Source organism: Ahaetulla prasina, chromosome 5 (genome assembly GCF_028640845.1).
Source record: "Ahaetulla prasina isolate Xishuangbanna chromosome 5, ASM2864084v1, whole genome shotgun sequence".
NCBI lineage: Eukaryota > Metazoa > Chordata > Lepidosauria > Squamata > Colubridae > Ahaetulla > Ahaetulla prasina.
The window spans coordinates 83,700,909-83,944,701 of NC_080543.1; the positions used below are offsets into that span (position 1 = coordinate 83,700,909).

Consider the following 243,793-nt stretch of genomic DNA (forward strand, 5'->3'; position numbering starts at 1 on the left):
CCTGTCCCTGGCGGAATTTGCTTTTAACAACTCTCAGCACACCTCTACTCAGATGACCCCATTCTTTGCCAATGTGGGGTACCATTCGCGGCTCTTCCCTCTGGCACCACTGGACTCTCCTGTTTGTTTTTTGTTTGTTTTTGTTTGTTTTTATTTACATTTATACCCCGCCCTTCTCCGAAGACTCAGGGCGGCTTACACTATGTTAAGCAATAGTCTTCATCCTATTTGTATATTATATACAAAGTCAACTTATTGCCCCCAACAATCTGGGTCCTCATTTTACCTATCTTATAAAGGATGGAAGGCCGAGTCAACCTTGGGCCTGGTGGGACTTGAACCTGCAATAATTGCAGGCAGCTGTTATTAATAACAGGCTGTTTAGCAGCCTGCACCACTCAAGGACCTGAAATGCAGACCTTCCTGACGGAATTGCATGCGGTCCAACAGTTGGTACGTCAGCAGCTGGATCGGGCAAAGGAGGACTACAAACGGTCTGCCAACCGCTCCCGACGGGCAACGCCCCCGCTGGCGGTTGGAGACCGGGTGTGGCTCTCCACCAAACACCTCCCATCCGACCACCCGGTAAAGAAGTTGGACCACCGATTCATCGGCCTGTTCCCTGTCGAGGCAGTCATCAACCCGGTAGCCTACCGAATGACCCTGCCCCGATCCATGCGGATCCACCCTGTCTTTCACCGGTCCCTTCTGGTTCCTGAGGCCACACTGAGTCCCCTTCGGTGCCCAACACCACCCGTCACTGTCGCCGAGGACGGGTCGGAGGAATACGAAGTCCACAGCGTACGAGACTTCCGCTGGCTGAAGGGTCGTTTCCAATATTTGATCGCGTGGAAGGGATACAGGACTGATTTCTCCTGGGTAGATGCCTCCGACGTTCATGCCCCTGACCTGGTGCAGGCCTTCCATGATCGTCAGCGCCGGGGGAAGGGCCCTGCGGTGAGGGATAGTGTTGTGACCCAGGTTCCTGGACCCGGACTCCTGGACTCGGATGATTTAGAAAGTGAGGGAGAAGACCTGGCCAGGCCTGCTTCTCTTGGGCCCTCTCCCTCCCTGGCACCCACCCAAAGGGAGGAGGAGGAGCCGGCAAGGACTGATTCTCCCGAGCCTTCTGATTTGGCAACGCCCCAAGAACAGTTTTGGAGTGATGCAAGACTGCGCAGACGTGACCGGCGCGTGCAGCAGAGGAAGCGTTGGGACAAAGCCAAAGAATGATGGTCATGCAGTGACATCTGCAGAGACTATAAATAGGAGGCGGGACTTCCTGGTTTTTTGTCTTGGACAAAGCAAACAAAACTGTATCAATGGAGGGAAGAATATATTCGTGAGTAATTCTGGCCTTATCTATAATTTCCTCGTTATCTCCAGAGACTTGGCAGGCCCGTGGGTAGACGTGGCCAGGACATTTATCTATGTAAAAAAATTAGAAAAGAAGGCCTTTGACTGACTCTTTGTTGGGAGTATTGGGGGAGGGAAACAGAACACCTGGTGGGCACATCTCGGTAAGGGGGACCCCCCCTTCTGTGCCCAACCAGGTCTCCGAAATGCCCATCAGGTCTGCACCCCCCTCTTGAATAAGATCGGCTATGAGGGGAGCTTTATTTATAACAGACCTGGCATTGCACAGCATCAGCTGAAGGTCCAGGTTCCGGACATTCCAGCCACTCAGGGAACGAGTAAAGCCTGGGGGCCCGGAGTGCGCGATCACTCGCAAACAGCGAGCACGGACTCCCCGAACATGATATGAGCCCCCGCTTCTGCCGTATCTGCCCCTCCCTTGTACCGTGCCGATGGAAACGCCCATACATGGTTGAGTCTTAGCCTCATCCTTTACCTCTGTTTCAATGACCTCCAAACCGTGAACCTTAGAAGGGACCAGCCTAGCCCGTGATGGGTTTCTTCAGGAGTTGGAACTTAGATGGCTGAAATTTGAAGACCAGATGGAAATAAAGGTCTAGGGTAGCCGCTATTTCTGCGGCTCCCATCCAATCCACTCACCCAGTCTCCCAAGAGCCCCCAGAGAGGGAGAAGCTTCCGCCGCCAAAAGATGTTAAGCAGCGGCCTCGGCTGCCCCACATCTTGGGGGGGTACCATGGGGAGGCCCGCGAGGTCATTTATGGGGTAGGCCAGCGTTGCGCCGCTGCCGCCATCACCAACACTGCCGCCAGCGTCAACGCCGCCGCCACCGACGTCGCCATCTCCTTTGACCCAAAAAACATGGACCCTACCCGTCCCGACTTCCTTTCACCACCAGCCGCAGTCTTCTTTTCGGGCTGGCCAGATGGTTCATGGGCCTACTGGGGCTCCGTGGGAGTCCCCTGGGTCCTACGGTGTGACGCTGCTGCAGTTGCTGCTTCCACCATTGCCGGCACATCACCGTCGACCGCCGCCACTGCCGCCGCCATTGCCACCCTCGCCACTGGACTCCAGTCGGGGGCCCTCACTCACCCCAGGCCTCGTAAAAACGACCAGCCCCTCTCCTCAGGCTGGCGAGCTGGAACGTCCGAAGGCCAGGGCCAGAAAAGGCCGAAGGGCGGGTCCTCCAAATTGAACCAGCCTGGAAAGGGCCTGGAAAGGGCTGCTGCTGCCACCACTGCTGCTGGAATTCTGCCGCCGCCGCCGCCGCCATCTCCCATCTGACCCTCCGTGGGGGCCACAGCTCCCCACAAGGTCGGGAAAAGCCCTCCAGGCTGGGCCGCCAAGATAATGCCAACGCCGGGCGGGAATTTCAGCCAACTCCCGCCGGACCTTAAATAGTGGGCACCGCTCTCCACAGGCTCCACAGGCCTCTCCCGGACCCAGCCTTACCACACCAGGTCGGTGGGGAGATCCTCCAGCTGGGCCAGGGTTCAGAGGGGCCAAAAACGCCTCCCCCCCAGACTGGGTTCAGCTGGGCCAAGGCCATCGCTGGATGCTGCTCCCTCATCACTGCGCCATCAGTTGTTGATTACCTTCAGCCTGGGAAGGAGGTTTGCATAGCCGGTGATATTTTTAAGAGTTTTCCACATGTTTGTTGGTTCATTGGCTGAAAACTGATTCTTTAACTTTTCAGAGTAGCTTCTTTTTGCTGCTCTGATCTCCCTTGTTAGTGCATTTCTGGCCTGATTGTACAGCATTTTATCACCTTTTCTGTAGGCTTCCTCTTTGGAATGTCGTAGCTGCTTAAGTTTAGGTGTAAACCAAGGTTTGTTGTTACTGTGTATTCGCAAGTTCCTTGTAGGTACACATAGGTCTTCACAGAAGCTGACATATGATGTTACAGTATCTGTGAGTTCATCCAGGTCTGCAGAGGTATCTTCAAAAATATTCCAGTCAGTGCAGTCAAAGCATGCCTGTAGCTTTAATTTTGCCTTCTCCATCCACGTCTTCACTGATTTAATTGTTGGTTTCGTGGTTTTAAGTCTTTGCCTGTAAGCAGGTACAAGGTGAATCATGCAATGATCAGAGTGTCCTACAGCTGCACGTGGTAAAGACCGATAAGCATCTTTTAGTGTTCTGTAGCAATGGTCTAGAGTATTCTTGCCTCTGGTGGGACAATTGACATGCTGAAAGTATTTTGGTAGCTCTTTCCTTAAGTTTGCCTTGTTAAATCTCCCAAAATAATGGCCAGTGAATCAGGGTGTTTGGCTTCAGCCTCCATGATTTGGTCAGCTAGAGTTTGTAATGCCTTGTTTACACAGGCGTGGGAGTTTATGGATAGTTAGCGTATTTTAGCTTATGATTGTTAGATGTTATACCCTGTATTTTGCTCTGGGAAGTCTGGGTGTGTGTGGGGGGGGATTGAAAGAGGGTGGGGGGAGGGGGGAGAGGTTGGGGGTGTGGAGGGAGAAGAAGGGGAAATATTTGTAAAAACTTTATAAAACTTTTTAATAAAAAAAAATTGGATTTCACCATTGAGAAAATCCCATACAACAGTAAGAAATATATTGACATCAGTTTCAGAATTGGCATGTTCTGCTATGAACATATCCTCAAGCTAGCACTATTTCTTCATTTAGTGCAAAATTTTTGTTAGATGGGTAAATCCTTATGGTCATAGCATATTTGGTCCACCTATTCCAGCCCTGGCAGTCAATTCTATGCCAAAATAACAACAACAACAACAACAACAACAACAACAACAGAGTTGGAAGAAACCTTGGAGGTCTTCTAGTCCAACCCCCTGCCCAGGCAGGAAACCCTACACCATTTCAGACAAATGGTTATCCAACATTTTCTTAAAAAATTCCAGTGTTGGAGCATTTGCAACTTCTGCAGGCAAGTCGTTCCACTTATTAATTGTTCTGTCAAGAAATTTATCCTTAGTTCTAAATTGCATCTCTCCTTGATTAGTTTCCACCCATTGCTTCTTGTTCTACCCTCAGGTGCTTTGGAGAACAGCCCGACTCCCTCTTCTTTGTGGCAACCCCTGAGATATTGGAACACTGCTATCATGTCTCCCCTAGTCCTTCTTTTCATTAAGCTAGACATACCCAGTTCCTGCAACCGTTCTTCATATATTTTAGCCTCCAGTCCCCTAATCATCTTTGTTGCTCTTCTCTACACTCTTTCTAGAGTCTCAACATCTTTTTTACATCGTGGTGACCAAAACTGAATGCAATATTCCAAGTGTGGCCTCACCAAGGCATTATAAAGTGGTATTAACACTTCACGTGATCTTGATTCTATCCCTCTGTTTATGTAGCCCAGAACTCTGCTGGCTTTTTTAGCAGTTGCTGCACACTGCTGGCTCATATCTAAATGGTATCCACTAGGACTCCAAGATCCCTCTCACAGTTACTACTATTGAGCAAGATACCACATATCCGGTACCTGTGCATTTTGTTTTTTTGCCTAAATGTAGAACCTTACTTTTTTCACTGTTGAATTTCATTTTGTTAGTTAGCGCCCAATGTTCCAGTCTGTCAAGATCATTCTGTATCTTAAGCCTATCTTCTGGAGTGTTGGCTATTCCTGCCAGCTTGGTGTCATCTGCAAATTTGATGAGTTCCCCATCTATCCCCTTGTCCAAGTCATTGATGAAGATGTTGAAGAGTACTGGGCCTAAAACAGAGCCTTGGGGTACTCCACTGCAAAGTTCCCTCCATGTGGATGTAGTTCCGTTGAGGACTACACGTTGAGTGCGGTTGGTCAGCCAGTTATGAATCCATCTGATGGTGGTGTTGTCTAATCCACATTTTTCTACTTTATCTAGTAGTAGGTTATGATCTACTTTATCAAATGCTTTACTGAAGTCCAAGTAAATTATATCGACAGCATTCCTCTAGTCCACTAATTTTATCACTTTGTCAAATAATGCAATAAGATTAGTCTGGCATGATCTGTTTTTGACAAACCCATGTTGGCTTTTGGTTATTACTTTGTTTGCTTCTAGGTGTTCGGTGATTCATTGCTTGATTATCTTTTCCAGAATCTTCCCTGGTATTGAGGTCAGGCTGATAGGTCTGTAGTTAGTTAATGTTTTAGTTGGGGCTATGCAGAAGGCAAGCATAGCAGTAATATATTAGATATCAAATTTCATCCCTGGAGCATCTTAAAGACGTGCTCTTCTAGCTTCTATTTCCAATACAAAGATTTCAGTGGGAAAAAAGGAGCAGTGGAGATTCATCACTTGGATCTTGCTTTGACCATGAACCCTCCAAGTAGCTTGAATCAAGCCGCATCCTATCAAATTTTACATCAGTGGTGTCCAAACTTGACAACTTTAACATTTATGGCCTTCAATCCCAGAATTCCCCAGCCAGCATGATCAAAGAAGGGGGCATGGCATCTTTCCTGAGCCTTTAAATGGTCTCCCAGTCTGGTTCAGTAGGAATCACAATCATGGGAAAGACTGCTGACCTGACAGTTGTGCAGAAAACCATCATTGACACCCTCCACAAGGAGGGAAAGCCTCAAAAGGTAATTGCAAAAGAAGTTGGATGTTCCCAAAGTGCTGTATCAAAGCACATTAATAGAAAGTCATATAGAAGGGAAAAGTGTGGAAGAAAAAGGGGCACAAGCAGCAGGGATGACTGTAGCCTGGAGGATTGTCAGGAAAAGGCCATTCAAAAGTGTTGGGGACTTTCACAAGGAGTGGACTGAGGCTGGAGTCAGTGCATCAACAGCCACCATACACAGACGGATCCTGGACATGGGCTTCAATGTTGTATCCCTCTTGTCAAGCCGCTCCTGAATAACAAACAACGTCAGAAGCGTCTTACCTGGGCTAAAGAAAAAAAGAACTGGTCTGTTGCTCAATGGTCCAAAGTCCTCTTTTCTGATGAGAACAACTTTTGCATCTCATTTGGAAACCAAGGACCCAGAGTCTGGAGGAAGAATGGAGAGGCACACACTGCAAGATGCTTGAAGTCCAGTGTGAAGTTTCCACAGTCTGTGTTGATTTGGGGAGCCATGTCATCTGCTGGTGTTGGTCCACTGTGCTTCATTAAGTCCAGGGTCAATGCAGCCGTCTACCAGGAGATTTTGGAGCACTTCACGCTTCCTTCCGCAGACAAGTTTTATGGGGATGCTGACTTCATTTTCCAGCAGGACTTGGCACCTGCCCGTACTGCCAAAAGTACCAACAGTTGCTTCAATGCCCATGGGATTACTGTGCTTGATTGGCCAGCAAACTTGCCTGACCTGAACCCCATAGAGAATCTAAGGGGCATTGCCAAGAGAAAGATGAGAGACATGAGACCAAACAATGCAGGACAGCTGAAGGTCGCTATTGAAGCATCCTGGTCTTATTTATTTATTTATTTATTTATTTTGTCACAACATCATACAAAAAGATTATATAGTATATACACATATAAACATATATAGGAAGAAGAAAAGGAAAACAATAGGACAGGAATGGTAGGCACATTTGTGCGCTTATGCACGCCCCTTATGGTCCTCTTAGGAATGGGGTGAGGTCAATAGTAGAAAGTTTTTGGTTAAAGCTTTTAGGATTATGGGAAGAGACCACAGAGTCAGGTAAAGTATTCCAAGCACTGATGATTCTGTTGCAGAAGTCATATTTTCTGCAATCTAGATTAAAGCGGTTTACATTAAGTTTAAATCTATTGGTTGCCCTTGTATTATTGCAATTAAAGCTGAAGTAGTCTTTGACAGGAAGGACATTACAATAGATGATTCTGTGAGTTAAACTTAGGTCTTGTCGAAGGCGACGGAGTTCCAAGTTTTCTAAGCCTAGGATTTCAAGTCTGGTGGGATAAGGTATTTTGTTGTTTTCAGAGGACTGGAGAACTCTTCTTGTAAAATATTTCTGGACACGTTCAATTGTATTGATGTCAGAGATGTGGTGAGGGTTCCAAACAGGTGAGCTGTATTCTAGAATTGGTCTAGCAAATGTTTTATATGCTCTGGTTAGTAGTGTGGTGTTTTGGAAGAGAAGCTACAAGATTAGGTTTACAACTCTTAGAGCTTTTTGCTATATAGTTGCAGTGGGCTTTGGCACTTAGATCATTTGACATGAAAACTCCAAGGTCTTTAACGGGATGGGGTCGTCTGTAAGGTAATGTCCATCTAGTATGTACTTAGTTTTAGGTTCTTTTTCCTATATGTAAGACTGAGCATTTGCTGGTTGAAATTTGAGCTGCCAATTTTAGACCAAGCGGTTAGATGGTCAAGGTCGTTTTGAATGATAGAAGTGTTGTCTGTGGTGTTAAATAGTTTGACATCGTCAGCAAAGAGAACACAATTACTTGAGATATGGTCACAAAGATCATTAATGTATAGAATAAAGAGTGTTGGTCCAAGGACGCTGCCTTGAGGAACGCCACTCTTGACAGGAACAGGATTTGATAAAGCATTGCCAATTTTGACCACTTGTTGTCTGTTAGACAGAAAAGCAGATATCCATTTGTGGAGGGGTCCTGAGATGCCATAGGATGTTAGTTTAAGGAGAAGTTTATCGTGTACTACTGAGTCAAAAGCTTTGCAGAAGTCTATGTAGATTGCATCTATTGATTTGCCTTGATCTAGATTTGAAGTCCATATGTTTTTGCAGTGGAGAAGTTATAAGTTACATGATAACTTTTTCCTGAAACCAAATTGTTTGTTGGAGAGTAGGTTGTTAGTTTCTAAGTGTGAGGTAATGGATTGGTTGATGATAGATTCCATGACTTTGCAGGTGACGCAGCAAAGGGAGATCGGTCTGTAGTTTTCGACTAAGCTGGGGTCTCCTTTTTTGAAGATGGGGATGACTGTGGCTAGTGACCAAAGTTTGGGAAGAGAACTGGTAGTGAAAGCTTTATCAAAGATAATACTTAGGGGTTCAGCTATATTAATGGAAAGTTTTTTTAAGAAATATGCACATAGTCCATCTGGTCCAATAGAAAGTGATGGTTTTAAGTTGTGAAGAGCTTTACCAACGTTGTCTTCTGTGAAATCTATATGAGTTAAATCATCATAGTCATTGCTGGTTCGTTTGTGGAATGTTGGATATGTGTTATCGGAGTTAACAAAAACTGAGCCAAAGAAAATGTTGAAGAGGTTTGCTTTGACTGTTTCGTCATTGCATTCTTTGTTGTTAGAATCTTTTAGTGGTGGGATGGATCTTGAGTCTTTAAGTTTATTGTTGACAAAATTATAAAAGGCACGATTGGAATTTGTGCGTAGAAGGTTCTCTTCTTGCTTGGTGTGGTAATTTGTACATTCAGTTTTTATTTGGTTGCATATGTTTCTGTAGCAGTTTCTGAAATTTGTAACATAGTCTTTTTTGTTTCTTTTCCAGAGGGATTTTTTTTTTGATTGAAGCTTTTTTATTGATATGGGTAGTTTGTTTTTCTTGGACATGGTAGTCATTCGTGGTACATATAATTTAATGACTCTATTGATTTCAAGTAGGAAGACTCTATAGAGGTCATCAGCGGTTATGCAGGTTGCAAACAGATTTTGCCAGTTCAGAAATGAAAGATCGTTGTTTATAAGGTCGTAATTGGCTTTTTTGAAGTTGTAGTTGGGAGTTCTGTTGTTATGACGATTTAAGTCTTCCATAACATTTCAGCAGTGCCACAGGCTGATAGCATCCATGCCACACCGCATTGAGGCAGTAATTGATGCAAAAGTAGCCCAAACCAAGTACTAAGTACATATGCATGCTTATACTTTTCAGAGGTCCGATATTGTTCTTTGTACAATCCTTGTTTTATTGATTTCATGTAATATTCTAATTTTCTGAGATTGTGAATTTGGGGTTTTCATGAACTGTCAGCAATAATTATCAAAATTATGACAAATCAAGGTGTGACCTATCTCGCTTTGCATGTAATGAGTCTATCTCATATATTAGTTTTACCTTTTAAGTTGCATTACTGAAATAAACAAACTTTTGCACGATATTCTAATTTTTTGAGTTTCACCTGTAAAGGTAGAATACTTCTATTTGGGCCCCTATTTTATCCTCTCAGTTACACCACTCAAACTAGAGTGGTGAAATTAATAGCAAACTAGTTCTGCTATTAAATGTTGACAGGACAATTTGGGAATACTCCAGGAATTACCAAAGAAATGCTCAGGGCTGTGTGGATCTCATGGTTGAGTACTTCTTTTGTAAAGCAAACTACTAATAAATTTTTGAGATTCTTTGAAAACACTGAAAATGCTATACAATTATTATTCATTTTTATTTATGTAAAAACAGTTAATTTAACACTTCTGCTTTTCTTTGACATTGAACTGTAGCTGACATGTAAAAGAATATATTCCTATTCAGAGAAATTCCTCTACTTTCGATTTTTATTTTACAGCTGGCAGCAGCAAAGGAAGAAAGATGACTTCAGTCAGTTATGGGCCTCATCTCTGCATGAGCCCAAAGTTGAAAAGATGCCATGGGAAATGTTTTGAACTCCAATTTCATATGAAATATCCATTATTTGGAAATTGTACAGGTTGAATATATATTGAATATATATGCATGAGTTGTTTTCCATAGTTAAACATAGACCAAAGCCAAGCTCTCAACCACATCTTGAAAGCTTGCTTGAACTAAGGCTCAGAATGGCTGTTTTTCTAATATAGTTTTTATATATTCCAATAAACTTTAACAGGTGTGGAGTAGGTATTGTAAATTCTCTAATCAAAAGAATGTAAAAGTTTAAAGTAATGGGGAAATGTGATAAATGAATGGACTAAATTTTAACTGGAGGGCAAATATCTGCCTGACAAACTTTTCAAAGCATGTCAAGAAAATTTATTCTAATAACCTGGAGTTAATTATGAACTAGGCAGAAAGTTATTTTCGAAACCAGCAAATGAAATGGAAAAGTACATCCACCTGATTTCAGAGAAGTTTAATATATATCAACAACCCTTCATGTAAACTGGTTGAGATTTACATATGGAGTTGTTTTGCAATATGAAGGCATGACATCAACTAAGGTGTCCCTCTGCTTGTAAGAGTTAAGTATGCCCTTTAAAACTGGCCACAAATTCATGTTGTTCTACATGCTGTTAGGCTGTGAAAATCAGGAATATGTGTGTTGGAAATGAGAATTATGGTAATCAGTAAAAAACATTTGGAAGTGCTGTGCCGAAGATAGAATCTTGGGCATAGGGACACTTTCATTAGAAATTGGTGACATTTTGAACTATGTTGACCCTATTACTGATCAAAGATTTAGAGACCGAGGGCTTATAATAAAACAGCAAATCTTCTCTCAGCAAGTGATGGGAAACATTTATTTTGAATTTGTGCTTATCATCTGATTGCTAGAGATTTCATGCTGTCTGAAAAAGGATGCTGATAATTCCAAAGAGAAACTATTGAGACAGTTTGGAAGGCATACAATCCACCAGCAAATAATCTATGTATCATGTAATTCACAGCTGGTAATGCAATATAAATCATTGTGTGAAGTGATATTGCTTTGCATGGTTTTCTTTGAATCCAAAGCAAGATCACTATATATTTATGATATGATATTTATGATCATGGCTTGTCCTCAAAATAGAATTATTTGTAAGTTCTCTGAAATCCTCAATAAGTTGTGTTCTACTCTTCTACTCATGCTGTTTAGATTTTACAGTTCTATGTTTCCTGCTGTGGTCCATTCAGTTTTATAATACACTTTGTGTTTGGATAATTCTTGAGGAGCATTAGCCTCCTGAAAGATTTTCAGATTTATAAGAAATTCTGAGAAGCATTAGTAGGACTAACCTAAGAAAAAAAGAGAGAATTTTGACTGCTAAGGCAGCTACAAATATATAATGCTGTTATAAAATGGATATTATGGCATAAGCTTAAACTGGGGGGAAAGTCTTCCAAGAGAACAACATACTATTTCCCTCCAAAACAACAGCAAAATATTGTTTTCTTATTTAAAGAGAGCTGAGGACATATATTAAAGGCTCCTTGGGGAAGCAAAGCAAATCGGGATACAGCCAGGGTTTGGATAGGAGGCCATTGAAACACTTCGCTATTTTTTGTTTTGAGTTCCTTGCTGTAAGAAAGCAGATATAAGTGCCATTAATTAAATCCAGGCACTTGTTTAAAAGAAATACCAAAGAAACTAATAAGGGATAGCTACAAACATGCTTGCTTCTACAAAATAATCAGCAACTGGAGAGATATTTGATTCATCTGAGCTATGAGGATTTTTACTCATCTTTTCTCCAGTGACAGCTGGTGAACATTTGTCCTATCACCTATTACTATGCTCTTTACTATTTAAAGAAGTGAATAGAGCTGCAGATTACATATTCAATAAACAAATAGTAATGTAGATAATGGTTTGGTGGGTGCAGGCTGACAGTAATGAGTAGCTTAAACACACACAAAAAAAATTCATTAATATGGTATTTGAGGATCTTGCAATCATAATTATCTAGGATTTTCTTTATTAAAAATATATTTTGCTTTTTATCCAGGACTTAGGATGGCAGATATACGTATTATTTCCTTCTATTTTACTCGATGACTTTTCAGATTGTGCTGACATAAACTGATCCAAAGTCACTGAGAGAGCTCCTATGGCTGATGACTGACTTGAAATGGGATCTTTGGTGCCAATCCAATGCCTTAACCACTGCATTACACTTCCTCTCATTGAAATGATTAAGCACTCAAGTGGCTGTTTGCTGCTGAACCCTTGCTTAAACATCCTGACATGGATGCCCCATTTGTGATACAAGCTGATGCTAGTGATGTGACTGTAGGAGCCACGCTATTGCAGGTGAATGCTAAGGAGTTTTTATGACCCTGCGCTTACACCTCCAAAAAATTGAGACTGAAAGGATGTGGGTAGTCTGGGAGAAGGAAGCGTTTTGGTACGATGGGCATTGCTAACTTGGAGGCATTTCCTAGAAGAAGCAAATCAATTTTTTGAGGTGTGGACTGATCATAAAAACCTGGAAGTCTTGAAAACCCCAAGAAAATTGTCACCTAAGCAAGTCCATTGGGCACAGTACTTTAATCATTTTAATTTCAAGCTGCGTTATATGGGGGGGGGGAGAACTTCATTGCTGATTCTTTATCCAGATTACCTCAATATAATAGTGCTAGACCTGAAGCTAGGGGTGCAATTCACTTCCCAGTTTTGGTGAGAATTTCTGTTAGGCTCATCTGCAAACCAATGGGATGTGTGAATGTACTAACTCAGTTCTGGAACAGTACCTTAGGTGGCACGTAAATTATCAGCAAGATAATTGGGCTGACCTACCTTTTGCAGTGATCGCTTATCATAACTCAGTGCATAGTAGTATTATTTCACCCCATTCAAGGTAGCTTCTGGCCAGGATTTTGTTCCCATACCAGAACTGCCCCAAGAGTTCTATCAAGGCATTTTAAAGTAGTATTAACACTTCACGTGATCTTGATTCTATCCCTCTGTTTATGCAGCCTAAAACTGTGTTGGCTTTTATGGCAGCTGCTGCACCCTGCTGGTTCATATCTAAATGGTTGTCCACTAGGACTCCAAGATCCCTCTCACAGTTACTACTATTGAGCAAGGTACCACATATAGGGTACCTATTTTGGTTTTTTTGCCTAAATGTAGAACCTTACTTTTTTCACTGTTGAATTTCATTGTTAGATAGCACCCAATGTTCAAGTCTGTCAAGATCCTTCTGTATCTTGAGCCTATCTTCTGGAGTATTGGCTATTCCTGACAGATCTTGCCTTGCTTTTGCTGTTATCAGTTCATTCTTAGTAAAAGTACCCCCTCTTCTAAATCAATGGAGTCGGGGGTTTTCTTTCTTAGGATTTGAACAGAGGTAGACCTGACAGGTGCTTTTTCAAGAGGCAACTGAACTTTATTTTTCTTTGAAGATGTTTTGCTTTTCTTTGAAACATTTCTTGAGAAGCGAAATTGTAATGTATTACTGTAAGTTTTGGCGGGAGTTTTAGGCGGGAAATATCTCGTCTCTGATTGGATGCAGCCTCAGGCTGAAGTGTATATAAGGAGAGGTTTTTCTCCAGAGTTTTGCTGGGTCACACTATATTAAAGAGCTGTTGTCACTAACCTGGTCTCCTGCCTCGTCAATACCCCAAATATAACATTGGCGACGAAGGTGGGATATTGAGGCAGAGCACCAGAACAGAGCTGAACTCACTACGAGACTCAAACCCAGCAAGGTGACGGCGAATGCAGCGATGACCGGCTACACGCCACCCACTCCGTTTGACCCTGCCCAGGAGACATGGGGAATATATATGACCCGTTTCGAGAGTTTCCTGGAGGCAAACGAGCTACAGGGAGTCTCCGACAACCGTAAACGGGCTTACTTCATAAGCCACTGTGGGTCCGCAGTCATCGCCGTCGCAGAAGCCCTAGCGGAGCCAACACCGCTACACTCCGTATCGTGGCAGACCCTTCAGACCCTCCTGAAGAATCACTACGCACCAGCCCCGTCCAAATACGTTCGACGGTACGAGTTTGGGGAGCGCAGGCAACAAGAAGGCGAGTCTATCAGCGACTACATGGCAGCCCTGAGACAAGCCTCCAAGCATTGGAGTACCGCGATCTGGACGAAGAGCTGCTGGAACAACTTATACGGGGGTCAGAGACATCCGTTTGAGGAGACGGTTGCTAGCCAAGAGCAACCTGACATTGGCAAACGCCTGGCCGAAGCCAGAGCCCATGAGATGTGCAACCATGCAGCAGACACCTTACAAAAGCGACTCACGCCGATGGCGGGCGCAAAGCCGAGCACAGTCCACCACGAAGAAACCTATCGTGAGTCAACCAGCGAAGAGGAGGAAGAAGTCCACTACACGGAAAATCGACAAGGAAGACCCGGAGGAATGCGGAAGTTGCGGGGGGGCGACATCAGCGCCAAAGATGTAAGTTCAGGGACGCCATTTGCCGGCGGTGTGAAAGGAAGGGGCACCTGGCTCAAGTCTGCCGAGCACCCCAACCTTCCCGCCGAAAATTCAAATCGTCCAATCAGAGCGGCTCTGAGTCAGAGATGCAAACCCCACATTCCCGCCGAAATTTCAAACCAGCCAATCAGAGCGCGAGATCGGCGAGGCGACCCGCGATTGGCCAGGAAAGAAAGAGCGCGAAGTCAAACCGAATGACTGTTACCATAGACCACGCAGCTACCCGCATCGAAGAAAAGATCTTCACAAACCCGACGATTGAAGGCGTACCGTGCCGACTGGAAGTAGACACAGGATCAGCTATCTCAATCATGTCCTGGGACACTTTTGTGAAAGCCTTGCCGCACATCGCAAAGCGCAAGCTACAGAAACAACGGCTCCGGGTGCAGGATTACCAGGGCAACCGCATCCCTGTTCGAGGACAACGACCGTCGAGGTCAAGTACGGGACATCGAAAAGACCCTGCCCCTAACGTTAGTCGAAGGAACTGTGCCAAGCTTGTTGGGGCTAGACTGGTTGCGGGCGTTGGGAATGGGGGTGACTGGCGTCCACCGGACCGGATGCAACCTGCAAAACACCCTAATGGAGGAATTCGCAGACGTATTCGAGGACCGTTTAGGCAAGTACAAGGGGACCCCTATCTCCTTCAATTTAGACCCCCAAATAGCTCCCATTAGGTTAAAGGCAAGGAGGGTTCCTTTTGCACTCAAACCTAAGATTGACAAAGAGTTAGATAAATTAGTCAGCCAGGGGATACTAGTGCCAGTTGATCATGCCAAATGGGAGGCAATCGTCACCCTGTAAAACCAGACGGGTCCATAAGAATTTGCGCTGATTACAAGGCTACCTTGAACAAAGCATTGCAAAGAGCGCCTACCCAGTTCCAGTAGTGCAACACTTATTGCACTCACTAGGGCACGGACAAGTTTTCGCCAAATTAGACTTGGCACAAGCGTACCAGCAGCTACCCGTAGATGCTAGCACAGCTGAAGCCCAGACCATTGTAACGCACCGAGGTGCCTTTAAATGCACTCGGTTACAGTTTGGGGTAAGCGTAGCCCCTGGGCTATTCCAAAATCTGATGGAGAGACTCCTACAGGGGCTACCAGGAGTCGTGCCCTATTTCGATGGCGTGTTGGTATCGGGAAAGAATTTGGAAGAACTGGGGAGCGGCTGAGGAAAGTTTTGGCCATTTTCGGTCAGCCGGCCTGACAGTTAAAGCAAAAAATGCCAGGTGGGGGTCGAGTCAGTGGAATTTTGGGATATAGGATAGATAAGAATGGAATTCACCCACCGAGAGTAAGGTCAAAGCGATAAAGAGAGCCCCAGCACCCAAAAACAAGACAGAACTCCAGGCTTTCCTGGGTCTGGTAAACTTTATGCTGTATTTTTAAGAAACAAAGCAACCGTTGCTGAACCGTTGCACAAGTTGTTGGAAAAACGCTGTTTGGTCTTGGGGAAAGACAGAAAACAGAGCATTTGAGGCAGTCAAAACTTGCTATCAAGCGAAAGCCTGTTAGTCCAGTACAGTAGCAGGCTGCCGTTAGTACTGGTCTGCGATGCATCCCCTATGGAGTAGGAGCTGTACTTAGCCACAGACTCCCAAACGGCACTGAAGCCCCTATAGCGTTCTATTCACGAACGATGTCCCGGCTGAAAGAAATTACAGCCAGCTAGATAGGAGGCTCTCGCAATAGTGTCAGGCGTGAAGAAATTTCACGAATCGTTTTTGGGCGAGACTTTGAAATTGTGACGGATCACAGACCGCTATTGGGGTTACTGGCTGGCGACCGCCCAACGCCAGTAGCACTCTCACCTAGACTGACCAGATGGACTATTTTCTGGCGCCTACTCCTACAAACTACAACATCGGCCTGGAAAGGAGTTGGGGCATGCAGACGCACTGAGCAGATGCCCATTGCCAGGAAAATCGAGGACCCCACCCGGCGCACCGTTCTACTAATTGACTCTTTGGACTCTGGCCCAGCCACATCTCAGGAAGTGGCTCGGGCCTCATACCGACGTTGTATTAAGAACTGTGATTGGATGGGTTCAAAGGGATGGCCCGCTGCGAGCGGCGTTTAAAGAGTTTGTAAAGAAAAAGAATTGTCTGTACAAGGGGTGCCTGCTCTGGGGGATAGGGTAGTGGTCCCCGAAAACTAAGGAAAAAGTCCTGGAACTCCTGCATGAGGGTCACCCAGGAATTGTGAGGATGAAGGGGTTAGCGAGGAGCTATGTCTGGTGGCCCCAAATGGACAGGGAAATCAGTGACAAGGTAGGCGATGCCAAGTCTGTCAGGAATCCAGACCACTACCTCCCACGGCCCCAGTGTTCGAGTGGAGAAACCCCAGGCCCTTGGTCCCGCATACATATTGACTTTGCCGGCCCATTCCACGGCCAAACATTTCTAATTGTGGTGGATGCATTCTCCAAATGGCTGGAGATCATCTAATGAAATCCACAACCGCGGGAGCTGTCACTGCAGCCCTAAAACACCTTTTCGCCACACATGGGCTACCGGACACCATCGTGTCTGATAACGGTCCACAGTTCACCGCAGCGCTATTTGAAGGGTACCTGGCCGAAGAGGGCATCCGACATGCCCTCTCAGCGCCCGTTCCACCCTGCGTCGAACGGCCTTGCTGAACGATTTGTTCGGAGTGCGAAAGAGGCGCTGTCACGAAGTAGCCCCGGGGATTGGCAGTCACAAATCGACGCATTCCTAACTGTCCAACATAGGACCCCCTGTGTAGCCACTGGCCGCAGCCCAGCCGAGCTGCTAATGGGGGGAAAGCTAAGATGCCCACTAGACCGGCTGCACCCAAGCTACATACAAGACGGGTTCAGAACTAAACCGGAGAAACTCAGAGAAATAGCCATAGGAGACACAGTATGGGCTCGGAATTACAGCGCCGGCCCTAGCTGGAGGAGGGGGAGAATCATAGACCAAACGGGCCCCAAATCCTATCTAGTGGAGCTAGACGATGGCCGAATCTGGCGGCGCCACATAGATCAATTAAGAAACAGATTGAGCGATAAGACGGAATTAGGCGAGACCAGCCCTGACTTTGATTTAATTAACCCCACAGCTGACTGGAGCCGAGAACAAACAGAAATCGTAAGCAAAGAACCAAACAGAGACTTATCTGAGTCAGGCGAGGTCCAGCGACACCCTCCGGTCCCTCTAGAGGACAGCAGGCCCGAGCCGGCGAATAATCCAGGGCCGGATGGCCGGGAGGAGGAGCTCAGAGGAACGAAAAGTCCCTCCGGCACGCTCGACTCAACTCCAGAAAGTGAACTGCGCAGGTCCGGGAGAGTCAGGAGACGCCCCACGTACCTGCAGGACTACGTAGAGAAGTAGTATGCAAATATGGGCAAAGTGCCTTCTGGGAGGGAAGGAGTGTAATGTATTACTGTAAGTTTTGGCGGGAGTTTTAGGCGGGAAATATCTCGTCTCTGATTGGATGCAGCCTCAGGCTGAAGTGTATATAAGGAGAGGTTTTTCTCCAGAGTTTTGCTGGGTCACACTATATTAAAGAGCTGTTGTCACTAACCTGGTCTCCTGCCTCGTCAATACCCCAAATATAACAGAAATGTTTCAAAGAAAAACAAGGAAGTCCAGTGACTCTTGAAAAAGCATCTTTGGGACAACCAGAACATGGATGACTGAGAATCTCCATAGATACGTATCAATTAAGTTCCATACGACCTGCCCAACCAGAGTCTAGCTCTGAACAATTCCAAATAACTTTAACAGATGTTAAGAATAATCCTCGTAGAAACCCTGAAAGTTTCCCAAGTTCTTACCTGGGCCTGGTTGAATTTACTATTTGTATTCTGAAAATCACAGGGTGTGGGACAGAGTCTCTACAGGTGTGATCATGTCCAAGTTCATTGTCACTCATTTCAAGCTGCAACTAAAACCTCAGTTGTGCTGCATGGCAGAGTTTCAGAGACAATTCTATGTTCCTTTCGAGTCCATCAGCCAGCTGTAAACTGATTTAATATCCTCTTCCTCCCTATAGATGGGTGACATGGCACTCCCAAGGCTAAGAGGCAGTGATGTTACTGACAAAGAACTAATGTCACATCGCCCAACACCAAATTATATTTCTATTGCTCAAGGCAAAAATCAGGTCTAATGCTCTCTCTTGTGAGTAGGATATTCAATAATCTGGATCAGATTGCCATGGTGGCTGTAACCTCCAAGCGACCTCTGATTCTGTGACCAGAGAAAGCTTGTTGAGTTCTGTTAGAAAAAGTAGTTTGGGAAATTCCATGAACTGGTTACAGGATCAACTGGTACAAGGGAAACTACTATGTTGCATGGAGGCTATACAATCCTTGCAATCCCAACTGATTTATTTGGTTGAATTTCACAAACAGGGATTCACATCTGGTTATGGCTGATGCAGTTTCCCTGAAAGCTACCACAGATACTAAGATGACAACACACACACCCTCAGTTAGGACTGTAGTTAATGTCACACTTTAAACTTGGGAAAGGCACATTTTTAAGAGGAGAAACCCAACGTGATCCCATTCCAGCCAGGTTTTAGTAATGCATGTCACCCATAATTGGTCATAAGATATTAATAATACCCATAAGGTATTATTACAGTCTTGTATTACGTAGCAGATGGAAAACAAGGTTTGAGAGACTGAGCCTTCAGTTTCAACAGAGGAACATGATATCAGTGCCAAGCAGTGAAGCCATCATCTGAGAAAAGCCTATCACCTACAATACCTTACCAAGGTCAATAGCAATAGAATAGAATAGAATAGAATAGAATTTTTATTGGCCAAGTGTGATTGGACACACAAGGAATTTGTCTTGGTGCATATGCTCTCAGTGTACATAAAAGAAAAGATACGTTCATCAAGGTACAACATTTACAACACAATTGATGATCAATATAGCAATATAAATCATAAGGATTGCCAGCAACAAGTTATAGTCATACAGTCATAAGTGGAAAGAGATTGGTGATGGGAACTATGAAACGATTAATAGTAGTGCAGATTCAGTAAATAGTCTGACAGTGTTGAGGGAATTATTTGTTTAGCAGAGTGATGGCCTTCGGGAAAAAACTGTTCTTGTGTCTAGTTGTTCTGGTGTGCAGTGCTCTATAGCGTCGTTTTGAGGGTAGGAGTTGAAACAGTTTATGTCCAGGATGCGAGGGATCTGCAAATATTTTCACGGCCCTCTTCTTGATTCGTGCAGTATACAGGTCCTCAATGGAAGGCAAGTTGGTAGCAATTATTTTTCTGCAGTTCTAATTATCCTCTGAAGTCTGTGTTTTTCTTGTTGGGTTGCAGAACCGAACCAGACAGTTATAGAGGTGCAAATGACAGACTCAATAATTCCTCTGTAGAATTGGATCAGCAGCTCCTTGGGCAGTTTGAGCTTACTGAGTTGGCGCAGAAAGAACATTCTTTGTTGTCCTTTTTTAATGATGTTTTTGATGTTAGCTGTCCATTTGAGATCTTGCGATATGATAGAACCCAGAAATTTGAAGGTTTCTACTGTTGATACTGTGTTGTCAAGTATTGTGAGAGGTGGAAGTATGGAAGGGTTTTTCCTAAAGTCTACCACCATTTCTACGGTTTTGTGTGTGTTCAGTTCCAGATTGTTTTGGTTGCACCACAAGGCTAGTCGTTCGACCTCTCGTCTATATGCGGATTCGTCATTGTCTCGAATGAGACCAATCACTGTTGTGTCATCTGCGAACTTCAGTAGCTTAACAAATGGATCATTGAAGATGCAGTCATTGGTATACAGAGAGAAGTGGGGAGAGCACACAGCCTTGGGGGGCCCCTGTGCTAATTGTACAGGTATTTGATGTGATCTTGCTTAGCTTCACCTGCTGCTTCCTGTTTGTTAGGAAGCTTGTGATCCACTTACAAGTCTTTTCCGGTACCTGTAGCTGGTTTAGCTTAGTTAGAAGAATGTCTGGAATGATGGTATTGAATGCTGAACTAAAGTCTACAAAAAGGACCCTTGCATAGGTCTTTGGAGACTCAAGATGTTGTAGGATGTAGTGCAGAGCCATATTAACAGCATCATCTGTTGATCTATTTGCTCGGTATGCAAATTGCAAGGGGTCTAACAGCGGATCCGTGATGGATTTCAGGTAGGAAAGCACTAGCCTTTCAAAGGTTTTCATGACTACAGATGTTAGAGCAACTGGTCTGTAGTCATTCAGTTCCTTGATGGTGGGCTTCTTCGGCACTGGGATGATGGTAGAGCGTTTGAAGCAAGAAGGAACATAGCACATCTCTAGTGATTTATTGAAAATATGGGTGAAGATGGGGGCCAATTGGTCAGCACAGACTTTTAAGCAAGAAGGAGTTATCTTGTCTGGGCCTGGAGCTTTTCCTGGCTTTTGTCTGTGAAATAGGTCCTGCACTTCCTTTTCTGTGATCACTAGGGGTTGTGAACCCAATGAAATGGGGTCAGTTGTAGGAGGCTTGGCTGTTGTTGGTGTGTCTGAGATGGGGGTTGTGGAGATAGGTGGCTGTAGTTTCCTTTCAAACCTGCAGTAAAACTCATTCAGGTCATCTGCCAGTTGTTGATTACCTTCAGCCTGGGAAGGAGGTTTGCCATAGCCGGTGATATTTTTAAGAGTTTTCCACATGTTTGCTGGTTCATTTGCTGAAAATTGATTCTTTAGCTTTTCAGAGTAGCTTCTTTTTGCTGCTCTGATCTCCCTTGTTAGTGCATTTCTGGCCTGATTGTACAGCATTTTATCACCTTTTCTGTAGGCTTCCTCTTTGGAATGTCGTAGCTGCTTAAGTTTAGGTGTAAACCAAGGTTTGTTGTTACTGTGTATTTGCAAGTTCCTTGTAGGTACACATAGGTCTTCACAGAAGCTGACATATGATGTTACAGTATCTGTGAGTTCATCCAGGTCTGCAGAGGTATCTTTAAAAATATTCCAATCAGTGCAGTCAAAACATGCCTTTAGCTTTAATTCTGATTCCTCCGTCCAGGTTTTCACTGATTTAATTATTGGTTTTATGGCTTTAAGTCTTTGCCTGTAAGCAGGTACAAGGTGAATCATGCAATGATCAGAGTGTCCTACAGCTGCACGTGGTAAAGACCGATAGGCATCTTTAGTGTTGTGTAGCAGTGGTCTAGAGTATTCTTGCCTCTGGTGGGACAATTGACATGCTGAAAGTATTTTGGTAGTTCTTTCCTTAAGTTTGCCTTGTTTAGATCTCCCAAAACAATGGCCAGTGAATCAGGGTGTTTGGCTTCAGCCTCCATGATTTGGTCAGCTAGAGTTCGTAATGCCTCGTTTACACAGGCTTGTGGTGGGACATAAACAGCAATTAGGAGAAATGAGGAAAATTCACGAGGCGAATAGTAAGGTTTGCAGTTGATAATTAGAGTCTCTAAATTGTTGTCACAGAATTTGTAAATTATGTTAAAATCTTGACACCAGGTTGAATTAATATATAGGCATAAGCCTCCTCCTTTCTTTTTACCGGATGTTTCTGGAATCCTGTCTGATCGTTCAATTTGAAATCCTGGAATGTTCAGGCTGCTATTTTCAATTGATTCATTTAACCAGGTTTCAGAGAAGCATAGGACTGCTGAATTGCGAAAATCAGAATAGTATTTGTTTAAGAGGAGTATTTCATCCATCTTATTTGCAAGTGAGCGTATATTTGTTAGGAAAATTGAAGGCAGAGGAGTTTTAATACGACTTCTTAATCTGTTTAAGATCCCAGATCGTTTACCTCTTTTCCTTCGTTTCCGTCGTTTGGTTTTTTTAGTAATCCATGGCTCCGTGGGAATTGCCTCCTCCTGTGTTAGAATCTCCTCCGTGTTTGTAAAGACAGGCGGGGGTGAGATTAAAGAAAGCTGCTCCTTAAAGAAATGTTCCTTAATTTTTAGCAGATGGTCTCGTGAGTAGGAAATCCGTAGTGAGTCACAGAGAACAATTATAAATAAAGAAACAATTAGAGAGCATTTCACCGAGGCAGCCTTCGTCGGCGCCATCTTAGGTATCTGGGAGTTGAAGTCCCAGTAGCAATAGCAATAAGCAATAAGCAATAAGCAATAGCAATAGCACTAAGATATATACTGCTTCACAGTGTTTTACAGCCCTCTCTGAGCAGTTTACAGAGTCAGCATATTGCCCCCAACAGTCTGGGTCCTCATTTTACCTTGGAAGGATGGAAGGCTGAGTCAACCTTGAGCCTGGTAAGATTTGATCTGCCAAACTGCTGGTAACCGGTGATCAGCAGAAGTAGCCTGCACTCTAACCACTGTGCCACCCGAACTTCCTCAATAGGAAGAACAGTGATGAGTAGAAAGAAATATAACTATTTAAAACACTGCTAACAATTTCTATAAGGAGCTGCATTGTATACGCCTTGTGTTTGGAAAACAGAGGAGACTGCACTGGAACATGGAGCAGTTAGAAGCTGTCTGTAGCATTGGCATGCCACAAAAGCATGCACATGCAATCCAGGGGTGGGTTCCAAATCCCATCGCTACCGGTTCACTTATGCCTACGCACTTGTGGGGCACTTCTGTGCATGCGCAGAAGCTCTGTATGGGTGGGTGGAGCCTCCCGCCGCTGCTAATGGTTTGCCCAATCTGGTGTGAACTGGTAGCAACCCACCACTGATGCAATCCAAGAGTACCAGATACTCCTAGCCTTACAGAGCATAGAAATGATTGGTTGGTTTCTGATAGTAACACAGTGATGGGCATTTCCATAGTAGGACCATTGTGATTCATTCTGAAAAGAATCATTAGGAGAGGGGTGTCAAACTTGCATCATCACGTGACGTATTGCGACTTCCCCCCTTTGCTAAACTGGGTGTGGGCGTGGCCAGAATGTGACACATCCAGCCCGCAGGCCACAAGTTTGACAGCCCTGCATTTGGGCATTTGAGAATCCAAAGAAATAAAGCCAGAATCCACTATTTAAAACAAGTAATTAGGCAAACCAGAGATTAGTTACCATATTTTTCGGAGTATAAGACACACCGGAGTATAAGACGCAGCTTAGTTTTTGGGGAAGAAAATAGGAAAAAATATCTGCCTACCAGGTATTCATCTAGCTAGTGTCCTTAATCTGGTCAGCTTCAGAACATTAGTTTGCTGTTTTTTATCCCCTGATTGGGGATAAAAAACAGCTTCTAAAGCAAAACTGATTTTTGGAGAGAGAAGCAATGAGAAAAGCAGGCAAACCACGGAGATTACTTCACTGGCTAGCATCTTATTAAGGCTGAAAAAAAACTTCACAGCTGAGAGTCAGAGGGAGCAAGCAAAGTGCTTCACTTTGCTAGCACATAGTTAAGGCTGAAAAAAAGCTTCACAGCTGGGAGTCAGAGGGAGCAGGCGAAGATCGCTTCACTGAAAAAAAGCTTAGCACGGAGATCGCTTCACTTGCTAGACCCTCATTAGGGCTGAAAAAAACTTCACAGCTGAGAGTTGGAGGGAGCAGGCAAAGCGCTTCACTCCCAAGAGCCTTGCTAGGGCTGGAAAAAAAAGCTTTGAAAAAGCTGCATTCGGAGTATAAGACGCACCCAAATTTTCAGTCTCTTTTAGGAGGTAAAAAAGTGTGTCTTATACTCTGAAAAATATGGTATATGGTGAATATTTGTGTACCTAGTTGTAATGTATTTGAATTTTAGGAGGGAAATTTGGGCGGGAAAATGCACGTTGCTGATTGGCTGATGCCTCAGCCAGATTATTATTTAAAGAGGGGTTTTTGCCTGTTGGTTTTTGCTGGGATCACAATAAACTAAAGAGCTGTTGTCACTTGTATCGTCTCCTGCCTCTTCATTGCCCGAACTTAACATTGGCGACGAGGGTGGGATATTGAAGGCAGTGAGACCAGGAAAAGAGCTGAAGGAGCAACTTAGTTTCAACCCCAGCCAGTATCAAGAGCGGATACATAGCGATGTCTAGCTATACGCCGCCAGTGCCATTCGACCCAGCCAAGGAGAAATGGGGGTCGTACATGGCTCGTTTCGAGTGTTTCCTCGAATCTAACGAACTGCAAGGAGTATCGGATAATTGGAAGCGCGCTTACTTCCTGAGCCACTGTGGGCCAGAAGTCTTTGATACCGCTGAATCGCTGTCGGAACTAACGCCTGTACAGTCGGTGTCATGGCAAACGCTACAGACGACGCTACGAGCACACTATGTGCCGATGCTGTCGAAGTTTGTACAACGGTTCGAGTTGAGGCAAAGAGTTCAGCGAGAGGGCGAATCGATAAGCGTGTACATGGCCGCATTAAGGAAAGCTGCAACCCACTGTGAGTATAGAGACTTGGAGGACACTTTATTAGAACAACTCATTTGTGGGGTCAGGGACATCCGACTACAGAGGCGGCTGCTGTCGAAAAGCAACCTAACCCTGGCGATAGCCCTGGATGAGGCCAGGGCACACGAGATGTCCACCAAAGCGGTGGAAACCTTACAAAAGCCGAACATGCCAAATGCTGCGGCGAAAGCAACGCCAGTCCACAGCGAAGAAATCTAGGCCGAATCGGACGGTGAAGAAGAGGAAGAGGTTTTCCACACCGGGAGGCCGGAGAGAGGCGACCGGGATGAGTGCGTGAGTTGCGGAGGCCAACACCAACGACAGAATTGCAGGTTCAAAGACGCAATTTGTCGGCGGTGTGAAAAGAAAGGACACATAGCTCAGACCTGTCGAGTCTCCCAACCTTCCCGCCAAAAATTCAAACCGGCCAATCAACAAGGCCAATCAACAAGGATCCACGAAGCGGCCAGGGATTGGTCAGTTCAAAAAAGGTGCGAAGTTCAATCAGACCACTGTGCGAGTGTGCCACGCATCGACACGGCTAGAAAAGAAAATATTCACCAAGACATACATCGAAGGAGTGCAGTGTAAAATGGAGGTGGATACCGGCTCATCAATCACGATTATGTCTTGGGACACAATCGCAAGGGACCTGCCAGAAGTCGCGAAACGCCAGCTGCAACCCCAAAAGCTGAGAGTGCAAGACTACCAAGGGAACCGAATCCCTGTTCGAGGAGTCACGTCCGTCAGAGTGAAATATGGACAATTCAAGAAAACCCTGCCGATCACCATCGTAGATGGAAACCTGCCCAGCTTGCTAGGTCTGGACTGGTTCCGAGCCTTGGGCATGGGAATAACCGGGGTTCACAGAAGCGGCGTCAATCTGAAGGACGAATTGTTGAGAGAATTTGAGGACATGTTCCAAGACAGCCTGGGCAAGTACGTGGGGACCCCCATTTCATTCAATTTGGACCCCCAGGTGGCTCCCATTGATTAAAAGCTAGGAGGGTCCCGTTCGCCCTCAAACCCAAGATTGACAGGGAACTAGACAAACTAGTAAGCCAGGGAATATTAGTCCCCGTCGACCATGCAAAATGGGAGACACCAATAGTGACCCCAGTCAAACCGGACGGATCAGTCCGTATTTGCGCTGACTATAAGGCAACGCTTAATAAAGCATTGCAAAAGAGTGCTTACCCCGTTCCCGTAGTGCAACATTTGTTGCACTCGTTAGGGCAGGGACAGGTTTTTGCAAAACTCGACCTGGCTCAAGCCTACCAACAATTACCAGTTGACAACGAAACGGCAGAAGTGCAGACGATTGTCACGCACCGGGGCGCTTTTAAATGCACTCAACTTCAGTTTGGAGTTAGTGTAGCCCCCGGATTATTCCAAAACCTAACGGAACGGCTCCTACAAGGTCTACCGGGAGTAATTCCATATTTCGACAATGTACTGATATCAGCAGAAAACATGGAAGAATTAGGGGTCAAATTGCGGAAGGTTTTGGGCATTTTCCGGTCTGCAGGGCTTAAGGTTAAACTCAACAAATGCCAGATAGGAGTTGAATCTGTAGAATTCTTGGGTTACCGGATAGATAAGGAAGGCATCCACCCAACTGAGAGCAAAGTGTGAGCCATTAGAAAGGCCCCACCCCCAAAAAACAAAACAGAATTACAAGCATTTTGGGGGCTTGTAAACTTCTATGCGGTATTTTTTAAAAATAAGGCAACGGTACCGAACCATTACATAAATTGCTAGCGAAAAAATCGGTATGGACTTGGGGCAGGGTTGAGGCTAAGGCATTTGAAGGCGTTAAGAAACTTTTGTCCAGCGATAGCCTTTTAATCCAGTACAATGGGACATTGCCACTAGTACTAGTTTGTGATGCATCACCCTACGGGGTAGGGGCTGTCCTCAGCCACAAGCTACCGAATGGTTCAGAAGCCCCTATCACATATTTCTCCCGCACGATGTCCGCAACAGAAAGGAACTATAGCCAACTAGACCGGGAAGCGCTTGCTATAGTCTTGGGGGTTAAAAAATTCCACGAGTATCTGTTTGGGCGGCAATTTGAAATAGTCATAGACCAAAGACCTTTATTGGGACTATTGGCAGGGGACCGTCCAACACCGGTTGCATTATCGCCCAGGCTGACCCGTTGGACTATTTTCCTGGCAGCATATTCATACCAACTGTCTCACCGACCGGGCAAAGATTTGGGACATGCGGACGCTTTAAGTAGATGCCCATTGCCAGAGGCTATTGAAGACCCGACCCCAGGGACTCCTGTGTTGTTAATTGACTCTTTGGACTCTGGCCCAGTCACATCCACGGAAGTGACTAGGGCATCTTACAAAGATATTATTGTACGGACTGTGATCGGTTGGGTGCAGAGGGGATGGCCCGCTGCACCGGGGGATCGCTTCAAAGAGTTTACAAAGAAGCGCTCGGAACTGTCGGTACAAGAGGTTTGTCTGTTATTGGGGGATAGAGTGGTTATTCCGGAGAAATTACGAGGGCATGTGTTGGAGCTATTGCATGTGGACCACTCAGGGATTGTGAGGATGAAAAGCCTAGCGAGAAGTTATGTGTGGTGGCCACAAATGGATAAAGACATTAGCGACCGGGTAGGGAAATGCCAAGCTTGTCAGGAATCAAGGCCACTACCCCCAACAGCTCCCATCAGGGAATGAGAGAAACCCCAGGGTCCTTGGTCCAGGATCCACATAGATTTTGCCAGGCCGTTCCATGGGCAGACCTTCTTAATTGTGGTAGATGCCTACTCGAAGTGGTTAGAAATTTTACTCATGTAAACCACAACAGCGGAAGCGGTAATCACAGTCTTGAGGCATCTATTTGTGACACACGGGTTGCCCGACACTCTAGTGTCCGATAACGGCCCACAATTCATGGCCACCCAGTTTGAGGGGTACTTGGCAGGAGAGGGCATCCGACATGTCCTCTCGGCACCTTTCCACCCGGCGATGAACGGACTTGCAGAACGTTTCGTACGCAGTGCCAAGGAAGCGCTATCTAGAATTAGCCCAGGAGATTGGCAATCCAAAATTGATACCTTCCTGGCAGTCCAACATAGAACTCCCTGTGTGACCACCGGCCGCAGCCCATCGGAGTTATTAATGGGTAGACGACTCCGGTGCCCCCTAGATCGGTTAAACCCGACATACTCCTCTGATGGGTACCAAAGCACGAAGGAAAAAACCAGAACAATGGCAACAGGTGACCCGGTATGGGCACATAACTATAGTGAGGGCCCAGCATGGCTAAGGGGAACGATTGTAGGAGTGACAGGCCCAAAGTCATACTTAGTGGACATGGGGGATGGCCAAGTGTGGAGACGCCACATAGATCAATTACGAAAAAGAATACAAAACGATCCAGAAACCAAACAGCCAGACCCTGACTACCAAACATTTGAACCAACAGCTAACTCAACCCCGAGGCGATCGGAGGACTTAGCTGTGTCTGAAGAAGTCCAGCGACGCCAACCGGCTCTTCCAGAGGACAGCAGGGACGACTCTGCCAATAATCCAGGGCCGGAGGGCCCAGAGGAGGAGCTGGGAGGAAAAAACAGTCCCTCCGACCAGCTCGACTCACTCCCAGGGAATGAATTGCGCAGGTCAGAAAGAGTTAGGAGACGCCCTGTCTACCTGCGTGACTACGTGGAAAAATAACATGCAAATGTTATGCAAAAATTATGTAAATATGGTAAAATGTGTTCTGGGAGGGGAGGAATGTAATGTATTTGAATTTTAGGAAGGAAATTTGGGCGGGAAAATGCACGTTGCTGATTGGCTGATGCCTCAGCCAAATTACTATTTAAAGAGGGGGTTTTGCCTGTTGGTTTTTGCTGGGATCACAATAAACTAAAGAGCTGTTGTCACTTGTATCGTCTCCTGCCTCTTCATTGCCCGACCTTAACACTAGTTACCATAAAAAAAAGGGAGAATATACACAAAATAATCAAAGTTGTTACTAGGCAATTGTTAAGGAGCTATATTTTAAACACATGGCAAATAAAATGCTCCAAAGCTTTAAAAAATCTGGCACAAATAACTGAAATACCAGGTTATCACCATTCTAAATTTCAGAGTTGGAAGAATTTTGAGAATTCTATTTTACACAAGAGACCATGGAATCCTTGCTTGCTGGAAACATGAACATCCTTTCTATTTTCGTGCCTTTTGTAAATGTGATGACATTTGTGTCTGGTGTAATGATAATGCAGCAGCAGCAGCATTTATAAAAATTCAATATAGGAAACTTTTGGACAAAATTTCAGTTTATGTTGCCTAGTATGTATTTGGAAGCATGTGGAAGCTGGTAAATCTGACAAAACCTGATTTAAATCTGGCCTCCTAACATGTTTGTGGAAGGAGCCAATGCCAATGAAACAAATGTTTTTTATTTTGATTGTAAACCATATAATTGCAAAATATAAGACATTCAGATTTAATGTACCTTTCTTTGGGCTTGGTTATCTTGCAATTATCTTGCTATTCTGGTTGACAGAGCCTAACCCTTCTTAAGAGATAGCTTCAAGGCCCTTTAGTCCTTGGCCTTGATTATTAGCTAATTCACTGCCAGATTTTCTTGAAGAAGTGATTAATCACACAGCATTATTTTTCAAGAATTATAATTATAAAACTCTCAGGACAGGCTTCCCAGATCTAGTATTTTAATTAATTAGAAAGAGTGGCAGTATTATACCTTTGACAGGGTTAACCTTTTGAAGATGCTATGATTAGCTTTTTTTCTCCTTGCCCACCACAAAATTTACATTGCAAACTAAAACATTAAAATGTAGTCCATTTCTTTACTTGCTTGGATCTACTAATGATAGCTGTTCTGTTATTACAGGTAGTCCTCAACTTACAACCGCAATTGAGCCCAAAATTTATGTTGCAAAGTGAGACATTTGTTAAGTGGATTTTATGACCTTTCTTCCCAGTTAAGTGAATCACTGCAATTGTTAAGATAGCAATATGATTAAGTGAATCTGGTTTTGTTTGTCAGTAGGTTGCAAAAAGTGATCACATGACCTGACACTGCAACTGTCATAAATGAGTCAGCTGCCAAGCATCTGAATTTTGATCATGGCTTTGGGGTGAGATACCAACTGTACGCTGATGACACCCAGCTGTACTTTTCCACCCCGGGCCACCCCAGTGAAGCTGTCGAAGTGTTGTCCCGGTGTCTGGAAGCCGTACGGGTCTGGATGGGGAGGAACAGGCTCAAACTTAATCCCTCCAAGACGGAGTGGCTGTGGATGCCGGCACCTCGGTACAGTCAGCTGCAGATGCGGCTGTCTGTCGGGGGTGAATCATTGGCCCCGATGGAGAAGGTACGCAACTTGGGCGTGCTCCTGGATGGCCGGTTGTCCTTTGAAGACCATTTGGCGACCGTCTCCAGGAGAGCATTTTATCAGGTTCGCCTGATCCGCCAGTTGCGGCCCTTCCTGGACCGGGATGCCTTATGCACAGTCACTCATGCCCTTGTTACCTCTCGCCTGGACTACTGCAATGCTCTCTACATGGGGCTCCCCTTGAAGAGCACCCGGAGACTTCAGCTAGTTCAGAATGCGGCTGCGCGGGTTATTGAGGGAGCGTCTCGGAGCTCCCACATAACACCTATCCTGCGCAGACTGCACTGGCTACCTGTGGTTTTCCGGGTGCGCTTCAAGGTATTGGTTACCACCTTTAAAGCGCTCCATGGCTTAGGACCGGGCTATCTACGGGACCGTCTACTGCCGGCTTCTATCTCCCATCGTCCGGTACGCTCCCACAGAGAGGGACTCCTCAGGGTGCCGTCAGCCAAACAGTGTCGACTGGCGGCCCCCAGGGGGAGGGCCTTCTCTGTGGGAGCTCCGACCCTGTGGAACGAACTTCCCCTCGGACTCCGACAATTACCTGACCTTAGGACCTTTCGCCGCGAACTTAAAACTTATTTATTTCATATGGCTGGACTAGCCTGATTTTTATTTTTATTAGATGGGTTTTTAAAATTGTGTTATTTTACAGGGGAGTATGTTTTTAACGTTTTGGGCATTTAAATCAGTTTTTTAAGGGTTGTTTTAAATTATTGTGTGTATTTATATTTTATCTGCCTGTTCACCGCCCTGAGTCCTTCGGGAGAAGGGCGGTATACAAATTAAAATATTATTATTATTATTATTATTATTATGTGATCATGGGGATGCTGCAATAGTTGTAAGTGTGAAAAACGATCGTAAGGTTTTTTTTCAGTTCTGTGTAACTTCAAATGATCATTAAATGAACTGTTGTAAGTTGAGGGCTACCTGTACCTTTGTGCCATTAATTACTAATATGTGAAAGTCCATAGTGGCAGAAAGAAATTACTTCTGAAACTTGGAAAAAAGTGGGAAAAAGTTGGCTGCTTTCACAACCATGGTAAGTCATTATTTATTAATATTAACATTAAGTTTAATTTGAAGCTGCAGGCTAGGTTTACTCAACATGTTCAGTCATCAACCAGGTTTACAGGCTGCAGTAACCAGGTTTACAAAACAGGCTATGTCAAAACCAAAATACATTACAATTCAATACAGTGTGTTACTCTATCATTGTTGCACATTGTCTGCTGTTTCTTGTGCCTGGTCTAGCTGTAGAAAATAAAAATGTAGAATCATTTTATAAATTCATTTAAAGCCTAAATGTATGACTGTTAATAGATGTGAAAGTATTGCAAAAATAATTTATATTAAAAATACAATAGTGGTAAAACCTGTGACTCAATATGGGTCAGCTTAGCCTAATATCCAGCTGCTAACTATTGAATAGGTAATTTCAAGGGTTCAGATGTTCCTTCTTTGAAAAAAGAAGAATGACGCTGCTTCAGACATTCAGAGCATATTTGGATAAAGCATTGTCTCCTTTAATTTCCAATGCACTAATGTTTCTGTTCATATATTCTGGGTGCCAAAACACTTCATATACACAGGGATGTATACACAGGGATGTATACACAGGGATGTTATTGCATTGTATTTCTGAAATAACAAAAATTTGTCTTAGCATAATATAGCAGTTTGAAAAAATATAATGATCTCAAGGAAGTTATTATATACTAAAAAGTTGGTAGATGAGCAAATCACAATGCAGTTTTAATAGCACAGTATAGCAAATTAAACACATTTTTATAATGTTAATCACTTGCAATAATCATGCTCTAGTAAAATAGATTCTCTTATTTCATAGAGTATGCAAATTATTTACCAGTCTTTCCTAAATAGAGCTATCAACCAAAATATTTATTTCAAACTTGGTGTGTGCCTGGGTTAAACACTCAAGATTTGGCAGTGTTACTCCGATCCTAAGGCTCCTAAAATGCTATTCAAATTCTTCTCAAAATTAAATGCAATAGTCTACAAGAAATCCAATTAGACTGAAGACAATTCTAACATAAATAGTATTTACATTGTGAAGAGAAAATACGTAACTTTAAAAAACCCCTATTGGTTCAATTGTAATTCATTGCTTTTCCTTCCATTGTTGTGAGCGGTTGTGGATTCAGAATATGTTCATTTGCTTAGTCAAGACAGACTATCACCTCCAAATAAAACCCTAGCCATTCTAGTTATTGTTTAATGTTTTATTTTCTACTAAAGTTGCAATGCAAAACTGACACCCATGTACCCACTCAGGTTCTAATTGAAGGCTCTCTCAAATTAGCTTTTTTTCTTTTATGCAAGTCAGGGTTCTAAGAGCTAAAAATGGTGCCTTAAAGGTTTGCGAACATCCATTTCACGCCTAGAATCTTTTGAAATTGCTCAACTGGGCCTTCTTCCTACCCACTTTTGGAATATGGCTTTTGACATAACAAATAAGAGCTGACGCAAGTTGTTTATCCCTAAAGTAGGAACTCTAAACATTATTTTAAAAAACACTCACACACATATTAAAACATTGCAGTTAATGTTCCAAAACCACAGGATTAATTATGCTCATGTTTTAAAGTTACTGGAGCCTATGATTTCTTTTCTTTTTTTATCATTTAAAATGAGACCACCAGTGAAAATTTTGAAAATGAAAATCAAATATATGAGAAGTTTAACTTTTTATATAGCTTATTCTATAAGAAATTTAACTATGCCAGCTTCAGAACTGGCATTATTCCTGACCCATGTTTTAGGCACCTTACAGGAAGGAGGTGACATGGTTTTTGACTCTTGTATGTACATGGTGTTTTTAATATGGTATGTTCCCCTCTGCATTTCTGTTGGTGCAATTACTATGATTTCCTAGTGCAATACTGGCAAGGAGTTGTTAAGACTTAAGGGAGAAGTGAAGTGCTCTAAACCACACTCCAGAGAATATGTCTTGAGTAAATAATGGAAATACACTAACAGATTGCCTTATACATTGTAAGCCGCCCTGAGTCTTTGGAGAAGGGCGGGGTATAAATGTAAACAAACAAAACAAAACAAAACAAAACAAAAAGATGACTACTGATATTTAAAGGGATAAAACTACCAATTGTTATAGGGAATTTCTAAATTATGTTGTTGTGGGTAGTAATTATTATTGTCTCAAAAAACAAAAAAAAAACAGAACATAAGACTTCCGCTTGGTGAGGCTCAGACAAAGAGAGGCTTTGAGGAGCTAGCTCTGCTCTTCATCCCTCTTTTTTTGGTGCTGGAGCAAAACCCGAAAAGGGTACACGAAGCCTGTAGGGAAGCGTGTTGAAGTGGGGAGATTTGAGGAGCAGTTTGGTGACAAGCAATCATCAACGCGACAAAGAAAAACCCCGTGGAGCCCACCAAACAAAAAGCTGGCATTTTTTTAATGCCAGCTCCGTAGTCTGACAGCCAACAAAATGGGAAGCAAGATTATTGACAGCTTGTGGTGAGGAGCAAGGAGAGGTCAGTGCTAAAGAATTTGTGTAACAGAAGATTAACAAAACAAAACAAAATGTTCGCACTTCATTGTGAAGATTGATTGATCGTAACTGGAGAAGGCAGCTAAGAAGCTGGTGAGAAAGAGCGGAAAGTGACTGGGAGCAATTGATAGCCTGAAAAAGGCAGGACAGTTTAACAAACAAAATAGGAGAAGATAGTAATCCGGATACCTTTTGAACATTTGAACATTGAATTTTAGACTTTAAACTTTGAACTTTGAAAAACTGAGAACTGAACACTAGTTAAGAGGCTGTGAGCTTTGTTTTTTTTTTCCATTAGAAGCAGCTGAACTAACGGAAGTGGAGAGCGACCATAGCAAAGAGCATTACTCAGCAACTTATCAGCATAATAAGGAAGACTGAGTTGATGGGAACTTTTGAGAGACTAATACATTCATGAGAAACAAGAAATTGATGAATTGGTGACTCTTTTAATTTTTGTCTACTTTTGTTTATTGAATCTGCCAACTGATTTTTTTTTTCTTTTCTCTTTTTCTACTGGATATAACGATTTGAATGCTTTTTGGAAATCACTATCACTATTTAATCCACTTAAATCATTAATTTACTTCTTAGAAGGCTAATAAACCCAGCCAAGGAATTGATTATAGCTAAATATTCTAATTTATACATTATATATTAAATGACTGAAAGTGTTACATAAGTTATCTTATATATTGATACTCCTTTCATGTTTGTTTCTGCTCTTTCTTTTTTGCATTTTTTCAACCTATATATATAAACATATATACACCGATTTATAACTCAGATTTATAGATTACTAGATACTTTGATTAATATATTAATATTTATATATAATACTTGTTAAGATTTATATTTATAACTCAAACTATGAGCTAGTTATAACTAGTTATAGTCAAATTTGGAAAAAAAGAGTTTCATATAGATATTTATAGTTAGGCACCTCGACCCTCTAATTAATTATGCATTCTACAATTTCTGAATACTGATGTGAACATCGAGATCTATACAAATAATATAATAACACAAAAGTTTATAGTAATCACTAAATTATACTAATAATGAACTTTCAAAGTAAAGAATTTGTAGGTGTTTAATGCCAATTTGGGACAATGTGTACAATATCCTTAAAAAGCAGAAAGAGATACCTTCCACAAACATCACATTAACTAAGGTAGGAAAGAAAACCACACTACCTCTAATACTCTCAGCAACAACACCTTCAGCAATAACACAGAAAACAACAGAGGGAATGCTGAAAGCCGAGGAACAAAATACTGCTTCCAATATTAATATTCAAATCTCACTATCTACACTACAAGAATCAATGGCAAAACTCCAGGAAATAATGGTAAAGAACCATTTAGAGACAAGAGCAGATATTAACGAACTGAAAGAGGAAATGGAGAAATTAAAACTGGAAATGAGATCAGACATATCGAAACTCGATAAAAAAATAGGATCAATCCAACAAGCATTAGAGAAGAATGAACATACAATAAAGGAAGTAGAGAAAAGAACGGAACAAACAGAGAAGGAACTAGAAAAGATGGACCAACAAATAAAAACAGTGAGCAAAGAAATGGGACACTCTCTGACCTTCATAGAGATAGATAAGGCTGCGTCATATTTAAGATTTCAAAATGTAGTGCAAGAAAAAGATGAAGATTGGGAACTAGTGATGGCAGAAATCTTAGCTGAAGCGCTAGATAGAGACAAGGAAATGTTAAAGGAGATGGACGACGTTTACAGGGTCAGCACGAGTTATGCGAGAAGAAACAAACTCCCAAAAGAGGTCCACATTCGATTTACAAGAAGGAAAGTGCGAGATATCATATACAAAACATCCAGAGAAGAAATAATAACACATAAAGGTAAAGAAATTCAGATTCTCAAGTAAACCCCGAGAAGAGTGAGAGAGCAGAGAAAGGATTATAAATTTCTGGCTAAGCAGTTGAATAAGCAAAACATTCTATTTTGATGGCTGATTCCAGAAGGGATGTTGGTTACTTGGGAGGAAAGGATAATTAAAATAGATACTCTTGAAAAAGCTCAGGATTTTTTTGAACAACTGGTGGGGTCAGAAGACCAAAGTAGCAAAGAAGATTTAGATCTAAACCCCCAAAGAAGACAAGACCAATTAAAAAATAAACACAAAGAACAAGAAGTAATAGATACTAATCAACAACAAACAGAAAGGGATATAAGAGCAGTCAGAAGACAAAAAGCGAAAGATAACTAGGGCTATGGAAAAGGAGGTGGAAGTCTTATCCATCAATATAAATGAACTAAATTCAACGACAAAAAGGAAAAGGATTTTTGCAATTTTAATAAAACAAAATATAGATATTATATGCTTACAGGAAATACATATTCTAAAAACTGATGAAAAATATTTAAATTGCCTCAAATTAGGGGCGCTGTTTACGGCTTCTGCAGATCAGGAGAAAAAGAAAGGAATAGCGGTGTACATTTAATATTTGAAGACCCTAAAGGAATAATTTTGGCAATAGATATCCTGATAAATTTTAGAAAAATCCTATTAGCGGTAATTTATGCCCCCAATGACAATCAAAGTGAATTTTACAAAGCCCTATATGACAAAATTATTGAATTAGAAAAGGAAAACATTTGCATTATAGGCGATTTCAATGCAATATCAGATTATCAAAAAGACTACAATGTGGGGAATAAGAAAGCGGGGGGAAAAAAGAGAAGTACCATAAATATTTGTAGAAATGACTAAAGAATTAAATTTAATAAATATATGGAGAACACTAAATCCAGAAAAAAGACAATTCACCTTTTATTCGAACCCCCATAAATCTTCGTCACGCATTGATATGGCATGGATGAGTGGAGACCTAGTAGAAGAAGTGGCAGAAGTAGAAATCTTACTGAATTCATGGGCAGACCACAACCCGCTTAAAATTAGCTGGAAGGGGGGAAAAAAACCAAGGAGAAGATTGACACTAAATACTCAATTATTGAAAGATGAGGAATTTACTAAGAAAATTAAGGAAGAACTAAAATTTTATTTTAAAGAAAATAATAATCAATATACATCGACCCAAAACCTATGGGATACTATGAAAGCTGTGATTCAGGGAGTTATAATATCCTTTACTGCAAAAAAGAACAAAGAAAAATATGCCCAACAAAATAATCTACTTCAAACAATCAAAAAATTAGAGACTAATCTACAGAATAACCCATTAAACTCCCAACTACAAGAACAACTGATTCTCTATAAACACAAACTCAATTTAGTTGAGCAGGAAGAACTGGTCAGAAATCTGAAAGCAACCAAACAAATACATTTTGAACAAGCAAATAAACCAGGAAGATGGCTCTCTTATAAACTCAAAAAAGAGAGAGAGAAAAGAACCATCTACCAATTACAAGATGAAAATGGAGAAAGCCAATATACAATAGAAAAGAAAAAAGAGATTGCACATAAATATTTTGAAGATCTCTATAAGAAAGAAAAAATAGATGAGGATCAGATTAGGAACTATCTAAGGGAAAAAAGAACTCGAGAAATAAAAGATGAATTGAAAGAAATGCTGACTAAGGATATAACTACGATGGAATTAAATTAAGCAATTAGATCCCAGAAAAGTAATAAAACACCAGGCCCTGATGGTTTTTCAGCAGAATTCTATAAGACAATAGAAGAACAAATAGGACCAATAATGGTTGATTTATTTAATGAGGTATTAATGTCAGCTAAAATGCCATATACGTGGAGGGAAACACTAATTTCGCTAATCCCGAAGGAGGATACGGATCCTAGGCTGATACAAAATTATAGACCAATCTTTCTGTTAAATGTAGATTATAAAATATTTGCAACTATTATCGTCAACAGACTAAAGAAAATTTTGAATGATTATATACACTCAGACCAAAATGGATTCCTCCCAGACCGACAAATTAGAAACAATTTAAGAATAATAATGGATAGTTTAGAATACTATGAAGCTCACCCGGAGAAACAAGTAGCCTTGTTTTCTTGGACGCCCAAAAAGCATTTGACAATCTCAATTGGCAATTTATGATTCAACAAGTGTATGATATGAACTTTGGCACCAAATTTGAGAATATCATAACAGCAATATATTCGATACAAAAAGCAAAAATTATAATGGAGAAAATACCCAAACTTTAAATATAGAGAAAGGAGTTTGACAAGGCTGCCCCCTATCCCCTCTGCTCTTTATACTTTCATTAGAAGTATTATTAGAATGAATTAGACAAAATCCAGAAATAAAAGGATTGAAAATCAGAAGTGAAGAATATAAACTGCAAGCATTTGCAGATGATTTGGCTTTTATTATTGAAGAACCACTAGAGAGAGGACAAGCACTAATTAAGGAATTAGAAAGATATGGAACTGTAGCAGGACTGAAAATTAATAGACAGAAAACGAAACTTCTACCGAAAAATTTAACAGAACCACAAATAATAGAACTGGAAAGATCACTTGGATTTCAAACAACAAGAAAAATCAAAGGGATATGGTTGATAGCGCATTGCAAAGTGATAAAAGGAGAATAATTACAACAAATTATTACAAGAAACAAAAAAAGATTTAGAATTGTGGCTGAAGATGCAGCTGTCACTATTAGGAAGAATAGCAGCCGTAAAGATGTCTATACTACCAAAATTCCTATATTTGTTTCAGACTGTTCCAGTCAAATTAGAAAAGACGTTTTTTAACGACCTTAATAAAACAATTGGAAAATTTATTTGGCAAGGGAAAAAACCTAGAATAAAAATGAAATATCTACAAGATATGAAGAGCAGAGGAGGATTTGGATTACCAAATTGTGAACTATATTATAGTGCAGCAACACTAGTTTGGTTAAAAGATTGGATCAATTTAAAGAATAAAAGAACACTAGTTATAGAAGGCCACGACCTATGGAGAGGATGGCATGCCTTCCTGTGGGAAACAGACCATACGAAACAACAGTATTTTCACAGACATTTGATTAGAGATTCCCTAATAAACAATTGGATTAAAGTTAAAAAGAAACACTGTATAAAAATCCCAATTTGGCTATCCACAATGGAAGCGATGATTTACCCAAATAATTTATATTTGAATAAAATGCTAAAATACAAAGATCTATTAGATATTCATGGAAAATTAAAAACACTACAGGACCTCCAAGAACAAGGACTACGGGTTGACTGATGGGCCTATCTTCAGTTACAAAATCGATACAAACAAGATATAAAAGAATATGGAATATATCTTAAACTACAACAATTAGATAAAATTTTACTAGGGCCAGACAAAAAAAATATTACCCAAATTTATAAATATTTGCTAGAAGTAGAATTGGAAGAAGAAGTAGTGAAAGGATGTATGATTGCATGGGGTCAAAATATTGGACATAATATAAATTTATCAGATTGGGAGAAAATATGGAACGGAAATTATAAACTAACAAAATCAGCAGCATACAAAGAAAATGCATATAAAATGTTCTACAGGTGGCACCTACCCCCTTAGAGACTAGCGAAAATGTATCCCAAAATGTCTCCAATATGCTGGAAATGTAAAAATAAAGAGGGAACATATTACCATATGTGGTGGTCCTGCCCCGAATCCCGTAAATATTGGTTAAAAATTAAAAAGTGGCTACAAGAAATCACGAATGAACAATTGGATCTAGAACCGGAACTCTTTTTATTGGGGATTTTTTTAAAAAAATACGTGAAGAGTATAAAATATTTAATACTACATATATTAACTGCTGCTAGGATGGCCTTCACTCAATGTTGGAAACAGCCACGTGTGCCCCCAGAGAGACTTATTATACAAAAGATCATGAATTGCGCAGAAATGGACAAACTAACTCTGAGTTTGAAAGATAAAGAGATATCAGTATTTTATGGTATATGGGAACGGTGGTATGGATGGATGGAAAGGAGATAGACAGGAATATTTAGTTACTTAGTATAATCAATAGATAAAATAAGAACACAAATATATACAATTTAATGTTTGTAATTATTGCACGGATTATTGTTAGAAGAAAAACACCACAAATAGCTGTTAAGTGATATAATCTTTTCTTTTTCCTTTTTTTCTATGCTTTTAATGTAAAAAAGTTCAATAAAGTATATATCTATATAAAAAAACAGAACATATATATTTAGTCTAATTATTTTTGCACACAAGGTTTTGATAAAATTGAAATTGTTCCTTGAAATGAGTATTTTAAACAGCTCTGTATTATATATAATATATCCAGATTACTATTTCAAACAACATTGTATAAATACCAATCAAGACATTCTGTTTTGTGTGCACTTGAAGTATATTTAAACTGATGACATTTGTATCGTACTCTTATGTAAAAGTTTGCATAAAATTGCTCATTGTTTAAGATTTATATAGTGCACTCCTAATAAAGTTCCTTATATGCTTCTTGAATATATTAATCATCAAAATAAAGTGATGAACCAGTTTTACAATCTGAGTATAATCTAAAGCTCAGCCAGAGGATCTGTTAACCTAGACTGAGTTTTTGTGTGTACACTTAATTTTAAACCAAGTGTATTTTGTGTTCAAAGAAATGGTTTCATATTTGTGTTTATGCAGGGCAGTCTGTCACCACCACTTGAGAGAATGGCATTTTCTACAGGATTAAATAAAAGCATATGTTACAAATGTGATTGGGGCCAAGAACACAATTAAAATTTTCACTGTATGAAAACAAGACAAAGCAAATCCTAATTGGTTTAATGGAAATGGGTAGGATTTTGTGATGTTGGATTCTATGCTGGGTTTACAAGTTAATAAGACTTGGACTCTAAAACTGAATAATATGGGCTATAAAATGAACCAGTCTGTTTCCGATCCACAGACCATGTAATCCCACATGCATTTTAATAGTAACCAGATAGCTGCTTTTTGTAAGCAAAGACAACCTTATCCTGTTGTCCTTCTCAACCCAAAGAACTGATGCACTGTGGCCTGCTGCTTGAATACTAAAGTTTTAATAAGATAGTATGGTCACTATTAGTTACATATCTATTTGCCAGATCCGTGCATCTGCCATTCTTTGTGAAAGAAGTGGGGGGATTTGGAGTGTCACATTTAGTTCTTTTTCTAAGTATCCAATTTCTTGCCTGATCCTCTTTGTATAAACTTTATCCTGATTTATAACTGTTGCCTGGCGCCAGGAATCCCTGAAGAAATCTCACACCTTGGAAAAGTGGGGGGGGGGATTGTAAAATGCCCGAGAAACTCTTAGTATCTGTTTCTCAGAGAGGCTGATGCAATTTGTATTCACACCTGTGGAGTGGCTGGAATCTACATCGGAAGGTGGGCAGGGGTACCTAATTTCCTTTATCCTAAACTGTATGCCCTGAGGGACTCCAGAGCCTGCTTTGAGTTTTGACTTGCTTTCATCCCTTTCAATAAAAGATTCCTTTTGAAATACAAATTTCTCAAAGTTCATACTTTCTTGGAAGGGGGGTGAGAAGCTGGTTCTTACACTGTTCCTGTGAATTGGTTAATCTCCTTTACAAGGGTTCTAAGTCATGAGGATGTTTTCAGTAATGGACAATGATTTGCAAGAAAAATGTAAATGCAGAATATTAAAAAAAGCTGTTCTAGCTGCCCCATTCCCTAAAGGATCACTTTCTCTATGGACATGATAATCTCAGCATGCAAATAAAGGAGTACTATATATTTTAATGCAAGCCAAACAATGTGTCACAAGTACAACATGTACCATGTTTCATATTTGGCACAAGGGAATTTTGGGGGGATCAGAACACTAAGTGGAATTAATATGTAACAACAGAAGCAACATATTAATAAAATATTAATCCCAAAGGAGGGGAAATGACTTGTGAACTGTTAATAACTTCAATAATTAAACACAAACAACTCTAGACACAAAGCTGCTCTGCTTTAAATGTTAAAACATGTTAACCTTTACACGTTAACCTTTAAATAATGAATATTATAATCTGTGAGTAATAAGTTAATATTTTTTGTAAGCAAAAGCACTACACTAAATCTTTCAATGTTGCTATTTTTGTAAATAATTTCATGAAATTTAAGTAGCAAAGTGCACAATTTATAATTGGAACTGATGTAATGAACTAGTACCAATTCTACTGGGCTGACTTAACTAACTAATCAACATGAATGTCTAGTGTGGTGGACGTGCGTTGAAGCGAAAAGATACTGGACTAAAATACACATGTGGTTGGAAAAATTGATTAAAAAACATATTGACTTTAAGCCAGAAGTCTTTCTGTTGGGAATTATTCCTGAGATATACACTAGACACATTAAATATTTGATTGTGAATATTATTACAGCAGCCAGGATTGTGTTTGCTAATAATTGGAAAAATGAGAAGTTACTTTTGCAAGACGAAATAATTAGAAAAATGATGGAATGTGCAGAGATGAGTAAATTAACATCTGAAATTAGAGAGCAAGAAGACAAGCAATGCTATAAAATATGGGATTTATTTTACCATTGGTTAAATGGAAAGATATGTTAGAAAAGATAATATAAGACATATATATGAAAGAGATGTTTATTATGTGAATGCACAAGAAGATATGTTAACACCCATGCAGCACGTTGTAAATTGTTTTGATCAATCTGATATTGTTATTTTTTCTGTTAAAATAAATAAAAACTTTAAAAACAAACAAAAAAAACAAACATGAATGTTTAGTATTTTCCTAGCACACAGTTATGAATAAATAACTTCATAGTATGGGATAATATGCCATCCATTAAAGAACTAGAACTATATACTGGGTGCACAATTATTAGGCAAGTGAGTATTTTGACCACATCACCATTTTCATGCATATTTTCCACCTCAAGCTGTATAAACTTGAATGCTTAGTGGATATAATCATATCAGATTATGTGTATTTGTGTAATGAGGGAGGTTGTGGCCTAAGGAGATCAACACCCTATATGTGTGCATAATTATAAGGCAGCTTATTTTCTTCAGGCAAAATGGGCCAAAAAAGAGATTTAACTGATTCTGAAAAGTCAAAAATTGTAAGTCTTTCAGATGGATGCAGCACTCTTGAAATTGCTAAGATATTGGGGTGTGATCACAGAACAATCAAACGTATTGCAAATAACCAATAGGGTTGCAAGAAACGTGTTGACAAAAAGAGACACACATTAACTGCCAAAGATTTGAGAAGAATCAAATGTGAAGCTACCAGGAATCCATTATCCTCCAGTGCTGTCATATTCCAGAACTGCAACCTACCTGGAGTGGCCAAAAGTGCAAGGTGTTCCATGCTCAGAGTCATGGCAAGGTAAGGAAGGCTGAAACCCAACTACCACTGAACAAGACACATAAGTTGAAATGGCAAGACTGGACCAAGAAATTTTTGAAGACATATTTTTCAAAGGTTTTATGGACTGATGAGATGAGAGTGACTCTTGACAGACAAGATGGATGGGTCAGTGGCTGGATCAGTAACACAGAACTCCACTTCAACTCAGAGGCTAGCAAGATGGAGTTGGGGTACTGGTATGGGCTGGTATTATTAAAAATGAGGTAGTTGGATCTTTTCGGGTTGAAGATAGACTCAAAATCAACTTCCTACTGCCAGTTTTTAGAAGATACTTTCTTCAAGCAGTGATCTAGGAAAAAGTCTGCATTTTTCAAGAAGACCATGATTTTTATGCAGGACAATGCTCCATCGCATGCATCGAAGTACTCCACTGTGTGGCTAGTCAGTAAAGGCCTTAAAGATAAAGAATAATGACATGGCTTCCTTCTTCACCTGACCTAAGCCCTATTGAGAACCTGTGGGCCCTTCTTAAATGGGAGATTTATGGTGAAGGAAAACAATACACCACTCTGAACAGTGTCTGAAAGGCTGTGGTTGTTGTTGCACAAAAAGTTGATCGTCAACAGATCAAGAAACTGACAGACTCCATGAATGGAAGGCTTATGACTGTTATTGAAAAGAAAGGTGGCTATATTGGTCACTGATTATTTTTTTTGAAATGTCATAAATATTTATTTGTACATTTTGAGTTGTTTATTAGTCTTAACAGATGCAAACAAACATGTGAGATGGGCAAATTTTCATTTTTCATTTAGTTGCATAATAATTCTGCACACTAATAGTTGCCCAATAATTGTTCGCACATAGATAGTCTTCTAAGAAAGCCAAAACCTCACTTTTACTTTCTTAAATATTCAGGTTTGAGATTTCTTAACATTTTGGATTGATTGAGAGCACTGTAGTTGTTCAATAAGGAAATGAATTCCCCAAAATACAACTTGCCTAATAATTGTGCACACAGTGTATTAAACTATGGTTGCAGGCCACTGTACATTGCTTCCTTCAAACTGCAGCAGAAATATGGGAACAGTGACAGTATGCCAGCTTTCAGAAATAGGCAAGGAATTGATATGTAGTGGTAAGTTGTAGAAAGAAGTGTGTGGATATATTTTATCAATACAATAAGATTTGTGCTTTCTACAAAAGGTAGTGATTGTAAAACAAGGGGGAGGGGGAAACTAGGAAGATATTATACATGATAAATACAATGTGCTATAACTGCTCATAGAAGGCATATGAAAATAATAGTTAAAAGTATGAGACGGTATTAAGCAAAATATAAATTAATTTTTGGGATACACACATACACAATATAAATGTCCTTCTTCCTGTCCTTTGGAAATAAAGGGTTGGCTAGATTAGTGGGAAAATAGTCTAAGTACTATGGCTGTTATTTGGATGGTGTGCATCTTCTTGCCAACAAGGTAACTAGTACAAGAAATGTAAAGATATCTGGCAACTATTTCTTCCAGACGAAGCTGCCTCATTAGAAAAAAAACGCCAACGTATTATACAAAGTGCCATGTTTCATAGAACAAACTGTGTGTAAAAATAATGTCATAACACAGTTACAGGTCGGTGTTGCTCCAATTGCGTTTCCAGTGCAATTCGTTCCTTGTGAACTTCCTAGATAGCACAAATGATATGAAATAATTAGAGACCAACTTGCTGGAAATATGCATATATAAAAAATAATTTTGTTTTAAAATGCAGACTTATGAACTTTACTTTTGCAGTTTCTGAATTTCACTATGTGTCCTTTCAATAAACTATAGCAATAACAAAATAAACTGACACTCAAATGTTGGATAGCTTGGTAATTTGAATGCTCTACCATCATTGCCCTGATTTTTTTAGTTTAGTTTACATTGTGATTCCTTAAGAAGTTTCAATACTGTATATTAAGATACAAATATTTTTTTCCAAAATATGCTTTAAGTTTCTGAAAGCTAAACCATGGACTTTTCATCTATCTATTAATACTATTTTGAACTCTACTGTAATACTGATCAGGGGAATGCATTCATTGATAAAGAGTTTTAAGGACCATCATTGAATTGACTGAACTTGGTCAAAAAATATGAAAGAAATGAAATCAATAACTCATGTCAATCCCTTGATAAGAAGTACCACTGGAAAGAAGATTAACGTTAATAATGTCACATATTTTTCCTTAGATATAGACAGTAAATAAATTATATTTCAGAAAACAGTTGTTTCAATTTTATTTATAATTTAGGAGTTCTTCTGCTGTCTTATTTGTTAGAAATTGACTTATTTGCAGTTAAGAAAAAATTCTGATGGTTATTTATATTCAAGATACATTAAATATCAAAACCGAAATTATTACTGTAGCAAAGTATCTTTTGCATCAAAAAGATTAGTTAACTAAAAAGAAGAAGTGTTTTATTTTCCACTTCAAATACATTTTGAATAAAGGGATTGCAACTGCAAAAAGGACATTTCCTCATCGCATGTCTACAAAGTTTTATTTTTTTAAGTGCTAATATGATTACATATAAACATTTATTCATAAAGGGACATGAATGTATGAAGGGGCTGGGAAGTGGCTCACCAGGCTAATGCAGCCTGTTATTAACACACAGCTGCCTGCAATTACAACTACTGCAGGCTCGAGTCCCACCAGGCCCAAGGTTGACTCAGCCTTCCATCCTTTATAAGGTAGGTAAAATGAGGGCCCAGATTGTTGGGGAGGCAATAAGTTGACTTTGTATATAAATATACAGATAGGATGAGACTATTGCCTTACACAATGTAAGCCGCCCTGAGTCTTCGGAGAAGGGCGGGATATAAATTCAAATTAAAAAAAAAAATGAAGGGAGAGGGTAGTTTCTGTCAATGTAGAAAATGGTATGAGGATGTAGGGAATTCACATTTATAACTTCCATAAATATATTTAAATTTATTTAATTCATGGAAGGTTCCTTTTCACTCCAGTTCTCAGCCACCCATTTTTCTATTTCAAGAACAACATTTATATTTTATACTAATGCTTACATTTTCTTTATGTACAAGTGCAAAAAGAGATGCATGAGTATTTCTTACTTTCAGTTGTTGCTGGAGTTCGCTATTCAACCGAACTAGCACTGCATTAGCTTCTTTGTTTTTACGAATAGCAGTCTGAACAGCTTTCTTCTGTTTTGAAGACTGTCTGCCAGAGATAAAGACAACCCCTATTTTTAATTAGTAGGACAATCTGGATGATAGACAAAGAGGACATGGTGGATTTAAATTAAAATCAAGGGAAAACATTGGGGTGTGTATCTTTAAAATATGTAATTACCATAGAAAGTCAATACAGTATAAGTAAACTATGGCTATGGTCTCCAAACTGATATCTAATTTCCCTACAGAATTCTCCTCTGTGTTTCCTTCTTTACTACTGAATAAACTTTAGAATCAACTTTATAAGAACAATTTAGGCCCCCAAATATCCCAAACTCTGATTCAGATCTTTCTGAACTGATATTAACAGCCTTATCATAAATTGTATGTTCTGCAACATTCTAACATAAAACATTTTTCCAATTCCAGATGTTAAAAAAGACTATTTTCATAAATATACACTCATCTAGCTTTGGATAAATCCATAAGGAGGGATCTCTAATCCAAAATGGTGATGTATTGAACTAATTGCCCTTGCAATATATGGTCACCTATTTCATGAGGAAATTACTCTGTGTGGCATGTGGCATACAAGCAACCCATAAAAACAATTTTGAAAAACATTTAGGAATAACAAAAATTAACATTATTATGAAAAGGCTAAGAGAAGACATCAGATTACAAATAATGGAGCCATCTCATCAGATCTCCATTTCCTTGAGATCTTAAGGCCTATTGATACAACCAGGTTTTAAGGAACTTCTGGAAGGTTGACAGAGATGGGACCAATTTTGCCTAAGGGGGGATGATATGCCACAGGGAAATTATTTGATTTAAATCCCAGTTTTATCTTGTATCATTCATGGTATAATGCTGTCACCTTCTATTTCCTCCAACAACATCCTGTAACAGAAATGGACTAAGAATGAGTCCCAAGTCAAAACTTGGCCCCAAGTCACTCAGCGAGTTTTCATGCCAAAGGAGGTATAGAATTCATAATTTCTCCATTTCTAACCCAGCACTTTAAGAACTACATCAGATTGGTTGTCTCATGGTCAAGTGCATTATATTTTTCTAAATCAGAGTCAATGACTGAGATGTGTGGTTATAGAAACTGAATGAGTGTATGAATACATGAATGAGCAATAACTAGATCTCCATTTATTAAGGGGCACTCACTTATGATAGGACTCCTGACAACAGCTGTTTAAAATGCAAATATCCTTCCCAATACATAGAACTTATATTATAAAACAGACTTATAATTTCTGTTCTATTTCTTTTCCTTCAAAACTTTATTAGGAATATTTGCATCCAAATACATTTGTTGTTTTCCTTTATTAAATAATACTTTGTTAGTTTTCTTCCTGACAAATGTGATCCACTGGAGAAGAAAATGGCAACCCACTCCAATATCTTTGCCATGAAAACCCCATGGAGAGTACCAAAAGGAAAAAAGATATGACGCTGGAAGATGAGCCCCTCAGGTCAGAAGGTGTTGAGGGCTAGTATTAGTAGTGCCAGAAAGAGCGAAGCGACTGGGCCAAATCTGAAAGGACGCTCAGCTGTGGATGTATCTGGTGGTGAAAGGAAAGTCTGATGCTGTAAAGATCTACTCTCCATAGGAACCTGGAATGTAAGATCCATGAATCAAGGCAAGCTGGATGTGGTGAAACATGCAAGCTGGATGTGGTGAAAGATGATAAGACTGAATATCGACATCTTAGGAATCAGCGAATTAAAATGGACAGGAATGGGTGAATTTAATTCAGATGACCATCAGGTATACTACTGCGGCCAAGAATCCCTCAGAAGAAATGGAGTAGCCTTCATAGTCAATAAAAGAGTAGGAAAAGCAATAGTGGGATACAATCCGCAAAACGACAGAATGATCTTAGTTCCAATCCAAGGCAAACTATTCAATATCAAAGAAGTCCAAGTCTATACCCCAACCACTGGTGCTAAAGAGGATGAATTTGACTGTTTCTATGAAGCCCTATAGCACCTTATAGAATTAACACCAAAAAATGATGTCCTTATCATGGGGGATTGGAATGCTAAAGTAGGAAGCCAAAAGATAACCGGAATAACAGGCAAGTTTGGCCTTGGAGCACAAAATGAAGCAAGGCACAGGCTGAAAGAATTTTGTCAAGAGAATATGATGGTCATAGCAAACATTCTTTTCCAACAACCCAAGAGATGACTCTACACATGGAGATCACCAGATGGTCAACATAGGAATCAGATTGACAATGTACTCTGAAGCCAAAGATGGAGAAGCTCTATACAGTCCATAAAAACAAGACCAGGAGCTGACTGTGGATCAGATCATGCGTTTCTCGTTGCAAAATTTAGGCTTAAATTGAAGAAAGTAGGGAAAAGCACTAGGCCACTCAGGTATGAACTAAATCATATCCCTGATGAATGTACAGTAGAGGTAACAAATAGATTTAAGGAGTTAGATCTGATAGACAGAGTACCTGAAGAACTATGGACGGATGTTCGCAATTTTGTACAAGAGGTAGCAACTAAAACTATCCCAAAGAAAAAGAAAAGCAAGAAAGCAAATGGCTGTCTGAGAGAACTTTACAAATAGCTGAGGAAAAAAGGGAAGCGAAAGGCAAGGGAGAAAGAGAAAGATACACCCAATTGAATGCAGAATTCCAGAGAATAGCTAGAAGAGATAAGAATGCCTTCTTAAATGAACAGTGCAAAGAAATAGAAGAAAACAATAGAATAGGGAGGACCAGAGATCTCTTCAAGAAAATTGGAGATATGAAGGGAACATTTCATGCAAAGGGCATGATAAAGGACCAAAATAGCAGGGACCTAACAGAGGCAGAAGAGATTAAGAAGAGGTGGCAAAATTACACAGAAGAACTATACAAGAACAACCTTAACATCCATGGCTTAGGGCCCGGGTACTTACGGGACCGCCTGCTGTTACCCTATGCCTCCCACCGACCCGTACGCTCACACAGAGAGGGTCTTCTCAGGGTGCTGTCCGCCAAGCAATGCCGGCTGGAGCACCTACCCTCTGGAACGCACTTCCCCCTGGTTTGCGTCAACTACCTGACCTTCGGACCTTTCGCGGTGAATTGAAAATGTACTTGTTTATTCAAGCGGGACTGGCTTAATTCCTAATCTTTTAAATTTTGAATTTTTTGAATTGTAATAATTTTAAATCGGGGTATTCTGTTTTATTGGGTCAAATTTGATGGTTTTAAATTTCTTGGCCATTATAGAATATGTTATTTTAATTTGTTGTTTTAAAATTGTATATTGTATTGTTTTAATCTGGCTGTACACCGCCCTGAGTCCTTCGGGAGAAGGGCGGTATAAAAATCTAAATAATAAATAAATAAATAAATAAATCCCTGATAACCATGATAGCGTGATCACTGATCTCGAGCCAGACATCCTAGAATGTGAAGTCAAATGGGCCTTAGGAAATCTGAGCAACAACAAAGCTAGTGGAGGTGACAGTATTCCAGCTGAGCTATTCAAAATCTTAAAAGATAATGCCATAAAAGTGTTACACTCAATCTGCCAGCAAATTTGGAAAACTCAACAGTGGCCACAGGATTGGAAAAGTCAGTTTACATTCCAATTCCAAGGAAAGACAATGCCAAAGAATGTTCAAACTATTGCACCATTGCACTCATTTCACCTGCTAATAAGGTTATGCTTAAAATCCTACAAGCTAGGCTCCAGCAGTATGTGGATCGAAAACTACCAGAAGTATAGGCAGGATTTTGAAGAGGTAGAGGAACTAGAGACCAAATTGCCAACATACACTGGATCATGGAGAAAGCTAGGGAGTTCCAGGAAAAACATCTACTTCTGCTTCATTGACTATGCTAAAGCCTTTGATTGTGTGGATCACAACAAATTGTGGCAAGTTTTTAAAGAGATAGGAGTACCAGACCATCTTATTTGTCTCTTGAGAAACCTATATGCGGGTCATGAAGCAACAGTGAGAACTGGACAGGGAACCACTGATTGGTTCAAAATTGGGAAATGAGTCTGGCAAGGCTGTATACAGTCACCCTGCCTATTTAACTTATATGTAGAGCACATCATGACAAAGGCAGGGCTAGATGAATCATAATTTGGAATTAAGATTGCCAGGAAAAATATCAACAACCTCAGATATGCAAATGATACTACTTTAATGGCAGAAAGTGAAGAGAAACTAAACAGCCTCTTGATGCAGGTGAAGGAAGAAAGTGCAAAAGTTGGCTTGAAACTCAACATTAAGAAAACTAAGATCATGGCATCCAGCTCTCTCAATTCCTGGCAAATAGATGGGGAAGAAATGAAGGTAGTGACAGATTTTATTTTCCTGGGCTCCAAGATCAACACAGATGGGGACTGCAGCCAAGAAATTAAAAGATGCTTGCTCCTGGGGAGGAAAGCTATGGCAAATCTAGACAGCGTACTAAAAAGCAGAGACATCACCCTGCCAACAAAAGTGTGTATAATCAAGGCTATGGTTTTCCCTGTTGCAATGTATGGCTGTGAAAGTTGGACCGTAAGAAAGGCTGAGCGCCAAAGAATTGAGGCCTCTGAACTATGGTGCTGGAGAAGACTCCTGCAAGTCCCTTGGGCTGCAAGGCGATCAAACCGGTCAGCCTTAGAGGAGATCAACCCTGACTGCCGTTTAGAAGGCCAGGTCCTGAAGATGAAACTTAAATACTTTGGCCACCTAATGAGAAGGAAATACTCACTGGAGAAGTGCCTAATGCTGGGAAAGATTGAGGGCAAAAGAAGAATGGGACGACAGAGAACAAGATGGCTGGATGGAGTCACTAAAGCAATAGGCGTGAGCTTAAATGGATTTCAGAGGATGGTAGAGGACAGGAAGGCCTGGAGGAACGTTATCCATGTGGTCACGATGGGTCGGACATGACTTCGCAACTAACAACAAGTTTTCTTCCAATTCAAGTAGTTTATATATTACAAATATCTTTTGTTACATGCACGTCTACATTCGCTACATCTTAATAACATAGAAATCAGTCCTAAATTATGATGCCACAAACTAAAACAGATTTTTTTTTTGGCAGATGATCCTCTGGATTTGTTATACCTTTCTACTCAATTTTTAAAAAGAAAAATATTTACAATTGTATTTATGAAGAAAATTAATCAATGTTGAAAACAAAGCCAAAATTATTTCTAAGATATTTTACAATTCTCAATATGGTGTTGACCACATGAGCTAAGACAGATACTTTATTTTGCAAACACACAAAGCTTATGTAAGAATAAGTCCTTGATGTGCTCTGACTTTCTAAAGCAGAGTTGATAGTTTGAGCTCTTGAATCTCCCAGTGCCTTTTCCTGAAAAATTTATAGTCTCTTCAACTGACTTCTTCCCCATCTCTCAGCATTCTAACTGTGGAAAACAAATATGTTTATTTTAATTCAAGCATTTCCCTCTAATATATTATGCCCCTAGGAAACACCTCCTTATAAGTGAGGCTCAAACAAGAATACTTCTTGCAGATTACAACAATTCTAAGGAGACTTCAAACTTCCACATTATTCACCCCTCACCACCCATTACATATGCCTTAAAAGGGTATGATTTACAGTAGTTCCTTGCATCTTAGAACATTTGGGGAAAAGCAAGGACTGATGCTGAACAGATTCATATACTAGTAAATGCTTCTGTGCACATCAATGCTACAGCACATTTAGTTGTTAACCTCATTTGTTAACCAAATTAGAGTCCTGGAAGGGATATACAATTTTCTATCCAGGCTCTTGCAAAACGTCAGTGCTCTACACCCATGGATTAACTGTTCTCTAGAGAGTTCTCTACATAGTCCAAAGGGTAATATTTTAGCAGCACAGACATTTTTGACAGTGGATTTGCATTCCCCAAACTAATAAGAAGAAATGAATTGCACAAACTATATCTCTATCTGTACTTTTGTACTGTGTATTGTCCCTAAGAAGAGATATTTTCAAAGTAGTTGACTTGTATTTTATCCTATATTACATTTGAAGGAAATCTAAGCCCCTCTATGTTATCACAAAACCCACACTTCTCCCAGTTTCTCATGTAGCATAAATCAGCCCTTTTACTTTGGAAATGCATGATGAGGTTTGATGGTAGGTAAGGAAGAGGAGGTTGCACTTTTCGTTGGAGAAACTTCCTGGTTCTCCAGCATGTGGCTTTCAGGTTGGAATATCTTGTGAATTGGCTTTGATGGTAGCTGAGTAAGTACAAGGTCCTATGAAATTTAAAAAAATCGTATTTTAAAAAACCTATCTTTTATTAGACATTTCAAAGAAAATATGGAAACTTGGGAAAACAAGGAACAAAAAAGAGATAAAACAATAAAATAAACAAGGAATGTACAAACATCATAAAAGCTAAAAAATTTCCAGTACTGTATACTATATTGTTAATTGATTGTGAATAATGGAATATACCGTATCTTTTTATAAGCTTGAAAATGACTATTAAACTCCCCAAACTTTCTTGGTTAGTGGCTCACTAATTTTTTTCATAGTGCTTTGCAGTTTCCAAATTGTGCACCTTATTACCAGTCAATACAACATATGCTTTATTTATGTGTTCTCAGGTCCAAATCTTTGTTAACTTCAGCAATAAACTTTGAGAATGGCACAATACAGAGAAATTTCTGCAACTCTTTGCTTTGGGCTGAAGCAATATTTCAACTATTAAATGAAAAATTGGACTAAAAGTGAACACTTAAAAGAATGTGTTTTTTTTTATTTGCATTTATATCCCACCCTTCTCCGAAGACTCAGGGCGGCTTACACTATGTTAGCAATGTTACTTGAAATATGAAATATGAAGCGGAAGATACTATGGAACATAGGTTAGGTAATATACAGTATTTCAATACAAATATAATACAACACAATACAATACAATACCATCACTCTAGAAAAAAACAGCTTTGTAGAATGAATTATTTTAGCCTGAAAGTTAATTATTGCTGAAAACATCTGTAAAGTGTCCAGTCTATACATTGCTAATGTTAACAAAACTACTGCTAAAAAAGTATTGTGCCATCTTGTAGAATTTATGTGTTCAGGGCATGTATGCTTATTATTTTTTATTTTATTTTAATTTGTTGAGTACATATTAGATAATATATATATCAGTATAAGCATGAATTGAATACGTAAAAGGAATACAATTAAAGGGAACATTAGGACAGGGATGGTAGGCATGCTGGTGCTCTTATGCATGCCCCTTACAGACCTCTTAGGAATGGGATGAAGTCAACAGTAGAGAGTCTCAGGTTAAAATTTTGGGGATTTTGGAATGAAACCACAGTCAGGTAGCGCATTCCAGGCATTGACCACTCTGTTGCTGAACAGAGTCATATTTTCTGCAATCGAGTTTGTGCGGTATACCTTAAGTTTGTATCTATTGTGTGCTCATGTATTGTTGTGGTTGAAGCTGAAGTAGTCATTGACAGGTAGAACAGATGATTTTATGAGCTATGCTTAAGTCATACCGAAGGTGGCACAGTTCTAAATTTTCTAAGCCCAAAATTTCAAGTCTGATGGCATAAGGTATTTTGTTGTGAGCGGAGGAGCGGAGGACTCTTCCTGTGAAAAATTTCTGGACACGTTCAATTGTATTAATGTCTGATATGCAGTGTGGGTTCCAAACAGACAAGCTGTATTCGAGAATTGGTCTAGCAAATGCTTTATATCCTCTGGTTAGTAGTGTAATATTACCAGAGAAGAAGGTATGAAAGATTAGGTTTACAACTCTTAATGCCTTTTTGGCGATGTTGTTACAGTGGGCTTTGGCACTTAGATCATTTGATTTGAGTATTCCAAGGTCCTTGACAGAGTGAGGGTCATCAACAAGATCATGTCCACTCAGTTTGTATTTTGTGTTCTGATTCCTTTTGCCAATGTGTAAGACAGAGCATTTGCTGGTTGAGATTTGGAGTTGCCAATTTTTTGACCATTCCGACACAAAGTCAAGGTCGTTTTGAAGGTAGCAGCATTGTTGGTGGTTTTAAATAATTTTACATCATCGGCGAAGAGAACACAGTTACTTATAATATGATCACAAAGGTCATTTATGTATAGTATGAAGAGTATTGGTCCTAGAACGCTTCTTTGGGGAACACTGCAATTAATAGGTGCAGGATTAGATGGGGCGCTCCCTATTTTGACCACTTGTTGTCTGTTTGACAGGAACGCAGCTAACCAATTATGGAGAGGTCCAGATATCCCATAGGATTTTAGTTTTAGAAGTAGTTTGTCATGTACCACTGAATCAAAGGCTTTACAGAAGTCTATGTAAATTGCATCTATTGCTTTGCCCTGATCAAGATTTGTAGTCCATATGTTTTTGCAGTATAGAAGTTGTAGATTACAGGATATTTTTTTTCTGAAATCAAAATGTTTATTAGAGAGTAGATTGTTTCTAGGTGGAGGGTAATGGATTGGTTGATGATTGATTCCATTACTTTGCAGATGACGCAGCATAGAGATTGGTCTGTAATTTTCGACTAGGCTGGGGTTTCCCTTTTTGAAGATAGGAATGACCGTGGCTAATGACCATAGGTTGGATAGGGAGTTGGTCCTGAAAGATTTTTCAAAGATTATGCTTAGGGGTTCTGCTATAGCAGTGGAAAGCTCTTTTAAGAAGTATACAGATAGTCCATCAGGTCCAATCGATACAGATGGTTTGGCAATCTGCAATTGCAATTAATTTGGCAATCTGCAGTTGCTGCCAATCTATTGATTTCAATCCAGGTACTTTACCGTGTTCCCCCAAAACTAAGACCTCTTTGGATAATAAGCCCAATCGGGCTTTTGAGCACATGCACTGAAATAAACTCTCCCCCTAAAATAAGGCCTTTGAATTGTCTGCGCAGCCAGTCACCACCATTTCCTGGGGGGAAAGGAGGGAGGAACATGGCCCATGCACCCCACACACATCTGCCATCCACGCGGAACGATCTCAGGCTGCTCCTGCAAGGCCTAGTTAATGTGCCCCTTCTCTTAGTGGCGGCTACAAAGAGCGGCAGGCCCAGCGATGCACGTTGCATGCCACACTCTTGCCAGCCCTAGCCCTGTTGACCTGGGACTGGGGGAGAGGGATCAGCGCCGGAGCTCCGATCAGTGGCCAGTGGGGCTTTGTTTGTGCAGCTATGAAGCAGGATCAGTTAGGGTTAGTTCTTGCCTGGTTCTTGCCCATAGCACTGCCGGCCAGGATCAGGTCAGAGCTGCTGCTGCTACTGGCTGAAATCAGCAGGCCAGATTCAGTGAACTGGATGCACCGGATTCCACTCAGGAGGAAAAGAGAGAGAGAAGGCACTGCGAGAGAGCCCATTTATCACATTCTCACAGCATGCAGCTGCATGTTCAGCTCATCGAATCTAGCCTGCTGATCACAGCCGGCGAGGGGGAGTGGTAGATGGGAAAGGTTTGAGTTTGAAAAATTGGAATTAATTGATTGAACTCGTGAGAAGTTTTTTACAGTAGTCCCACAAACTAGTTTCCCTGCACACAATGGTGAGAAATGCAACATAGCTGGAAGTCAGGTAAGACATGTGTCTTGCTTCTCTCCCTGACCCACCCCTCCCCACCTGCCACCCCCACCTGCCACTCCCTCTTTCCGGCTGAGATCAGCAGGCCAGGTTTGGTGAGTTGAATGCACCGCCATCACCCAGGAGGAGAAGAGCATGAGAAATGGGCTCTCTCATAGCACCTCCTCTCTCTCTTGGCCGACAGTTGCAGCGGCTCTGACACGATCCTGGCTAGCAATGCTGCGGGCAAGAACCGGCCACGCCAATCCTGCTTCATGGCTGCACAAAGCCCGCAATGGCCACTGCTCAGAGCTCTGGCCCAAGTCCCCCTCCCCCCAGTCCCAAGTTGACAGGGCTAGGGCTGGCAAGAGTGTGACGTGTGAGGCGCATCGCTGGGCCTGCCGCTCTTTTTTGTGACTACCACTAAGAGATGGGGCACAGTAGCTAGGGTTTGTGGGAGGAGCCTCCATGAGGCCATTCCACATGGACAGCAGGGGCATGTGGGGCATGTTTCCTTCCCTTTCCCCCTGCCTCACCTCCTCACCTCATGCTGCTTGCATGGGAAGCAATGAGGAGGCCAAGAGACACATGGGGCGCATTGTTGGATCTCCTGTCGCTTTTGCAGCTGCAAAAGTGGCCATAGTTGCTGGAAGTGGCAGGCTGAGCAGCACCAGCGAAGCAGCTGCTTCATGAATGGTGGGATGGCTTGCTGCAACCATTGCACCATTACCAGTACATAAGGAGGGGGGCGTGAGGCATGTTGCTGGGCCTGCCGCTCTTTTTGCAGCCAAAAAGGGGTGCAGTAGCTAGGGTTTGAGGGAGCAGTCTCTGCGTGGCTGTTCTGCGTAGATGGCAGGTACATGTGAGGCGCATGGGTCATGTCCCCTCCTTCCCCCATGCCTTGCCTCCTCATCCCATGCTGTTTGCATGGGAAGTAACGAGGAGGCCCAGCGATGCTAGGGCTGGCAAGAATGTGCCAGAAACAGAAATTTCTGGGAAGAGTGTGCCAGAAACAGAGACAGAACTTCTGGCCCTCTCTGGATCAGCTGATCCGCGGGTGAAGGTTAAGGGGCCTGTACCTCAAAAAATAAGACCTCCCCAAATATAAGGCCAAGCATTTATTTCGGGGGTCAAAAGAAAATAAGACCCTCTCTTGAACATTCTGCCAGGGATGCTACAGTTTTCTAGCACTAGATTCATTCATATATACATCTTTGTAAATGCAACATGAATTGTGCTAGAAATATTGTCACAGCATTAATCAACTGAACTAAAAAATACATCTCAGCTCAAAATTCCTGACTTATAACTTCATAAATTTATTATTATGAAATTCTTGGAAAAATTTCTCACTTTGAAAATCAATTAATGATGAGAAAGTCTTTTTCCACCAGAAATAATTTAATGACAATAGGATATTGTTATAGAATCTTTATTTAAAAATAGGTATATTTTTTTTCTTTAGGCCTAATACTGAGATAATCTTTTTTGGGATTAAAAACTCTGAAAGATTTTCGGATGCTCAGATGTATGTTCACTGTCTTGAGCTATTTATAAGAATAATAAAGACAGGATCCCCCCCATGGGCCGGGATAGCTCAGGCAATAGAGAAGCCTGTTATTAGAACACAAAGCCTGCAATTACTGCAGGTTCGAGCCCGGCCCAAGGTTGACTCAGCCTTCCACCCTTTATAAGGCAGGTAAAATGAGGACCCAGATTGTTGGGGGGGCAATAAGTTGACTTTGTAAAAAATATACAAATAGAATGAGACTATTGCCTTATACATTGTAAGCCGCCCTGAGTCTTCGGAGAAGGGCGGGGTATAAATGTAAACAAAAAATAAATAAATATATATCATACATCTGTTGATTAGCTTTTTGATTAAAATTGCCATTTTAAAAGACAGATTTATATTTTCTCAATTTTTTTCAGTGGCCAAGATTAAAATATTAAATGAGCCTTTTTTTAGGTTTAATATTTTCTTTGTTCCATAGAAATACAATGACAATAACAAATTTTATTAGAAACTAAAAATGGCAAAATGGCCTAAACAATGGGAAATAAAAACAAGATTTGAGCAAAAAACAATGCTGAAGTTATCTACACCATACTGAACAATGTAATTATTAAAAATAAGTATATATGGAAGTATATAATTAATTTTATAGATCTGAAACAAGGACTTACAACTGAAGATTACATGATATGTTCTTACCTTTTTTGCTGGACTGCTTTCTTGTGATGGGAACATGTTCACTGGCAAATGTGAGTTTATTTCAGAGTCTTGTTCTATCTGTAACAATGTGAAAACTTCTGTAATATCAAAAATATTTACTGCACTGTTGTTATGCCTGGAAGTGTATATTGAAATGATGGATACAATCTAAAAGCAGTCACTTGTCAGTTGTAGTTTTAGGCATTCTACTAGAAATCTCCACTGAATAAAGACTTGCAAAGTTTGTTGTACATGAACCTGCTAAACAATAGTGATTTGTGCAATCTCAGAACTCAATAAAAGAAAGGACTTGCAACAGAAATTTTATTTATGTGATAAGAATGCTATCAAGTTCACATCTCATTTAGAGTTAACAGAAGATGGGACTGAGGTGTGAATCTTTGGGAGAAAAAAGCCAGAATGATTCAGAAACAAAATTCCTAGGGCTTTTGTTTTCTTTTGGAAAATGTTGTAAAAAGTAAAAACAAAACAAAAATCTCTCCAAAGAAGCGTTTACTGTTAAAATAATGCTTAGAATAAGACAAGAGATTATTCATTGTTACCTTTTACTTTTTCAAAGTGTATTGGGAGACTTTTATCTGAATCATCAGAACACTACAGTTCTACAGAGAAGTAGAACTCTGTGGAAGCACCTACCCTCTGGAACGAACTTCCCCCCGGTTTGCGCCAATTGCCTGACCTTCGGACCTTTCGCCGGGAACTGAAAACTTATTTATTTATCCAAGCGGGACTGGCCTGATTTTTAAACTCTAAATTTTAAATTTTAAATTGTAATTTTATTGGGTATTTTATAGGGTCAATTGGACGGTTTTAATTTCGGCCTTTTATTGAATAAGTTTTTTAATTGATATTTTAGTGTGTATATTAATTGTTTTAAATGAAGGCTGTACACCGCCCTGAGTCCTTCGGAAGAAGGGCGGTATAAAAGTTTAATTAATTAATTAAATAAATAAATAAATAAATAAATAAATAAATAAAGTGTGTTAATGTCTTGGAACATCTTAGTTATTGGGAATGTGCAAAGTTTGTGAAAATGATGCTTCACAAAGCACATTACAATAAGTGATGCATCCTTCCTCAAAGTGTTACAACAATTTTAGAGCTTCTTCGACATCACAATATAGTTTGGTGGACCATAGCATCAGTGTATGCTAAGAAATCAATTTGGTTCAAAAGAAAAGAAATGTAAAATGAAGAAATTGGATAAATGGTTGTAAAACTGAACATTTCCAGAGTTTTTGCTTGTTTTTGCCTTCAAAAGAAGGCTGAGAATACCAAGTTAACACTTTGCAGCCCTTTTCTTTTTCTGTGTATGCAACTTCTTTGGCCTTGTAAGTTATCTTCTAAAAATTTATTAATATTTCCATAATGGTTTTAATTCCAATTACATATTGGGGTGTTCAATGTCAATGGGTTGGAGTAGTCTAGAAGCTACAGAAAATGAATGAATAAATGTTTTCTGAAATCCCCATGTAATGAAGTATTTAGTGTATAAAACTTTCAATACACATGCCTTACATGTAGTGAACAAGGTGTTGAAGGATAACTTCATTTTCTTTTTTTCTTTTTTTATTCAAAAAGTTTTACAAAAAAATTCCCCCCCCCCTTTCCCCCCAACCCCTCTCCCTTCACAAACCCCCTCCCCCCTCCCCCCCCGGCTTCCCGGAACAAACACAAGGTATAGTTAAAAATAAAACAAACATATGCTAAAAAATTTTTTTTCCCCAAAACTATTATACCAATTCTCCCTCTCTAGCTCTGACTTCCTCCTTACATAACCAAAATCCTTCAAAAAATTAACAATAAACAGTAATAAAATATATAGATCAGTAGAACAAATTAATCCTAAAATATTTAAAACCAGCTAAAGCATAAAAATCCAATCCAGTTCAGAGAATATCTCCCTTATAGCTTCTATAACCATATAATTTCCCCCCCAAGTCTTTCTTACATAAGATCTTTCGAGAATATTCTATTTAAAATTCAATACAACAGATTATAAAATTTCAATACAGGGAAATTACAATATCTATTCAACTTTAGTCCTTCCTCGTCAAAATCCAGTATAAATCCAAATATCTAGTCTTTTATGATGGTTATAAAACATATAATCAACCCATTTCTTCCAAATCTTCCTTACGTATTGTCTTTCAGAAACGCTAAAATCTTTTTCTGTTAATATTTCAAAAAAAAAAAATTCTTTCAAAAATGATACTTTTGTCTCTTGCCATTTTTGATGCATTAGTCTCTGTCTTTCCTTCATTACTCCTTTTGAAAAGTCAGTCACAATATTTCCTAATAGTTCCTTATGTCCAAGAATCCATGAGTTACTGCCGTATATTCCCTCAATCCGAAAAGAGAACTCTTGGAAAGCATTAACCCTGTGAATTTTTCCATTTCGGGAGACAGCCTCCTGTAGCACAAATTCAGGCTTTTCATCCAAACTTTTTAAAAAAGGCTTCTTTACATCCATTCCATATTCCAAGTCCTGATTACTTTGGTTAATTTCCTCCAAACTCTCATCCAAAACGCCTCCATTTTTTTCCAATTCGTATTGTTGAGTAATTAAATACATTCTTTCTGTATAATCCTGTATAAAGTCACGAATCCATTCTTCTGAAAAAACCTTCATGGCAAAGTTCTTGCTGAAAATCCCCTTATAAAATACTTAAACAAACTAAAATAATCCAACAATCCACAGTCCAGTACAATAAGATAAAATCTCCATTCAGTTTCACTTTCTCAACAAGTAAACGCCATTTTATTTCATTGTGTTGATTGTAGATGAGAGAAAAAAATTTTTTTTTAAAGAAAAAATAGAAGTCAGATTTAATACTTGCAATTTAAATGACTGATCTCCTGTGTTTTATTCCGTCTGCTTATAAATATCCATAACAATCAATTGAAGCAGAAGTGGTCGCTCTCTTCTCTGTCTGCTTAAAGCAGAAACACGCTGGGGCTGGAGCTTTGCCAAAGGAATTCCAGGGAACTTTCCCTTTCGAGTTCCCCAAACGGGGCCTCTAGAGAGAGCTCTACCTTTCCTTTTTCTGCTCTTTCCCTTCCCCTTACCGGGAAAGGTACTTTCAGCCGTTGATTTCGCCGGCTTTTACAGAATCCCAGCGCGGGCGCCCTTAGGGCGTCCTTCGGAGAGAGCGGAGCCACCAGAAGCCTAAGGATAACTTCATTTTCAATTAAAAAAGAATTTGAACACTTGAATAATATAATCATCAGATGTTACATCCATATATTCCATGCATAAGACAGCAGCAATGCTACACATCTGATTTTCTATACTTTCCAAACTGAGTATTTTATTTTTATTTTTTATATTTTAATCTAGAAAAACCAGACCACGTAGATAAATGTGTGCATCTTAATAGAATGCATCTTAATACAATTGGGAAAATGCTGGAAGAATAGTAGTGGGCAATTTATGCTGTATTGTGAGACTTCTCTTGTATGGAAGTGAAAATTGGATATGTTAGGAGAAATATAAAAATTGAATACAGTGGAAGTGGGTCCTTAGAAGAACATGTGATAAGTCAAGAAGACATAGAGCAAACAAATATAGTTTTAAGATTTATAAAAGTGATACATTGCTAAGAATCCTTTGTGATATAATCAATGAATCAAAGGAGAATACAAAATTACTGTTCTACAAAAGGCCACTGAGGATATACAGTACCTGTCTTGGAAATTAAGCTGTTCAAAAAAGAGGAAAACAGCTACTGAGAATAGCTGCCCTTTTGCCGTCACATGTCCTGATAGAACTCTGCTCATCTGAATCATACAGACAGAATTTACTTAGGATATACAGAGTCCTTGACTTACAGTTAATTAAGCATGCTGTGGCTGATAGTACTGAAGGCCAAGAGGCCTAGCAGAATGGAAGATAACCCTTCAATCCATGCCTCACTGTAAGAGAGTAATCTGAGCAACCAATTTGATTTCCATTCTGTACTCTAACCTGAACCCCAACTACCATCGATCCAGATAATCTGATTCTTTCTACAGCCCATCTAGAGTAAATGACAACCCCTCCCTTTCTTCATAATTTTCCCTAAGGAGGGGAGGTTGGATATTGCCTACCTATCAATCACTGGTTGTATGGTCATGCAGGCAAAATGAATGAGGATTTAATAGCAAAACCAAATATATGAAGTGTGCATAAACTGAGAGAAAAGAAAGTTGTGGTTGGATGAAATTGTTGAGATCTTCATAAAGAGAAGAATTTTGACAACAAAATGCAATACATGGAAAGCTATCCAGGATAGCTTTCAAGGAATAATATGGAGAGAATATATGGTAAGTGAATGTTAGTGGAATAAACTAGATTTATAGGTAGTTGTGGAGTTTTTTGGTCTTTAATTATTTTGGCTTACCATGTTTTACCTAGTGTTGCTAATATAAATGGGAATAATGATAAGCATGATATATATGTTATTTGTATACTAAGACAGCATTCTCCAACCTTTACGTTTGGTGACCTGACTGGGGGAATTGGAGTTGCACGAGGTAAGGCTGGTGCGCACGAAAGTTGAGCTGTGTATATACACACTCTGACCAGCCACTCATGCGGCCCAATTCCAAATAGGCCACGGCCTGATAGTGGACCATGAGCTGGAGACCCCTTTACTGAGATATGAATTTTCATTTCTGATTCTGATTACAAACTTGAAGTACAGAGATGTATTCATTTTAAGAAAACAGCATGTAAAAATAAATTATGAAAACAATGATGGCCAAGCTGCAACCACTGTTTTCAGTGTAATACATTCCACTAGAGAATGTTCAAGTCAAAACCTGGAAAAATGGAGCTGCATAAATATTATGCATCCCCATTTTAAATAAAATTAACAGAGATAAAATAAATAATAAATAATAATAATAGTGGAATCTATCAAAATATTTTTAATTAGAGTGAAGCACTCCTATAGTCAGTACCTCAATATAACAGTATTTAGATTTTTTTTCAACACACAGTATTTACAATTGCCTAAAGCTGGCAATTCAAAATATTATATGTTGAGAAAGAATTAAAGTAGCCAGCTATAGAGCAGACATGAGAAAAATTTTCACCTGAATATTTTTGTTACTGTGACTCTGGAAATATACCATGAAATCTTATACAGCATTCCCTTTATTTGGAAACCAAAAATAAGTTATCTATTTATTTGTGCTTTGTTTTATTACATTGGGACATAAAGGGTTAAACAACTGGATTTTAATAAATTATTTTATCATAAAGAGGGATTAATTTGTTTAATAGGACTGACTCCTGGATAAATATGTATGCTGGGCTAAATTGTACTATCAGCTGCCTAGAATCAGAGATGACATAAAAGTTGCACTAAATAAATAAGCAAACACATTTATAATTTCAGCCTTTTTAATTATGCTGTCATTAAGGGCTGCTTCATAGATTCATAAGAATCATGCATGAAGTCCAGTCATGAGTGGTCATGGTGCTACAAACTTTGGAAACATTTGAAATTAATTGTCCCCATGAAGGCACCCCATGAATGCCCTGAATTTATACAACTTGTCCACAACATATAAGTTGCAAACTTAGCATGAACATTTTTCCTCTTGCTTTGCCTGGTGGGAAGATGATTCACAGTAATTTACTTATATCATATACCAAATTTACTTATTAAATTTAGATACAGCCCATCTCACTCTGACACTATTTACTACATTTTTATACTGTCACACAGGAATATTTTGTACCAACTACAGCTTCTGCCTAGATAACCCTGTTACTTCATTCAAATATGAGATGTAACCAGGATATGGGAAGCAATGACTTTCACCTACCTATCTAGGAGTAATTCAGTATCTATATAAATTATAACCTGATCCTTTGGGGGTAATGTTATCACATAATTTCTGAGTACACTGTAGCTCACTCTCTCTAGGATTTAGCTTCAACTTGCTTCTTCCTATCCAGTTTCCTAAAGCATCTAAACGCTGGGGCAGGACTTTCACTATAAGACTTGAGCCAAGGATAATTGTTTATTGATATTGTGACACCCACCCAACCATGTTTTGGTTATACATATGAAATCCACTTATTGACAAGTAAATCATGAATGGATATGATCTTACTCCACATGGAACCTTGTTTACCAGCAATAACCTAAAGCCAAAACTCTAGCAATCTCATGATCAATAAGAACAAGAAAACTCCCACATATCAATCAGCATTAAATTGCAGGCCACCCTTCCCTGGAGTGGTCGACCAACTATTTTCTCACAGTATCATTCCCTACCCATCTTCATGGAAATATGATGTACATGACATTTATCTGCTGAAACTTTCCAATTTCCCCTGCCTCCTTTCCCCCCCAAGTTTTTAATTTCATTTTACATATACATATCAATGCGTGAACAGTGTGACACCTGGGTGTCATACAGTCTAATACCAATAAAACTAGTCAGATTAATCATAGTTATTATATTCAACTAACTTATATATTTCTAATAATAATATACATTTATATTAAGGTGTAGTTTATCATTATTTAATTATTCCATGTTTTAATATATTGCTCTGATGCCACTCATCATATTATTTGATCATACATAATAATACTGCCATTCAATTTCTAAGTTTCACTCTTGTTATTGCTTTTATTTTATTATGTAAAAATGTGTACACTAATATTCTCCCTTTCTCTTATTACTATCTCTATTCTAACTTTTAACCATGTCACCCTTTCATTAAAAGATGTTTTCTTTCTATCCAACATCTCTTGCCCACTTTGGTGCTTCGAATACTGTTCATTTTTAATTTACCTCCCATATATCACTCTTTATATCTATTTGTATTAAGATATAACCATTCATTGAGACTTCCGCTGGCAACGCAGGCTTCGCGGACGTTCCCTTGGGATCGTCTGCCCTGGGTTTCGTCAAACCGTCCCTGACAGCGTACATGGGCTGTCAAACGGTTTGTGATTCCCTCCCCCGGATGAAGGGGGAGGGAAGAGTGGTCAGGATTTGGGTAGAGCTCCCCGGGATCCCCTGGAATTTAACCAGGGGATCGAAGGGTGAGAGCTCCCCTATAGCCTAATGACTCCGTGCCCAGGGTGCTTCTGTTTACACAGAACGAGAAGCCGCGACCATCTCTGTGTCAAGATTTATTCCTAAAAGAGAATTCAACACAGACAGAACAGAGCAGGAGGACTAGCAAGAATTTGCAAGTAATAAATCTTAACTTCAGCTCATAAATAGCTTTCCTTTGAACTAACTTTCAACTTGAGTGGATTTAAAATGGCGTTTGCAATAAACAAAGGAAAACGAAACTATAAAGAAGAAGAATATAACAAGCTACTTTTACAAGAACTGTTAATAATTTTTTTCTCCTTTTACCTTTTTCTTTATCACAATGTTTAAGAAGAAAAGTTTATTGAAATTTTTCTTTTTCTCTTTTGGTAGATTTTACAGTTTATGAATGGCTCTTAAGCAAACAGAACTAACTATTAAAATCTTGCAAACTTTTTCATTTTAAATACGGAAACTTTTATTTTTTTTTATTTTATTTTTTTAATAGAGAATTTGCAAGTAATAAATTTTAACTTCAGCTCTTAAATAGCTTTCCTTTGAACTAACTTTCAACTTGAGTGGATTTAAAATGGCGTTTGCAATATACAAAGGAAAGCGAAGCTATAAAGAAGAAGAGCATAACAAGCTACTTTTTAAAATGAAATGAACAAGAACTGTTAATGATTTTTTTCTCTTTTTTCCTTTTTCTTTATCACAATGTTTAAGAAGAAAAGTTTATTGAAATTTTTCTTTTTCTTTTTTGGTAGATTTTACAGTTTATGAATGGCTCTTAAGCAAACAGAACTAACTATTAAAATCTTGCAAACTTCTTTATTTTAAATATGGATCTTTTTTTTTTATTCTCTTCTTCTTCTTTTTTTAATAGGAACTTTTGGAGACTTATCTTTTCTTAATAAGTTTTTAAACAAGAGATTTTTACACCAATATATTAAGGATTGGAAAGTCTTTATTGTTAGATGTTAAGCTGATTGGGTGAGCAGATGGAGGAGAATGTGTAAGGAAATGTGTAAGGAAATGTGTAAGATAGAAGACAAGGGGAAGGAGAATGCTTAAGGTGATTTTGATGGTATTTTCTTTTTTTAATATATATACATAGGGTTTAATTTTTACAACTGACTTATTTTGGGTATATCACTATTTGATATATGTGAGGTATAAAGGAATGGGAAGATGGAATATTGTTTAACTTTTGGAGGACAGATAGAAAAATTTATGGATGTAATGTTGGTATTTGGTTAAATAGAATTTAATTGTTATAATTGATATATTTTGGATATAAGTTATAATTTTAATAATGTTATTTGTTAGATGTAAGGTAAATTGAAGAAATATTAATATTTGTAATGTTATTTGATTTAGGTAAGTGATATTTTTGGAGATTGAAAATGTGTAAGGAAATGTAAGATAGAAGACAAGGGAAGGAGAATGTTTAAGATGTGATTTTGATGGTATCTTTTATATATATATATATATAGGGTTTAATTGTAAGGTAAATTGAAGAAATATTAATATTAGCAATGTTATTTGATTTAGGTAAGTGATATTAAAGATATGAGAAGATAGAATATTGTTTACTTTTGGAGATTGGATAAAAATTTAAGAATTTAAGCTGGAAATATGAATTATGTTTGGGACACTGTTAAGGAAGAAAGGTATATTATAGAAGAATTTTTGATGAATACTGGAAGATGGAATATCGTTTTGGTCTTGATCGATGAAGATTGGATATATATTTGGTCTTAATTGATGAAGATATTTTATTGATGAACTGAAAATACTAACTTAATTGGAAGATTCTGAAGATTTTAGGAGTGGAATGGACTGATATATAATGGACTGGAAGAAGAATGTTTTTGTTTTTTTTTGGAAGGGGAGTTAAGGTCTTGACTTATGTTGTATTTTAATTTATGATTGTTAATTTTATACCCTGTACTTTGTTCTGGGAAGTCTCGGGGGTGGGAGGGGAGGGGAGGGGAGATGAAGGATCAATGTAAAGGAATGATTGAAGATATGTAATTAAGAAATAGAAATAATTTGAAATGAAAGCGGGCTGCTCAGCTGCCATTTCAGAAGGAATGGAGAGGAGAGGAGGAGTGAAGGAAGAAAGCAGGTAGGAAAGAGAGAGGTAGAAAAAGGGGAAAGGAGAGGAAGAAGAAAGGGGAAAGAGAGAGGGTTAGAAAGGGTGGAAGAGAAGAGTAGGGAAAGAGGAGAGGACGTAGAAAAGCGAAGGAGAGGAAGGATGAAGAAAGTAGAAGAAAGTAGAGAAGGGAGGAGGAAGGTTTGTTAAGGAAGGAAGTGGTAGCTGGGCAGGTCCGAATAAGTAACAAATGAAAGTTAATGATTAATGTTGAATAAGAGACTGTATATTGAATAGGTTGTTGGAAAATGAAAATAAAACTTTTTACATAAAAAAGATATAACCATTCATTATTTCATTATTCAATATTTCAATACACAATTCTAATACCAATCCCAATATTATTTAGACATACAAAATAATTCAAATCATATTCTTTACAAACATCAAATATATATGATTCTGATAATAATATACGTGTTTATATTAAAGTATGTTCTTTTATTATTTAATTGCTCTATGTTTCAATATATTATTCCAATGCCAATCACAATATTATTAAAATGCATTTCTATCTAACTTCTAATCATGCCACTGTTCTAAGAAAGAAGGGAAACAAAGAGAAAAAAAGCAAATCAAGACATAAAAAAAAAGAAAAAGAAAAAAGGATAAACTCTTTCCTTTCTATCCGTCTTTTGCCCGCTTCAGTACTTTAGTTGCTATGCTTTTTTTTTTTTTTACTTATTCCTCTCTTGGATTTTTCTCTCTGTCTGCATCTACTTCTTGGCTATTCAATCTAAGTATTTCTCCCATCTCTACCCTCTTGCACTGCCTAGCTTCCAAAGTATCTGCCCAAACCCCTATCTCCCATTCAAAAGTATCTTCCTGTATCTCCAGTTCTCTTTTCAATTTTCTTAAAATATTTTTTTTCTGGTTTAATTCACCAATCACTATTATTTTTATTATTATCTCCTCCTTGGCTTCTTCTTTTGTTAGCTGGTTCTTTGGTTCTATCTTTTCCTCCATTCCTTCTGTTAGCTCCTCCCTTTTCTGAGTGTCTAGATCTTCACTCATCATCCCACATATAGCATTTTCCATTTTTTCCATAGTTTCCTTAAATCCTTTCTCCATGATGTCCTTTGTGAAGGCTTCAACCTTCTTAATCCATATATCTTTAATTGAACTACTTTTCATTCCCTCCATAAAAAAGCTACACTCATATAAAAGTGTAGGATATCCCTCATATCACCATTTTATTTTCATGAGGGTTAATAACAGCAGGAGCCACTATTCCATTATTTCAGAGGGCCTCCGGTCCAATCTACCTGTTGTACTTTCTTTCTGAATAGGCTGTATACAATTAATGACAATCTTATCAACGATCCAAGGCTTTATACTAACTCAGAACAATCGTGACTTCCACTAGTGCTTTCAGGGCCACAAATCACTCTCACCTTAATTGGAAACCCAGCAGCTCTGATCCCAGTTCTCAGGATATAGATTTTGTGGAATTAATCTTTAAAAAGTTCTAGTATGAAAAAACACTATTAAAACATTTATATAGCCACTTTTTTGTACCAAACATAGGGCAGCACATAACTTAGAGCTAATACCCTTATATGTACAATAACATTAAAACCAAATTAATTAAACTCCCACAAATACTAAAACCAAAAGCCTGGTATAACAATTAAATTTAGCTTCCCCTATTCCAGCATTTGGGAGTGGGGGACAGATCTTTATTGATTTTCAGAAGATTGAAAGGGTAAGATTTTCAGAGAAGAGGATTTCTAAATTTCAGAGAAGAGGATTGATATGAATACTCTGTGTGTCGAGCGTTGTGCAATGCTCAACACCATGATGACCTGAGGAGAGGTCCATAGTGTCGCACACCAGACAAATACTACAGGGCAGGAAATGATGGGCACGGGTGAAGGTGATGGGGATAGGCCTTTCACTCATGGTACCAGTGGTGGGGATAGAAGGGATCGTGTTGTGGGATAGCTGGGTAAAGGACAACTCCTGTGCCCAGGCAAATCGGCGGCATAGTGGATGCTTCCACTTGATGTGAGTTGGACCAATGACGTCGACACCCCGTGACCACATAGACACCATTGGTGGTAAAATCAAAATAAACACCCCGGAGCTGGAGATGATGAGAAGATGCCCCACCGGCGATTAAGGCAGGGCAGAACTATAAAGTGATGCTGCGTGCTGAACGCCTTCAGGGCTGACTTTGCTCATTTTATCGATCTGGTGTCAACTAGAAGCTGTTGTGTAGCACGAAAATAAATTGGGTTTGCTTCACTGCTTGTTGGCTGTTTGTCTTTTTCCAGAAATCTGCACCGGCAGCATAGCGGGGCTGAGAGAAAGTTGGTGCTTCTTTCTATTCCTGGTTATAGCGGATGGTTAGTGGCAAGCCAGTGGACCCTGGCAGAGGGCACACTGGATGGGGTGCAGTTGCCAGAGCCACCGGTGACAGAAGGGGAGGAGGAGGTGGCAGAGACACTAGAGGAAAGTGAACAGCCTGTGGTTCGGCCAAAGTGAAGTTAAAGGCGTACAGAGGAGGGATTGGAAGCCCAAGATGCCCATGGAACCGGGGTTGCGCAATCCACATCTGGACATTGGTGGCACAGCTCAGCTTTGATGGGAAAAACAGGACCCTGTTTACCTACACACACACACCCTCGGGGGCCCAGTTCCAGGGATGGAGGGAAAGGCCGAGGACGAGGAGGGGGAGTGGAGTGACCACAATGGACATATTGAGAGGTTTGGGGAAGCAAGCTTTAGAGATGCACCCTCTTGGCAGCCATGGAAGCCTGGACTGGAACCTTCAGTCACTTGGCAAGGTGGGGTGGCTCTGGGGGTATGTGTGAGGAGAGACTCTGGTTAGCCAGCCCCAAGTTCAGGCCAGAACAGGCACACTGGTGGTCCAGAGGAGAAGAACATCACATACCTGAAGCCTCAGCCATATCCCTAGGAGAGGCGATGCGTGGCCCAGATCAACCACAAATGAGGCTGACAAGAGACAGGGAGATGGGTCCAGTGATTAGGCGACACGAGGGGTTGAATAGGAGGGACCATAATGATGCGGCTATTGGTAGGGCTATGGATCTGTTACCCATATGGGCTCCAGGAGTGGGACCCCACAATCCCCATGGGCCCCCCATACAGGCTACGTTTGATGGGGCTCTGGAACAAGTGACTCTGTTCCTGAGCCAAGCAATTAGCCACATGGACATCTATGGCCGATTATATCCGTCTCAGTGGGCGATGGTCATTGCTATTATGGCAGTACTTACTGGGGAGGTGGCTGATTGGGTGGCCGACCTCCACAGTGACCACGCCCGGGAGTTAATGAATCTTGGTCTTTTCCTGGAAGCCCTCCATAGTTGTTTGAAGATGAGGCCCGAATGCAAGTGGCTGAGGGGGAACTGGTGGCTTTGACACAACGGGGGGAGACTGGCCAAAGAGTATGTAAAGGAGTTCCAAAAATTAGCTGGGAGGCTGAGAATGTGGCCAGAAAGACTCCTTTTACATCAATTTCACACGGGCCTGGATAGGGAGCTTAGAGATGCGTGTGTCTACAGGGGTTTAGCCCCTCATTTAGCTGACTGGTATAAAGCAGTGGTGGAATTAGATGTTGGCTTGCGGGAGTTTTGGACATGTACCACACCATGGCGAGGTGTGGATAGGCAATCTGCTAATCGGGAGGCAGTGAAACCCTTCTTACTAACTGGAACTAGGACTAGATCAAACGAACATTCTGCTGCTATCGTTGCAACTAAGAGGGTCACCGGGCTGCTGATTGTCCCTTGCCGCCTCCGCACGTCAACCCTGTGTGCATCAGGCTCCGAGAATAAACCCACGGACCGATCCCCAGAGGACACCAGAACGGTTTAGGATAGAGGCCCAATTGCTTAGTAGCAATACGACTCTGCACACAGATGTTGGAATTCCACCCAGGATGGCTCGTGTTCCCGAGGAGTCCGGGATCAGTGACGAAGAGGAAGATATACAGAATCCTATGGTAAGCAACCCAATATACCGATTCATAATCCTGGTAATCATCAGACACCTCTGCACAGGGAAAGAGGTTAAACAGGGGGCATTAGCTGATTCTGGATGCACACGGTGTCTAATACGTCGCTCAATAATGGAGGACTTGGGCATCCGCATAATAAGACTACGGAAACCCATCACATTCGAACAAATGGATGGATCAATCTTGGGGGGACACTCAGCAACACATGTAACTGAACTGGTTCGTCTGGGAGTAGAAAAACATTGGGAACATATTCGATTTGTGGTTATAGACCAAATGATTGAACCAGTTATTTTGGGACTTGCTTGGCTCGACAAGTGGAGCCAACTATCTGGTGGGAGGGGGGATTTTGTAGGTTGAGGCTGGCATTGAGATCAGAACCCCAAACTAGTGACCAAGGTAAAGGGATGAGGGGGGAAATATTGCTACTGTTAGCTAAACAGGGGTTCCCAGATACATATGAGAATTTGGCGAGGGTATTTAGCGAAGATGAAGGCAAAACCCTACCTCCCCATTGTGATACCGATTGCGCCATCAATCTAATACCTGGATCCAAATTACCTAAGCCCCGTATGTATTCAATGACCCCTAGAGAACTCACAGAGTTAAGGCAATACATTAACAAAAATCTAGCTAGAGGTTTCATTCGATGTAGCAGATCACATATGGCGGCTCCACTGTTCTTCAGAGAGAAGGATGGTGGCTTATGTCTTTGTGTCGATTACAGGAGTCTTAACGCTGTGTCTGTAGAACCTTTATATCCATTGCCACTCATGACAGATTTGTTAACTACCCTGGTGACTGATAAAATCTTCACAAAGCTTGATTTACGTAAAGTGCATTATCGAGTATGCATCCACCAAGGGGATGAATGGAAAACAACTTTCAATTGTCCCTTGGGGAGCTACCAGTTTCAGGTGATGCCATTTGGGCTACAGGGCGCTCTGGTCGTTTTCATGCAACTGATAAACAAGGTTCTGCATGAACACTTGTATCGGGGTGTCCTGAGTGACATATTAATTTATACAAATACTATGGAGGAACACACATGATTGTCAGAAAGGTATTAACAAGACTGTTAGAAGCTTGACTCTTCATAAAACTGTCGAAGTGAGAGATAAGAAGAAGGAGAGAGATGGAAAGGGAGAAGGAGGGAGAGAGAAAGAAGAAAGGGAAGAGGAGAGGAGGAAAGGTAGGGGAAATAAGAGTAGGAGAGAAGGTTAGATAGGGAGGAAGTAGGGAGAAGGGGGAGAAAGGAAGGGGAAGTAGAGAAAGAGTAAGAGAGGAGAGAAGAAAGGAGGTAGGATGAAAGGAGGGAGGGAAAGGAGTGAGAAGGAGAAGAAAGGATTGCTGTGAAAAGAAAAAGATGAAATGGAATAAAGGCAACCCCGAACATATTTGAAGATATTAGGATAAAAATTGAAATAGTTAAAAAAAAAAGCATGAAAGAGAATGAACACTAATAAAAATGGGGAAATTAGAACTTGAGGATGAAAGAAGATGTGATTTAATGAAATGAGCAAGGAAATATTAGGAAATGAATAAAAATTATGAAAAAAGAACAAATTGGCAAAAATTGTAACTAAGTAAAATATATTTGAATATATTGAATTGTATAAGATATGATACGGCCAATACTCTGTTCATAAATCATGTTTATGTGTGGAGGGAAACTAAAAAAATCAATAAAAACTTGTTCAAAAAAAATTTAAAAAAATAAACGTCCCGCAGCTGGAGATGATGAGAAGACGCCCCACTGGCGATTAAGGCAGGGCAGAACTATAAAGTGGCGCTGAGTGGCGAATGCCCTCAGTGCCGATTTTGTTTGTTTCATCGATCTGGCGTTGACTAGAAGCTGTCGTGTAGCATGAAAATAAACTGGATTTGTTTCACTGCTTGTTAGCTGTTTGTCTTATCCGGAAATATGCACCGGCAGCATAGTGGGGCCGAGACTGTGTTTATTACTTCTGAATTAATGCTGAAATTCTTTTGATATCCCTACAGCTTTAACAGTCTTTCAAAAGTATTTTTAATTTCAGATACATGCATATATCTGTAAAAGATGAATGAATGCTCTGAATTCATGCAGCCCATTTTTAATATAAGAGAGCATGAAACCACTTAACAACTGTGGCAAGAGAGGTTGTAAAATGAAGCAAAACTCACTTAACATCTATCTCCCTTAGCAACAGAAATTTTTGACTCAATTGTAGTTATAAGTCAAGGACTACATGTACAGCGTATTATGTATAGCAGGTCTTATAAGATTCTGTATGAGTGCTGCTCAAATATATGGGGTTAGAGTGGAGGCCTGGAAGTATTTGTACCTTTGCCTACTACTGCTAGGTTAATTCTCCTCACTGGAAAATCACAAAAACAAGAGACTATCTCACTGAAAAATCACAAAAACAAGAGACCACAAAGAAAGAAGGTCTATCTTAATTTGCTACTGAAAACCTTGATACTAAATAACATTATGAATAAAAATAAATATTCTATCTTTCCATCTGGCTTTCTAAATATAGTTATTCCTGTGAGTATTTTAAAAATTATTGAAATTAATCAAGCTTTAGAACCAAGTTACATTATCTCCCACCCATCTCCTGAAATATATAATATACATTTTAGTAAGCCAGTCAGACAAAAGATGTGAAGAAATGCAAAACTGTTCAGTCCTTTTCTAGAATGCTCCATATAATATCATAATGCTTCTCAATAACCTATGCATAATAACAATATTAAAATAATGCTGCTCAGTTATCTGACCATGGCAATATAATATAATTAATAATTATCATTATAATTCTATGAAACCAGTTACAGGAAACCCATCAGTCTAGAAACCAGATACAATTAATCAAAGAAGCTAAACAATGCGCAATGCCAAAATCCTTCCTTCTCTTTAAATCATTTCCATCATCCCCTATTCTGGAAACTGGTTTTTTTTTCATTTGTATTTGGTATGTTCTTTTCAGCCAAGAATCTCATTAAGTAATGTAACCCATATGTGTATAACAATTCCAGTTCTCTACAAAGCTGATTTATAAACTCCAACTAGCATGTATAATATTTTGATAGCTTTAATACTTAGAGACATACAGGATGAGTGGATGGCTTTTAGCTTTGGCCAAAATACCAATTATTGGTTAGTTTTTTAAAAGTAAGTTATGCTTCATTTGATATTATTATTTTCTCCAGCTGCAGCAATAATGATAATGACAGCATGATGTTGAGAAAATTAAATTTGTCCTTTAACAGACAAAATAAAAAAGCTTTACCTCAATGTAGCTCAGTGTTTATTCATATCCTTGTGAAATCTTTTAGGGACTTTACAAAGTTAAGTTCTCATGGATATACAGTAATCTCTCTCTATGGTTTGAGGAATGAACTATATCACACAAAGCTTGATAGATTCAGAAACAATTTTAACAATTTCTATTTAAGCTTTCTCTAGCTAGTCAAGAGTGCAAAAGAATAGGATAAGCATATTCTGTCTGGTTATTTAATTGGGTTTATATATCAATTCCAAGGAGATTTTTGAACTTCAAGAATGCTAAGCTGAAAAAAATTGTCCTTGACCATTAATATAGGTAGACCTCGACTTACAACATTTTGTTTAGTGACCGTTCAATGGCACTTAAAAAAGTGACATCACCATTTTTCACACTTATGACTGTTCCAATATCCTCATGGTCATGATTTACATTCAGATGCTTGACAACTGACTCATACTTATGATGGTTGCAGTGTCCTGGAATCATGTGATCCCCTTTTGTGACCTTCTGAGAAGCAAAGTCAATGGGAAAGCCAAATTCACTTAACAACCGTGTTACTAATTTAACAACTGCAGTGATTCACTTAACAACTGTGGCAAGAAAAGTCATAAAATGGGACAAAACTCACTTAGCACATTTCTCACTTAGCAACATAAATTCTGGGCTCAATTGTGGTTGTAAATTGAGGACTACCTGTATCGTGTTTTCAGATATCTCTGTGTATAAGGCTGCTGAAAAACAACAAAGAAAAACAACAAGTCTTTTTTTGCATATCCTCATGAATGTACTATGTTCTGTACACAATTTTTTTTTTACAAATTAGGCGTAATGGAGACTTCTTATAGACGTCATATAATCCATATAATGGAGACGTCATATAATCCATGCTTAGAAACATAATTTACAAGGAAGGAAGAATTCCTAAAACTATATTTCTACAGTTTTATTATAAATGATCTTATATTGCATTGTCCATATCTGAACAGATTAAAACTTCACTCTATTCTAAGAAACAAATATACATAAATAACTCCATCCCAATCTGTATTCATACATTTATGTATGCATAAAGAAATAAATACATAACTAAATAAAATTAATTTGTTATCCTCAATTAAAAATACCTTTTTCACCTATTAAAGTAACAATTCTTGCTCTGTGAGCCAGTGTGTGTGTGTGTATGTGTCTGTGTGTGTAGCCAGTTTGGTACCAGTTAAGGTACCAGACCAGACTCCAGGAAATTGTGAATTCTGGTCCCACTTTAGGCATGATTTATAGAATAGATTTTTTTTATTGACCAAGTGTGATTGGACACACAAAGAACTTGTCTTGGTTCATATGTTCTCACTGTACATAAAAGAAAAGATACGTTCATCAAGAATTCTAAGGTACAACACTTAATGATAGTCATAGGGTACAAATAAGCAATCAGGAAACAAACAATATCAATATCAATTGTAAGGATACAAGCAACAAAGTTACAGTCATACAGTCATAAGCGGAAGGAGATGGGTGATGGGAACGATGAGACGATTAATAGTAGTGTAGATTTAGTAAATAGTTTGACAGTGTTGAGGGAATTATTTGTTTAGCAGAGTGATGGCGTTTGGGAAGAAACTGTTCTTGTGTCTAGTTGTTCTGGTTGCAGTGCTTTCTATTGTGAAATGCTCTCATGATTTATAAAAGATGGGAAATAAACTATGAAGAATAAAAAAGCTTGTTGAGTCTATATTTATAGTTTAAAAGTCTACCTGTTCCTGAAGACTGAAGTTCATATAGCTTGATTTGGGTAGAGTGCTTGGTGCAGTATTTATGACAGGAAGAGAAACCTGCAGAACACAATCAGAGTCAATCTTTTTATGTAGCATGATCAGAAGAAACAATAGTTAAATAAATAAATAAATGTTAGGTAAAGTTTTAATTTTAATTTTAAACTTGCAGAATATTTTTAGAATAGATTTCTTCTTTGGGGAACAGTCAGACTTTCAAGTGAAGTAGGAATTCAGAAGAAAAATGAATAAATGTAATAAACTTTAAACAGGAAATCAAACTTTGGTTTAAAAAGAAGCAGATTTTGTTATGTGGGACAGTATATGAATACAATTGACCCTGGAAAATGACAGCAAGAAGTCAAAGAATGGGAGAAAGAAAGATATAAAAGGAAAATTGTCAAATGGCAACTTGTGTAGAAACACTTCCTGAATATACGACATAAAATTAACAAGATCAGTACTGCTCTTAATATTTCCATACTGAACCTCTTTTTATTATTTGTTAGCCTTTTTATTATTTGTCTAAACAAAATTATAGCTGCAAATTTAATAGTAAGATTTTTAATTTTCCCAATTTTACAAGCTAAAGTATTATGTTTGCCTACTGGATTCTACATCACTACAGGTAGTCCTTGACTTATGACCACAATTGAGCCTAAAATTTCTATTAAGTGAGACATTTGTTAAGTGACTTTTGCCCCATTTTACGACCTTTCTTACCTTAATTGTTAAGTGAATCATTGTAGTTGATAAGTTAGTAACCCAGTTGTTAAATTAATCTGGCTTCCCTATTCTTTGCTTTTCAGGTCGCAAAAGGAGATCATATGATCTTGGACAGAGCAATGGTCATAAATGTGAACCAGTTACCAAGCAGCTGAATTTTGATCACATGACCATGGAATGCTGCAAAGATCATAACTGTGAAAAACGGTTATAAGTCACTTTTTTCAGTGCCATTGCAACATTGAACGGTCACTAAACAAAAGTTGTAAATTGAGGACTACCTGTATTCAGGAATGCCCAATATTTTTGGCTGATAGAAATAATGGATGTTTGAAAAGCTTGATGTGGGCTGAAGGGCTGCCAAGGAGGTCTTTTGCTTCCCCAGTTATAAAAAATCTACAGTAGTGGTGTAATCATTCTTAAAACAAAAGAAATCAGTGTGATTCATATATTATGAGAAGCCCTTGATCATATTATTTCAAAAATAAAGCACATTCTAGCCTTCTGCATAAATTAGACCTATACCTTTAAAATATTATTTCCAATAACAAAACATTCCTGAGAGGGGCTTTCAATGGTTAATATGTAAGCCCTTCAATTCTTCAGAATTAATTAAGCCAAATATTGATCTGAGGTTTTTGGCTCTTTGTTATTTTCCATTTACAATCTACCTTTTCCTCTCAGGTTTACATTTAGGCTACAAAAGCTTTGCAAATAGTGACTGAATTTGTTGATAGGCTAAAATAATAGTAGTCTGAAAATATGTTGCGTGTCATAAAAGGCATCATAATCAGTTGAAATTCATGCATCCTCATAGATTTTACTATTTTTGTTGGGTTTTTTGTTTGATAACTTTGAATTAGTTTTTGCTCCTGACAAGTACCTGCACAAGTCCTTGCAGTTTTCCTGGCAGGAAATAATTTGCAATGAAAGTGATAGCCCAGGGTGAGTTAGCTGGCTTTGTGATTAAGACAGGACTAGAACTTAACTGTCTCTTGGTTTCTCACCTGGTACCTTTCTATGGTATTTTTATTTATTATATGTAAATTAAAGGGATTATAGTAGCCTGATTTTTTTTACAAGCCATATAAAACGTAAAGCAGTATTAACAGCAAATGATTATACTGGTATATAGAGGTTTGAGCATAAGCGTAAACAAAAGTCCTACACTTATTTGCAAAAGAATATGTACCACAGAACATGGAGGAAATTATTTCTGAATAAATCTTTATAAAACAACATTATTTAATGAAAATAGAAAAGAAAAAAATTACCCATTATTATTCCAATAAAATTAGAAAAGAAACATTTGGGACAGTAACCCTTCACACTGTATGTTTAATTGATTAAACAAATATTTGTGAAGTATGATTTATTATAAAATGCTGTATGCTGTATAATATTTACTTCTCACTACCTAATCCGCAATGTCTACAAAATATCTAAAATTTATGGACACACTTACTTATAGAAGACATATAGAAATTTCATTTTATAAACATTAGAAATATCAGTTAGATCTGATTTATCCATGATACCCGAAAGTGTGATAGAAATAAAAAATAATATATCTTCTATTTCTAGAAATCATCGGCATAATAGTTAATATAATAATATTGTCAGAATTCATCAGTCAGAATTCATCAGTAATCTTAAAGGTAGTGCCTCGAAGACAAGCAATTAAACTTTATTAGAAACTATCATTTACACTTCCAAAATAAGTTACAATGAGTAGGAATCTTTTTTCAAATTGCATTTTGCATAACAAGAGCAGGATTAACCAACTATTATTATATGAAGAAAAGATTCAGAAGGTATAGGACAGGCTTTACTGGCTGACTGATATTTTCAATTCCTTAAGTGCCATTAAAATGTATAAAAAGTACTTGTAAGTTATAACATTAAAGACTTTCTACATACAAATAGTCTTTAACTTTGTTTAGTAATTGTTTGAATTGCAGAAAATTATTTAGATTATTATTGATTACTGATTATTTGGAAAAATAATTACACAATTTATAATAGATTATTTGGAGACATTTTCTCAATCCACTTTTCCTTTGAATACTATTATTTTTAAACTATAGGATGTCTTGTTGAAGTTAACTGCTGAATAGTTCCTAAAATTATAATGAATGGTGCTGTCTTTGTCTTGTGTGCTTTGTGGGATGGTTGGGCAAGAAGAAACTCTTATCTCTCTCTTTTAAGATAGATATTAAGCATAACATCATGCTGAAATTATTAACACACCTGTGACACAAAGGGCCTGGGAGGTAGAGCAGGTGGTGGTGGTGTCCAGCCTGATCTAACTGTTAAAACCAAAGGACAAAAATAACACATATGAATGTAATGGATAGTCATATGTGCCTAGCTGGACAATTTAACTTCCTCACACAAATAAATTTAATAATACAAACTTGAACAATTTGTTACCATACTTCTGTCTTCACACACACACACAGTCAAAAACCACCCAGAGTTGGATTGAAATGGGTGGCTTCAGAAATTGAAATAAATACACACACAATCAACACAATCAACATTGATTCAGTTAAATATTGGCAAAAGATACATATGCATTGTCAGCTACACTTTTATAAAGGAAATATAAATAAAATAGAAATACAAATATAAGCAAAATTCTAGTATCAGCATTAATATTATATATTAGAAACCATTCAAGGAAAATAGGATTATATAAAAAAGTAAAATTGTATAGATAAGATTATTGAATATAATTAAAGATATGATGAAACTTGTTCTATTACCATGTTTTATTTAAAAATTGTATGAATATATTTGTTAAATAGTTAGGAAAGATTAATGAGTAAAATAATATTTATTAAAGTATGTGTAGTTTATCAAGAAAAAATCCTAAACTTATAAAATGTTCAGTACTATTTCTATTGTATCAGAATGGTATGATGCAGATCAGATATCAAACACATATATTTTAATATTCACATTGTTTCTAACTGCATAACTGATATCACATTTAGTATGACAACCAAGTTACTGAAAGCAAACATATACTTAGATATAATACAAAGTCTTGATTAATTGTATGGTACCACTGATATACCTATAAGTTTATCCACACACACACACACACATATATTTGTGTTAAAGGAGTCTTGAGTGCTGGAAACAATATTTTAACAATATTTAAGTATTTGTGTGCTGGAAACAGTATTTTAACAGTGTCATATTTTTTTATTTCAAGTAAATTCAATTTTTAATTCAAATAACAGCTATGCAGATGAGCAGATTTATTTTTCATTTTCTTAAATTATGGTTGTTGTTTTTTCTCTTCCTACTTAATATGCATTTTCAGTTCCAAGTCACTTGTTTCCTGTAACAACTCTACAAAATTCTGGAATGGCATTTTTAGCACGGTATGTTTTTTGAACTGTAATTTCCATTTGGAAATTCCATTTATTAGTCAATTCTTACCTTTTTTCTCTGATCATAGGAAATTAAAGCATTAGTATTTTCTTCTATATATTTCCCTTGGTTGGGAAAACCTTGCTGACTCTTCTCTAAAATCTGATCTGATTGCATTTTGAGAAATTGTTATCAATTTTACAGAAGACAGAGAAGTACATTTTCTTCTTGCCTTGGTGCAAGTAAGGGGGAGCAGCTCAGCTTCAGTCAATATTAAAAACAGTACAGGTAGTTCTTGATTTACAACAGTTCATTTAGTGACTGTCCAAAGTTACAATGGCACTGAAAGAAGTGACTTATAACCAATCTCAAAGGAATTGAAATTGATGGGAATTAAAGCAAGTCTCCATCAGATATATAAACTAGACCAGGGCTCTCCAACCTTGGCAACTTTAAGAGTTGTGGACTTCAGCTCGCAGAATTCCTCAGAATTCTGGGAGCTGAAGTCCACAACTCTTAAAGTTGCCAAGGTTGGAGAGCCCTGAACTAGACCTGTTTGTAGGGAGACTAAAAACAATAGCTATTCACAGGTTGAAATGTAATATCTCTGTAGCACTGACATAATTACAGAATGCTCCATTGAAAAATAGGACACTAATAATGGCTTTGTTCACAATAAGTTGACATTAAATCAATTTCTAAAAAATATGCCATTTATAAATATTCAGCATTTTAGCAACCAAAGCAACCAACAGATAAATCTGACTATACCAAATTTGAATGTAAGCTATTTATGACATATTTATACAATTATGTACTGGAATGTCTTTGACCTTTTTCAAAGTAGCAATGCTTCTGTATTATACTTAGTCACAGAGTTCTAAGCATGTAAACAAAAATCTGAATTCTTTGGAAGTCTTCTAGTCCAGCCCCCTGCTCAAGCAGGAGACCCTATACCAGTGTGAAATGTAAAATTTGTTACTACTGGTTCTGTGGGCGTGGCTTGGTGGGTGGGTAATGTGATTGGGTGGATGTGGCCAACTTTTTTTTTTAACTTTTAAAAGCATTTTTTCTACAACCTCTTTGGCTGAAGAGATTGCAGAAAAAAATTCTTTTAAAAGCCTCTGACGATCCCAGCTGAGTCGCGCGATCATCAGAGGCTTTTTTTGTACTTTTAAAAGCATTTTTGGCGGAAGAAAAAAATGCTTTTAAAAGTAAAAAAAAAACTTCTGATGATCATGCGGCTCAGCTGGGCATGGGTGGGGGGAGGGATTTTTGCTACCGGTTCTCCGAACTACCAGCCGCCATTGCTACTGGATCAGTTCAGTCCAAACTGGGAGCATTTCATGCCTGCCCTATACCATTTCAGACAAGTGACTGTCCAGTCTCTTCTTAAAAACCTCCAGTGATGAAACACCTACAAGTTTTGAAGGCAAGCTATTCTAATGGTTAATATTTCTCACTATTAGGAAATTTCTCCTTAATTCCAGGTTGATTCTCTCCTTGAATAGTTTCCATCCATTGTTTCTTATCCTGCTCTCTGGTGTTTTGGAAAATAAGTTGACCCCTCTTCTTTGTGGCAGCCCTCAAATACCGGAATACTGCTATCTTGTCACTCCTAGTCCTTCTTTTCTCTAGACTGGCCATACCCAATTCCTGCAACCATTCTTCATGTTTTTGTCTCCAGGCCTATAATCATCTTAGTTGTTTTTCTTTGCACTGTTTCCAAAGTCTCAATATCTTTTTTGAAATGTGGGGACCAAAACTGGATGCAGTATTCCAGATGTAGACTTACTAAGGCTTTATAAAGTGGTACTAATACTTCACATGATTTTGATTCTATACCTGTTTATATAACCAAGGATTGTATTAGCCTTTTTGGCTGCTGCAGCACACTGTTGGCTCATATTTAAGTAATCATCCACTAGGACTCTAAGGTCCTTCTTACATTTACTGTTTTTGAGCTAGGTATCACCTACTTTGTACTTGTGCTTTTTGTTTTTCCTGCTTAGGTGTAAAACCTTGCTTTTCTCCAGATTAAATTTCATGTTGTTGGAAAGGGCTCATTGTTCAAGTCTTGTCAAGATCATTTTGGATCCTGAGCTTGTTTTCTGGGGTGTTGTTATTCCTGCCAGTTTAGTGTCATCCGCAAATTTGATGAGTTCCCCTTCCATTCCCTTATGACTTGCTAAAGTCTAAGTATACTATGTCCACAGCATTTCTCTGGTCTTCTAATTTAGTCACTTTGCCAAAGAATGAAATAAGATTGGTTTGGCATGGTCTGTTTTTAACAAACCTGTGCTGGCTACTAGTTATAACTTTATTTGTTTCTAGATGTTCACAGATCTGGGTTTTTTAAATTATTTTTTTCCAATATCTTCCCAGGTATTGATGTTAGACTGATTGGTCTGTAGTTTACAGGGTTTGTTATTTTTCTTTTTTTGAAGCTAGGAACAATATCAGCTCTTTTCCAATCCTCTGGCAGTTCCTTGGTGCTTCATGATTTTTTGAAGATATGGTACAATGATTCTGAGGTAACATCTGCCAGCTTCTTTAGAACTCTGGAATGTAATCCATCAGGTTCTGATGATTTTTATTCATCAAGATCAGATAGGCATTCTCTTACCATTTTCTTGCTTATTTTAATTTTTATTTCTAGTCTGTCTTTTACAATTATGTTTTTGGTAAGTTAGGCTAGTTTCTTTTTGTGTGGAAACTGATGGAAAGAATGAGTTAAGCAGCTCTGCTTTCTTTCTACTGCCTGTTACTGCCATCTTCTTTCTTTAGTGGACCGACTATTTCCTTGACCTTTTTCTTGTTATTTATATATTGAAAGAAACTTTTTTTTATTATCTTTGACTGTTGTTGCAAATCTTCATTCTGAGCCTTTGCTTTCCTGACTTCATTTTTGGGTTAGTCTCTGATATTCTGCCATAGTTGTGTCCCTTTTCCTTTTTTTTGTTTTGGTATTTTATCCCTTTTATCTTTCAGTTTATCAGAGAGATCATTGTGCGACCATGCTGGTTTCTTCTTGGATTTCCTGTTCAAATTCAAAGATTTGTCTAAAATAATAGGCAGGCAGTTCAGTGCTGTTAACACTGGATCTTTTTTCCCCTAGATTGTACATTTTATTTTTTTCAAATTAATAATATATAATATAAAAATCCAAAAGAAAATAGTAGGAAAATAGGGGAAGAAAAAGGGAAGGGAAAAGTGTGGGGCAAGGGGAAGAAAGACAAAAAGGCAATGACTTTCAATTCCCTTTGGTGCAGCAGAATAAGATAGTAACATCAAACCTCAAGTTTTTACTTTTACATAATAATATTATAAACTAGCCATTTCTACAACAAAAAAGCTATTAATCAATAAAAGCCAAAATCAAAGTTTCATTTTTTTTCCACCTCAAGCACAAAATCCAGAAGCGGATTCCAAATAAAAATAAAAGTAATTGTATTTTTTTCTTTAATCAAAGCAATCAATTTGGCCATCTCTACTAACTCCTTCAACTTTAGCAACCATTCATCCATTGTAGTGTAAGAAGTTAGCACCCACCCCTCTCCTAGAAGAATGTAGTATTTTAGAAAATATTAAAAAGGGCAGAATATTATATTTCCCTGGATGAGAAATGGAAAAACATGTTTTAAGGACAAAGCAGCTTCCTGCAGCTTCCTGCCTCCCCCCACCTTTGTCAGTGGGCCATCATCTGCAACATAATAGGACCCATCTAGCAACAGAAACTCATCACATGGCACCTGGAAAGATTACATCAGCCAGCAAGGCTAGCTAAGACCCCCACCTCCTGGGAGTCTGACAACCAATCAGGGTACTCTTCCTGTGCCCCAGGAAGTTCAAAGCTCAGAGAGGGCATAAAACCAAGGCGCGCTCAACATCTCGCCCTTTTCTGTTCAGGAACTCAAACCATGTGATCCTGTCCACCAGTAAACCACTTTTCTAAGCAGTCTCCATGTTTCCAGTGTCTTTTTCCCCACTTGGAACTGAACCCAGATGGACATTTCTTCCAACAGTAGGAATCAAAGTATCCTTTCATTTTTGTGTGTAATGTAATCTTGCAGCCGCCCACATATACAACATCAAAGTTCCTAATTTTTTTCCAAGTCTTTTTCCATTAAACCCAGCAGAAAAGTTTCTGGTTTTATTTTTATATTAACTTTGACAATCCTCTGTATTAAGATGTGAATCCTACTCCAATATTTGTTTGCTTTATCACATCTCCACCATAAATGATAAAAGGTCCCTTCTTTATATTTACATTTCTAACATTCAACTGAAATACCTTTATACATTCTTGACAACTTATCTGGTGTTAAATACCAATGATATATCATATTAAAAATATTTTTAAAAAATTGTAATTTAGCGTCATTCACATATTCTCCCCATTGTTCCAGAATTACGTTATATCCAAAGTTTCTTATTCACTGAATCACATAATACTTTACATATTCATTCTCCAAATTCTAATTCAATAACAATTGATAAACAATAATATGTTCATCGCTATCACGCGGTAGGATTTCCAATTCATTTTTCAGAAAGTCAAACCCATAACTCTTTTTATCTACCGTATATACTCGAATATAAGCCGATCCGAGTATAAGCCGAGGTCCCCAATTTTACCCCAAAAACTGGGGTAAACTGGGGACTCGAGTATAAGCCGAGGGTGGGAAATGAGGCACCTACCGGTTGGGGAAACCCTCCCTCCCTCAGCTGAGAAGGCTGGCGGCTCCCCCGCCCCGCCCTCTCACTGCACCGGCAGGGCTTCAGTCCGGTAAAATGTGAAAAAAAGAAAGAAAAAAAACTCGAGTATAAGCCATATATACTCGAGTATAAGCCGAGGGGCTTAAAAAAAAAAAAAACTTGAGTATAAGCCGTATAGACCCGAGTATAAGCCGAGGGGACGTTTTTCAGCACAAAAAATGTGCTGAAAAACTCGGCTTATACTCGAGTATATACGGTAATTTGAATCCTTCTTTCAATAGTAAATATATAAACCAATGGCAGATAAGAGGATAGAATCACCAAAATAAAAAATATTATTTGACCATAAGTCCACCAGTCTGGCTTCACTGCCATTTCCTTTTTAAAAAAAGCTTCCTGGGAGGACATCCAGAGAGGCATCTTCATAAAAAAACCTTTATTTTATATTTATTCTAAACTTTTAGGATGGCACGTCTAATAAACTAGTCTTTAAAATCAACATTTACTTTAACCTTGTCATACCATAAATAGCCATGCCATCCAAATCTTAATTCATGGATGACCCTCGAAATTGAGTAACCTCTTTTTTCTGAAGATTAACCCACTCTTTTAGCCAGACCAAACAGGAAGCATCAAATACAATTCCAAGTCTGGTAAACCCAAATCTCCTCTTTCCTTAGCATCCTGCAGTAATTTGTATCTAATTCTTGTTTTTTTCCCCTTGCCATATAAACTTGGAGATATCCATCTGCCATTGTTTAAATTAAGTATCATTTGCAAGTATTGGTAATGTTTGAAACAGAAAGAGCATTTTTGGTAAAACATTCATCTTAATTACACAAATTCTACCTAGAAATGATAATTGCAATTTATCCCAATAAGTCTTTTTTGATATCATTCCAAAGAGATTTATTTATTTATTTATTTATTTATTTATTTATTTTTCAAATTTTTATACCGCCCTTCTCCAAAGACTCAGGGCGGTGTACAGCAAATAAAACACTAATAATCCAAAAAATTTTAAAATACAATATCCAGTTTAAAAATCTAATTCGATCGCTGTATGTTAAAAATATTAAGTAAGAAAATTACAAAATAGAATAAAACCCCTGTTAAAAGCCCACTAAAAACCCACAGTATTAAAATCAATCAGGCCAGCCCCGCTTGGTGAAAAAAGAAGGTCTTGAGCTCGCGCTTAAAGGTCCGAAGATCAGGGAGAAGACGGAGTCCCACTGGCAGATCGTTCCACAAGGCCGGAGCCCCCACAGAGAACGCTCTTCCCCTGGGGGCCGCCAGCCGACATTGGTTGGCCGACAGCACCCTAAGGAGGCCCTCCCTGTGAGAGCGGACTGGACGCACCGGACGATGGGAGGTAACTGGCGGCAGCAGGCAGCCCCGTAAGTATCCCGGTCACATGCCATGGAGCGCTTTAAAGGTGATAACCAGCACCTTGAAGCGCACCCGGAAGACCACCGGCAACCAGTGTAGCCTGCGCAGGAGAGTTGTTACATGGGAGCTACGGGGTGCTCCCTCAATCCCCTGCGCGGCCGCATTCTGTACCAGTTGGAGCCTCCGGGGGCTCTTCAAGGGGAGCCCCATGTAGAGAGCATTGCAGTAATCCAGTCGGGAAGTAATGAGAGCGTGAGTGACTGTGCATAACGAGTCCCGATCCAGGAAAGGGCGCAATTGGCGAATCAGGCGAACCTGATGAAAAGCTCCCCTGGCGACGGCCATCAGATGGTCTTCTAAAGACAGCTGTGCGTCCAGGAGAACGCCTAAATTGTGCACCGATTCCCTGGGGGCTAACGATTCGCCCCCCACAGTCAAATTATTTTGAAACAGTTTTGTGTTCGTATTTGCCCATATAACCCCCAGGTAATTCACCTTTTTCTCAACCTTAAAGCCAGACTTTTTAGACAATATGTCACCTTCCTGAGAGGTCATATTCTTAATAAGCATTGCTATTTTCTGTTTATTTATTTTAAAACCTGTTAAAACCCCAAACTCATTTAATTTCCTCATCAAATATTCTATATTATGTTTTGGGTCTTGCAAAAATATAACCATGTCATCAGTAAATGCCCTCAATTTATAAATGTCCTTTTTAACATTTATATCAGTTATTATTTTTTCATCTTGCCTAATATCTTTATTCAAAACTTCCAACACCAATATAAACAATAAGGGACATAGGGGGCATCCTTGTCTCGTACCCTTTTGAATTTCACAGGATTTGGTTAAGTCCTTATTAATAATAATCTTTGCTTGCTGTAATGTATAAACTGCTTTAATCCCTTGGATAACATTCTCTCCAAAGTCTATGTCTTCCAAAACTTTAAACATAAAAGCTGAATTTAAATTGTCAAATGTTTTCTCTGCATCCAAGAATATTAAAGCTGCCAGTTTCTAATTGTGATGTTGTAAATATTCAATAATATTTAAAACAGTACCCACATTATCACTTAACTATCTTTTTGGCAGAAAATCAGATTGATCTTCATGAATATATGCCTGTAGTACCTTCTTTAGTCTTTCTGCCAGAATTGCAGCAATTCTGCAATTCCCCCCCCCCTACATTTTCCCTAGATCACAAAATTAAATTTACACTCTGATTGGTCTTTTGAATACAAACTGCTTTGTATTGAAGATTTAATCACATATGCAAATATAGTGTATCCAAACTCAGGAAACAGTCTAAAGACATAGCAAGAATTGTTTAACAATATAGGAATTTATCATGGCTAATTTATTTACAAATTGCTGGAAGTGAATATAGAATTCAATTACTTTTAATTTTTGAAGGAATACAAAAATACTGCTTTCCATTAAATATTAAGTATTCCAAGTTCCCTCTATTAAACAGTACCATTTTATGGGAACAGGGAAATGTACCTTCCGGGTCTCAGCATCTGCTGAGCCTCACTTGAGAGTCTGATCACTCCAACTCTCTTGTTTCCAAAAGACTATTATTATTTTTATTTATTTATTTATTTTGTCACAACAATAGATATAAGTGTCATACAAAAAAATTATATAGTATGTAAACATATATATGAGTAAATATTAGGAGGTATAAGCATATAAACAACAGCCAAGCCTCCTACAACTGACCCCATTTCATTGGGTTCACAACCCCTAGTGATCACAGAAAAGGAAGTGCAGGACCTATTTCACAGACAAAAGCCAGGAAAAGCGCCAGGCCCAGACAAGATAACTCCTTCTTGCTTAAAAGTCTGTGCTGACCAATTGGCCCCCATCTTCACCCATATTTTCAATAAATCACTAGAGATGTGCTATGTTCCTTCTTGCTTCAAACGCTCTACCATCATCCCAGTGCCAAAGAAGCCCACCATCAAGGAACTGAATGACTACAGACCAGTTGCTCTAACATCTGTAGTCATGAAAACCTTTGAAAGGCTAGTGCTTTCCTACCTGAAAACCATCACGAATCCGCTTTTAGACCCCTTGCAATTTGCATACCGAGCAAATAGATCAACAGATGATGCTGTTAATATGGCTCTGCACTACATCCTACAACATCTTGAGTCTCCAAAGACCTATGCAAGGGTCCTCTTTGTAGACTTTAGTTCAGCATTCAATACCATCATTCCAGACATTCTTCTAACTAAGCTAAACCAGCTACAGGTACCGGAACAGACTTGTAAGTGGATCACAAGCTTCCTAACAAACAGGAAGCAGCAGGTGAAGCTAAGCAAGATCACATCAAATACCTGTACAATTAGCACAGGGGTCCCCCAAGGCTGTGTGCTCTCCCCACTTCTCTTCTCTCTGTATACCAATGACTGCATCTCCAATGATCCATTTGTTAAGCTACTGAAGTTCGCAGATGACACAACAGTGATTGGTCTCATTCGAGACAATGACGAATCCGCATATAGACGAGAGGTCGAACGACTAGCCTTGTGGTGCAACCAAAACAATCTGGAACTGAACACACTCAAAACCGTAGAAATGGTGGTAGACTTTAGGAAAAACCCTTCCATACTTCCACCTCTCACAATACTTGACAACACAGTATCAACAGTAGAAACCTTCAAATTTCTGGGTTCTATCATATCGCAAGATCTCAAATGGACAGCTAACATCAAAAACATCATTAAAAAAGGACAACAAAGAATGTTCTTTCTGCGCCAGCTCAAACTGCCCAAGGAGCTGCTGATCCAGTTCTACAGAGGAATTATTGAGTCTGTCATTTGCACCTCTATAACTGTCTGGTTCGGTTCTGCAACCCAACAAGAAAAACACAGACTTCAGAGGATAATTAGAACTGCAGAAAAAATAATTGCTACCAACTTGCCTTCCATTGAGGACCTGTATACTGCACGAATCAAGAAGAGGGCCGTGAAAATATTTGCAGATCCCTCGCATCCTGGACATAAACTGTTTCAACTCCTACCCTCAAAACGACGCTATAGAGCACTGCACACCAGAACAACTAGACACAAGAACAGTTTTTTCCCGAAGGCCATCACTCTGCTAAACAAATAATTCCCTCAACACTGTCAGACTATTTACTGAATCTGCAGTAATTAATTTAATTTAATTAATTTAATTAATCGTTTCATAGTTCCCATCACCAATCTCTTTCCACTTATGACTGTATGACTATAACTTGTTGCTGGCAATCCTTATGATTTATATTGATATATTATCATCAATTGTGTTGTAAATGTTGTACCTTGATGAACGTATCTTTTCTTTTATGTACACTGAGAGCATATGCACCAAGACAAATTCCTTGTGTGTCCAATCACACTTGGCCAATAAAATTCTATTCTATTCTATTCTATTCTATTCTATTTATATATAGGAAGAAGAAAAGAAAAACAATAGGACAGGAACGGTAGGCACGTTTGTGCACTTATGCACGCCCCTTATGGTCCTCCTAGGAATGGGGTGAGGTCAATAGTAGAAAGTTTTTGGTTAAAGTTTTTAGGATTATGGGAATTAATATTAATTAATATTATATTAATTAATATTATAATATAATATAATAATTAATATTATGGGAATTAATATTAATACCTGGTTCAATTGAAATTAGCAGTCTTGTTTTTTTAAAAAAAATTAAATCCGAAGGAAAAAAATATCTAGACAGCTGCTGAGAGTTATTACTATCATTGTCACCACCACCAAACCTCCTAAAAGCTATGCTAACCTATAGTCATGTTCTCTTAAGCCACATTTGGCAATGTATTTAAACTATAAAGAATCTAATGAATTTGTGATACATTATGAGGTGCAAAAAAGTACATAAGAGGCCACAATAGCTGATTATCATATGGTATGGTCAAGGAATTAAAATGGGCTAAAGTTGTTTTGATAATTAACAAGAGTTTATTATCTTCAACAATACACTATTGTATCATATAAAAACAAGTACATGCATGATATAATTTCATTTATCATTTGCATATTACAGGTAGTCTTTGATTTACGACCACAACTGAGCTCAAAATTTGTTGTTAAGCGAGAAATTTGCTAAGTGAGTTTTGCCCCATTTTATAACCTTTCTTCAACAGTTGTTAAGTGAATCACTGCAGTTGTTAAGTTAGTAATAAGTTTGTTAAGTGAATCGGTCTTCCCCACTGACTTTGACAGAAAGTTGCAAAAAGGGATTACGTGACTCCGGGACACTGCAGCCATTATAAATATGAGTCAGTTGTTAAGCATCAGAATTATGATCATAGCATAGCATATGAGCATAGGAATGCTGCAATGGTTGTAGGTGTGAAAACAATCATGAGTCATTTTTTCAGTGCCATTGTAACTTTTAAATGGTCACTAAAAGAACTGTTATAAGTTATAAGCTAAAAAGAGTCAGTGTCTCTAGTAACTCCACCGAAAAGTTCGCAGTTGATGTTACATAATTTCTTTGTGGCATTGGCTCTATTATGTTTCATTTATATATTTAAAATATCAGCTAGATTGCAGCTACCAAGGATCACCTATTTAAATACTCTATGTACTAGAGCATATTTTTAAATTATTTTCTTTCAGGTTCCTTTCCCACTTTTAAAAATTATCGAAGACCATAAAATAATTTTTCTTGTATAGGTTACATACATTAATATTTACCATACTAAATATATAACTGATGCATTTGCTGCTATGACTTCTCATGATTGTTTGATGTCATTTTAATATGGTACCATTTTTTCCAACAAAATCTAGCTTTATTTTTGCAAACCCTTGAATGGGTCTTGGGGTTCTAGAAGCACACTTTTAAAAACACTGTACTATGGGAAAAATAGGGAAGTTGTTTGGAAGCTAAGCATTTAAACTGTTTGAATTTTTTATAGTATTATTTAAGCTTCTGGGGAAGTTTAAAACATTCTATAGCTTACCTTGAGTGTTTTGCTGGAAAATTTTATTTAAGTCTAAAGAGGAAGCTCTGGAATGTGATTTTTGAGGTCGTGGTGGGGGAGCTGGTGGTTCTCCCCCTTTGTTCACTGTATCTTCAACAGATGTGCTAGAGTAAGACCTCAGAGGAAAAATATGAAATTGAAAAAAGGAAAATTATTGATGGTTTTTGCTTATACTGCAAATAGTTCTAAGCACCTTTTTTTCATTATACGATCATTCATGACTCATCAAGGATATATCTTATCTTTCATACAAGAGCTGAAAGATGACAATTACATGACAATCCCCTCAATTTATCTGCAGAAAAAATCTTGTGATGTAGTTTTGCCCAAAATGTGACAGGACAATTCAACAGTTCTATTTAATTATTTAGAATTATTAAAAATTATTTTTGTCATTCACATTTCATTTTGTCCCTCCTTTGGCATCCTTTCTTTAATTATTCTATTCCATCATTTCTTGATATTAGTGTAACTCTTGTCCTGCAGTGAAGGGTTTGTCAAGGGCTAACATTTTGTTGTTCATCATGTATGCATTTTGGAATGTGGGTACCGCTCTTATCTTGGATGGAAAACCTCATTTAAGCAGCGTTCCCAACATATGCAAGAATACAGGATGAAACAAAATGTTAGCCCTTCACAAACTCTTCACTGCAGCAAGTTGGCCATGGTGAGTTGGCTGCAGCAAGATAGTCATGGCAAGTTGGCAAGTGAGATGTCCTAGATGCAGTTTTGCTTAGAATGTACTACCCACCCAAAGTCACCCAATGACTGAGTCTTCTCAGTCCCACTTGTATATCATAAATACCTTAACCAGTATATCAAACTGTCTAACAATTATATTGGAAGCTATTCATTAAATTATATATCCCTACTTTTCTGTTTGGTCAGGACCCTGATACCTTGCCTGAAATTGAACTGCTTTGTATGATTCATCAATACAAAGTTAATGAAGAATTGAAGGAATGGGTGTTTATAAAAATAATGTCTTCTTCTTAAGGATGACTAGTATAATATTAAACAGGATGAGACTGTTTACTACTATGAGACTAGAGTACCTGGAGTGCCGTTTCTCCAAAGTAGGACTTTGTTTTTAGGAGAATTCAGATACATATTTTATACGTACAAAATGAATATATATAGTCATTTACATTATATAGTCATTTACAGACACTTGCACAACTGCCTCTGACTTCTTACCCTCATTTTTTAAAAGATATCTCAATTTAGTATCTGGTTAAGGGAAATAATTTGTTTAAACTGGAAGTAGTAAGTTTCCAGGGAATACATACAAAAAATAAGGAACACATGAAATGTATTCAGAGAGGGCTGTGCCACTTTTTGTATTTGATACCAAAAAATACTTTGGAGTGTGGAGAACTATAAATGTAGCATTCATCAAGCAGTGATGTCTTTTTCAAGGATTATGTGACTATACTTTGTAGCTGCTGCAAAATCATAGGAAAAGTCTGCTCTCAGGAGTTGCAGATATTTATTTCACACATTTATAAGGCCTCTGACTTCTCAACTAATGTGATTCCAGGAGGTATTTAAGCAAAATAAACATTAATCAAAGATGACCACACAAAGTCCCAAAATGCTTTTTTCAGGAAGCAACTGGACTTCCTTGTTTTTTCTTTTGAAGATGTTTCGCTTCTCATCCAAGAAGTTGAACGTCTTCAAAAGAAAAAACAAGGAAGTTCAGTTGCCTCCTGAAAAAGCACCTTTGGAACAACCATGACCTGGATGACTGAGAATCTCAACAAACTTTTGTAACCATGCATCATTAAAAAAAACCAAAAAAATAAATAAAATAAAAAAACAAAAAAACAAAATCCCCTTTCCAAAAGTGAATTAAAAAGAGGCAGAAAGGGTGTTGCCTTACCTGAATGCCCATTCTGCTGAGCAGGGGGGCCAGCATTCAGGAATGAGTTAACTCTGTCATCTGATCCAGGATTGAGTCTACAAGTTGTTAAGCTCCTCCTCTTCCTCTTGCTTCCCAGCTTTCTGACGAGGGAGATATGGCAGACTGGCGTGCTAAGCTGAAATGACATCGTTAGTGCCCAACCCCCTACAAGGACCGGTCAAAGACAGGGTGGGGCTGACTACTGGCCCCCCTGTTCAGCAGAATGGGCGTTCAGGTAAGGCAACACTCTTTCTCTTTGAGGTCAGCAGTCAGGAATGGGACATGCCAAAGCCTACATCCTAATGAGAGGGAACTGACCAGTCCATAGTCCCCCCCTCGGAATGAACCTGCTGTAAAACCTGAGGGCCAAAGGCCGCATCCGTTGAGGCATAGGTGTCCAATTTATAATGGCGGACAAATGGGGAAAGGGATGACCAGGTGGCGGCCCTGCACACCTCCTCTAATGAGCCCTGAGTGGCCCAAACTGCTGAAGACATGGCACTGTGGGTGTCGTGTCCCACTCCTCCGCTGACAGCTGGGTCAGGGAAATCCGAATCAGGCTTGCCTCTGCAGCTCTGCCCAAAGTCCTAGCAAAGTCCTCAGAGCAGGCAGGAGACCAGTAAGTGACTTCAGCAAGATAAGTTCGACTTTTGCCTGACTCAGAGACTGCCAGAAAGTAGATCCTTTATATAGGCCATGGGGTGTGGCTCCATGACTCAGCACTCATTAAGGCCTGCCCCTCCCTTCCCTCTGTTGCCTCCGCCTATCCAATCTTCTGATGCGAGGGTCACACCAATCAGCTGTTGGTAATAAACCCTCCTCAGGCTCACATGCTGTGGAGGAGGGGGAGGGGTCTAGCTGCTCCGTTTGCCTGGGCATGGAGTCAGGGCTGGGGCAGGGAGATTCTCCTTCTTCTGCAGTTTGTGTGGGCATGGAGCCAGGACTGGGACCGGGAGGCATACATTCCTCAGTGTTCGGGAGCAGGTAAGAAGGCCCCGGCTGCTCTGAGGGCGGGCAAGACACAACAGTGGGTCGAATGAGCAGTGATCCTGCGAGGAATTGGCAAAGCCTGAGAGTCATAGGCTTTGACAATAGTTGCCCGAAGCCAGCATCCAATGGTGGATGACAAAACCTTGTGGCCCAGGGTTGCCGGTTGGAAGGACATGAAGAGACTCTTCGATCTCCAAAGAGAGGAAGTACGTTTAATATAGATGTGAAGAGCTCTCCAAACATCTAAGTGTGCCAGATGGTTTCCAACCAGTGGGAAGGATTGGGACAAAAATTAGGGAGTACCAATTCCTGGGCCCAATGGAAAGGTATATTAATTTTTGGAATAAACAAGGGGTCCAAACAAAGGACGACCAGTTAGCGTGAAAGATACATAGGTCAGCCCTGGTGGAAAGGGCCACCAGTTCGGAAATTCGGCTGGCAGAAGTAATAGCAACCAGAAAGGCCACTTTGTAGGACAGGAAATGTAGGCTTACCTTACTCAAAGGTTCAAAGGGGCCCGGGTGAGTGCATTAAGCACCTTAGAAAGGTCCCAGGTAGGGTACTGGTGAAGAGCGGGGGGACGGAGATTCATAGCCCCTCTAGAAACTTCCGGATTAAGGGAAGCCTAGAGAGAGAACCAGTGGAGCCACATCCCAAGACATAGGAAAGGGCTGATACCTGTCTCCAAAGGGTGTTAGGCACCAAGCTTGCTTCGAATCCGTCCTGCAGGAACTCTAGGACGTTTGCAGTGGAAGCCTCTGTGGGGGTCAGGTTCTGCACCTCGCACCAAGCCGTGAAGGAGAACCACATAGAGCAGCGGTCACCAACTGGTGGTCCGTGGACCACTGGTGGTCTGCGAGAAAATTGTGGTGGTCCGTAGAAAAATTATTTGCATTTTTTATATTGCACTAAATCGGGGCTCTTCAAATTACGGTCCCTGGAATGGATACGTGCAATGAACGTTTGTATTGCTGCAGAGAATCTCCCCCTTCAGGGTCTTTTTCTGTGGGTCGGAGGGGGGCAGAAATTCTGACTTGGGGTCTGCTTTGGCCTCTTGGTGTGGGGTTTTGGGTGAAGGCTGGAGGGAAGAGCCGAAGGGCCTTGTTTCAGTGGGACTGCATCATGGCCTGGAACTGGCTGACCATCTCAGCCCGCTGAGCCTCCAGGCACCTGTACCTGGCCTTGCACTTCCACAGGTCTTCCCTCTGTTTGGAAAGCCTATGCTTGTAGTCCTCAGTGAGGTGCTTCTATTGAGCCTCCTTCTCGGTCAGATCCAATCTGAACTGAGCCAGCTGTTTTGCCAACTTTTTCTCATGGTGGCTGCTTTGCTCCAACAATTGCTTCCTCTTGGGGCCACAAGGAGCTGGGGCAGGGAGGCGAGAAGTGGCTGGGAGGGGAGGGGCGAGTAGAGGCCAGCGAGGCACCTCTCAATGTGAGTGAAATCGAGTTGGCCACACCCACTCAGTCACATGCCCATCTAGCCACACCCACCTAGCTGGTAATTAGGCGGATCATATTAGTGGTCCGCAGGATTTAAAATTATGAATTTAGTGGTCCCTGAGGTCTGAAAGGTTGGTGACCCCTGACATAGAGGAATAGATGCGGTTAGTGGAGGGACGGCGTGATGCATGTATGGTGGGGATGACCCTTGAATAGAGGCTGTGACGCCTCAGGAGGCGCCACTCAATCGCCAGGCCGCCAGCTGGAGCCATCTGGGATCGGGGTGGACCAACGCCCCCGGCTGAGGATTACCTTGTCCCGACGAAGCCTCCAAGGAGGAGCCACCGACAGAGCCACCAGGTCTGCAAACCACGTACGGCCCAGCCAGTGAGAAGTGATCAAGATGAGTTCTACCGCCTCCTCCAGCATCTTTTGAAGCAGTCTGGGAATCACCAGAATTGGGGGGAAAGCGTAAAGCAAGCCCTGAGGTCAAGGACTGTGCAGAATTCTACGCCTTCAGTTCCTGGGGCTGGAAACCTGGAGAAAAATCTCTCCACTTGTTGGCTGGTCTGGGATGCAAAGAGGTTGACTTCTGGGCAGCCAAAGCGCATCACTATTTGTCAGAAGAGAGCCGGAGGCAGGCGCTACTCCCCCGGGTCCACCAGGGATCTGCTGAGGTGTTCTGCCTGCGTGTTTGCCTTCCCTGATATGTGCGAAGCTCTTATGGATCGCAGGTGTGTCTCTGCCTAGAGGCCCAACCTCCCTACTTCTGGCATGAGGTGCTGGGAGTGGGTCCCTCCAAGGCGATTGATGTGGGCCTTGGCGGCCACATTGTCCATCCAAATCAAGATGTGCTGGCCTTCTACCCTGTCCTGAAAAACTCGAAGGGTGAGATGAACAGCCCAGAGCAGTTTATGTTGTGGCCGAGGTTGGCCTGAGTCCACCGACCTTGGGCCATGGCCGAGTCCAGGTGAGCCCCCCAGCCGTAAAGACTGGCATCCATGGTAAAGACCAGGCAGTGAGGTTCCCTGAACTAATGACCCTTGGTTACTGCAGGGGATAACCACCACCGGAGAGAGAGTATCATTTTGGGGGATAGCCAAATCATGCGAGCAGAGGAGTTCGTGTGAGCCCATTGATATGGAAGAAGGAGCCTGTTGTGCCTCGCCCGCCCTCCTCTCCTCAGCCGGGCCCCTCCCATCTCCTGCTATCTGAGCCAGAGACTGATAGTGAAGAAGAATGGCCTGGCATGCCTCCAGCCCCCAGCCCTGGCACCATGCCCGGACAGACTGAGCAAACAAACCTCCCTACAGCGTGTGAGCACGAAGCCAGCCACGAGCTAGAATTGTCAGCAGCTGAGCAGGAGGACGAAAAGTGGACAGATCCCCACTTCCGGAGAATGGAGAGGCGATGTCAGTAAAAGGAAGGGAGGGGCAGGCCTGGATAAGTGCTGAGTCATGGAGCAACACCCCATGGCCTATATAAAGGATCTGCTTTTTGGCATTCCTTGAGTCAGGCAAAGTCTCATCTGGTTGCTGAAGTCACACCTTGGATTCCTGCCTGCCCTGAGAACTCTGACAGGAATTTGGCAAAGCTGCAGAGGCTTCGTGGCCACGCTTGATACAGACTTCCCAGACCTGGCCGTCAGAGGAGGAGTGGGACACGACAGAGCCACCGCAGGTCCCTGCAGTGGAGTCATGCCCATGGAACAATGCCAATGAATGACACCATCTTTCTGAGGAGTTGGGAGAGCGATCTCAAGGAGATGGTCCTCCTTGAGATGACTGACCTGACCAGAGACCGCTAGCTGGACAAGCATTCCTGGGATAGACTTTGCTCTGGACCGTATCAATCACCACTTCCAGGTGCTGGATGTGGGTTGTTGGTACCAGGTGGCTCTTGGCCGTGTTGATAGAAAAACTGTGGCTTTGCAAGACCCGAAAGGTTGTCTCCAGCTCTTGCTGTGCAAGGCTCTCCGAATTGGACTGGATAAGGAGATCTTCCAAGTAGAACTGAATCCTTATCGGCAGTGTCTGGAGGTGGCCTGCCAGTGCTGCCATCAATTTGATGAAAACTCGGGGAGCCAAGGAGAGACCAAAAGGCAGAGCACAGTACTGGTAGTGACAAGTCGCATGGCAGAAACAAAGAAATTTTCAGTAGGCTGGATAAATGGAGACATGGAGGTAAGCCTCGGTCAGGTCGACTGATGTGAGGACATCTCCTACTCTGATCCTCTCCATGATGGTCTGGAGAGAGTACATTTTGAACCGTCGGTAGACAATCGGACGGTTCAAGGACTTGAGGTCAAGAATTGCCCTCCATTCCCTCGAAGATTTTTCGATCATGAACAGACAAGAGTAAAACCCCTGTCCGTGTTGCTCCTGTGGAACTGGTTCTATGGCCTGGATGTATAAAAGGTGCTTGATTGCGGATTCCAGCAGGAGCCTGCATGTCCGATCCCTTGAGAGGAAAAACTTGAGAAAGCAACTCGGGGGTGGAGGGGGTGGAGAGGAATTCCAGGGAGAGGCCTGACCGAACCATCTCCCTGACCCAGGCATCCGAGGTGGACATCTCCCATTGGCTGACAAAGAGGGCCAGGAGGCCCCCAATGGGAGGTGTGATTGAGCCATCAATGAGAACGGCGGAAGGGGTGACCCCATCCACCCCGGGAGGAACGTCTGGGCTGTCTCCTCTGGTTGAATCCTCCCTGTCTATTCTGGAACCTACCCTGACGGGAAGGGAAAAATCTTTGAGATCGCGGTCTGGAATAGCTGCCTTCCAAACCCTGAAAGGGACAAAAGGCAGTGAATGGTCTGGACTTGGTGCTACGTGAGATGTTGGGAAGAAACTTACATTTGTCCTTTGATTCCATTAGGAGGGGCTCTAGTGGAGCTCCAAATAGTATGTCGCCCGAGTACGGGGAAGGTGCCAGCCTCCATTTATTTTTAGCATCTGCCTGCCACTGGTATAGCCAGAGAAGGCGGCAAGAAGCAACGGTGGCTCCAATTGATTTGGCAGCAAAACATGAGGCATTTAGGATGGCGTCGGCCGAGTACTCTAGGGCGACCACGATCTTGTTCACATCTTGGTGAACCCTAGTATCGGAAATGGGTAAATGGTCTTGGAGATGCTTAGCCCATATATAGAATAGGCTGCACAGGCCTCTAAGGCCACACGAGGGGGCTCCCAAGATGGCAGCCGGCCGAATCGAAGGAGGAGCGAGAATTTAGCCCCAACGAAGAAATTCAGGCCCAGCAAGGCAGAAATGTGCTGCTGCACTGTCTGGTAAGCATCCCCCAAACCGGAACAGCCTTATCGGGTTCTCGGAGCCGTCGATGTTGTTGCGCTACCTCTGTGCTGCTCAGCTGCTCCCTTTTGGCTCACACTGCAGTTAAATGAAAGGCAGGGGGTTTGGAAACCTCTGAACCCCAGCTGCACCAGCCAGGTGTATGGGCGAACCCAGGAATGCCGCTGTGGTTCTCAATCTGCCAGCCGGCAGAATCGCGGATAAAAATGGCCCTTAGCAGTTTCCAGCCAAAGCCATTCGTGCTAGGCAAGCAGGACCTCAACCAGCTGGGAGGTACCTGCAAGAACCGCCCAAGCGGTCTTCAGCGGGCTCGGGCGCGAGCCGGGGTGAAATGTTACCGGATCGGACCGGATTGAGCTAGTAGGTAGTGGAGATTGGGGCTGGTTCGGAGAACCGGTAGCAATCTCTGGCTGGCCACACCCCTGAACCAATCTGCGGCCCGCAGCCATGTGTGAAGGCAGGCAAGCAGAAGGCCACGTGGAAGGCAGAAACTGAGGAAAGCATGGCAGGGCTTCAGGGAAAGGATCTAAAAGGTAAGCCAATGCTGGCAGTGGGGGGGTAGGGAGACCCACTGTGCTTGGCCTTGGGGGGGATCTGGCAAGGCTCGCTTGACTTTTGGGTGTGGTGCACTCGGCTTTTGCGCTTGGCTTCCGCGGGGCCTTTGGCTGACTTGCCTCCCCCCACATCCAGCCCATGATGGAAAACGCACCGATTCTGGGCCCGGCCACCCACCTTCGGGTCCCTGAAGGGCAGGATGTGCTCTGCTGCTGCCGCTGCCATTGGCACTGTGGCCACATAGGAAAACTCCCCGGAGCAGTGTAGTTCCAGGATGGCAGGGGAGCCCAGGCAAGCTCTGCCGCCGCCGCCGCCGCCGCTGCTGGAAGCATCCACATGGGAAAACTCCCAGGCACAGCACAGTTCTGGGATGGCGGGGGAGCCCAGGCAAGCTCTGCTGCTGCCGCCGTTGCCACTGTTGCTGCTGCCAGGAGCCTCCCAGCAGGAAAACTCCCCAGGAAGGGCTCTGTTTATGTGCCCAGACCAGGTTTTGTGTGTGTGTGTTTGCGTGTGTGTGAGAGAGTGAGAGACAGAGAGAAAGAGAGAAAGAGAAAGAAAGAGAAAGGGAGAGAGAGACAAGAGAAAGAAAGAAAGAAAGAAAGAAAGAAAGAAAGAAAGCTTATGACCACAATTGTGCGCCAAATTTAGGTTGCTAAGCAACTTTCACCACATTTTACAAGTTGGCCACACCCACCCTGTCACATGATCATCAAGCCACGGCCACCAAGCCACACCCACCGAACCGGTAGCAAAAAAAAATTAGATTTCACCCCTGGTGTTCTGAGCTCACCAGAGAACCTGGGAGCTCCGCAGAAGAGATTGATGCCAAGCAGCCCTCAGCGAAGGCAGGGATAATCCCCTGCACACGGGAATAGCTCAACCAAAGAAATGGGAGCAATGGATCTAAGTGAAGCAGTCAGAGATGGGCAGCTCAGCAAAAGGCATCCATCCAGATCGACTGAGTCTGAAAGCTGGGAAGCAAGAGGAAGAGGAGGAGCTTAACAACTTGCAGACTCAGTCCTAAATCAGATGACAGAGTTAACCCATTCCTGACTGCTGGCCCCACGCTTAGAGAGAATTTAGCAACTGCAACTCAAATGACTCAATTTTGAAAAGTTGGGGCTAGAGTTAATTTTGTTTTGTTTTATTGCTTTCAAATCAGTCTTTACCCTTAGAAACATGCATATTTCAAATACCTTGGATCACACATTTTGAATGGGAACTATATAGTGGACATATTCTTACACAGGGATTTAATTTTCTAAAATATGCGAGAAGGAACAAAAATTAATCCCCTAATATATCTATATTCTGACACTTATTAAAACCATCTGGTTAAAAAGTACATAGGTTATCATTTAGAAACAATAAAAAATATCACCCTAAAAAAGAATACCTTATTTTGTTGATACTTATTTTTTTTCTCTATTTAATCTTAATACTATAGGAAGAATAATAGAACATATTTTCTGAATGACAGTTACCCACTTCATTTATACAGGTTAACTTTCCTAGGCTTATAGCACTTGTAGCTTCATTATAAGGTCAAGATAAAAAAAAGTTAGGTGTGGCATTTGTTGAAGATAAGGATTAGATGTGGCCTTCTTTAAATGTGAAAAGTATATAAATAATTATCACAAGGAACTTTCAACTGTATATGTTTAGACATGTATTTACCACTGTATTCTGTTTTTCTTATATTATTTATAAATCTACTGTGACATGTTTCCATTTTTGTAAGTAGAATAAATACAATCCATGCATTTCACAAAAACAAAATACTGTGGGAAAGTACAATTATCTAGTAACTATATCATAAAAACATTTAGGCAATTAAAACTGCAGAAATAAAAGTGCTATTTTTATTGCTTATTTTTGAGGAGTGAATTCTATCTAAAACAGTTTATGAGATGTGTCCTGACTTAGGCTTCCTGAGTCAGTAAAACACACGAGTAGTCCCAAAAACCTCTTTTAGTGCAACAGCTGTAATACACAGCACAGATTAGTCCCAAATAGTTGTAAAGAGTCCTTCAGGATAACACTAATAATCACCCACCTTTATCTCCCTTGACAAACTGCCAAAGACCTAATTGGCAAAGTCACACAGAGTCCAGAATCAAACAGAGCTTCAGACTTTAAACTGAACAGAATTAACAATGTTGCTTCCTGCAAAGGCCCATGTGCCTTTGCTCCTCTTTTAAGTCTTATGGGAGGGGCCAATCATCTCCAAGCCCTACTCCCGAGTTGTCCCTTTTGTTTTAACTGTTCTTGCCTTCTGGCAGCTCTGCGCATGTGCGCACTGGAAACAGGGTCCTCCTGTTCCTCTGTCTCGCTGAGGTCCGACTTGGAGACTGTGGAGCACGTACCTCCCAGATGGCCCTTTCTATGCCTCCGACCAGTGGTTCGGCCGAATCGTTTGTTAAATTGCCGGTTCACCCCGCCCCTTGCCCCTCCCCTCCCCACCATTATTTACCAGTGTCGGGTGGGCAGGGAGGTGCATGGATCCGGTGGGCAGCCCGATCCATGCACCTCGTTGCCCACCCAATCCAAGCACCACGCGGCTGTCGACAGAAGCCTGCCTGCATCCAAGCATCTCTCTAGCCAGCGATTAAAGCACCTCGCTGAGCACGTGGCCCTTCCTTTGCTCCTCCTCCTCCTCTTCTGCACTGATTGCGAGCAGAATTCCCAGGCTCACGTGATCTTTACTCGACTGAGGGGGGTGGGGTAGGTGAAGGGGGCGTCTCTCCACGCGCCGTGGTAGTCCCAGCCTCCCTCCCTCCCTCCCTGTCACGTGGTTTTTTGCAGCGTCACCCGTTTCCGGAAACACGTCATGGGGCATGGGCCTGGCTCCTCCTGTGTCTTGCCCGTTCGGAACTTCGTTTCGAAACCAAAGCCAATCAAGCCAACCGCGCGGGGGGGGGCGGGGAGTCACCGGGGGCCTGCAGGGGGAGGGGGCCGGTGAATGATTTCCCCCCCACCGGGACTGTTGGGGAGGGGAGGGGGAGATTTGGGAATGAGAGGCGGAGGGCGGGGCCTGGGAGTCCGCAGAGAGGGGCCTTTAAACCGGGAAGTGTTTCTATGGGGACGAAAGGCGCTGGCTGTGGGGCTTCTGTGAGGGGGGAAGAAGCCCTTCCCCGCGTTTGCTTTGCCGGTTGTCACTTCAAAGGCGCTCAACCTCCCTCGTGCGGCTGGTGGCCTGCTAATCCTCCTTCGGTCCGCCTGCATCCAAGCGTCTCTCTATCCAGCGATTAAAGCCCAGCCAGCGAGGAGCTTGGATCAGGTGGGCAGCGAAGCGTGTGTCAATCGCCTTGGCCTGCTGCCCACCCAGCAGGACTGTCCTGCAGCCGCCTCCCACCCACGCAGCACCAGCCTACCCTACCCCATCTGGAGAAAGAGGGGGGCAGAAAATGATGAAGGAGAGAAAGAGAGATGAAGGATAGAAGGGGGAGAAAGATGAAGAAGAGAAAGGGGGGAGAAAGATGGAGAGAAAGAGAAGGAGAGATTAAGGAGAGAAAGATGGAGAGAAAGGGGGGAGAAAGATGAAGGAGAGAAAAAGGGGGAGAAAGATGGAGAGAAAGAGGGGGGAGAAAGATGAAGGAGAGAAAGGGGGGAGAAAGATGGAGAGAAAGAGGGAGGAAGAATGGATTTGTTCTGGTAATTGGTTTAACAAGCATGGCACTGAAAAAGTGACTTATGACCATTTTTCACACTTACGAACATTGCAGCAAACTGTCATTAGGGCAAAGAAGCTATGCTACATGACCACCTGGCCACGCCCACCTGGTCACATGAAGCACCGCAGTTGTGACATGAGTGACATGGTTATTAAAAATGCTGCAACAGGCATAAATGATGACCGGTCATAAGTGTGGGGACTGGTCAAAAGTGTGAGAACCTGTCAGAAATCACTTTTTTCAGTCCTCTAGGTAGTCCCTATAGGGACTACCGAGAGGGCTGAAAAAAGTGATTTCTGATAGGTTCTGACAACTTTGAACAGACCTCACATTTATGACCATCTTCACATTTATGCCTGTTGCAGCATTCTTAACCGTGTCACTCATTTCACAACTGCTTCTCTTCACTACAGTTACAAGATAGGGTGCAAAATGTAAAATGTGAGGACAGTCGTAAGTGCAAGGACTGGTCAAAAGTGCAAGGACAGGTCAAAAATAACTTTTTCAGCCCTCTGAGTAGTCCCTTGCACATAGGGACTACCCAGAGGGCTGAAAAAAGTGATTCCTGACAGGTTCTAGCACTTTTGACCAGTCCTCACACTTATGACCGGTCATCATTTATGCCTGTTGCAGCATTTTGTGCATAGGGACTATTCAGAGGGCTGAAAAAGTTATTTTTGACCTGTCCTCACACTTTTGACCGGTCCTCACACCTACAACTGTCCTCACATTTTACATTTTGCGCCCTATCTTGTAACCGTGGTGAAGAGAAGCAGTTGTGAAATGAGTGACACGGTTGCTAAAAAATGCTGCAATGGGCATTAATGTGAGGATGGTCATAAGTGCAAGGACCGGTCAAAAGTGCGAGGACTGGTCAGAAATGACTTTTTTAGCTCTCTGAGTAGTTTCTATGCCCATAGCCCTGGTCACATGACCAGCTAGCCACGCCCACCTGGTCACATGACCAGCCAGCCACACCCACCCAGTCACATGACCAGCTAGCCACACCCCAAAATAAGCCATGCCCACAGAACCGGTTGTTAAAAAATTTGAATCCCACCACTGCCTCCGACGCAGAGCCCTCGTCCGAGCCTTCCTCAGACTCCAGGACTGGCCCATGTTCCTCCCCAACCTTCTCAACCCAACCGACTCTGCTGCCAGCTGTATTTTTATATCAAAGCTATCGGGCACAGAAGTTGTCATTCAAAAATAAAATAAGTCCACTTCAAAAGTGTTATCTGAATTATTGTAATAGCTTAATCTCTTGGTCTATTTTAGAATTGCAATTTGTTGCAAAAACAGCAAAATAAATACTGATAGATTGACTTTTTATTTTTGCTTACTTACCTGGATCTTGGTCTCATTTTAAGTGTGTTTGATTCTTGAGCAACTAAAATGTAAGATAATTTGTTAATAACACTGTGAAGAAATAAAACTATTTATAGTATCAAATGATGCAACAGTATAACTCACTCTAAACATGAAACTGCTAGTGGATCTCAACTACATTTAGATAAAAAAAATCATTTTCATGATAAAACTATTAGAAAATAAGATTCCCATAGTACAGTTTATATCAGACACTTTTTTGTCTTTCTTTTCTGTGAAAGAAACATGGACATTGAGTAAGGTCAAATTTGAATTAAATATTAATTGTCTACAATTAACATGTAATGATACTGAGTTTTGGAATAGCAGTTTTATAAGTGTCTAGACTTAAGCAAAATGAATTAAATCCTGTGATAATATTCTTTCTTTTTTTCCTTCCTCGAAAAAACAAGATTCTTTAACACCTTCACTTCTGGCAGGTGGTTAATTTACATACATTACCATTACCTCCAAGGCTTCACTTAAACACCATAATTTTGAAACCCTCATTTGGAAAAAAAAGTTAGCCACATGACACTCATTCAAGAAAATCTGGCAGAAAGAGAACAAGAGGTTGAGGGAAATGATTTATTAAACCATGATTAATTGGACTGAATTATGGGTGTACTGGATCACTGCAAGTATACTCACCTAGTATAATTTTTATATAAGACTGCTTAGAGCTAATCCTCATACTTCTTTAATTATGACACAAAGGTGTTCTATTAACCATTTAAAAGTGATAGTGTCACCATGTTACCTTCATCTTATCATCAGCCCACCACTAAAGGAATTAAATTTGTCTTTAGTTGCTCCATTTTAAAAATAGTATTTTTCTTTTCTCCTAGCACAAGTTTTGCCATGGATAGATAATCTACAACACATAATTAATCGTGCCAATGAAGGCACAATCAAGAGACACAAAACCTGCCCAGTTTCTGTTAGGTACTTTGCTAGCATGTTTCTCTTTCCTGGTCTGTGGCTCTCTCCTCCATTACTTTTTGTTTCAAGAAATCTGAGAAATTTACCAGCCAGCTCTATAAGAATGTTTGTGTGAGAGAAATAAGTATCTTTACAAATAAATTTCTTTATTTTTTGAAAGAAAATTGCTTTAAATGGGTCAAAATCATCTTGGCTTTCCAGGGCTTTGAACTGTAGATGGTCTGAGAGCCTAGTGAAGTAGGAAATCTTGCTTTCTCATACAGTCCTTTTTTACCCAGTGGATCAGCTATTTCAGTGCCAGGTTCTAATAAGGCTAAATCAGGGGTGAAATGCTCCTGGTTCGGACCAGTTTGCCCAATCTGGTAGCGATGTCGGCGGGTGTAGCAAAAATCCCTGCCTCCCTCTGCCCCAGCTGAGCTGCGCGATCATCAGAGGTGGTTTTTTTTTTACTTTTAAAAGCATTTTTTCTTCAGCCAAAAAAATTGTTTTAAAAGTAAAAAAAAAAGCCTCTGAGGATCGCACGGCTCAGCTGGGATCGTCAGAACCCTTTAAAAGCATGTTTTCTACAACCTCTTCTGCCGAAGAGGTTGTAAAAAAAAGCTTTTAAAAGGCTCCTCTGGCAATCCCAGCTGAGTTGCCTGATCGCCAGAACCTTTTAAAAGTATTTTTTTACAACCTCTTTGACCGAAGAGGTTATAGAAAAATGTTTTTAAAAGGTTCTGGCAATCAGGCAATTCAGCTGGGATCGTCAGAACCCTTTAAAAGCTTTTTTTCCTCTGGCGATCCCAGCTGAGTTGCCTGACCATCACAGGCTTTTAAAATCATTTTTTAAAAACCTCTTTGACCGAAGAGATTGTAGAAAAAATGCTTTTAAAAGTAAAAAAAAAAAAGTTAGCCCATCCAGTCATATTACCCCCACCACCACCAAGTCACTCCCACAGAACCGGTAGTAATAAATTTTACATTTCACCCCTGGGCTAAATCCATTAGTCAAGCCATTTGAAGAAATTCATGTTTAAGGAGAGTGATTAGTGATTGGGATTCCTGCTGGCAAGTGACATTATCTGGAAGAGGGGAAAAAATCTGGAGAATCCACCTATCACTTTCCTTACATTGTTCTCCATTAAAACTCTATGGTAGCCAGGTCCATTGGGTCTGTCAATGAAAATGTAAGGTCCTGCCTCGCCAACCTTCTCAAGAAAGCAGAACTCTTGAAACAAACTGCATTTCAAAAGGAACTTTTATTGGAAGACAGGGATAGCAGAGAGAGTGTAAGCAGAATCTGAATTTCATGTGCTGGAGAGTTAGGCTAAACCAGTCCTTTCAAGGCCCCTCCCAATGTCCAGTTCACCTTTGAGCCAATCCCATTCTTTCCCCACTCCCAACATCCCAAAGGTACATCAAAGCAGAGAAAAAGCACAAAGAAAACCCCGCGCAAGCATAATGCAAATCCTTCCCCCTCCCACCAGAATGGCAAGGTCCCTATAGAGATCAATGGGACCTGACAGAAACAGAATAGAGCTTGGCTCACATAAGCACGAAGCCGAAAGCACCAGCCTGAAGATGATGAATGAGACCTTGTCTAAACATCTCCAAGATACTCTCAACCTTACACTCTTTTTGGCTTTACTTTTTTTCTTCTTTCTTTTGCTACCTGGGAGAAGTTTTTTCCCCCCAACATACTAGTGGATTAAGGTATAAAAAAACCTGAAGACTACGTCAAAATGAGCAAAAAAGCAACAACATTTGGCTCGGCCACATCAACCCCCTCTTCGTCACCATCTGGAGGACAAAGACCAATACAGATGATGCTACAATAGGAGAAGGACTGGGAAAGAGAGAAGGAAAAGGAAGTCACACTACAAAAGATTTGGCAAGGAATTCAAAAATTACAAATAGAAGTTGAAAATATTGAACAGAGATCAGAAAAATTGAGCAAAGAACAGAAAAAATTTAGCAAAGAACAGAAAAAACAGATGCAAAGGTGGAGAATATACACCAAATGATGAAAAAATATGAGGACAGATTTCAAAAAATTGAGGAAAAAGAAGAACAAAGAGATAAAAAAATTGCAGATATTGATAGAAAACTAGACGAGGTTGAACGAGACAACAGTGGAATGTTGATGATCCCATGGCTTGACTGGGATTGTCAGAACCCTTTAAAATCCTTTTTTAAACATCTTCGGCCGAAGATGTTGTAAAAAAAGGTTTTAAAAGGCTCCTCTGGAGATCCCAGCTGAGTTCCTCATCACCAGAACCTTAAAAAACATGTTTTCTACAAGCTCTTCAGCCAAAAAGCTTATTAAAACTATTATTTTAAGAGGTTCTGGGCTGCTGTGATGCAACTTCAGCTGGGATTGTCAGAGGAGCTTTTAAAATCTTTTTTTCCTCTGGCGATCCCAGATGAGTTGCCTCATCATCACAGGCTTTTAAAATCATTTTTAACAACCACTTACAACAGTCCCCACCCATGCCCACCCAATGCCCCATCCCCACTTGCCTTATTGCTGCTCCTTTCAGGCTCGCAAAGCCATGCTTTATATCAGTTACATCAGCTAGTAACTGAATTTGCCTGCCTGCAATCCATTTCCTCAGTGAGCAACTGAATCTGCCTACTTTGCTGGCTGAGGAACTCTGGGGATTGAAGTCCACAAACCTTAAAGTTACTAAGGTTTGAGACCCCTGATCTAAAAAATATAAATAAAATAAAATAATAAAATAAAATATTTGTGCAGCTGAGATTTGTTGTGTTTCTCTAGTGTTTCACTCTAACTACAGAAACACACAAAATCTCACAAAGCTGTATGTGGCATTTTGTGTGTGTGTGTGTGTGTGTGTGTGTCAGTTGTGTTGTGTTGTATTGTGTTGTGTGTGTGTACAGTAAAGTGTGTGAAAGTTGATTTTTGAGCTTTTTGTGGCTGTGTGAGGTTCCTGCTTCTTGCAGGGGCCATTTTGGGTGAAGTGCATTGTGTGTGAGTCAGTTGTGTTGTGTTGTGTGTGTGTAAAGTGTGAAAGTTGGTTTTTGATACCTCTTATTGTTTTGTATACTTTGTTTGTTATTTTTATTATTTATTGTTATTGGCCACACCCACCCAGTCATCTGACCACCAAGCCACACCCCACCAATTAAGCCACGTCCACAGAACTGGTAGGGAAATTTTTTAGATTTCACCCTGGTATAGTGGATGAGAAATTAAACTATAGAACACAAAAGGCAACGAAACAAACCAGAAAGACTCTTCCGAAATCCTTTTTTAAAATGATAGAGGAAATAAACCTAAAAGATGTATGGAGAGAAAGAAACAGAGAAAATAGATAATACACTTTTTACTCAAATAGACATTTATCATGGTCTAGAATAGATATGATATGGATGACAATGGAATTGACTTCTAATATAGAAGAAATTGAATAGAAACCAATACCTGGGCAGATCATAACCCTATGACGATTAAATGGAAAGGACAAAGGAGAAGAACTAGGTCAGTGGTTCTCAACCTTTATAGTGCTGCGACCCCTTTAATACAATTCCCCACGATGTGGCGACCCCAACCGTAAAATTATTTTTTTTAGGCAGCGATCTCAGCGCACCTCAGCAGCCGCAGAAGGGGGAAAAAAGTGGCAAACTGTTTTTTTAAATTTATCGCGCCTGAAGCCGTATTGGCTAGCGATCTGAACTGCTTGCGATTGCCTTGAGGACGGAGGCATTAAAGAGGAGACTCCTCCCCTATTAAGTTTATCGTGCCTGAAGCCAGATTAGGCTAGCGATTGGGAGTGATTGCAGCTGGCTTGAGAGGGAGACATCAGAGCAAATATTTCTCTCTTTTTTAATTCATCACGCCTGAAGCCGAATTTGCGATTCTTCGACCGCAAGTATACTTCCCATATTTCCGATGGTCTTAGGCGACCCCTGGCAAATCGTCATTCGACCCCAACGGGGTCGCGACCCACAGGTTGAGAACCGCTGAACTAGATGGACCTTAATACCACAGTATTAAAAAATAAGGAATTTGTACAGAAAATGGAGAAGGAATTGGCTTTTTTCTTTAAAGAAAATAGAAAAGAGGATATATCACTACAAAATCTTTGGGATACAATGAAGGCTTACGCAGGAGGTCTGATAATAGACTATACAAGGAAAAGAAATGCTAAGAAAAGAGAAGCCTATAAAACACTGCAAATTAGTCATAAGAAACTTGAGGAAGAACTACAGAAATATCCATATAAAAAGGATATCAAAGCAAAAATGGACATAATTAAACATAAAATGGGTCTAATAGAGAAAGAGGACTTAGCACAAAAAATTAAAGGTGTGAAATAGAATTACTTTGAAAATGCCAATAAACCAGGTAGATGGTTAGCATATAAATTAAAAAAAGAGAAAGAATCATGAAAAATAACACGGCTTGTGGATGACCAAGGACAGACCAGATATAGGAATGAAGAGAAGAAAAAAATTATACAAGATTACTATAGAAAATTATATGAGCAAGAGAATATAGAGGAGGAAAGTGTTAAGCGGTATTTACAAAAAGCAAATTTACCTAAGATTCCCAAAGACACTGAAATGATGCTAGAAAGAAATATAACAATGATCAAATTAACTGAAGCACTTAAAAAATAAAAAAATGGGAAGGCACCAGGCCCTGATGGATTACCAATATTATAAGACACTCCAGGAGTCGTTGAATCTCCCACTACTAGAAGTTATGAATGAAGTTATGTTAAAGAAGAAACTACCTAAGTCACGGTCAGAGGCTTATATTTATTTATTTATTTATTTGATTTTTATACCGCCCTTCTCCCGAAGGACTCAGGGCGGTGTACAGGCAGAATAAAACGAACAATACAAAATACAATTAAAACGGAATTTAAAAAACTTATTTAAATAGCCTGAAAATTAAAAAATTTACCATACACTAAAAAAACCCTTTTAAAATTAATAAAATTTAACATTTAAAATTCAATTTAAGCCAGCCCCGCGCGGATAAAAAGGTGTGTCTTCAGTTCGCGGCGGAAAGTCCGAAGTTCAGGTATTTGGCGTAAACCTGGGGGAAGCTCGTTCCAGAGTGTGGGAGCCCCCACAGAGAAGGCCCTTCCCCTGGGGGCCGCCAGCCGACATTGTTTGGCAGACGGCACCCTGAGAAGTCCCTCTCTATGAGAGCGTACGGGTCGGTGGGAGGCATGTGGTAACAGCAGGCGGTCCCGTAAGTACCCAGGCCCTAAGCCATGGAGCGCTTTAAAGGTCGTAACCAACACCTTAAAGTGCACTCGAAAGGCCACAGGTAGCCAGTGCAGTCTGCGCAGGATCGGTGTTACATGGGAGCTACGTAGCTCCTCTATCACCAGCAGCTGCATTCTGGACTAACTGAAGCCTCTGAGTGCACTTCAGGGGGAGCCCCATGTAGAGAGCATTACAATAATCCAAGCGAGAGGTAACGAGCGCATGAGTGACTGTGCACAAGGCATCCTGATCAAGGAAGGGGCGCAACTGCCGAACCAGGCGGACCTGGTGGAAGGCCCTCCTGGAGACGGCCGTCAAATGATCTTCAAACGACAGCCGATCATCCAGGAGGACACCCAAGTTGCGCACCCTATCCTTTGGGGCCAAACACTCGCCTCCAACAGTCAACCGCGGCTGCAGTTGACTGAATCGGGATGCCGGCATCCACAGCCACTCCGTCTTGGAGGGATTAAGCTTGAGCCTGTTTCTCCCCATCCAGACCCGTACGGCTTCCAAACACCGGGACAGCACTTCAACAACTTCATTGGGGTGGCCCGGGGTGGAAAAGTACAGCTGGGTGTCATCAGCGTACTGTTGGTATCTCACCCCGAAGCCACTGATGATCTCACCCAACGGCTTCATGTAGATGTTGAACAGCAGGGGCGAGAGAATTGACCCTTGCGGGACCCCACAAGTGAGGCACCTCGCGGCCGACCTCTGCCCCCCTGTCAACACCGTCTGCGACCGGTCGGAGAGATAGGAGGAGAACCACCGATAAACGGTGCCTCCCACTCCCAATCCCCCCAACCGGCGCAGCAAAATACCATGGTCGATGGTATCAAAAGCCGCTGAGAGGTCTAATAGGACCAGGGCAGAGGAGTACCCCCTGTCCCTGGCCTGCCAGAGATCATCCACCAATGCGACCAAAGCTGTCTCCGTGCTGTATCCGGGTCGAAAGCCGGACTGGAACGGGTCTAGATAGACGGCTTCATCCAGGTATTGGGGTAGCTGTCGCGCCACAGCACTCTCTACAACCTTCGCAACGAAGCGAAGGTTGGAGACTGGACAATAATTACCTAAAATAGCTGGGTCCAGGGAGGGCTTCTTGAGGAGGGGTCTCACCACCGCCTCTTTCAAGGCGGCAGGGAAAACCCCTTCCAGCAAGGAAGCGTTGATAATCCTCTGGAGCCAGCCTCGTGTCACCTCCTGAGTGGCCAGTACCAGCCAGGAAGGACACGGGTCCAGTAAACATGTCGTGGCGTGAAGCCTCCCCAACAACCTGTCCACGTCCTCGGGAGCCACAGGGTCAAACTCATCCCAAACCGGCTCAACAAGAAGTGTCTCCTCTCCCTCGCTTGGATCATCCCAATTTCGGTCCAGACCGTCCCGGAGCTGAGTGATTTTATCGTATAGATAACCACTAAACTCCTCGGCTCGTCCCTGCAAAGGGTCGTCCCGCACCTCCTGATGAAGGAGGGAGCGGGCCACCCGAAACAGGGCGGCCGGGCGGTTATCTGCCGACGCAATGAGGGTGGAGGCGTAAGAACGCCTCGCCTCCCCCATTGCCACTAGGTAGGTCCTAGAGTAGGACCTAACTAGTGTCCGATCAGCTTCAGAGCGATTGGACCTCCAAGTGCTCTCTAGGCGTCTTCTCCGGCGTTTCATCTCCCTCAGCCCCTCGGAGAACCAAGGTGCTGGACGAGATCTACGCCGGGTCAGAGGCCGCAAAGGCACGACACGGTCCAAGGCCCCAGCTGGGGCATGTTCCCAGGCCACAACTAGTTCTTCAGCCGAGCCGCGGGCCAGATCCTCAGGGAATGGCCCAAGCTCCGTCAGGAACCTCTCCGGGTCCATCAGGCGCCTGGGACGGAACCAGCGTATAGGTTCCGTCTCCCTGCGATGGTGAGTGGCGGTTCGGAAGTCTAGGCGAAGGAGAAAATGATCGGACCATGACATTGGTTCTGTTACTAAATCATCTAATTCCAGATCATTTAACCACTGTCCAGAGATATAAATTAGATCCAGCGTGCCTCCCCCCAAGTGCATAGGGCCATCGTTTACTCGAATCAAGTCCAAGGCCGTCATGGAAGCCTGGAACTCCCGAGCTGCCGTCGATAACAAGCCAGCTGATGGAAGGTTGAAATCCCCCATGACTACAAGTCTGGGGGTCTCAACCGCCACAGCAGCAAGTACCTCCAACAGCTCAGGCAGGGCTGTGGTCACGCAGCAAGGAGCCAGGTACGCGATCAACAAGCCCAACTGATTCCTATGGCCCCACCGCACATAGCGGGATTCACAGCCGGCAATCTGAGGAACAGTGGCCTCCCTCGGCTCTAGATCTTCCTTAATAACAACCGCCACCCCCCCACCCCTACCTTGGGCCCTCGGCTGATGAAATGCTCGGAAACCTGGAGAGCACAGCTCAACAAGGGGAACCCCCCCCTCTGGACCCAACCAGGTCTCCGTAATGCCCATAAGGTCCGCGGACTCCCCCTGAATAAGGTCACAAATCAGGGGAGCTTTATTAGCCACGGACCGGGCATTACACAACATCAGCCGAAGATCCAAGCTTTGAGGATCATGACCGCCCGAGGAACGGGTAGGGACTTATATTACACTTATTCCAAAGGAGGATACCGACTCGCAGCAAATTAAGAACTATAGACCCATATCTTTGTTAAACACAGACTATAAAATCTGCTTCAGTATTGGCAGAAAGACTCAAAAGATATTTAAATAATTTTATACATTTTGATCAAAATGGATTTCTGCCAAAAAGACAGATTAGAGATAATATGGGGATAATTCTGGACACCTTGGAATACTATGAGGCACATTCCAAAAAGCAAATGGCTTTGATATTTCCTGATGCACAGAAAGCTTTTGATAATGTGAATTGGAGATTTATGCTACTACAATTGGAACAGATGGGCTTTGGCAGAAAGTTTATTCAGGCTATAGAAGCTATATATCATAAAAAAACAGCAAAAGTAATGATAAATGGAGAATTGACAGAATCGATCCAAATAAAAAAAGGAACAAGACAAGGCTGCCCGCTGTCACCTCTGTTGTTTGTATTAACACTAGAAGTGTTAAACAGAAATATTAGAGAAAAAGAAGAAATAAAAGGCATGAAAATCCAAAAGGAAGACTACAAATTACAAGCATTTGCGGATGACCTGGTTTTTATTCTTGAAGATCCATTAGAATCAATAACTACACTGATAGACAAGATAGGAGAATACGGAAAAGTTGCAGGACTGAAAATAAATAAAGATAAAACAAAGATTTTGACAAAAAACACATTAATAAAACAAAAAGTAGAATTGGCGGAACGATCAGAGATACAGGTCACAAACAAGGTTAAATATTTGGGAATATATCTGACAGCAAGATGTAGTACACTTAAAGAGAACAATTACAGTAAACACAAACAACAGATCATGACAGATTTGGCAAAATGGGAGAATTTACAACTATCACTGACAGGGAGAATATCAATGATCAAGATGAATATATTGCCTATAATCTTACATTTGTTCCAGACAATTCTTTTTTTTTTTTATTGAAAAAGTTTAAAAAAAAAAACAAAGACATTTTCCCCCCTTTTTCCCCCCCTCCCTCCCAAAAAAACCTCTTTCCCCCTTCTCTTCCCCCCCCCCCCCCGGCTTCCCGGGTCAATCACAAGGTATTGTTATACATAAACCAAACATAGAATAAAATTTTCCCTTCCAATCCAATTAACCTCATCCAAAGCTTTTCATCTCCCAATCCCCTCCCTATTAAATAAAATAATTTTCTAATTATTCAAAGGCAATCTGATATTTCTTAATCTGATATCTGTTTTGTATATAATCAATCCATTTTTTCCATTCAATTAAATATCTTTCCTGCGTATTGTCTTTTAAAAAAGCTGAGATTTTAGCCATCTCAGCCAAATTCCATACTGGGGTCCTGACTTTTACTTTGAGACTGTTGCTCTTCTTTACGCTTAAGAGCTCCTCTTGTCACCCTTTGCTCTTGTGGTTCCTCTAATGCTGGCAGCAATAAAGGCTCTTGGATCACCACGCCTTCTTGAATCTCTTGAAGTTTTTCTATCACTTCTGTTTCAACTTTCAAAACTGTAGAAAGAAAATCCTTTGCCTTTAAAACAGTGTCAATTCTGTATCTCCTTCCTTGATAAAATACTGTCAGTCCAACTGGCACCTCCCATCTGAATTGAATCTGATGTTTTTTAAGTTCTTGTGTAAAAAAAACAAATTCCTTCCTATCTCTTAACATCTTGGAAGGAATCTCTTTCAACACCTTCAACTCCTGTTCTCCAATTTTTAAAGTTGTCTGATATGAAACTTGCAAAATCTGATTTCTCATAGTCCTTTTCACAAAATAAACCACAATGTCCCGAGGAAGCTTTCTCTGTCTTGCGATCCAGGAATTAACTCTATATATTTTATCAATTTGGTAAGCTACCTTTTGGGGTTCCACTTCAATAAATTCAGCCAATGCTTCTGATATAATTTTTCTTAAGTCTTCTCCTCGCTGTTCTTGCATACCACGAATTCTAAGAGCTCCTTCCATAAGTTTATATTGTAATATCACAACCTGATCTTCATTTTGATCCACTTTTTTCTGAACACCTTGCATTTTATCTTCTAAATGCTTATTTGACAGAGATCTGTTGCATTTCCTTTTCCAATCCCTCAATTTTTTTACTCAGTCCTTGAACTGCCATGAGAATATCTTCTCTTATTTTTGCATTAAAATTCTCCATCATCTCTTTTTGCCTATCTTCAGAAAGTTTTAATTGTTCTTTCAATATATCCTCAAGACTTGGTTCAGATCCCCTTCTTCCAGAAGGCTTTAAAGGTTTAGCTGCCATTCTGTCTTCAAAAAGATCAGGAATTTAAACTTAACAACTTCCCTTTACTCCATTCAGTATAAGAGAACTCCGTTTGTAACAATCCACAAATAACGCTACTTTGTTGTACTAAAAAATTTTACTTTCACTTTCAGACGCCATTTTAAAAGTCAATTAATCAGAGACAAAGAAAGGTTTCAGATTTCAAAAAGGGAGTCGGTACTTGCTGTGTTGATTCTACATCAAAGATCGAACGCTTGTGAAATTCCCGTCTGCTTAGAAAATCAATCAATTTAATAAGTCCTTTTGAGCAGAAGTGACTCTCCTACTCCTTTTTCCTGAAAAAAACAGGAGCGCGTTTGAAGTTGGAGGGAGTGGAATTCGGTGGGATCATAAATCCAGGAAAATTCGCTCTTAAGAGCAAACCCCCTGTCTATATCTACCACTTTTCCACAGCTCTGCATAACCCTCTTTTGCCCAAAGGGTATGCTAAGGTCAGTGAACAGTGATTTATACTGTTTCACTAACTTTTACAATCTTCTAACGCGGAGTGCCCTGTTAGAGCACCCAGCAGGAGCGGTGACGTCACTGGAGCCTCTGTTCCAGACAATTCCAATTAGACTGGTGAAAGGCTACTTTGAAGAATTGAACAAAATAGTGTTGAAATATATTTGGCAGGGTAAAAAAGCGAGGATAAAATTAAAACTGTTGTAAGATGCTAGAATACGAGGAGAGTTTGGATTGCCTAATTGGGAATTATAATATCAAGCAACAAATTTGATGTGGATCAAGGAATGGATAACATTAAGAAATATTAGAATATTGACTTTAGAAGGACATGATTTGTTATTCGGATGGCATGCCTTTTTACGGTATAAGGAAGCAAAAACGAAGGGGTATTTTAGAAGACATTTTATAAGAGAATCCTTGTTATTAAATTGGGAAAAGATTAAGAGAAATCACTACTTAAAAATTCCAGTCTGGTTATCAACCATCGAGGCATTCTCATACTCAATAACATTTAGAAAGGAACAAATTGTTATATATAGTGAATTGCTGAATGAAAAAGGTGAACTTAAAAATATGCAAGAATTAGAAGCACAAGGTATAAAAATGAATTGGTTTCTTATTTGCAAAAACACTCCAGATATGATAAAGATTCCAAGACAGAAGGTTTTTATAACAATCTGACTAATTTAGATAAAATTTTAACAGGTACTGATGAAAATTTAATTAGAAAATTATACGGATATCTATTAGAAGTTAAATTGGAAGAAGAAAAAGTTAAAGAAACAATGATTGCTTGGAGGAAAAACTTTGGACACGGGATTGATTTAGAGGTATGGCTAAAACTGTGGTCGCAAAATTATAAAATGACAATGTTGACTGCGTATAAAGAGAATTTGTATAAGATGTTTTACAGGTGGCACGTACTCCCGACAAAAATAGCCAGAATGTTCAAGACTAAATCCGAAAAATGTTGGAAATGTCATCAGATACCCTGTTCATATTACTATATGTGGTGGACGTGCGTAGAAGCTAAAAGATGCTGGACTAGAATCCACACATGGTTGGAAAAAATGATTAAAAAACCCATAGACTTTAAACCAGAGGTTTTTTTCCTTGGGGATCATACCTGAAACCTACAATAGAGAATTGAGATATTTGATTGTGAATGTTGTAACAGCGGCCAGGATTGTATTTGCTAAAAACTGGAAAAATGAATACCAACACAAGATGAAATTATTAAGAAAATAATGGAATGTGCAGAAATGAGCAAATTGACATTTGAAATTAGAGAGCAGGAAGATAAACAATATTATAAGATATGGGTTCATTTTATCAATGGTTAGAGAAAAAAATATGTTAATGAAGTTTGAGAGAGGTTTTTATAATGGAAGAATTGTTGAAATACATACTGATTTAAGATGATGAAATGAATGCTGTAATATGATTGATGTAAAATTTAGAATACTTTACATGAAATGAGGGAAGAAATACTTATAGTTAATTAAATGATTAATTGACCAAAATATTTGGATATATATCAGATTGATAAAATGTTAAACTAGATAAATCATATGTTATTTATATGCTGAAATTGCACAAAAGATTTGTAATCAACCAACCGACACACTGTATTTGTATTGAAGATGTTTTTATGTTTGTTTGTTTAAAAAATAAAAAAACCTTAAAAAAACAACAACAATTAAGGATGCAAACGGAAGAAAGCAAATCTTTGCGGGTTATTCTGATTTTTCCTTTTCCTTGTTGCTGCCTGCGAGGACAATTAACCAGAAGATTCTAGACAGTCACTTATCTGAAATGGTATAGGTTCTCCTGCTTGAGCAGGAGGCTGGACTAGAAGACCTGCAAGGTCTCTTCCAGCTCATTCTCCCTGTTGGTGGGAATGCCAGTCAGGATTGGGTAAAGTCTCACATCTGGTTGCTAGGACCGAGTCTGCTGAATTTGCTTGGCCCTGCCTCTTCCTCTGTTCTCCAGCTTTTCAACTCAGTCTAGCAAGGGACCAGACGTGTCTATCTCCTGCTCTGCCCAAGTTTCCAAGCATTGGCAAATTTCTTTAATTATACTCAGCTCCAATTTAACACCCAAGGAGTCTGATATCCCGGGGAGAAGGGCGCATGCCTGATACTGCCGAAGGCCGCACGCAGCGGCTCAGGACTGCCGGCCAGTAGCTCCTGCAGGGGAACAGAGAGCGATCCCCTTGAAGTCTGTTTTTCCCTCTTCAGGGAGGGCAATTCACTGCAATTGGAGCCTTGGCTTTGCAGCTTTTGGCGCGACGCTCATTCCGTGCCTTATCTGATCACGATAGGAACCGGAGGGTGAGCAATCGGCAAGAGGAGCATAGAGGAACATTGTAAGCTCCACGTTATAGCCCAGCGTCAGTGGATTGTGAGTAGAGGCAGCTAAATTTGGCAGGCTTTTTGGCCATCTTATTTCTCCGGCACTCAAAATGGCGGACACATCTCAATCGGCCTATGCAGCTGCCAGGAGCCGCAGTAGACACTCTTCTGACCCAGGGGAGGGTTCTTCTACCTCCAGGGACAACAGATCCCATTCTAGGGCCCCGAAGGGGAAGTCTTCATGGACAGCCAGGGCAGAGAAGTGCAGACACAAAGCGCTCGAAAGGGTCATTAACAAAGCACAGCTTCAAGAAACTAGCAATGACCCTATTCCTCCGCCCCAGCAGGACCCCCAGATTCATCCCCCAGAGGACATAGCCCAGTCAGGGCTACCTCTATTCAAGGGGGTTCTGCAGCCTGGTCCCCCAATCGCTTGGCTCTTTCAGATCAGCAATCCTCGGCTAGCTTGGGACCACTGTTCCAGCCTCTCCCAATCTCCACACTGCCCCTCTGTCCCAGTCAGCATCTGGACCCGCACCACCTCCTCCAACAGGCTTTCAATTGCCTGAAGCCTTGGGTCAAATGATTTCAGAGGCCATCAAACAGGGCTTTGCCCAATGCCTGCACCAGGGCTCTTCTCCAGTAGTTTTGGATCATTACTCTAGAATGGATCAGAACCAGGCTCCTACAGAACTGGGGGAGGCCAGACAATATCATGACCAAGACCTGGAAGGTCAGGCATCTTTGTCTGATGAGGAATTTCTTAGAGAGCAATCCTTGTCAGAGGATGAGGTATTAGAACCTGATCAACTCTCTTTCATAGGCTTATTCAAGTCTCAGGTGTTTCGCTCGCTCCTCTTCAAAACACAGAACACCACCAGATTGGGGGTTACTCGTCCTTCCCCCGGATCACATCCTGACTCTGATCCAACTAATGCTTTGTTTGTGGAGCCTTCTGTGGAAGCAGAAACAGTTCCAGCCCCAAGTTATTTGAAGATGTAGTCCAACGCCAATGGGCCTTCCCCGGCTCGGGTCCTAACCCAAATGGAATAGATAAACGACTATACAATGTAGCCCATAATTTGGACACTCTCCTACAGATTCCTACAGTAGATTCACCTATTGTGGCATTGGCTTCTTCTTCACCCCTCACGGGGCCCTCAGACTAATCCCTCAAGCCGGAGGACAAACGGGCCTAGAAGCTGCTAATTAAGGGTCACCAGGCTGCAGCTTGTGCTGTCAAGACTTCCACCTCAGCCTCCTTCTTTGATCACTCCTCCTTGTTGTGGCTAAAACAACTGCAGGACAGGATCCCAGCCTCTGATGTTAGATCTAACCAGGATCTTAATAAAATCAGGGCATCATTAGAATTTTCAGCAGATGCCACCCTTAACACCGCCCGCTTCGCAGCCAAGGCCATCGGAACATCTGTGACTTCCAGGCGTCTTTTATGGCTCTGCAACTGGCAAGCAGATGCCTGCAATAAGTGGCGTCTAATGGCTGCACCTCACTCAGGGGACAAGCATTTTGGAGCACAACTAGAGCCCCTCCTAGTGGAGACTAGGGATAAATGGAAAATCTTACCATCAGTTTCCAGAAGGAGAGAGTCTCGTTCTCAACCTTACGGCCATCACCAGTCCTTTCGTGCCACCGATGCATTCTATGGGCAACACTTTCAACGATTCTTCACAGTGAGAGATCCTCAAACAAACAACTATCAGGTCAGACAGGGTTCCAGATTCCCCTCCCGAAAGCCCTACAGGGGAGGGAAAGGTCGCCCAATCAGATGAACCAAATCGGTTCCCCTCTCTCCCAGTTGGTGTGGGATCATATAACTTCAGACTCATGGGTCAGAACCACTGTCTGAGAGGGTCTCTCTCTTGAATTCTCCTCTGCACCCCCAAGGGTTTTTCTGAGATGCCCTGTCTCACAGAACCGCTCCAACTGGGCTCTTATTGAATCTGCCATTGATCATCTTCTCTCCATCTGTGCTATTGAACCCATTCCTGCAGATTAGAGGGGTCTGGGGTTCTATTCCTGCCTCTTCGTCGTACGAAAATCCTCGAAGGGTTGGCAGGCTATTCTTGATTTGAAGTCCCTGAAGTGGTACGTCATCTATCGCCGGTTTAAAATGCATTCCCCCTCTTCCATTCTGGAAGGCATCCGCTCAGGGGACTTCCTTTCGTCTATCGACTTAACGGAAGCCTACCTCCACATACCTATCCACCCCGGTCATTGCAAATTCCTCCAGTTTGCTTACGCAGGCCACCACTTTCAATATAGGGCCCTGCCGTTTGGCCTCTCTTCGGCCCTGAGGGTCTTCACCAAAATTATGGCGGCTCTTATGGCCCACATACACTCCTCTCCCATAAGGATTCAAGCGTATCTAGATGATATCCTCATACAATCCCATTCTCTCCAGTCAATAAGCAGGACCTTGAGGTCACCATTCGCATTCTTCAGACCCATGGGTTTTCTATTAATTGGGCCAAAATTTATTTATTTTATTTTATTTATTTTATTAGATTTTTATACCGCCCTTCTCCCGAAGGACTCAGGGCGGTGTACAGCCGAAATAAAATACAGAGTATACAATTAAAAGAAATTAAAAGAAACTATTAATAAATGGCCGATAATTTAAAAAATTTACAAATGTTTAAAATCTCTAAAACCCCAATTTAAAATCAACTATTTATGCCAGTCCTGCTTGAGTAAATAAATATGTTTTTAGCTCACGACGGAAGGTCCGAAGATCAGGAACTTGACGTAAGCCAGGGGGGAGTTCGTTCCAGAGCGTCGGTGCTCCCACAGAGAAGGCCCTACCCCTGGGAGCCGCCAGCCGACATTGTTTGGCGGACGGCACCCTGAGAAGGCCCTCTCTGTGAGGCGTCTGGTCGATGGGAGGCATACGGTAACAGCAGGCGGTCTCGTAAGTACCGGGTCCTAAGCCATGGAGCGCTTTAAAGGTGGTAACCAGGATCTTGAAGCGCACCGAAGACCACAGGAAGCCAGTGCAACCACGGAGCAGTGTTGTTACGTGGGAGCCTCGGCGGCTCCCATTACCACTCGCGCAGCTGCATTCTGGACTAACTGCAGCCTCCGGTGCACCTCAAGGGCAGCCCCATGTAGAGAGCATTGCAATAATCCAGCCGAGACGTAACCAGAGCGTGAGTGACCGTGCATAAGGCATCCCGGTCAAGGAAGGGACGCAACTGGCGAACCAAGCGAACTTGGTAAAAAGCCCTCCTGGTGACGGCCGCCAGATGTTCCTCAAAGGACAGCCGGCCATCCAGGAGGACGCCAAGTTGCGAACCACCTCCTTTGGGGCCACTAACTCGCCCCCAACAGTCAGCTGCGGATGCAGCTGACTGTACCGGGGTGCCGGAATCCACAGCCACTCCGTCTTGGAGGGATTGAGCTTGAGTCTGTTTCTCCCCATCCAGACCCGTACGGCTTCCAGGCACCGGGACAGCACTTCGACCGCTTCGTTGGGGTGGTCCGGGGTGGAAAAGTACAGCTGAGTGTCATCAGCGTACAGATGATAACTCACCCCGAACCCACTGATGACCTCGCCCAGCGGCTTCATGTAGATGTTGAACAGGGTAGGCGAGAGAATCGACCCTTGGGGTACCCCACAAGTGAGGCCCCTCGAGGCCGACCTCTGCCCCCCTGTCAACACCGACTGCGACCGGTCAGAGAGATAGGAGGAGAACCACCGATAAACGGTGCCTCCCACTCCCAATCCCTCCAACCGGCGCAGCAGGATACCATGGTCGATGGTATCAAAAGCCGCTGAAAGATCTAATAGGACCAAGGCAGAGGAACAGCCCCTGTCCCTGGCCCTCCAGAGGTCATCCACCAACGCGACCAAAGCCGTCTCCGTGCTATAACCGGGCCGGAAGCCGGACTGAACGGGTCTAGATAGACAGCTTCCTCCAGGTGCTGGGAAGCTGCCATGCAACCACACTCTCTACACCCTTCGCTAAGAAGCGAAGGTTGGAGACTGGACGATAATTTCCCAAAATAGCTGGGTCCAGGGAAGGCTTCTTCAGGAGAGGTCTCACCACCGCCTCCTTCAAGGCGGCGGGGAAAACCCCTTCAGCTAAAGAAGCATTTATAATCCCTGAACCAGCCTCGTGTCACTTCCTGAGCAGCCAGTACTAACCAGGAAGGACACGGGTCCAGTAAACACGTGGTCGCATGCAACCTCCCAGCAACCTGTCCACGCCCTCGGAGCCACAGAATCAAACTCATCCCAAATAACCTCAACAAGACGAGTCTCTGTCACCTCGGCTGAATCATCGCAATCATGGTCCAAGCCATCACGAAGCTGAACGATTTTATCGTATAGATAACCGTTAAACTCCTCGGCTCGGCCCTGCAGGGGATCATCCCGCCTCTTGTTGAAGGAGGAACGGGTCACCAAACAGGGCGGCCGGGCGGTTATCTGCCGACGCAATGAGGGTGGAAACGAGGCGTTCGCCTCCCTCATTGCCACTAGGTAAGTCCTGGTAAAGGACCTCACTAGTGTCCGATCAGCCTCGGACCTGCTGGACCTCCAAACACTCTCTAGGCGTCTTCTCCGGCGTTTCATCTCTCTCAGCTCCCCGGAGAACCAGGGAGCCAATTGAGATCTACGCCGGGTCAGAGGCCGCAAAGGCACGACACGGTCCAGAGCCCCAGCCGCGGCCCGATCCCAAGCCGCAACTAGTTCTTCAGTCGTGCCGTGGGTAAGATCCTCAGGAAACGGCCCAAGCTCCGTCAGAAACCTCTCCGGGTCCATCAGGCGCCTGGGACGGAACCAACGCATCGGCTCCGTCTCCCTGCGGTGGTGAGCAGCAGTTCGAAAGTCTAGGCGAAGGAGAAAATGATCCGACCATGACAATGGTTCTTTCACTATATCTCCTAATTCCAGATCATTAACCCACTGACCAGAGATAAAAAACAAGTCTAGCGTGCCTCCCCCAAAAGCCACCTTTCTCCATCCACACACATTCTCCATCTAGGGAGGGAAATAGATACCACTCTGTCCATGGTCTTCCTCTCGGAGGACCGTAAGGGCAGTCTTTCCAGCTTAGCCAACCGCTGTCAAATTCATGCTCAGTCCTCCATGCTCCAATTATCCCAACTGCTGAGTAAAATGGTTTCCTCATTTGGGATTGTCCCATGGTCTCACCTCCACAGCCAGCTCATGCAGTGGTTCCTCCTGCCTCATCAAAAACATCATCGTAGTACCTCCCTTTCCAAGGTCATGCTTCCTCTAGACGTTTGAGACTTTCTGGCCTGGTGGTCATCCAACACCATATCCAAAGGCAGCAGCTTCCGAAACCCACCCAGGGTTATCATCACCACGGATGCAGCTTATTTGGGTGGGGTTCTCACTCAGGGCTGCATCTAGCCCAGGGCCGCTGGTCCCATTAGGAGAGCAACCTTCCCATCAACCTCCTGGATCTCAGAGCTATTTACCTCACTCTCTGCAGCTTCAACCACCTGATATCAGGTCAAGATGTTCTTGTCCTAATGGACAATACCACGGCAAGGGCGCACGTCAACAGGATGGGAGGCACTCATTTGGAAGCCCATATGAAAGAATTGTTACGCCTCAGCCCTTGGGCTGAGTCTCACCTGAACTCAATCACAGCAGCCTACATCTCAGAGCTCTTGAACGTCCAGGCGGACTCTCTCAGCCACACTTCCATTGACTCAGCAGAATGGTCCCTTCACCCCAGCTTGTTCCGGGACCTAACAACCAGGTTCGGCATACCAGCAGTGGACCTGTTCACCTCCAGGGACAATCACCAGGTCCCCAGGTTTTTTTTCCAGATACCCGTCTCTGGGGGCGGAGGCGGTAAATGCCCTTCAGTGCCCATGGCCTCCCAACCTTCTCTACACCTTCCCTCCATTGCCCCTGATCCTGAGGTTATCACCAAGATACTCCTACGCAAGGCAGAACTAATTATGGTGGCCCCTGCATGGCCCAGGAGACCATGGTATGCAGACCTCCTAGCTCTCTCTGTAGCTTCCCCCTGGAGGATTACAGACAACAGGGTGCGTCTAACATAAGGGCCCCTCAACCATCCCAATCCACAATGGTTCCATCTAACCTTTTGGAGGTTGAGCGGGGTTTCCTGAGGAATTCCAATCTGTCAGATAGGGTGATAGTCACTCTTCAAGCCTCGCGTCGAGAATCTACAACTCGTATCTATGAGGTCACATGGTGATCCTTTTGCACATGGTGCAAATCCCTTCCCATCAACCCAAAAGAGGCATCGGTCTTTCAGATTTTAGAATTTCTCCAGACTGGGCTTGAGAAGGGACTCTACCCTAATACACTGAGGTGGCAAGTGGCTGCGCTCTCCTCCATAATGGCCGGTGGGTCCTTAACCTCGGCCACTAAGGATCCCCTCATTCATCATTTCCTATGGGGAGCCTCTAATCTGCACCCACCAACAATCCATCGATTTCCAACATGGCGCCTGAACGTCGTCCTCATGGCCTTAACCAAATCTCCCTTCGAACCTCTCCAAGAGGTCTCATTAAGGTTTCTGTCCCTCAAAGTTTCTTTTCTCATTGCAATAACGTCAGCAAGACGCATTTCTGAGCTCGCAGCGCTCTCTATCAGAAAAGACCTTTGTATATTCCACCCCAACCGGGTGGTTTTCTGGTTGGATCCTACCTTTATTTCCAAAGAGAATTAAGAGATTGTACTTCCGGACTTCTGCTCCTCTCCAGGACATCAGCTAGAACAGTAGTAGTTAATCTGGTCCCTACCGCCCACTAGTGGGCGTTCCAGTTTCATGGTGGGTGGTAGGGGTTTTGTCCGATACTGAAGCACTCTCCTTTTTTTTAATTTGACTTTTTAAAAAAAATATCATAGCATTATTTAAAAACATTTTCATTAGGTTTTCATAAAATTCCCCGTGACAATTTAAATTTCTAAAAATATACTATTTGTATTGCCCGCACATAAGTTTAGTTCATGTTACGTTAGTGAAACTAAATGATGCTATAGTGTGACCGTAAACAAAAGAGCCTCGTCCCAGAATAGCTCGCACATCTCCCCCTACACCACCCAGCTGTAACAGACAAGCAGAGCTAGTAGCCGGTGCCCCCCCCAACCCAATCCTCAATGCATGAGAGGCATGCGCAGATGACGATACACGGCGCATTACTGTGGAACCGGTGGGCGGTTAGAAAATTTTACTACTAACAGAGATATAAAAGTGGGCAGTAGGTATAAAAAGGTTGACTACCCCTGAGCTAGAACGTCTTTGGCACATGTTGGATGTGCGCTGAGCCCTGAAGATTTATTTGCACCGCACAGCTTCTTTCAGAAAGTCGAACGCCATGTTCGACTTCCGGACCTCTGAACCTTTCGTCGCTTAAAACGCATTTATTCATCTGCGCAGGACTGGGTTAGTTTTTTAAATTTATGGGTTTTAATTGGGGGTTTTAAATGGGGTTTTAAATTGTATCTAAATTTTTAGGCCGTTATTGAATCAGTTTTTTATATAGTTTTTAATTTGTATTCTATGTATTGTGTTTTTTATTAGCTGTGAACCGCCCTGAGTCCTTCGGGAGAAGGGCGGTATACAAATATAATAAATAAATAAAATAAATAAATGTTCGTTCCTTCCAACCTACGGCATTAGAAGCCAGGGTTACCCCTTGGTCCTTGGTTCGATGAATTCAGGCAACCATCGCCATAGCATATCAACAACAAGCCCTTCCCTTTCCAAGGCTCTTATTGGCTCATTCCACAAGGAGGGCGGCAACCTCTGCAGCCTAGAGTACCCAGGCCTCCCTTCAAGAAACTTTGGGTAAAGTCTCATGTACCCAATCCTGATTGGCGTTCCCACCTCTCCAAGAAGAGGCGTATCAGATAAGCCAACACCCATTCTATTCTAAAGATTAGAAATAACAAATGAAGAAATATCTTATGCAGAGCAAAAGATACAGTGTTGGTCTACATGCCACTGCTGCCATTACCAAGCCACCTTCATAGATGCTGGCTTGATCAGCCAAGAAGACTTGTAATATAAAAATTTAATAAATAAATAAATAAATAATCAAAAGAGCCCCCGAAAAAATTATGAAATCCCTAGATCAAGAATTTGATGAGCTCTATAAGGGCGAAATAGAATGCATCTTCTTTGATGGCCGTATAGATATGAGAGTAAACAATTCAGACCAGCAATTCCCCATTGCCAGCAAAGAAGAACATTATTCTGTGTACAGTGAGCCAGGTGGAAGATATCTTTAACATTTCACTCCAGAGAAAGGCTCAAAAACAGGAAAACCTGCTCAAGTGATTGCAGATAATCTGGTGTATTTCATGACAAGGAAAAGCATTGATAAAAGCTTGAATGCCATTGGAGGAGATTCTACAAATGTTAATACTGGCTGTGAAGATGGTGCTATGCACTGGATAGAGGTCAAGCTTGACTGGAAGTTGATCTGGTTGGTGTGTGCAATCCACACGAATGAGTTACCCCTATGACAAGGTGAAATGCTCCCGGTTCGGACCAGATCGGCTGATCCGGTAGCAATGGTGGCAGGTGGTTCGGAGAACTGGTAGCAAAAATCCCTGCTCCCCCCCCCGCCCATGCCCACCCAATCACCTGATCACCCGCTTGCCACAGCTGTGGTGCGGGATCGTCAGAATTTTTTTTACTTTTTAAAAGCATTTTTTACTACCTATTCGCCTGAATGCTTTTAAAAAATAAAAAGAGGCTCTGACAATCCCGTGCCACAGCTGATCAACCCCCCCCTGCGTGTGCTGTTCTGCTTACCTTCCTTCCCATGCCTCCTTTTGGCGTGTACTGTGCGTGCGTTTGGTGCATGGTGTGTACTGCGCAAGCGCAGCGTGCGTTTGGCACGCAGAGCACATGTGCAGCCACCAAACCGGTAATAAACCGGTTCAGATTTCACCACTGCCTATGACACTTAATCACAAAATTAGATGGGAAGAACTTGCCTAACAACAAATGGGCAGGTAAAATTGGCAACATGCTAGACACTGCAACAGAACTTAACATCGATCCTTCATTTACCAGGAGTTCAACTGGTGAGCCTCTCGTTTCGTTAAGCGACAGTGTTGTAAAGGATCTCTCTGCCGACCAAGTGTATGGATATAGGATCACACAGGCAATAAGAACAGGAGAACTTCCCACAAATCTGACTCTTCTGGAAATTGCCCCCATAAGCCATTCACACTGGTTGACAACTGAAAATAGGCGTTGTCGAACATGGCTTTAAAGGCAAAACTCTCCAAAATTTAAGAATGATAGTGGAATACATCATTGGTGTGTACTACCCTTACTGGTTCAACATCAAAGTAAAACATTTCTGGATTGAAGGCCCATGTCATGTGTTGTTCCAGCTGCAGCAAGTCAGACTGCAAAAGATGCTGTTTTACCAACCATTCAGCACTCAACACGGTTCACTTTCAGTGAAATGATAACCCAGACACTCTTGTATTCAGATGACATTCAAGAGAGGAGAATTGGTGATAAAAGATCATCAATGAGGGGTGCAGACGATGACATGCTGGGAGATTTTTTTGTATGTGCAAGAAAACACCTTTAATCAACGCCAGAGCATCCACTCTGCTGGAGTTGATTGACTGGTCTGAAAATGTGTATGAGCCACTTTTGATGTGGAACTACAGTGGAAATAAAGAAGTTCATTAATGAACCAATGCAAGTACCACAGTGACACTGTCATGCCCAATCAATAGAGAGAAGTGTGAAACAGGTCACAGAGGCAGCAAGCAGAGTGTATATACATTAGAAACTTTATATCAGAGGCCAAGAAGCAAGTTGGTGGTTTATGTCAAAGAATGAATCAAAACAAAACTTCATGAAAATTGCTTAAATATTTTTGTAACTCAGATAATTGCTTTCTGATATTAGTTTATGGTTACATGGATAATTTTTTGCTTAGCTAGATAAGATTCATGCAGAAAAACTTTTAATTTTTGTAGCACAAGATATAATTTTGAGAAGATAAAGTTAATAGTATTTGTGTTACAAGAAACTTTTGTTTGGTATATAATCCAACATGGATTTACCATACCAAACTAAATGTTGTGCAATTGCAAAAATAACAGCAGATTTGAATTCTTGGTGTAAAAAAAAGAACCCCTCACTGAAGAAAAATGCAAAAATTAATTTTCACCCCATTAAATGACACACAGATAGAGACATGAAAGACTTAGAATCTTTAGAGTAAAAAAATAGATTGATCTTCTTCATTCTAGTACAGACAGTGATGATACACTTCAGCATTCAGGAGAAATAGCATCAAATCTGTCCCTTGAAAGAATCTGCATCTGAGGTTCACCTGTGACAAATCTGAATCCGAAGAGTGATGCTAGAACATTTTACAATCCTGGAATGGAATTATTAACAGGAACTGCTAGCCTATTGCCATCCAGTGAACAAGATTCCATATAAAAGCCCAATAATGAAACTCCTTGTAAAATGACAGCTCTTTGGAACTAATGGACTTTCAAAAGACAGTAGAGGGCTTATTGAGAACAGAACTATTTACTCAGAGGAAGAGCTTGATGGGATTTGGAAAGTAGACCAAAGCTGTTAGTTGAGGATCTACATCTGCTGGAAAAATGCATGCTTTTCAAATCCCAATGTTTGGCAGTCTAGCTAACATAATTCAATTTTACTTGTTAAATATTATAAACCTTTGGTTTGGATCCTGCTGGGTTTTTGGACTCTGCATTGTTGTTTAACCTTGACTTTACTAAAAAAAAATCTATATGACATCTTTTGAGGAATTTGATACAGGGAAAACTTTTTCTTCTCATATTAGACGTTTAGAAATTTTCCATTGGCTATATTTGTTTTTATACAAGAATCTTTCCTTACCTGTTTTGAAAGGCAAATGTTGAGATACTTTAAGTTCCTTTGGCACTGCTTGGGTAGACTCATTCATTTTCAGATCTAATTGAAAAAAATAATGAATTATTATTTGGTATTGATTATTTGAGACTAAATTATTACTATTAATTTCCATTAGAAGTGCCCTTGGGAATATTTTGCATCATTGTAAGAAACAATGTTTAATAAACAGAGCAAATTTACAAACAAATTATTCTGCAATGTTCATGCATAAAGCTTAGAAGTCAGACTCGAAGTATCATATATATAAAGTGTTCAACAAACAGAGAGCTCTGCTAGGGATTGAGTGTTCTCACCAATCAATTCCCTAACAATCTGTTGTTGAGGCTGAGAAAGTTTCCAGAACAGAATGGACTGCAGTAAAATGATGAATTGGCAAAACAACAACATCTGTCTGCTTTGTGGATAAAGCTTGTTTGATTCCAATTCATTCTGAAGCAAAAAGTCTCTTTCATGGTGCAAACTATATCTATACATCAATGACATAATGTAAAATAAAGTATTCAAAGAACATTAAAATAATTTACAATATACAGATGCATAATTTATTCTAACAGCAGTGGAAAACTGACTGCAATAAAGAGAAATAATACAACAGCTATATTAGTAGTAAATTTGGAATTGATGACTATAATCCAAATAATTTCTTGGGGCAAGCAAAGGCAGAACTAATAATGAAACTTTTTGCACCCTGTAATAACTTATTTACCATAATTATAACTCATATCTCTCCCAAATTAGCCCTCTATATGTCTTTGAGTAAACTATAAACAAAACAAGCAAACAATAATAAGTAGGCATTATAGATTTTCTTAAAAATTTGACCCTTTTTGAAAATAAGAGAATACAGATTGGATACAACACATAATGTTGAGTGAAACCTAAGTGAGTTGTATGATGATTTTTAGCTTCTGGGTTCATAGTTAGTATCCCAATATCAGTTCTATAGTTCAACAGTGGGATAATCTTTCAATAAGTAGTGACTTACAATGAGTAGATAATGACACACACAGATATACAGAGAGATTACTTTGTGCTACATGAATTTATACATATGCATTCTCAACAAGAATTGAGTATTATCTGGAGCTTGAAATTCAATTTTCAGGTTGCAAAGTATACATACTTCCAAATATATCCAAATTCATGAATTTTGTTGCTGTTTTACAATAATTTAAAAGCATAAGCCTCCCAACATAAATTACCCTCATAAAGTGTGTTTTGCTTGATAACATAGAAGAAATTCTGGAGGTGTCTGGGACGGTTATTTAATTAGGTGGTTATCTAATTTAGGTATCCACACAGAACAATTCATACTGTATATTGTTACATCTTACAAGATTATAGCAATTTTATTCTGAGTTATTGACTCAGCTGCAATTTCCCCACTGTGTGCTATCTCACAGATTTCTAATAACGATGCTGTTCCTAGAGGAATTAATAATGGGTACAACATGAGGACTTATCTTCACATTTTGGTAACCTCCTTTTTTGTGCTATGTCCTCATGATGTTGTCTTTATCTTATTCCCTGCCAGCTGACACCCGAATTAGCCTAAAATTATCTTTAAATATTCCAGTTTAACTGTAGTATTTCCCAGCAGTTTTTGCCATGACATAACCTGTCAAGCTTTATCAATGGCTGTTGACATCATCAGACCACTTCCCTCCCATCACTGTGACTGCCCTCTAGTTTGCCTTCCTCTGGAACAAGAGAGGACAATTGGTTTCCATGGCGGTACAAGTCAGTACAGTAACTCAGGGACACTGTCTAAAGTACATATCAAATCTTATACAGGTTCCATATCAACTGAGGTTTCATGCCGTTTTGCAAATGCACTAGCCTTGTGTTGCACTGGAAATCCACTTAAACTGAAAGAAAAAGGCTGATTCTATCAGTTGTGTTTGTAAAGGAATTTAGAACTGACATTATAGGCAAATACCTATGGAGATTCTCAATCCTCCAGGTCATGGTCGTACCAAAGGTGCTTTTTCCAAAAGGCAACTGGATTTTTTGGGTTTTTTTCTTTGAAAATATTTTGCTTCTCATCCAAGAAACTTATTCAGAACTGAAGGAAGCTTCTTGGATGAGAAGAGAAACATTTTCAAAGAAAAAACCCAAGAAAATCCAGTTGCCTTTTGGAAAAAGCACCTTTTAGGTGCTTAGGGAGAATTTGAAGAAAAGGATATGTGATACTGAGCTATATAGAAATGAAAGAATGAAATTCAAAATAACCCTGCCTTAATGTTGTTTCATAGAAGATGGGACAGAAACTTGGATATGTTTTTAAAGTTCAGTTATTCTACATTATTACAATAAAGAGTATTCCTGCAGTCCCTGCTGTGCCTGTTTCATGACTTGGGCTACCTCAAATGATGGGTACACTTACTATTAAGTGTATTATAGTTTTTTGGTCTCCTTCTGCCATACAAAGGTTTGTATGGCATCAGGGTAGCTTTTTCCAATAAATTAAGTATTTTAATTTTCCTCTTCAATATTGAGAAATTTAAATTTATTATATCATCTCAAATTCTTCCTGCATTCTCAGCTTAAACAGGAGGAAAAAGGGAGTGCACAGGATGGAGAGGACATAGAGGGCACAGAGCAATGAAAAATTTGATGGATCTTCACTGGAACTAAAATCAAAGTGTTCCTTGAGAAGGAGCTAGGTTATTTGTCACTCCTCCTAGTAAAAATAAATTCACAGAACAGAGGATGAGGGTATCTTTGAAAGCCAACAGTGACAATTGTAGCTGCCTAAATGTACCACTTGTCACAGAGATGATAACTACTGGCAAGTTATTTTCTAAACATTAGCTAGCATGTTTCCCCAAAAATAAGACCCGGTCTTATTTTCTTTTGGGCCCCAAAATAAACACTCAGGCTTATTTTCGGGGAAATCTTATTTTTTTGATGAGCAGGAGGTGGCAAGCATGGGGCTGATGGGAGTGGGAGCACTTCTACCACCAGCCCCACCCTTTGTCCCACTGTCTACTTGCCTGCAGCCACAACTTACCAAACTCTTGGCGCACCCTGGCCTCTGCCCTCCCTGCCTGCCAGCCCTGCTGCTGCTGAGACACTGGAACTCAGGTCTTGTTGGGCTGGTAGAGCAGAACGCTGTGAGGCTCGCTGCGCTGGTGGAGCCACTCTAGGAAGACACTGTGTGGCTCGTTGCACCAATACAGCTGCTTGCAGTGTTGTGCTGTTGCGCGTGAGCGGCTCCACTGATCTGGCAAGACTTATGGTGTCCTTCCAAGAACCATTGCGACAAGCTTTGAGGCATCTGGCCGCAAGCAGCCACAAGTGGCTGCAGAAGTTGGGCAGTGGCGCAACAGGTGGTGAGGCATGGGAGGCCTGGCTGCGGTGGGCCAAAGGTAAGCAAGTGCAGGATGCATGGGGCACCTCCAACCCCCCACTCCTGTTCTACCTTGATTTTTACACCTGCGCCTCACCCCACCTCGTACAACCAGATGGTGGGTGGGGCTTAACTAGGGCTTATTTTGTGGTAGGGCTTATATTAGGCACAGGCATGAAGATCGGGCTACGACTTGTTTTCGGGGTAGGTTGCATTTTCAGAAAAACACGGTAATACTGCTTTTGATATGAAAGATATGAGCACAAATATTTTTATTTTATTTTATTTTATTTATTTATTTTATTTTGTCAAGCATGTATTTTATGACAGATACAAGTGTAAACATAATTATAAATACATGTAAAGGATATGATTAAAGAAAACATTAGGACAGGGATGGTAGGCACACTGGTGCGCTTATGATTTTCTCCCTCTCCCCATTCATTTGCAGGTGATTGGAAGAAGATATAGGAAATGAAACCAACTAATAGTCAGACAACGTGCTGAAAATTCTTTAATTACCCAACACATGGACAGACTTTACTATAGTTTGAATTGGGAAACTGTGAGTGTTGTAGACCAAGCTACGTCCAAAAATGCTAGACAATTCCTGGAAGACTGACACTCAGACAAATCAGCCATCAACAGGCACATAGGGATAAACATCTACATTCCATTCAAAAGAGAAAATTAAAAAGTGAAAAGACTACATCTCTTTGCCAGCAATCAATATCCTGATAAGCAGATAATAACATCAATATTAATATTAAAATCAAGCAATAAACAATAGTTCATATCAAGGAACTACCAACTCAGACAGTCAAACAGTATAAACAGCAGCCTAATTAAGGAACCACCAACACTGACACTTGATAAGCCACTTGTCCTAAAAGCTCTACTCCTTTCAAGCATTATCCTAGTTGAGTAATGAAATATCTACAAGAAAACAATCAAACTCCAACAGTACCAAGGATCCCATGAATTATTTGATTAATTAGAATAAAGCTTCTAGAACCATAATATGAATTGAAGCCTTCCTTTAAAAAACATTTACCACTCCAAGATAATGATGAAAACTTGCACTTCAGGGAGATCAGTACTAAAACTTAAACACAATATCTCTGATCTCTGAGGGAAATGAATGGTTAAGAAGTGTGAAATATAAATAAAATAAAATGTTCTGCAGGCAGGTAGCCATGATAGAGAAGTCTCTTATTTTTGACCTTTCCCGATGAACCTCCTTAGGAAAGGATATCTATAACATTCCCTGACTCCCCATTCTGGTAGGTCAGGTAGATGTAACAAGGAAAAGACTCAAATAATCTGGTCCTAAGGCTTTAAAGGTGACAACCAGCACATTGAATTTGATCCGGAAGCAGACAGCCAGCCAATGCAGCTCCTGCAGGAGAGATGACACATATGCACATCTAGGCCTGCACAAAACAATTATCACTGCTGCATTTGAATAAATCGAACCTTCTGAATACGTTTCAAGGGCAGCCCCCTGGAAGGGTCCAGGTGATGCAAAAGAAGCTAAAAAGAGAAAAGTAAATAAAAAATAAAAGTAAAGAAAAAAGTAAATAAAATAAAATAAAAATAAAATAAAATAAAATAAATAAAATAATAAAAGTAGTCCACTTATATGAGCCTCTGTTAAACTTCTGGGGCATTTAAGCAAAATAAAGGATAAAATTGGGACTCAATCAGCCCCTAATGAACAGTGCCACCTGTTGATATAAAGCTCCTTCCATTTCTGTTCAGACTCCTCACAATTTCTCACATGTCTTCTGAACACTGTCCTCTTCCCTTGTCCCTGTGACCTGTCAGCCAGGCTGGTTTGGATACAGGTTTAGCTCTCTTTCAGAACAGCATTAGATCCTTAACCATGAAGAAACACTAGTATGGGTGTTTTCTATCCAATTGAATTTGTATAAAACATATTTACCACTTTAAAACTGATTGAGACTACAATTTAGAATTGTACCTTGTTTATCATCAGTAACTGTATCCTGAATCAGGACAGCTTTAACAGGTTTCTCATCAATTGAAAGCTGTTTATGGCGAAAGGGTATCTATTTGTGAAGATTTTTAAAAAAAGTAAAAGAAGGAAGACACAAATTTAAGTAGACAGTCAGGTCATTCAAAAATGTACAGGCTGAAAGAAGCCAATAATCTGGGGAGAGATGTGGAAGAAAATACCTTTAGGGATAAATTAAAATTCCTTAATTATTTTTATAATTTTGTTTTGAAAGTAAACCAGGTTATTCTAGGATAAGCTGGTACTTTTGTATCGAAAAAGAGCCATACAATTGTGTTACATGCTGTATAATCTTTTTTTTTTATTCAAAACGTTTTACAAAGAAAAATCCCCCCCTTTCCCCCCAACCCCCCTCCCTTCACTAATCCCTCCCCCCTCCCCCCTGACTTCCCGGATGAAGCACAAGGTATAGTTAAAAATAAAACAAACATATGCTAAGAAAATTTCCCCCCAAAACTATTATACCAATTTTCCCTCTCTAACTCTGACTTCCTCCTAACATAACCAAAATCCTTCAGGAGAAAAAATAAATAAAAAAATTAACAATTAACAGTAACAATATATATAAATCAATAGAACAAATTAATCCTAAAGTATTTAAAACCAACTAAAGCATAAAAATCCAATCCAATTCAAAGAATATTATTATTATTATTATTATTATTATTTATTAAATTTTTATACCGCCCTTCTCCCGAAGGACTCAGGGCAGTGTACAGCCAGAAATAAAATACAGAATATGTACAATTAAAAACGAATTAAAATATAGCAAAATTACGAAAACGGCTGATAATTAAAATTTAAATTTAAAATATTTAAAATATTAATAAAACCCCAATTTAAAATCAATCTATTATGCCAGTTCCGCTTGAATAAATAAGTATGTTTTTAGCTCACGACGGAAGGTCCGAAGATCAGGCACTTGACGTAGGCCAGGGGGGAGTTCATTCCAGAACGTCGATGCTCCCACAGAGAAGGGCCTACTCCTGGGGCCCTACTCCTGGGGGCCGCCAGCCAACATTGTTTGGCGGACGGCACCCTGAGGAGACCCTCTCTGTGAGAGCGTACGGGTCGGTGGGAGGCATAGGGTAACAGCAGGCGGTCTCGTAAGTGTGTCAAAGAGGATTTCAGATTTATTGTTATTAAACTAAATCCTAAGGATTCTGGACACTTTAGACAACAAAAATAATCAAATATAAAGAAGAAACTCAATACAACCACACACTCTTTAATCTAATACAAATACATGCTGAACTTTTTGACTAAAACCACTTTCTCACAACCAGGAAGTCTGATCGTTGTTGAAAATAAGTCACAAAACGATATGGAGGGGTTTTTTTTTTTTGTTCAATTATACCCTATATTTAAAAGTAAAAACCGAACTTCTTGCATTTTTTTCCAAATCAGGGCAGTTAAAGACTGTGGATGTCAATATCCTGTAGGGAAAAAAATGCCTCTTACACTTTTCTGGAATTTTGCGTTTCTTTGCCACTGAACATTGCCAGTTTCTGAACATATCTGGTTGACTGCTCTGATATACCCAAAATTAAAAAAAAACAAAAACCTGTTAACAGAACCATAAGCTTCTTCCTGTCTTAAGACAAAAAGTGGGTCGATCAAACCTGATACAACAGGAAGGCCTTCTTCCACTTTCCCTACATAAGCAGCTGACATTTTTAAAAATATGCTGCCTATAATTCAGGACATATCTCCCTTATAACTTCTATAACCATATAATTTTCCCCCCAGGTCTTTCTTACATAAACTCTTTCAAAAATATTCTATTCAAAATACAATACAATACATTATAAAATTTCAATACCGAGAATTACAGTAGCTATTCAAATTTAGTCCTTCCTCATCAAAATCCAGTATAAATCCAAATACCTGTCTTTCAGGGACAGTAATATTTTTGTCTGTTAATAATTCAGAACAACCTCGTTTCAAGGATAATACTTCTGTCTCTTGCCATTTTTTTTGATGCATTAGTCTCTGTCTTTCCTTCATTACTCCTTTTGAAAAGTCAGTCACAATATTGCCTAATAGTTCCTTATGTCCAAAAATCCACAAATTACTACCATATATTCCATCAGTCCAAAGAGAGAATTCTTGAAAATCATTAAGCCTGTAAATTTTTTGGGTTCGGGAGACAGCCTCCTGTAACACAAATTCTAACATTTCATCCAAACTATTTAAAGAAAACTTCTTTACATCAACTTGTTTATTCACGATCATATCTTCATATTTATCCACTTTTGTTTGTATCTCCTCCATTGCATTTAAGTCCTTATCACACTGGTTAATTTCATCCAAGCCTTGATCCAAAAAGTCCCCATTTTTTATCAGTTCGTATTTTTGAATAATTAAATACATTCTTTCTGTGTAATCCTATAAAGTCACAAATCCATTCTTCTGAAAGGACCTTCATGGCAAAGTTCTTGCTGAAAATCCCCTTATGAAATACTTAAACAACGTAATATAATCCAACAATCCACAATCCAACACAATAAGATAGAGTCTCCATTCAGTTTCGATTTCAGAGCAAGGCTATTGGTCTATTTGCAGTTAGTCAAACGCCATTTTAAAAGAAGGGGAAAATTTTTTTTTCTCTCTTTAAAAAAAGGAGGCAGTCAGAAAATCAACAATACTTGCAAACCAATAATTGTTCACTCATGCTTCTTCCGTCTGCTTATAGAAATCCACAAAAAGAAATCAATTGTTAGAAGAACTTGGACACCTTCCTCTTTTCCTGCTTTTGCAGGAGACGCGCTGGATACTGGAGATAGGAGGAATTCAATGGGATTCGGCCTTTCGGGACTTTGCATAAGAAAAACAAAGCCCCTAGGGGAATCTACCACTCTCCCCCCTGCTCTTTCCCCTGCTCTCTCAGAGAGGGAAAATTAAGTCGGGAACAGCTGTTCATAGCTATTTACACCGGCTTTTACAATATCCAGTGCGGAGTGCCATAAATTAGCACCCAGCAAGAAAGGTGGCGCCAAGCAGAAGTCCCCATGCTGTATAATCTTATGGAAACACAGTACATGCTGTATAATCTTTTTTTTTATTGAAAAAGTTTTACAAAACTTTCCCCCCTGTTTCCCCCTCCCCTCCCTTCACAAACCCCCTCCCCGACTTCCCAGAACAAACACAAGGTAGTTAAAAATAAAACAAACATATGCTAAAAAATTTTCCCTCCTAACTCAATTATACTCCTACAATTCTCATCAATTCCTAACCTCCCCCAAAACAATCAAAAATAATACATCCTAATCATTCAAAGGCAGTCTGATAACTCTTAGTCTGATATCTGTTTTGAATATAGTCAATCCATTTTTTCCATTCATTTAAATATCTTTCTTGCGTATTGTCTTTCAAAAAGGCTGAGATTTTTGCCATCTCAGCCAAATTGGCAACTTTCAATATCTATTCTCCTATTGTAGGTACTTCTTTTTTCTTCCAATACTGTCCTATCAGTAATCTTGCTGCTGTTATTAGATTTAAAATCAGTTTAGTCTCAATTACTGTACAGTCCATAATAATTCCCAGCAGAAAAAAATGCAGCAGGAACTTTATCTTCTTTTTCAGAATATTTTGTAGAATCCACCAAATTTTTATCCAAAAAGCCTTAATATTCTTACAAGTCCACCAAATATGAAAATATGTAGCGTCATCACAATTACATCTCCAACATTTTGCTTGCATATCTGGATACATACACAATAATTTCTTAGGATCTAATTGCCATCTATAAAACATTTTATAAAAATTTTCCCTCAAATTCTGTGCCTGCGTGAATTTAACATTTCTAACCCAAATTTTTTCCCAAGTTTCCAATAATATTGGCTCCTGAAAATTTTGTGCCCACTTTATCATCCAGTCCTTTACCAAGTCCCTTTCAGAATCTATTTCAAGTAACACATTATACAATCTCTCTATATGCTCCTGAGATTGATTTCTAATTTGCTTTACCAATTTTTCCTCATTCTGGACTATACCAATTTTCTGATCTTCCTTCCATCTAGCACGTAATTGCCCGTATTGGAACCAAATATAATTTTTCCCTTCTTTTTTTAATACGTGCAAGGATTTTAGCTGCAAACTACCACTTTCAATATACAAAAGATCTTTATATGTAATCATTTCCTGATTCTGTTCTAAATTTATATTCTCTAGTGTATGTCTAGGACTTGCCCACATGGGAACCTTATAATTTAATTTATAAAAATATTTCTTCCAGACACGCAAGAAAGCAATTCTTAACACATGTTTTTTAAAAGCCTAACCACTTTTTTATCATAGATTAAATATGCATGCCATCCATATAATAAATCATAACCTTCTATATTCAAAATTCTCTCCTCCGTTAGATTAAACCAATCACTTATTGCAGAGAGAGCAGCTGCTTCATAGTATAATTTAAAATTAGGCATTTTTGAGCCTCCCCTTTCCCGTGAATCTTGAATTATTTTCATTTTAACCCTGGCTTTTTTACCTTCCCATATAAATTTATTAATTCCAAACTGCCATTCCTCCAAATTTTTATCTTTCTTAATTATTGGTATCATCTGAAAGAGGAATAAAAATCTAGGTAAAACATTCATTTTTAATATCAGCTATTCTCCCCAACAGCGATAACTGCAATTTTTTCCAAACCGTCAAATCCTTCTGAACTTTTTGCCATAAAACCTCATAATTATTCTTATACAATTTCACATTTGATGGTGTAATATAAACCCATAAATATTTAACCTTTTTTACAATTTCAAATCCTGTTATTTCCTCTAACTTTTCTTTTTGTTGTTTGGTCATATTTTTTATTATCACTTTTGTTTTATTCTGGTTTACCTTAAACCCTGAGACCTTTCCATATCGATCAATTATTTCCAACAGAGATACACTTGAATTTATAGGATTTGTTAAAGTAATCACCAAGTCATCTGCAAAAGCTCTCAGTTTATATTCATGTTGTCTAACTTTAATACCCTCTATCTCCTTAGATTCTCGTATTTTATCCAATAATGGCTCCAAAGTTAAGATAAACAATAATGGTGATAAAGGACATCCCTGTCTTGTTCCTTTCTCAATCTTAAAAGCTTCTGTTAGGTTACCATTAATTATTATCTGGGCTGTTTGCTCTCCATAAATTGCTCTAATTATTCGTACAAAACCATCTCCAAATGGCATTTTTTCTATTAATTTAAATAAAAAATCCCAATGCAATAGATCAAAAGCTTTCTCTGCATCCAAAAAAATAAATGCTGCTGATATAAAATTTTTCTTTTCTAAATATTCCAATAGGTTAATAATCTGCCTACCATTATTCCTCATTTGTCCCCCTTTTATAAATCCAGATTGATCAGTATGAATTCTACGTTGTAAAAGTAACATTAATCTGTTTGCTATTATTTTAACAAAAATCTTATAATCATTATTTAAAAGTGAAATTAGCCTATAATTCCCAGGTTTAGAACAGTCCTGTTCCTCTTTTGGTATCAATGAAATAAAAGAAGTTCTCCATGAAAGGGGAATTCCCCCTCCTAATTGTATTTGATTATATAATTCCTTAAGTGGACCTAACATCTCATCCTGTAGTTCCTATAATAACTTACTGTAAGCCCATCTGTACCAGTTTTCCCCATTTTTAATTGTTTAATTACCAAAATAATTTCTTCAGAAGTTATAGGCAGATTTAATTCTTCCCTTTCTTCTAGAGTTAAACTTTTAACCTTATAATCTTTCAAATAATTATCAATATCCATATTCAATATTTTATCTTTAGCATATAAATTTGTGTAATATTCTAAGAAAGCTTTCTTAATTATATCCTGTTGATATCTCTCTTTACCTTTATATTCTATTTTTTCTATAATACGTTGTTTCTGTTTTTTCCTTAAAGTGTATGCTAACCACCTACCAGGTCTATTTGCATTACAAAAAGTATTATGTTTGGCATATTGTATATTTGTTGCCACTTGGTCAGCCATTATCATATTAAATTGACTCTGTAATATCTTTATTGCATCCTTAATCTTTTGGTCCTGTGGGTTATGCATTAATAATTGTTGTTTCTTATAAATCTCCTCTTCTAAGTACCTACGCTGTCTTTGTTGCTTAATTCTGTGTCTATTGTTAATATATATTAACACACCTCTCATAAAGGCTTTACTGGCATCCCAAACCATTTCTATCGATGTTTCCTTATTCAAATTATAATCAAAAAATTCTTTCATCTGCTTTTTACATTGATTTACATTATCCTGATATCTAAACAAATTTTCATTTAATCTCCATGTTCTTCTTCTTTTCCATATTGCAATTCCATCCAAACAGGACTATGATCAGACAAACATCTTGGAAATATCTTAATTTTCTTCACCCTAGAAAGCAAATCATTAGAAGTTAAAATAAAGTCAATACGTGAAAAGGATTGATGCCTATCAGAGAAAAAAGTATAATCTCTTTCCTCCAAGTTCCGCAGTCTTCATACATCTCTCAACTCAAAATCTTCTATCATTGCAAAAAAAGATTTAGGCAGCTTTGCATGTGCAGGTATCTTCTTAGAAGAAATTCTCTTGTCCTTTCGTGTATCTATTACTCCATTCCAATCTCCTAAAATAATACGTGATTTATAATCCCATAAAATCAGCTTGTCATACAACATTCTGTAAAATTTTTCTTGTTGCTGATTGGGTGCATATATACCAAGCAAAAGAGTCTTTTTTGTTTCTAATATAAGTTCGATGGCAATATATCTTCCGTGAGTATCTGCCTCTATTAACTTGGCTGGTATATCTTTTCTCAAATATACCACTATACCATGTTTTTTGTCCAAAGCTGAGGCAACAAAATGTTTACCTAACTTTGAGTTTATTAAGTATTTTTGATCTGATAATTTAATATGTGTTTCTTGTAAGCAAATCACATCATTTCTAAATTGTTTCAAATAATGAAATATTTTTCTCTTCTGAGCTGAATTCAAACCATTGACATTCCAAGTAAAAATTTTATTTGCCATTACTGGCCTGCTGAAGCCTTTGAGCAATCAGCTGAAGATCATCCTCCCGTATCTTCAGCCTTGCTCCTCCCACCGCTTCTGTAGCAGAATCCTGAGCTTTACTTTGAATTTGTTGCTTCTTTTCTTTACGCTTGAGAGCTCCCCTTGTCACTCTTTGTTCTTGTGGTTGTTCCTCGGATGGTAACATCACTGGGATCACCTCAGCTTCCACACCAATTTGAGACTCTTGAATTCTTTTTTCTATTACTTCTATTTCAACTTTCAGCACAGTAGAAAGAAAATCTTTGGCCTTAAGCACAGTATCAATACGATATCTTCTTCCTTGATAATACACTGTCAGACCAACTGGAACTTCCCATCTAAATTGAATCTGGTACTTCTTAAGTTCTTGTGTAAAAATTATAAAGTCTTTCCTATCCCTTAACATCTTGGGAGGAATCTCTTTCAAGCCTACCCAGGTTGCTGGGTAGGCTGAATGCCACCACATGTTTACTGGACCCGTGTCCCTCCTGGTTGGTGCTGGCCGCACAGGATGTGACACGAGGCTGGCTCCAGGGGCTTACAAATGCTTCTTTGTTGGAGGGGGTCTTTCCGGCCGCCTTGAAAGAGGCGGTGGTGAGGCCTCTCCTCAAGAAGCTTTCCCTGGACCCAGCTGTGTTAGGTAATTATCGTCTGGTCTCCAACCTTCGCTTCGCGGCGAAGGTTGTAGAGAGTGTGGTGGCATGTCAGCTGCCCCGGTACCTGGAGGAAACCGTCTATCTAGACCCGTTCCAGTCCGGCTTCCGGCCCGGTTACAGCACTGAGACGGCTTTGGTCGCGTTGGTGGATGATCTCTGGAGGGCCAGGGATAGGGGTTATTCCTCTGCCTTGGTCCTATTAGACCTCTCAGCGGCTTTTGATACCATCGACCATGGTATCCTGCTGCACCGGTTGGAGGGATTGGGAGTGGGAGGCACCGTTTATCGGTGGTTCTCCTCCTATCTCTCCGATCGGTCGCAGACGGTGTTGACGGGGGGGCAGAGGTCGGCCCCGAGACGCCTCACTTGTGGGGTGCCTCAGGGGTCGATTCTCTCGCCCCTCTTGTTCAACATCTATATGAAGCCGCTGGGTGAGATCATCAGTGGTTTTGGTGTGAGGTACCAGCTGTACGCTGACGACACTCAGCTGTACTTTTCCACACCGGACCACCCCAACGAAGCTATCGAGGTGTTGTCCCGGTGTCTGGAGGCCGTACGGGTCTGGATGGGGAGAAACAGGCTCAGGCTCAATCCCTCCAAGACGGAGTGGCTGTGGATGCCGGCATCCCGGTACAGTCAGCTGCAGCCGCGGCTGACTGTTGGGGGCGAGTCATTGGCCCCAATGGAGAGGGTGCGCAATTTGGGCGTTCTCCTGGATGGACAGCTGTCTTTTGAAGACCATTTGACGGCCGTCTCCAGGAGAGCCTTTTACCAGGTTCGCCTGGTTCGCCAGTTGCGCCCCTTTCTAGACCGGGATGCCTTGTGCACGGTCACTCATGCTCTCGTGACATCTCGGCTGGACTACTGCAATGCTCTCTACATGGGGCTCCCCTTGAGGAGCACCTGGAGACTCCAGGTAGTTCAGAATGCAGCTGCGCAGGTGATAGAGGGAGCCCCTCGTGGCTCCCATGTAACACCTCTCCTGCGCAGACTGCACTGGCTGCCTGTGGTTTTCCGGGTGCGCTTCAAGGTTTTGGTAATGATCTTCAAAGCGCTCCATGGCGTAGGGCCGGGTTACTTACGGGACCGACTGCTGCCACCGAATGCCTCCCACCGACCCGTGCGCTCTCACAGAGAGGGACTCCTCAGGGTGCCGTCGGCCAGGCAGTGCCGACTGGCGACGCCCAGGGGAAGGGCCTTTTCTGTGGGGGCTCCCACCCTCTGGAACGAGCTTCCCCCAGGACTTCGTCAACTTCCTGATCTTTGGACCTTCCGCCGCGAGCTTAAGACACATCTATTCATTTGCGCAGGACTGGACTAGGGTTTTAAATTTTTAAATGACTAAATTTTAGCTTTGGTTTTAAATTGGGTTTTATTATTTATATCTTATTTTAAATATTTGGCCTTTATACTAAGTTTTTTAGATGAATGTTTTATTTTGTATATTTGTGTGTTTTTATATGGCTGTACACCGCCCTGAGTCCTTAGGGAGATAGGGCGGTATAGAAATACGAATAAATAAATAAATAAATAAAATAAATAAATAAAACCTTCAGCTCCTGTTCTCCTATTTTCAGATTTTTCTGATATGCAACTTGCAAAATCTGATTTCTCACTGTCCTTTTCAAAAAATAAACCACAATGTCTCTAGGAAGTTTCCTCTGCCTGGCAATCCAAGAATTAACTCTGTAAATTTTATCAATTTGATAAGCAACCTCTTGTGGATCAAGTTCGATAAATTCAGCCAGGGCTTCTGATAATTTTTTTTTAAAATCTTCACCTTTTTCTTTGTGTAGACACCTAATTCTCAGAGCTCCTTCCATCATTCTATACTGCATCACCACCACTTGATCTTCATTTTTGTCCAATTTTATTTGCAATCCTCCCATTCTATTATCTAATTGCTGGTTTGACTGAACAATTTGTTGCACCCCCTCCTCCACCCCCTCCAGTCTTTTTGCCAAACCTTGAAAAGTGATCAAAGTATCTTCTCTTATCTTTTTATTATCTTCTTTTATTTCTTCTCTTATTTTCTCATTATTATCCATCATCTCCTTAAACCTCTCTTCAACACTTTTCCTTGTTCTTTAATCAAATCCTCCAAAGCTACTTCAGATCCCCTTCTGCCACCAGTCTTAGGTGGTTTAGTAGCCATTTCAGCTTTTAAAAGTCACAAAATTTAAGTTTAAAGACTTCTCTTTTCCCCTTTAAGTATAGGAGAGCGCAATTCAATACAATCCACAAGTAATGTTTCCTAGCTTCTTAGTTACACAGCCTGTTTACACTTTCACTTCTTCACTTTCACTTCCTCTCAGACGCTATTTTAAGCAGTCAGTTAAAGCAAGGAAAAAAAGTTTCTCTTTTTAAAAGGTAGAAGTCAGGAAATCAAAAATACTTGCAATCCAATAGTTGTTCACTCGTGCTTGTTCCGTCTGCATGTAGAAATCCACAAAAAGAAATCGATTGAGCAGAGATGGACACCTTCTTCTTTTCTTGCTTTTGCAGGAGCGCGCTGAAGATCGGAGCTTAGCAGGATTCAGTGGGATTCAACCCTTCGGGGCTCTGCATAACAAAAACAAAGCCCCTGGGGAAATCTACCACTCCCCCGCTGCTCTATTCTCTCCCTTTCTCCCAGGGAGGGAAATTGAAGCGGGGAACAACTGTTCTTCGCTGTTTTCACCGGCTTTTACGATATCCAGTGTGGAGTGCCTTAATTAGGCACCCAGCGAAGAAGGTGGCGCCAACGGAAGTCCATGCTGTATAATCTTATGCAAGGTTTTCCAGAATTATCCTACAGATGTCTAATATGTTTGCTCAGAATTGCAGTCTAGCATCATTCTGTTAACATTATTTTTATCACAGACTGCAATTTGTGAATGGTGCTGCATTATAACGGCAAATTAACACTTGACAAACACATGAGTACAACCTGAATATTTTATGAGCACTGTTCACAATACCTGCAAAACGCCAAACCATAACATTTTAGATAGTTAAATTTCATCAAGTCTCTTACTGGGAATACTATCATAAAGCTAATTCTTTTTGTTTGACTATAATAGAGAAATATAATTTTATTGTGGCAATAAGAGGTACCCCCATACATATGTGAATTGCAGTTACTTTCAACTATATACAGTAAGATGCCTGCCTATCCACATGAACTGCTTAAAGTGTCCTTGCAAGAAAACATTCAGAGGAAGCTTTCAATCTTTTAGTCCTCTGTAAGGCTTTGAAGACCTGGCTTTTCCTCCAAGCACTGGGAAAAGTCTAGAGAATCACACTTTAGAACTTTGATTTGGCACCAAGTTTTTTGTTTTTAAAGTTTTTATAGTTTTAAAGTAATTTTATGTGTCTTTTGCTCTTTCATTGAGAGTCACCCAGAGTTGGTTGAAAGATGGGCAGCTACATAAATGTTTTAAATAAATACAATAAGCTCCATTTATCCTGAATGGCAAGAGGGTGTGGGAAGGGCAGGGGGTGGGGGAGAAGAACTGATCAGGAATCAATGACCCTGTTAAACCAAATTGTTTATTTTCACCACTAACTATATCTGATAGTTTAGCTAACCTGCTGAACTAATAGGATGGGATAAATAATGAGAAGGCAATCCAGATGGGTTATTTAAAATATTTCAACATCATGTAATAATTGATACTGTGCCTGCCTTTTTCTTTGTCTTGCCTGTGCAAGGGACAAAGAAAAGGGTACATGCATTGTAGTTCTGCTTTTGCTCAGGTCTCCTCAGCAAGCTGCCAATGCTTTGCTGGGAACCCAGTGTACACAGTAGTAGTTTGCATGCTTAATAAATTTATGTTGTATTTTCAAAGTAATTTAAGTGAGAAAGCTATATTTAGCTATAATATTATTAATGACACAAAAGGCATGCAAGTGAATTGTTACATACTGACTAGATCAATAATTTACAAAAATAAATGGTCACTAACTGGTTGAACAGAAGTTGCCTCAAACAGAATCAGTGGCACTGAGTTATTTGGATCTTCACATACAGTTTTGAGCTAATTATATTAAAAAATATATAAGAGAAAATTATGGATATTCATCTCTGGTGAGAAAAGTACAGGAAGGTTTGTATCTACTAAAAATTCAGGAATTAATTAAATAATATTTTGACTATTTGTAACAATGAATTAATAACTCAAACAAAGTGTGCAAAGTCTTTAAAAGTTACACTTACTGTTTTTAGCTAAAGAAGGAAAAAATCAGGTAGGAGCTGTCTAAAAATGATCCCTGGGAATGCACAGCTGACTCCCTATCTTGATACAAGGTTTCATTTTCGTGCCAAGGATTCAGTATTTCTTAAAACAAAATTCTCCCATAATTTTGCCAACTTCGGCAACCTCCATAAGGCTTTCTTTTGGCTGACTATGCTGGACTCAAACACAGCAAATTACACTTTGATTATAGCTGTGGCATCTAGCTGCTGCACTTCGATTACAGCGTTCACCTTTTCTTTTTAAGAAAATGTTGAATTTGTCTAAATGGTGTAGGGTTTCCTGCCTGGGCAGGGGGTTGGACTAGAAGACCTCCAAGGTCCCTTCCAACTCTGTTGTTGTTGTTGTTGTTGTAACTGGTAATTGAATCCAATCTTCTTTCTCTACTTTGTGCTCTTCTTTTTAAGAAGTGCATTGATTTTAGTGCTTACACAACTTACACTGATTTTTGGAAGGGTTTGAACTGCTGCCCTCCAGCCAATCCTTCACCAGCTCTGCAACAATTACCTTAGTGGTGAATGAAAAAAGTTGAGAAACTAGTGCTTTATAATTTGGTCACCAACCCACTTAGATAAATGCACTAAAAAAGCACACAGAGAGGAAAAGAAACTGCTAAAGGAAGTTATGACATGAAGATGGTTTATACACCATTGTTATAATTTAAAGTATTTTAAAATAAGATGAGTTGTTCATACCTCAGTCCTACTAAAGTCTTGTGTTGATTGATTTACTGACAATGACTCTGAATAAGAATTCAGTACATATTCACCTCTAGGTTTAAGGGAAGCTATAAAAAAAAGGTTAAGCGGCTGGTAATTATATTTTCTAGGCTTATTTTCTCATTGATTTCTACTTTAGCATATTCTGTAACCTAATGATAATAATTGGCCACTCTTCTACTTCATAATACAAGACTGGAGTTTGTGATTATCATTTGAATAAGGTTCCCACATATTAAAAATATTTTTTTAAAAAATTGAATGAACAAGTTATGGTAAGCTGCAGCATTTAGTTGATCTTGACATACCAAAAAAACTAAGCTGAGTTAAACTTACGGTAGTTAATGCTTGGAGGGGAAACTACAAAGAAATCCTAGGGCTGTAGGAGACTGATAAACTAAAATGAAAGAACTAGGGAGAAAGTAATAAAAAGATATGAATAAATAAGTTAATGCTGTTCAGTCACTGTTCATTCATTCTTTGGGATGAAAATATGGGAAGTTTCTGATTATTCCCAGAATGTTGTAATTAAAAAGTACCTCTCAAAATTAGGCAATATATTTTAAGACTATTTCGTTTCCAGGCACACAAAACTGGTATAAATGGTATTAAATCTTTCTAAACAAACTTAGAAAGTCCTGACTGGGTCCTGACTGGGTATTCATCATAAAGCTCCCAATTTTCTTTGTGTGATAGTGGTCTCTTTAAATATAAGAACAATACCCAAATAAGAAAAGAACCCATATAAAATATTTTCCATACCAGTATTTTAGTATCTAAAGGTCACTATACTTATTTTTCATTGGGAAAGTAAGATTTATAGAAGAGCAGTAACCTCATTAAACCCATAAAAGCTACATTAGTTGCTATCATGCCAAGACACACTTTGGATTTTTTGGGGGGGGCAATAATTGTGACCTTAAAGAGAAATCCAGTAATGGTTTCAAATTGTTATTCTATTGAGATGTAATATACTATAAAGTGCATTGTAGTGTTATGGATATAAGATTAAAAATAATGTCAGCACAATATACAATAATCATATTGGAAGGATCCAGATGAACACCGTAGGGCAAAAAGGCCCAGATTCCAGCTTCTAGGTCATGAGTAAATAATTTTAAGAATTTCAGGACACAGACTTCATGAACAGATATTAGCCAAGCTTTTTGGCTACATATAGGTTCGCTGTTAAGTGAGTCTTTCACTGCTGTTATCAACAGACCATACATTGATTACCCACAGTTTCAGAGCATTTTTCCTATAATTATTGCATAAAAACAGACTGTGGTTAAAACACGGTTTTAATTAACTGAAAACCTATAAACAAACACTAAAACTTTACCTGCATGAAGATAGTCAGGCAAGAGCGTCTCTGGCAAGCTGTCTGGCAAAAGATATCCATTCTTCCGAGCAACAACAAGGTGAAAGGCAGCACAGAACTCTGCTAATGTCAATGCTCCATCACAGTCAACATCACTAAGTTCCCTACAAATCAGATAATTATTTTACAACCCTATTTTCGAAAATGAAAACCTGTTTGTTACACCACATTTTACTCATGCAAGTATTAACTAATGTGATTTCTAATTGTAATGCAAATAATTTTATTACAAATATAAATTACAATTATACTTTATAATAAAATATATTGCAATTGCAATAAAATTACAATTAAACTACTATGATTTTTAAAAATTACTTTACTTTATGTTTATTTGTATAAGTAGGCAAATTTAGAAATGTAATATCCAAAAAAAGTTGTAATGAGTATTGTAATGAATATACATGAACTATTACTGTTTAAAAGAATCAGGATATGAATTCATAAGCACAACTAGAAGTGAAGCTTATGATGTTAATTTTTCTGAATTACATTTATCTGAACTTAATTCAAACTTTTATACTTTTAGAGTCCTTAATATGCTCTTTAGAACATTTTTAGATTACAGTACTATTAACATTTTGTTAGGCCACTGAAAAGATAAAAGCATAAAATAAATATTAATTTATTCTCTACTTTGCTTGGATCACAGTGTGAGCCATTGCTGAAGACATTTTCTGTTGCATTGGTTTATGTACAGACACAGGAAAAAAATCCCAGAGATAAAATAATATTATAAATTAGAAAATAGTACTTACCATATGTGTGAAAGCTCACAGATTGGCAGTTTAGATTTTGTAAAGAAATTCTTAGCCACAGAACCTGTTAAAAATGATGGCCAGAAAGCACTAAAATAAATAATTCAGCAACAAATTTTCTACTGCTATCTTTATATTTCTTTTTTAAAAATGAATCCGTTTATTTGATGAATCTATTATCTTCTAGAACACTGTTTTTCTTATGTAACTTTAATAATAATTACAATATTTCTTGCAATGTTCATCAGTATTTTATTTTTCAGAGAAAGATTTTGAGGCTTCTGAAAGACAGTATTTATCTGTTGTTTGTTATTTTTATCCAGTATATTCAGAAATTCAGTATATTCTGAATTTCTGAACTATAGTTTAATGCTACCTGAAAATTGGTAGTGAACGAGGTATGATTATCTAGGCTGGGTTGTAGTTTTTGTTTCTTTATTGTTTCTATGAAGTGAAATAACTTTTGTACGTGTGAGGTGATGGATTCTGTGTAGGGCTGAAGTTTTTTGGCAAGGAATTTGGCGAGATTTTGTAGAAGTGAACCTATGGAGCTGACTATGAGTCTGAGTGGTGTTCCTTCTTTGTGTATCTTGGGGAGGCCATAAAGCTTGGGGCATCTGGATGACAGCTTTGACAGCTTTAGCCTTGACAGCTATCCAAAACAAATACAACCACCCCAAACACATCCTAGATCTAACCAACCACTGCCTAACCAACACATACTTCATCCATAACGGACAAAGATATAAACAGATAGAAGGAGCACCCATGGGATCACCCCTTTCACCCTTCATCACAAACTTATACATGGAACACTTTGAAACCAACACTTTAGATAAATCTGAACTCAAAACCAAACTCTGGCTTAGATACGTAGATGACACTTCCGTAATTTGGCCACATGGAAACGAGAAACTGGACAACTTCCTCACACATCTCAACAGCCTACACTCCAAAATACAATTCACTATGGAAATAGAAGCTAACAATCAACTCCCCTTTCTGGACGTCCTAATCTACAAAAACCCCAATGGCTCCCTAGGACACACCATCTACCAGAAAAACACACACACCAACTGCTACTTAAACACACAATCACATCACCACCCTGCACAGATCAGCTCCATAGCCAAGACTCTCATCTCCAGAACCAAACACCTAGCCGACAAAGACCACCTGAAAACTGAATTACACACTCTCACAAACGTATTAATCTCCAACGGATACCAAAGAAACACAATTACCAGCCTAATCCAAAGGGAGACACCACCCAAAAACCAAGACACAGAACAAGACAACGGCATCACCCTCCTCCCGTACATCAAAGGCACCACAGATAAAATCCGCAAAATTCTCCACAAACACAACATCAAGACAGCCTTCTGCACAGACCAAAAAATAGCCAACATCTTAAGAAACCCCAAAGACAAGTTCCAGCTTGAAAATCAAGGAGTCTATGAAATACCATGCAAAATCTGCCTAGCCACATACACTGGACAACTAATAGGAGAATAAATGCACGCATCGCAGAACACAAGAACGCAGTCAGAAAAGAAGAAAAAAACTCCTCCCTTTTCCAGCATCTTAAAACCACAGGACACTAAATTAATTTTGAAGGAACCAAATTAATCTCCAAAACTGAACACTATAACGAGAGAATAATTATGGAAGCCATCGAAATAGAGAAACACCCCCACAACATGAACAAACGGGACGACACCTCCCATCTACCAGACATCTGGAAACTAGCCTTAGTCAACAAACAAGACACCAGACCCAGGATAACACACACCACCACTACCAATCATCCTCATCAAATTCAAACCCAAACCTATCCCACAGACGAAACACAAGCAATCTCCTGGGGTCATGGTTCACCTTTTGTAACCTTCTGACAAGTAAGGTCAATGGGGAAGCCAGATTCACTTAACAACTGTGTTATTAACTTAAGAACTGAACAGAATTTAAAAATTCATTTAATAATTGTGGCAAGAAAGGTTGTGAAATGGAGAAAACCTCACTTAACAAGTATCTTACTTAGTAATGGAAATTTTGGGCTCAATGTGGTCATACAAGTCGAGGACTACTTATATAGCTATTATTTGCTGCTTTATTATTTCTAGTGCTTCTTCCTTGTTTCTAGGTGATATTTCTTGATCAGAAATTATTTGATCTTGTAACTTGGCTTCTTTTTTTTAACTGTTCTTGTGTTCCACCTGAACCATGTTAGTGATGCACTGTTTAGCTTCCCCCCCCCTTGTTTGTTGTTTTGTATCTCAGTTATTCAGTTATAACTGTAGGCAAGCTGTCCATTGGTTGGTTTGTTTCTTGCAATGAGGTGGTGCTAATATTTGATATTACAGCATTGGCATCTTATAATAGCTTGCTAGTTTTTTCTTTATAAAAAGTTACAGTGCATAGGACCTGAAATATTTAATTTTGTTTATATCAACCCCTACTTACGTTTTATTGAATATTATACATTAAAATATAGGAATTAATTCAAAATCTCCTCTTTCACTACTTATCATTCAAAGTAAGATTAAAATCAGCAAAAAAGCACTGCTATAAAGCTAACAAATAAAATAATGGCTTTGAATAATTGTTCTGTACATGTTCTACATATAATTTATTTGGTTTTATTGGCAACTACAAATCAATGTTTTTGTAATAAACTATGGTTTTATAATTGAAATCCTTATTTATCAGAATAATATAGTTTTTATTACCTCTATAAAGCATAAATAAGAAAAACTCTAGTTTCTTGAGCTAAAATATTACATTGCTATTAAAAATATCTTAGATAGGACAATATAGAACTCCAATTAGTATAGTAAATAATATTTAATTTCATGTAAATAATCCCATACTTTTACTTTACATATTTGTTTAATAGATATCAGGAAACCAGATCCTATCCATCGTGTATAACCCATCCCCACCCCTATCAACACACACACACAGTTATACATTTTGCATTTGTCTATATGAATTTCATTTACTTGCCCAGGATTCTCAGTCTAGTATTACTTTCTATGTTTACATAGAACATTACCTGAAATGAAGGATATTACCTGAAATGAAAGAGTTGAGATCCGGTTGCAAAGACTTGAACTGACTGATATAATATTCTCGTTGTTCCTCAGTTACCCTCCAAAGGTCATCTGGGTAATTACTACTACTGTCCTGTGGTTCTCTTTCTATTGAAAGAGACTTCAAAAAAGGAAAAAAAAATTTTTTTGCAAGGATAACAAAAAAACTGAGCATCCCAATGTTTCAAAGCATTAACTATGCTCTGTTCCTACTATGCCATTCTTTTAAAAATAAATAGTGTTGATACTTCCATTGAATTTGCAAAACATTATTTTCCAGAAGCCATACATATCAAAAATTGTCAAAAATGAATGCCATGGATATTTAATGTATAATCTTTTCCAGTGGAAGGGTTTACAAACTAAGGAGATAAAATCTACCTATGAAGTAAAAAAGAAAACTTCTTAAATAAATTGCTAACAATCCTCACATTTCCAAACAAGGAAAATAAGACAAATTTCAAATGAATTACAGATAAATAGTTGATTGATTGGACTCATTGTCAATATTAGAATGGGGAAAGATCAAATCTCAAAAAACAACTCTAGCCTTTAACATTTCCTAAGCAAGCACACCAGAAATAAATAATTCACAAGGAAAGGTTGCTTTTAGTCTTTAAATAAACTTTAATTCTATCAGTTGTGACCATTTTGAAGAGAAGACATGAGAAAGGACAGCAGTGAGAACTGATTCAAAAAGACTTTTAAATTGATTGATTTATTTGAATTTATCAACCACCCAACTCAAATGGACTCTAGATGTACCTCCAACTAAATGCAGTTCCAATTAAAATAAACTATAATAGTGAACATCAGTCACTCAGCTATCTTGCAGGATTTTAAAGGTTTTTTCCTTGCTATAAGCATCCACATCATAGTAACCCATGGTGCACAGTGACACACACTCTTGGTTATAAATTTGAATTTGATCATGGTGAATTAAATGAACTTTTTAGTTTTGGCATCTTGCATACATTAATTACCCAGTGCAATTTCTTCAAAAAATTTCTTGATGAAATTTTCTTGATGAAGTCACATATTTCTTTCTGACACACACTATGTTCTTTGAAATCTCTTTTCTGATATATGGAACCCTCTTTTAGTTATACACAGATGCACGATTTTTTTGTGTACATGCAAATAATGGCAGAATGAATTCTCAAGGTAGCAAACATTTTGTTTTACTCAAGCTGCTGCCAATAAGAACTGGAAGGTTGTCTCAGTCTCAAGCCCCTTGTCTTACCCATTTCCTTCTTACCCAAAGCACTATGAAAAAGTGGACAAATGGTTACTTCAGATAGACGGAGACAAACTAAAATATCTGGCATTGATTCAATACTGTTATGTCTGCCCTCCAACCTGTGAATCTTAAATTAATACCAGTAGCCCTCAATTTACAGCTGTTCATTTAATGAGCATTCAAAGTTACAGTGACACTGAAAAAATGATCATTTTTCACATTTACAACAGTTGCAGTATCCCATGGTCACATGATCAAAATTCAGATATTTGGCAACTGACTCATACTTATGAAGATTGTAGTGTCCCAGGGTCATGTGATCCTTTTTGTGATCTTCTGACAAGCAAAGTCAATGGGGAAGTCAGATTCACTTAACAATCATGTTACCAACTTAGCAACTTCAGTGATTCATTTAACAGATGTGGCAAGAAAAGTCGTAAAATGGGGTAACATTCACTCAACAAATGTTTTACTTAGTAACAGAAATTTTGGGCTCATTTGTGGTCTCATAAGACAAGGACTACCTGTACTTAAATTAGGTGGAACACAATCTCACTTTATCCTGTAGCTGATCCTGTATAGTTGTAAAATGCTTCCATTTCACACATATTCTAAAGGCCATAGTTCATATTAACTTTACTAGTTTTGGTATGCTTTACTAGTTTGCAGCAATTGTCCTTTGCTGCAAAATACTATTAGCAACTACCTATTGGTCTCATTCAAGACTAGTTCATGTAATATTGATTATAAAAATCAAAAATTATTTTTCAATACTTATGCAGCCCATGCAGAAAATTTATTTTCAATTATTTTTGCATCTCATGCAAATTACCTGAATAACACATGAGCAAGTTGGCATTGATCTGGGTCCATAATTCCCTGAAGTCAATCCATCTTGAATAGAATGCCTAGCTTCATAGGGACCTATGCAAGATTAAGATGAACGGAAATCATATGCTAAACCAAAATAAAAAATTACAAAGTTTGGATCATGTCTCATACCAAATAATTTTAAACATACATACAGAAGTGTAAAATTCACTTTATTACATAAGCACTATTAAGGAAAAAGGTTAATGAAGAAGGTTCAAATGCAAATGGTTTTTTAACACAGGAGCTTGATTCTAAATAGGTTAATTCATTATTTACGAAAAATATGTAATATCTCTCAGAACAGCAATTGCTTTTTGTTTTAACTTGAGCTCTAATTAAACTAAATTTGCAACTTTCTGCAGTAGGTTAAACCAACATTTATCATGATCAGCCAATGTTACAACAAAGCTGTTTCTGTAGTGGTTGTTATTTAAAATGCTTATTTAAATAACCTTGTTTTCTCTCTGAAAACTGTGGCACTTTACAGTTGAGAGGGGAAAAGTAAGCAGTTTTAATTATAATAAATAAAAAATAAATAAATAAATCCTAACTTAATACAGCTAAGACAAGTTAAGACAAGTAATACAAGGTGTTTTTTTGTAGCATCAGATAATCATGCTTTGCATAGTTAATATCCTGCAAATTTGTAATATCATTTTCCTTTTTGTTTTGTGAACTTGTTGCAATAACAGTATTATCACTTTTATACAGATAAATGATTTATTTTTTTAAAAATACAAAGCTGTTTTTTTTAACATCAGGGCACCTGTCTACTTAGTTAATATTGTTTATTCTGATCATCACATTTCTAAGGATTCAAATAGAAGGTCCAGCATGGCAGACATGTCTGAGATTCTTTATAATTTACTTGAGGCATAAGAAAATAAAGTATATGTTTTGTTATTCTTCTATGACCCCATTTCCCCATACTTATATATTATAATACCAAATACAAGCTGCATAATTAGTTAACTTCTCAGCTTAAACATTTTTTGCAGTTAAAAATACAGTTCACATAATCAAAAAAAGGAAACAATACTGTTAAAAATAAATTTAATTATAGTGTGATTCTCCATATTCCACATACTCCATATATGACACTTTCTTTCATATCATATTTTAATGATATAGAAAAGAGGAAGTTCTGCAATTGAATTTTTTTTTATACTATTCAGAGAATAGAGATACCTGATAATGCCTCATTTTCAAAAATCTCCCTTTCCCTGCAATAATTCTTTTTTCTACTATAGGTCATCTCAATTTTAAACATTATTTTTGGAAGTTAGGTGGGACTGCTATGAAAGGGTGGAAAAGGAAAAAATTCAACTAATGCCAGTGTATGTATCAATGTACATGGAGAGAGAAAGAAAGAGAAATGGATATATAGATGTGGCTATAGATGTAGACCATGTATTAAGAAATAATTCTTCATATAACATTTTTGAGTAAATATCTTCAATGAACTATTTTATTGCAAGGAAAGAAAGATTTGAAGGCATTGATATCTAAGAAGCAGGCTATTTAAATTTCAACTTGCCAGCTAACTGTGAAAGTGAATAAATATTAAAATACATTTACTGGATATAAACTTGTTTTAAAAAGAATAAAACATGTATTTGGTTATATTCTATGTTATATTATTTAAATATATAATTATGAAGTGCTGACCACATTCTGCAGATATCTGACTACAATTTAGCAGTACGTTGAGTGAATTGTAAAGAGCATTTTATAAACAATTGGAGATTATATTTGTTTTATTAACAGCTTATATTTGAAGACCAAAACATTCCCAAGATCTCTGATATTCTACTGCCACGATTTTTAAAAGGTTTATTGGAATATGATTGTAAATCAGTGGTAGTCAACCTGGTCCCTACCACCCACTAGTGGGCATGGTGGGCGATAGGGGTTTTGTCTGATACTGAAGCACTTTCCTTTTTTTTAATTTAATTGACTTTTAAATTATTTTTCATAGCATTATTTAAAAACATTTTCACTAGGTTTTCATAAAATTCCCCGTGACAATTTAAATTTCTGAAAATATACTACTTGTATCGCCCAGGCATAAATTTAGTTCACATTAAATTTAGTTTTACATTAGTAAAACTAAATCGCGCTATAGTGCGACCGCAAACAAAAGAGCCTCATCCCAGAATAGCTCACGCATCTTCCCCCACACCACCCAGCTGTAACAGACAAGCAGAGCTGGTAGCCGGCGCCCCCCCCCAACCCGATCCACGATACGCGAGAGGCATGCGCAGACGATGATACACTTTATAAATCACCATTACTGTGGAACCGGTGGGCAGTTATAAAATTTTACTACTAACAGAGATACAAAAGTGGGCAGTAGGTATAAAAAGGTTGACTACCCCTATTGTAAATGATCAAGTTAGGCATACAGTATTCTTAATTTACTATGTGAAAAGCAAGAACAAGAACTGGTTCCATTTTCTAGGTGATAAACTCTTAAGCAAACTGAGCACTCCACATTTTTTTTTCAATTTTTTTTATTTTCCATAATATTTCCAACAATTTAACCAGTGTACAATACATTCAATTATCCAACATTTATTCCTCCCCATAAATTGTACTCAATCGGGCCTGCCCAGTCGCCACTTCCTTCCTTGAACCTTTCTACCCTTCTCTGCCTTCTTTTACTTTCTCCACCTTCCCCCACCTCACTTTCCTACTTCCTCTCCTCCTTCCCACTTCTCACTTCCACCCTTTCTAACCCTCTCACTTCCCTTCCTACTTCTCCCCCTACTACCTACCTACCTACTTTCTTCCTTCTCTCTTCTCCTCTCTCCCTACCCTTTCCCTTCTGGAGTAGTTGCTGAGCAGGCCCAACTTTGCACCATTCCAACTTAATTAATCCTTCAATTATTCATGTACATTGGCAATCAGTCAATTTATAGTCTTCCCCCTTCCCCCCCTTCCCCCTCCAAAGACTTCCCAGAACAAAATACAGGGTATTATATCAATAATAATCATAATCATCATCATCATCATCATCATCATCATCATCATCATCATCATCATCATCATCATCATCATCATCATAATAATAATATCAGAGTTGGAAGGGACCTTGGAGGTCTTCTAGTCCAACCCCCTGCCCAGGCAGAAACCCTACACCATTTCAGACAAATGGTTATCCAACATTTTCTTAAAAATTTCCAGCGTTGGAGCATTTACAACTTCTGCAGGCAAGTTGTTCCACTGATTAATTGTTCTAACTGTCAGGAAATTTCTCCTTAGTTCTAAGTTGCTTCTCTCCTTGATTAGTTTCCACCCATTGCTTCTTGTTCTACCCTCAGGTGCTTTGGAGAATAGTTTGACTCCCTCTTCTTTGTGGCAACCCCTGAGATATTGGAACACTGCTATCATGTCTCCCCTAGTCCTTCTTTTCATTAAACTAGGCATACCGAGTTCCTGCAACCGTTCTTCATATGTTTTAGCCTCCAGTCCCCTAATCATCTTCGTTGCTCTTCTCTGCACTCTTTCTAGAGTCTCAACATCCTTTTTACATCATGGTGACTAAAACTGAATGCAATATTCCAAATGTGGCCTTACCAAGGCATTATAAAGTGGTATTAACACTTCAGGTGATCTTGATTCTATCCCTCTGTTTATGCAGCCCAGAATTGTGTTGGCTTTTTTGGCAGCTGCTGCACACTGCTGGCTCTAACAAACATAATCTAAAATATAACATAAGACATAATCCTCAGTCCTTTCACACCTTCCCACTATCAATTCCCTTCTTTCTTAAACTTACTAATACAAAACAAATCCTAACTTCACTCAAAGGCTAATTGGTTTTTTTTAATCTGATACTTATTTTGAATATAATCAATCCACTTTCTCCATTCCAAAATATATTTTTCTTGTGTATAGTCTTTCAAGTAGGCAAACATTTTTGTCATTTCTGCTAAATTGGATACTTTACTAGTCCATTCTCCAATTGTAGGTAAGTCTTCTTTCTTCCAATATTGTGCAATCAATAGTCTCGCAGCAGTTATTAAATTCAGAATCAATTTAGTCTCTATAACTGTACAGTCTGAAATTATTCCTAATAAGAAAAACTGTGGAGTAAACTTAATCTTTTTCAAAATATTCTGCATGATCCACCATATTCTAATCCAAAAAGCTTTAACTTTTTACAGGTCCACCATATATGATAACAAGTAGCATCCTCACAATCACATCTCCAACATTTTCCTTTCACATTTGGATACATACATGACAATTTTTTCGGATCTAAATGCCACCTATAAAACATTTTGTAAAAATTTTCTCTTAAATTTTGTGCTTGTGTGAATTTAATATTCCTCACCCAATTTTTTTCCCATGTTTCTAGCATTATAGGTTGTTGAAAATTTTGTGCCCATCTTACCATACAATCTTTAACCAACTGTTTGTCAGGCCTGGAAACCGTACTAGGCCTTAGGTTTCCAGACGCTGCCACATTTTTCCCCTGAGGGGAAGAAGGGGGGTTGAGAGGTATGGTAACATTCTTCAAGTGGTCAAGGTCGGATTGTGTTCACATCTGCAGAAGGAGGGCAAGAAGAGGTTTCAAATAAAGTGGAAGGATGTTGGACCATGTGATCAGCAAAGGGGTTAGGGGCGGGTGGGACTCTTGGGGTTTGTTTAACTGGGAAAAAAATCCGGAAATTCAGTTTTGGAATTTCACTCATCGTGTGCCAGTTTCCTTATGCTAGTAAAGAACTCTGAAAGACAGTGGCTTCTGAGTTTTTTTATGCAGAGGAGGTTTTTCTGGAACCTTGACATTATTCCAAAACTGAACTTCCGGATTTTTTTTCCCAGTTGGGCATTTTATCCTGGAAAAGGATGGATCCAATACCAATGGCAACCAGCAAGTTCAGCACCTTTCTTTCCTGGGGGTCTCAGGCCGGGTTTTGCCGCGCCAGCTGAAGCATTTCAAGGACTTTCTTCTCAGCAGCCAGGGGGGATTCCACCTCCCTTTAAAACTCAGCAACCAGCCACGATGGCTTCAGCCCTCCCCCAGCCACAAGCATTTTTAAAGCCACCAACAATGACCATCCCACAAATTCCTCTTCAACCGCAAGCAGGCCAGCTAAACCCACCTCCACCCCTTCACCCAACCCCTCCCGCTTTCAAAGCAACCTTTGATGGGAATCCACACCTGGATTCTTTCTCAGCAGAATTGAGGCTTACGTTGAACAATATAGACATCAATACCCATCAGAAAGAAGCCTAATCAACGCCATCTCGGATGGTATGAACGTGGGGCTAGCCTCAGAGTGAATAGCTCAACTACACAATGAACGTGCACCTGAATTAAACGATGTTCACGGATTTATTGCATTGCTTTGCAACCGGTTTCAAGATGATGACCTAATTGCAGAATGTGAAACCACCTTAAAAACTATGAAACAAGGTAACAGGCCTCTAAAAGAATTTGTGTGGGATTTTCGAAGGGTTGCTGGTAATCTTAGACATTGGCCAGACCGCACCCTCCTCCACTATTTCAAAGAGGCAATCGATCAAAAAATCAGAAAAGCCTACTCCACCAGAGGAATCCCAGAGCAGCTAAATGACTGGTGCAACATGTCCATAGCTCTGGACAGAGAATTCAACCCCCGCCAAAGCCAATAAACAACTACAACTCCACAGTGGCTACCTACAAGACCCTCCCTCTTAAGACCTACCACACCCTCCACCTTTCAATCTTCAACAATAATTAAATGTTACCGTTGCGGAAAACTAGGACATTGGGCTTCAGTTTGCCTAGCCCCAACACCACTCCCACAGTATCGCCCACCAACTGCTACCATGCAGACCCCTTCGAAAGAATCCGAATACCAGTCGCTTTCCAAGGCAAGCCATGGACCTCCCTACTGAAGTATCCACTAACCTTCCATCACCTGATTCACCTCCTAACGACTCAAACCAGGCAGAAAATGACCCAATGGTGAGTTCACCCATTCCTCCTTTTGCTTAATAATTCCAGGGGGAGGGGCCAAAAAAGATTTAGAGGCTATTGTGGACACAGGATGCACCAGATGCCTAATTTCAACCTCTACGGTCGCCCAACTGCGTATAAAAACATTTCCCTTGAAACACCCAATTAAATTCCACCAAGTAGATGGAACCTTAATTGGCAGCGTTCCAGCGACCCAAATCACGCAACTGGTTCACTTAGAAATTGGAGACCATCATGAACTTATAAGATTAATAGTAATTCCAAAGATGTCAGAATCCATCATCCTGGGTTTAGCTTGGTTGGACAAATGGGAACCCACAATCAAATGGGAGGATGGATTCAGGAAAATTATATGGGCTTTAAGACCCATAGACACAGTTCCCTCTACCGAAAAAAACCTTATCCAGAATGACCATCACAGAGAACCAATAGCCACAATATCCAATCCATCTCGTAATGAACCACGCATCCCTAAAGCATACATGGATTTAGCAGACGTTTTTAGCGAGGATAAATGTAACCTCCTTACCCCCCCCCCCCGACAAACTGATTGCGCAATTGAATTGCACCAGGGGGCAAAATTACCAAAACCCAAAATGTACTCAATGATGCCAGCCGAAATGTCTGAACTAAGAAAATACATTGACACTAACCTAGCCAGAGGGTTCATTGAACCAGCAAAATCACCTGTAGCTGCGCCCGTGCTATTCAAACAAAAGAAAGATGGTTCGCTTAGATTATGTATTGACTTCAAAAATATCAATGCAATTTGCATACAAAACACATACCCTTTACCACTTATGCACGATTTGTTGAACCACTTATCAAAAGGCAAAATTTTCACCAGATTGGATTTAAGGGAAGCCTATTACCGGGTCCGCATCAAGGAAGGTGATGAATGGAAAACGGCTTTCAACTGCCCCTTGGGCAGTTTCCAATACCGTGTCAGCGGAAGGCTCCAGCGGTTTTCATGCAATTAATTAATGAAACCCTGCCCCCCCATCTCTACAATGGGGTTCTTGTCTACTTAGATGACATTCTTATCTACACAGACAATATCGAACAACACATCAAATTAGTCAGACAAGTCCTTAAAAAACTCCTAGTGGCCAAGCTATATGTGAAACTTTCCAAATGCGAATTCCATAAGGAATCCCTAGACTACCTAGGTTACCGGATATCAAACAAAGGTATCGAAATGGACCCAGGAAAAGTAAAAGCGGTGTTGGATTGGCAACCGCCACGCACACGTAAACAGCTTCAAAGTTTCCTAGGATTCGCAAATTTTTACCGCAAATTCATTCCTTCTTTCACAGAAGTAGCTCTACCATTAACAGAATTGCTAAAAACTGGGCCATTACCCGCCAAACCCAAACCTAACCAACCCCTACCTTGGATAATGGATGGCCAACCGTCCTTTGAACACCTAAAATGCCTATTCTCGATGGAACCAATTCTTCAACACCTGGATCCAAATAAACCTTTTGTGGTCCAAGCTGACGCAAGTGATGTAGCACTAGCAGCTATGTTATTACAATGGAATACCGACAACAATCTTATGCCCTGCGCGTACATTTCTAAAAAACTGACAGACACTGAACGCAGATGGGCAGTTTGGGAAAAGGAAGCCTTTGCAATGCAGTGGGCACTCCTCTCCTGGAGACACTTCCTTGAAGGGGGGAAGGAACCGTTCGAGGTGTGGACGGACCACAAAAACCTTGAAAACTTAAAAACCCCTCGAAAACTTTCTCCCAAACAAGTTCGATGGGCTCAGTTTTTCAAATGGTTCCATTTCACCCTCAAATACATCCCCGGCGACCAAAATCTACTGGCTGACGCCCTATCTAGGAAACCGCAATTTGACAGCCAATGCGAAGAGGTAGTACATGCGATGATTCCCGATAGCGAACCAGCCAGCCAAGCACTTACTCGACAGCAATCACGCCATGGTGCTAACATCCCACCAAATAAACGACTAGCGGAATTAAAATCAGCGCTCACTGACGATGCTTGGTTTAAAGAAAACATGTCGGACCTCACCTTAAGGGATGGACTACCCTGGAAGGGAACCAAGATTTATGTACCCCTCGTTATGCGGCTAGCTATACTACAGAGAAGCCACGACTCTCGCCTAGGAGGTCACTTTGGGTTTTTGAAAACTCTCCACTTGGCTAGAAGGCAATTCTGGTGGCCAAAAATGAAATCAGATGTCGAAGACTATTTGCGGAGCTATGCCACCTGTGCCACCATGAAGTCCAGACCAGGGAAGCCCCCTGGACTCTACAACCCGTGGCCGAACCCACCAGACCTGGGAGGAGATTGCCATGTATTTTATTGTTGAACTCCCACCTAGTGGGGGAAATACGGTGATATGGACCGTAGTGGATTTGTTCTCTAAACATACCAGCAAAGCGGTTAGGGGGGTGGGACTCTTGGGGTTTGTATAACTGGGAAAAAAATCCGGAAATTCAGTTTTGGAATTTCACTCATCGTGTGCCAGGCGGGAGGTGACAAGAGCGTGAGTGACTGTGCATAGGGCATCCCGATCAAAGAAGGGGCGCAACTGGCGAACCAGGCGAACCTGGTGAAAGGCTCTCCTGGAGACGGCCGACAAATGATCTTCAAACGACAGCCGTGCATCCAGGAGAACACCCAAGTTGCGCACTCCCTCCTTTGGGGCCAATAACTCGCCCCCAACAGTCAGCTGCGGCTGCAGCTGACTGTATCGGGGTGCCGGCATCCACAGCCACTCCGTCTTGGAGGGATTGAGCTTGAGCCTGTTCCTCCCCATCCAGACCCGTACGGCTTCCAAACACCGGGACAACACTTGACAACCGTTGGGGTGGCCGGGGTGAAAAGTACAGCTGAGTATCATCAGCGTACAGTTGATATTTCACCCCAAAGCCACTGATGATCTCACCCAACGGCTTCATATAGATGTTGAACAGGAGAGGCGAGAGAATCGACCCCTGCGGCACCCCACAAGTGAGGTGTCTCGCGGTCGACCTCTGCCCCCCTGTCAACACCGTCTGCGACCGGTCGGAGAGATAGGAGGAGAACCACCGATAAACGGTGCCTCCCACTCCCAACCCCTCCAACCGGTGCAGCAGGATACCATGGTCGATGGTATCGAAAGCCGCTGAGAGGTCTAATAGGACCAGGGCAGAGGAATAACCCCTGTCTCTGGCCCTCCAGAGATCATCCACCAACGCGACCAAAGCTGTCTCCGTGCTGTATCCGGGTCAGAAACCGGACTGGCACGGGTCTAGATAGACGGCTTCATCCAGGTACTGGGGTAGCTGGCGTGCCACAGCACTCTCTACAACCTTCGCAGTGAAGCGAAGGTTGGAGACCGGACGGTAATTACCTAAATTACCTTTATGCTAGTAAAGAACTCTGAAAGACAGTGGCTTCTGAGTTTTTTTATGCAGAGGAGGTTTTTCTGGAACCTTGACACTGTTTCTGAATCAATTTCTACCAATACATTATATAATCTCTTTATATGCTGTTGACCTTGGTCTTTTATTTGTTTTACCAAATTATCATCACTTTGCCTGATACCAATTTTCTGATCTATTTTCCATCTAGCTTGCAGTTGTCCATACTGAAACCACGTATAATTCCTCCCTTCTTCCCTCAATTTCTCCCTAGATTTTAATTGTAATTCCCCCTTCTCCATTATCAAAAGCTCTTTATAAGTAATAAGCTCCACTTTTTGAAATATATTTATATTCTCTATCATATGTCTGGGGATTGCCCATATTGGTATCTTACCATCTAACTTATATTGGTATTTTTTCCAAACCCTCAACAAAACACTTCTAACCATATTATTCTTAAATGTCTTATCAATTTTCTTGTCATATAATACATATGCATGCCAACTATATAACAAACCATAACCTTCTATATTCAAAACCCTTTCCTCTGTTAAATTAATCCAATCAGAAATTAAAGATAAGGCAACTGCTTCATAATACAATTTCAAATTAGGCATTTTTAAACCCCCTCTTTCCCTAACATCTTGCATTATTTTTAACTTTATTCTCGGTTTTTTACCCTTCCACACAAATTTACTAATCCCTTTTTGCCATTCCTGTAAGTTTGCTTCTTTCTTCAATATTGGTATCATTTGAAACAAAAATAAAAATCTAGGCAGAACATTCATTTTTATAGCTGCCACTCTTCCCAACAGTGATAATTGTAATTTCTTCCAATTCTCCATTTCTATAATTACTTTCCGCCACAGTACCTCATAGTTATTTTTATATAATTTCACATTCGATGCAGTAATATATACTCCTAGATATTTAACCTTTTTTACTACTTCAAATCCAATTATTCTTTCTAATTCTTTTTTTTTATGTATATTCACATTTTTAATTATCATTTTTGTCTTCTGTTGGTTTACTTTAAACCCAGATACCTTACTATACTGATCAATTGTCTCCTTTAAATATATAGCTGAATGTGTTGGTTGAGATAAAGTAACAACCAGGTCATCTGCAAACGCTCTTAACTTATAATCTTGATTTTTAATTCTAATTCCTGTTATTCGATCTGAACCACGTATATTACTCAATAATATTTCCAAAGTTAAAATAAATAATAACAGTGACCAAGGCTTTTTTTTTTTCCTTAATGGCAAAAGGTCAGAGACCAACTGCTGGAGAGATGGAGAGAATTTTGGAAAAGTTATCTAATATGGACAAGAAATTGGATGAAATAAGAGCAGAAATTGTGACTATCCAAAAGGATTTAAAGGATACTCAACAAGTTTCAGCAGAAAACAAGCAGAAAGTGGAAGGTTTGGAGGGTGAGATGCGGGCAGTGCAGAAAAGAGAGGAGACGACAGGCAATGCTGTGCTTGGACTACAGATGGATAAAATGTCTTATTTCCTTAGGTTTCAAAATTTGGAAGAAGTGGACCAAGAAGACTTGAGAGATGTTGTGACTAAATTGTTGGGAGAATTTCTTGGGAGAGGTGTTGATTTCATGAATTGGGATGTGGATCGAGTTTATAGAGTTAATTCGCAATATGCACGCACGCATGCAGTTCCCAGAGAGGTTCATGTCAAATTTGTGAGAAGAGAGACGAGATGAAATTCTTAGAAAACATAGGAGTGGGGCACTGATTTACAGGGGCAGGGAGATAGCCATTCTGAGGCAGATTCCCAGACAGGTACGTGAAAAGAAAGAAATATTATTTTGTTAAGCAAATTGTACCAGAAGGAGTGGGCTTCAGATGGCTGATGCCAGAGGATTGATGATTTTCCGGGAGGGCATTACGAAAAAATCAGTACAATTGCGGAGGCTACGGCCTATGTGGAGGAACACAAAGCCCTCCTGGAATCAGATGACCCAGGAATTGAAGAAGGGGAGGTTATAGATCATGGGGCGGAAGCGGCTGCCGCTGTTGCGGCCCTGGAGTTGGGTCAGGCTGAACCCAGAGTTCTGAGATCCAAAACTAGGAAGTGATAAAGATATTTGGGATTGTATTGGTTTTCCTTATTCTCTTTTGTACGATATTCTGTTTATTCTTGACCCTTCTTTATTACGTATTTAAAATTTGTAAACTTAGCTACTTCGTGTCACCTGCTTGCCATATGGCTGTTGTATGTGTTAAAAAATTTGAGTAAAATTCTTATTTTAGATAAGAAAAATGAAAATTTACCATACCTGATATGTATTTGTATAAACCTTCTTTTGACTAATAAAAACTTTTTGAATAAAAAAAAAAAAAAAAAAAAATAACAGTGACCAAGGCCATCCTTGTCTAATCCCTTTCTCAATCTTAAAAGACACTGTTAATCCACCATTTACTATTATTTGTGCTGTTTGCTTTCGATATATAGCCTTAATTGTTTGGATAAAATGGTCCCCAAATTGCATTTTTTTCCATTACTTTAAATAAGAACTGCCAGTCCAATCTATCGAAAGCTTTTTCCGCATCCAAAAAGAAGAATGCTGCTGAGACCTGGCTATTTCTTTCCAAATATTCAAGTATATTTACAATTTGTCTCATATTATAGCTCATCTGCCTTCCCTTGATAAATCCTGTTTGATCATTGTGTATTATTTGAGTCATCAGTGGCATCAATCTATTCGCTAATATCTTAGCAAATATCTTATAATCAGTATTTAAAAGCCTATAATTCTCTGGTTTAGTACTATCTCGATCTTCTTTAGGTATTTGTTAGGTCCTTGCCGCTACGACCTGATCTGTGCATGCCTGTCGCTAGCCGCTGCTGATTGGTTAAGCCGTGGCTAGCAGAATAAGCGGGAGCCAGCAGCCACCTGATTGGTTACTCCGGCTTGACAGCTAGCTATTTAAGCAGCTATCAAGCCAGAGTTCGTCTGAAGAGAATCAGCAGAGTTAGGCTCGTTAGTTTTCACTGTTGCTGTTAAGTTCTCTCACAAATGAAAGTAATCTGTTATGACCAAGCCTCGGACCTGCCTTGTTTGTTCACAGTATTGAACACTGGCGACGAATGTGGTGAGGTGATGGTCAGTAAAGATTCCTCTCGACTAGCAAATTTCATTGCTCACCCACAATGGCAACCACCCTTCCAACTTTCTTGCCTTTCGACTCTGCCAGCGAAGCCTGGGACACATTTCTTGAGCGCTTTGAGTGTTTCCTGCAGGCTAACGATCTGTCTGATCTCTCCGCTGGCAGGAAGCACGGCTATTTTTTTGAGCTTGTGTGGCCGGGAAACCTTCACGACAGCTAGGGCTCTTACCGCCCCGCAACCGGTCTCCTCCGTACCCTGGGAGGTCCTTCTGGAGAAGCTGCGGGTCCATTACTCGCCGACGCCCTCTCGCATTGCCAGGTGGCACGCTTTTAGACAGCGCATGCAGAGGGAAGGGGAATCCATTAATGAGTATATGGCTTCCCTACATGTCGCCACGCTACATTGCAAATTTGGTGACTTGGACAACATGTTGTTGGATCAATTGATTATCGGGGTTAAGGACTTGAGGCTACAACTCCGTTTGCTGGCTCGCACTGACGTAACGCTTCAAGTAGCTATGGATGAGGCTCGAGCCGCTGAGATGTCTGAGAAGTCGTCGGCGGAGCTTCAGCAGTTTCACATGGGAACCGTTCCTGACAGCAAGTCTCAGACTGTCCATCATGAAAATTCGTAGCCTGACACGCTATCCGATGAGGATGGCGAAGTGAGCCGCCTCAAGGCAACTCGTAAGAACGAATGGAACAGAGATGTCAAATTCCCTCAAGGTGGTTGTCTGGGATGCGGTGAAAACCACCACCGTTCTATTTGCAAATTTAAATCAGCGATTTGCCGCCACTGCGGCAGAAGGGGACATTTTTCAAGGGTCTGACGCGCTACTCTGCCCGTCTTGGCCGGAGCCCAAGCCCCTGTCAAACCCAAGCGTGGGTTCAAGAACCTGCCCGGTCGCCGGGAGGAGTGCCATTCTCTGGCCCATGGAGAGGACATTGCTGCTGTTGTCATCAGTCATGCATCCTCTGGCTTGTTTGCCAACAATATTTACCTCAAAGTAAACCTGGAAGGAGTTCCCCTCACCATGGAGGTCGACACCGACTCTTCTAAATCGCTCATCTCTTGGTCTACTTTGCGGCGCCTGTTGCCCACAATCACCAAACAGCAGCTTCAGCCCTGCCACATCAAGTTACGGGACTATCAGGGCAACCTGATTCTACCTTGGGCTGTGTTACCTTTAACATTTCTTATGATCTTTTTCAGGTTGTCTGCCTCTCATCGTGGTCAAGAACAACCTTCCAAGCCTCCTGGGCTTGGATTGGTTTGCTGCCCTGCACCTTGACATCTCGGGAATCCATGCTACTGTACCGGATGCACCTACCCAGCTGTTTACCGAATTCGCTGATGTTTTTGATGGGTGTTTGGGTAAATATACTGGGCGGCCCATTTCTTTTAATTTGGATCCCCAGGTAGCACCTATCCGCCTTAAACCGCGAAGGGTGCCTTTAGCGCTCCATTCTAGAGTTGATAAGGAGCTGGATAAACTGATCGCCCAGGGGGTCCTAGAGCCTATTGACCATTCAAATTGGGAGACCCCCATTGTAATACCACTGAAGCCGGACGGATCCATAAGGATCTGTGCCGACTACAAATGTACCATCAATAAGGCCCTCCAGACAAATCCATATCCTGTACTGGTTGTGCAACACCTGCTGCACTCGCTGGGGTGGGGGCGGGTGTTTGCTAAATTAGACCTAGCTCAGGCCTATCAGCAGCTCCCAGTGGATGACCGGACTGCCATGGCTCAGGCGATTGTCACCCACCAGGGACCTTTCAAGTGCAATCGCCTGCAGTTCGGGGTCTGTATTGCCCCTGGGCTTTTCCAGAGCCTGATGGAGCGATTGCTGCATGGCATTCCGGGGGTTATTCCCTACTTCGACGACGTTCTGGTCTCGGCTTTTGACTGGTCAGAACTCGTCGAACGGCTGCGGGCTCTCCTTAGCCGTTTCTGGGCTGCAGGGCTGAAGCTCAAGAAAGAAAAATGTTACATAGGGGTTCCCTGGTTAGAATTTTTAGGGTTCCTGGTGGATTCTCAAGGAATCCACCCGGCACCTTCTAAGGTGGAAGCAATTAAAAATGCCCTGGCGCCCAAGAATAAGGCGGAGCTGCAGGCGTTCCTGGGGCTCCTTAATTTTTATGCCATGTTTTTGCCCCATAAGGCTTCCTTAGCTGAATTCCTCCATCATCTTTTAGATTCTAATACTCCCTGGCATTGGAGCCGAGCTGCAGCTGCCTCATTCCAGGCCGTCAAAGACGCCCTTACCTCAGCAGCCGTTCTCATGCACTATGACTCCAGCCTGCTGCTGTCCCTAACATGTGATGCGTCCCCTTATGGTGTGGGCGCTGTTCTGGGCCATCTGCTTCCTGATGGCTCAGAGGCTCCCATTGCCTTCTATTCCCGTACCTTGTCAGCTACTAAAGGAACTATAGCCAACTAGATCGGGAAGCTCTAGCCACGGTATCGGGAATCAAGAGATTCCATGACTACCTATATGGTCGTTTTTCCCCCCTTGTGACGGATCATAAGCCGCTATTGGGTTTGCTAGTGAGGGACCGTCAGACCCCCCAGATACTGTCCCCTCGCATGTCTAGGTGGGTGGAGTTTCTCGCTTATTCCTATCAGCTGTTATACAAACCGGGAAAATTTATTGAGCACGCGGACGCTCTTAGCCACTGCCCCCTTCTGCAGTCTGATCCCGATCAGGCCCCTGGATCCTCCGTCCTCTTGGTCGAGGAACTCGACATCCCTATCTCCACTGCGGACATAGGCGATCTCTCTGCTAGGGATCCTGTTCTGTCCAAAGTCCTAGATTGGGTGCGAAGGGGGTGGCCACGGGGGCCAGCTACCCCCGACGTTTTGCCATATGCTCGCAGGCAGCACGAGCTCTCTGTCATTAAGGGCTGTCTTTTGTGGGGGAATCGGGTGGTAGTTTCCCCCGATTTGAGACAGCGCATTCTAGCTTGCCTACACTATGCTCACCCTGGCATCGTGCGGATGAAAGCCCTCGGCCGCAGCTACGTTTGGTGGCCGGGTATGGACCAGGAGATCGAGGCCTGGGTGGCTACATGCCCCCAGTGCCAAGTCTCCAGGCCAGCACCACCCTCTGCCCCTATCCGGGAGTGGGAGCTTCCCAGGGCTCCTTGGGCGTGAGTCCATGTGGACTTCGTAGGGTCCTTTCAAGGGCAAACCTTCCTAGTTCTAGTGGACGCTTACTTGAAGTGGGTGGAGATCGCTATCACACCCTCCCCCACCTCGGACGCGGTCATATGAGTTTTGGACAGCCTATTTGCCACTCATGGGCTGCCAGATGTTATTGTCACCGATAATGGGGCCCAATTCACATCGGCACCCTTTCAGCGGTTTCTGGCACGGCTTGGCATTCGCCATGCTTCTTCGGCTCCTTTCCATCCGGCCGGAAACGGCCGGGCAGAAAGAGCTGTCAGGTCAGCTAAAGAGGCTTTAAGCCGCCTGGGCCCCTCAAATTGGCACCGCAAGATTTGCCAATATTTATTGGCTCAGCATACCACCCCTTGCCCAGCTACCAACGTGAGCCCGGCCGAAATGTTGATGGGCCAGCGCCTCCGGACCAGGTTAGATCGTCTGCACCCTAGTTTCACTTATGACATGGCCAGAGACATGGGCCCCTGTCATAGGGCATTCCAGGTGGGAGACCCGGTCTATGCCGAGAACTTTGGAACAGACATTCGGTGGCTTCCGGGCCATATTATTCAACTAAATGGGCCCTATTCTTATAGGGTCCAGCTTGAAGACGGACGCCAGTGGCACCGCCACATTAATCAGCTGCGCCGAAGACTAACAGGGATGGTCGATCCACACCCTGAACAGAACTCACCCGCTACGACAACTGACATGCCTTCCTGGGGCTCGTGGGCCCAGCCGGAACTCAATACAACAACTAACACACCCCCTGGGGGCTCGCCTGCCCACCAGGAATACACACGGCTGTCCGCTCCCAAAGCGATCTCATCGGCTGCCTTACCTGATGGTTCCTGTGCTCCAGTTCCGGTCAGTCCTCCTTCCAGCCAGCGTGCGACGTCCCTGGCTACTCGCTGGGAGCAAAATCCGGCTCCTCCTACTCCTATGGCAATTCACACAGGACTAAGGAGATCGGGGTGGAGCCGGTGCCGCCCAGCGTATCTCGCAGACTACGCATGTGCCATCTGGGGAGTGAAGGGTATTAGGTCCTCGCTGCTACGACCCGATCTGCGCATGCCTGTCGCTAGCCGCCGCTGATTGGTTAAGCCGTGGCTAGCAGAATAAGTGGGAGCCAGCAGCCACCTGATTGGTTACTCCAGCTTGACAGCTAGCTATTTAAGCAGCTGTCAAGCGAGAGTTCGTCTGAAGAAAATCAGCAGAGTTAGGCTCGTTAGTTTTCACTGTTGCTGTTAAGTTCTCTCACGAATGAAAGTAATCTGTTATGACCAAGCCTCGGACCTGCCTTGTTTGTTCACAGTATTGAACAGTATTAATGAAATAAAAGCTGTCCTCCATGAAGGAGGAACTTCTCCTCCCATTTTTATTCTATTAAATAGCTCCTTAAGTGGGTCAATCATCTCATTTTGTAAATTTTTATAATAAGTAGTTGTTAAACCATCTGTACCTGGTGCTTTGTTCGCTTTAAGCTGCTTAATTGCAAACACTATTTCCTCTGAAGTAATTGGTTGATTCAACTCTTCCCTCTGGTCTACCGTAATTTCAAAAATACCTTGGTCTTGCAAATACCTATCTATATCTTTATCATTAATCACATCTCTAGCATATAACTTAGAATAAAATTCTAAAAAGGCTTTTTAAATCAAAGTTTGCTGATATACTTCCTTACCTCTGTATTCTATTTTATCAACTATACGTTGTCTCTGTTTCTTCCTAAACAAATATGCTAACCACCTTCCAGGCTTATTAGCGTTATTTAACAAATTATGCTTTGCGTATAATAAATTAGTTGCCACCTGATCTGCCATCATCATATTAAATTGACCACTTAATAAATTTATTGACTCTTTTATTTTTCTGTCTCCTGGATTACGTATCAATAACTGCTCCTTCCTTTTAATTTCCTCTTCCAAGTCCTTTTCTTTTTCTGCAATCTATTTCTGTATTTATTATTCATATCCAATAAAATTCCCCTCATGTAGGCCTTACTTGTGTACCAAACTATATCTATAGGTGTCCCCTTATCCATATTCAAAGAAAAAAATTCCTTCATTTGTTTTTTACATTCATTTACATTTTGCTCATATTTAAACAAATTCTCATTCATCCTCCACGACCTCCTGGCCTCCTTTTCTCGCTCAAGTTCGATCCAAACTGGACTGTGATCAGACAAAGTTCTGGAACAAAGTTTAGTCTTGTTCACTCTAAAAAACAAATCATTAGTAATTAAAATAAAATCCTAGAAAATGATTGGTGTCTATCGGGAAAAAAGGTAAAATCTCTCTTCCTCATTACGTTCTCGCCATGCATCTCTCAATTCTAAACCTTCCATCATATCAAAGAAGGCCTTTGGCAATTTGACACGACTTGAAATATCTCTAAAACTTCTTTTGTCTTTCTGAATATCCATCACTCCATTCCAATCACCCATTAATATATTAGTTTTATAATCCCAAAATGCAATTCTTTTGTGTAAAAACTTATAAAACTTCTCTTGTTGTTGATTTGGCGCATAAACTCCTATTAAAAGTATCTTTTTTCTCCCCTCCAATAAAAGTTCAATGGCAACATATCTTCCTTGATTATCCGCCTCTATTAATGTTGCAGATAAATTACTCTTTATATAAACAACTAGTCCATTCTTCTTTTCTGTAGCAGATGCAACAAAATGTGTTCCCAATCTTGAATTTATCAAATATTTCTGGTATAATGTTCTAATATGAGTTTCTTGTAAACATACAATATCATTTTTAAATTGCTTCAAATAATGAAATATCTTTCTTTTCTTTTGTGGTGAGTTTAATCCATTAACATTCCATGATAAAAGTCTAATTGCCATTATCAGCAATCAGAAACTTTTAAAGCACCAGCTGCAAATCGTATTTTCCTTTGGGCCTTGCTCCTCCCAGTGTTTCCATCTTAGTAGTAGCAGATTGAGCCTGTTGAGCCTTTTCTTCTTGTTCCTTGCGTTTGACAGCCGCTCTTGTCATCCTTTGCTCTCTTGGAATCTCTGATCCTGTCTTAGACACATCCAACACTTGTAAAAGGTCTTCTTCCATTACTATTGGCTGTACACCGCCCTGAGTCCCTTGGGAGAAGGGCGGTATAAAAATTTAATAAAACTAAACTAAAACTAAACTATCACTTCTTTTTCTTTAATTTCACCTTCCTTTCTCCTACCATCTGGAGATGGTGGACTTCCAGCTTTAAGCACATAAGCATGAAACTCTCGTGCTTTGCCGACTGTATTAAGACAATGTGCCTTCCCTTCATAGTAAACTATTATACCAGTTGGGATGTCCCATCTGTACTCAACCTGACGTTTTTTAACTTCATTAACCAAAAAAGCAAATTCCTTCCTACCTCTCAACATTTTTGGAGGAATTTCCTTTAGTATTAAAATATCTTGACCAGCCGCTTGAATCTTGTCTCCTTTAAAAGAAGCTTGTAAAATCTCATTTCTTACTGTTCTACTAGTAAAATAAATAACAATGTCTCTCGGAAGATTTCTTTGTCTTGCTATCCAGGAATTCACATGATAAATTTTGTCAATATGAAAAGCCACATCTACTGGACGAACTGCCAAAATCTCCGCAAAGGCCTCTGAAAAAAATTTCTTCAAATTCTCTTGTGTATTCTCTTTTAGGCCCCATATTCTTAAAGCAAATTCCATAGCTCTATATTGTACCAAAACAATTTCATCATCTGCTTTATCCATTTTACTTTGAGCTTCCTCCATCTTATTTTCCAATTTTAAATTAAATCTTTTTTTTTTATTGAAAAAGTTTTAAAAAAACAAAAACATTTCCCCCCTTTTCCCCCCTCCCTCCCAGAAAACCTCCTTCCCCTCCTTCCCCGGCTTCCCGGGTCAATCCTGAGTATTGTTATACATAAACCAAACATAGAATAAAATTTTCCCTTCCAATCCAATTAACCTCATCCAAAGCTTTTCATCTCCCAACCCCCTCCCCATTACATAAAATAACTTCCTAATTATTCAAAGGCAATCTGATATTTCTTAATCTGATATCTGTTTTGTAGGTAATCAATCCATTTTTTCCATTCAATTAAATATCTTTCCTGCGTATTGTCTTTTAAAAAAGCTGAGATTTTAGCCATCTCAGCCAAATTAATGATTTTCAGTATCCATTCTTCTAAATTAAATTTCTTTATTTCTTCTACTTCCTCCTCCAATAAAATCACATTTGATGCCAAACCCTGTACAACTGACACCAAACCTTCCTTAACTTCTTTATTTCCAATTTGAATTTCTAACATCTGTTTTTTCATCTCTGACATTTTTTCTGTAATTAATTTAAACTTATCTTCTATCTGAGAAGTTTGCAAATTCATAGCATCATTAAGGGATTCTCTCATAAAGTCTTTCAAATTATCCTGTAATGCTTCCAAATTTAATGATTTTGTATCTGCTGTATGTGCTGGAGAAACTCCCGGTGTAGATATTCCTGGGATTTTTGTTACAGTTGTCTTTAATTGTTTTGCTGCCATCTCTTAAAAAGTTTCTCTTTAACTTAATATTACTTATAAATCTTCTAAGACTTTTAAAGAAACAGTCTCATTATCTCTTCCCTCTTCTCGTTACAATGTTTTAAAAAGTCTCCAGCAATTCTTCAGCAATACACAGCAGGCAGTGAGAGTTCTAACACTTTCGTTTTCAGGTCGTTATCTCATTAAAGATTTTCGCTTTGAAATCATCTCCAAAACTTAAAGAAAAATAGCAGGGAATTGATTTAGTTACTTGCTTTTGTAGTTAAGAGTTCCCCGTTTCTGTTCAGTCCGGTATTTTCATCTATAAACTAAAATCAGTCCCAGCGTTGGTCGCGGCAATTTATTTATTTATTTATTTATTTATTATTTAAATTTTTATACCGCCCTTCTCCCGAGGGACTCAGGGCGGTTTACAGCCAGATAAAATGACAGTACTATTACAAAATAAATACTATTAAAATACCACTAAAAAACTTATTCAAATTGGCCGCAATTAAAATTTAGCAAATAATAAAACCCATTAAAAACCCATTCAAAACCCATTAAAACCCTTAAAACCCACAATTTAAAAACTAATCCAGTCCTGCAGATGAACAAATAAGTTTTAAGCTCATGACGGAAGGTTCGGAGGTCCGGAAGTTGACGAAGTCCTGGGGAGTTCGTTCCAGAGGCGGGAGCCCCACAGAAAGGCCCTTCCCTGGGTGTCGCCAGGCGACACTGTCTCGCTGGCGGCACCCTGAGGAGTCCCTCTCTGTGAGAGCGCACGGACGGTGAGAGGTATCCGGTAGCAGTAGGCGGTCCCGTAAGTAACCCGGCCCTATGCCATGGGCGCTTTGAAGATGTTCACCAGAACCTTGAAGCGCACCGAAGGCCACAGGCAGCCAGTGCAGTCTGCGCAGGATAGGTGTCACACGGAGCCACGAGGGCTCCCTCTATCACCCGCAGCTGCATTCTGGACTAACTGAAGCCTCGGATGCTCTTCAAGGGAGCCCCATGTAGAGAGCATTGCAGTAATCCAGGCGAGGCGTCACGAGGCGTGGTGACCGTGCACAGGGCATCCCGGTCTAGAAAGGCGCAACTGGCGCCAGGCGAACCTGGTAAAAGCTCTCCTGGAGACGGCCGTCAAGTGATCTTCAAAGACAGCCGTTCATCCAGGAGGGCGCCCAAGTTGCGCACCCGTTCCGCCGGGGCCAATGACTCGCCCCGACAGTCAGCTGAGGACTCAGCTGACTGTACCGAGATGCCGGCATCCACAGCCACTCTGTCTTGGAGGATTGAGCCTGAGCCTGTTTCTCCCCATCCAGACCCGTCGGCTTCCAAACACCGGGACAACACTTGATAACCGTTGGGGTGGCCCGGTGTGAAAGTACAGCTGGGTGTCATCAGCGTACAGCTGGTACCTCACACGAAGCCACTGATGATCTCACCCAGCGGCTTCATATAGATGTTGAACAGAAGGCGAGAGGATCGACCCTGCGGCACCCACAAGTGAGGTGTCTCGGGCCGACCTCTGCCCCCTGTCAACACCGTCTGCGACGATCGGAGAGATAGGAGGAGAACCACCGATAAACGGTGCCTCCCACTCCCAATCCCTCCAACCGGCGCAGCAGGATACCATGGTCGATGGTATCAAAAGCCGCTGAGAGGTCTAATAGGACCAGGGCAGAGGAGCATCCCCTATCCCTGGCCCTCCAGAGATCATCCACCAACGCGACCAAAGCCGTCTCAGTGCTGTAACCGGGCCGGAAGCCAGACTGGAACGGGTCTAGATAGACAGTTTCATCCAGGTGCAAGGGAAACTGATATGCCACCATACTCTCTACAACCTTCGCCACGAAGGGAAGGTTGGGGACCGGACGATAATTACCTAACACAGCGGGTCCAGGAAGGCTTCTTGAGGAGGTCTCACCACCGCCTTTTTCAAGGCGGTCGGAAAGACTCCCTCCACCAAGGAAGCGCTCATAATAGCCTGGAGCCAGCCTCGTGTCACCTCCTGAGTGGCCAGTACCAGCCAGGAGGGGCACGGGTCCAGTAAACATGTGGTGGCATTCAACCTCCCCAGCAGCCTGTCCATGTCCTCGGGAGCGACAGGGTCAAACTCATCCCATAAAATATCCCCAAGACCACCCTCAGCCGTCTCACCCGCGTCACTGCAATCTTGATCTAGACCCTCCCGAAGCTGAACGATTATCGTATAGATAACCGTTAAACTCCTCAGCACGTCCCTGCAACGGGTCATCCCGCTCCCCTGATGTAAAGGGAGCGAGTCACCAAACAGGGCGGCCGGGCGGTTATCTGCCGATGCAATGAGGAGGCGTAGCTACGCCTCGCTTCCCTCATTGCCACTAGGTAAGCCCTAGTATAGGACTTCACTAGTGTCCGATCAGCCTCGAGCGGCTAGACCTCCAGGAACTCTCTAGGCGTCTTCTCCGCGCTTCATCCCCTCAACTCCTCGGAGAACCAAGGACGGTTGGGACCTGCGCCGGGTCAGAGGCCGCAAAGGCACGACACGGTCTAAGGCCCCGCCGCCCGCTCCCAGGCCGCAACAAGTTCCTCAGCCGAGCCGTGAGCCAGACCGTCAGGAAATGGCCCAAGCTCCGTCTGGAACCCCTCCGGGTCCATCAGGCGCCTGGGACGGAACCAACGTATCGGCTCCGTCTCCCTGCGGTGGTGAATGGCGGTCAGAAAGTCCAGGCGAAGAAGAGTGATCTGACCATGACAAAGGTTCAATGACTATTTCCTTTAAGTCCAGATCTCTCAACCACTGACCAGAGACAAAAACCAAGTCCAGAGTGCCACCCCCGATGTGAGTAGGGCCATCCACTACTTGGGTCAGGTCCAAGGCCGTCATGGAGGCCATGAACTCCCGAGCTGCCGTTGATGGCGAGCGGAAGATGGCAAGTTAAAATCCCCATGACTAAGAGTCTGGGGTCTCAACTACCACTCCAGCCAGCACCTCCAAGAGCTCGGGCAGGGCAGCTGACACGCAGCAAGGAGCCAGGTGCGTGATCAGCAAACCCATCTGACACCTATGGCCCCATCTCACAAGGAGGATTCACACCCGGCAATCTGAGGTACAGTGGTCTCCTCGGCTCTAGACTCTCTCTAATCACAACCGCCACCCCCACCCTACCTGAGCCCTCGGCTGATGGAATGCAGGCCGGCGGGCACATCTCGACAAGGGCACTCCCCTTCCGTGCCCAGCCAGGTTTCCGTAACGCCTATAAGGTCCGCAGCGCCCCCCTGAATAAGATCGTAGATTAGGGGGGCCTTATTGACTACGGACCGTGCGTTGCATAACATCAGCCGAAGGCCCAGGCTCTGAGGGTCTTGACCATCCGGGGAACGGGAAAAGGACGAGGATCGGGCGCGCGATCGCCTGCAAACATCGGCCGCGCCCCCTAGGGCGATATGATCCCCTTCCGCCATATCTGCCCCTCCCACTTACCGTGCAAATCGAACCACCCTCACCAACAGGAACGTAATCTCCCCCATCCGCCAAAGCAGAAAAAAAAGCCTCGGATCTGGAGTGCTTTGGAGTTCTGAGGGGGCTTAACCCTTCGAGCCCACTGGTGTCTTCCAGGGGTTCTAGGGAAGCTCTACCTCTGCCCCCATCACTCACCTTCTCTTCTTCGCTGGGCAGCTGATTGTTGCTCTCCTAGTGGTTCAACACGATCCAGAGGTTGGCAATCAAAAAGATCGCCTCCATTGCCAGCGGAGCCAACCGGAAGTCCAGCACTCCAGATTTTTTTAATGTGGAACCTGACTCTCTCAGGAAGATTCCAAGCAATTGGGGCAGGTTACAAATAGTTTAAAATGTTACCTCTGGCATGTTAGGTCAAAATTTTGCATACAGGTGTTTCTTATAATTCAGTGGTTTTGTATAAAATGAGACTTAACAATTGGGGTGGAAGGGGAGGAGTTAGGCTGCATATGGTGGTCCTCCTTCTCCCATAAGCATTTCTAGCCATACAAGATGTGTCTGCAATAAATGTATATTTACTCCTCCTTGCTCAGTTGTGGCAGTTTTGCTAAGTCAGTGTGGTTGTAGGGTTCCATATTGCTCCTTATAACAAGTAATCTTTAGAGTGACTTGTTCAGCTGCTGGTAGAGGTGCTCACTTTCTCATGCCATGGGGCTCATCTATTCTGCATAGCTCCTCCTGATCTTGATTATTGATCACACCTTTTGGTAGAGCTGCTTATAGACACTTACAACAACAGCAAAGGTAATCATTAACTTACCTCCATGCTGTTGCTCAAGCCCACTTCTCAATATAGTATAACCATATCCCAAAGGAATTTTCTGGTAATTTGAGGGAGAAGCAGGATGGGAACCATTGGGAGACATGGGAGGAGACTGTCCTTCCTTCAAGAGAAACATTGTAATAACATATGGATTAGTGAATTTAAATCGGCTAACAGTCAGCAAAATTTCAGCTTGATCTGAAACAAATTTGTACAGTGATTTTCCTCTATGAGTATTCATATTACATATGAATATTTACTACCTGATTGTTGTGTCTTGCCCGCTCTCACCGCAACCGGGGTCTGCTTATCTGCTTCCGAACGCTGAAGAATGTCCTCCCGGCCCCAGCCCTGGCTCCATGCCCAGACAGGCTGAGGAGGGGGCATCTCCCGGCCCCAGCCCTGGCTCCATGCCTAAGCAGGCTGCAGAGGAGGGAGCACCCCCCGGCCCCAGCCCTGGCTCCATGCCCAGGCAAACGGAGCAGCTAGATCTCTCCCCCTCCTCCACAGCATGTGAGCCTGAGGAAAGTTTATTTCCAACAGCTGCTGATTGGTGTGACCCTCGCATCAGAAGACTGGATAGGCGGAGGCAACAGAAGGAAGGGAGGGGCAGGCCTTAAAGAGTGCTGAGTCATGGAGCCACACCCCATGGCCTATATAAAGGATCTGCTTTCTGGCAGTCAGGCAAAGTCGAACTTATCTTGCTGAAGTCACTTTCTGGTCTCCTGCCTGCTCTGAGGACTTTGCTAGGACTTTGGGCAGAGCTGCAGAGGCAAGCCTGATTCGGATTTCCCTGACCCGGCCGTCAGCGGAGGAGTGGGACACGACACTGATTCTTGGGAATTGAAGCAAAGTAGTTCATTTTAATGTTTTATTTATTCAATTTATACAGCTGCCCATCTCAAATAAATGACTCTGGGCAACTGTCAACAAATAAAAATAAGATACAAAACCAGTAGGGTTGGGGCAAGTGTAATCTCCAGGGGAATAATGTTCAATAATATTCAGTTGGTGCCACAAAGTAGAATGATATTGAATGGCAGAATACCATATTTTTTGGAGTATAAGATGCACTCCCCCCCCCGAAAAGTGGGCGAAAATTTGGGTGCGTCTTATACACCGAATGTAGCCCCGCCCATCCGCCAGCCCCCACCCTTTAGCCTCTTCCTCCCAGTGATTTACCTCCTTGCAGCAAATAGCAAGCAACCCATTTCAGCTTCAGCACAGCCTGATTAGCTCAAACAGCTGATTGTCGGTTGGCTCAGCCTCCCGGTGATCAGCTATTTCAGGTTGCAGGGATTGCCATTGCCAATTGCTGCACGGGCCTCTGCTGTTTGCTGCAAGAAGGCAAATTGCTGGGAGGCAGATTTTTTTTCTTGTGCTAATCAGGCTGTGCTGAAAATGAAACTAAATCAGGCTATATGCTGTTTGCTGCAAGGAGGCAAATTGCTGGGAGGCAGAGGCAGATTTTTTTTTTTGTTTTCCTCCTCAAAAATGGTGGGTGCATTTTATAGTCCGGAGCGTCTTATACTCCAAAAAATACCGTAGTTAAAATAGGAAGGAATTTAATACTGAACAATCTTTATTAGGTAACTAACACCTTGACACCTCACAAAAAGCAAACATAAAGTTGTTGAAACATTTATTTATTTATTTATTTAATCAAATTTTTATACCGCCCTTCTCCCGAAGGACTCAGGGCGGTTTACAGCCAGATAAAAACAGAACAACAAAATAAATACAGAATAAAATAATATTTAAAATACTTATTCAATTTGGCCCAGATTAAAATATCTTTAAAACACTAAAACCCACTAAAATTAAAACCAGATAAAATCTAAAATCCTATGCCAGTCCTGCGCGGATGAATAAATATGTCTTCAGCTCGCGGCGAAAGGTTCTAAGGTCCGGAAGTTGGCGAAGTCCTGGGGGAAGTTCATTCCAGAGGGTGGGATCCCCCTCAGAGAAGGCCCTTCCCCTGGGGGCCGCCAGCCGACATTGTTTGGCGGACGGCACCCTGAGGAGTCCCTCTCTGTGAGAGCGCACGGGTCGGTGAGAGGCAATCGGTAGCAGTAGGTGGTCCCGTAAGTAACCCGGTCCTAAGCCATGGAGCGCTTTAAAGGTAGTAACCAGCACTTTGAAGTGCACCTGGAAGACCACAGGTAGCCAGTGCAGCCTGCGCAGGAGTGGTGTCACATGGGAGCCACGAGTGGCTCCCTCTATCACCCGCACAGCTGCATTCTGAACCAACTGGAGCCTCTGGGTGCTCTTCAAGGGGAGCCCCATGTAGAGAGCATTGCAGTAATCCAACCGAGAGGTAATGTCGTGTCCCACTCCTCCGCTGATGGCTGGGTTGGGGAAGTCCGTATCAAGCGTGCCTCTGCAGCTCTGCCAAAGTCCTATCAGAGTTCTCAAGGCAGGCAGGAGACCAGGAAGTGACTTCAGCAATCCAAGTTAGACTTTGCCTGACTCAGAGAATGCCAGAAAGCAGATCCTTTATATAGGCCATGGGGTGTGGCTCCATGACTCAGCACTTATCCAGGCCTGCCCCTCCCTTCCTTTTGCTGACGTCGCCTCTCTACTCTCCGGAAGCGAGGATCTCTCCAGCCTCCAGCTGTTGGTAATCTGGCTTCACATTCTTCAGGCTCACATGCTGTGGGGGAGGGGTTTAGTTGGTCCGTTTGCCTGGGCATGGGGCCAGGACTGGGGGCTGAAGGCACGTCAGGCCCTTCGTCTTGCTCGGCCTGTCTGGGCATGGTGCCAGGGCTGGGGCCTGGACGTATGCCAGGACATTCTTCCGAACTATCAGCGTCCGGCAGGAGATAAGAGGGGCCCGCCTGCGGCAGGGGGAGCAGGCGAGACACAACAGGTAACAAGAGCATGAGTGACCATGCATAGGGCATCCCGGTCAAGGAAGGGGCGCAACTGGCGAATCAGGCGGACCTGATAAAAAGCTCTCCTGGAGACGGTCGTCAAGTGATCTTCAAAAGACAACCGCCCATCCAGGAGAACGCCCAGGTTGCGCACCCTTTCCATCGGGGCCAGTGACTCACACCCAACAGTCAGCCACAGCTGCAGCTGACTGTACCGGGGTGCTGGCATCCACAGCCACTCCGTCTTGGAGGGATTGAGCTTGAGCCTGTTTCTCCCCATCCAGACCCGTACAGCTTCCAGACACTGGGACAGTACCTCGATAGCTTCGTTGGGGTGGCCTGGGGTGGAAAAGTACAGCTGCATATCATCAGCGTACAGTTGGTATCTCACCCCAAAACCACTGATGATCTCACCCAACAGCTTCATATAGATGTTGAACAGGAGAGGCGAGAGAATCGACCCCTGCGGCACCCCACAAGTGAGGCGCCCCGGGGTCGATCTCTGCCCCCGTGCCAACACCGTCTGCGACCGGTCAGAGAGATAGGAGGAGAACCACCGATAAACAGTGCCTCCCACTTCCAAACTCCCCAGCCGGTGCAGCAGGATACCATGGTTGATGGTATCGAAAGCCGCTGAGAGGTCTAATAGGACCAGGGCAGAGGAATAACCCCTATCCCTGGCCCTCCAGAGATCATCCACCAGCGCGACCAAAGCCGTCTCCGTACTGTATCTGGGCCGAAAGCCGGACTGGAACGGGTCTAGATAGACAGTTTCATTCAGGTATCGGGATAATTGATGTGCCATCACACTCTCTACAACCTTCGCCACAAAGCGAAGGTTGGAGACCGGACGGTAATTTCCTAAAACAGCTGGGTCCAGGGAAGGCTTCTTGAGGAGGGGTCTCACCACCGCCTCTTTCAAGGCGGCAGGAAAAACCCTATCCAACAACAAAGCATTAGTGATCCCCCGGAGCCAGCCTCATGTCACCTCCTGCGTGGCCAGTACCAGCCAGGAGGGGCACGGGTCCAGTAAACATGTGGTGGCATTCAACCTCCCCAACAACCTGTCCATGTCCTCAGGAGCCACAGGGTCAAATTCATCCCCAACGGTCTCAACAAGACGAGTCTCCGACCTCTCACCTGGATCTACCCAATTTTGATCCAACCCATCCCGAAGCTGAACGATTTTATCGTATAGATAACCACTAAACTCCTCGGCACGTCCCTGTAATGGGTCATCCCGCACCCCCTGTTGAAGGAGAGAGCGGGTCACCCGAAACAGGGCGGCTGGGCGGTTATCTGCCGACACAATGAGGGAGGAGACGTAACAATGTCTCGCTTCCCTCAATGCCATTTAAATTTCAACTTAAAGTTTCAATGTTTACACTATGAATAATTGTTAGTAAGTCTTTATTAGCTTTATACAAAACCAGCAAAAGTACTATATAAAAAAAAGTCTGCTTATATTAAGACTTTCTTCTCTTTCTTGTGGCTCTCCTCCTATATCTTGTGAAAGATCTTTTGATCTACTATAGTAGATTTTGAGGGTGAGGAAAATAGCAATTTTCTCCTAACACTACTGACAAATGCAGCTCTCTTAAAGTGAACGCTCTACTGAATTTGGCGCCAAGTGATTTTCTGCATATCTAATAAAAATCTTTTTTGTATCTAAAAGAAAATTCTGTAGTTCATCTGCTTAAGATGAACAGCAAGTTGATCTTATAAGAGATAAGCAATCTTAACTCTCTAAGAATAGGCAATTGATAGTTCTTGTTGAAATACTCTGCAATGACTAAATAATCAGCTGTAATTCTCAGTCTGTGTCAAGAGACTTTACCAATAAAATGAGCTAAAATACTAATCAAGATCTATCTGATTTTGTCAATATGATATCATAAAATGAAAACTTGTAGTTCACCCCACAGTAGAAGATATATTTAAAACGGATTTACCTGTTTTTCTTCTTCATCTGATCTTCTGAAGCAATTTATCTCAAGGGTTGTATGTGGACTCTGAAACTTTGCTCCATGTGCTTCTGATAGATTGATGTACCTTATTTCAATATCACTTTTCAGAGCACTAAATCGAGGTAAAGGTAATTCTTAAACCACAAAAATAAATACAAAAGAAAAATGGTTATATAATACCATATTGTTTAGCTTATTTATTGACTAAATAACTCCCTTTGACAACTAATTATATTACGGTACTTAGAAAATTAAAATTTAGTACAGGCCAAATTAGTAGGCAAATAATACAAAGAGAAAGAACACTTTTGTATTTTGTATTTGTATAAAGTCTTGAACTTTAAGAGATTATTTTACTCTATGATTATTTGTAAGAAACTATAAGCTTTCTTGACCACAAAAGCAGAATGGATCTGGCAAATAAAAAGTAAAGTAATTTGGAAGGAGGGTTGATAAACAAAAAATTAACTTGGGGAAGGGAATCTCCTTTTTTAGGCATCTATTCTTATCTTACTCAAAATATTTAGATTACGTTTTTCCACCTGAAAACTTTCAAATTGTTTTATATAGTAGGTGCAGATAAAAAGTGAATGCCCACTAATATTAAAACACTAAATTTACAGAGAAGTTCTAAAATGCAGGTAACATTGCTGTGGTAAAACTGGGCAAAAAGCTACCCTAATATTACTTCAATATAAATATTTTTGGCATTTCACATTAAGGCCAAGTGAAAAGCAATTTTGGGTTAAGGAGTATACAAATACATAACTTGATTTTCCATATTTGCAGAAATATGCTTCCTGAAGTTCTGTATTTCTGTTTCTATTGTATTGCATTATGCACAGATAAATTTTTCAATACAATATACAGTACATATGTGTATACTGAAAAATTGGGCATTGTATTACAAAGGAAAATCCAACCAACATCTATGAAATACAAGAAATTCAAACATAAAAATAGGCTTGGTAAATTACCTAATAAAGAGGTATTTATTATACGCATGTCTGTATATACCACTATATGAACCACTTGTATTTACTTATAGAAATATTAATGGATTTTGTTTTACTAAGAAATCACTTGGTCATAGGTAGTTGCTCTATTTGGGCTTTAGAAAAATGTGATACAATTATGCATGCAGAATATTACATAATGCAAAAGTGACAAAACCAAGAAGATATAAGTAATTTATAACAGCTTTTATGTCAGATTGGCTGACTTTCAACAATTTACTGAAATAATTACCACTGCATCAGACTTAGCATTGGTGCAGATTTCTTTATATAGATAAATATTTATAATAAATATTAGTTCAATGCAATTTGGAGGGAAACTATTTTGGGCTACAATCGCTAATACATTTTCAAGGATACAAACCCCATAAAATATTACAGGAGTCAAAGTATATATCCCTAGTCTCACACTAGACCAGGGGTGAAATGCTCCCAGTTCGGACCAGATCACCCGATCAGGTAGCAATGGTGACGGGTGGTTCCGAGAACAGGTAACAAAAATCCTTACCCTCCCACCCCGCATGCCTAGCTGAGCTGCACGATTATCAGAGGGTTTTTTTTCTTTTAAAAGCATTTTTTCTTCGCCCGAAAAAATGCTTTTAAAAGTAAAAAAAAAAGCTTGATGATCGCGCGGCTCAACTGGGATCATCAGAGGCTTTTAAAAGCATTTTTTAACAACCTCTTTGGCCGAAGAGGTTGTAGAAAAATGCTTTTAAAGGACTCCTCTGGCAATCCCAGCTGAGTTGCCTGATCATCAGAGGCTTTTAAAAGCATTTTTTACAACCACTTCAGCCGAAGAGGTTGTAGAAAAAATGCTTTTAAAAGTAAAAAAAAAAAGTTGGCCACGGCCACCCAGTCACATTACCCCCTCCACCAAGCCACTCCCACAGAACCGGTAGTAACAAATTTTACATTTCACCCCTGCACTAGACTAATCTCCTTCACTGTAGATTAGCAACGTTATTACAAATTATAATACCTAAATGAAACAATATATTGATATAATGGTTTGGAGCTAGTGTTAATGACACTATAAGTATTTGTAATAATTATAATTAGCCACATAGCAATTGTTTTACAAATGAAGTTTCTATCTTTCACCATTATTTCATTTCAATTTTTATTATAGCTATTTTATAATTTAGCAACTTCAGGAAATTTTATTCTGCAATATCATAAAACCTTGCATACAACTAGCAACTCAGCTGCAAAATTAGGCCATATAATTTAAACTATGGTTAGAAAGATAGATTATGAAGATATATTGGGCCTGTTGGACTGATTGTTCTCACCTGCACTGACCCAAATTAAGAGGACTAGTTGAACTTTTAAAACTTTGGAGACCAATCTAGCTTAATGTAAGTTGTCTTAAGTTCTGCTTACAGGAAGTCTTCACTTTAGGAACCTAATTAGTACTAGAATCTCAGTAGGTGGGTGATGTGGTCACTAGGCAAAATATCATGTGAGCATGCCTAGTGACAGCAGTGTTTGTAATCCTGGTTGCAGTTATTAGGAGAATACTGCACCATCATTAGGTGAGGAATTGGTGTATCTCCTGACCTGCTACACTTATCTCCACTTCAATTCTCCCTGCCTATCTCTTCCACCTCTGCCCCTTTGGCCACCCCACACTCCATTGCCCCTGCCATTAGGCATTCCATCAGCCCTTCAATTGCCCCTGCACTCCTCCGTCCCTGCCACTCTTCTGCCCTCCAACCCCTTGCACTCTGCAGCTTCTGCCAACTCCAAGTAATCTTCACCAACTTCTTCTTCCTGTTCTTGATGAGGATTGCTTGGTCTGGTCCTTCACCAGCTGCCTTGCTAAGGCCCAGGCCAGGTATACTTGGTCAGAGAGGGAAGAAGAAGATGACAAAGATCAGCTGAAGCAAAAGAGTGCAGGGTGGCCAAAAGGAAAGTCATTAGAAAAAATAGGCAGGTGAGGGGAATTAAAATTTACCCTGATTCATAAATATAATTAGGGGTGCCAAGTGCAAAAGGTGTGGAAATAGATCTATATTTGTGAAATAGTTTAATCAGTGATACAGCTTTTTAAAGTTCTGCAGTCTTACTTCTACTATACTGAGCTTTCATAAACAGGATATTAATGAGCCTGAATTCATAAAATGAAATTTCTATTAAAATTTTTAGTACAATAGGCTCTATTCAGCTTTTACTGAGATGGATTTTTTGTCTGTTTGCTGTTGTTTTTGTTGTTTATTATTGGTTTTCACTTCCTTCTTACATTCATTTATATTTTCTTCCACAGTGTCTTGCAAATTTTTTACAAAACATAACGACTATTTAATAACTATTTTAAATAAAATATTAAATTTTATTTTATTAAATAAAAATAAAATTGTCCAAGGTAAAGCAATTGATTATATTCAGTTACCATTCTGAATACTTTCTATTCGTACTGGGAGACCAGACTGTGCAGCAGCTATAAGCTTCAGAGCAGCATAAAACTGAGTACGACCAAAATAACCGACATGTTTACAACCACACAAGTCTGTAATCTGAAAGATAAAAAGGGAGGGATGAATATGAACATATGCCAAAATATTGGTGCTTGCAGTGAAAGAATTACTGAAGCTACAAAAATATGTAGTATTTAAAAAAAAACAACTGGCAGCAAATAAACCGGTGATGCTGACATCTGGTTTACATTCTATAGCCTCAACTCTGCTATATTAAACAGAGAAAGCCACAGAGAAAATCTTCCTATATAAATATTTTGTCCTCTTGGCTCCATCCTCAGCAACATGCAATATATCTGTGGCTTAACCTCTGAGCAATAAATCTGTCTAAATAGGGCAAACTAAATAAGTATCAAGGGCAACAGCAGGATCTTGCTTTTTGCCAAAAGATGGAAATAGAATCAGACCACAAACTCTGCACCTTTGTACATGCATGCAATATCACTATGTACAGCAGGGGTGAAATCCAGCAGGTTCTGACAGGTTCTGGAGAACCGGTAGCGGAAATTTTGAACAGTTCGGAGAACCGGTAGCGGAAATTTTGAGTAGTTTGGAGATCCAGCAAATACCACCTCTGGCTGGCCCCAGAGTGGGATGGGAATGGAGATTTTGTAATATCCTTCCCCTGGAGTGGGGTGGAAATGAAGATTTTGCAGTATCCTTCCCTTGCCATGCCCACCAAGCCACACCATGCCCACCAAGCCACACCATGCCCACCAAGCCACGCCCACAGAACCGGTAGTAAAAAAAATTGGATTTCACCACTGATGTACAGTATAAAAGAGGGGGTTGCATGCAACGCTGCAAAGCTGCTTTAGTCATTCTTCTCCCTCAACGGACACTGATCATTACTCCTACCCTCAAAATGACACTATAGAGCACACCAGAACAACTAGACACAAGAACAGTTTTTTCCTGAACGCCATCACTCTGCTAAACAAATAATTGCCTCAACATTAAGAATCAGAAAGAAAAACTAGAGGAAATAACAGGATTTGAAATTGTAAAAAAGGTTAAATATTTAGGAGTCTTTCTTACTTCATCAAATGTAAAATTGTATAAGAATAATTATGATGTGTTATGGAAAAAAATTCAGAAGGAAATGAATACTTGGAAAAAATTACAATTATCTTTGTTGGGGAGAATAGCAGCTATAAAAATGAATGTTTTGCCTAAATTCTTGTTCTTGTTTCAGATGATACCAATAATTAAGAAAGACAAAAATTTGGAAGAATGGCAGATTGGAATTAATAAATTTATATGGGAAGGGAAAAAAGCGAGAGTCAAAATGAAAATAATGCAAGATATACGGGAAAGAGGAGGATTAAAAATGCCTAATTTAAAACTGTATTATGAAGCAGTTGTTCTTTCGGTAATAAGTGATTGGTTTAATTTGACGGAGGAAAGATTTTGAATATAGAAGGTTATGATTTATTATATGGTTGGCATGCATATTTATTGTATGATAAGAAAGTAGATAAAGCTTTTAAGGATCATGTGTTGAGAATTTCTCTTCTGTGTGTCTGGAAAAAATATTATTATAAGTTAAATTATAAAATTCCTATATGGGCAAGTCCTCGGCATGCAGTAGAGAATATAAATATAGAACAGGAACAAGAAATGATTACTTATAAAGATCTTTTATATAATGAGAGGGGAAATCTACAACTAAAATCTTTGGATACATTAAAAGAAGAAGGGAGGAATTATACTTGGTTTCAATATGGACAGTTAAAGGCTAGATGGAAAGAAGATCAGAAAATTGGTATTATTCAAAATGAAGAAAATTTGGTTAAACAAATTAGAAATCAAACCCAGGGGCATATAAAGAGATTGTATACTGTGTTGATAGAAATAGATTCTGAAAGAGATTTAATAAAGGATTGTATGATAAAATGGGCACAGAATATTCAAGAACCAATAATGTTGGAAACATGGGAAAAAATTTGGGTTAGAAATGTTAAATTTACGCAAGCACAGAATTTAAGGGAAAATTTTTATAAGATGTTTTATAGATGGCATTTAGATCCTAAGAAATTATCATGTATGTATCCAGATATGCAAGCGAAATGTTGGAGATGTAATTGTGATGATGCTACATATTTTCATGTATGGTGGACTTGTAAGAAAATTAAGTCTTTCTGGATAAGAATTTGGTGGATTATGCAGAATGTTCTGAAGAAGAAGTTAAAGTTCCTACCGCAATTTTTCCTTTTGGGAATAACAACGGACTGTACAGTGATTGAGACTAAGTTGATTTTGAACTTAATAACAGCAGCAAGACTGTTGATTGGACAATATTGGAAGAAAAAAGAATTACCCACAATAGAAGAATGGATATTGAAAGTTTCCAATTTGGCTGAGATGGCTAAAATCTCAGCCTTCTTGAAAGACAATACTCAAGAAAAATATTTAATTTTTTTTTTTATTTTTTATTGCTTTTTTCTAACAAACAAAAAAGAAAATACATTATTGCACCATTGTGCTATAGATAAAAAAAGGAAGATTTGGGTCTTCGGATATGTCCTCATGATTGCCAAAATCCACGTTCTCGAGGTACAGGTACCGAAGCGTCCAATTTTCCAAGCGTCCAATTTTCCAAGCGCATAGTCCACGAATGGTTTCCAAGTCTTCCAGAAAATATCTTCTTTATACACACCACTTCTAATTTTAATATCACATGTCATTTTATCATTTAAGGCTAATTTCCACATTTCAGAATTCCACTCTTCTATTCTAAAAATCACATCTAATTTCCAATATCTAGCTATTATAATTCTACCTATTATAATCATAATTCTAATCAATTCTTTTTCATATTTTGTTAATTCTATTTCCTTAATTACCAACAATAATATAGTTTCCACTCTCAATATTATTACTTTCCCCATCATTTCAAATATCATTTTCTCCAATTGTTGCCAAAACTTTTTAACCTTATCACATTTATACCACATATGTTCATAAGTCCCCAATTCCATCACACATCTCCAACATTTTTTACTAATTTTTTATCCATTTGTGACAATCTTACTGAGTCAAATACCATTTCAAACAACTTTATAATTATGCTCTTTAATCCTTATAGATAAAGTTCTCATAATTCTACTATTCCAATTCACATTCCAATCTGACTCTGGTATTTCAATATTAAGATCTTTTTCCCAATTTGTCCTCATCACTCCTTGTAATTTTTCATCAGAGTTTATAATCTTATAAACCCTACTAACGAGTCCCTTTAGCCCAATTTCATCTTTCATAATCTGAGATACTAAATATTCAAATTCAGTTTCACATCTATTTATCGAATAGTTTTCCCTTAATTTTTTTGTCCATTTTTCTATCTGTATTTTTTCAAACCAACTTAACCCTAATTTTTCAGTATTTCTTTATTCCTCCTTTCATTTTCCAAAACTTTTATCCAATCTCTAATAGTTTCTATATTTTCCTCTTTAATCACTTCATTACGTCTTATATTTTTTTAATCGGCCAATTTCCAATTGTCTTCCCCAAAAAGATTATATCCGGAATTAAAATTTTAACAAATTTATTCCACATTTTACTTAATCCCTTTAACCAATAACTTCTAATTACACATTTTAAGTTTGCTTTATCTAAAAACTACCTTGATCCAAATTTCTCTATATCCCTTAACTCTAAGTCCCTCCAATACTTACCTTCACCTTTAAATATTTTTACCACTATCCGGATACCATACGCACAGTAATAATTAAATAATTTGGGGATTCCTAATCCACCTTCCTTTTGATTTTGATACCACATTTTCTTCACTAATCTAGGTCTTTTCCCACCATTACAAAATTTGTCCAATTTTTTCTGATATCCTTCAATATCTTTCTCTGTCAAATTTAGCGGTAGCATCTCGAATAAAAAATTAAACTTGGGCAGCAACATCATCTTACACATTGCAATTCTACCAAACCAAGACAACTTTAACATTTTATATTTGTCTATCTTCTTCTCAATTTCATTGATCACCACATCATAATTAAGTTTTTTCAATTCTTTAACCTTGGTGAGAGCACTATACCCAAATATTTCATTGTATTTCTAATCCTTATCCCAAATTGCTCTTGCATATTCTCGCACTCATTACCATTACTATCCATCAATAATTCTGACTTTGACCAATTTACTTTCAGACCTGTCATTTCCTCAAATTCTTTCAAGTGCTTATATATCTTTTTCAGGTCTTTCTCTACATTTTTCAAAATAATTAAAGTATCATCCGCATACAAATTTATCTTATACCCTTTATATCCTTCTAATTCTTCATCTTTTTCTATCATTTTTGTCAGGATTTCCATAGCCAATAAAAATAATGTTGGGGACAAGGGACATCCTTGTCTCGTACCTGCTTCTAATTTTATCTCTTCAGTTAATATTCCATTCACCTTCACTCTTGCACTACTTTTTTGATACAATTTTGAAATAACATGTATAAACTTATTACCAAAGCCTAAGGCCTCCACAATTACTTTAATAGTTTCCCATTGTACGGAATCAAAAGCTTTAAAAATGTCCAATTTATTTTATTTATTTATTTATTTATTTATTTGATTTCTATACCGCCCTTCTCCCGAAGGACTCAGGGCGGTGTACAGGCAAAAATAAAACAAACAGTACAATATATAATTTAAAATACAATTAAAAAACTTATTTTAAAATTGGCCTGAAAATTAAAATATACAGTGAGCTAAAAACCCCATTTAAAATTAATTAATAAGAATTTTAAAAATTTGATAAAATTCAATTTAAGACAGCCCCGCGCGAATAAAAAGATGTGTCTTCAGTTCGCGACGGAATGTCCGAAGGTCAGGTATTTGGCGTAAACCCGGGGGAAGTTCGTTCCAGAGTGTGGAGCCCCACAGAAGGACCTTCCTGGGGCCGCCAGCCGACATTGCTTGGCGGACGGCACCCTGAGAAATCCCTCTCTGTGAGAGCGTGCGGGTCGGTGGGAGGCATGTGGTAACAGCAGGTGGTCCCGTAAGTACCCAGGCCCTAAGCCATGGAGCGCTTTAAAGGTCGTAACCAGCACCTTAAAGTGCACTCGAAAGGCCACAGGCAGCCAGTGCAGTCTGCACAGGAGCGGTGTTATATGGGACTCGGAGCTCCTCTATCACCAGCGCAGCTGCATTCTGGACTAACTGAAGCCTCGAGTGCACTTCAAGGGAGCCCCATGTGAGAGCATTACAATAATCCAGCGAGAGTAGCGGCGCGCATGACCGTGCACAAGGCACCCCGATCAAGGAAGGGGCGCAACTGCCGAACCAGGCGAACCTGGTGGAAGGCCCCCCTGGAGACGGCCGTCAAATGATCTTCAAACGACAGCCGTTCGTCCAGGAGGACACCTAAGTTGCGCACCCTATCCTTTGGGGCCAATAACTCGCCTCCAACAGTCAGCCACGGCTGCAGCTGACTGAATCGGGGTGCCGGCATCCACAGCCACTCCGTCTTGGAAGGATTAAGCTTGAGCCTGTTTCTCCCCATCCAGACCCGTACGGCTTCCACGCACCGGGACAGCACTTCAACAGCTTCATTGGGGTGGCCTGGGGTGGAGAAGTACAGCTGGGTGTCATCAGCCTACAGCTGGTATCTCACCCCAAAGCCACTGATGATCTCACCCAACGGCTTCATATAGATGTTGAACAGAAGGGGCGAGAGAATCGACCCCTGCGGCACCCCACAAGTGAGGTCCCTCGCGGTCGACCTCTGCCCCCCCGTCAACACCGTCTGCGACCGGTCAGAGAGATAGGAGGAGAACCACCGATACATGGTGCCTCCCACTCCCAATCCCCCCAACCGGCGCAGCAGGATACCATGGTCGATGGTATCAAAAGCCGCTGAGAGGTCTAATAGGACCAGGGCAGAGGAATAACCCCTGTCCCTGGCCCTCCAGAGATCATCCACCAATGCGACCAAAGCTGTCTCCGTGCTGTACCCGGGTCGGAAGCCGGACTGGAACGGGTCTAGATAGACGGCTTCATCCAGGTATTGGGGTAGCTGTTGCGCCACAGCACTCTCTACAACCTTCGCAACAAAGCGAAGGTTGGAGACTGGACGATAATTACCCAAAATAGCTGGGTCCAGGGAGGGCTTCTTGAGGAGGGGTCTCACCACCGCCTCTTTCAAGGCGGCAGGGAAAACCCCTTCCAACAAAGAAGCGTTGATAATCTCCTGGAGCCAGCCTCGTGTCACCTCCTGAGTGGCCAGTACCAACCAGGAAGGACACGGGTCCAGTAAACATGTAGTGGCATGAAGCCTCCCCAACAGCCTGTCCACGTCCTCGGGAGCCACAGGGTCAAACTCATCCCAAATGGACTCAACAAGACGTGTCTCCTCTCCCTCGCTTGGATCATCCCAATTTCGGTCCAGACCACCCCGGAGCTGAGCGATTTTATCGTATAGATAACCACTAAACTCCTCAGCACGTCCCTGCAACCCGCACCTCCTGATGGAGGGAGCGGGTCACCCGAAACAGGACGGCCGGGCGGTTATCTGCCGACGCAATGAGGGTGGAGGCATATGAGCACCTCGCCTCCCTCATTGCCACTAGGTAGGTCCTAGAATAGGACCTAACTAGTGTCCGATCAGCTTCGGAATGGCTGGACCTCCAGGTGCTCTCTAGACGTCTTCTCCGGCGTTTCATCTCCCTCAGCCCCTCGGAGAACCAAGGGGCCAAACGAGATCTGTGCCGGGTCAGAGGTCGCAAAGGCACGACACGGTCCAAGGCCCCAGCCGCGGCCCGCTCCCAGGCCGCAACTAGTTCCTCAGTCGTGCCGTGGGCCAGATCCTCAGGGAATGGTCCAAGCTCCGTCAGGAACCTCTCAGGGTCCATCAGGCGCCTGGGACGGAACCACCGTATAAGTTCCGTCTCCCTGCGATGGTGGATGGCGGTTCGGAAGTCTAGTCGAAGGAGGAAATGATCGGACTATGACATCGGTTCTGTTACTAAATCATCTAATTCCAGATCATTTAACCACTGTCCAGAGATATAAATCAGGTCCAGTGTGCCTCCCCCCATGTGCGTGGGGCCATCATTTACCCGAATCAGGTCCAAGGCCGTCATGGAAGCCTGGAACTCCCGAGCTGCAGTCAATAACAAGCCAACCAATGGCAAGTTGAAATCCCCCATGACTATAAGTCTGGGGGTCTCAACCGCCACAGAGGCAAGTACCTCCAACAGCTCGGGCAGGGCTGTGGTCACGCAACAAGGAGCCAGGTACGCGATCAACAAGCCCAACTGATTCCTATGGCCCCACCTCACATAGAGGGATTCACAACCGGCAATGTGAGGAACAGTGGCCTCCCTCGGCTCTAGATCTTCCTTAATGACAACCGCCACCCCCTCACCCCTACCTTGGGCCCTCGGCTGATGAAATGCTCGGAAACCTGGAGGGCACAGCTCAATGAGGGGAACCCCCCCCCTCCGGACCCAACCAGGTCTCCGTAATGCCCATAAGGTCCGCGGACTCCCCCTGAATAAGATCACAAATCAGGGGGGCTTTATTAGCCACGGACCGGGCATTACATAACATCAACCGAAGATCCAGGCTCTGAGGATCATGGCCGCCTGAGGAACGGGTAGGGACTGAGGGGCCGGAGCACGTGATCGCCGTCAAACATCGAGCACGTGCTGCCAACACTCGATACGCCCCCCCTCCACCATATCTGCCTCTCCCACTTACCGTACAGATTGAACAACCCTCTAGTCCTGGAACAGAACCCTCCCCCCCCGCCTTCAGACCAGATGTAATAATGTCGCGAACAAGCACAGGGGCTGGATCCCTTCACGATGGGTTCTCTCCCCTACCTGTCAAATCCCTCCCCCCCTCCCAACCCTTAAAATCCCCATTAAAACTCCCCTTAAAAAATCTATTAAAACAGCTAATTAAAAAGCCCCTAAGCCTCCTATTTTTAGCATGCTACCTCTCGGGGCTCCAAAGCCCGTCCTCAAGGTGGGCCCTCGATAATATGGAGGGCCAAACCCGCGAGAGAGGGGCATCTCGCAGGGCAAGAAGGTCAGCCGCAGTAAACGTTCGCATCACAGAGAAAGTCCGGCAGGAGGCCCATCCTGGGCCGGTCAAGATGGTAACAGATGATACAGTGACCACGACCTGTCTGTCCTGATGGGAAACAGTCAATGGTGATCCTTGTGCGGTAGAGGACAAAACCGCTCACTCAGTCAGTTCACCACCCCATATAAATAGTCAGGGGTGGACTAAGGAAGAAGGAGGGGGGGGACCGATGATAAAGATGTAAACAGGCTGTCCGCCGCCTTTAAACACCGAGGCAGGCCGCCGCCACCTCCGCCCCCCGCCGCGGCGTCCATCGCCGCCGCATGAGGCCACCGACATCCCCACCATCTAGGAAGGGACGCCAGTCGCCAAATCCTACCAGCAATCCCGGGGCTCTACCGGCGCCAGTGCCAAACGAAGAAAAGCCAGGCCGCCACCGCCGTCAGGAAGCCAACAAGGCCGACGGGAGCCTGGGAGGCCCTCCAGATCTCCACTGGGCGCAACCCCTCCGGGGCTCCTCCCCTCGCCCCCGAAGTCGCCCAGCACCAAGTCACCCATCTTCCTGAACGACTGAAGCCTCCTCCATCAGGGCGGGGATCTAAGGGGGCCCAAGGTGTCAAAGGCCCCCGCCGCCGCCACCGCCAGAACGCCAAAAAGGCCGACGGCAGCTCGGCAAGCCACAGGCCGCCCAGCAAGCCGCCCGGCAAGCCGGGCAAACCGCCCGGCAAGCTGCCAGGGCCGCCACTGCTTCCTCCCACAGGCGGGGTCCAAGGGGGGCCTTGGATATCAGAGACCCCCTGTCGCCGTCGCCACCAGAACGCCGAAAAGGCCGGCGGCAACTCGGCAAGCCGCAGCCGCCCGGCAAGCCGCCAGGATCACCGCTGAGGCAAGGACGCTCTGGGGCTCCTCCCAACGCCCCCCGAAGTCGTCCTGCACCAAGTCACCCCTCCTCCGGGTGACTGGATGTTCTTCCATCAGGGCGGGGGCCTAAGATGTCACCAAGGCCCCCCCCAGAACCGGACAAGGCCCGAAAAGGCCCACCGCCGCTCCCCCGATCAGCAGGGCGGCGCCATCTTGGACATGCTCAGAAGAAAAGTCTATGATACTATACCAATTTTATCACCATTATGTTCAGCTACATCTATAATATTTAATACTCTTCTAACAATATCACTCATGTATCTACCCTTCACGAAACCTACTTGGTTGTAACTTATATATCTATCTATAAATCTATTTAATCTATTACTTATAATAGCAGTAAATATCTTTGCATCCTGATTAATTAAAGAAATGGGCCGATAGGACTCAATCCTTTCTAAATCTTTATCTGGCTTAGGAATTAGGGATATCACCGTTCTATTCCATGACGAAGGTACTTCTCCACCATGTAATATTCCATTAAATAATTTTTGCAATCTTGGTATTATTAATTCTTTAAATTCTTTATAAAACTCAGCAGGTAATCCATCCTCACCTGGAGCTTTCCCTAATTTTATTTTTTGTATAACTCCATTAATCTCATCTTGTGTTATATCTTCTTCCATCAATTCCTTATATGTTTGATCAATTTTCACCACATATTTTTCTAAATAGCTTTGCAATTTTCCCCGATTAACTGGTTTCTTTGAATATAGATTCTGAAAAAAATTTCTAACCACTTCACATTTCTCTAATTTTTTATAACATCTTATACCTCTGTCATCTATCAAAGCTCCAATTTCTCTCTTCTCTCTTTTATTTTCGCCATCTTTGCCAATAACTTAGAATTTCTGTTACTAAATTCAAAAATTCCTATTTAAAATATCTCAAATTTCTTTTACCAACTCTGTATCCTCTTCTATCATTTTATTTCTTAACATATTAAGCTCCTGAAGAATTTTTTCTTTAGTAAGCAAAATTGATTTTCCAATTCTTTAATCTGATTTTTATCTCTTTCCATTTTAATTTTATAATTTTTATATTTCCTACTTGATAATTTAATACTCTCCCCTCTAAACACCGCTTTCATCGCATCCCAAACAATTTCAAATTTAACCTCCCCGTTATCATTTAATCTCCAACTTTCCTCCAATTTTTTAAGTATCCATTTTTTATCCTTTTCATTTTTATACAGTTTCTCCTCATATCTCCAATAGCTTCTTTTTTTCTCAAAATTAAAATCTAAATCCACCATAACTTCTGCATGATCAGAATCTTTAAAAATTCCCACATCTACCTTATCCACATTGTTCAACAAATCTTTAGAAAGAAAAATATAATCAATTCTAGAATATGTATTATATATCTTAGAGAAAAAAGTATATATTCTTTCAATTCCTTTGACCTCTCTCCACACATCCACCACGTCGTTTCGAAGCATCTACGTATTTAAAATCCCCATTTTATTTGCTCCTCCACAGCGGGTGGGGTTAGTACTGTCTATTTTATCTCTGATTAAATTAAAATCCCCAGCCACAATTACTTTCCCTACACTTTCATTCTCCAAAATTTTTGTTATTTTTTCAAGAAATTCTCTTTGTTTCTCATTCGGTAAATATAAATTAACAAGTGTCACTTTTTCCTCATTAAGATTTCCAACAATTATTACATATCTTCCATCCTCATCCAAAATTACCTGATGTTTTTCAAAATACACCCTATCTGATATCAGTGTTGCAACTCCTCTGGCTTTTGAAGTTCCAAATGCTTTTTCATATATTTGCATACCTTTTATATACATTCTATTTGAATCTTCAGATTTCTGATGGGTTTCTTGTAGAAATAAAATATCTGGTAAATCTCTTTTAATCTTAAATTCCAATCTTCTTCTTTTAATCTGATTCCCTGTACCCTTCACATTCCATGACATTATTTTTATGACTCCCATTTAAAATATAAATTTTTCAATCCTATCCCCGCCTCTTCCTTTCTGTGCCCAAAACCCAACATTAAACTCCCATATAACCAACATTTAACATAAAGAAAACGATAAGAAAACCAAAAAAAGACAAAAAACAAGACAAATAATAAAATACAAACAATCTTCTTCCCCCACATCCTCATCAGTTTCGCCTCTATAAAGAGAATGGGGGAGAGGGGATGTGCCAATGTCCGGGCCACTTCTTTCGGGCTGTCTATTTAAATTCATCACTCAAGAAAAAAGATAGTGATGGCTCTCTCCCGCATTCGGCTTCGTATTTTCCAAGACTCTTATCTGCTTCTTCTCCTACTGTATCCTCACGACTTTTCTTCTGTTCAACCAACACAGGTGATATTTCTTTCCTCTTTAACCCTTTAGGGTCTTGCCCCCCAATAGCCCCTTTTTCTTCTTATGGAGTTGATGTTTCCGCGTGTATTCCACCCATCTTAAGCATTTGATCTTTTATCTCCATTAAATCCTCCACCTCAATCAGTCCAAGCTCCCGTAAATATAATATTGCATCTATGTCTGGGGTAATTGTACGCATCCTTCCTTTATAAAAAAATTTCAATTGTTGTGGTGGCCTCCAATTATATTTAATTCCATTATCTCTCAAAACTTTTGTAATTGGTTTTAAAAAAAATCTCCATGCCCTTTCTTCTCTTGATATATCCGGGAAGACTTGAATAGTCTTCCCTTCAAACTTCAAAGCATCTCCCATCTCTCTCACCTTGGCCATAACTTCCAGCTTATCACCGAGATTTGCGAACCTGACAAGCACATTCCTGTTGGAGCCATTTTGCCTTCTATATCCAATTCTAAAAACACTTGCCAGATCTGCTATTGTAAACGTAAGTTGCGTGTCAAGATCATTAATCCATTTTAAAACCCGCTGTTTCAAATTGTCCTCCTTTTCTTCTGGAATCCCTCGGATAACCAAATTATATTTCCTCATCTCTTCTTCCAGGAGACAAATTCTCTTGTCTTGCTGCTCATTTTTATAAAATATTTCACCAATTTGCCGATCCACTTTTGCCTCATGTACATGGATCTGCTCCATTTCATCTTTAATAATTGTCATTTCCTCTCTTTGCTTTGCAAAATTTTCATTCATTTCTTGTTTCATTTTTTTCATTTCCAATGTCATTTCCAATGTCATATTATCCATACGCTCTGATAGTCCTGCTATTTTTTCCCCAATTTTATTTAAAGCTGCAGCAACTTGCTGCGTTTCTGAAAGTTGTTGAGTCATTTTAAAAAGTCTTAAAATTTTTTTCCAAACTAGTATTTCAAACCACTTTTGCAGAGGGTCTTAATGAAGATCAAGGGACAGCAGTCTTTTAATTGAAGCCGAAGCGGCTTATTTTGCACTCGTTATCTCTCAGTAGCTTGTGACTCATAGTCACTCCACAAAGAAACACAGATACCTCACACAGATGATAAAATGGGCACAGAATATTCAAGAACCAATAATGTTGGAAACATGGGAAAAAAATTGGGTTAGAAATGTTAAATTTACGCAAGCACAGAATTTAAGGGAAAATTTTTATAAGATGTTTTATAGATGGCATTTAGATCCTAAGAAATTATCATGTATGTATCCAGATATGCAAGCGAAATGTTGGAGATGTAATTGTGATGATGCTACATATTTTCATGTATGGTGGACTTGTAAGAAAATTAAGTCTTTCTGGATAAGAATTTGGTGGATTATGCAGAATGTTCTGAAGAAGAAGTTAAAGTTCCTACCGCAATTTTTCCTTTTGGGAATAACAACGGACTGTACAGTGATTGAGACTAAGTTGATTTTGAACTTAATAACAGCAGCAAGACTGTTGATTGGACAATATTGGAAGAAAAAAGAATTACCCACAATAGAAGAATGGATATTGAAAGTTTCCAATTTGGCTGAGATGGCTAAAATCTCAGCCTTCTTGAAAGACAATACTCAAGAAAAATATTTAAAAGAATGGAAGAATTGGACTGATTATATTCAAAATAGATATCAGATTAAGAAATTTCAGATTGCTTTGAATGAAGGACGTTGTTTTTGATTTTAATGAAGAAGTCAGGTTATGTGAGAGAGAAGGATTATAATTGTGTTAGATTTTAAAAATTTAATGTATGACTGTTTGTTTATTGAACTATACCTTGTGTTTGCTCCGGAAAGTCGGGGGGGAGGGGGGTTTGGAGGGAGGGGGGAAGGAGGGGGAGGGGGGAGGGGAGGGGAAAAATTTAATTGTTGTTGTAAAACCTTTTCAATAAAAGAAAAAATTGCCTCAACTGTCAAACTATTTACTACATCTGCATTACTATTAATCTTCTCATCATTCCCATCTCCTCCCAATTATGACTGTATGACTGTATCCTTGTTACTGGTATCCTTAAGATTTATATTGACTGTTTCCCTATGACTATCATTAAGTGTTGTACCTTATGATTCTTGACAAATGTATCTTTTCTTTTATGTACACTGAAAACATATGCACCAAGACAAACTCTATTTTCTCAATTTTGCTCTAAATCAGCTCTAAATTTTGCTCTAAATTTTTCTTTATCTTTTTCAGTTAAGCAGGTAAACACACTTTTAAGAAATAACATTGTATAACAACATATATCTCTGTGGTGAAAGTAGCTTTTGAGTATATATAAGGTTATTTATGAGCTTAAATAGACTCCAGAGAATGATAGAGGACAGGAAGGCCTGGAGGAATGTTGTCCATGAGGTCACAATGGGTCGGACACAACTTCGCAACTAACAACAAAAGCTTTTTTTTTTTTTTTCTAAGTCCAAAACAACTTATGTTAAAAAAAGAAATATTATATTTAAAATTAGTATAATAATCTAAATAAAGAAAACTTTCAACAGCTATATAAGGAATTTAAAAATTAAAACACAGAAGAAATTTAAACATATATATGACATTATATAGTATTTGAGGCCCAGAAAGTAGTGGCTTGGATAGCTTTATCATTGGCCAGGAACAAACCGTCCACTGTACATGATCCATCAAGATTATCAATACATGTTCAGGATTCTGCAATTTCTTCCATTCACAGTTACCATCTCCTGCGATATAGTCCCAAGTCTCCAAATTCTTCTTATATCAAGACATCCCCATTATCTGTTCAAAGTTTTCCATACGTGAGACTGTATTGAGCCATAGATTTAAAGTTGGTCCAATTTTCACTGTAGCTCACATTAAAATAGATATGTAATGAGAACTTAATAAGTTGGAAAGAAACTGCTCCCACACACACTGCCAACAATATGACATAAGACAGATCACTTTACCGCTTCACTAGGCAAGAGACCAGAATGACCATTGCTACAAAAGTTAACAATGTTGACGTGAGATAAATTATTCTCTGCCTCACCAGGCATAAATAAAGGAACAAGGAAATTGTTATGTTATATTCTTAAATGGTGATTGTGCATAGAAAGATGTGTATCCTGTTCTATAAAGTATAAAAGCTGAAATGTAACAACCCTTCGGGGTTCAGACTTTGCTTGAGCTATCGCTGCTGAAACTTGCACAATAAATCTTTCCCTTCAACAAATAGCTGGTGTGGCCTCATTTCTGTAACATTTTCTGGTGACCGCGGCAGGACACATCAGGCGATTTTTCACTCGAGGCGGCAAGGAACCCGTCTCAGCAGGGGCAGCATTCACCAACCACTGCAGGCGCCACAGAGCCAGTTGACTCCGGAAGGGTGCAGGGAGGAAGCCATCGCCGACACAAGCACATCCAGCCAGCCCAAGGACCTTTTTGTGAGAAAGGGAAAGGAAGAGTCTGAACAAATCCTGGCCAGGATGAGATTGGAAGACCTGCCGGCAGGCAAGTATAACGTAGTGTTGTGTACCTACTCCACTTGAGAGTAGAAGAGGGTGCCTGATCACCGCCCTGGACTCGGGACGTCGTTCCTAAGAAAGTCTGTGTAGGTTTGTGTGTGGGTGGTTAAACCAGTGCAGTTCCCAAAAGTGACCATTGAGTGTCCAGCACCCAGGGTCACTGGTAGTGTGTTAGGAATGGGTGGAAGAAGTGCTGTCCCAAGGACTCCGCTTCAATGTATGTTGGATAATTTTCAGAAGGCATTTAGTGGAGACTATGGGGACCCCCAGGCAGATAAATTCACATTACGTAAGTTTTGTGAGAGTGAATGGCCCACCTTTGGCATAGGGTGGCCCCTGGAAGGGACCCTAGATCCCCGAATAATAAGCCTAGTCCATCAAATAGTGTCTGACCCCGATCAGGGCCACCCACCTTACAAAATGTAAGGCTGAATGGATGAGGGTGTGTGTCAGCCGCACACTAGCCCAGGTCCCTAAGAAGAAACCTAATCAACCCATTGTCAGAGAAACCAAGACGGAGATTTTAACAGAGGGAATAGAGGAAGACATGAAACCACCACCTTATGCCCCTCTGTATCCACCTTTACCTCAACCTCTACCATTCTGACAGTTCCTGATCCAACCCCAGGGACCAGTAGTCAGACCCAAATTGAAAAAGGACCCCAGGTCCTGAAAAAGGAAAATCAATCTGATTCAGACTCTGATTCAAATTCCCCAATTGCCAGGAGAACTAGAAGTATTACGGGAAAAGCTGACCTTGTGGCACCATTAAGACAATTGGATCAGAGGATCACTGACCCACAGGGACTGCCCCAAATAGTGTCCATTTTCCAGTGTATTCCCTTCACAACTACAGATCTACTAAACTGGAAACAACATTATAGACCATTTCCCCAGAAACCTAGGGAAGTGGTGGAGCTAGTATAAACCATAATGCAGACCCACCTCCCAACTTGGAATGATGTAAAACAATTACTAGGAACCCTCCTAAGTCCAGAAGATAGTGAAAAATGGAGGGCAGCGAGGGACAAAATTCTGAAGGAGAGGTTCCCTAACGATGATCAACTTAATGAGAGGAGAAATTGGGCTGTGGAGGAAAACCATCAGTGGGACCCAAACAATCCCGTCCACATGATCTTGCTGGTGGAATATCGAGCCCTGGTGGTTGAAGCACTCCATAAAGCAGGAAAAACCCCAGTGAATTTTTCCAAGCCCGCCACTGTTATCCAGGAAACTAACGAGAGCCCGGAAGCTTTTCTACAAAGATTAATCGAGGCATATGAGCAATACGCTCAAATTGACATATGGCCCCCCAGAATTTAGCCATGTTAGACGAAAAATTTATCGCTCAGAGTTCAGAGTTCATCAGGAGGAAGTTACAAAGACAAGAGGGAGCATTGGGAATGAATACGAGTCAATTAGTAGAGATTGCCAGAAAGGTATATGTGAACAGAGATAAGGTTGAGAAGAAGGAAAAGGAGAGTCGCATGCAGAGAAAGGCGGAACTGCTGGCCGCAGCAATATGGGGAGTCACCCTCGGGCCCAACCAGTGTGCCCTATGTAAAGAGGACTATTGGCAGTGGGAATGCCCACGGCGATTGGGATCGCGGGGATGAGGCGCAGGATGAAGGCAGGGTAGGGCGTTACCCCATCCACCCCCAATAGGCAGAGTCTTCGGAGGCAGAAGAAGAAATAGATATGGAATGCATGGACAAAACGAAAGAGAGGCAGAAACCGGTGAACTGTTAGGATTGGCAGGAACAAAGTGGACTAATTGAGGGGAACAGGGCTTAGAGGACCCACCCCCCGAGCCCTTGGTTAAAATGCGGGTGGGAAATACGGAGACAACCTTTTTATTGGATATTGGGGCTAGCCAATCAGTTATTAACAAGCCGATCGCCCCTTCTAGTGAACAGCAGGTCCAGATCCAGGAGGTATTGGGCGCAATGGTAGGTAGACAGATTCTACAACCTACCGTATGTCAATTAGGAGAAACCAGGCTTCGGCACCGATTTTTGTATATGCCAGAGTATCCAATCCCGCTTTTAGGGAGGGACTTGCTCACCAAACTAAGAGCTACTATCACCTTCTTGCCCGATAGCCAAGCATTAATTCTTGACCATCATCATGACCATACTTGGCAATTGATGATATTAACGGAAGACGGTACAGCTGAAAAATGGAAATAATTCAAGGTCCCAGGCATATGGGCTTAAGACAACCCCCCCCCAAGTTGGCAAAGTACCAAGCCCCAGTAATTATTGACGTAAAGCCTTTGGCGCTTCCAGTTAGTATAAGACAACGTCATTACTCCCTGAGGCGACCGAATCAATTCAGAGCCTGATTACCAAATACCTCCAAGTGAACATATTGAGGCCAATTCAATCACCCTGGAATACCCCAATTTTGCCAATCAAGAAATCTGATGGCACCTATAGGCTCATACAGGATCTGCGCCCTGTTAACCATGCTACGGGAACCCTACACCCAGTGGTCCCTAACCCATACATACTACTCAGCACTATACCTCCAGAGGCATCTTGGTTTTCTGTACTGGACTTAAAGGATGCTTTTTTTACAATCCCGGTACATCCCATGATCCAACCACTGTTTGCTTTTGAATGGGAAGGCCCACGCTCGGGGAGGCGCACCCAATACACCTGGACCAGGTTGCCCCAAGGTTTTAAAAACTCTCCGACCCTATTCGGGATGGCTTTAAGTAAGGATTTAGAATACTTCGTGCCGTGTAGAAGGAGAGATGTACTCTTGTAGTATGTAGATAATGTACTCATATCCGGCACCTCCGAGGATGATTGCTGGGTAAACACCAGAACTCTTCTGAAGTTTCTTCAGGATGCGGGATATCGAGTATCAAAGGCAAAAAAAAAATTAGTTCAAACGAGGGTAAAATACCTTGGATATTATGTCTCCCAAGGACTGAGGACTCTAGGAGAAGAGAGGAAGGCTGCAGTCACACATATGACGCCCCCACGGGATCGGAAAACCCTAAGGGGTTTTTTGGGGGTTACAGGATTCTGTCGACTGTGGATCCCCAACTTTGCTATCATTGCTACACCTTTGTATAAATCCACTAGAGGAGGAGAAAAGGAACCTTTCATTTGGGAAGAAGAGCAACAAAACGCTTTTAAGGAACTGAAGAAGGCGCTGGCAGCAGCACTGGCATTAGGACTACCTGACCTGGATAAATCTTTTAATTTATATTTAGACGTGAGAGCTAATATAGCCGTAGGAGTTCTAATCCAAACTATTGGCTTGTGGCAAAGGCCAGTTGCGTATCTCTCTAAACAATTCGATGGTCCAGCCCAAGGATGGCCCCACTGTCTCAAGGTTTTAGCAGCTGTATTTCTATTATTACAGGAATCTAACAAGTTAACCTTTTCTTGCCCAGTAAATGTGAATACCCCTCATGCTTTACAGTCTATTTTAGAGAACAAAGGACACTTATGGATAAGTAATCAGAGACTCTTCAAGTATCAGGCAATGTTGATTGAGAACCCACAAGTCCACTTGAATGTATCAACCCACTTGAATCCTGCCACCCTCCTTCCACTGGAATTGGAACCTATAATACATGACTGTATACTTCTCGCGACACAGTATTCTTGTAGACTAGACCTTAAGGAGCAGCCATGGCCTGATGCAACCTTGAACTGGTTCATGGATGGTTCCAGTTATATGAACAATGGACAGCAAGTCTCGGGCGATACAATTGTTAGCCAGGAAAGGGTCATCAAAAGTGGGCCCCTGGGGATGGGAAAAAGTGCCCAAGTAGAGGAACTTCGGGCCTTACTACGAGCCCTGGAATTGGCTGAAGGGGAAGAACTAAATGTATGGACAGATAGTAAATATGCATACCTCACTTTGCATCCTCATGCAGCCATATATAAAGAAAGGGGGTACAAGGACTCTAATGGAAAATTCATCCAATATGGCCACCTCATCCAATGGCTTATCCATGCAGTAGTGAAACCCACCAAAATACCAGTGATGCACTCTAAAGAGCATCAGAAAGGTTTAGATCCAATAGCAGTGGGGAACAGGAAAGCAGACATGGAAGCCCGTCAAGCAGCCCTTCGGAATGAACCCACCCCAGATTTAGCTATACGTTTAGCCATGGATAGAGCGGTACTTCCGATAGAACAGACCCCCAAAAACAAGGCGATACATGACCTCCAAAGTACGAAAGTTAAAGGATGGTTCATCCTCCCTGATGGCCGACCTTATATCCCACAAATATTGGCCTGGACTTTAGTAAATCATGCACACCAAATGCTACATTTGGGCAAAACCACCCTAGCAGAAGCCATCTTATGGGAATATTTTGTGGATGGGGTCCATGGACTAACCCAAAAAGCCTCTATGCAATGTGCTACTTGTGCTCAGACCAATCCGATACAAGGACCCAATTTACCCCCCCTGGAACCCAACCTATAGGTTACTCTCCAATGGATATAGTGACGGCTGATTTTACCGATATGCCCAGGAGTAGACACTATAGAGTCATGCTTGTGATAATAGACACCTACTCGGGATGGCTGGAAGCCTTCCCCACCCGGACAAAAAAAGCTGTAGAAGTAGCCAAGATTTTTCTGAAAACCATCATTCCTAGGTTTGGATGCCCTTCCATTATCTCTTCCGACAACGGACCTGAATTCGTAGAAAAGACAATCAGAGCTTAGCTACAGCAATAGGCGCCAAGTGGAGATTTCATTGTGCATTTCACCCCCAGTTGGGAGGGAAAGTAGAGAGAATGAACCGTACCCTGAAGGATAGGTTAACTAAAATCTGCCCCGAAACCCATCTTAAATGGCCTGAGGCCTTGCCTTTGGCCCTCTAAAATGTCCATACTGCCCCAAGAGCAAAATAACACCTCTCCCCATTTGAGATGATGTATGGCAGACCACCCACTGTTTTGCATAAGGAAGTGGTGGGCTGGCCAGATTTGTCTCATAAGGGGGGAATAGGAAATATGGAATTGGTATAGAGGCCATAAGGACATTATATAGGAGAACAAATGCCACCCTTGTTAAGCACTAAGTGCCATGCCTTTAAACCAGGGGATAGGGTATAGGTAAAGCATTGGAAAAATGAACCTCTTAAGCAGGGGTGAAATGCTCCCAGTTCGCACCGGCTCGCCGATTAGGTAGCGATGGCAGCTGCTGGATCGGAGAACCAGTAGCAAAAATCCCTGGCCCCGTCCCCCTGCCCCTGCTGAGCTGCATCATCAGCAGAGGTTTTTTTTTTAACTTTTAAAAGTTTTTCTTCAGCCGAAAACATGCCTTTAAAAGTAAAAAAAAACCTTTGATGATCACGGCGCTGAGCAGAGATCCTCAGAACACTTTAAAAGTTTTTTTTAAAAAAAAACCTCTTCAGGCAAAGGGGAAAAAAAGGAAAAGGGAGGTGGGGCTTTAAAAGGCTCCTCTGGCCATTCCAGTGAGTTCCTCATCACCAGAACCTTAAAAAACATGTTTTTTACAGGTTAAATCAATTATTTTAAGAGGTTCTGGGCTGCTATGAGGGAACTTCAGCTGAGATCGTCAGAGGAGCTGACTTTAAAAATTTTTTTTCCTCTGGCGATCCCAGAGGAGTTTCCTGATCCTAGCAGGTTTTTTAAATCACTTTTTAACAGCCCCCACTTACAAGAGCCCCCATCCATGCCCACCCAATGCCCCCTCCACACTTACCTATAATTACTGCATACTGCTCCTTTTGGGCTGGCAATGCAATGCTTACTTCAGCTACTGATTACAGCCTGCTTTGACTTCCTGCTTTGCTGAATGAGGAACTCTGGTATTTGAAGTCCACAAACCTAAAGCTACTAAAGTTGGAGACCCCCTGATCTAAAAAAATAAATAAAAATAATAAAATAAAATATTTGTGCAGCTTTCTGAAATTTTCAGGCTGGTTTCCCAAACTCCCAGGGCTACAAGCAATAGTGGCACTTATAGGACTGGTTGCTGTTGGATGTGTGATTTTACCTTGTGCATTACCTATTATTATAAAATCCGTATCAGGCAGTTTTTCTCTGCTGGCAAAGAGGGAGGCGGTAGCTCAAGTGATGGCCATGTGGGAGTATCAGAAAATTACACGTACAGATGATTATGGAACTCCTCTTGAAAAGTCAGAAGAGTTCCAAAGGGAGGAATACAATAGACATGTAAGGGGAACTTAATAAGTTGTAAAGAAACTGCTCCCACACACACTGCCAACAATATGACATAAGACAGATCACTTTATCGCTTCACTAGACAAGAGACCAGAATGACTGTTCCTACAAAAGTTAACAATGTGATGTGAGATAAATTATTCTCTGCCTCACCAGGCATAAATAAAGGAACAAGGAAATCGTTATGTTACATCCTTAAATGGTGATTGTGCATAGAAAGATGTGTATCCTGTTCTATAAAGTATAAAAGCTGAAATGCAACAACCCTTCAGGGTTCAGACTTTGCTTGAGCTATCGCTGCTGAACCTTGCGCAATAAATCTTTCCCTTTGACAAATAGCTGGTGTGGCCTCATTTCTGTAACAACATTACACCATAATTCTACTCAATGGGTTTCTGGATTTGATGGAATTGATTCTTTCATCTGCAAATAACATTTTTTTGTTCTCAGTCATGTGGTATGGGGCTCAGGTCTATACTGGGGATCTCTTTGTTGTTGTTTTTTCGTTTTCTGCCACAACTCTTCCCATGTCTGGGGGTGCAATACCGAAAAACTGATAAAGTTAATCAGTCGGTGTTGGTTTTAAACATCCTGTTATAATACACATCATTTTGTTGAGAGCAGCGTTAACATGCTGAACATGAAAGGAGTTCTGCCAGACTGGTGTTGTATATCCTGCTGCAGAAAAACACAGGGCAAGGGCTGAAGTACCAGGATTTCACGTTGTTTTCCCCATATGGTGCTAGTCAATTTCCTAATGATATTATCTGAAGGAAGTTAGCACCCACCCCCTCCTAGAAAAATGAAATATTTTAGGAAATATTAAGAAGGCAGAATATTACATTTCCCTGAATGAGAAGAGGCATATTTTAAAGACCAAGCAGCTCCCTGCCCCCCCTCCTTTGTCAATGGGCCATTAAGGCTGAACTAGTCTATTCTACATAACAAAGATCTAGGAATTGCTCAAAGCCCTTTCATTATATCATCACCCAGCAAGGTTCAACCAAACTTGGACTCAATACACAGCCTACAAAGTTACCCCTGCATGGCCCCATGAGAGCCTGACAACCAATCAGAATACAAGCTCAAATTCAAAAGCCCAGAGAAGGTATAAAACTCAGGCACTATCAGCATCCTTGCCCATTTTTCCTTCAGCCAACATCATCAAGGCATGTAATTCTGTCCACTATTAAAATCATCTTTCCAAACAGCCACCATGTTTCCAGTGTCTTTCTTCCCACTTGGAACTGAACCCCGAAGGCTATTTCTTCCAACATATCCCTAGCGGATGCTTTCTGCTTTGTATCTTGACAGTGAACCTTGAAAATAAATATGCAATCTAATTTGACCCCAAACATTTAGGGTTATCACAGTTAAGTATTGGTTGATCTCTCCAATAATTTTTAACTTCCTCCTAGCATATATGAACTTAAAAAAATATAATTGGAAACCAATATATTTGATTTGGGATTTTGTTTTACAGCATGCTCCCTTTTCCATTTGATGGTTTTAAATGTATGAATTACATTAGGGAAGGTTGCACATTCTCCTTATGTTTGTTTAATTAATAAAATTCATGTATTATAAGAATGGCAGGTTGCAATAGAGGATATTTGGAATCAAAATTGAAAGCTAACAAACTAACAATTTCAAATATGCAGACAAACTCTGTAAACTGAATGTAAAGACTTACAAGAATTCATTAGAAAAGGAAAAACGAAATGGAAAAGTAGGTAAACCAGGGGGAGCGGGATGACCCGTTGCAGGGACGTGCTGAGGAGTTTAACGGTTATCTATACGATAAAATCGTTCAGCTGAAGGACGGTCTGGACCAAGATTGCAGCGATTCGGACGGGACGTCTGAGGGCGGTCTTGGTGATGTTGTGTGGGATGAGTTTGACCCTGTGACTCCCGAGGACATGGACAGGTTGCTGGGTAGATTGAATGCCACCACATGTTTACTGGACCCGTGCCCCTCCTGGCTGGTGCTGGCCACTCAGGAGGTGACACGAGGCTGGCTCCAGGGGATTACGAGTGCTTCTTTGTTGGAGGGAGTCTTTCCGGCCGCCTTGAAAGAGGCGGTGGTGAGGCCCCTCCTTAAGAAGCCTTCCTTGGACCCGGCTGTTTTAGGTAATTATCGTCCAGTCTCCAACCCGCCGCGGCGAAGGTTGTAGAAATATGGTGGCATATCAGTTTCCCCTTCACCTGGAGGAAACTGTCTATCTGGACCCGTTCAGTCCGGCTTCGGCCGGTTACAGCACTGAGACGGCTTTGGTCGCGTTGGTGGATGATCTCTGGAGGGCCAGGGATAGGGGTTATTCCTCTGCCCTGGTCCTATTAGACCTCTCAGCGGCTTTCGATACCATCGACCATGGTATCCTGCTGCGCCGGTTGGGGGGATTGGGAGTGGGAGGCACCGTTTATCGGTGGTTCTCCTCCTATCTCTCCGACCGGTCGCAGACGGTGTTGACGGGGGGGCAGAGGTCAACCCCGCGGCGCCTCACTTGTGGGGTGCCGCAGGGGTCGATTCTCTCGCCCCTTTTGTTCAACATCTATATGAAGCCGCTGGGTGAGATCATCAGTGGCTTCGGTGTGAGGTACCAGCTGTACGCTGATGACACCCAGCTGTACTTTTCCACACCGGGCCACCCCAATGAAGCCGTCGAAGTGCTGTCCCGGTGTCTGGAGGCCGTACGGGTCTGGATGGGGAGGAACAGGCTCAAGCTCAATCCCTCCAAGAGTGGCTGTGGATGCCGGCATCCCGGTACAGTCAGCTGAGTCCGCGGCTGACTGTCGGGAGCGAGTCATTGGCCCCGATGGAGAGGGTGCGCAATTTGGGCGTTCTCCTGGATGAACGGCTGTCTTTTGAAGACCATTTGACGGCCGTCTCCAGGAGAGCTTTCCACCAGGTCCGCCTGGTGCACCAATTGCGCCCCTTTCTAGACCGGGATGCCTTGTGCACAGTCACTCATGCCCTTGTGACGTCTCGTCTGGACTACTGCAATGCTCTCTACATGGGGCTCCCCTTGAGGGGCATCCGGAGGCTACAGTTAGTCCAGAATGCAGCTGCGCGGGTGATTGAGGGAGCCCCTCGTGGCTCCCGAGTGACACTTATCCTGCGCCGGCTGCACTGGCTACCTGTGGCCTTCCGGGTGCGCTTCAAGGTGTTGGTGAATGTCTTTAAAGCGCTCCATGGCATAGGGCCGGGATATTTACGGGACCGCCTGCTGCTACCGAATACCTCTCACCGACCCGTGCGCTCTCACAGAGAGGGGCTCCTCAGGGTGCCGTCGGCACGACAGTGTCGTCTGGCGACGCCCAGGGGAAGGGCCTTCTCTGTGGGGGCTCCCGCCCTCTGGAACGAACTCCCCCCAGGACTTCGTCAACTTCCGGACCTCCGAACCTTTCGCCGCGAGCTTAAAACCTACTTATTCATCTGCGCTGGACTGGGTTAGTGTTTTAATGGGTTTTAATGGGTTTTTAGCTCTAAATTTTAATCCTGGCCAATTTTAATAAGTTTTTTAATTGTATTTTAATTTGTATTTATTGTATTGTATTTTTACCTGGCTGTGAACCGCCCTGAGTCCTTCGGGAGAAGGGCGGTATACAAATTTAAATAATAAATAAAAATAAATAAATAAATAAAACAAAAGGCAATAACAAAGACACGTATAAAGACCTGTGAGATTTACAAACAGAAAACAACTTAAATTTCTGAAAATATATTTATTGTTATTAGAGTAATGTAGCAGAAAACTGTCATTTGGTGCTGCCTATCAAACCAACTGCCAAAGACCCGAATATGCCAAGATCTACATATATATATATATATATATATATATATATATATATATATATATATATATATATATATATATATATATATATATATATATATATATATATATATATACATTGTCCAGAATGCAGCTGCACGGGTGATAGAGGGAGCTGTCCGGAGCTCCCATATAACACCAATCCTGCGCAAGCTGCACTGGCTGCCTATGGTCTTCCGGATGCACTTCAAGATGTTGGTTACCACCTTTAAAGTGCTCCATGGCTTAGGATTACTTACGGGACCGCCTACTGCCACCGTTTGCCTCCCACTGACCCGTGCGCTCTCACAGAGAGGGGCTCCTTAGGGTGCAGTCAGCTAAGCAATGTCGGCTGGTGGCCCCCAGGGGAAGGGCCTTCTCTGTGGGGGCTCCTACCCTATGGAACGAACTTCCCCCTGGACTTCAACAACTGCCTGACCTTCAGACCTTTCGCCGCGAGCTTAAGGCGTACCTATTTTTCCACGCGGGACTGGCATAGAATTTTTAGATGTTTTTATGGGTTTTAATTCTTAATTTGTTTTTAGGGTTTTAAATATGTTTTAAATTTTGGGCCAAATTTTGAATAAGTTTTTTAGTCATTGTTTTATTTATATTGTATATACTTTGATTGTTGTTTTTATTTGGCTGTTAACCGCCCTGAGCCTTCGGGAGAAGGGCGGTATACAAATTAAAATATTATTATTATTATTTATATATATATATATATATATATATATATATATATATATATATATATATATATATATATGTTTTCTGAGGTTTTCTCGGGTGTTTGTATGTAGGTCTTTGGTTATTCAGGTTTTGTCCCGTGTAAAATTGGAAGTGTCTTCCAATAACAGAAGAATAAGTGCATGCATTGAAGAACATAAGAACTCAGTCAAAAAAGAGGAACCAACTTCTTCCCTGGTCCAACACCTTAAAGCCACAGGCCATAAAATTGATTTTAAAAATACCAGAACTATTGCCAAAACTGAACACTTTAACAACAGAATAATCAGAGAAGCCATCGAGATAGAAAAATGCCCACACTGCATGAATAAACGAGATGATACCTCCCGCCTACCAGCCATTTGGAAACCCGCCCTTATCGACAAACGAGTTCCTAACATGAAGAATGACGCAAAACCCACACTCACAAGTGCCACACAGCATGTCATCACCACACATCCACGCGGAAAGCAAACTCAAACCCACACCGATGATGAAGTATGACCACGGACCAGAAGCCAGACCGCAGCTGCATCATTAGCCATTTCAAACCCCTCCAATCCATACATGCAGCAGACTGACACCCACCATGAAGATGTAGCACGACTACGAACGCGAAGCCAAACAACAGCAATGCAGCTCATCAACTCAAATCTCCCTGCATCTCAGACTAACCTGAGCACAACCAAGCCTCCCCCGAACAGAACACACCCCCAGCCAATCAGAGCACAGCCAACCGCACCATCCAATCAGAACACACCTCCACCCAATCAGAGCACAGCCAACCTCCCAACCAATCAGTTCAAACCCCCACTAGCAGTTAAAAGGAAGAAACAGCTGCGATCACATATTTCTCCTAGAAGCACGAAGCTGTAAACACGTAGCCTGAAGATGACGAATGGGATTTTGTCGAAATGTCACCAAGACACTTCCAATTTTACGTGGGAGAAAACCCGAATAACCAAAGACATACATATGTGTGTGTGTGTGTGTGTGTGTGTGTGTGTGTGTGTGTGTGTGTGTATGTATATGTATATGTATATGTATATGTATATGTATATGTATATATATATATTCGTAGATTTTCACATATATAGGTATGTAGGTCTTGGCGTATTTGGGTCTTTCCCATGTAAGGTTGAGAGTATCTTGGTGATGTTTCGACAACGTCTCACTCGTCATCTTCAGGCTGGTGCTTACAGCTTTGTGCTTGTGTGAACAAAGCGTGGTCGGAGCTGCTGTCTCTCTATAAATACTGGTGGGGAAGTGTGGAGTGTTGGCTTTGTTGCTGTAAGCAGGTTGGTTGGCTGTGTTGTTACATCTTGATTGGTTGGTGGAGTTGATATTTGCAGATTAGTCGGCTGTTTCGTAGCATCCTGTGTTGGTGTGGTCCTAGTTGTGTGTCCATTAGTCTTCTGTGTTGTAATGATCTGGGTAATGGGCTGTGTGGAAACGTCCTGAGTTCTGGGAATGTGACCTCCTGAGTCTTGTGCTGTAACATCCTGGGTGGTTGGTTGTGTTGTAACATCCTGAGCTTTAGTGTTGTAACCTCTTGAGTTCTGTGATGTAATGTCCAAAGCAGATGGCTGAGATGCAACCTCCTAGGTTTTGATTTGGCTCTGAGTTTAAGGTCTTGTCATGTGTTCATGGCATGTGTCAGCCCGCTTTGTGTGAGGATCGGAGGGGGGCGCAGCAGCTGGTGGTGCCAATGCAGTCTGGCTTTTGGATGGTGGTTGCACTTCATCTGTGGGATGGGCCTGGGCTTGAATCTGGTGAGGCTGATCAGCGGTGGCATCATGTGTCATCCTGGGTCCGGTGTCAATTTTCGTGGCTAGGACTCATTTGTTGACTAGGGCTAGTTTCCAGATGTCTGGTAGGCGGGAGGTGTCATCACATTTGTTCATGTTGTGGGTGTGTTTCTCTATTTCAATGGCTTCCATGATTATTCTCTTGTTGTAGTGTTTGGTGTTGGAGATTAATTTGGTTCCTTCAAAATCAATTTTATGTCCTGTGGTTTTAAGGTGCTGGAAAAGGGAGGAAGTTTTTTCTTCTTTTCTGACTGCTTTCTTGTGTTTTGTGATGCATGCATTTATTGTCCTATTAGTTTGTCCAATGTATGCGGCTGGGCAGATTTTGCATGGTATTTCATAGACTCCTTGGTTTTCTAGATGGATCTTGTCTTTGGGGTTTCTTAAGATATTGGCTAAAAGGGACGCGGTGGCTCAGGGGCTAGGACGTTGAGCTTGTCGATTGAAAGGTTGGCAGCTCAGCAGTTTGAATCCCTAGTGCTGCCATGTAACAGGGTGAGCTCCTGTTACTTGTCCTAGCTTCTGCCAATCTAGCAGTTTTGAAAGCACATAAAAATGCAAGTAGAAAAAATAGGGACCACCTTTGGTGGGAAGGTAACAGTGTTCCGTGTTCCTTTGGCATTGAGTCATGCCGGCAACATGACCACGGAGATGTCTTCGGACAGCGCTGGCTCTCCAGCTTTGTAACGGAGATGAGCACTGCCCCCTAGAGTCGGCAACGACTAGCACGTATATGTGAGGGGAACCTTTACCTTTACCTTTAAGATATTGACTAATTTTTGGTCCGTGCAGAAGGCTCTCTTGATGTTGTGTTTGTGGAGAATTTTGCTGATTTTATCTGTGGTGCTTTTGATGTACGGGAGGAGGGCGATGCCGTTGTCTTGTTCTGTGTCTTGGTTCTTGGGGGGTGTCTCCCTTTGGATTAGGTTGGTAATTGTGCTTCTTTGGAATCCGTTAGAGATTAATATGTTTGTGAGAGTGTGTAATTCAGTTTTCAGATGGTCTTTGTTGGCTAGGCGTTTGGTTCTGGAGATGAGAGTCTTGGCTATGGAGTTGATCTGTGCAGGGTGGTGATGTGATTATGCGTTTAAGTAGCGATTGGTGTGTGTTTTTTTTCTGGTAAATGGTGTGTCCTAAGAAGCCGTTGGGTTTTTTGTAGATTAGGATGTCCAGAAAGGGAAGCTGGTTGTTAGCTTCTATTTCTATAGCGAACTATATTTTGGGGTGTAGGCTGTTGAGATGTGTGAGGAAGTTGTCCAGTTTCTCCTTTCCATGTGGCCAAATTACAAAAGTGTAATCTACGTGTCTAAGCCAGAGTTTGTCGTGTCCCACTCCTCCGCTGATGGCCAGGTCGGGGAAATCCGTATCAAGCATGCCTCTGCAGCTCTGCCAAAGTCCTATCAGAGTTCTCAAGGCAGGCAGGAGACCAGGAAATGACTTCAGCAATCCAAGTTAGACTTTGCCTGACTCAGAGAATGCCAGAAAGCAGATCCTTTATATAGGCCATGGAGTGTGGCTCCATGACTCAGCACTTATCCAGGCCAGCCCCTCCCTTCCCTTTGCCTACGTCGCCTCTCTACTCTCCGGAAGTGAGGATCTCTCCAGCCTCCAGCTGTTGGTAATCTTAGCTCATGACTGGCTTCACATTTTTCAGGCTCACATGCTGTGGGGGAGGGGGTTAGTTTCTCCGTTTGCCTGGGCATGGTGCCAGGACTGGGGGCTGAAGGCACGTCAGGCCCTTCATCTTGCTTGGCCTGTCCGGGCATGGTGCCAGGGCTGGGGGCTGGAGGCATTCCAGGACATTCTTCCAAACTATCAGCATCCGGCAGGAGATAAGAGGGGCCCGGCTGCGGCAGGGGGAGCGAGCGAGACACAACAGAGTTTGTGTTTGTGTTCAGATTTATCTAAAGCATTGGTTTCAAAGTATTCTATGTATAGGTTTGCGATGATGGGTGAGAGGGGTGATCCCATAGGTGCACCTTCTATCTGTTTGTATCTTTGTCCATTGTGGATGAAGTATGTGGTGGTTAGGCAGTGGTTGGTCAGATCTAGGATGTGCTTTGGGGGGGGGGTTGTATTTGTTTTGGATAGCTGTCAAGGCTTCTTTAATAGGCACTTTGGTGAAGGGGGATATGACATCAAAGCTCACAAGTAGGTCGCTGGGTTGTAGGTTTTGTTTCTTTATTGTTTCTATGAAGTGGAATGAGTTTTGTACGTGGGAGGTGATGGATTCTGCGTAGGGCTGAAGTTGTTTGGCAAGAAATTTGACAAGATTCTGTAGAGGTGAGCCTATGGAGCTGACTATGGGTCTGAGTGGTGTTCCTTCTTTGTGTATCTTGGGGAGGCCATAAAGCTTGGGGCATCTGGATGATTTCTCTCTGGGGATGATTCTTCGCTGGATCTCTTCACTGATGGGAGAGGCTTTTATTTTGGATTTGGTGGTTTTTTCCAGGTAGGTGGTGGGGTCTGTTTTTAGAGGTTTGTAAGCGGGGTCTTGGAGTAGGTTGGATAGTTTGGCTTGGTAGTCAGATATGTTCATTATCACTGTGGCATTATCTTTGTCTGCTGGGAGAATGATTATGTTATTGTCTTTCCTCAAGTCAGTGAGTGCTTTTTTTTCTTCTTTGTGTAAGTTGCTTCTGGGTGGGTTGTTGAAGCAGAGGATGTTGGTGACTTCATGTCTGATTTTATTGGCTTCATCTGGGTTGGTTTTGGTTAGGCTAGCTTCAATTCCTCATATGATGTTTTCAATGGGGATGCGTTTGGGGGTGACTGCAAAGTTGAATTCTTTAGAAAGAAAATTGGTTTCTGCTATGGTGAGGGTCCTGTCTGATATGTTATGTACTTTTGTTTCATGAGTTGCTGTGGAGGGGGGTTGGGCTTCTGGCGTTTTTCTAGTCTGTGGAGTTTGTTGGTGTGTGTGTCAGTAGTACAATTTCTCTGTATATATACCCCACACATGGAGCTAAAGAAAGCAATGATGAAAAACAATGCATTTTTAAAAATATTAATAATTTTATGATCAAGGATTAAGGCAGTGTCAGGCATGATTTGTTGCCTAAATCTTTAATCCATTTATTAGTTTTTCAATTCATCATAGGTACTAACAATCTACAAATTACAAGTGTTCCCAAAGAGAAAATCTATATATGATTGCACAGCAATGAGAAAATATATTTCCATTTAGTCTTTGTTTTCCGAGAACCATACACAATATGCGATTTGATACACACGCAAAGTAATCTGTTACAGCTGGATAAGGACCGTGGTTCATCAGGCCTCTTCAGCTTCTGCTCTTTAACTCGTCAGGGTGCCTAGCACATGAATTGATATAGAATTTCATGCGTGGCAAAGACCAGCCAGATGGTGCATATGCGCGCACCAGGTGGCTGCTCTTCTGGTTTCTGGTACACACACGCCCATGTGCACGTGCTCCCATTTTGGCACTCAGTGCCGAAAAGGTTCGCCAACACTGGCCTAACCAGAAGAATCCAACACTGGCCTATCCAGACCGTTAAAAAAAAATTCTTGCAAGAAGTTGGAATTAATTGATTGAATGTTTTTTACAGTAGTCCCACAAACTTGTTTCCCTACACACAACGTTGAGAAACCCGACAGAGCTGGAAATCAAGTACTGGTAGGCAAAGAAAGGCTTGGAGGAAGCAAGGGCACCTGGATGGTGGTGGGTGGGGCAAGCTTTTCTGCCCAGAAAATCCTCGTTTTTGACTGCTGACACTGAAAGGCAGAAAAAGAGCTACTGGGAAGAAGCCAGTCGGTCCGGGAATTGAGAATACCCTTTCTCCCCCGCTCCAATCCTCCCCACCTGCCACTCCCCTCAATAAAGGGGGCAGGTGGCTAAGTGAGGGGCAGGAAGCCCTGCCATGCCCAGCGAGGGGGAGAAGGGAGGCAAGAGGAGCCCTGTCTTGCTCCACATGCCCCAATGAATGGCAAGAGCAGCCTGGCCGCTTCCCTTCTCCGCCCTCTCTGGTGCTGAAAGCCAACTGACAGGCAAACATTCACTCACTCATTCATTCCCCCCATCTTTCCCCCTCGCTGGCTGAGATCAGCAGGCCAGATTCAGCGACCTGAACGTGTTGCCGCCTTCCAGGAGGAGAATAAAATGAGAAATGGGTTCTCTCACAGCGCCTCCTCTCCCTCTTTTCTTCTCAGGCAACGACAGTGCATCCAGCTCACCGAATCTGGCCTGGGCATATCCTTTACTTCAGTTCTAAACCTTCTTCTTACTCTTACTCTTCCATATATCTTAATATATTGGTGTATATATAGTATAATTCCCCTCTTACCTCTATCGCTATTTGAACTATTTCCCCCCCTCCTGTCACTATAATATTCAAAGACTTGATAATAACATTTCTTACCACACATATTTTTCTTACCATATATTCTTTCATTTTCTAATCACCCATTAGGTAATTCTAACATGTTTTATGCTTATTTAATAATACTATCATTCAAATTCTAATTTTCCAATTAAATACATCTGTTCATATTTCCCATCCTTAAAATTTTACTATTAATACACGTTTACATTAAAATATATTCTTCCATTATCTAATCACCTGTTATTTAATTCTACCATTACACTATTAGCCATATTTTTATACGTATTTTACTTTCACACTACATACAAAGTAATTATCCATTATATAGTTCTTATATTAATGAACATTATTAAAATCATGAAATATCTTTTGCTTTACTTTCCCTTTCTTTTTCCTTTATTCATTATTACTTGCCCGTATCCCAATTTTTAGTTGTCTTCTTTTTTTTGGTTGCCTCCCATATGCTTCTTTCAATTCTTTTATTTCATCTACGTTTAAGTCTATTTTTTGGCTATGTATTCTAGCTTTTTTCTCCCCTCTTTACCTTTCCCTACTGTCTAGTTTTGAAGCTGTCTGTTCTAGCCCGTCTCTTTTCTCCAACTATCTTCCTGTTTCTCCCATTCCCTTTTTAAGTCTTTTAAAATATTTTTCTCTTATTTTAATTCCCTGGTCCTATTAATTTTATTAATGTCTCCTCCTTGTTGTCTTCTTGCTGGTTTCTCAGTTCTGCTGTCTCCTCCATTTCATCTAATAGCTCCATTTCTTCCTCATTGTCCTGGTTTTTGCTTATTGTTCCTTTTATTATATTTTCCAGTTTTTGGTCTATGCGATCAAGAATTTCCATAATCTCCTTACATTGTTCTTTTATGAAATCCTTAATGTTTTGATACCTCAGCACCATTTCATTATCTCCACTTGCTTCCATCTTACATTATGTCTTTGCTTAACAGCTCTCCTTTTAGGCCAATTATCCATAAATTATTAAAATCACAATTTTAAATGTCTAATCAACCAGCGGTCAATCCAATTTTTTAAAAAAACCAGGGGGTTATCCACACCTCTTCCAATCACTTTTATTTATTCAACGATGTTCAGGAGTCTCTTGACTAAATGTCCAATGGTTCTTAAAGTAAATGCTTGTAATCCAGCAAATGTAGATGATTATTCCCAAAATTGCACAGTTCTCCTTTTAGCAGCAGATGGCGCTCTAACTTCAACTTGCTGCACCTCTCTGTGTTATTGCTGATAATTCCGATTTTAATTATTTAGAATTGTAAATCCAATAAGTGGACAGTATTAATAGAAAAAGAGTTCCAAATCTAATTCTAATGTTTTACAATGCCTTTTCAATACCACATCTTGCACTTTATATTTAGTTTATGTTTCCTTTTCTTGTTTTTTTTTTTAAATTCTCTTCTTATATTCTCTGTATTTTTTTAATATTCTTATTTGCCGCTGGCAAATGGTTCTAAGTATGCTTTTCCATTGGATTTCTTGGGGACATTTTCCAATAAAATGTATTCTTTCACCTGGTTCACACACCACTCAATTTCTCCGCTCCAGCACTGTATTGGGTGTTCAGGCTGTCTTCAGCTTCATGGTAGCCATGTTTGCTGCTGCTGCTTCAAGTCTTCATGAGGGGGCTTTCCTAGTCAGGGAGGAGAGATATGGCTCTCCTTAACCTGCCAAGCAGTCCCCCTTTACTTCCCCACCCCTCCAGTGTGGCTATGGCTCGATTTTGAGCCCTCTGACAAGGAGAGATCAGGCTGCAGAAGTTGCCGTCCAGCTTCTGAAGGAGCCGGAAGTACAACTGGAAGTCCCTCTCATATTGTTTTTAATCTGTCTCTTAGGCAAGAAGCCATTTTGGATTGAATGTATAAATTCATTTAGAAACCTTTTTAGTCTCTCTGCCATTATTGAAGCATATATTTTATGGTCAGCATTCAGTAAAGGTAAGGGCCTATCGTTTTTTATCTGCATTAAATCTGAGTCTCCTTTCAGAATCAGAGTAATATTTGCTTCCATCCACAAATTTGGTACCATCACATTAATCAATACTTCATTATAGACATCCAACATTGATTTCTTCCGCCATTTTAAAGAAGCATTTTTCTACCTTTTTTACTTACTTTACTATTTTTATAGTCCAATTCTACATTTACAATCACATTGAAATCTCCTACCACACAAATATTTTCATATTCCAATTCATAATTTTCTTATGCAATTTTTCATTAAAAAATTCTTGTTTATAATTTTGAACATATATTGCTACCAGAAGTATTTGTTTATAGTTCATTATTATCTCCCCTCTTCATTTGTCTTGCTTTTACCTTTGATCCATCCAGGTCACCAGGATTCCCTCAGGTATCAACCATCTAAAATTTACTTAATGCTTAATTAATTGTCTTGTCAGGAATTGGTATTGTTTTCTCATGTCTCTTACTCTTCTAGGAACTTTCTGAACTATTATTTCTTTTCCTTTATATTTCAATGGGTTATATCTTGCATAGTGAAAGATAAAATGAATTGAATGGGACTGGAACGTCCAGTCCACATCCCAGTGTCATGTGGAGCACATCTTCAGGTGCTTTCGCCCATCTGGAGTTCTAGGACAGTTGGCCTTGACTGGGTGTAAAAAACTCCATTCAGTGGAGCAGTAATTGCTGAGAGCAAACCTCCCTTTTAGTTCACATGGCCTTCATCACCCCAGCTCACTTCCCAAACCCCAATAATATGCCCCCTTCCCATTACTATGGCAGCCGATGGTATGCATGCTTCAAAGGGAAAGCCCATGCTGGAGATCCGGCTGACATTCGGCCCTCCTGCAGTAGAGGCGTTAGCCCTAAGGAAAAAACATAAGTAATCAATTTAAGCAATCTACCATACAGGAGAGTAAAATAACATTAAGGCTTGTCAGGGTATTTAGTGTGAAACAGTTATAGGAATTTAGGGGCCCGAGCATCCTGAGCTTTCACACATTCAGACTGTGAGGGAGGGCAATATTTCCAGGCCACCAAATACTGTACTTTTCCCCTATGTTTCCTGGAATCCAGGATTTCTTTGACCTTGAAATGTTGTTCACCTTTGATGAGGAGGGGAATTGGAAGGACATGTTGGGTTGGACGAAGAGGAGATACATGCTCAGGTTTTAACAAGCTGTTGTGGTCCGCCAGCAGCCTGCGGAGCTGGCACTGGAGTCAGACAGCAATGAGGCTGAGGAAGAGTGTGGGCCAGTCCTGGAGGCTGGGGAACGCCAGATGAGGCTCTGCGTCAAAGGCTGAGGTGGGGCCAGGGCCATCAGAGAGTGAGGTGCAGACTCCAGAGCCTCCAGAGACTGACAGTAGTGAGGCAGAGGAACAAGCAGAGCCTGTTCCTAATGCACATATGAGAAAAGCTGCCAGAAGGCAAGAGCAGCTCAAGCAAAGAGGACAACTCGGGAGTAGGACCAAGAGATGACTGGCCCCTCCCATAAGGCTTAAAAGACCAGCAACAGCATTTGGGCTCTTTGCCAGAAAACAATGTTGATAGCTTTGGCTTGTTGCATTTGTTTTGTATCGGTGTCTTCTGAACGTTTGCCAAGAAAGGCCTTTGGCAGTTTGCCTAATTGGACCAAGGTTGGTGATACGACTGAGGAATTGTGTTGGAAAGAATTTGCTTTAATTTAGTTGAACCACGCTGAGAATGAAGTAATTCTCAGCTGTTCGAATAAAATTTGTTTGTTTGTTTGAGTTTCCTACTACCGACTTGGGCCTGGGTCACAACACAAGCTAACATGAAACACAGAGTGGATCCACCTAAGGGTTTTGGGTAGCTCTAACTGTACTGTGATCAGACTGACAATTCTAACAATAGGGAAAGGGCCTACATACTTGGGCTCCAGTTTCTTTGATTTCTGGGTGGTCTGTAAGTACTTTGTAGATAAGAAGACCCTGTCCCCTACTTGGAACTCTTTCGGTTTAGCTCTTTTCTTGTCAGCCTTTCTTTTATGGGCTTGATGTGCCTTGTCTAGTGCCTTATGAGTGATGGGCTAAATACATTGAAGCTTTTCAATCCATTCCACTAAGGAAGGGATCTGGAATTTCCCCTGGGGCAGTTCTGGAATGGGTACGAAATCCTGACCAAAAACAACTTTAAATGGGGTGAAGCCAGTACTACTATGGGTCGAGTTATTGTAAGCAACCTCTGCAAATGACAGCAAGTCAGCCCAATTGTCCTTCTGGTACTTTACACAGCACCTAAGATACTGTTCCAGAACTGAGTTCACACAAACCCTGTTAATTTGAAGATGGTGGGTGGAGCTTAGGCACTTAACAACTTCAGGAACTCCCTCCAGAAGTGGGAGGTGAATTGTACCCTCCTATCTGAAATGATGCGGTCAGGAACATGTGAATCTATATATATGTTGGATAAAAAGTTTGGTGAGCATTTTTGCGGAGGGGATCTTGGAGCAGGGTACAAAGTGCATCTGCTTGGAAAATAAGGCAGTGATCATCCAAATGACTGTGTTCCCCCCACTCTCAGGTAGTTCAACAATGAAGTCCACAGATGTTTCTTTCCATGGGGCACTAGGACTGGCAACACTCTGGAGGAGTCCAGCAGGCTACCCGGGAATCCTCTTAACATAAGCACACACAGGACAGCTGGCCACTTAGGTTTCTATGTCCTTTTTCAATGAGGGCCACCAGAACTGCTGTTTGACTAGGTATAAAGTTTTTATGAAGCCAAAGTGTCCAGCAGCTTTTGAATCATGAGCCCACTGCAGCAGGTCCCCTAAGATTGGCGGGGGTGTATAGTTTAGCGCCAATCCATGCTAGGCCACCTTACATGGTGTACTCGTTTGAGTGGGACAGGAACCAGTCATCAGTTTTCAGTGCTCCTTTCAGCTCCTTGCTTAAGTTGCTAGGAAGGTCAAGGTCTGCTTTCTCCCAGGCTCTGATGACCATCGGGGCAGCCAATTGCTTTGAAGGGATAACTGGGCAGATTATTTCAGGCTGAGCACTATTGTACTGGGGAAATCTAGATAAAGCATCGATCATAAAGTTGTTCCCCCCAGGAAGGCTGTGCAAGAAAAAATTAAAATGGTTAAAGTACATGCGTCCAATGTATTTGTTTGAGTGAGTTTTGGGGGCATTTTTAGGGCTTCCAGATTTTTATAGTCAGTCCACACCTCAAAAGCGTGTTTTTCCACTTCGAAGAAATGCCTCCAAGTTAATAGGGCCCATTGGACAGCAAATGCTTCCTTCTCCCACATTGCTCATCTCTTTTCGGTTTCAGTTAATTTCCTGGAGGTGTAAGCACAGGGTTATGTTTGCCTGCAATAACAAGGCCCCCACAGCCACATCACTAGCATCAGCCTTGACTATGAAGGGGACATCAGTGTTGGGATGTTTAAGGATGGGTTTGGCTGCAAATAACTGCTTAAGTTTCTCAAAGGCTGCTTGGCATTCCTTGTCCTCTTGGCTAGGCTTTGGCTTAACCGCTTCCTTTGTCTTTAGAAGTTTGGTAATGGGTAGTGCAATTTTAGCAAAAGCGGGAATGAATTGTCTATAAAAGTTCACAAAACCCAGAAAGCTTTACAACTGCTTTATGGTGCTGCGGAGGGGGGATGCCCACTCCATGACTCCCCGCACCTTCTCAGGGTCCATTTCTATCCCCTCATATGATATGCGGTAACCCAAATAGTCCTTGAGTGGCTCAGACTGCTAAGACAGTCTGTTATTAACAGCAGCTGCTTGCAATTACTGCAGGTTCAAGTCCCACCAGGCCCAAGGTTGACTCAGCCTTCCATCCTTTATAAGGTAGGTAAAATGAGGACCCAGATTGTTGGAGGCAATAAGTTGACTTTGTATATAATATACAAATGGATGAAGACTATTGCTTGACATAGTGTAAGCCGCCCTGAGTCTTCGGAGAAGGGTGGGATATAAATGCAAATTTTAAAAAAAATAGTAAATTTTATCCTGGTGAAATTCACACTTTGACAATTTGGCATACAGTTCAGCAGCTGTGAGTTTTTTCAAAACTGCGCACACTAACTTCACATGTTCCTCCATAGTTTCGGTGTAAATAAGAATATCATCTAGGTAAACTAGGACCCCCTTGTACAAATGCTCATGCAGCACCTCATTGATCAGTTGCATGACACAGCAGGTACCCCTTGTAATTCTAACAGGAGCACCCTGAACTGAAAGCAACCCGAAGAGCAATTGAAAGCGGTTTTCCATTCTTCTCCCTCCTTAATGCAGACTTTATAATAAGCTTCTCTCAAGTCCAGCTTAGTAAAGATTTTTCCTTTGGTCAGATGAGCCAACATGTCCTTCATTAGGGGTAGTGGAGACCCATCTTTTTTTCTCATGAAACAACACTGGGGCAGCCATCCACAGCCTAGCTGGTTGGATGAAGCCCCACTTTAGATTTTTGTCAATAAAGGCTCGCAATTCCTTCAGCTCTTGCGGGATCATTGAGTAGATCATTGGCTTAGGTAGTTCCACAAATGGGAGGATTTCTATGCTGCAGTCTGTGGGGTGGGATATCCTAGTCCCTCTCGCTGAATGCCTTCCTGAAGTCCCAGTATTCTTTTGTGATTTTCTGCTTACCGTCTAGGCACTTGCTCGCTGTAGCTCCTAGCTCCCTCGCAGCCTTGGCTCTGGGTGGGGTTTTACCTCCCCTTCTTCCTGGCCATGTGGAACGGATTCGTAAAAGCCCCTTCCTTCAACTCACATGAAGGTTTCATTTGAATAGAATTCTTTATTGGTCAAGCATGATTGAACACACAAGGAATTTGTCCTTGGTATACATGATCTCAGTATACATAAGGAGAATAAAATATATTCATCGAGAATAAAAAGATACAACACTTAGTGATAATCAAGGTTATTAATACACTATCAAATTGTACTAGGAAACAAATAAAAATATAAATGGAAAGATACAAGCAATATGGTTATAGTAATAAGTGGGAAGAGATAGTTAGTAATAAGGAAGAGAAGAATAATAGTAATACAGTCTTAGTAAATTATTTGATAGTGTTGTGGGAATTGGTTGTTAAGCAGAGTGATGGCATTCAGGAAAAAACTGTCCTTGTGTCTAGTTGTTCTGGTGTGCAGTGCCCTATAGCATCATTTTGAGGATAGAAGTTCAAACAATTTATGTCCATGATGTGAGAGGTCTGAAGATATTTTCTTAGCCCTCTTTTTGACTCATGCAGTATACAGGTCCTCAATGGAAGGCAGGTTGGTAGCAACTTTTAAAGCTATGTAGCAATGATCTAAAGTATTCTTGCCTCTTGGGAGACAATTGACATGCTGAAAATATTTGGTAGCTCTTTTCTTAAGTCTGCTTTGTTTAAATCTCCCAAAATAATTGGAACAGAGTCTGGATATTTAACTTCAGCCCACATAATCTGGTCAGCTAGAGTTTGTAATGCATTGTTTACACAAGCTTATGGAGGAACATATACAGCAATAAGGAGAAATGAGGAGAACTCATGTGGGAAATAATATGGTTTGCAATTGATAATTAAAGTCTCTAAGTCCACATCACAGTATTTCTTTAGTATAGTTATGTCTGTGGACCAGCAGTCATTGATATATAAACATAAGCCTCCTCCCTTCTTTTTATCAAATGTTTCTGCAATTCTATCTGATTGTTGTATCTGATATCCTGGAGTATGCAGGCTGCTATCATCAATTTACCCATTTAGCCAGGTTTCAGAGAAGCAGAGAGCTGCTGAGTTGTAAAAATCAGAATCGCATCTATTTAAAAGAAGTAATTCATCCATCTTATTAGCAAGTGAACATAAATTAGAAAGAGTGAGGGGAGAGGGGTTTTTATCCCACTTTCTCTTAGACTAGTCAAAATTCCCACTCGCTTATCCCTTTTTCGTCTTCAGCGTCTCTTCCTTTTGTTTTTATTTATCCATCGTTCAGAGGAAGTTGTTTCTTCCTGTGTTAGAAACTCTTCTGCATTTTTAAAGACCGGGGGATGGGGATGAAGTCACAGAAAGCTGTTCATCAAAGAAGAAACATTGCTGGATGCTTAGTAGTTGGTCTCGAGTATGAAATCTGTAGTGAATCACAAAGAATGATAAAAAATAGGAAAACTATCAGAAAGCATTTCACCAAGGCTGCCATCCGCAGCGCCATCTTGAGTCATAAAATTTTCAGAGCCAGAGTAATCCAAGCAAGGGGGGTCGTTCCATTCCGGGGGCTACAATGAAACTCAGTGTCTCTCGCAGGGGTGAAATGCTCCCGGTTCGGACTGGCTCACGCGATCTGATAGCGATGGCGGCTGCTGGTTTGGAGGACCGGTAGCAAAAATCCCTGGCCCCGCCCCCTGACTCTGCTGAGCTGCACCATCAGTAAAGGTGTTTTTTTTTTACTTTTAAAAGCCGGCTTTTCTTCAGCCGAAACATGCCTTTAAAAGTAAATAAAAGCCTTTGAGGATCCCACCCCTCAGCTGAGATTGGCAGAGACTTTAAACTTAAAAAAAATAAATTAAAGTCTCCTCTGGCGATCTCACCTGAGTTCCTCATCAACAGAACCTTACTTGTACTCTTACTTGTAGAAAACATGCTTTCTACAAGTAAGAGTAGAGATTCTAAGGCTCTTACCTGATTACTGATGAACGCATGGCTCTTTTTCCAGCCCGAAAGCCCCAGTTTCACTTTCAGCCAGACAGAATCAATTGCTTAGCTAATCTATTTCCCCAGGGATCAACTAATGCTGGCTGGCTTTGCTGGCTGAGGAACTCTGGGAACTGAAGTCTAAAATAAAATAAAATAAAATAAAATAAAATAAAAATAAAAATAAAATAAAATAATAAACTAAACTAAACTAAACTAAACTAATAAAATAAACTAATAAAATAAAATAAAATAAATAAATAAAATAAAATAAAATAAAATAATAAAATAAAATATTTGTGCAGCTTTCTGAGGTTTGGTGTGTTTCTGTAGAGTTTCACTCTAACTACACAAACACACAAAATCTCAGAAAGCTGTATGTGACATTTTGTGTGTGTGTGTGTGTCAGTTGTGTTGTGTGTGTGTAAAGTGTGAAAGTTGGTTTTTGGTACCTCTTATTGTTTTTAAACTTTATTATTTTTATTATTTGTTATTGGCCACGCCCACCCAGTCATCTGACCACCAAGCCACGCCCACCAATTAAGCCACGCCCACAGAACTGGTAGGAAAATTTTTTAGATTTCACCCCTGGTCTCTCGGTGTCCCCCATACATATCTCCACTGGTTGTTAAAGTGAGCTGGGCCTCCCCCAGCTACTGACCAATCCAACTGGCAAAATGCTATGGGCACCCTCAGTGTTCTCAGTCTCAGCCCCAGTTTCTCTACCACCTCAAGACTAATCATGCATCTTGTGCACTCTATGAGTCCAAAAGGGTTAGCATCTTCCCCTGGGTGCCAGATAAAGGCACCCCCAGCTCCACTGGGATGGTCATGGGGGCTACATGCTGAATTACCACGGGGTCGTTGTCAGAATTGATCTCGCTCTCTTCCGAGATGTTCAGAGTTCCCAGCTCCTTCTGGCCAGGAGGGGCGAACTGAACAACTGTGCTGTTTCACAGTGCTTTGTTGGCTGCTTCCTGGGTTTTTTGCCCCCAGCAGTTGTCAGCTTGGAGCCTGGCTTGATGAGGCAATCAGCTGCTTGGTGTCCCTCCTTCCCATGCCTGAAGCATGCCGTGGATCTCGGTTTGGCTCCTGGCCCACTTTTGGCAGCTCTCAGGGCCTCTTTTGGGGCAGAAGGTGAAAGCTTGCTTCAGCTGCAGCTTCCACAGTGTCGGTCTCTGGCCAGATCGATTTCCACCTAAGCTGCCAATACATACCAGTGCTGAAGGTCTCGGGGGGCTCCCTGGGAGATGCAGCTTTGATAGATGTCATTGTTAAGCCTGTCTTTGTAGCACTCCATCAGAGCCTTTGGGGACCAGTAATGCATGTGGCAGGCCAACTCGTGAAACTCCTGGGTGTACTCTGCTACTGACCTCCGCCCCTGGTTTATGGTCTTCATCCTGGTCCTAGCCTTGCATTTGGCTAGGGGATCCTTGTACCGTGCTCGGAGTGCCATCATAAACTGGTTGTAATCCCTCAGCTGGGGGCATCATCGTTGTAAATGGTGACCATCCAATCTGCTGTGGTCCCTTCCAGGGCCATGGTGACAAATCTCACTTTAGCTGCCTCTGAAGCAAAATCCTCCCCATATTCCTGCATAGGATTTCAGACTTGAGCTAGGAAGAATCCCCGGGCTTTGAAATCCCCTTCTGGTTTTGTTGATTAGAAAGATTTGGTGTTATAGAAATGGCTAGTTATATATTAATATGTAAAAGCAAAAAGTTGAGTTGGAGTGTATTTATCTTGTAGGAAAAGTTGGAAGTCAATGCTTTCTTTTTCTCTTCCCTCTTATATTTCATACCCCCTTTTCCTGTTCCTTTTCCTTCCCTTAATTTCCTATTTACTTTTCTGTTTTTGTATTTTATACAATAAAAAATAAAATAAAAATGTTTTTAAAAAAAATATCAGGAATTGCTTAGAAGTCCTGAATTTTATTGTTAGGGAATCAGAGACACCATGGAATGAAATAAACAAACTTATTAAAGATAAATGTAAAAAGAGACTGTAATAAACCAAGAAATAGCAAATTGAATGTCAGAACAATCACAGGAAGTACCAAAAAGAGAAGTGGAGCAAAACCAAGAAAGGATGACCAGCAGCATTATGGTGGCCACATGTACACTGTTGAAGGACTTGAAGAGCTAATTTGGGGACAAATTAACCTGGACAGTGATATGGTTAAAGTGATACTGATGGACATAATAAATTAACCAACAAACTGAAAATGAAACATTAAATAGCAGTTTTAGAGGTTAGCTCATGTAAGGTTTAAATTTTAACATGATACCCATTTATCAAGTTAATGCTTTGATAAGCTATGAAACATACATCAATTCTTACCAGAATAGTTCAAAAATGGGTCACAATGGTGTAAAAAAATTCCTTAGATAAAACATCATCCTTAGATGCTGAGACTCTAGAAAGAGTGCAGAGAAGAGCAACAAAGATGATTAGGGGACTGGAAGCTAAAACATATGAAGAACGGTTGCAGGAACTCAGTATGTCTAGTTTAATAAAAAGAAGGACTAGGGGAGACATGATAGCAGTGTTCCAATATCTCAGGGGTTGCCACAAAGAAGAGGGAGTCGGGCTGTTCTCCAAAGCACCTGAGGGTAGAACAAGAAGCAATGGGTGGAAACTGATCAAGGAAAGAAGCAACTTAGAACTAAGGAGAAATTTCCTGACAGTTAGAACAATTAATAAGTGGAACGACTTGCCTGCAGAAGTTGTGAATGCTCCAACACTGGAAATTTTTAAGAAAATGTTGGATAACCATCTGATGAGATGGTGTAGGGTTTCCTGCCTGGGCAGAGGTTTGGACTAGAAGACCTCCAAGATCCCTTCCAACTCTGTTGTTGTATTATATTATATTAAAATCGAATGTGTGTGCTTATCTAAGCATTATCTTCCTTGGTCACAATATGATAATAGCAGCTGCACTGCTTGTTTGCAGTCTCTGTTAAGTCACATACAAGTGGTCACACATTTTAAAGAAACTACTGCAATAGCCAGTCAGCATCTGTTGACTGAAATTAATATATTGGTATCAGAGTTTCAGTAAATTTTAAAGAATATAACCTGGCATTATCAAATTAATTCAGGTAATAAACTTATTCTAGAGCATTATCCAATTTATAAATTAGCTTTCCTAGATAGATTCATTATGAGACCAAATTACTGTATACTGGAGCTTATCTGGAATATTATTTTATCTTTAAGTGGACTTCACAAAAAAATCTTAGAAACACAACCTATTAAATTTGTTATTGCAAAATTATCAATAATCATTTTAGTTTGCTTTTGCTCTAATTATACTTATTTGAATTTTAAGCACTGAAATGTCTACCATTATTATGTTTTATAATTTGTGTATAAATTTTGTTATTGAACAAGATCAGGGGTGAAATACTCCCGGTTCGGACTGGATCGCATTATCCGGTAGCAATGGGGGAGGGTAGTTCAGAGAACCGGTAACAAAAATCCCTGGCCCCCCCACCCCATGCCTCGCTGTTCCTCTTCTCTGTCCCTGAAGCTCTCGATGGTGATATAGCTGCAAACGGCCTTAAATGACTGCTGCAGCGCTTCAAAGGGCCGCATTACAGCTGATCAGCGCTGTAGGCAGCTAGTAGACCTGTGCCTCTATTTTTAAAGAAGGTAGACTGGTGTGCTCCCAAGTTTTGTATACTTTATTATTTTTATTATTTATTATTATTGGCCATGCCCATTCAGTCACCTGACCAACCCACGCCCACCAATTAAGCCACATCCACAGAACCAATAGGGAAAATTTTAAGATTTCACCCCTGAACAAGATGTATGAAATTCAAAAATACAATATACAATTACATTATTTTGGGTTGGTCTAGATCAGGGGTGTCAAACTCAAGGCCCATGGGCCAACTCCGTTCTCCGGCATGCAGGGCAACAACAGAAGACCATGTGACTATCAGTTTAACAAGAAGTTCAATCAGATCTTCTAACTTCGCAATATCTTTTAGTCCCCAAGAAGTTGGAAGGTCTGATTGCACTTTTTAAAAAAACTGGTAGTCACATGGTCTTCTGTTGTTGCCCTGCATGCAGGAGAACAGAGCTGGAAAGCATGTTAGTGAGGGAATTGTGGTTGCTCTGGGATGGAGTGGGAATGAGGATTTTGCATTATGATTACTCTGGAATGGGATAGGAGTGAGGATTTTGCATTATGATTGGTCATAAGTAAGAACCAGTAAAAGAGGAATGAAAAAATCCCTATCTGTAGATCAGCATTTCTCAGTCTTGGCAAGTTTAAGATGGGCAAACTTCATGCTGCCTGGGAAATTCTGGGAATTGAAGTCTATGCACCTTAAAGTTGCCAAAGTTGAGAAGTATGGGTCTAGACAAGGGGTAGTCAACCTTTTTATACCTACTGCCCACTTTTGTATCTCTGTTAGTAGTAAAATTTTCTAACCATCCACCGGTTCCACAGTAGTGTATCGTCGTCTGTGCATGCCTCTCACACATCATGGATTGGGTTTGGGGTGGGGGGGTGCCGGTTACCAACTCTACTAGTCTGTTACAGCTGGGTGGTGTGGGGGGAGATGCACGAGCTATTCTGGGACGAGGCTGTTTTGTTTGTGGTCGCACTATAGCGCCATTTAGTTTTACTTACATAATGTGAACTAAACTTATGCGCGGGCAATACAAATAGTATATTTTCAGAAATTTAAATTGTCACAGGGAATTTTATGAAAACCTAATGAAAATGTTTTTAAATAATGCTATGAAATTTTTTTTTAAAGTCAATTAAATTAAAGAAAAGGAAAGTGCTTCAGTATTGGACAAAACCCCTACTGCCCACCATGAAAGCTGGAACGCCCACTAGTAGGGACCTGGTTGTCTACCACTGGTCTAGACTATAGTTTAGGATTTTCCATTCCTGTTTTATTTACAGTTTGGTGCAATTAACTAAATCAGTTGTGGTTTCCTTAACAAATAGTGATTAAAGTGATATGAACCATTACTGGACTTTTTGTGACAAACTGAAATTAAAAGTTTATCTGGGGCTTTGATATATTTTTTATTTATATTTGTACCAAAGAAAGTTGGAAGTCATTCTTTTTTGGTTTTCCTTCTTTTCCTCTCTTCTTTTGATGCATGAAGGATCAAACTCAGCCATTATAATTCTACATTCCTTATTTACAGAAATCATATCAAAATTTAGAATGAAATCCACTGGGAACCATCTCATATAAGGCAGCTCTGAGTCCCTCTAACCAAAAAGTGTTTATCAATAGAAGAGAGTATTTGTGGTTCAGGGTTGAACTGTGGGATCCAAGCTCTCTGAAATTGATGGTTTTCTTGCAGATGTTTCATTACCAAACTAGGCAACATCATCAGTACTAGAAGAGAGTGGAGTTTGCTCTTATTTTCATATACTAGTGGCTTATCTTGTCAGTATTGATCAGTTGCTTCACAAGCAGTGTTTTGATTGGTGCTGGGTCTCTACAGCCTCAGGCAGAGAAGAATTATTCTGCACCCCTCCCTCAAATGTTCTTTAAAATGCAGAGTTTCTCAGCATTTCTTTAGGAACCTCTAACATGCAAACTGTGGTTACTCATCCTAAAATGAATCCTCTTTACCCGGAGCTTCAAAATTTGCTGTTTGCTGGGAAGTTTGTTTAGAAAAGTCACTCTATATTTAATCTACATCTGACTTTGGGGATATTTCTTCATAACCAAACAAAAGTGTGTTTCCTCTACAGTTCACACCCCTTGCTCGCTGGATCTGGATGTCACAAAGCAAACCCCACAATTTGTAATTAACGCCCATGTCCTGTTTTGGCTGGCAGTGCTGCAGGCAGCTGAATGCTGTCATGCCCATCTTGGCCATGCCCCTGGTCCTCCAAGGTCAAACACAACCCTGATGCGGCGCTCATTGAAATTGAGTTTGATACCCCTGGTCTAGATAATTGAAGATTATACTGTTTAAAGCTATACTGAGCGTTTTACAGTACATACAGTTAACGTTTATTTGTAAACCAACATGTTTTTACTGACTGATAGACTACCAGAAGATAAATTATTGAATATGAACAGGTGCAATTTAAATGAAGAATATTTTGAGTCATCCTATCAATGTTTTCCCTGATAATTTTCCAAAATATATGGGACTTTTTCCATTTATTTATTGTTTTCTTTTTTTTTTTTAATTCAAAAAGTTTTACAAAAAAATTTTTTCCCCCTTTCCTCCCAACCCCCCTCCCTTCACTAATACCCTCCCCCTTCCCCCCTGGCTTCCCGGAACAAGCACAAGGTATAGTTAAAAATAAAACAAACATATGCTAAGAAAATTTTCCCCCAAAACTATTATACCAATTTTCCCTCTCTAGCTCTGACTTCCTCCTAACATAACCAAAATCCTTAAAAAAAATAAAAAATAAAAATAAAAATTAACAATTAACAATAGTAAAATATATAAATCAATAGAACAGATTAATCCTAAAGTATTTAAAACCAGCTAAAGCATAAAAATCCAATCCAATTCAAAAAATATGTCCCTTATAACTTCTATAACCATATAATTTCCCCCCCATGTCTTTCTTACATAAGATCTTTTGAGAATATTCTATTTAAAATTTAGTGCAACACCTTATAAAATTTCAATACAGAAAATTACAATATCTATTCAACTTTAGTCCTTCCTCATCAAAATCCAGTATAGATCCAAATATCTAGTCTTTTATGATAGATATAAAACATATAATCAACCCATTTCTTCCAGATCTTCCTCACAAATTGTCTTTCCGGGACACTAATATTTTTGTCTGTTAACATTTTAAAAAAACCTTGTTTCAAGGATGATACTTTTGTCTCTTGCCATTTTTTTTGATGCATTAATCTCTGTCTTTCCTTCATTACTCCTTTTAAAAAGTCAATCATAATATTTCCTAGTAATTCCTTATGTCCAAGAATCCAAAAATTACTGCCGTATATTCCCTCAGTCCAAAAAGAGAACTCTTGGGAAACATTAAGCTTGTGAGTCTTTTCCGTTTGAGGGACAATCTCCTGTAGCACAAATTCAGGCATTTCATCCAAACTATTTAAAGAAAACTTCTTTACATCAACTTGTTTATTCACGATCAAATCTTCATATTTATCCACTTTTATTTGTATCTCCTCCATTCCATTTTCCGAGTGATTGCACTGGTTAATTTGCTCCAAGCTCTCATCCAAAACGTCCCCATTTTTTATCAATTTGTATTTTTGAATAATTAAATACATACTTTCTGTGTAGTCCTGTATAAAGTCACAAATCCATTCTTCTGAAAGAACCTCCATGACAAAGTTCCTGCTGAGAATCCCCTTGTAAAGTACTTAAACAACGTAATATAATCCAACAGTCCACAGTCAAACACAATATGATAAAATCTCCATTCAGTTTCGATTCAACAGCAAGGCTCCCTTTGATGTATCGCTCTGCTTTCAGTTTCTCTAAAACGAAACTGAAAGGGGGGGGGGGAATTTCTCTTTTTTTAAAAAAAAAAAAGGTGGAAGTCAGAAAATCAAAAATACTTGCAAACCAATAATTGTTCACTCACACTTCTGTCTGCTTTTAGAAACCACAAAAAGAAATCATTTGTTAGCAGAAGTGGACACCTTCCTCTTTTCCTGCTTTTTCAGGAGCGCAGTGAATACTGGAGGTTGGGGGAGGGTTCAAGGGGATTCGACCTTTCAGGACTTTGCATTACAAAAACAAAGCCCCTAGGGGAATCTACCACAATTCCCCCCCCCTTGCTCTTTCTCTCTCTTTCAACCAGAGAGGGAAATTAAGCCGGGATCAGCTGCTATCACCGGCTTTTACCATATTCAATGCGGAGTGCCATAAATTAGCACCCAGCGAGAAAGGTGGCGCCACCCAGAAGCCCATTTATTTATTGTTTTCTTGATTTATTTAGGCAATTTATTTGTCACCTCTCTCGTATCCAACAACTCTGGACCTAATAGCCTAAATTTTAAAACATTAAAATCAATAATGAAAGAACACATATTCTTTTAATATACAAATTGTACTTTTGTTTAGTTTTGCACATTAACGTAGCTTTGATTCCTCTCATTCTAAAAATATGTATATCATTTGTATATCATGTATATATTTTATTGCCAATGTTTGTGTTACACTAATTACTGTCATATCACATTTATAATACATTTTAGAAGAGCATGCCTAATTATCCCTATTATCCTTAGCCCTGAAAAAGGATAGCAAAATATAAAAACTAAAATGTCAATAAAGATCTATTTTTCACTTGTATTGAATTCTTTTTTTGTATAGACCTTGAATCAGTTTCAATAAGACAGAAAATTTGTAACAAGATTGGTAAAACTATAAGGCTATAAATCCTTGTTAAGCAAGAATCTAAAGCATGTGTAAAAAATGGATTTTTTGCTGAGAAGGGTCTCCATGCTTTGCCAATTCAGAGTCATGGTGAATTTAAAAGCATTTAGTATATTATTTTCTGATTCAGTTCTATAAGGGTTACTAACATATTGTAGAGTTTGACAGAACTAACCTTTGTCTAGCGTCTTAACTGCTAAGTTGGAACAGTAATAAATTTCAACGTTTATCAAGTATTATGAAGTAAAACAACAGGAAAAAACTGTTCAGAATTGCTGTATCACCTATTTATTTTTATGTTAATTCATTCCATATCTTGCTTAAACAACTTGGTATGTACGATTTTGCTAATATCAAAGTCTGATTTTTATTAAGACTTAGAGCAGAAAAGAATAGCTACAAATACACTTCTAAAGAAACAAAAGCATTGTTCAAGATGATGCAAGTTAACACTTGGACAACCATTAAGCACTATGTTTAGAGATAGATTCTCTACATCTTGAGCAAAAAACAAGGTCCCAAATAATAGAAAAAGGTATTTCCAGGCTTGCAAATCAAGTCCCCTATTGACTATCTTTTGCACACAGTGATCAAAGTGCACTGATATCCGTTGTTTCATAGTATGTGACATAAATAAGTTTCTGTATTATGAAAACATACCAAAAACCAAAATACAAGTACTCAAGAGATTACTAACTGCTTGCAATGATAAACTGGCACTGAGTTAATGGGAGACAGTTCTTGGGAAAGAGAATACAGTTATTAATGGCTTTAAGGCTTAACTAGTTTTACCTGCTTCCCAAATTATAGAATTTAACAGTTTCGCTGTGCAGTGTTTTGAATAGTGTTGTTTATATAACTGCATATAACCTACAAAGCCTACATTTTGTTCTATTTTTTTCATTTAGTGTAAAGGATATAAAGGATTAATCCAAAATAGTATTATAAGAAATAAAAATATGTTGTTAAAATGAATTAAGTAGTAGTAGTAGTAGTAGTAGTAGTTGTTGTTGTTGTTTTTAGTTGCGAAGTCGTGTCTGACCCATCGCGACCCCATGGACAACGTTCCTCCAGGCCTTCCTGTCCTCTGGAGTCCATTTAAACTCATGCCTACTGCTTCAGTGACTCCATCCAGCCACCACATTATCCGTCGCCCCTTTCTTCTTTTGCCCTCAATCTTTCCCAGCATTAGGCTCTTCTCCAGTGAGTCCTTCTTTCTCATTAGGTGGCCACAGTATTTCAGTTTCATCTTCAGGATCTGGCCTTCTAAAGAGCAGTCAGGGTTGATCTCTAGAACTGACTTGTTTGTTCACCTTGCAGTCCAAAGGACTCGCAGGAGTCTTCTCCAGCACCAGAGTTCAAATGCTTCAATTCTTTGGCGCTCAGCCTTTCTTATGGTCCAACCTTCACAGCCATACATTGCAACTGGGAAAACCATAGCCTTGACTATACGTACTTTTGTTGGTAGGGTGATGTCTCTGCTTTTTAGTACGCTGTCTAGATTTGCGATAGCCTTCCTCCCCAGGAGCAAGCGTCTTTTAATTTCTTGGCTGCAGTCCCCATCTGCGGTGATCTTGGAGCCCAGGAAAATAAAATCTGTCACTACCTCCATTTCTTCACCATCTATCTGCCAGGAATTGAGAAGGCCGGATGCCATGATTTTAGTTTTCTTAATGTTGAGTTTCAAGCCAATTTTTGCACTCTCGTCCTTCACCTGCATCAAGAGATTCTTTAGTTCCTCTTCGCTTTCTGCCATTAGAGTGGTATCATCTGCATAGCTGAGGTTGTTGATATTTCTTCCGGCAATCTTAATTCCAATTTTTGATTCATCTAGTCCAGCCTTTCTCAGGATGTGTTCCGCATATAAGTTAAATAGGCAGGGTGATAATATACAGCCTTGCCGGACTCCTTTCCCAATTTTGAACCAATCAGTGGTTCCGTGTCCAGTTCTCACTGTGGCTTCTTGACCCGCATACAGGTTTCTCAAGAGACAAATAAGATGGTCTGGTACTCCCATCTCTTTAAGAACTTGCCACAATTTGTTGTGATTCACACAATCAAAGGCTTTAGCATAGTCAATGAAGCAGAAGTAGATGCTTTTCTGGAACTCCCTAGCTTTCTCCATAATCCAGCGTATGTTGGCAATTTGATCTCTAGTTCCTCTGCCTCTACGAAATCCTGCTTGTACTTCTGGTAATTCTCAATCCACATACTGGTGGAGCCTAGCTTGTAGGATTTTATGCATAACCTTACTAGCATGTGAAATGAGTGCAATGGTGCGATAGTTTGAACATTCTTTGGCATTGCCATTCTTTGGAATTGGAATGTAAACTGACCTTTTCCAATCCTGTGGCCATTGTTGAGTTTTCCAAATTTGCTGGCAAATTGGGTGTAGCACTTTTACTGTGTCGTCTTTTAAGATTTTGAATAGCTCAGCTGAATACTGTCTCCTCCACTAGCTTTGTTGTTGCTCAGATTTCCTAAGGCCCATTTAACTTCACATTCTAGGATATCTGGCTCAAGGTTAGTGACCACCCCATCGTGGTTATCAGGGATGTTAAGCTCATTCTTGTATAGTTCTTCTGTGTAATTTTGTCATCTCTTCTTAATCTCTTCTGCCTCTGTTATGTCTCTGCCATTTTGGTCCTTTATCATGCCCATCTTTGCATGAAACGTTCCCTTCATATCTCCAATTTTCTTGAAGAGATCTCTGGTCCTCTCTATTCTATTGTTTTCTTCTATTTCTTTGCACTGTTCATTTAAGAATGCATTCTTATCTCTTCTAGCTATTCTCTGGAATTCTGCATTCAACTGGGTGTATCTTTCTCTTTCTCCCTTGCCTTTTGCTTCCCTTCTTTCCTCAGCTATTTGCAGAACTTCCTCAGACAGCCATTTTGCTTTCTTACATTTCTTTTTCTTTGGAATGGTTTTAGTTGCTACCTCTTGTACAATGTTGCGAACCTCCGTCCATAGTTCATCAGGCACTCTGTCTATCAGATCTAATTCTTTAAATCTATTTGTTACCTCTACTGTATATTCATCAGGGATATGATTTAGTTCATACCTGAGTGGCCTAGTGCTTTTCCCTATTTTCTTTAGTTTATTAACTAAAATAAGTTACATGAACCTAAATTAAGTTAAGTGAATTAAGTTACCACCATCCTATTAGCTTTATAAGAAAGAAGTCCTTATCATTGTATGTATATATCCTGATTCAGAAGCTTCCTTCATAAATCTAGGAATCCAGCCTTAATCACCTACCAAGATTTTTCTAATACATTAACAAACTTGAGGGCAGAAAACATACCACAGTGATCCAGCTTACACAATTTGAAAGAACAATCCAATAACTGCAGGCAGAGTGGGTATACGAAAAGAACTTTAGAATTTGTGAACTAATTTTTAAATGTATTCTTATGACAGCAATTATGCATGTACTTATGAATAATTCCAGCTCAAATTTTTAATTACAAAGTTATCTGATAAAATAAAACTGCAGCACCTTCTATTACCCACATTCTTCCCTCTGCAGAATAAAAGAAAGTTGAGAATGAAGCAATCAGTGACTGGGCACATTCATTTTTACACAGTTATAGTTTTAAGGCCAGGTGGTCTCTCAATAATATAGCATCACATATGTATAGGTGAGCAGACACCTCTCTCCTTTGCGGCTTTTAACTGTATTAACTGTCCAGGGATAAAGGCAAATAATTCACCCTGAAACCATTGCAAACTTTTATTGTTATGGTATTCACAACCAATATTTTTTAAAAAGTTCAAAATTATCTCTCAATTTGAGTTTACATTTTAATTCTTATTCTTTTTTTCTTTCTGTTGAAGGGAAACACTAATAATGCTATAATAAATAATACTAGAATATAATATACTGGTATACTAGAATTAGTAGAAACGTGTTATTATGTAACCATTAGGTTCCTGTAATACATATATAGCCTTTGTATTTGTATAACACACATATATTGTACCTTTATATCTGTAACAAAAATACGCCTTTATATTTGTATCTCCTGTAACAAACAAATTCTCTTATTAGGCCTCTGTAATGTATCTAGTATTTGTCAAACATATTCCTGTCATTTGATCTGAACCCATATCAATCTTCTTCCTGTTTTTCTCGTGCCATCTAAGAGCATGGTACCTATCTCGGTTGGAACTGCAGACATAATCCGGGAGATAATTTATACTTCAGCCCTAATTTACACCTTTGATCTGTTCCCTGCAGCTCAGGGGGCCAAATGAGCAATTGGGAGAACAAAGGAATGCTCAAGGAAGAGATAAAGCTAATTGGGAGGCTTCTATTCCTTTGCAGGGCAACAAGTAATACACAAATCTAAACTAGGAGGCCAGAATTGGTACTTAGCTGATGGTGCGAGGCTATAAAAAGGACGCCATATCTTCCCCAAGTTGTGGCTATCTCCTCATTTATTTATTTATTTATTTATTTATTTATTTATTTATTTATTTATTTAATTTAATTTTATTTAATTTTATTTAATTTTATTTAATTTTATTTAATTTTATTTTATTTTATTTATTTAATCGCATTTTTATACTGCCCTATCTCCTACATTGTATCTGTATGTTCTGGATATAGTCCCACCCAGTATTTTGTTTTTGGCCATAAATAAAATCTGCTTCTTTTTGCAAGCCTCGTCTTGAGTCTCTCTTTTTGGCATTCTGGTGACTCAAATATATTTTGGGACCTTACACTGTGTATCCTTTCAAGTCACTACTGATTCTAGGGACAGCCTGGATTAGTTCTTGAATTTTCTTGGCAAGATTTTCAAAAGGGGTTGCCCCTTGTCTTCTTTTTATGACCAAAAGTGACTAGCCCAAAGCTACACACATAGCAACATGCTTAAGGCAGGACTAGAATTCAGGGTCTCCCAGTTTCTAGCCTGTCTTAACCACTACACCAAACTAGCTCTTTCTTCAATTCATTACAAAATATTAATGTCATATACATATATGACTAATATACTAATAATTATGCATGTCCCTCTCCCCCAATGAAAATATTAAACAATCTAAAGATGAAAGAACAGCAATTGTTTAAAATGCTAGTGAAATGTCTATAAGACTTATAAGACAGGCCTTGGAACTATCTTTTCTAGGTAGAAATTATTAAGCAAATATGTACTGTTGGGAGATGTTTTGGGTACTCACCCTGAGAGAAATCTATGGGGTGGGAATCCAGAACAAGGCACTCTTCCACTTTGGAAGAATTTTACCCTCTTATTTAAGGCTGGTCCTCTAACCTTTTGTTCTTTAGAGCAAAAGATTTTCCTCTTCCATAAAGCTTGGGGGAAGTGAATTTAATGGAAGATACCAGTAGATATTTAAAACAATTTCAATTTTTAATATGTTGGAACTTATAAATGTTTACAATTTGCTGTTGTAAGTTACCCATTCAAATAGGTAGCTTATAAATATAATAAATATAATAAAATGGTATTTGAAAAATTGAAAGTTAAAATTATGAGTCAAATTTTGACACAAAGGCTAAGGTTTCATGCCAGAAAATGGAGATAATAAGTAATATCTCTGACAATAAGACATCATAATCAGCACCTGGTAATGGAGGAGGAACATGGCAAACAATAATAACATGTCTCTACAGCTGCAACCAATTCCCTCCCCACCTTTTGTTTTCCTCCCTTAGTGGGCTAAAAAGAAACAAAGGAAGTTGGATGATGAGACAGCATAAAATATTTTTCTCCATAGCAAAATATAAATCCAACTCTCAATGGGTGTATAACATTGCAGTACATTAGAAATAGGATTTAATAAGCAGCATTCAAAAATCCAAAATTTGCTAATAGTTACTCAAATAGTATGAACTTCATCTAACAAAACTAATGAATAATTTGGGATTCACAGTAGATTTACAATATATTTGCAAAAGCAATGAATTTTAATTATTTAAAAAATCAAATCTAAAATTTGTGCCAAATTAAAATGGGTAAAAGGGAACCAACGACCCCAGTTTTTATATTATCTTCACAGGATATCTCTGTTTCATAGGGTTTTAATAGCTTTTATATTTAAATCTCCTTGTTAATGTGATTTATATGAAATGGTTTTAACTATTGTTCTAGTATATGCATTACTTGGAGCATGTGTTTATCCCTGGAAATATGTGGGATATTAGTTTTTTTTAGACAAACTCTTTCAATAGGAGTTCAATCAATATACTTTCACAAACTTTAGCAACCCAGTGTATTTCTATAGTACAAGTCAGTATTGAAGATCATCTTCCAATTATCATCAGATAGAAAGTCAATGCCTACATACCAGTTTAAGGATTCAAGTCATTTTTTACCCATGGTAAATCCTAGTCCTTTCAAATAAGATGGGATAATAAAAACTTTTTTTTGAGCTGAACAAAACAACTTATATTTGCTACAGCAATATATTTGCATCGAAATGGTGCATTTGAGTGAAAAGTAAGGGGAAGAGGGAGAAATAAGTGAAAAATCCCCACCAGCACGTTTTAACGTCATTATAAACCACGTTTTACTTAACTGACCCAAGCATATTAATTCTCATAATTCTAAACGAATAAAGCAATTATACCAGCTAAGCTAGATGTGCCAGGCTATTTTCTGATTCAGCGTGTTATACCACTGGTTTTAATTTGGTAAGGAACGGGCCAAATAACCATATATTAACATGTTTCAGTATAACTAATATCTGGTGGTGTAGCTCTAGTTAAGAGGAAGAAAGGATGCAAGCCAGCAGTTTCCCCAGCTTTTACCTAGCAAACGTCAGATTTCCAGTCTGGGCAAGGCCACACCCCCTAGCCCGAAATTCTCACCCCAAAGCTGTTCTTGGTGGTCTCTCCTGAGATAAAAGCACTCTGTACATGGGCAGAACGCTCTCATCTCTTCCTGACTTCGGAATCCTACGCCCTTGCGTACGGCTCTGGGTCTCTTAGGTACCTGATGGAGCATCTCCGCTGAGAGCTGTGACGCCCTGAACAACTCTGCCACTTTACTGCCCCCGACAACGGGGGGTCCCAATCCCGGTCCCGCCTCGGGAGTAGGCTGGCGACCGCCGCAAAGCGAAAAGAGCTCAGAGAAATACTGCTGCTCTTTCCTTGCCAAACAGAATGCCGAGGTTCCTGCGGCTGCCGGTCCTGTGAAAGCTGTTCCCGCCGACTCCATTGCAGGGAAAGGGCGTCAATCGCTGTTCTGAGGCAAGGACAAAGCCCCTCCAGAGGTGGAAAGATCCTCTGTCGTTGCGGCGCGGAAGATACAGCACCCCTGACGGCGGCGGGTGCTTTCCAGCTGAGCTGCCGTCGCTCGCCTTTCCCCGGTGCAGAAGAGCGCTATCTCTGCAATGCTGCCCCTCAGGCGGGAGGAGGGCTGGAAAGAGCGAAGGCGAGCTTCCGCGCGCCTTCGCCCTTTTTGCGTTTGAGAGCGGAGGCAGTTTTCCCGCCAGAAGAGAAGGAAGGAAGGAAGGAAGGAAGGAAGCGAGCTAGCAAGCAAGCAAACAAGCAAGCAAGCAAGCAAGCAAGCCTCGGGACGCGCGATTGAGCAGGGTCTTCCGGCTCTGAGACTTCACCTCACATCGGCTGGAGCAGCAGCCGATGTGAATCCCCGGGCTGCTTTCGCCTGGGCGAGGCGGGGGGGGGGCGGGGGCG

The 243,793-nt window shown here is 40.9% G+C and overlaps 1 protein-coding gene across 1 annotated transcript; it reads right to left on the bottom strand.

Annotated features, from left to right (window-relative positions):
• Positions 1–42,255: 42,255 nt before the first annotated feature.
• REPS2 (RALBP1 associated Eps domain containing 2) lies at positions 42,256–243,481 on the bottom strand. Its single transcript, XM_058186758.1, has 22 exons — positions 243,090–243,481; positions 187,371–187,494; positions 183,948–184,096; positions 179,120–179,243; positions 154,659–154,750; positions 152,569–152,707; positions 149,495–149,558; positions 148,698–148,840; positions 147,332–147,423; positions 146,349–146,420; positions 140,876–140,906; positions 134,656–134,694; positions 129,284–129,358; positions 104,487–104,529; positions 91,250–91,386; positions 82,348–82,350; positions 79,029–79,087; positions 76,035–76,112; positions 57,798–57,875; positions 52,134–52,282; positions 45,979–46,084; positions 42,256–44,538 (listed from the first exon to the last, which is right to left on the bottom strand). Exons 1-22 carry the CDS (start codon positions 243,312–243,314, stop codon positions 44,470–44,472), a joined length of 2,091 nt encoding a protein of 696 aa, XP_058042741.1. The 5' UTR covers positions 243,315–243,481; the 3' UTR covers positions 42,256–44,469.
• Between the last annotated feature and the right edge of the window lie 312 nt (positions 243,482–243,793).

Bases quoted from the DNA above. Each gene is read 5' to 3' on its own strand.
- REPS2 (XM_058186758.1), bottom strand. From the start codon at position 243,314: ATGGAGTCGGCGGGAACAGCTTTCACAGGACCGGCAGCCGCAGGAACC. The intron at 179,244-183,947 runs GTAAATCCGTTT...TTTCTCTTGAAG, and splicing joins CAGATGAAGAAGAAAAACAG to GAAGGACAGTCTCCTCCCAT. The intron at 52,283-57,797 runs GTAAGAACATAT...TAAATTTCATAG, and splicing joins AAAGCAGTCCAGCAAAAAAG to GACCTTGTACTTACTCAGCT.